The sequence below is a fragment of the Myxocyprinus asiaticus genome, chromosome 34 (assembly GCF_019703515.2).
Source record: "Myxocyprinus asiaticus isolate MX2 ecotype Aquarium Trade chromosome 34, UBuf_Myxa_2, whole genome shotgun sequence".
NCBI classification, from domain to species: domain Eukaryota; kingdom Metazoa; phylum Chordata; class Actinopteri; order Cypriniformes; family Catostomidae; genus Myxocyprinus; species Myxocyprinus asiaticus.
Genome location: NC_059377.1, coordinates 8989036 through 9266850, shown reverse-complemented (window position 1 = coordinate 9266850; position 277815 = coordinate 8989036). Strand labels below are relative to the sequence as shown.

The following is a 277815-nucleotide window of genomic DNA, read 5'->3' as shown; positions in this document are numbered from 1 at the left end:
AGTTACTTTATAGACACCCTGTAGCAGCGGTACAAACAAATGGATTAATTTCAGATTATTTTACTCTGGATAGGGGCACTCGGCAGGATTGCCCTCTTTCCCCATTATTGTTCTGTCTTGCCCTGGAACCATTAGCAGCCGCGATAAGAAAGGGGGATGATTTTCCAGGGGTGGTGGCGGGAGGTGTGGCGCATAAGCTTCTGCTTTACGCAGATGATATTTTATTATTCATCTCCAACCCCACTAGATCTATGCCTTGCCTCCACAGAATTATTCATTCCTTTTCCAAGTTCTCTGGATACAAAGTCAACTGGTCTAAATCTGAAGCTTTAGCTCTGACTGCGTACTGCCCAATAATGGCCTTTCAGCCGGGCGCCTTTCAGTGGCCCAAACAGGGCATTAAGTATTTGGGTATTTTATTCCAGGAAATTTGTCTGATTTAGTTAGCGTTAATTTTGACCCTTTAATTAAAAAGTTTTCGAGCGATGTGGACAGATGGCTTCATTACATTTATCGATGATTGGGAAGATTAATGTTATTAAAATTAACTGTATTCCAAAATTCAACTACCTGCTACAGTCACTCCCTATAGATGTCCCCCTCTCTTATTTCAAGCAATTTGATAGAATTGAGAAGTGCTTCATTTGGAATAGTAAACATCCCAGACTACATTCCAACAAATTACATAGGGAGATTGACAAAGGTGGGTTAGGCTTACCCAAGATTTTGTTTTATTATTATGCATTTGGTCTCAGGCATTTGGCTCATTGGTCACTTCTACCTGAGAGAGCCCCTCCCTGGTTTTCTATTGAACAGGAAGTCCTTGCCCCTATTTCACCATTGCAAAGTCTTTCTATTAAACTAACCGGAGAAGTTAAGTCACACCCCGTTATTTCACATTTGCACGTGATTTGGACAAGAGTGGCCAGAGTATTTAATTCAGACTTTTATTTAAATGTTGCCTCAAGCATATGGCTGAACCCAAAATTATGTATTAATAAGTCCCCTTTCTGTTGGTCAGAGTGGATTGTGAGAGGGGTTGTTACACTCGTCAACCTGTATGAGAGTGGAGTGTTGAGATCTTTTGAGAATTTGGGTCATCATTTTGGGATTCCCAGATCTCAGTTTTATAGGTATTTACAGCTGTGCCACATGCTCTGTACTATTTTTGGGAGTAGCACACACCCCACTAAAGCAGCAGATGCTTTGGGAGAGGTGATTACTGCTAGGTGATTAGTAATAGAGGGAGTTAAGTATTGATTCTGTTTGTATATGTTCTAGCTTTTATGTGTTAATATAGGAATCAATAAAAATTTTTTAATGTAAATAAAGGAAAAGGTCATGAGGCATCAGTGTATTACTCCCTAATTCAGAGTCTGGGGGATGGAGCTCTAACTTCTATCAAGAGATTATGGGAGAAAGATTTAAACTTGTTATTGAAGGAGGGAGTGTGGGCTAGGATTCTAAAAAATGTCAAGTCTGTATCTAGAGATGCAAGGGTTCGCCATATGCAATTCAAGATTTTATATAGAGCCTATTGGAGCCCCTCTAGATTGTATAGGCTTGGTCTTAAAGACACACCCACCTGCTGGCAATGTCAATCAGAAGATGGAGACACAACTCATGTCTTTTGGGGATGTGTTAAGATCCAAGAATTTTGGTTGAAGATTCAGAGATTTATGTGTGAGGTATTGGGCTCTCAAATTTTATTTTGCCCCAGACTCTGTATTTTAGGTGATGGGGCGGTCATTAATATGGAGAATAAGCATAAAAAACTGGGTCCTATCTAGCATTATGATTGCCAGACAGATCATTTTAAGGGGTTGGAAGTCGGTTGGAGCGACCCCATTTCAGAAGTGTTCAGAGATGGGCAGGGTGGCAGCTTTTAAAGAGGGGGCATCCAGAAGACTGGGGAATTTAGACTTGTTAGTGGAGAAATGGGGCAAATATCTGACTTTTTTGAAGGGCTTTCAGGGAGGGACAGTGGAGAGAGAGGTGTAGTGGATGTGTGTGATTATAATATATATATATATATATATATATATATATACAGGTGCATCTCAATAAATTAGAATGTCGTGGAAAAGTTCATTTATTTCAGTAATTCAACTCAAATTGTGAAACTCGTGTATTAAATAAATTCAATGCACACAGACTGAAGTAGTTTAAGTCTTTGGTTCTTTTAATTGTGATGATTTTGGCTCACATTTAACAAAAACCCACCAATTCACTATCTCAAAAAATTAGAATATTTTGACATGCCAATCAGCTAATCAACTCAAAACACCTGCAAAGGTTTCCTGAGCCTTCAAAATGGTCTCTCAGTTTGGTTCACTAGGCTACACAGTCATGGGGAAGACTGCTGATCTGACAGTTGTCCAGAAGACAATCATTGACACCCTTCACAAGGAGTGTAAGCCACAAACATTCATTGCCAAAGAAGCTGGCTGTTCACAGAGTGCTGTATCCAAGCATGTTAAAAGAAAGTTGAGTGGAAGGAAAAAGTGTGGAAGAAAAAGATGCACAACCAACCGAGAGAACAGCAGCCTTATGATTGTCAAGCAAAATCGATTCAAGAATTTGGGTGAACTTCACAAGGAATGGACTGAGGCTGGGGTCAAGGCATCAAGAGCCACCACACACAGACATGTCAAGGAATTTGGCTACAGTTGTCGTATTCCTCTTGTTAAGCCACTCCTGAACCACAGACAACGTCAGAGGCGTCTTACCTGGGCTAAGGAGAAGAAGAACTGGACTGTTGCCCAGTGGTCCAAAGTCCTCTTTTCAGATGAGAGCAAGTTTTGTATTTCATTTGGAAACCAAGGTCCTAGAGTCTGGAGGAAGGGTGGAGAAGCTCATAGCCCAATTTGCTTGAAGTCCAGTGTTAAGTTTCCACAGTCTGTGATGATTTGGGGTGCAATGTCATCTGCTGGTGTTGGTCCATTGTGTTTTTTGAAAACCAAAGTCACTGCACCCGTTTACCAAGAAATTTTGGAGCACTTCAGGCTTCCTTCTGCTGACCAGCTTTTTAAAGATGCTGATTTCATTTTCCAGCAGGATTTGGCACCTGCCCACACTGCCAAAAGCACCAAAAGTTGGTTAAATGACCATGGTGTTGGTGTGATTGACTGGCCAGCAAACTCACCAGACCTGAACCCCATAGAGAATCTATGGGGTATTGTCAAGAGGAAAATGAGAAACAAGAGACCAAAAAATGCAGATGAGCTGAAGGCCACTGTCAAAGAAACCTGGGCTTCCATACCACCTCAGCAGTGCCACAAACTGATCACCTCCATGCCACGCTGAATTGAGGCAGTAATTAAAGCAAAAGGAGCCCCTACCAAGTATTGAGTACATATACAGTAAATGAACATACTTTCCAGAAGGCCAACAATTCACTAAAAATGTTTTTTTATTGGTCTTATGATGTATTCTAATTTGTTGAGATAGTGAATTGGTGGGTTTTTGTTAAATGTGAGCCAAAATCATCACAGTTAAAAGAACCAAAGACTTAAACTACTTCAGTCTGTGTGCACTGAATTTATTTAATACACGAGTTTCACAATTTGAGTTGAATTACTGAAATAAATGAACTTTTCCACGACATTCTAATTTATTGAGATGCACCTGTATATATATTGTTTTGTTTTGTTTTTTGTTTGTTTGAGTGTCTATAATTATGTGATCACTGGGGTGTTGTTGGGGGTCGGGCTGGGGTTGGGGGTTGGGGATTGGGGGGGGCAATTGTGAGGGTTAAATATTGATTCTTTTTGTATGTTTTGCTTTTCATTGTTTAATAGATGAATCAATAAAAAATGTTAATCACAAAAAAATAAAAAATACTGATCATTTCAAAAGTATACCACAAGATGTAAACAATATGGGTGTAAACATGATTTTATTGTGATAAAATAACTTACTAACCTTATCTGTGTGAAGTTATAGCCAATTTTACAACTTCGTTGCCATGACGATGTAATGTCAACAAACCCTAAAAGGACTGTAAAAATGACAATATAAACAACTTTACAGCTCAAATAATACACAAGTTTTAACCGAATAATTAATGTAAGTGTTTTTATAAAATTATAAGCTTCACGTAAGTGTCTCACTGTAACACAGATTTCTTTTTTTTTTTTTAAGAAAAGGAGTCAAAATAATTTTTTGTGGTAATCAACATTGACACAAATGCTGTTGATTGAGCTTAACTTATATTGAACCTGGAATATTCCTTTAATTGACTGATTTATTGTACCATGACAATAATAATAATGTGTATTGTATGCATACCTTGGCTTTTATCTGTCGATGTTTTAAATCTGTTTTATAAGCATCTCTCTGCACAGCCTAGTCACGTGACACAACAAACTCCATGCAGAGTCAGGGATTGTTTTTTATTTAACCTCTAGAAGGTGCCATTATATTGTTGAACCAAGGAGTTCAGTCTGTAGAACCCTCTAGCACCGGCCACGGAGGAATTAATAAAAAAAACTATCAGTGTTGATTTTTTCCGATAGCTAAAAAAACGCTACTATCGGTCCCGATTAATCGGTAAATCCAATATATTGGTCGACTTCTATCCATGAGTTAACGAAACCCTACATGAAACACACTAGACATGCTCGTGTACAGTGCATCGTGGCTCTCATTATATGACATGACTAACAACTAGTTGTCCAGTGCGGTTGCATTCACACAGTACATGTTTGCTGAAAATGCAGTTGTGAGACCTGAAAATTTGCAGGTATCAGTTCGGTTATAGAATGCGGTTGTCACACTCTTAAATAATCATCCTGTGTGTGAACGCAACTGTATTAAGCACTCAAAACAGGTCTGACAACTGTATTCTGCTGCTGTGTGAACGTGGCCTCTGTGTCACTGCGTGTCATTTACACTGCGTTTATGAACCCAAAATGACAAATAACATTTGTAATTATATTTTTAATCGCTAAATTAAGGTGAAATCAGTAACAGTAACTTGATTCGAATTTAAAGTGCGCATATAAAGTTAGATCAAATAACTGTGATCAGATGATTATTTAATAATCGCGATTATTAAACCAGCTCTAGGGTGTCTGGTGTGATATAATGTGGTCTGATGGTGTCCGATGGTGTCTGATGAGATCTAATGGGGTCTAGCAACCACAAAGTATACACTAGCAACCACCTTTTGAACCAATTTTTAGGCAAGGCTTTGTCAAGTCAACATCAAAGTTTGTCTATCTAGTTAATAATTATTCACTGAAGTTGAAATGTAAATTAACGATGCCTCTTAAAGTTGCTGTAAGCTATTTTATTTTTTCATTGAAAGGTATGCAAAAAATAATCCTATTCACTGAAAGATATCACTGAAATAAGTGTTGTGAGATAACACACCGATCACTGACTGACAGAATCTCTGTAAAAAGTAAAATAAAAAGTGTCCATAGGAATGTAGCTAATCAGACAGCATTTGAGGCTCTTTCTGCCTGTCAAACATTTTGCCCGTTCTCATAGTGTTGTCGTTGCAGCGAATTATTGAGGCTTAATGCCATATTCTGACTCATAATTTGTCAGTTGAGGTCGCTATTTCGCTACTGCTGTGTTTGACAACCGTGGGAACATGCTTTGTGTCAGTTTCAACGGGATCGGTGCGGTGTTTTGGAAAGAGGGGCCATGGCTAAATCAATGATTCAGTCTCGTTGAAGTTAAAATGGCAAAAAAAAAAAAAAATCACTTACAGCTCCTTTAATGCATCTTTGACACTGAAGAGATGGTAATAGAGCTGGAAACCTTGAGAGGTCTCTGCTCTAGTCAGTTAATGCCAGGGCGAACAGGCCCGTCTCCAAAGATGTAATTTGCAGGTGCATTTGAAATATCCTTTCATTTATGCACTAGTTCACAACCACATATCTCCAATAATCACAAAACATCCAGCCAAACAGCATACACAAAGGATACATTTACATAATTACAAAGAATTGCTGCTAATGACAACCATTTCTGCAGGTTGTTGTTTTGCTCAAGTTGTCAAATCTTTTGTAAGTGGATGTACAGCCACTGAGATGGGATTGCTCTGACTCATATGCTATTGAAACAGATCACATTCATTGTGGTATATTGCTTCATTTAAAAAGGTAATTTCCTCAACAGTATATGAGATGAAGACAGGTCATCTGTCAACCCACACGCGATTTGAGCCCATTCTCCTCTGGACAGATATTGTGTGGGTCTAACAGCCCTGCAATAAAGTCGTCAGACAGTTGAGCGGTTCAGGCAGAGGTGGTTGGTGGATAATTTGGTTTGGCATGGACCATGATGGAAAGATTAGATATAAATACACAGCTGTCTGCCAGAGCTAAATCAGAGACATTTGTTGGGCGAGTGGGAACAACAAATGTTGTCTCTATTCACTGTGACATCTCATCACAATAAATGAAATAGTCTTTTATTCACTATCTCTGTGTTTAACCACATTCCCTTGTCCTGCAGATACACGACTCAGTCAGGACCTAAATATGTTTAGGGACAAACTGAAAAACAGTCCATGTGCCTCTGCAAACAAACTTACCTTTAGCTTTCGAGTGGGCATCGGAATTATTGAAAACAGAGAAAGAGCACTTTAGCAAGGGATTGTTTACCCCAAAATGACATTTTGTCATCATTTAGTCATGCTTATGTTGTTGCAAACATGTGTGAGGTAATGCTTAGTCACATTTACCTTTGCAAGGTGAAATTCAGGCCACGTCCACACTAATCCATTTGAAGTTGAAGTTTGAAAACACCATTTTCAGCTATCTAGCGTCATTGTTTCCAAAGTATGCGGTTATGGAGACCGTTTTTGGAGGTCTTTGTTTTCAGGAAGGAAAACGGCAATCTAATGTGAATGAGAGGCGTAAACATAGCAAAATAAGTGTGTTTTCAATCTCATCTGCATGATCAGTAATTTTGCCTGATGGACATTTGGTGGTGAAAAAAATTCCCAACATAAATTCCAATGGAGTTCAAGTTTGGTGAACTTTGATAAATAGGAATTGGTGAACGTTGACCAATACGAGTTTGCTTGATGATAGTGATGTGCCTGAAGCCAAATAACTTATTCAGAAAGACATGAATTATGACTAAAATTAATAACGAATTCAATCGAATAATAGAAATATATTGGTTAGACTGATTATCCAACGAGAACAAGGATAGCGCAATATTTGTTAGACTGATTATCCAACGAGAACAAGGATAGCGCAATATTTAAAATAAATAAAAAATAAACGTGTGAGGTGAGGGATGGGTGAAGTTTCTGATCAATTAGAGTGATTTCCTTCTAAAACAAAGCAAACGCAAATCACCTGCAAAGAACGAGCACAGACTGTTGTGTAGGGCTTGAATCACTGCAAAGATTTTGCTGGCAATATAAAGTTAAGCAATATCAAGAATATAACAATGATTTTAATGCACTTTTTATTTGGCCACTTGATTTCCTAAAGAGCGAATTATAAGTCTAATTTCACGATCCTCCAGGGCTGCACGACTGATCCTTCGCTAAGCCCCGCCTTAAAAGCATTCCAGACCAATCCTGCCTTAGCAAATATTGCCGTCTTCCATTTCTCTGTCAAGCGTTTGGCATTTTTTCCAACGAGAGTCTACGGAAGTAATGTGTGTTTGAGTAGTTTGAGAGTAAGCCGAATTTTATAATAATGATCCAAATTTTAAAAACGTTGTTGCTGACATAGGTTCATAGGTACTGAGCACAGTCTTTACATAAATCTCGAGAAGAGTATTATGGATTCCAGTGGTTCGCAGCCTTTTTTTTGATTGTATGCCCCCTACCAGCATGTGACATAATTTGAAAGCTGAGACTTTGTTGTACCAAAACACGTAAAACACAAAACTCAATATTTGTGTTATTTGCTTAATTTGCTTGATGCAACTTCGATGCACTGCATAATTTCAAAGTTTTGTTAATAAATTCAGCAGGCTTACGTGTCATGAATGTGAGACCAAACCTTGTGTTTCTTGAATTCAAACAGAGGGAGGGCTATATCTGGAGCCTATAAAATGAAAATACGTAGACAGAAACTAATAATAAAAGTGATATTGTTCATATATTTCAAAAATAAGTGAAAAGACCAAAAATATTGCATATTTTGTCCCACTGAAATGCTCATTCTACATTACAGCATTGATTTAGAGTTGGATGCAGATGTAAATTTACTCATATCAACAACAGTAAGGTTATGTATAACATCTATAAAAAGTAAACCAGTTATTTCTTCTTAAACTCAAACAAAAATATTTTAGCCTATTTTTTTTTTTTTTAGAATTTACACATTTCTATTTCATCTTAAATAAAAATAGTGTATTTTGCATTTGCCCTTTTTAATTTTAATTTATTTTTATAGTTTTAACAGTGGTATTTGTAACAAGACCATAGTAAACACATGGAAGCATAGATCTTCTTCATGTAACATGATTTCTATAAAACAAACTATGGCATTTTTGAAATTATAAACAGTAGACCTACTCTAAACACATGTAAAAACAATAAATACAAAATATAAATATTTATAAGTTGTAACTCCCCTAATGTAGCCCATGACAAATTTAATAGAGCTGAAGTAGTGATATGATAATATTTATTATCAATCTATATCTGCCAAACGTAAAGTTAGTGTTACTATAGTAAATTCAAGGGTGGTGATGTAGAATTCTGTGCCGAATTCAAATGGTTTCCGCTTCTCGCGTCTTGCTTCTCACTGATTTTCGCAAAGTTGCTCGAGGAGGTCACGTGACGCCATACAAGGAACAGACGTGTGAGCAACAAGCTCTGTGCACTTTGCTAAATTTTTATTATTTTTATGTGATAACCTGGTGAAATTCGATACAGTCAGTTACACATTTTGCTCTTTGAGGTAAAATATGGCAAAGAAGTCAAAATCCTCGGGCTCTGGAGACTTTAAAAGACACTTACGTGCTCAGGATGAAAGCCCCATCAGGCCTACAGACAGGGAACTCGATTTGGTTGGTGCGACGAGAGAGGAGATCCAGCGTCAACTGTCCAATATGTCGGTGATGCTGACGAGGATTCTTGCTGACTTGGAGGATCTCGCTGATATACGTCCATCGATAACGGTGATGGAAACAAAATTCTCTGAGTTAGTCACAAGAGTGACAGATGTTGAGAGACGAATCGATTGTCTTAAGTCATCGGAAAGGGAATTATCCGCTAATTCACCCGTGACCAAAGTTGATTTGGAATGTGTTCTTGGAAAAATTGAAGATCTTGAGAATAGAAATTGCAGGAATAACATCCGAATTGTTGGAATTCATGAGCATGAGGAGGGCAAAGATATGGTGGAATTCTTGGATGAACTCTTCCCGAGTCTGCTCGACATAACGGGCCGTGGGCTAGAAATCGAGCGAGCTCACAGAGTTTCGGCTGGTAGATCTACTGAGGGAAACAGGCCCCAATCAATTTTGGTCAGATTTCTGAGATCATCCGATAAAGATCTTGTGTTGCGCCAGGCGAGGAACAAAGGAAGACTTTCTTGCTAGAATCACCAGTATTCATCAGTATTTTCTTGTTCCTGGACTTTGCGAATTTGACAAGAGAGAAACGCGAGTGATTCAAGGTGTAAGAAACTCTTGCATCAAAGAAATATCGTTTTTGCACTGATGTTTCCGGCCAGACTGAGAATAGAGACGAAGGATGGTCGCAAAGTATTCACGTGTCCGAAACAAGCACTGTCTTTTATACAATCTATGAGTGAGTAAACCATTAGGGTTTTTTCATGTAAGTGGATCGACTCGCTGTTCATTGACTCTACTGTTGGAGGAAGTTGGGCGTTGTTTTTGTTTCTTTTTGCGTTGACTCCGCCTGGCGGCTGGAGTCTGTTTGGTGGAATAACACTTTTCCTTAAAGAATCTTTTGCATCGACGGAAGATTGCTTCTGCACTGAAGTTCCCGGCCAGGTTGAGATTAGACACTATGGATGACCGCAAAATGTTTACATGCCCACACAAACGTCATGGTGTATTCTTTTCATGTGTTCTCTGAGTGAATTTGACTCTTGATCACCTGAGGAACCGGGATTCCTGTTTTGCTGCTGTTTATAATGGTTCCGCCTGATGGCTGGAGTTTGCTTTGTGGAGTAACACTGCTTTGGGACAGTTTTGTTAATGAATCTGCACGTTCTTTGTTCTTATGCCTCCTGTTGGCTGGGGTTTGATTTGCAGAGTTTTTCTGAGGGACATTGGAATGATTACGTCATCTGCTGCATTCATAAGCAACCGGTTCACCGTTCATCTGTTTGACTGTTTGAGGACACTGAACGGTTTATAGCGGCTGGAATTTTGTTCTGTGGAAGAACACATCTTTGAGTCAGTTCTGTGAATGAATCTATACGTTACGTGTGTTTATGATGCCTACTGGCAGAGGTTTGTTTTACAAAGTATTTTCTGTTGCGTAATTTTGCCTTACAAACTTGTGAGGCAAAATTGAGCAATCCGATGGCAAAGTTGTCGCGGGGGCTCTTGCAGGCGTGCATGGACCTTTTGAGTTTGGAGGGATTGACGCCGGTTGGCATTTTTGTGCGCGGGGTTAATGCGCGTGTTTTCTTTACTTTTTTTTTTTTTTTTGGTTTGGGGGGAGTTCTGGGTTTGATTGTTGCACTAATGGAGATTGTGGTCTGTATAATCTTGTTTTTGACACACAATTTATTTTTTTCTATTATATCAAGATGTCAATCGTTAATATGAATGGATTATCCCTCTCCACATGGAATGTGAATGGGTTGGGGCACCCCCATAAAAAGAAGGAAGGTTATTTCTTTTCTTAAACATAAGATATGTGATATAGTGTTTCTTCAAGAAACGCATCTTTCCCCACAGGAAGCTGAAAAATTTGAGAAGATATGGGGTGGACATGTTTTGTTTAGTGCTGGCTCAAGTAAGAGCAGGGGAGTTATTATATTGATAAATAAACATCTACAATTCAAATATCTCAAACAGATTAATGAAATTCAGGGACAAAGGCTGATTTTGGCTAATATTTATGCACCTAATGCTGATGACCAGGGCTTTTTTATAGATCTTGAAGGGATGTTGCAAACCGCTGGCACCCCTTATGATACTGTATAATATTGGGAGGATACTTTAATCTTTTGATGGACTCAGTCCTTGATCATAGTGAAGCAAAAGTGTGTAAGCACCCTAGTGCAACAGTGACACTTCACAGGATGTGTAAAAATCTTGGTCTTGCAGATATCTAGCGACTTTTGAACCCATCTGGTAGAGACTATAAATTTTTTTCATCAGTTCATAAAATCTATTCTAGAATAGATTTTTTTTTATATATCTAAGACCCTCACTTCATCTGTAGTCGATTGCTCAGTTGGAAACATTTTAGTCTCAGATCACGCCCTGGTGAGATTAGAGATGTTGCCACATACGGAGAAAAAGAAATCATATAGTTGGCGCTTTAATGTATCCCTTTTGCAAAATCCTGATTTCCAACAAATGTTAAAGGCTGAAATCAATGTTTATATGGAGACCAACTGGTCCTCAGTATCCTCTGTGGGCGTGGCTTGAGAGGCACTTAAGGCTGTTCTTAGGGGTCGGATCAAACAGTATGCCTCATTCCTCAAAAAATCCAAAGCACAAGAACTTGTGTAATTGGAAGAGGCAGAGCTGAAATGTCATATGTCGTCTGATGGCCTCAGAGAATTGACCCGATTGAAATATAGATATAATGCTATTTTGTCATGGAAAGTGGAGTTTTAGTTATTCAGGGCAAGACAGTCATACTTTGAGTTGGGGGAACAAAGCAGGGAAGCGTTTAGCTAGATATATTAAACAGAGAGAGTCTTTTTTCACCACTCCCTCAGTAAAATCTTCTGCCGGTGAAATGTTCACCTCGGCCAGTGATATTAATAATGCTTTTAAGGAATTCTATTTTGATCTCTAAAGTTCCACGTCTTCATCTACTGATGAACATATTGGAAAATTTGTGGATCCATTAGAACTCCCTAAACTGATGACCGAGCAAAAAAACTCTCTTGATTCTGAGATAACCTTGGAGGAGCTTGACGAGGTAATTAAGTCCCTGCCTACTGGCAAAGCTCTGGGGCCAGATGGATTTGCCGCTGAATTTTTTTAGATCTTGTGCAACAGAATTGGCTCCACTTTTGCTAGAAGTTTATACAGAAGCATTAAAGAATGGAAAGCTTCCCCCAATCATGACACAAGCCCAGATCAGACTGATTCTTAAAAAGGAAAAAGATTCAAGTGAGTGTAAAAGTTACCGTCCAATTTCCCTGATCCAGCTAGATGTAAAAATGTTGTCAAAAATTCTGGCTAACTGATTAAGTAAAGTTATGACATCTCTTATACATATAGATCAGGTGGGGTTTATTCGGGGCCGTATCTGATAATATTAGGCGTTTCCTCAATATCATGTGGTCAGTGGTGAATGATCAGACTCCGGTTGCTGCCATCTCACTCGACGCCGAAAAGGCATTTGATATGGTTGAATGGGATTATCTTTTTAAGATTTTGGAAATGTATGGGTTTGAGAGTACATTTATTGGTTGGATTAAGTTACTTTATAGACACCCTGTAGCAGCGGTACAAACAAATGGATTAATTTCAGATTATTTTACTCCGAATAGGGGCACCCAGCAGGGTTGCCCACTTTCCCCATTATTGTTCTGTCTTGCCCTGGAACCATTAGCAGCTGCGATAAGAAAGGAGGATGATTTTCCATGGGTGATTGCGGGAGGTATGGCGCATAAGCTTTTGCTTTATGCAGATGATATTTTATTATTTGTCTCCGATACTTCTAGATCTATGCCTTGCCTCCACAGAATTATGAATTCCTTTTCCAAGTTCTCAGGATACAAAGTCAGTTGGTCTAAATCCGAAGTTTGGGCTCTGACAGCATACTATCCAGTAGTGGCTTTCCAGCCAGGCACCTTCCAGTGCCCAAACAGGGCATTAAATATTTGGGTATTTTATTTCCACCAAATTTGTCTAACTTATTTAGAGTTAATTTTGACCCTCTAATAAAAAGATTTTCAAGTGATGTTGACAGGTGGGCTTCACTACATTTATCGATGATTGGGACTCAAGATGGTGCCGAGTATGGCTGCTGCGTTGCGAGCTCCGACACAACATGGTAGTGTTTTGTTTGTTTTGTTTACAATTCTTATGTTTTTGTCTTGGATGTTGTCTGCCTTATTGTCTATGACAGACAAACACTTTTGGACATTGGTTCAGCAATTACACACCGTACACCGGACTTCAAATTCCTCAATGCCGACCCACTGTTTACAAACACGCAAGCGGAGCCCTTTGTCTGGGCAGCCCAGACGTGGAAACGTAGGAGGAAAAGGGGAAACAGAGCCGGCATTCTCATCAGAGTAATCGACCCCCGCTACCCAGTATTCTACTGGCAAATGTTCAGTCTCTGGATAACAAGCTCTGCGAGCTGAAAGCGCGGATCTCTTTCCAACGAGAGACGAGGGACTGCTGCATTATCTGCCTTACGGAAACTTGGATGTCTGCGGAGATTCCAGACTCAGCCATTGAACCCGTGGGGTTCTCCGTGCACCGAGCGGACAGAGCGAAAGACCTCTCGGGTAAAAGCAGAGGTGGTGGTGTATGTTTTATGATCAACAAATCCTGGTGTGATCAGAGGAACGTACATTCTATCAAGTCTTTCTGCTCTCCTGATCTGGAATTTCTCATGCTTCTGTGTCGACCATTCTGGCTACCGAGGGAATTCACAGCGGTCATTATCGCTGCTGTGTACATCCCGCCACAAGCCGACACAGACCGGGCACTCAAGGAACTGTATGGGATTATAAGCAAACAGGAAACCGCGCACCCTGAGGCCACATTCATTGTGACCAGGGACTTTAATAAAGCCAGTTTCAAATCAGTCGCATCAAAATACCACCAACACATCAGTTTTAACACACGAGGGGACCGGGTTTTGGACCATTGCTACTCTCCCTTCCAGGATGGCTGCAAATCCCTCCCCCGCCCACCATTTGGCAAATCGGACCACTCTTCCATTCTGCTTCTGCCCGCTTACAGGCAGAAACTGAAACAGGAAGCACCCACCCTCAGAACGATCCAGTGCTGGTCGGACCAATCAGACTCTCTACAAGACTGTTTTGATCACACAGACTGGGAGATGTTCCGGTCCGCCTCTGATGACGACATCGAGCTTTACGCTGATAGAGTAATGTGTTTCATCAGAAAGTGCCTAGAGGATGTTGTTCCGACCAGAACAATACGGATCTATCGAACCAGAAGCCATGGATTAATAGCGATGTTTGCGATGCACTTAATGTGCGGACCTCTGCTTTTAATTCCGGGAATGCGGAGGAGCTTAAACAAGCCAGTTATGCCCTCCGAAAAACAGAACAGCAAAACACCAGTACAGGTACAAGATTGAAGGACAGTTTAACACCACCAACTCTAGAAGCATATGGCAGGGAATTAACATCATCACGGACTTTAAAGGGAATAAAAACTCCGCCATGAACACCGCTGCCTCTCTCCCGGATGAGCTAAATACTTTTTATGCTCGTTTTGAGGGAAATAACACTGCCCTCGTGGAGAGATCTCTCGCGGCCGAAGCTACAGAGGTCAGTTCACTCTCCGTCTCTGTAGCGGATGTAACCCGATCCTTCCGACGGGTGAATATCCGCAAAGCCGCGGGTCCAGACGGCATTCCGGGCCGCGTCATCAGAGCGTGCGCGAACCAGTTGTCTGGTGTTTTTACGGACATTTTCAACCTTTCCCTCTCTTTGTCTGTAGTCCCCACATGCTTTAAAATGTCCACAATTGTGCCTGTTCCAAAGCAATCAAAAATCACTTGCTTAAATGACTGGTGTCCTGTTGCTCTGACCCCCATCATCAGCAAATGCTTTGAGATACTAATCAGAGATTACATCTGCTCTGTGCTGCCTCTCTCTCTAGACCCATTGCAGTTTGCTTACCGCAACAACCGCTCCACTGATGATGCCATTGCATCTAAAATACACACTGCTCTCTCCCACCTGGAAAAAAAGAACACTTATGTGAGAATGTTGTTTGTAGACTACAGCTCAGCATTCAACACCATAGTGCCCTCCAAGCTTGATGAGAAACTCCAGGCTCTAGGCTTAAACAGCTCGCTGTGCAGCTGGATCCTGGACTTCCTGTCAAGCAGATGCCAGGTGGTTAGAATAGGCAGCAATATCTCCTCATCACTGACCCTCAACACTGGAGCCCCGCAGGTCTGTGTTCTCAGCCCACTCTTGTATTCCTTGTACACATATGACTGTGTGGCAACACATAGCTCCAATGCCTTCATTAAGTTTGCTGATGACACGACGGTGGTAGGTCTGATCACTGACAATGATGAAACAGCCTACAGAGAGGATGTGCACACTCTGACACACTGGTGTCAGGAGCACAACCTCTCTCTCAACGTCAGTAAGACAAAGGAGCTTGTGGTGGACTTCAGAAGGAAAGACAAAGAACACAGTCCCAACACCATCAATGGAGCACCAGTGGAGAGAGTCAGCAGCTTCAAGTTCCTGGGTGTCCACATCACTGAGGAACTCACATGGTCCATCCACACTGAAGTCATTGTGAAGAAGGCTCATCAGCGCCTCTTCTTCCTGAGACGGCTGAGGAAGTTTGGAATGAACCGCCACACGGTTCTACACCTGCACTGTAGAGAGCATCCTGACTGGCTGCATCTCTGCCTGGTATGGCAATAGCACAGCCCACAACCGCAAAGCACTGCAAAGGGTGGTGCGAACTGCCAGACACATCATTGGAGGTGAGCTTCCCTCCCTCCAGGACATATATACCAGGCGGTGTGTGAAAAAAGCTCGGAGGATCATCAGAGACTCCAGCCACCCGAGCCATGGGCTATTCTCACTGCTACCATCAGGCAGGCGGTATCGCAGCATCAGGACCCGCACCAGCCGACTTCATGATAGCTTCTTCCCCCAAGCAATCAGACTTTTGAACTCTTGATCTCCCACGATCAAATACATCAGCACTGCACTTTATTACTCCTACTCTTATATCTCACACCGGACTGTCATAAATTATATTATTATCATATTATATTCTCTCTTAACAACTTACTATCAACCGACAGCCTGAATGTCAATACAGTACAATACAACCTACTGTACATTCTATATATACTGTATATACTTTTTTATTGAATAATGTGTATCTATATTGTGTGTATTGTATACTGTACAGTGTATGTTATTATTTGTAAATTGTGTTGTGTAAATTTGATGTTTATTATAAATTGGTATATGTCTCATCACTGTCACGACTATTATGTTGATCGAAACTGCACCCAAGAATTTCACACACCATTGCACTTGTGTATATGGCTGTGTGACAATAAAAGTGATTTGATTTGATTTGAGGTCAATGTAATTAAAATGAATTGTATTCCAAAATTCAACTATCTGCTGCAGTCTCTCCCTATAGACGTCCCCCTCTCTTATTTTAAGCAATTTGAAAGTATAGCAAAGTCCTTCATTTGAAATGGTAAGCGTCCCAGATTGCACTTCAACAAATTACATAGGCAAATTGACAAAGGTGGGCTAGGCCTACCCAAGATTTTGTTTTATTATTATACTTTCGGTCTCAGACATTTGGCTCATTGGTTGCTTCCACCTGAAAGGGCCCCCTCCTTGGTTTTGTATTGAACAAGAAGTTCTTGCCCCTATTTCGCCATTGCAGGGCCTGTCTATCAAACTAACCGGTGAAGTTAAGTTACACCCTGTCATCTCGTATTTGAACTCGGTATGGACAAAAGTGTCCAGAGTGTTTAATTTGGACATTTATTTGAATGCTGCTTCGAGCATATGGTTGAACCCAGAATTATGTATTGATAAATCCCCCTTCTGCTGGTCAGAGTGGATTGTCAGGGGAGTTGCTGCACTCGGTGATCTATATGAGAATGGAGTGTTGAGATCCTTTGATAATTTGACTCAACACTTTGGGATTCCCAGATCTCAGTTTTTTAGGTATTTACAGTTGCGCCGCCTGCTCTGTACTATTTTTGGGAGTAGCGTACACCCCCCTAAAGCGGCAGATACATTGGGAGAGGTGCTTGCTGCTTTTGGTAAAGGACATGAGGCATCAGTGTATTACACTTTGCTAATTCAGAGTTTGGGGGATGGAGCTTTAACTTCTATTAAGAGATTATGGGAGAAAGATTTTAATTTGGTGTTGGAGGATGGGGTGTGGGCTGGGATTTAAAAAAACATCAAGTCTGCATCTAGAGATGCAAGGGTGCACCTTATGCAATTGAAGATTTTGCATCGATTTTATTGGACCCCTTCTAGAATGTATAGGCTTGGTCTTAAAGACACACCCACCTGCTGGAGATGCCAATCGGAAGATGGGGACACATCCCATGTTTTTTGGGTACAAGAGTTTTGGTTGAAAGTACAGAGGTTCGTATGTGAAGAGGTCAACACACGGTTTTCGTTTTGCCCCAGATTGTGAGCGGTCCTGCATGTGGGTGATAAATACGTGGAGAGTTGGGTCCTAACAGGCGTGATGATTGGCAGGCGGTTAATTCTCAGGGGATGGAAGTCGTCTGATGCGCCCTCGTTTCGTGAGTGGTGCGTTGAGCTGGGTAGGGTGGCGGCGTTTGAGGAGATGGTGTACAGAAGGCTGGATAACATGGATATTTTCATTAGGAAGTGGGGCGGTCATCTGGCCTTTTTGGAGGGTTCTCGGGGAGGGATTAGAGTTTTTTTTTTTTATTTCTATGTCTTAATATTTCCTGTTTTATTGTCTATTTGTGTGTCTTTGTCAGTTGACTTCCGATCACTAGAGTGCTTGTTTGTGTCGGGTGGGGTGGAGGGATTATTGTTCGGGGAGGAAATAAAAAAGTTTTGATTTCATGTGGTTTGAGGTTGTATTTTCTATTATGTCTGTGTGATTTGCTGTATGCATCAATAAAAAATGTGTTAATTGAAATGCAAAGCTGCTCGAGCTTTAAGAGCTTTGGACTCACACTGCTCTGTCCCTTGAGCCATATCCATCTACAGAGCCATACAGGTGCATTAGCCGAGGTTGTACCTCCACCTGTGCATTTGACGCTGCTAAACCAGATACTTAAGATGAGTCACTAAACTTCAAAATCAGATGAACCGTGGTACAAATGCGTACCAACCCGTATAATTGAGAACCAACTGATATACTCCAAGTCTAGATAAACATTTTAATGCAAAGGGGAACTTTAGGATAGATTTAATTATTATGACTGATAAACATTTTTTTCATGAAACTAAAGGCCAAAGGGTTTATCACAGTATATTTTTGGAACTACACCACTTCATGTTGCCCGAAAAATTAAACATGTGCTTTGAACCTGAAGGAAACTGCTGCATCACACATTTCTTTATCTAATTGTCCATTGTGGATGTCGAATTCTGTGAATACCTTTTTATGCGCTTTGTGAATGTGCGAGGAGCCAGAGACAGTCCGAAATGCAGGACTTTGAATTGATACGCTGTTCCCTCGAACGTGAATCTCAAAAACATCCTGTGATGTCGTACAATTTGAATATGAATGTCCTTCAGATCTATCAACGCAAACTAGACGTGTGAGCGTAAATGAGATAAGATCCATTTCTGAGTAATCATTTTGAATGGGCGCTTTATGATTGTGTGATTTATATGTCTCAGATCCAGGATTGGCCGAAGCCTGCCATCTTTCTTTGGAACAAGAAAATAAAGGCTGTAAAACCCTTTTTGTGCTTGACAATTTGGCACAATCTCTATCGCGTTTTTCATGATGAGACTGTGTATTTCGGCTCGTAACACTGGCGCGTCTTCAGACGAAACCGCGGGAGACAGAATGCCGTTGAAATGGGGTGGCTGGCGTGCAAATTGGATCATATAACAATGTTCGATCGTTTTTGCACCCATTCTGAAATACCCGTTAGGGCTCGCCACACATCCGCGTAACGGGACAGAGAGCAATTTGTTTTGCTAACTGTATGATATGATGCGACGCTCACTATAGGGAAGCGGTTGCGCATAATGTGTGTGCGTTGAAGAGGAAAAAGGGGCTCTTTATTGAGAATATGTGAGCATCTCGTGCATTTGCAACGAATGCTGTATTTTTTATTGCATTTATTTGAGTGCAAGACACAGAAACAACATTTTGAACAATATTGTGAACAACAATATTCCTTTCCTGACAAACAATAGTGGGGAGATGGGAACAGTGTTTTGTGTCGCCAATCGAGCCTTTTTTGGAGTAACCGCGGACTCTACTTTCCGCTTCAAAGGGTTGTGCCCGTCAGGAGCGCTTTTGCTGCACGTGCTGATATGCAGGTGCCGGTGAGGCAGCAAGTATGGGCTTTTAGTTGGGTGCTGGCTCGAAACAAAGCGAGGGCGAACCGGCTGTGATATACTCACACTTTTGGGCATAAAGTGTCCCATAGCCTGTGACTGCTGCTGAATCGCGACGTAACGCTCAGCAAACTTATTCACAGAGCCGCCAAAGAGGCTGGCTGGAGACACTGGAGCATCCAACAGAGTGGCTTTTTCCTTATCACTCATTTCTGTGAGGGTCAGCCATATACGTCGATCCAGAACTGCCAGGTTGACCATGGACTTGCCGATGTGCACAGTGACTTTCGTGGTATGCAGCGCTAAATCTGTAGCGGTGCGGAGCTCTTTGAATATCTCTGGATTGAAGACGTGCTCGTCCATTTGCCTGAGGAGCTTGGCTTGAAATTCCTGGCACACCACCATTGTGTGGAATGCTGATCCAGCTTGTTCTGCTGCTGAGTAAGCTTTTCCCGCCAGTGCGGACATTTGTCGACACGGTTTGGAAGGATGTATGGGGCATGATTTCCACGCTCTGTTACTCGCTGGGCAGAGGTGTGCCGCTTTAATAACCGTTTTCTTCCCCGTGATCCATATTAAAGAGGATGGCGTCACTGCGCGAGCACGCCATATAAGGTTGCGCGCCAGGACTTGGATAGTTTGTTATGAACTTCGGGGAAGAATTTGCGGGACGCTGCCGTTTGACGGCGTCCGGACTGCTGGAACCATTAATCGAGGCGAGACTGTTCAGGTTCCTCTGGGGGAGACCACTCAGGGTGAAGCTCTTCAACCGCCCTTGTAAGGATGCAGAGCATCTCCCTGTCAGTGGTGTGTGCACGTTCCTCGCCCTCGCTGGGGGGAGGGGCAGCAGCATCATCCACTGACCACTCGCCTGATGCAGCGAGAGATATGACATCGTCATTATTATCCCCAGCATCAGAACCGCTGCACGAGATGAGGCCGCCCACTCTTTCAGAAGGCCGGAGCTCGTCTCGCACATAGCGTATTGGAAAACATGCGCTTCGGAGGGGCTTGCGGGAACTGAGCCGCCACAAGGACCACCTCAAAGTCATCCTGCTCGAACTTGCGGCCCCGCCGTGCCTCCTCGTGTGAATCCTCGGGTATCACAGAAGAGGCGGGTGGGAGGGCTTGTGAGGCTGAATCATCCCTCAGAATGAGGGTGATTCACAAGCAAAGCGTCTTGAGACTCATGCCCTCACAGTGAGGACAGTCTGTCTCCATGAGAGCTGACTCTGCGTGGGCACGCCCCAGACAGTAAACGCAGCTCTCATGCTGATCTGACGGCGGGATGTGCCTCTCACACAAGGAACACTTACGAAACGGCATCTTTAAAAAGACGCAAACACTTAAGTGACCCTTTTAGATATATAAATATATAAATTAATATATATTTATATTTATATCACACAGTATACAATACACAATATACAACTGCTTTGTAAGGATACACAAACCCTGCCGAAGCAGTGCAGAGAATCAGGATGCTGAGGCCCGTTCACCAGCGAAGCGTCAATCGGCGAGGCAGTGTGATGTTCACCGGAACACTGCAGGGGAGCGGAACGTTTTTCTGCGAAGATTCCGCCCGCTGACTCATGTATATTGACGGCGAAGGTAGAGGGCTTCTAGACAAGAGATGATCGCTGTCTTGAAGGAAGAAATTCTGAGGAAATGGTGTTTGTGCACCTGTTTTTATAGCGGACAGTTTCACGCCAAAACAGGAAGGGCTCAAACACCATTGCCAATATTACAATATTGGCGTTATTGTAGAGAGGTTTCAACTAGGTCGTGTATGAAGGCACTCCCCATATGCGTAACTACGCAATGTCAAGTGTACTGAGTCGTAAGGGAACCCACAGGTAACCTCAGGAGAAATACAGGCTGCTCTGGAAAAAGACGGTGTGGTTGTTTCAAGGAGCACAATACGACGATACTTGAACAAAAATTAGCTACATGGTCGAGTTGCCAGAAAGAAGCCTTTACTGTGCCACTGCCACAAAAAAGCCTGGTTACAATATGCCCAACAACACCTTGAAATGCCTCACAGCTTCTGGCACACTGTAATTTGGAGTGACTAGACCAAAATAGAGCTTTATGGTCACAACCATAAGCGCTATGTTTGGAGAGGGGTCAACAAGGCCTATAGTGAAAAGAATACCATCCCCACTGTGAAGCATGGTGGTGGCTCACTGATGTTTTGGGGGTGTGTGAGCTCTAAAGGCACGGGGAGTCTTGTGAAAATTGATGGCAAGATGAATGCAGCATGTTATCAGAAAATACTGGCAGACATTTGCATTCTTCTGCACAAAAGCTGCACATGGGATGCTCTTGGACTTTCCAGCACGACAATGACCCTAAGAACAAGGCCAAGTTGACCCTCCAATGGTTACAGCAGAAAAAGGTGAAGGTTCTGGAGTGGCCATCACAGTCTCCTGACCTTAATATCTTCAAGCCACTCTGGGGAGATTTAAATGTGCGGATCATGCAAGACGACCAAAGACTTTGAATGACCTGGAGGCATTTTGCCAAGACGAATGGGCAGCTATACCACCTGGAAGATTCTGGGGCCTCATAGACAACTATTACAAAAGACTGCATGCTGTCATTGATGCTAAAGGGGGCAATACACAGTATTAAGAACTAAGGGTATGCAAACTTTTCATTTTTTTCATTGTTGCCATGTATTGTTTTATGATTGTGCCATTCTGTTATAACCTACAGTTGAATATGAATCCCATAGGAAATAAAAGAAATGTGTTTTGCCTGCTCACTCATGTTTTCTTTAAAAATGGTACATATTACCAATTCTCCAAGGGTATGCAAACTTTTGATCACAACTGTATCTCCATGCAGTAGATAGATAGATAGATAGACAGATAGATGAACATTTCTTCATCCCGTGTTGATGTAATGAAACAAGCGTGCATCCCGTCAACAACACAAAAACACTGGGTAGTCCCGCAATTGCCATGATTCCCTATGAATGCCCCATTTTTTCTGCAGCGAGCGCACATCCACAGGAAAAAATACACTATGAATTGTCGGACGATGTCTGGAAAGGGCATATAAAGTTTGATAGATTATTCTGCTGACGGACACTCTAAATTGCCCGTAGGTGTGAGTGAGTGTGTGAATGTGTATGTCTGAGTGTGTTAGTCCTGTGATGAACTGGCCACCTGTCCAGGGTGTTTCCCTGCCTTCGGCCCAAGACAGCTTGGATAGGCTCTAGCACTACCCGCGACCCTACATTGGATAAGCGGATATAGAAGATGGATGGTTGGATTCTGCTGACGGATGACAGAAATTCCCAATTCATCTGCACTACACAGTTTTATTTCGAGGCCAGTGAGTGCAGAGTTGTCAAAACCTTATCTCCAGTATAATCTGGTTGTATCAGATTGTGGGAGAGGTAACTGCATCTCTAACTAAGTTTACAATAATGAAAACACCCTCACGATTCAGCCCATACCTTTTTTAAGGTCAATGTCAACATTAGGCTATAATATTTATAATATTATATTATTAAAATACATCGTAATACATTGTAATTCAGTCAATACCTTTTTAAACGGTCAATGTCATTATAAATATTGTAATATATTGTTTTTAATGTGGATTGACATCAGCAGCCACTCTTAGGGAGTTAGAAGTCCTCAGGATGATTTCTAAGCTGTCATGAGTTTAGGAGCTACTTTTAGCATTAAAGTGCTTCATGAACTACTAACCCTTTTACAAGTCCTAAAATTAGGAGTGACACACCCCTAATTTTTTAAGAATTGCTCCTAAATTTACGTGTTAGGAGCTACTTTTAGCCTTAAGATTTTTTGTGTAGATGGGCCCAGATCAGCAATTAAAATTTTACTTAACTCTTAATTATCTGTATGCTTGTTACGATTTTTATTGTAATAAATAGCAAATTATTTGTTTATTTTGAGCCAAGTGGCATATTTTGGGCTTGTTTTTCCAGACCAGATCGCTTGCTTTTCTTGTGAGATCTGGCAATGCTGGTATTTCACCCACCCATTAGCGCAGAATACTGTCATTTTAAAAAGAAAGTTATTAACAGTTCTTTTATTTTGTTATAACCAGTAACCATTTGGAAAGGAGGTTGCGTAACTTTTGAACCAGAAAGAAAAAATACTGTTTTTGCACAGAACGAACCAAAATGAAAAACATTTTGTTTTTAGTCCCTGGTTATGAGGTTTGTAATTGCCATTAAATTATGCTTCTCTCTTTTCAAGTGACTGAATCAGAATCAAGGCAAACAATTATCACATAGTCTCCACAGATTTCATTCAAATTACTGTGTTATTTAACAATTTATTTGACAAAAAACGTCATATAAATATGCTTTACAATGTCACTCTACATTCCAGCCTACGTAAGAATATTATCAATTTAGTTTATGAGAATATTTAGCCAAAAACCGCACTGTTCATGGCAATCTCCCATTCATTCCTATGGGAAGTTCTGCAAAGCTTCTCAGAGCGAGGGGCGGAGCTAAGAAAATGGTAAATTAATCAAAATAACATCAAAACTGTGATATGGTCAAATGAGATTATTAAACCACAAAAGGCTGTGAGTAAATAAAATGAACAGCCTACATTTTGTGTGTTTCAGAGCTAACGGATGATGCGATTCTGTTCACACGTGGGGCTCAAAAGCAGTTAATGTGCATTGTGAAAGCAGACTGCAGGTTCAACATTCGCGCAATTCCAAATATTTGTTACCACTATAAGTTATTATACAAATTTAAGGCTTTACCACCTTTGTATTAAGGAGGAAAAAAAATACTACTGCGTACGCTAAAACACATCCACAATCCATAATACAGTAATCCACAATAATAATTCAGTATTATAATAATATTATATATTACTACTTTTATAATAATATTCTCTTTTATCTTTTTTTGTTTATTTGTTTCACAATATGGATGATGAGGGAAAGCAATCCAGAGTTGACAACACATATTCAGCTTTATCTGGTATGAAAAAGAAATAATATAACTAACCTAAATATAATAACAATATAAAAAGAAGGGGGCCTGGGTAGACTACCACCCCTGGAGTCACGAGTTCAAATCCAGGGCATGCTGAGTGACTCCAGCCAGGTCTCCTAAGCAACCAAATTGTCCCGGTTGCTAGGGAGGGTAGAGTCACATGGGGTAACCTCCTCGTAGTTGCTATAATGTGGTTCTCGCTCTCAGTGGGGTGCATGGTGAGTTGTGAGTGGATGCCGCAGAGAATAGCGTGTGCCTCCACACTATGCTCCACGGTAACACGCTCAACAAGCCATGTGATAAGATGTGCGGATTGACGGTCTCAGACGCTGAGGCAACTGAGATTCGTCCTCCGCCACCCGGATTGAGGCGAGTCACTATGCCACCACGAGGACTTAGAGCACATTGGGCAGTCCAAATTGGGGAGAAAAGGAGAGAGAGAAAAAAAAACAATATAAAAAGAAAAATTCATTTGTACAACGATAATTTGCTGTATGGAAACTATAAATGGAAGAGAGCTACATTTACAACAGCCCTTTCATTTAGTTTTGAAGCACTTCCAATTTAAGCCCCGCCCACACCCTGTTATTTCCAATATACAAATACAGATTATTTTGCCATAGCAGCAGATACAGATACATAAACATATAATGGCTTCGCTGCACACCACCACTTGATTAACTCTATTTTTGCTAGCGTTTAGCAGCAGATGCATTATGTTGGGGTTGAAAGTTTTTTAGACGATTCTGGGAGGTAATAATAGCCAATCATTTTGACGACAGGCTTCGTGTTCAGCTTTTCAGAATAACCAGAGCAATATTTGAGATTCTACTGGTCCGCTGGTTAGTCCCAGTTATGAACAAATTGTTCAGTCACATTAATTTTCTGATGCGCATCTAGGAATTTATTCGTTAAATGCGTTTCCATCGTAGTTTATGCACGTCTTCTTACCGAATAAAAAATTTATCCACCTGAAGAAAGTGTTTTTTATGCACACAACGTTTTTATGCACAAAGTTTATTATGCACATTTTATTAATGTCTTGGAGTTTCCATTCAGCATTTTATTTGTGATATCCAAAAATTTGCACAAAAGTATGCATTAATAGAATAAAGCGTCCATTACTTGTCATGTGTCTTGTGACTGATTGTGTGATTTTCTCAGCCTGGTCTCATAGTAATTACGAAATTAAGTGCCTTATTACACGTTTGGCTGCAGTTTCCCATCGTAATGTCCAGCGGGGGGTGCCAAAAGTGAGTGAAATGGTGTCGTGATCAGACGAGGTTTTTAAGGTGAATATTAGATAGAGGTTTTAAGGCTGAAACATACTCTACTTCAAGTGTGTGAACACAGATGCGAGCGCTTGGCCACCACATTGCAAATGCATGGTCCGGTTGAACACGCTTAACGTGCGTTCTTGAGTTATTGTGGCAGTAACAAACCTCAATACTCAAGGGGGCGATAGAGTTTCCTTCAAATGTCTGTGCCATTAAACTGAATGTATCAACAGAGCGCAACAGTGCCCACCTATTTTTTCAGCCGTGTCTGTTCTGAAAGTATTTTTCCCATTGACTTTTCAAAAAATCCTTCATAAACAAATCTCAGTTGCCTCCGCGACCAAGAACGTCAATCCGCACATCCTATCACGTGGCTTGTTGAGTGTGTGACCACGGAGACATGTGGAGGCTTCACGCTATCCTCCGCTGCATCCACGCACAACTCACCACGCGCCCCACCGAGAGCGAGAACCACATTATAGGGACCACAAGGAGGCTATCCTATGTGACTCTACCCTTCCTAGCAACCGGGCCAGTTTGGTTGCTTAGGAGACCTGGCTGGAGTCACTCAGCACCACTAGATTCGAACTCGCGGTAGTAGTCAGCATCTTTACTTGCTGAGCTACACAGGCCCCTATCATAAAAGAGTTCTTAACCATGAACCAAAACAACCAGCTCCATGGTGAATCACAACAATATGAACTTTGATGCAAAAAATTATTTGAAAATCAGACAAAAAGACAAAGGTACAAGACTGTGTACAAACTACAATCCGATGAAGCATTGTGAATGACATAATCAGATAAAAACCAATGGAAATATATAAAACTATTGATTTTAGGTTGTTGATTATAAGTTTAGAAACAATATATTTTACATTTATTGCAAAATATTACGAAGTAGTTTGAGGTTGTTTGAGATTGAAGGAAGACTGACTCTAATGCGTCACTCAGAGTGCGTCATGAAGGTGGGTGGTTACTTCTGGGCTTTTTTCGCGGGCTTGCTCAGTTCTCTGATTGGTTCGTACACTGCTGAACCATGGGTAGTGTAGTTGTTCAACAGGAATTCTGCTATTAAATGCAATTTTTAAACAATGAAATTAAAATAACACAGATTGATGACTTCAACAGAAGCATATACCATCGATGAACAACCTCTGAGCTCATGGTAGGTCTGTATTTAAAGGTTTATAAGTTATTGTAAAAAATCAGTTCACCTATGGAAACAATGAATGGGATTTTACTTCCGGAAACTGACTGTTACGCTCTGTATTTAGGTAATTTGCTATAAATATATTGCCTTTAACTTACTTGCTCAGCAATATTCTCTTCAAACTGTTTCTCCGCCATGAAAGTAGTAGAAGTGGACAGTTTACACTAATCTCTCTATAGTGCCCCTTGTGGCAACTTTGAGAATGCAGCACGTGGTTGCGTTAAGTTATCAATTATGGTCGGACACATTTCAGAATGCAACGACGCGTGAAATCGTGCTTGCATTGCAAGATGCTTCTGCATTCACGTACTTGCGTAGAGCATGTTTTGGCCCTTAATGAGTAAAATGTACCTCCATAACCTAAAATTTTTACCTTAATGTAATCTAATAAATAAAATGGAGTGGTGGTGGTGTAGTGGACTAAAGCACTGAACAGGTAAGTGGAAGGTTGTTGGTTCAATCCCCATAGCCACCACCATTGTGTCCTTGAGCAAGGCACTTAACTCCAGGTTGCTCCAAGGGGATTGTCCCTGTAATCAGGGCACTGTAAGTCGCTTTGGATAAAAGCGTCAGCCAAATGGAAATGGAAAATGCAACTTATGGCATTTGTAGAAGTGAATTAAGATATTATTTAGTCACTTTATGAACCTACTTTATGAAGTCTCCAAAATACTCTTTTCTTATTTAGCTAACTTCTGAAGACATTGTTCAGCAATTTTATCTCCATAAGTACAGCTAGGTAAATGGTACTTTGACCCCTGAAATGTTTTTTTTTCCAAGTAAATAACATCAGTGCACCAGCAGCAAGAGCTTATTTATGTAAATCACGATATTAAGTATTACGTTATAAAGTGTTTCCATTATAGTATAAGTATGGTCCTCAGAAGGGAGCAAAGACCAGCAATAAATGTTTTTGTGCAATTTAAAGCACTGGATTCAGAGCAGTGCATTTGAATTAATTAGACCATCGCCTTTTTCAGGAAATTTGGCGTCATCTTGATGAGTGATGGTGGGAGTAATTGCGTTTCCCCATTATTTCCATTCTCAGCATTGAGCCTCTGTGGAATCAATTCAATGTTTCAACCACTTTATGATCTCCACAGCATATCTAAAAGCCAAGCTACTGAAAACCTACATTAAACATCACAAGCAAACATTCATGCATTTTATTTTTTAATAATCACATACAGAGGCTATCAATACTGCTGTGCGATGAAAATACCATGACTTCCTGCCTTTGTGGAACAGGACAATGTCAGCTTTGATTGTGATGAATTTGTCCTGCCATTGTATTTGATCAACAGAGACAGAGAGTCTGGTCTGTGGATGCCTATGAAGTTGACTTAATTAGTTTTACGTACATAATTAAACCAGATTCAAACTGCTGAATTTTATCACTAAAACAAACATCTGACAGTTAAAGACTTGATGATTGTCGACATCAACATGTACTGGAATATAAACCTACAAAGCTAAGCACAATAAGTTTGCATTTGTTAATATTTTGTAAAATAAAGTGTAAGAGTTAAAACACTTGGCAAATCTGTATAGTTTTAGTTCACTATTTTAATTAAGTACTTATTTGAATCTAATGTGAAATAAAGAGACGGTCCTCTTGCATTATATTATGGGCAATATAATCGTGAATCACTACAATGCCAATGTTGGTGACAGAAGAGCTGGCTCTCACATGCCAAACAACAACACATGATTTTATTGGCATTTTGAGCTTCATTCATAATATTTCCCAGGTGAAAACTGGCAAACTTACACAGCAGAAAGAGCAGTTCACACAGTCCCATCCATCCAGCTGTCAGTCAAAATATAAAGCAGCTGTTTGTAGTGGACTGTGTTGACCTTTCTGAGTGCAGACTTCTGGGAGTGATGGATGAGAGAACAAGAAGAGTGCAAAAGAAAGTTTTCATGTAGACTCTCAGCCCTTAAATCTACTGTATGATCTGAAATGGGTGTCATATTTATCAGCTACATTCAGTGCTCTAGATTTTTATTTGAATGTCATTGCATCAGATAACAAAATATCAAAGCTAGCGGCATCAGCTAACAGAGCTTTTCTCAGAGTTAACTTTACTTTTCGGATCCATTTTCTCATTTTATCAACCTGCCAAAAAACTCTAGCAACAAACCAGAACACCCTAGCAACATGCTAGAAAACCTTAGCGACAAACCAGAACACCCTTGTAACCTACCAGATAACCTTAGCAACAAACCAGAACACCCTTGTAACCTACCAGATAACCTTAGCAACAAGCCAGAACACCCTTAGAACTAGCAATAACACCCTAGCATCGCCTAGAAACCAGCCAAAACACCAATGTAATGCCTGCACCACAAACACAAAATCATCAGTATTCCAGACATGTCGCTCACAATAAAAGCAGGAACATATGTTTGCAACAGAAACTACTTAGTGCATTTTATTGAATGTTTTTGAGCAGAAGGATGTGAAGAGATCTTAGAGGCAGAGCAAAGGGACAGACTGTGGTTAGTACGGAGAATGGATGTGTCCAAACTGCGGTTCTGTTGGATAAACCCAACAAAATTAGATGTGTCTCAAGCTCCACTCTTCACCATAATGGTAACCCCCAAATCTCCAACAGAGACTCTTCTAAATCTCAACATAACAAAACATTAAACACTAACAAGTATCCCCCTATATATTTTTCTTGCACAAAAACACAGGAAATAACACTTAATTTTAACATTTACTCCATCAAGTCCCATGCAAAGCATGCTTAGAAATGGAAATCCCCTGCACAGTTTCATCAATGCAACATTAACACCACAAAAATTATTCATGTAGTCTCAACATAAATGTATTAAGTCAGAGATGCCCAACTTTGGCCTGCAGGCCCTAGTTTGGGCATCTCTGACTAACCTTTGATTTGATCCACCTTCAAGTATATGACAGGAGTGAAAAAAAATAAAAATGCTGTTGACGCAGCTTTTCATTGCATTCATTTAGCAGATTGCAGTAATGTTTTTTTTTTTTGTTTTTTGTTTTTTTTTGTATAATGAATTTATAAAAGAGGGGAACCAGGGCAACTTTAATATTTTAACATAAAACAGTTTGCAGAGCCCAAAATTCCCGCAATTTCCACGTTCATAATGTGGGAGATTCCCACACACTTTTATCCACTTTACAGTGCAGCTGCAAATTAGTCTCTATATTAGTAAACCAACAGATAAAGATAAACAAATCAAATCAATAAACTTGTTTTTGTGTCAAACTGTAATTCCAGAAGCTGCGCAAATAAATCCGTCTCTCCCTCTCTCGTGCAGCTGTCACCAGTGTCAGAAATGAGCGTGCGAAATGAAAAAGTGCTTTGTCGCATAGATACTGAACTTAAGATGTTACAGATGTATAAACCTTTCTAAATCGGTTAATTTAGCATGCAAATAGTGTTATACAACATCTCCGTAAGCAAGTGATGCAATAAAACTATATCGTTCCCGTTTATAATCAACAAAGCTGTTAACGTTGCAAGCGCGTGATGGCGAACGTCTTTCATATCTTGGCGCTCCCTCATTTTTCATAATGCAGCACATTTGCAAGAAAGGCAGAAATAACAAAAATACTTTGTGTAATGTACCAGCTGCATGATGAAGAGAGACACTTAAACACCTGTTACATCTCTCATCTCCATCTCTAGTTCCATCCAGGGTCGGAAATTAACGGAGGCTCTGGGCTAAAAAATTCCTCTGCAATCTGATTAAGTTCCAAATTAATATATCCATTGCATTCTTCATTTTAATTTTCCCTGAACATTAATTGTTTCGTGCCGTCTGTTGCGCAGATGGTGCCGAGTCAGTGGTGGATGCTTGCACCATAAACGCACACATACGGGCACTCCGCTTTTCACGCTTTACATCAGTTCGGTGTCATGCTCACGTGCTAAAATAATAAAATTCTACAATGTAGTTAATAATAATATTAACAAAAATAATATCTGGATGTGTTAAATAGCCTTGATGTTAAATAAAACATTATTAATGATACAATAATTCTTTTACAGAACATTAACCACTTCATATCATTGACTAATGTTCATTGTTTTATTAAATTGGCTTGAAGGAGTTGCTAAACAATTTTTTATAAGCTCCTCATTCCAAATCTGGAGAAATGCTGTCATCTACATCTACTGTGTCTGTGCATTTGTTTTGTGGGCTATTAATTCAATAGCCAAAATATTTGGAAAGATGTGAATGAAGAATTATTATTTATTTTTTTTAGTAACAATGCATGTTATGAAATGCCCCCCATATGTAAGGGGGTAAATCCACTAACCCCAACCCCCCCAAGATTGATTTTTGGCCCTCCGTAGGAAAACGTTTGGGTACCTCTGTTCATCACTGTGGCACATATGTTGCTATCTTCTTAATACTGTATAATTAACACTTATGTTGTTTAAAATTAAAAGCAGTTCATGAGCATGCCCTTGTTATTTTGCTAGCCATCTTAAACGGATCTTTCACTTTATATGTCGTTCATTTGATAAACAAAGTTAAATGATGAATGTAGTTACACATACTTAGACTATAAATAATGTACAAAAGAGGGATCCCTTCTAGACATGACCCACAAAATCCTGGAGGGACTAAGCGGTATTTTGGGAATCATACAACAATGGAACTTGGCTGTCATCTATTGGAAATTTCTGATACTGCATCTGAACAAGTTAATTGCCACTCAGAACTGGGTTAGACATATGGCTTTGATTTTCTAGTATTTTTACATTTCAATTAATATTTTTATTATATTTTATTTATATAAAAAATAAAAAGTTTGTGCAGTACATTTTCATTCAAATAAACTTAGACTTCTATAGCTTTTTCACTTCACTTTAAAAACTGCTTTCATTTGCACAATAAATTGCCATGGCAATAGTATTTAACCCTCTGGGGTCTGAGGGTGTTTTGGGCCCTGGAGAAGTTTTGACATGCCTTGACATTTGTGCTTTTTTCAATTGCTTAAAGATGTATTAATGGCTAAAGTCTGATACCACTGTATTCAGCACAAACTGGGCTACAATAATATGTGAGCAACATGTATGTACATGTTTGAATTTTTGAGAAAATAACGTTTATGCTTGGTTTAAAAAAATAAAAATAAGTCACTGAAATAAGGCCATATAACACATACTAAACATTTGTTCACAAGACTTTTGAGAACTGGATATTGTAGCCTAGAGTTTTTGCTACAAAATGATGTGAAAACCATCCTGATCACTCATTCATACGAAACAATATAGTCATTTAACTTCTGTAAGACACTTTTAGTGTTAGAAAGTCCACATGCGAGGAGGCGTGGATGATCATGAATATTGACGAGATTCACACCTGAGGAGACAAAGACCCCTCCCCTGAGAGAGAATGTGAGACTTAATGATTGAATGTATTGTTTGTAGCTTATTCACAAAATCAAGTTTAAGTTCAAAGTAATCTGACTATAAATTTTCTTTACATAAAGAATTAAAAACTTTAGACCTACACTACCATTTAAAAGTTTTAGATCGGTAAGATTTTTTTATGTTTTTAAAATACGTCTCTTCTGCTCACCAAGGCTGCATTTATTTGATCCAAAATACAGCAAAACTGATTTCTATTTGAATATATTGTAAAATGCAATTTATTCCAGTGATCAAAGCTGAATTTTCAGCATCATTACTGCAGTCTTCAGTGTCACATCATCCTTCAGAAATCATTCTAATATGCTGATTTTCTAATATGGGCATATTTACAGCACATTTTACACATTTACACCTGAACAGATATTTGCTGATGAGATATTTTAATGAGGCAGCATAAACACTAGTTAAAATATAATTGAAACATTCATATTATTTTTATATCATATTACATACCATATTTATATCATATAGCATACAATTTAAATACCTGCTTTAGCCGTAACAAAACTAAAACTAAAACTTGCCTATTAGGACATATTTCAAATTTCAATACTTTGAATACTGTCTGGCAAGTCTGGAAATAGTCCAACTAGTAAAATATGTATGTTTATATAAAATAGCATGTCAACTAATGTAAGTAAAGACTTACTCATCCGAAATTGTATCCTCGGCTGGATCAAGTCGCTCTTCAAACGTTCATTGTCGGATTCCCGCTCTTCTTCTGAGGAAAATGTGAACTCTTCGTCACTATCCAGGAACTTCCTCACCTGTGTAGCGTGCCATCTTCCAAATGCACAGAAAAGTGAATGAACTTGATGCTTTTTAAGGCATTGTTGGGGGCGTTTACCATTTGCATAGATTGCCTCAGCACATTACCGTATGAATAGCGCACTCTGCTGGTGGGTGTGATCACATTAGCGATAATTAGCTGAGCCAGGAGAAACTGTACATCGCTTGATTACATTGCAGGAGAATATTTGTTTTAAATTTGAAATGTTTTATTTAAAAGTAGACATTTTAAGGTTTCTTTAGACATATGTTTCATGTTTGTCTGATAAGTATTCGCGGAGTTTCAGTTCATTTTTGTGACATATTTCAGAAAGATGCTTGCGGAGACAGAGGCAACTGAAAGCGCACCCTGTTTATTTTCCTTATTTTACAAAAGCACAAGGTTTTGATGTTATTGTGAGTGTACACAAATAATAGTAGACCCTTTATAGTCTCTAATGATGTCTTACACTTATCTGTATGCCCAAAAATGACGGAGTATTTTAAGTTGTTTCCGCTGTTATGAGGAAAAAATAATACACGCTGGCGAGTCCGTCGACCCCTGAGGGTTAAGATCAAATATCCCTCAGCAGTGTCTTGACATTATTCTAAAAAAATTGAAGCAATTCAGGTAAACATAAGAGGGATATTTCAAAGTCTGTTAAACATGCCACACTTCCTTCCGCCAGTTGGTGGCACTATGAACGTGACCCACAATAGCCACATCAATGTGACCAGCCCGCAAGGCCAAACATACAGCTCAATTTTGGTGTAAATCACACGATGCACGCAGAAGATATGAGACACATCCTTTTTCCCATTTTTTGAGGTTATTTTATTGCATCGCCATGGTAACTCCATTTGATATATCAAAAATCTGTTCGCAATTTAGCATCATCATTGTCTTGGCATGATATCGCCCACATTTGGTACCTGTAACATGAAACCCCTAGGAGGAGTATTTAAAATTCCAGAGCATGCATTTTTCAAACAATCCAAAATGGCAGACTTCCTGTTGGGCAGCGCTTATGAAAGTTGTGAAAGTTGTGAAAGTTGTCTGGCTTGATGAGATGACTATATGTGTACAAAATTTGGTGATGGTAGCTCAAAAGGGATGTGCTACAGAGCCCCCTGAACATGCCTATCTTCTAGGTGGTGCTACAGAGCACCCCCTGCAACTTTGCCCAGACCTAACGCCCGACAACTCTGATATGTGTGCAAACTTTCAAGAGTTGTCACGCATTTTAAGTAACCCAAAAGTACAGAAAACCTTGAAAAGAAGAAGAATCCTTAGAAGAACAATAGGGTCTCCGCACTTTCAGTGCTTGGTGCTTAATCCTTAAAAGAACAATAGGGCCACCGCACTTTCAGTGCTTGGGCCCTAATAATCCTTAGAAGAACAATAGGGTCTTTGCACTTTCAGTGCTTGGGCCCTAATAACAGTTGTTTTTCATGCTGCTAAGAGGAACAATGTGATGTTGATTTACTGATGCATAGAAAATAAATTAATTCAGGAACACAGTTCTCAGCTTGTTTGGGATGTGTAGCTACATAAATAATATGGCATGCAATGAATTTATATAAATCAGTATTATTAATACGATTACAATATCAAGGGAAATAATCTTTATGATTTTAGTCATAATCGTGCAGCCCTACTCCCGCCAAAAAGTCCCACGGTTACTGTGAGTAAAGTCATGGCCTCTACATGGCATTTATAACCATATATTACTAATGATTGCTTTGTGTTGTTAGACCATAGTTCTTGCACTTACAGTACGTTCACGTGATGTGTGAGACAGTGCTTGTCGAATTATGCATGATGACAGAGGCAGAAGTACTTGCAAATTCTCAGTAATGGTGAAGATTTCATGCCAAGTAGTGGTTGAAATAATTATCACATTTAGTGCATTGGTAAATGCACTGCAGACCATAAGCCGAGACCCAGATCCAGACCATGACATTAAGTAATGAAACCCAGATCCAGACCAAGACTTTCAGTGTTGAGAGCCAGATCCAGACTAAGACACGGAGTAATGAGACCCAGATACAGACCAAGACTTTTAGTGTTGAGACCCAGATCCAGACCAAGACACAGTTACGAGACCCAGATCCAGACCAAGACACTGATTAAGGAGACCCAGATCCAGACCAAGATTTTTAGTTTCGAGACCCAGATCCAGACAAAGACACTGAGTAACGAGATCCAGACCAAGACCAAGACACTGAGTAACAAGATCAAGATCCAGACCAAGACTTTATGTGTTGAGACCCAGACCAAGACACAGAGTAACGAGACCCAGACCCAGACACTGAGTAACGAGACCCAGATCCAGACCAAGAATTTTAGTGTTGAGACCCAGATCCAGACCAAGATTTTTAGTGTTGAGACCCAGATCCAGACCAAGACTTTTGTTGTTGAGACACAGATCCAGACCAAGACTTTTATTGTTGTGACCCAAATCCAGACCAAGACACTGATTAATGAGATCCAGATCCAGACCAAGACATTGAGTAACGAGATCCAGATCCAAACCAAGACACTGAGTAACAAGACCCAGATCCAGACCAAGACTTTTATTTTTGAAACCCAGACCAAGACACTGAGTAACAAGACCCAGATCCAGACCAAGACACTGAGTAACGAGACCCAGATCCAGACCAAGACTTTTAGTGTTGAGACCCAGATCCAGACTTTTATTGTTGAGACCCAGATCCAAACCAAGACACTGAGTAATGAGATCCAGATCCAGACCAAGACATTGAGTAACAAGACCCAGATCCAGACCAAGACCGCTTTTATATGGTCTCAAGAGGTTTTGAAACCAAGACCGCAAAATCCAACTATATAGGGGTCACATGACGCCATGCAAGGAGCAGACGTGTGAGCGACGAGCTCTGATCACTTTGCTGAATTTTCAATTATTCTCATGTTATAATCTGGTGAAATTTGAAACACCCAGTTACACATTTGTCCTTTATTGCAAAACATGGCAAAGAAGTCAAAATCCTCGGGCTCTGGAGACATTAAAAGACACTTACGTGTTCAGGATGAAAGCCCCGACAGGCCTACAGACCGGGGACTCGATTTGGATGGCGCGGCGGGAGAGGAGATCCAGTGTCAGTTGTCCAACATGTCGGTGATGTTGACGAAGATTCTTGCTGACTTGGAGGATCTTGCTGTAATACGTCGATCGATTATGGCGATGGAAATAAAATTCTCTGAGTTAGGTACAAGAGTGACATGTTGAAAAACGAATCGATTTTCTGGAATCTTCGGAGAGGGAATTAACCGCTAATCCACCCGCGACCAAAGTTGATTTGGAACATCTCCTTGAAAAGCTTGAAGATCTTGAGAATAGAAGCCGCAGGAATAACGTTTGAATTGTTGGAATTCCTGAGCATGAGGAGGGCAGATATATGGTGAAATTCCTAGATGAGTTTTTCCCGAGTCTGCTCGACATAACAGGCCACAAGCTGGAAATCGAGAGAGCTCACAGAGTCCCAGCTCACAGATCTGCTGAGGGAGACAGGCCCCGATCGATTCTGGCCAGATTTCTGAGATCATCCGATAAAGATCTTGTGTTGCGCCAGGCGAGGAGCAAAGGGAAGCTTTCTTGTAAGAACCATAATATTTTCTTGTTCCCGGACTTTGCGAGTTCGACAAGAGAGAAACGCGATCAGTTCAAGGAATGCAAGAAACTCTTACATCAGAAAAAGATCTCGTTTGCTCTAATGTTTCCTGCCAAACTGAGAATAGAAAGAAGGTCGGTCGCAAAGTATTTACATGTTCAAATCAGGCAATATCTTTTATAGAATCAATGTCTGTGTAAACCATTGGATGTTTCTCATGTGAGTGGGCCTGACTCGCTGTACTTACTCTTGAGGAAGCTGGGCGACATTTTGGGTTTTTTGCGTTGGCTCCGCCTAGTGGCTGGAGCTTGTTTTGTGAATAATACTTTCCCTTAAAGAAACTTTTGCATTGATGAAAGATTACTTTTGCATTGAAGTTCCCGGACATATTGAGAGTGGACACTACGGATGACCGCAAAATATCTACATGCTCACACAAAGGATGTCTTTTATAAAGTTGACGGATTGTGTAAATCATGGTATATACGTTTATGCGGCCTCCGAGTGAATTGACTTGACCATCCGGGGAACCGGGATGCCGGTTTTGTTTCTTTTTGTATTGGTTCCGCCTAGCGGCTGGAGCTTGTTCTATTGAATAATACTCCTTTGGAACAGCTGTGGATTAATCTGTTCGTTCTTCATGCTTATTCCTCCAGCTGGCTGTTGTTTGTTTTGTTGAGGTTTTTTTTACGAGACATTGGAATGATTACGTCATCCGCTGAACTCATAACAGCTGGCTCACTGAACATTCGTTTGTCTCTCCGAGGAATCTGAACGGTTTTATATCAGCTGGTATTTGTTTTGTGGAAGATCACACCTTTGAGACAGTTCTGTGAATGAATCTACACATTCTTTGTGTTCATTCTTCCTATTTGCTGGGTTTATTTTACAAAGTATTTTCTGTTATGTAATTTTGCCTCACAAATTTGTGAGGCAAAATTGAGCAATCCGATGGCAAAGTTGTCGTGGGGACTCGTGAGTGTTCATGGACCTTTTGAGTTTAAAGGGATTGTCGCTGGTTGGCGCTGTCGTGCACGGGGTTAATGTGCACGCTTTTCTTTTTTCTGTTTGTTTTTTTCGGGGGGAAGTTCAGGGGTTGATTGTTTCACTAATGGGGAATGTGGTCTGTATAATTTTGTTTTTCACACACAATTAATTTAATAATAAATAATAATTCTCTTAAAGGTGTTTGATATGGTAGAATGGGATTATCTTTTTAAGATTTTGGAAATGTATGGGTTTGGGAGTACATTTATTGATTGGATTAAGTTACTTTATAAACACCCTGTAGCAGCGGTACAAACAAATGGATTAATTTCAGATTATTTTACTCTGGATAGGGGCACTCGGCAGGGTTGCCCTCTTTCCCCTTTATCGTTCTGTCTTGCCCTGGAAACATTAGCAGCTGCGATAAGAAAGGAGGATGATTTTCCAGGGGTGATTGCAGGAGGTGTGGCGCATAAGCTTCTGCTTTACGCAGATGATATTTTATTATTTGTCTCTGAACCTACTAGATCTATGCCTTGCCTCCACAGAATTATTCATTCCTTTTCCAATTTCTCAGGATACAAAGTTAATTGGTCTATATCCGAAGCTTTGGCTCTGACAGCGTACTGTCCAGTAACGGCTTTCCAGCCGGGCGCCTTCCAATGGCCCAAACAGGGCATTAAGTATTTGGGGATTTTATTCCCAGCAAATCTGTCTGATTTAGTTAGTGTCAATTTTGACCCTTTAATAAAAAGATTTTAGAGCGATGTGGGCAGGTGGGCTTCATTACATTTATCGATGATTGGAAAGGTTAATGTTATTAAAATGAATTGTATTCCAAAATTTAACTACCTGCTACAATCTCTCCCTGTAGATGTCCCCCTCTCTTATTTCAAGCAATTTGACAGCATAGCGAAGTCCTTCATTTGGAATGGTAAACGTCCCAGATTGCATTTTAATAAGTTACATAGGCCGATTGACAAAGGTGGGCTAGGCCTACCCAAGATTTTGTTTTATTACTATTCGTTCAATCTCAGACATTTGGCTCATTGGTCACTTCCACCTGAGAGAGCCCCTCCCTGGTTTGTTATTGAACAGGCAGTTCTTGCCCCTATTTCGCCGTTACAAAGCATCTCTATCAAACTAATTTGAAAAGTTAAGTTACACCCCGTTATTTCGCATTTACACTCGGTATGGACTAAAGTGTCCAGATTGTTTAAATTGGACACTTATTTAAATGTTGCCTCGAGCATATGGCAGAACCCAAGACTATGTATTGGCAAGTCCCCTTTCTGCTGGCCAGAGTGGATTGTGAGGGGGGTTGCTACATTCGGTGACCTATATGAAAGTGGTGTTTTGAGATCGTTTGAAAACTTGGTCCAACATTTTGGGATCCCCAGATCTCAGTTTTGTAGGTATTTACAATTGCGCCACCTGCTTTGTACTATTTTTGGGAGTAGCATACACCCCCGTGAGGAAGCAGATGCTTTGGGAGAGGTGATTGCGGCTTTTGGAAAAGGTCATGAGGCATCAGTGTACTACTCCCTGTTAATTCAGAGTATGGGGGATGGAGCTTTAACTTCTATTAAGAAATTATGGGAGAAAGATTTGAATTTGGTATTGGAGGATGGAGTGTGGACTAAGATTCTGAAAAATGTCAAGTCTGCATCTAGAGATGCAAGGGTTCGCCTTATGCAATTTAAGATTTTACAAAGATTTTATTGGACCCCCTCTAGATTATACAGGCTTGGTCTTAAAGTCACACCCACATGCTGGCGATGCCAATCAGAAGTTGGAGACATAGCCCATGTTTTTTGGGGACGCGTTAAGATCCAAGAGTTTTGGTTAAAGATTCAGAATTATTTGCATGACATTCTGGACACTCAAATTTTACTTTGCCCCAGACTTTGCACTTTGGGCGATGGGGAAGTTATAAATTCGGGTGACAAATATATAAAAAATTGGGTTCTGACTAGCGTGATGATCGGTAGACAAATTATTTTAAGGGGATGGAAGTCAGACGGAGCGCCACCATTTCTGGAGTGGTGTGCGGAGATGGGGAGGGTGGCGGCTTATGAGAAGATGATAGATGGAAGGCTGGGGCGGGAGGACTTGTTTTTCAGGAAGTGGGGTAGGTATTTGGCAGTTTTGCAGGACTCTAGGGGAAGGGATGAGGAGGGAGATGTTTAGTTTAATTATGTATATTTATTATATATTTTATTTTTTATTTATTTTTATTTTTTATTTTATTGTTTGTGTGTGTTTATTATTTTATGTGACCACAGGGGTGTTCTTTGGGGTAGGGTGGGGTTGGTGTTTGGGGAGGGATGTTAATGTGTTAAAAGTTCAATGTTGATTCGGTGTGTATATGTTGTGTTTTTCTCTGTTGTGCTTTCTTTTTGAATCAATAAAATTGTTTTTAATTAAATTAAGACTCCAACTATACAAGTAATGACAGAATTTTCATTTTTGGGTGAACCCCTTTTGCTTGATTTCTTCCCTCGGATATTATGTGTAAGCTCACCATTTCTATTTATTTGAATGTTCTTGAGTGTACACACCTAATTAATGTGAACCCTTGAGTTTTTCAGTGTTTGAATGATTTTAATAAGTGTTGTTTGATTTTCTTAGTATACTGTATGAAGTAAGGTTTGTTATACAATTTAAAGTTGAAGTGTGGTTTCCATGAACATGGGAACCCTGCCATTAAAGGGGGTAAGTATTTTACTAGAAAAATTCTCTCTGATTTTCCAAACCCAATAAATTAGTCATTTTATTGATGTGTTGTTTGGATTTTGTTCTCTTCATTCAATTATTAAGCATCTCAGTAAAAGTTTTTAGACTGTCACTGAGTTTTATAAAAATATTATAATACAATGCAATGCATTCAAACAACACAAACATTCTTCAAAACACCAATTTATAAAACAAACCTTTATTAAATGAAAAGTATCTTCTTGGTCAGGTATGAAAAAGAATATACAGTACAAATACTTTACATTGTTGAAAACAACAACACAATGAAAGGAACAGGAAGCCCGTCAGTCAAACACAAAACGCACACAGAGATGAGGTGCCATAAAAGCATAAAAGTGCTTATTTTATCTCACCTCTGAGAATTATTTGAAACTGAATCAGATCTAGACGTCTAGTCAACTTTCAAGAACCATTAAAAACTGACCTTAGATCAGCACTCCTGTTCAAGGTCACTTGAATCCTACTAGTCTGGATCTGACCAGTCTGTACAGTGATGGTTTAGGGTGGCATGAGTGCCAACCAAACACCCGGTTTAATGCTGCCACAGTGATCACTATCAGCACCCACTCCCAACCTCATTGAGCTTTCAGAAGCCAAATGATGACATTATGTTGTGATATCATGTGTTGGATAGCACATTTAATTACAACATTTCATCTTATAAACAACTGGACCAGAAATGATCACATTTATCAATTTAAAGAAAATGATCTTACAAACATTTGTAATAAACAAGTCACAAACTAGAACTGAATCGCAAGTCTTAAAGGAATATTCTGGGTTTAATACAAGCTAAACTCAACCGACAAAATTTGTAGCATAATGATGATTACCACAGAAATTATTTTTGACTCATCCCTCAGTGAGGCACTTACAATGGAAGTGAATGGGGCCAGTCCATAAACATAAAAAATACTTACTGCTTCAAAAGTATAGCCACAAAATGTAAACATTATACGCTAACATGATGTGTGATAAAATCACTTACCAACCTTATCATTGTAAAGTTAAGCAATTTTACAACTTTGTTGCCATGACGACACAACGCTATTCAAACCCTTTAAGCTAAAATCATTTAAACAGATATTGTTTGTCTTGTGGCTATACTTTTGAAACAGTTTGAAATTTAACGTTTACGGACTGGCCCCATTCACTTCCATTGTAAGTGCCTCACTGTAACCCAGTTTTTTGCTTTTTTTTAAAGGAGGGATGAATCGAAATTATTTTTTGTGGTAATCGATATTATGCCACAAATGCTGTCGGTAGAGCATAACTTGTATTGAACACGGAATATTCCTTTAATACTCGCCAAAATGCAAAGGTGTAAGCAGTGAATCATTCTAACTCATTTTACAATTCATATTCACAGCTATTCACATTGTCTAATGGAAAGTTTTTGGTAAAAGAAAGTGAGGACCGAGGCTGTGGGTGCTGGTTTTCTGTAATTGGTGCAGCACAGTGTCAATCACACTTGGGGGCATCAACGTCACTGGACAAAGCACAAAATGAAAGGAAAGAGACACAGGACACATTCAGACGTCTTGAGTTTGACTGCTGGTGAGCACCACAAACCCCTTTAAACATCATCTGAGTTTGTAGCTGCTGGCCCACACAGGCCCGGTTCAGACTCTTTGGCAATCATGGCCAAATATTAATTTCATTTACATAATATAAAAATTTGTTTTGGAACTGGAGCAAAAATAAGTAAAACATCACACACACACACAAAAAATCTACTTCCCACACCGCTACATGAGTTCACAATGAAATTGAACTATGTGTCTAAAACTCTAACTGTACATGAACTATCTTCTTTGTAAACCCTCCCTATTTGTTTCGATACACATTTACTTGCGCTGTATAACAGCGACACAAAAGCACATATTCATTTATGTCCAGTACCATATGAAAACATCAGTTCTGATTGGAGTAGTTCATTTTCATCATTTCATCATCCAATCAGGTCACATGAAGTCATTAAGCTCCGCCTCCAGCGCAGCGGCCATCTCATCGGCCTCCGAGCTGCTGCCCTCCTCATCCTCATTAGAGTCTTTACTGGAGCCTTCATCATCATTGTCTCTGGCCTCTTCCAGTTTTCTTTTGTGGCCCCTAAAGAGAAAACAGAGGCAGTTGTCAATGATGCTCGTTAGTCAGTGCTCACTGGTTCAAAAGAGACTGGTTACCACAGTTATGTATTGCAATGTTGAGTGTTGCTGACAGTGATTGGTTGCAGCACCAGTCTGTCATGGTTTGCAGGCCGGCGATCTGCAATGTCACAAAGTCCACCTGTGTCTGGAGTGGTGATGGCGTAGTGGGCTAAAGCACATAACTGGTAATCTGGTTCGATCCCCACAGCCACCACCATTGTGTCCTTGAGCAAGGCACTTAACTCCAGGTTGCTCCGGGGGGATTGTCCCTGTAATAAGTGCACTGTAAGTCGCTTTGGATAAAGGTGTCTGCCAAATGCATAAATGTAAATGTGTCTGACAGGTGGCAGCAGAGAAAAAAAAAAAAACGCTGGGAGAAAGTTTGGGGAAGGAAATGTCGTGCTTGGTGCACCTCAAAAATCATAATAATAATAAAAACAATCCTAGCTTAAGGCACTTACAGGAATAGTGTCCAAATAGGTGTACCATTCCTTTTTTTTTTTTTTTTTTTTTTTAATTTGGAATGCCCAATTCCCAATGTGCTTTTAAGTCCTCGTGGTTGCGTAGTGATTTGCCTCAGTCCGGGTGGCTGTCCGCGTCTGAGACCGCCAACCCACTCATCTTATCACGTGGCTTATTGAGCGCGTTGCCACGGAGACATAGTGCGCTGAAGGCTTCACGCCATCCACAGCGACAACCACGCTCAACTCACCACGCGACCCACCGAGAACGAACCACATTATAGCGACCACGAGGAGTTTACCCCATGTGACTCTACCCTCCCTAGCAACCGGGCCAAATTGATTGCTTAGGAGACCTGGCTGGAGTCACTCAGCACGCCCTGGGATTCAAACTAGCGAGCTAGTGAACTCCAGGGGTGGTAGCCAGCGTATTTTACCACTGAACTACCCATGCTATCCTTTTTTAAAAACAATAACCGGCACACTATGAAGTGAGAACTATCAAATATATCAGATAAAGTGTTATCTATGTAATTAACAAAGCATGAAAAATAACTAATAGATCCACCCTTAAAATGGCAATTTTGGCCTGTTCCACCCTAAATCATATATCAAAAATTTGATCAAAAACTTATATTTAATGCATTGCAGATAAATATTTTTAGGCATTAACTCATTTTAATTATGAAAAACATAGTATTTAGTTGTGTCCCACATTTTATGCATTATAAAAAATAAAAAAATAAAAAATTTTAAGGGGAAAAAAGACAATAATATAATTTAACGGTTAAAATATAGTAATTATATATATATATATGTATATATATATATATTTTTTTTTTCTTTGGAAGAAAAAAGTATAGTTAATGCTCAAAATTTGTATTTGTTTAAAAAGACAACACATGTTCTTTTATGGTAAACTTCTGTAAAATTTTGTGCACTGTAAAAAATGTTGGTAATTTTAACTGAAAAAGAATGTAAAAATTAGGGCTGTCAATTTAACGTGTCTATTTAGTGCGATTAATTAAATAATCAAGTCTCCGGACCGTACTAAGGAAGATTCCTGAGCAATTCAAGCTTGAAATACCACCTGTTTTCTCCAGGGGGCAGTAAGCGAAACTTCAGCTATATAGGCAACAGCAGCTATACAGAACAAACCACACTTACCAAGAGCAGACAGCACAACACGAGGACATGTTCAAAACACAGCTTGATAGAGTGCAAATCCGAACGTAGTGATCTAAAGATATGTTTTATCTATATTTAACTTGACACAGCGACCTAAAAATGGTTTATGACACGACGCAACCAAAGTGAGATGCTCCAAAAGTGTCCGTCTGGCGCAGGTGTACATTGACACGTCCTTAGACAAGCCCTCATAATAAATCTTGGACTGACTTACAAATTCAATTGCAAAATGGAGTGCAGTGAACTGTAGGCCAATGATTGCTTATGTTTAATAACATGCTAATAAACAATATATTGGATTCTAAAGCCACTTTTTCTCACCTTTTTTCAATAATGTAATGCATTTTAATTATTGGAGTATTATTTTTTTATAATATATATCATAAAAAATATGATTTACCTTATAGTTAATGCTGAAAATGTATATAATATAACCAGACAATAAATGTACTTTTGATAAAATTACGATGTAAAAAACAGTAACTGGCCATTCCCAGAAGTCCAAGTGTGACCCATCACAATTAAACACATTTTATTAAAATATTTGTTTTCTTATTTTTGATTGTTTTTTGCTTTGTTTTTTACAGTAAGTTTAACATTACTATTTTTATTTTTATTTTTTTTTACAGTGTGTGCAACCGTTACATCAAATATTTTTATTTATGGGAAACATACTTTTATCATTAACAATCTTAATAATGGCAAACCTACTGAAATGGATACTACTATATGCTTAATGTTTATTGTTAGAGGATTGCAAGATCACAAAAACCATGGTTTTAGACTGTATTCAAACATGCCCAAATTTTGATATGAGGGTTGCAAAAAAGGAGCAAACCTCAAATAAAATAAAAAAATAAAATATCTAATTCAATATTTAGTTTGTCTTCCTGAGGTAGAAGGTTTAGCTCTAAGTTTTTCTGACACTGAGTAAAAAAATAAAAAAAGTCATCAAGGTCAAAATTTGTGGAAAGTGCCATATGATTTAGGAAAGTGCTACTGAACAAACACTGGGATCTCTGAATTAAACATTATTATAATACAAATAATCCAAAGTGTTCAAATATGGAATTGTGAATGTCATGCTCTTAGCAAAAGTGATTTTCCAATATTTCAGCTGTGAATGTTTTTTTCACAGCATCCTCCCCTCACACACACATACACAAACCATGACAGAGGATGTGGACAGGCAGTGAAATGACTGGATTCAGAGCACATCCTCTCTCATGAATGTGTATCTCCATTGTAAAGCTTCTGACAGTAAGTTGATGCAATCCACCATTCTGCTCTTCCTCTACCACACATATGCTGCTCTCAGAACCAGAGAATAAAGAACAGAAGAAACAGACACATTATTCTTTTACAATGTGGCGTCTCTTAAAGTGATAGAGCATTCTGGTCGATTTTAATTTAATTTGATTGCGTAATACTTTTAACAATGCTGATTGTTACAATGCTGAATATTTTACCGGAAAGCACTCACAGTAGCCCACCATATATATTTGTATACAAGTATTTTTTAAAGGGTCACATCAGAAATTCCATCATCATTTCCTCACCCTCATGTACTTCCAAATCCATATGACTTTCTGTCTTCTGTTGAACACAAGAGATGTTTTGAAAAATTATCATGCTGCTTTTTTTTGTACAATGATATTAAATGGGGATGGACACAAAGTTTCAAAAATGACAAAAAAGAACAAAAACAAGCATTCATGTCAAATTACAACTTTCTTGATGAAACGCGTGGAGAGTTATGAAGTTTTATTTTTTATTTTTTTTTTAAGTTATAGCATCTCCTATGGGCATAATTGGACGAAATTGGGCGTGTATCCTCAAAATGTATTTTTGTCAAAGTGGACAAAGTTTCGATAAGTTTGGATTTTGCGTTTAGATGATAAAGGTTGCTAAGTGAAAATGGGCCACAGCCGTTTTATATGCAGGGTTGGGTGTAAACCAGTTACATATGAACACCTATTTGCATTGCTGTGAAGTGCATGTATAGCCATAACAAATATAGACATTTTCAATTCATTAAGCAAATCCGTTTTAGAAAGTAACTTAAAAGTAATTAGTAATGTGATTACCTTTTCGCTGAAGTAATCAATAAATTAATATGGATACAATTTTAGTGAATTAGTAATGGATACTTTTATTGAGTAATTTACCCAACACCATTTACTGGCTTGTATCTCTGAACTGCATTGTTAACATTTAAAGGTGCTATATGTAATATTTGTACTGTACTAAATCATAAAATGACCATAATATGTCATTAGAGAATTAGGAAACATGCTAAGTTGAAATACTGGATTCTCCAAATATTGGCTACAGCCAGTATATTCTACTTTGAAGTTTCCATTCCGTTCTGGAATTTCTGTTTATGTTTTGGCCTGTGTGATCCCGCCCACTGCCCACTCAACAATAGTATTTAGACACCGCCGGGTTGCCAGATTTGAACAAGTTTGCAGGCAAACAACACTGCGTGCTGCAGCCATGGAAGCCAGCAAACAAACCGACCTAAAAAGCCTCGCCATACATCTAAAAACTGATCAACTTACACTGTATAGCTCGTCGCTTGACATTTTCAGTTTCGCTCGTTCCTGTTGCATGTCCTCATTATGGCAACCCGCATGAGCTTTGAGTCTGGGACGGGGCAGAAACTCTCCAATATTTTGAATTTGGACTGCAGTACCCATTTCGAATGCTTGTTGTCAATCTTACATATAGCACCTTTAAGTTATTTAAGTCGTTTTTACTTATAATCTTCCCCTGGACCTTAGTTCTCACATCCCATTCACAAATATTTAAATATGGTGTCTTCAGACTTGTTGCACCAGTAATGATATCACTTACGCCAAACAACTTTGGTTTTCATATAATGCACCCAAACAACTTTGGTTTTCATATAATGCACCCACTTTGAATATGCGGACATGCAAATGAGATTTGACTGCTAAGGTAGAATGGAAGAGTTTCATTGAATAATGACTTGAAATTTCTGTATGTTCCTCACATAAAGCTATCGTATATCGTATTGGAATATAGCGTACCAGTCAAATTGACAACTTTTATGGCTTTCTGGAGTTAGACATCACCTTTTGTGTTCCATGGAAGAAAGAAAGTCATACAGGTATGGTGCAACATAAGACTAAGTAAAATAAAGACAGAATATTCATTCATGTGTAAACTATCCCTTTAATGCAGGGGTCGGCAACCAGTGGCACGCGGAGGGTAATCACTGGCACGCCAGCAACGGCGAGAAAGGAGTAGAATATTTTATTTATATAAATTCCGCACCTGCATTCCAATCTACATCTTGATGTAATCCTTCCTCATGATCACGCAGCGTGTTTTCATGAGCTGAATGAGAGGCTAAACAAAAAGTTAAAATGTCACAAGACTTCATATACCCAACAGACTCGTGCAGCGCCTGCAATCCATTCGCGCTTCATGAACCGGCAGCGCTTCACATTCAGTTAATCACGCGAGTAAACGCGCCCACTTTGCTTTGGTCAACCATGACAGCCTACATTCAGTGTTTCATTTGTTTCTTTTTGCTTTCAGAACAACACGTGATGTAATAAGGAAAACACCACTATTTTTTATTTATTTTTTATTTTTTTTGGGGATTTTTCCCCCTTTTTCTCCCAATTTGGAATGCCCAATTCCCAATGCGCTCTAAGTCCTCATGGTTGCATAGTGATTCGCCTCAGTCCGGGTTGCGGAGGACGAATCCCAGTTGCCTCCGCGTCTGAGACAGTCAACCCGCGCATCTTATCACGTGGCTTGTTGAGCACGTTGCCACGGAGACATAGCGCGTGTGGAGGCTTCACGCCATCCACCGCGGCAACCACGCTCAATTCACCATGCGCCCCACCGAGAACAAACCACATTATAGCGACCACGAGGAGGTTACCCCATGTGACTCTACCCTCCCTAGCAACCAGGCCAATTTGGTTGCTTAGGAGACCTGGCTGGAGTCACTCAGCACGCCCTGGGATTTGAACTCGCGAACTCCAGGGGTGGTAGCCAGCGTATTTTACCACTGAGCTACCCAGGCCCCCGGAAAACACCACTATTAATCCTTGAGGTTTCCAACCCAGCATACAGTTACACCCTCCTTAAACCATAGTCACACTCAAAATTACATTAAACAATTAAAAGAGAAAATATAAACCCACATCGTGGGGTTCAAAAATCTTTTCAAGTCTATTCAAAATATAAATTAAACCTGGAAATACAGTAAAATGTCAAAGAAGTTAACACATCTAGCAGTAATGTGTTCAGATTTCTTAACTTTGCATGCATGAAAGTCACTGTACTCACACACACACACACACAACCAACTTGTAGGTGTGTTTTGAAGAAGTCAGATATAATAATGCAAAGCCAGTCCTAAATAAGAGCAGCCTGCAATTACATGTGCTGACAGTACAGACAGCAGCTTTGATCAGAGGACAGTATGTGCGCTATCACATTTAGTGTAATGATGAATCCACAACCACCTGCTGATAGAGATGCAGCCCGACAACATGAATAAAAGATAAAAGCACAGGAAAAACAGAATAATGGAAAATATTAGGGGGGAATAAAAATCAACTTGCTGATAGAACAGACAGTGTTTGATATTTATGGACAGTATATATATGGAAATTGAGGCATGACATTTGGCTCACGACATTTGACTCACATCATTTGTGTCTGTGTCCATGAACTCGGCATAATCAATGGGAAAAGAAGTTGACGAATTTGAGCAGTTTCACAAAATTCTAGATACTCTTTCAGTATCAAATTATCATGCAAGTACATTATGGTTTATAACATACCCTAGAAGTCTTGCATCTTTAATCAATTCAGAAACTTAAGTGCAGTGCAATTACTCTTTTTAAAATATAGCCTATAACCTCGTGCAACCCTGCGTACACATGCATGGATGTTGTATTTTCGCTTTGATATACGCAACACAATTTAATTTCATTTAAACCGACTGATCTCAGTTCAGGAGACTGTGCAGTCAGCAAAGGGTTAAACTTTTGATGAACATGTGACAAAACATGGTGCCAATCACAGCGGAGTTTGTGTTTGGTTGAAACGCCAACAAAACTACATCTGCTAAGAAACCTTATTACGTTTTTACATTGAAACCTGTTTGAGTCAAAAGATTAAAGTCTCTAGTTTCATCCGATATGCCACCGTATAGGTAAGCTATGCCCGAAGACAATTTTTGCCCCAGAAAAAACCTTGATATCTATAATTGTTGATATCAGATGTATTTGTATAGTGCTTTTCACAATATAAATCCTTCCAAAACAGCTTTACAAAGAATGCAAGTCAAAACAAGTCAAAGGTCAAAGTGGCGAAGAGAAGGGTGAACGCTGAACATTTCTGACCACATATAAAATCAAACGTTTGCAGCAAAACGACATCTTTAGATTCAAATGAATGCTGCATTCTTGATTTGTCCTAAGAGTTTACTGACAACGCTGAACTCTCATCCACTGACAGCTGTCTGTGACCCTGCTGACTCAACAACGCCCCAAAAACGACACGTCTGAAAATAACATGCATGTCTTAGATGTCTCAAGAAACAGAAGCTTCTCCGTTGGGAATATTGCTGTCAAGCTAGAAAACCTGTGAGAGCTTATGAAAGAGTTTTTTAACTGCAAATAGACACAACGCTAATGGCACAGCAGAGTAACAGAACAAAGAAAGGAATATCATTCTTTCTTACGAGCGGGTCTTATTCGCTACCTCATCTGTCTACAAGAAACACATTACAAAGGCACAAAGGCTGACTATGAGAGAAAGAGAGAGAATAAGCTTGTAGGATGACTATGTGACTACAGAGTTGTTAAAACTCGTGGGTTTGTTCCCTCTGAATGCACCTGAAAGTTTTAAACAGGACTGAGAGAGAGAAAAAGAAAACTAGAGATGAAATGAGCTCAGTGAAAAGTGAAGGGAGGAAAGAAAGTAAGATGGAAGAAAAATCAGGATAGATAGAAAGCATGATTTGAAAAATAAAATGGAAAGTATGGAACGAACAAAAACACAAAACCTCAATAAAAGAAATAGTTCACCCAAAATGAGAATTCTGCCATTTCCTCCTAAAATCTAATGTCTTTCCAAATGCAACCACAATAATGTTTAAAAGCACAAAAAAGGCATTCAATAAGAACCGTGGAGAGCGTAATGTGTGTTTGATTAAATTGACAAAGCTTCGTTCTCATATGGCGGTGTTTAAGTGTCATGATGGGGTGTACTGATTGAAGACTGAGGGGGGCTAATTGATGGTCAGGCGTGAATGTAGTGTAGGTCTATAAGTGTCATGCTTGGTCATAATGAACACAGCTCCCTCCTACTACTACAGCAACAGAACAAAGCTGAAGTCACAATGGATGAAGATCGGATGAGCAACACATGAACGTGAATGGTTTTGTTTACTGTAGCATTCACATGGAAAGAACACACACACAGTGGACTGTATCCCATCAATTAATCCAGAAAAAAGCTCATGTTGAGATTGTATCTCTCTAACTAAAAATAGATAATCTACAGAGATTTTCTGTCAACTCACCACACAGTCGAAACAATCCCACACAGCTGTGTATGTTAGCTCATAAAAAAACTTGGGTGTGTTTAGCAGCATAAGTGTGGTATTGTTTTATATGAGCACTGGACACTTAAAGAGGAAGAAGATTTCAAATATATTAAGAAATTTTAAATCTGTGTGAAATCAACATTGGAGTTTTGAGACTTGTCCATGTTTAGTAGCTTTGAAGCCATCTACTGTATATGCTACTGTACTTCTTAAAGTTTACAAAATGAACTTTTAGCAGATATTCGCATTTAACATTTACAGACTTTCTCCTGCTCAACAGTGTATAGAATGGAATGTCAAATAAAATACCACCTGCAACTTACTAGCAATAGCAAGTTGCCAACTATTGCTTTACCACACTGTGACATACTAAATGCTGTTGCCTATACTGTATATGGGTGTTTCTTCATCTTCTGGCAATTTCAAGTCCAAGGAACCGATTATAATTTTTTTTTTTACTTTTTTTTTTTTTTGCTATATGAAAGTCATGATAATACAACATACTTTTTGGAATACTTTTTACCAGGCCATCATTTATTTTTGGTACTTTTCAAATGCTTTTTATATATAGATTTGTGCTCTTTTAGCCTTGTCCAAAACCCAGACTTTCAATATTAAATTATGAAAGTTCATTATAAAAACATAAATTATTATTAAAATATGATAATCTAAAAAAAAAATTTAAATAAAAAAAAAAAAAAAAAAAAAGTAAAATAAAAATAAACAATTTCAATATTTATGTGAAAATGAATTGTCAATTGTTCAAAAAATACCACTGTTCCACAGTTGCGCCGTCATTTCCACCACAATTGACAACTGTCGGTGAAGAGCATGCTTGAGATATGCAGGACCGGCGCTAGCTATAGGCAGACTAGGCAATTGCCTAGGGTCTCCGCATTGCCGGGTGGGCCTCCAAATGATATTTTAACTTGGTAATTAGCCAGAGCTTTGTGCGATAAGTTTCATTTCTAGTGCTTGGAAAATCCACAAACGACGCCTATTATCAGCGTTGGAACAAATAACATGTAAAATGAGTTTGATGTCTACATTGCAATAACGAAATCACAAGCGCTCAAAGTTTACGCATGGTCATGGACGTATTGTCGGCATAAACTGAGAGGTGATAAAATAAAAAACTAGATATTATTCTGTTTTCCCACAAATCTGTGAGTATCTAGATGCTTGACTTACAAAGAACGAGCTTAAAGATGTTAAGTTTTTGACTCAGAAACACTGAATTCCGCATCTTTCTTAGAGAAACACCATGCAATGTACTCTCTATAGCAGGGATGGGCAACTGGCGGCCCGCATGTCGTTTAATATGGCCCGTCGGACAAGACTGAGGACTGATTTTAGCTAATTGTAAAAGGGATTATGTAAAGATTGCATTCAGGCTATGAAGTTATTATAAATATCGACCCGAAGAGGTCGCTGCAGACCTGCGGATCACTGTCGGATTCTAGCATGCAACATCTTACACTTGTTCATCATTTATAAGGTAAATTGAGCAGAATTTTCCCTAAGTTAGTCAGCGAGCTAGTGCGAAATGCTAATGTACGCAGGGAAAACCCATGCATTTTGTTTGCCTGGATACAAAATCTTTCATTAAAGATTTCAATTTGATTCACCAGTACAGTATGTGAGATACGTACTGCCAGAGCTGCTCTCCACACAGATGTAAAGGGTAAAATACATCGGCATCAAAACTTTTTACAAAATCTGTGACAGCGCAAAAATCACCAAATAAAATCTAATGTTGCTTCACTCATGCTTGCGTAAAATGAAAAAGTCGTTGTCAGAGGGAGAAACTTTTAAGAAATGCGCAACTGAGATGACTGTCTGATTGTTGAAAAGTCTTACGAATAGTGAGAATGTTTCTCTGACGCACGGGACTATTGGTGTGGAGCTGAAATGTTTTATAATAATGCACTGAAATGTTATGTTCTTGTTTCCAGTATTGTTATTGATGATATTTGGATTTTGGCAATAATATTTGGATTTTAACTAATACCTACAGTATAAGCTGCTTTGAAGGTGGGGTTGAAAATGTTGAAAATACGATCCTTGCCTGTTCATTTGTGTGTTTGTGTGTTGCAAATGTACAGACAAAGCAAACGAGAAATTTTCTTGAAATCATTTTTAATTATATTGCTTGTCAATTGAACATGAATGTGTACATTTTAACTGCGTGTTTTAGTAAATATGCAAGTTATCCAATAATAATTATGTTAGTTTTTATAAATATTATGAAATAAAAATATTAATATAGTTAAAAAAATCTTTAAAACCACACTGCATTAGTCGTGCATAGCTTAAGCCACATTGTGTATACCCACAATAAAGAGAAAATGGAGTAATGGGGGTGAACATTGTGAGAGTGCAGTTATGGATATGGGATTGATTATTTTGCACTCCATTATGTTTAATTTACTGAAGCTAATAGTAAAAAACTAAACAGTCTCAGACAGCATGGCCATGGAAAACCCACAGACCACTCATGGCAAGCATGATGCATATTGCAACAAAAATGGCAAGAGCTGGAAGAAAAACTGTTGTGATTGGCTTGCTGCAATGCAACTCTTGTGAAACAGGGGTGCACAGGTTTTCATCAGTTAATCAGGTAACAATGTTTTGTTTAGAGGTTACCAGGCTGCAACAATGAGCACCTTTGAGGAAGAACAGAAGTTGTCGAAAATACTAGTCTTTGAAAGAAATGATACTGTTTGAAGCAGATTATGTGATTAAGTGATCACTTGATTCAGCTAACACTTTGTTGCGTGACATACCCCGGTAATTAGAAAAAAATATAATAAAAACATGACCAGCTGGAATAAATAAATAAATAAATAAATAAATAATTCACCCCCAAAAAATTCTAACCTTATAGTCAGGCACCGATATGTCTGTGCTGGCCTGCATAAAGTTGAACACACCTACTGTAACATTAGTTAACTGTGTTAACTACTCCAAAGTAAAATTGATGTTTACATTACTGCTCTAACATAATACATTCTTTTAGTTTCCAAATCAGAAATTTGTTTTGTGAGGGGAGGGGGGCCTCCAACATTAATTTTGCCTAGGACCTCTTAATGTCTTGAACCGGCCGTGATGTCTGAAGAAAACAATGAAAAATCAAGGTGAATATCACCCGAGCAGAATATTTTTATTGGCCGTCATTTCCAATTAAGCTGTGATTTTGTGCTGCAAAAAAGTGTGAAAATATTATTTAATTGCGTGTATATAGGACACATAAAAATGTTAGCTATGAAATTAGTCACAGCAAGACAAAGAAATCTGTTAGAAATGTCATTTCCAGCAGAGAATCCTATTAAACACAATGCAGAATTTGAGATGTGGTGGAAATGACACTGTGGTAGGAAGTTTCATGACTTGGGGAAGAAAAAAAAAACAAAAACAAAACAATGACATGAATCTTTTGTGATACATGTACATTCATTGTTGGACACTGAAATAAAAATAGTGTGAAAAATGTTTTGACAAGACTTTACTTTCTAGAAGTTAGCAATACTAAAAGTGCCCGAAGTTAAAGAAACACCTATATATCTTAAAAAAAAAAGAAAAAAAAAGGCAAAGCCCTTTGATATGCCCCATTCTAACTTCCTGTTCCTGAAAAAAGAAAATTGTGTTCGCCAAACCATTTCATGGGTTCTTTAACTTAAAATCCTCATTCCAAAGCAGTGTGATGTGGATCACCAGTGAAGCACAATCATCATTAAAGCACTGCAGCAAAGAGCAGGTGTTTTATGGACTGACCTAAAGCTCTGATGGCCGTAGCTATGGCCGGTCTATCTAATGGATTTAGAGTAGAGTTCAGTGATTTTAAGACTATGAAGAGAAAGGAACAATAAAGCCTTTCATTGAGTGTCCAGCCACAAAAACACAAGGTTTTACGACCAATAAGTTTCCATGTCCTTTCCAGTCATTTGTGAATGCTGGATGAGGATTTCTGTAGATTTCTAAGGGGAAAAATTTAATTTGTATCTGCATGTCTGTAAGCTAGCAACTCTTGCAATTAATACATTTAAATGAGTGTACTTATTACTGTAAAAATGTCTCCGATAAGATTAAAATGTCACTAAAATGTCATTCCCTAATATTTTCATGTTTTCCAATACAGTGGACACCCTGTAGGCCTTTAACTTAAAGGACAGCACTTGAATGGATCAGAATATCTTATTTTGTGTAATTTCAGATGGGTGTAAATGAAGAGATGAAGGTGGCACGCACTGCTGGTGCAGAGAGGAAGAGCTTGAGCATTTGCTACAAAGTTTCTAATTTGCCACTTTCATTCATTGCTCTTGTCACACATTGTCCACTGCTACCATCTCTCTCGTTCTGTCTCTCTTTCCAGTCATTCTGCTGATATTAAGTAAAGATAATTCTATAGCTTTTCATAGGTTTACATTTCTATAAACATTTAAAGCATTAACCCATGAAAATCATGCCACACAAAACAGCACTACACTACACAGTTCAGACAGCAGTTACTCTGGGAAAACACACTCTGCCAGAGCTTGTTAATTTAATTGTAAGTAATTTATAAGATAGCACTTTCAAGCCAGACTTACACTGCTCAGAGTGAGTCAATTCACCTCTAGCCTCCAAAAACATAATTAACCCAAGTGCCAATAACAGTCAGGTTTATTGACATTCTTTTCATTAGAGTCTAGTTTAAGACAAGAAACTAAATATGGTTCCCATGAAACCAGAGTGCAACCTGCAACAAGCAAAACCAGATTTTTAGTGGTGCAGAATGAAAAAGACAGCAGGGGTCTCATCTTGAAACGCCATGCTCATCGCTCAAGACTTTCAAAAAACTCAACAAGCGTGAATCGTGACAGCGGAGCAAAACATCCATCTGTATGTTCATGTCTGTAGCTGTGGGATGAATTTACAAAATGCAACTGCTCTGACAGTTTTAGTGAGTAAACCAGATAAAGTACAGAACAATGTCTGCACCGGCGTTAAATAATAATAATATAAAAACTACAACAACCTTAGTTAACCACTGTGAACTGGGTTGGGAACCAAGAACAGATTCTTATTCAGAACCACTTCCATTTTTAAAACATATCGGAACTGAATGATGTTCATGATTTTTGGTTGTTAACAATAGGAATTTCATAACATATCGATTAGAGATCGGCACGTTATTTTATCGATATATTTTTGAGGCATCGATATATATTAAAATTAGCCCACATTTAAATTAGAAGCCTAATTTGCATGCTTTCCAAATCACTCAGTTGGTTTTCTGTTTATGTAATCTTGCATAACAGCATTGGGAGACCACAAGAGGGTGATATAACATTTACTGTCACGGGCAGAAAAGGCACAGGTATCACACACCGTATTTTAGAGCTCTTTGATGCAGAGGATGAGCTTATGTGGTGCAGCCAAATGTAGTCCAAAGTTATGAAGCTTCTTCAAGAATGAACGATGTTGATGAGAACGTGATATTGATGAGTTTGCAGGTTAGTGTATGAAACTGATGCAACTGCGCAAACTGAACAATTAGAAATGGCGACGTTTATTATGCAATTTCTCTGTATGTACCTTTGTAGAAAATAATTATTACAAATTTTAGAATGTGCCATGATGTCTGCCAGACGCGTCCAGTGTGCGATCCCCTTTTAGTTACCCTGCCACTCGCACTTACACACAACTACCAAAGTTGTGCTGAGAAATATGTTTGAAAAGACAAAGACTATTGTGCAACGAGCAGCCCTATTTATATCTAAAAAATAAAATAAAATCCCGATACATATCGATAATCATCTGGAAAATATTCAGATTACTGATGCGTGAAAAAGGCATCGATCTCAAGCCTAGTTAACAGTTCTTGAAAGTTCATTTTTAACCCAAGTGGACAGGACATTGTGCTACAATTCTCTTGACAATGTGTCCTACACTACCAGAACAGCAGTGTGAAACATACTGTACAGCGAACGAATGACTCATGAGTTGGTTCTTTTGAATCTACACAAAAACATACACAAAACATACATAGCTACCTCCCAAACAAATGACTCTTACAATGTTATGAAAAAGTATTTGCCCCATCCTGAATTCTTCTGTGTACATTTCATATTAAACCGTTTCAAAAATCCAAACAAAATCTAACATAAAACAAAGGCAATCTGAGTAAACACAAAATTCAGTTTTTAAATGATAAAGTTATTTATTCAAGCAAAAAAAGTAATCCAATACCAACTGGGCCTGTGTGAAAAAGTATTTGTCCTTAATTACTAAATGCCAAAATCTATGAAACTTCATTCATAATGGGGTTCAGCTGGACTAGACACACCCAGGCCTGATTACTGCCAGCCCTGTTCAATCAAATCAACACCTAAATATAACTTTTTCAGCACCATGAAGTTGGCTAAAAGGTCTCACCCAGTAGAACACTATGCCAAGGTTGAATAAATTCCAGAAATTATGAGGAAAAAGGTGATTGAAATTCATCAGAGTCTGGGAGGATTACAAATCTATTTTAAAGGCTCTGGGACACCAAAGAACCACAGTGAAAGGAGAAATGGAGAAAACTTGGCACAGTAGTGAACCTTCCCAGAAGTGGCCGAGCTTCCAAAATTCCTCCAAGAGCACAGCGACGACTCATTCAGGAAGTCACAATAAAGCCAAGGACAACATCCAAGAACTGCGGGCCTCTCTCACATCAATAAGGGTCACTGTTCATGACTCCACTATCAGAAAGAAACTGGCCAAAAATGCCATCCATGGAAGAGTGGCAAGGCGAAAACCACTGCTAACCCAGAAGAAAATTAAGGCTCTTCTGAATTATGCCAAAACACACCTTGCTGATCCTCAAACCTTTAGGGAGAATGTTTTGTGGACTGATGAGTCGAAAGTGGAACTGTTTGGAAGACAGAGGTCCCGTTACATCTGGTGTAAATCAAACACAGAATTCCACAAAAAGAACATACCTACGGTCAAGCATGGTGGTGGTAGTGTGATGGTGTGGGGATGCTTTGCTGCTTTAGGGCCAGGGCGACTTGCACTAATTGAGGAAAACATGAATTCTGCTCTCTACCAGAAAATCCTAAAGGAGAACATCCGGTCATCAGTCCATGAGTTGAAGCTCAAGCGCAACTGGATTACGCAGCAAGACAATGATCCAAAGCATAGGAGTAAGTCCAACTCTGAATGGCTCAAAAGAAGCAAAATTTAAGTTTAGGAGTGGCCTAGTCAAAGTCCTGACTTGAACCTGATTGAGCTGCTGTGGCAGGAACTTAAACGGGCAGTTCATGCTCGAAAACCCTCCAATGTGGCTGAACTAAAGCATTTCTGCAAAGAAGAGTGGGCCAAAATTTCACCACAGCGTTGTGAATGACTGATCTTCAGTTATCGGAGGCATTTGGTTGCAGTTGTTGCTATAAAAGGTGGTACAACCGGCTATTAAGTTTAAGGGGGCAGTTAGTTTTCACATGGGTGTTATAGGTGTTGGATAACATTTCTGCTTCAATAAAAAATATATATATATTTGAAAACTGTATTTTGTATTTACTCAGGTTGCCTTTGTTTTATATCTCGTATGAAGATCTAAAACAATTTAGTATGAAAAATACATAAAAATAGAAGAAATCTACTTTATCACAGCGCTGTATTAGCCGCACCTTTTTAGCGTATAACTTACTGAACTTACTTCAGCCAATCATTTAGTCAGGTCCGACCTGAAATTAACCAAGAATTGTTACTGTATTATGTGTATTTGAGACTCGTGAGACTTCAACCAGAGTAATCACTGCATGGTTGTTGACATGACAATGTGTTGTTAAAGATACACATTGAGTTTTTTTGTAGTTAGTGGTATTCAATAAAACAATAAAGAATAAATAAAATACTTAAAATATCGAAACTGTGTGATTTTCACGATCTTTGGTTCCATTAACAGTTCCTGAACATGCAATTTTAAACAAGTTCATTTGAATCTACAGCACGTCCAGTGTAGTCCAATTCCCGACCGGAACAAATTACTCTTATGAGCCGATTCTTTTGAATCTACACAGCAAAACATTCAGCACTACCTCCCGAACGAATGACTCTTATCAGCCACATCTTTTTAGTGAATAACTTACTGAACTGCAAGTCGGTCATTTTCTTTCCAAGTCATTCACTAGGGCAGTAAAGCCAATATTAATTGCTTTTATTATTTCCAAATTTTTCTTCCTGAAAAGTACTAAAAGAATCGTTAATGAAACCGTTAAGGAACCAATATTGTTAAATTCCTTACAATTTTCACACCTAATGTATTTGTAGTTGTAGGAGTTTTTAGGGGAAAATTGTAAGAGTTTATTTGTAATAGGAGGTGCATTATGCATAGAGACAGAAATGTAAAGAGTTAGAGAGAAAGAGAGAGCTAGAGTTTAAGAGTAAGTAAGAAAGAGCGAGACAGAAAGAGGAAGTCCATGGACTGTATTATTCATCATCTCAACAGTCGTTCAGCATCTTTAATCCATCACAGGTCTGTTCTGGGAGGACATAAAAAGAAGCAGGTCCTATTCAAAGACCATCCATTTACCCAGAAGCCTCCGGACACAGCGCCAGTGATACATCAATTACAGCATGGATGAGAAATTCAGTCGCAGTCATCTACAGTAAGGGAACAGTCGCCTTTTGACAACAATTACAAAGTAACCAAGGAGTGATGACACTACATTTTCTCATTTCTCTATGATTTAACGACGGCAATAAAATATGAAGAAATTCAGAACGTTTTGTTCAGATTTGGAGAGCATTGTTTAATTGTGCCAACACCTTCATTAGGCAGTCAAATTATATCCGCCTCATTAACTTCATAAACGTGCCATTTAAACATTGTATTATTTAAATAATCATTAGTGTGAAAAAGAGTGAAGTTGAACGCTCTAAATGATTCCCTTGGGATATTGCAAATCCGAGTCCTTGTTAATCTATGTTAACTTTATTTGCTGTTTGTTTCCACAGAGAATGGTCTCTAAGACATGGGCAGTGGTAATTAAATCATACTGGGTATATAACATATTCTCTCTCTCTATCAGCCTTTAAAATCATGCTGGGTTCTTCGAGGCCTTCTAATGCTTCTATTAAGAGCCCAATAATGGGCCCCCTCTATGTGTTATTTCACAGCTCATAATATTCACTAGCTGCGGAGACTGAATGTAAAACAGCACCTACAGGTCTGTTGCCATGGAGTTAAGTGGCGGCCTTGTCCCTGTAAATCCTCAGAAAGCCGGAGGAATCATACACTGTGTGCTTTGGTGAAAGCTTATGAAGCTCCAGGAACCCATTTCAAGCAAAGTTCTGAAAGCATTCTCTTTAATTTAAGTTTGACATGAACAAGAAAAAGAAAGTTACGGCGTAACTTAGTCATTAGGATGACTAAAGAGTGTGCATTTCAAACAAAACTGACATAAACATAAAGAGAGAGCTGATATTACAGCCATATCACATCGATAATTCATTCATCTTAAAGTTTTGGACCTTAGAATAAAGTCCAGCCTGATCTCATGAAAATTACTTGACTCTGGTGACATTTTTGCAAAATGACATTACGTGGTTCCTAACACGTATCGAGGTGAAATGCCCACTGTGTGGCGCTATAAGAGAGTTAAATAGTTTCCCAAACAGATGAGATTAAAAAAGACAACTACCCTAAACCTTAAACCAAAACATAACCGACAGTATCATAAAAGGAAAATGTGGAAATAAAAAGGAAATAATCACGTTATTCTCTACTTTTGACATCAAACCGTGAAGAGGCATGCACTCAACACGTGCGCACATTGGATGAGCCGTTAAGAACACAGGGTAAGGTGTTTACATGGCACATAAATCGGTATAATGGGCAAAAATCTACCCGTGTCGATCAGGTGTTTTGTAAGCCGTTTATGGCCTTTACGGCGATAAAGGAATTCGGTTTATTGCGTTTATATGACTGCAAGCATTGGCGAGTTATTAAGCATAATCGGTGTAAGAACGTGCATATAAACGCACTCTATGACACTTTAGGCTCCCGTGTCGACTTCAGCACTTGTACCCTGTTCCTTTGCATCGGCAATGCAATGCTATATCAGTTAAGCTGCTGTGCAATTTGACTGCACTTGAACAAGCTGTACCTACAAGTTGTAGTTGGTTATGTAATGCAAACATTAAAATGTATTACCTTACAAGTAATGTACAATGTCATGACAAATGTGTTTATGTCATAAGACAGCATTGTATGAGAAACACGAGAAAAGTGTTGTAATCTCCTGTTTTACTTGTGACAAGTGTTTATTTCAACAGGAAACTGCCGCTATACGTATAACAAGCCACGCAAAAATAATTTTGCAAAAACAGGTAGAGTAACATGATTTTTGGGTGAACTATTACTTTAAATTAGTGCTAATTTTTTTAAAACACGTCGCACACTTTATTAGGACCATAGTGTTCCTAATAAAATGCTCATTGATTGTATATGCTAAATATCGATTACATATCTTTTACAATGTATCAGTCTGCTGCCTATCCCATAGTGTGCTTTCAGAACAGGGCTCTTTTCAGACTAATAATTAAATAATTAATGACAGCTGATGAAGTGTCTGAGCACTCTTTAATTCTTGATGCTGTCCTATCTTTGAACAAAAGTACACTGCATGAATAAGCAGGGGAGGAATGTGTACCCTCTCACTGTTAATTAAGATAATATGGCAACTGGGGGCTCTTCACACATTCACGGCCAAAATGAATGCCTGGGAATTTGTACACAAACACAAAGAAAAACACACAAGTACAGAGACAACAGCATTTCATCTATCCTCCCACGGTATGCTCTAATTGGCCCTCAGGGACGTTCAGAGTCCTTTGTATGACACCACACAACTATGTTGCGAGAAACGCGGCCATGAATATGCAATCCACATGCAATCTAAAGAGAGACATCTGTCGTCTGTATGTATGCATGCATGTATACAGCAACACGGCATCTGCAACAGCATGATATTCTATGTATTGTTGATGAATGATGATTAATGGTGTTTGCTAAGGCAAGCATCACTATTAATGTTACTGTTAGGGTTAGGGATATGAATAAACCTCTGTTTGGGGCTCACACTTGGTTTAAACCAGAGTTTGCTTGCTTACCCCTCCCCCTGCTGGTCAACGTTCACATATTACTTGGGTCCAAACCACGGACCCAAATAATAATGGGGCTGGGCTTTTTGGACCGGTTAGCAACTACCCAGAATACCATAGCAATGCCATGGCAACCACCAGCTTTTTGGCACAAGCAAGCACTCACATTCTTTTCAGCAAATATCAAAATCCAGTTGTGTATTTGCCAAAGGTTGATCATTTGTTGGCAAGGTGAGATTGTTTGGAGTAGAATACGTTCTTCAAGCAGCAAACATACTGCGCCAATCCCAAATCTCCATTCAAATTAACAGTTTGGCTGGCTTATTCCCCATAGGGGTCAAGTTCTAGGGAAAAGAAGCCAGATAATCCACACAGATTGATAATTAAATATCAACATGACCCTGGAGAGGCAGGTTGTTCCCATAGAGATAATGTTTCCATCATGACAGACACCTTTCCTGGAATCGATAACCAGATTTTCTGTAAGAACAGCAGGAGAAAGGGTCAAAGACATGAGTGCTCTTTACTCAGAAAACCATGTTTCATTAAGAGCAGCAAACTCAAAACTCTCACCATTAACTTCCTCTTCCTCCCTCAGGTCTTAACCTGAAACACTAATATCCAGAGAGAAAGTTTAGAAAGAAAGTCTTGTATTTTCTTGAATACAAGAAAAGTGAAGAAAACCCAGCAGTTGTTCAAAGACAGGGTTGATGGACTGTACTGTCGATAACTGAGGTCTCTGAGATCATTAAACTCTTAAGCAGGCTGCCTCAGTATAGCTTTGAGTGATAATATAGTATAGTTTTCTTGCTATTTTTAGCTATTTTCACACTCAGTTTGATTGCTTGGTCTGAACCTAGTAGGGCTGAGCGACATGTAAAAAATATTTTAGCGATAATTGCCTTAAAAAAATATTCCGATATCCGATTATATCGTCAACCCACCCTGCCAAGGGTCGGTGACATTTTTTGCTTTTTGATTTTTGCTTTAAAAATTGTATTCATTTATTGAAACACGAAAAACATTTCTAAATTCAAACTGCACTTTAAACTAAACGTTAAAAGCAATAAAATCATGACGTGATCAAAAAATCTTTTTAACCACCTCCCCAAATCCAAACATTTACCGTCTCCAACGGCTCCATTTGCCATCATCACGTCACATCAACGACACCAGGTGGAAAATTACTAATAGCCTACAGATTAAGAACTAAAGACAATTATAAATGTAAAGACAATAATAATCAAAATAAATAAGCCTAATAAATTCCATTGTGTTCCCAAAATAATGCTGCCAAATATGTACTCTTATCGAATTTGTGTTTGTATTGCGTTTTGGTAATACAGATAATTCTGCCTAAAGAAAATAAATTAAAACTAAATTTTAGGTTCAAGGTGAACGTGTCTTGTATTACTTTATGATTTAATCACTTTCGTCTTTGTTTCTTTAATACAAAGATATTACTGAACCTGCAGAGTTGCGTTCACAATGCATGCCAACCGCGTGGAAATAAAGTGAACTAAACTCATAGCACCTCCCGAGATGATCGGAGATAATTTGCAGCATTCTCATAGACAACATAATTCTTGCAAACAGTTTTCAGACGAATGAAACAGAGAAAAAAAAGTGAAAACTATTTACATGCGCTTGTTCCATGACACAGGCTTGTGCTGCATGCTGACATACGTGTTCAACATGACAGGCTCGTGCTGCACGCCTCTGAACAAACAGTGAATCAGACACAAGCACTGTTTTTTTTATTGTATCAAAATATAATAAAGTATATTTCTTCAAGCGCGTGTCTTTGTGACTAACAGCGTTTCTTGTCATGTGTCACTCCAATACATCTTAAATAGGTCACCTGCCTGTTGTGAGTAGATGAGCAAAATTACCCGCGCATGAAATACATTTGGAGGAGCTTGCGGACTGGATTCAGCCTTGTCGCATTTTGCGGTTGGCGGGTGCTAGTTTCACACCCTGGCCACGGTTTAATATATTTGCCGACTTCCCAGATCTATGGTTTTGCCATTTCCCGATATTGTCGATCACTGTCTGTTTGCAATCAGCATGGGGATCTTTGTAAGACATCGTCGATATCCAATTACATCGTCCTATTGCCGAGCCCTAGAACCTAGTACTAGTGTAAACGGTTTACCACTGCGACTAGGAAACGACTCAAGGTGTTCATGCCAGTTTCACTGTTAATGAAGCATTTATCTCTTTGAATTTACCACCAAAACTTTTTCCTTGGGGAAATTCTCGACACCTTCTCCACAAATGGAGTAGGGTGACCGCTTTTAATATTCTTAGGTAAGCAGACTATTTTAATATTCTGCTGGCGGAAACAGTCCTCCAGGTCATCCAATTTAGCACGTAGGACCTTTTTGGCTCCTAGAATATCTTGGCAGAGGGATAGGATAGAGATTTAGTTTAGAGATACGGCTTTCATGTTCAACTTTTACACTCTCAAGGTCAGCAAAACTAGACGTGGTTTCAGAAAATGTTGTTTGCATCTGAGATAAAATGGTACCAAGTGAATTAAATCTATCGTTTATAGATTTGTTCATGGTTTGGATGGTCTTCAGTCTAATTTATGAGTATGAGGCGTTATCACTGGTGCTACCATTAGCCTCGTGTTCGCTTGTTGACTGTTTATCAGCCAGTTAAGTTGTTAAGTTCTGGCTGTTGTTGAGCAAACCACCAAAACTTTTCACAAATAGAAGGGTTATGGTTGTGTTTGTCTGCCATGAATGCCCTGCAAAAGAATGCAATGAATGCAAGCTGCTCCCCAAAAGCAATTTATTCATAAACAACCCGCTATGCAAATTGTTTTGTCTTCAATAGTAGTTCACTTCCGTGATATAGGATCGCTTTCATAACAACTTTGAACTGTACTGTAGTTCACATGAACCGAACCATGACCATTTTTTCAAGCAGACTTTGAAACTGGTCTATACCAGATAAAAAAAAATGAAAAAAAAAAAAAAACACTTTTACACCAATCAAACGAACCGAAATCTGACATCAAAGGGACTCAGTTCCTCACAAAAACCTTGACACGTGCAGAGCAAGGAAGTGTCAAAATTTACAAGTGCAGAGTGAGGAAATTTCAAGATTAACAATGAATAAGGACTTAAAGGGATAGTTCACCCAAAAATGAATTCTCTCATCATTTGCCATGTATATGACTTCATTTCATCAGCAGAACACATTTAAAAAAAAGAAAAGAAAAATATCACAGCTCAGTAGGTCCTTATAATGCAAGTGGATGGTAACTTTTTGATGCTCCAAAAAGAACAGACAATCAGCATTAACGTCACCAATATGACCCCAGTGATTAAATGAATGTCTTATAAAGCGATACGATCGTTTTTGATGCGAATTATTCAAGTATTTTTTAACTATAAATCATTACGTCCGATAAGTAGCAGTATGCACGTTCACGAGAGGGCTGAGGTCACGTAGTCTTTCCAGCGATGGCATGGTAACGTTCCATTCATTGCAGCAGACGCTCTCTACCTCTGTTGGCATTGCCTACATGTGCACCACAGGCAATGTTCCTTTTCCAACCCAAACCCTATCATTTCACTTCAGAAGACATGCATTAAACAATCTGAGTTGCATAGATCAAGTTTATGCTGCCTTTATGTTCTTTTTTGAGCTTGAGTTATGCTGCAACTGAACTCAGGTCTCTAAATTTTTTTTGGGTGAACTATCCCTTTAAAGTGTACAGAAGAACAGCAAAGAAAACCCAGAGATCAACTCTGCTGTGCTTTGTTGTTCAGAGGCAGGGCTGATGGACTGCACTGCGGATAACTATGGTCTCAGAGATCATTACACTCTTAAGCAGGCTGCCTCAATATATTGTGTATTGAGTGATGAGACCTTTGTGGAGAACAAAGCCCTCAATGCCTTATTGAAGCTGCTGAGTTTTAAATCCAGGGTTGCACACGTAATTTTCTCTTGCCCTGAGGGATAGCAGAACAGGAAAAACCTGTAGCTGTCCTCTTACTTGTCGGGACAGGGATGCCCCTGGTAGGAAGTAATGGGAAGTGGTAGTGTTTCACACTTAACACTTCCAGAGAGATATGACATGTCTGTTCATTGAACAGTTCTTCATGAGGTGAGTTCTACCCTCAGGCATCTGCCAGAAGATGTTTCTGAGAGGATCTTCATGAGCTGAACAGAGTGAGATTTAGAGAAGAATTTGGCTGGACAAAAAAAAAAAATTGCAGCCATTTTTCTCAGTGTTATTATGGGCGTAGTTACTGCGTTTTGGCCTTTTAGGGAAGCACAGATAGGATCAACATCATAACTGTACTATCTTAAAAAAATCAGTTAATTCTCTCTCACTGGATGAAAGAAATGAAGATGGTTGATTCAATGAATTTACATGCCACATGCACACACATACACCACTGACCTTCTAAAATATAATTAAATCTGTTCCCTTTTCCTAGCCAGGGCTCAACGCTAAGGCTTTTTCTCTACTGGCCTGTTGGGCCACTGGTTCAGATTTTTACTGGCCCTGCCAAAATATTCACTGGCCCCAAAACAAAAATGGAAAATAGCCGTTTTTACCATCATGCCTTTAAAAAATGTTTACGAAGCTAAATATATATATATATATATATATATATATATATATATATATATATATATATATATATATATATTATATATATATATATTAAGTTTTTTGTTGAAACAGCAGTCACATCAGTTATAAGCTTAGTAACAGAACATTGAACTAATTTAATGCTGCACAGAGACAGATCCTCACAGCACTGTAAATTATGAGGGCCTCCTTTCACTTACTGGAACGAAAACAAATAAATGCATTAAGAATAAAACTAATATCAGCCCACGGCATTGTTTGTGTAGCTCTGAGATGCTAACATTTATTAATGCAAATCTAACCCCTTTAACTGGAAAATCAGAGAATAATCAACTCATTAGCAGATACAATGCCTGGCAAAAAAAAATAAAAAAAATTGCCGTATGGATTTAAAAAAGCAGATACTTAAGAACCTATGACTGAATCATTATTGCAGTGAGTAATATGTTTCAGCTGAAAACAATTCTTTTAACCCTAACTGATGGAGTGTGTAGCTTCTCATTTCTTAAACAACGTCGGATCCCGTGGTTGTGGAAAAGATGTTGCTGTGTTTCAGAAGGGGCAAATTATTGATCTGCATCAAACAAAGAAAACAACTAAGGAGATTGCTGAAATCACTGGAATTGGGTTAAGAACTGTCCAACGCATTATTAAAACCTGGAAGATAGTGGTGAACCATCAGCTTCGTGGAAGAAATGTGGTCGTAAAAAAATCTTGAATGATCATGATCAGATATCACTAAAATGCTTGGTCACATCGTAAAAATCGACAGTGGAACTCATGGCTATGTTTAATAGTGAAAGTAAGAGCATTTCCACATGCACAATATGATGAGAACCTACAGGATTGGGACTAAACAGCTGTGTGGCCATAAGAAAGCCACTTATTAGTGAGGCTAATCGGAAAAAAAAGACTTCAATTTGCTAAGGAACATAAAGATTGGTCTGTGGAGCAATGGGAAAAGGTCATGTGGTCTGAAGAGTCCAGATTTACCCTATTCCAAAGCAATGGGCACATCAGGGTAAGAAGGGAAGTGCATGAAGTGAAGCACCCATCATGCATAGTGCCCACTGTACAAGCCTCTGGAGGCAGTGTTATGATCTGGGGTTGCTTCAATTGATCAGGTCTAGACTCAGCAATGTTATGCTGCAATAAAATGAAGTCAGCTGACTATCTGAATGAACTGAGTGACCAGGTTATCCCATCAATGAATGTTTTCGTCCGTGATGGCACAGAAATATTCCAGGACGACAATGCCAAGATTCATCAGGCTCAAACTGTGAAAGAGTGGTTCAGGGAGCATGAGGAATCATTTTCACAAATGAATTGGCCGCCACAGAGTCCTGACCTTAACCCCATTGAAAGTTTTTGGATGTGCTGGAGAAGACTCTCCCATCATCAATACAAGAACTCGGCCAAAAATTAATACAACTCACGATGGAATACAATACGATGGAAATAAATGTTGAGACGTTGCATAAAGTTGTTGAAACAATGCCACGATGAATACACGCCGTAATCAAGCTAAAGGTGGTCCAAGGAAATATTAGAGTATGCATATTCAAGTTGAAGGATATATTCAAGTTTTTTTTTAATTGGTAGCCTATATTAAATGTTCTTAGTATTTTCTTCCTGTGATGGGGAGGGCCAGACAGAGGCTACAAGAGTCAAAATGTAATTAAATTCCAGCTGCAGTTAATGATGCAACCAAAATACCAATAACTAGGAGCAAAAAAACTGAAAAACATTTGATTCATAGCCCAGAACTTTTAACTTTAAAGGCTGAAATACACTAGGGACTCTTTATTTTGCAATATTTGTGATTCACTGTTTCCAGCTGCTCATTCAAACAGATAAAGGAAATAAAATGAGCACTCCTACAATAATGTACAATGTATTACAATATAAACAATTAAATGTAAACATTGTTATATATCATCATCAACAGTTGATCTTTAGTGATCGCTCGTCATAAATTTCTGATATAGCTTAATGATTTCGAACTGCTCTGCAACAGCTGAAAACACTCACAAGCCCTCGCATGCTTGGAGAAAATACACCAGTGCTGCGTTTTCACTCTGAAGGACGCAGCACATGCACTTATATAATAATTGTGTTCTTTTGAAGTTTGATAATCACATTAGGTCATATCACGATTCATGTCTTTCCACCTCCAAATTTAAGACCTCTTTAAACGATAATTAAGACTTTTGTTGTATCATTTAAGAAATGTAATACTTTTTCTGACCTTAAATTTGGGAAAACTGAATTTAAAACATTTTAAGACTTTTTAAGGATCCGCGGGAACCCTGAGTACTTTCCATAAATTACTCTACTTTTTACGTAAAAGTCAACAATTCTCATGGAGGACCAAAGCTGCCTAAATTAAAAAATAAATAAATATATTAGCAAAGAAATGTAAAAAAATGTAAAAGTGTACCTAGAAAAAAATAAATGTTATAATCTGACAGAAAAGTATTTATACTTTTATTTCCTTATTCATGTGTAATTGTTTTTAGTATTGTATTTGTATTGTACTTCAAGCATTGTAATGAGCTCAAAGTGCTAACATAGGGATGTGGAAATATAATATACAAGTAAATGTGAAAATGGTCTTCTATAGTGTAATGCCTTTGCTGGTTGCTATTCTTTAGAGACTCCCCCAAATGGTGCCATTTATCGGTAGACCTGATATTATACAATTGGACAATTAACCGGAATTAGCAATTTATTCGATTAATACTATTGGTTAAAAATTATTATGGTTGTTTTAGAAGCAACAATCAAAAGAGAGGTAATCTGATGGGTTTATCACGTAAGGTATGTTACGTCCACATGCGTAAACCACTGTCTTCCTCTCAGTCTGAAAGATCAGGAAATATGAAGCGTGCAGCTACGAAGAGCTGCTGTGTGAGACCATTTCATCTGTGAAGACGTGAGTACAATACAGGACCATATAAAAAACAAACATCTGCAAGCCTCATCATCTAAAAGCATATGTTTACAGCCCAAAATTTCATTTATGTTGCAAGGGAAACTGTGGGACAGTGCGCTGTGGGGCGTCAGTGCCTTCGGAGCAGGTTTCAGAAGCCGGGTTTACTGTCAAACGGCTGCGTACCACACTGACTTGATTTTTCTAAACAAAAAACATTAGGATTGCCCAGCGACACAATTTGTGGGCAGGCTTTTTATTCTTTCACTGTTAAACTGGCAAAAGTTATCACCTTTTTGTTAATTGTCCATGCAAGCAATCTATGTAAAAAAAGTTTATGAAATATAAGAAGGAAATATACAGTTGTTCATTCAAATGTTAATGTAATAAACATTTCTAAATATACACATCTGCCAGAATTTTAATCCCTATAAAGATCCAATAACTGAAAAAGTAGAAAAAGGTGAATAGCAGTAAAAAAAAAAATAAAAATAAAAAAAAAAAAAAAAAAATAAAAATTATCAGTCATATATAATCACAATAATGATGCTTTAAAAAATCTTTAATGAATACACTAATTTTATAAATTGTATATCCACATACCAAATAGGTTAGAGCTAGCCATTTCTGAGTACAATATTCATCTGACGGTCTGTGAACGGACTGTGGGTAGTCCATGGGAGTGCCGTCTGAAGTTGAGACTAACACCAAAGCCTTTACTGGCGGTGAACGGGTAGAAATGTGTATGAAGAAAAATGTTGGTCTTTGTTTTTTGTATCAGCTTCACTGGACTCACCCCAAACCTGGAGATTTAATGAGTACATGAGGATTGTTCCCAATAGTGTGGGGAAATGATAAATACTAGATGAATACTGTCATCATATGACTGATGAACAAGAGAGGAGAGAGGATAGTAGAATAAACTCTGCTGGGTTTCATACTAAATCCAGCTGAAGACAGTTTAACAAGATTATACTGAGACTTATAAACTTGCCAAAACCAAGAGGAATAATGATGCATTCCATTGAAACTTCCTACTTAGAAAAGTGCAGTTGAACAACACTAGCTGGAAGTTGGACACTCTCACGGAAATTCAAAACTCCAATTCTGCCGACATGCAGGTGTATAATGTCATGCATTTAATGAAAAAACATTCACTTTTAAGCATATAAAATGCATCAATGAGACAACATCCTACATTATATGATAACGTGATATATGATTATATCAATTAACGTGTATACATGCTGGATGAAGCCGAGGTACAATCGCATTATCAATGCCTGTTAGTCTGACAAAAGTCTAAAGCATTTACCTGACATTTTAAAAAGTCAAATAATTTCTTTAGTCCAACTGAAATCGAACTTTTAAAGTGCATGTAAACATACTGAATTACTCAACCAATGGTATGAATTTGGGGTGGGACCAGTAGTTTGTTCATCCAATGGTAAACTGGGGGAAGAGTTTGGGAAATCGGTTTGAAAACATTTATTTACATTTATTTTTGCAATTCCCATTGGTGACACTTGTGGCACAAAACTTATACAATTCAGCCACATTCCTTATGTTTCAGATGATCACAGTGGAGATGTGGGGTTGGAAAAAGCTGAGCATGTGACCCTTAAGAAAACTGATGTAGAGCATAGATGAGGATGAGAGGTATTGCCTGTGATCCCTTTTTGGTTTGGCAAATCACAGTCAATTTTAGTCTCTATGAAATGAGCTTGAATTTTAATGGGTTGATAAGATCAGGAGCACTCTAATGTCACAGTATACACAAACTATTAGCTTTCAAACAGCTCACTTTAGAGTGCGAGAATAGACTTTAGTTAATCATTAGAGTCAATTAACTTTTTAGAGCTTTTCATTAAAAGCTGCCACTTCTGCAGCTGAGACACTTGCATTTCGGTCAACAGAAACACTACTAATGGAGTGTCTTAGTGTTTTCCAAGAGCTGATAAAAGCCGACTGGTATTTTTCTTTTAGCAAACAACATTTTAGTCAGTATTGCAAAACACTATTCAAGTAAGAAAGCAAACTGAAAGGTCTAATGAACCTCTACTGCACTATAGTAAATGGTTCAAAGTGAAATAAGCTGGTCAATTTATTTTTGCATCCATAAATTCAGTAGAATATAGCAGGCAATGCTAAATGCAGCCAACGCAGGGTCTGTTGCAGTTCTACTTTATAACATCATTATCGTTAACAAAAACTAAAATGAAAAACAAATAAAAACATTTTTGTTAACTGAACTAAAAATTAAAACATTAAAGTTAAATGCACTTTTATGTTCACCCATCTACTGTGTATATCACTGTACAGCACCCATAGAGGCCAACTATTAACCTTAGTTTATATGTCAGGGAATATATCTTCTAGCAGAAGGATGGCACTTCCGTGAAAAAAAAAAGAAGAAAAAAAAATGTCTTAATATTTCTAATATGTAGCAACAGCTTAATAAAAGCAACTAGGCATTGAAGGACTCACACCTATTACTTAAAATGAAACAAAAATGAGAGAATGTGATTAAGCATATACTGTACAAAGCTCCACCGTACATTCATCAATGCAGGTTGATGAAATGCTTTATGCTTTTGAATTCAATTTCAGTTTTAAAAGTAATTCGCAGTGTAATAGTGTGCACCAGTGACTGCCCACTGTTTCAATGGCCTTGGTTCCGGAAGTATCTTTCCCATTCATTTTATCCTTTGCCATTAAAAAAAATTATTTAATTTGATTCAAAGCAATTAAATATTAAAACATTCAGAAAAAAATTACAAAAACTTTAGTTCCTGCTTATGAAATAGGGCTGCAAAGTTGATTGAGAATGTATGGTGAATGACTTCAGTTGTATTTTTTTCCCCAAGTTCCATGTTTTCAGTTTAATTTTTCCCCAGATTCCGTGTTCTAAGCTTTAGTTCAATTTTATCATCAAAAAACTGGTTAAAATGAATTTTTAGAACTTTAATCAAATGAAAAAAGTACAATAATTTTTCAAAATACCATTGCATTATTTTAACAAATGAAGTGCTTCTATACAGATCCTCACAACACAATCCAAAATAAAGCACCACAGTATACATGAAATCATTGATAAAAGCTTTTATTCAGTACAAAAGCACTCTTGCTTGTAAGATATTGCATAAATATAATTATTGTTAATACATTTTTATTATTAATTATTACTACTACTACACTGAATATTACATTATACTATATAGTAGTGATATATTTCTGTTGCAATTTCTTTAATTTCGCGTGTCAAATTGAGATTTTATTTTGGTGGAAGCTTTTATTTTTGAGAAAAGCCCATTCAGTTTCTGTTGGTTTTTTGATGGTAACTTCTCACTTCTGGATAAGCAGTTCGCTATATGGTTTAACGCACTTATTAAACCGCAAAAGGCAGCAATTTAATTATCTAAATAAATAGTCTGCATGTGCTGTGCACTTCAAGGTTAATGAGCGCTCTGCTCTCTGTAATCTGCTACACACAGAGCGTGCATGATGGTACTAATCTATTTAGCTTTGAAAGGGACCAGTGCAGTGTTGTCAGTGTATGAGTGGCCGGCTTCACACATTAATTTTAAAGCACACAGCACATTCAGCCTGTATATTTATTTCATTAAATCACAGCCTTCTATGGTTTAATCATCACACTAGGACATATCGCGATTTTAATTTTAATATGTTTGCATTCATAAATTTTATCCCAAATATGTCAAATTCAGTGACATTCCACATTTTATAGTTAATTTAGTTTTTATGACTGGATTCTGAGATTCCGTCCATGTTTTCTACAATGCAGAAATCATAGGTCCTATACAGTATATTGCCGCAAATCCCATCTCTATGATAATGGCACTATCTTTGATCTGTGGATCTCACTTCAGGATTGTGGGTACTGTCACAATTCCGCTGTTAATTAAACATGATTTTTTTTTTAAATAAGGTTCGCAAATCGCACTGACTTGTAGCTTCAATAAAACCATTTATAAATACTTAGGCCATGCCACAATAAGCCGTTTAAGTCTGAAAACTCAATTTTCAGTTTCCAAATGTCATTATTTTTTGAAGTATGCGGTTACAACGGTCTCCATTTTCAGTGGAAGAAAAACAGTGTTCTAGTGTGGAAGAGAGGTGTAAAGGCAGCAAAATTAATGCATTTTCTTGTTATTAACAATTTGTATTGATTCCATTCATAAAATAAATAAACATCACAAAATACGGAATCAAATTATGTACATTAAGCCCCTCCCACCGAACACAAACACGAACTATAGTAGTCAAAAATAATTAGAACATAAAAATAAAAAATATTTTTAAAAAAAGTATACTTTCAAAAAACAATAAGAATGCACATACATATTTAAACTACAAATCCCTCTCAACTACCCCTCCCCGAGAACCCTCCAAAAAAGCCAAATATCTACCCCACTTCCTGTTAAACAAATCCCATTTTCCCAGCCTTCTGTAAATTACCTCCTCGAATGCCGCCACCCCGCCCATCTCTTTGCACCACTCCTGAAATGAGGGTGCTCCAGCCGACTTCAATCCCCTGAGAATGATCTGTCTGCCGATCATAACTCCGGCAAGGACCCAACTTTTTAAATGTCTATCCCCTATATTAATGACCACCCCATCACCGAAGATACGGAGTCTGGGGCAAAATTAAAATTGAGTGTCCATTACGTCACACATTAGGCTCTGAACCCTCAACCAAAATTCTTGGATCTTAACACACCACCATAAAACATGGGTTGTGTCCTCGTCTTCAGATTGACATCGCCAGCAGGCGGGTGTGTCTTTAAGACCAAGCCTGTACAATCTAGAGGGGGTCCAACAAAATCGATGTAAAATCTTAAATTGCATCAGACGCACCCTTGCATCTCTAGATGTAGACTTTACATTTTTTTAGAATCTAGCACACACTCACTCCTCAATACCAAGTTTAAATCTTTCTCCCATAATCTCTTGAGAGAAGTTGAAGCTCCGACCCCCAGACTTTGAATTAACAGGAAGTAATACACTGATGCCTCATGACCTTTTCCAAAAGCAGTAATCACCACTCCCAGAGTATCTGCTGCTTTAGGGGGGTGTAAGCTACTCCCAAAAATAGTACAGGGCAGGTGGCACAGCTGTAAATACCTAAAGAACTGAGATCTGTGAATCCTAAAATGTTGAAACATATTTTCAAAGGATCTCAACACTCCACTCTCATATAGGTCACCGAGCGTATTAACCTCTCTCACAATTAACTCTGACCAGCAGAAAGGGGACTTATTAATACATAATTTTAGGTTCAGCCATATGCTCGAGGCAACATTTATATAAATGTCTGAATTAAACACTCTGGACACTTTAGTCCATACCAAGTACAATTGCGAGATAACGGGGTGTAACTAAACTTCTCCGGTTAGTGTAATAGAAAGGATTTACAATGGCGAAATAGGGGCAAGAACTTCCTGTTCAATACAAAACCAAGTAGGGGCTCACTCAGGTGGAAGTGACCAATGAGCCAAATGTCTGAGACCGAATGCATAATAATAAAACTAAATCATGGGTAGGCCTAGCCCACCTTTGTCAATCGTCCTATGTAACTCACTGAAATATAATCTGGGATGCTTTCCATTCCAAATGAAGGACTTCGCTATGCTATCAAATTGCTTGAAATAAGAGAGGGGGACATCTACAGGGAGAGACTGTAGCAGGTAGTTTAATTTTGGAATACAATTCATTTTAATAACATTAACCTTCCCAATCATAGATAAATGTAATGAAGCCCACCAGCCCACATCGTTCGAAAACCTTTTTTATTAAGGGGTCAAAATTAACTCTAACTAAATCAGACAAATTTGCTGGGAATAAAATGCCCAAATACTTAATGCCATGTTTGGGCCACTGGAAGGCGCCCGGCTGAAAAGCCGTTACTGGGCAGTATGCTGTCAGAGCCAAAGCTTCGTATTTAGACCAACTGACTCTGTATCCTGAGAACGTGGAGAAGGAATTAATAATCCTGTGGAGGCAAGGCACAGATCTAGAGGGGTCGGAGACGAATAATAAAATATCATCTGCGTAAAGCTAAAGCTTATGTGCCATACCTCCCGCTACCACCCCTGGAAAAACATCTTCCTTTCTTATCGCGGCTGCTAATGGATCCAGAGCAAGACAGAACAATAATGGGGACAGAGGGCAACCCTGAAAAAGAAAATGCTGTGGTTCTTCCAAGAAATCCTTCCTTTACTCCTCACCTCGCATAACACGAGATCTTTACCGGATGATCTCAGACATTTGGCCATAATTGATCGGGGCCTGTCTCCCTCAGTGGATTGCTGAGCCAGAACCCTGTGAGCTCGCTCGATTTCCAGATTATGGCCTGTTATGTCGTGCAGACTCGGAAAGAGCCCATCCAGGAATTTCACCATATCCCGACCTTCTTCGGCTTCAGGAATTCCAACAATATGGACGTTATTCCGCCGACTATGGTTTTCCATATCCTCCAACTTTTCCCAAACGTGCTCCAAATCCACCTTGGTCGCTAGCAGATTAGCAGATAATTCCCTCTCCGATGACTCCAGATAACTGATCCACTTCTCGACATCCCCCACTCTTGTAACCACCTCAGTGAATTTCATCTCCATGGCAGTGATCGATCGACATATTACAGCAAGATCCTCCAAGTCAGCAAAGACCTTTGTCAGCATTGCCGACATGTTCAACAATTCTCGCCAAATTTCCCTCACTTCTCTGGCCAAATCGGCTCCCGGGTTTGCGGCCTGCTCGGGGGCATCAGCTTGAGCACATAAGTGTCTTTTAATGTCTCCAGAGCCCGAGGATTTTTAATTCTTTGACATATTGTCTACCTAGAACAGTTAAGGACCAGGGTGTATCGAATCTCACCGGTTTATGACATAAAAAGTATTAAAACTAACAAAGTGCGCAGAGCTCACCATTCACACGTCTGAACCTCGCATAGCATCACGTGACTCCTCAAATCAATGCATTTTCAAACAAAAATGTTTCAGTGTAGATGTGGCCTTAACCTCAGAGCTCATGGTAGGTCATTCTTGAAAGGTTTATTCATTAATGCTCAAAAAATCTAATTCTCTAGGGAGATTTTGAATAAGATTGCGCCGCTGTTGCGCTCTATTGAAGCAAACTTTATGAAACATTAAATTACCAAAGCAAATAAAAAAGTTCTTGGCTCTGAGTCCAAAACTATTCCTATTTTATGACAAGAATGAAGCAATTCTCTTCTATCTACAAGTTAATGGAATGGAGCAGTTTAAACATTTCTGCACCATATGAGATTTCAAAAACTGCAAGGAACTATAACTTACTGGTGATGTAATGATTCAATCGGCTATTCTGTTTTATATCCTGTTTAATGTAGGAAAAAAAGAGAGTGCATACATTTAATGGATACCAATAATAACGTAAATAGAAACCCAGAGGGACTCTGGGAAGCTCTCTTAAGAATTGCCTTTAACTGGACCCATTTAGCAATGCTAACAGTATTCCACTGTGATAGTGGCTCTGTGCCAGATGATCTGAATGGCTGCAGCCAGAGGGAGAGAAAGCTCTAATCATTAGCACGCAGCCAACTCTCCTCAGCTCAGGAGGTGGTGAACAATTACTTTGAGACTGCTGCAACTACACTCACAAGCAAAAAAAAAAAAAAAAACATATTTCAGTAAACTTAAGACAACTAAAGACAAAAGAAGATTCACATTTGAATAATCTTTCTCTGCCCATGATGAAATGCACAAGGCCTGTTCTTTACAAAGCTACTATTAGAATATGCATTAGGTGGGTGTCAATTTTATGCACCGTCCTCGATTTGGCAAAAAAAAAAAAAAAAAAAAAAAAGGGCCGTTGCTACATGAGCCTGACAGTCGTACACAAATACTTAAAACAGCCTTGAACATTACTCATCATATCCTCTTTAATGCTATCATTTTGTATTTAATCTGTTTTCTGTTCATCCATAATTTTGCCATTTTCCTGCTTACATCTATGTGGATACTGCATAAAGAATCCAAGCATAAACACATGTGCACTTGACTGTTCACTCACACAGATACACACATGCACACAAGCACTGAATGCTGGCCATTAATTCTATTAATACAGTTGCTAGGCATTTTTCAACAGGTCCTTTGATCTGTGCTACAACCTCATATAACAATCAGTATGTTCTCATGCACTTTAAAAGTTCGATTTTAGTCAGACTAAAATAATTAGTCATTTTGTCTGACTGAAATCAAGATTACTGCATCTATAGGCAACATTTGGGAAGCGATTATTTTGACAAATTTTGTGATTTTAATTGTAATATAACAAACATTTCTTATCTGATATAGCTGCTGCTCAGTTTGCGCCGCACACACACACTAGAGGGCGCCGCTCCCTCACTCTGACTCAATTGGTCAATACACACTTAAATGCAGCCTTTTGCGGTTTAGTAATCACGCAAGGTAATCTTGCGATTTTATTCTTAATATAATCAATCGTGCAGCTTTAATGGATGTCTCAGAGGTCGAAGTTTGAGTCCATTTTTGTTAATTAGGTGAAGCAAGTTCATTTCCCGATCTAGAAAAAACTTGTCTACACTGAAAATATTGTGATGTCTGGACTACATCTTCAGGGGTTGATGATCATACAAATGGTTTGATTTGCTGGTAATGAGTACTTTCTATGAGATGTTAAATTTCATGTTTAGCCTGCAAATGTCATTTCCACAATGCTAGAATTGCTCAGAGGTGACACGCAACCTGAAATATTTGATTATGCATTGTGTCATGTATAGTTGGACAGACAGATGAAGACTGTAGCTTGACTACGCAAACACTTGAATATAACTGCTCATGTAAATGTACTCAATGAGTACTGTATTTAGCCCTGTATGGATTTTGGAGCCTTTCTTAAACATAGGGTTCCCACACCTTTTGACCAATGAATTTCCATAATGTTTTCATGACTTTTCAGTGATCATTTCCAGTTGTTCATTATTACTGTATAAGGATTTTTTAAATCATCTAATACAGATTGCGGTCACAAAGAACATATTCTAGTCACTGAAATATTTCATAGCCAAAGATATCTAGAAAATATGAAGTCACTGTAGACATTTCCATTACTTTTTATGATTTTATTAATTTACATGACTTTTTCAGGCCTGAAAATTATAATTTTTAAATTCTCTGCTATTTTCAGGTTTTCTATGACATTTTAGTATGACAGTTGGAACCCTGCAATCTCATGTTCAGTAATTATTATGCCTCAGCAGTAACTTTGACCTCTACAGGAAATTGCAGCCTTCTTGGTGGTCTCCGTCACCAAATGGACTTCTGGCGCCCAACGCAGTCTAAATCACTGAATGTGGTGAAGTTAATTCAATGACTCTACAGGTACAGAACACCATAATACACTGATTCTGGCACTATCTGCTGAGATCTGCCCCAATTTAACTTTTTTGTTCTTTTCAAAACTTTATTACCCTGATTTAGCATAATTTTAGGCAATTAATGAGCAGGACTGATTCAGAATGTGATGTCACAGGGGAATGTGAACTCATGGGACGTCCCATTTCAAATAAATCTAGATCCCTATTTTCTCCACAAAATGAAGACATTGGCCGTGTCCAAATTCACAAACTGTCAAGAGTTTGTGAACTTACAAATACGTCATTTGTTAAGAACTTACTTTTTGGCCGTTAAAAAGGTATGTTCTTTAGGTATGCAGATGAGTAGGTTAACCCCCATATTGTCTTCCGGTCATTTTGACATGAAGAGGATATTCTTTTGCCTGAAAATGTTAGTTAATGTTATCCTATTGGACTAAAACATTCCCCTCCCAATTTCTTTTTTTACTTTGTTACACGTGTGGTCTTCCCTGTCAAAAATGACCAGTCTATTCAAAATTGCTTATAAATCTCTCATTATGCTATATTATTACCAAATATTAGATTAGATCTTTTTGTCAACTTGTTTTCTTTGAATTAACACAGGTTTTGTATTTCTGTTTGGAACTTACTGATCATAGGCCTCCTTGACCTGAGCTTATGTACCTCATTTTTGAGTGAAAAAAAATGTGTGTGTGTATAATTTTGGCAATATTAAATAAAATAGGAAAACATTCTGTACTATTTATCACACTAGAGTGCCTTAATGTTTAACCAGGAAGTTTGTTTTAAAATGCTTTAACTGTGTACAAAATGGGTTAGAGTTAAAAATTACCGGACATTGAAAATGAATGGTGAGATCAAAAATAAGAGACAAATTGAGTGTTCAGGAGCATGCTCATCCATTAGATGAGCACATATGTGCATGTGTGCTTGCAAACATAAAGGCCTTGGACCTGTGTCTGTGCACATAAACACAGATATGCACGCATGCACCCACACACACACACGCACCCACACACACGCACACAAAATGTACTTGCCCCACAGTGACCATTCTCCAACATACTTTTTCTTTCATGATCTTTCTTTCATCATACCTTTCAGACAAAATATTATGACATTGTGTTTTGGAATTTTCATGCTCTCACAAAGAAGCAGATTATTAGCTGCTTTTCCACTATCGGGCCAGTGCAAGCCAGGGCTATCAACTGGTCAGCCAGGGCCAATAGCTGGTGCCAACGTCATATACCTCGCCCATTTCACAAGCAAAAGGGGAGCTCAAGCTGAGGTCTCATGTTATCTAGTTATCTAGAATATCAAGTTTATATTGAAAGTAAACATTATAGCTAGCTAGCAAGATAAATTACCAATAACAACTCATCGACTGTAACTGCCATGGTGTCCCGAGTGGTCTCTCCACTAACAGTGGGACAATGTCCCAGCACACCATCTATGAAAGTTTACCAAACCATGGAAAGTAATTTCTTTGGGCACCACTTTGTTCATTGTGCATTTCAATGGATTTGTACTGTACCCGCATTTTATTATTTATTTTTTCCCCGAACCTGTACCGTTGTGCGCTGGCTACATATCCTGACAATTTCGGCGAAACTCCGCCTTCAACATTGTATCCAACTCAATCCCTGGTTGGCCTTGTTTGGCAGAAGGGTAATCGGCGGGCCAAAGGCCACTGGCCCCAAGAAAGCCCTGAGGAGGCACGATGAAGCCCCGGAAGTGACAGTGGGAATGCAACTGGCCCTGGCATGCCCTCATTTGGCCCGATAATGGAAACATGGCTAATGTCCCACAGCTAAGGTATTTAAATCCTCATAGGGCCTTGCTCATCATTCACTTTGTGGCAGCACAATGGCTAAGCGGTTCTCTTTGAATGAGGCTCTTGATCACATCCTTGATCATGACACCAGTCCACTGGACCTGGTTCATTTCAAAATAAAAGTCTCGTTTTTTGTGATCTTCCCCATTCATTTTCAATGGCCAGTCATTTTTGACAAAAAGATCTAATCCAGTATTTGGTGATAATATAGCATAATGAGAGACTTAAGCAATTTTTTAAAAGGCCGGCCATTTTTGACCAGGAACACCACAAGTGTGACTTTGTGCAATTATTTACTAAATAAAAGTTGTTCAAAACAATCTTCCTGTTTAGACATTAAAGTACACTAGTGTGATATATAGTACAGAATGTTTTCATATTTGATTTAATATTGCCAAAATTATCCACAAATAATGTTTTTTTTTTTTTTCACAAAAAAATTAGTTGCATAAGCTCAGGTCAAGGAGGCCTATGATCAGTAAGTTCCAAACAGAAATACAAAACCTGTGCTAATTGAAAGAAAACAAGTTGACAAAAAGATCTAATCCAATTTTTGGTGATAATATAGCATAATGAGAGATTTATAAGCAATTTCTAATATGCCGGTCATTTCTGACCAGGAAGACCAAATTAAGTCAAAAATTTAAAGAAAGCTCAAATGATAAATACATTCCCGGATATACTTTATATCCAGGAACGTGAGCTTTGTAAATTTACCGAAATATACTGTATGACATGGTAAGAACAATCACGAAAATAATCTATGCTGATTTTGTTAAACAAGTGCAATTTAATCACAAGAAACTTTTTGGTTTATATAGCACTTCTAGTTGAAAGGAGTCATCTGTGTAGTGGATCTTTGCCATTTTTTAAAAATATTGATTTATTTATTTTTATTCAGTGTTTTGAACCAGGGACTAAAAACGAAAGTTTTTTAATGTTGATTTGTTCCGAGTAGGAAAAAACATTTTGTTCTGGGGCCTCCTGTCCAAATAGAACTAAATAAATAAATCCGGGTATTTCTCACTTACTGTTTCATGATCACTGAGGATTCGGACATCCTACTCTTTTTACATACTGCTTCTGGCATACTATATAGTTTTACATAGTGCTTTTGGCATGCTATATAGTAGGGAAGTATGCATATTTGGATGCAGTCATTACGACTTCTTTACATTTTAGAACTGTAACATTGACTAAACAAATGAATAGTTACCGAAATTGAGAATATTTGATGGTGAATAGCTGTGGAAAGCCTACAGGAGAAAATTAATGTATGAAGGTGTAGAAAGCAGGTAGAAAGCATGTCTAACTCTGGCTTCTCCAAGTTGGAGCACTTTTTTACAGCTGTGACAAACAGGTCACTGGATTCTGAAGACAATTACACTAACAAGTATGAATGAAAAACAACAGATAGGAATAATGAAAAGACACTTTAGACTAGAAAAACACTAAATGTGTCCACCATGGCTGGCATATAATGTGAATTTCTTTTGCTATTAAAACTGCTGTAATATTGTTGAGAGCTAATAAAGTGTGTCTGTGACAGGGGACCGTGTATGGCTGTGTAAGTTAAGAAAGGACTGACAAAAGTCACTGCAAGAAGACGCTTCTAAGATCTCAGCATGAAACACAAGAAGTGACATGCGGGTAGACCGGACTGTACCTGAGCAGCTCCATCACCGTAGCAACCCAGCTACACCTATGACAGCTAGGACCCTGAGCTCTGCAGCCACACAAAATCTTTTATCATTCAATCACACACATACAGTAGAGTTAGAGATGGAACACATTAACCCACTCAGACTAACTGAGAATAAGCCTTGGATAAAAAGCAAAAGGGAAAAGTTTTTGTGCATCTACTAGAGAAGTGCTAAACTATATATTTTCAAAATCTACTAGTCGGTGGATTGCTTGAATGATTCGTCAGCTAGTCAGTCTTAAGGAAGTTTTGTATATATATGCTAGGTTTAGACTCTGATCAGACGTGTTTCTTAGGGGTCATTTACATAGGACATGTTCTTGCATTCAGAAACAGCTGGATAGAACGCAACCACAATGGATTTTCTGTAAATTCGTAGATTGCCGTGCCACTATTTGAATTAAATGTTTTCCACGACAGGCTTTTAATATGGCATAATATATCTCGGATAACCCCAACCCTATACGGCATGTAATGACAAAACCAGCTGCGATTGATTGTTTTGCATGTCAGTAAGATAGCTTTTCCTTTCTGTGGGCAGTTCTTGGCCAGTTTGAGCTGCAAAAGAGCCCTAGACCTTTTACTATTTTAGCCAAAGATTTGGCTACGTAAGACTACAAAATGTGTTTTTAAAAGTTAAACTACTTTTAACTTAACAGGGCATCTTAAAAAAGCAAGATGCTCAAAATGGCCAGAGACACCCACTGTATGTGTACATTGACTTTCAATTAAAATGTTTTTAAACTGTCTTCAAATTTAAAGGATTTATGGATTTGTTACAAAAATCAGTTCAGTACAAAGAATGAATTTAGAGATGCAACTATTCTGAGAGGGTTGTAGCAAGCTGGCAGATCTTGATAGAATGCTAAAGCACAGCACACAACCAACAAAATACTGTGTTAAGATTATGGGCTTGTATTAGCCAAAAGACAATATTTTTTAATAAAGTACCCATTATTTTAAAAGTGGTTGGAGCCCAGATATTTTGGTACTAATGCCACCAAGTATCATCAATGTTATAATTTACTTTTTCCAAATGAAGTCAAATTAAAAAAAATAAAAAAAATCACTTTCGGGTTTCAGTTTCAGTCCGGATTTTTCAGTTTGGCCAGTATTTTCTTTTTGGTGAATCACTAATTTTCAAGATCGACTCGTTGGTGTATTGCCTGAATAATTAGTCAACTAATTATTTTTGTGTCTCAAACAAAATTATCTTTCAAAGTAGAAAGTAAACTAGATGTCTACAAGCAGAAATGTATAATCCACTTTGTTTTGAGTTTGTTTCTATAAATTAATCTGAATTTATTACTATTGGATGGACAGCATAGGCTTAACTAGACCCTATTTAGGGGGGCTTCAGCCCCTAAAATTAATTTCAGTCTCCCTAACAATCTGTGACTTTGCAATCAGCACGTAAAAGGTTTAAACAGCTGCAGCCGCAACGCTGCACTTGTTTGAATCGCGAGGCAATTTGGTGACTTCTCTTTTCTGTAAAGATTGACTAAAGCACGAGCCAATAGCACTGGAGTGTGGGTTGTGAAGGAGGATATCATTGTCTTAACCCACTGAATGAATATGCCCCATTTCCTCATTCAATTCTTGAACGAGAGAGGATCAGCAACTTATTATGACCGGTTGGTAGAGAGGAGGAATGTCGCTCGTTTAGTTCGTCAATCTCGTTTAACGAGGAGAGAAAGGGGCTGAACTAATTAAGAGTAAAAGTGACTAATGACATTATAACGACATCAGGACATATAAAACTTTGATAGTCATGCACAGCAGTTCACAAAATGAAATTATTTGTTGTCATTTGCAGGGAAAATGCTTATGATATTTAAACACTACTAAAGTCTTTTAGTTGACACACTGATTTTAATAAATCAGTATAATTAGACTCGGCCATGAATGTCTCTGTGCTTTATCAATAGTTTTGGTGATTTACAAAAATGGTTACTAAACGAATAAGTAAACAAATTTGAAGTAATCGTTATATGTATATATATATATACACACACACACATACACACACACGTTTGAAAGGTGCTGCCAGAGGCGGTCAGCTCAAGACAAGGCTCCGCTTAGTATACTGAACAATAATAATAAAAAGTTTAGTTTCAAATGACTCAACGTGAATTGTTTCCACCTAAAATGTGGCAGAATAAGTTGAAATGATGTTTGCCTCCTTCCACATTAATAAACAATAATTATCTGAGGTCAAGCTTTCAAGCCAAGCTTTCAGTATCACGTCAGTAGGCCTACGTCGTCAAGTCTGGTTGTGGTAAACACGACACATGAAGAAGTGAAATTTATTTCAATTCTCGATTATTGAAGGACCAGAAGTGAAAGACTGAAGGAAATACTGTATATTTGTGCTCAATGAAGAAGTGGAGGGTGCAGTTGCTCTTCACAAATGGTGAGTTGATCTGTTAGCTGGAATAGGGCCTCCATTCTTTTATTAACTGATCTTTGATAATTGATTGTCTGTACATGTAGATGCACTGCGTGAATGATTTGATATATTTTTTTTTATATCAAAAAGTGTTTGCTTGGAGTTTGGACAGATTTTAATGCATCGTTAATTATTAAGACGAAAAGATATCACAAAGAGCTCATCTGTGTATACAGGAGCATAATCATCATTTGTTAAGGAATGTCTGGTGGTAGTTTTTGATGCTATTTAGTGTTTTGGGAGAAAATAAAATAAAATGCACCAGTCATTTTAGTCACGTTACAGTAGCTACAGTTATGGTAAAGTGAATGTGTGCCCCCCCCTAGAAATTTCAAATGCCCCCCTAAGGAATTCATCCTGTCGCCGACACTGACTTTATAAGTGTTTCATATAGAAAATGCAATATTTCGAATGTACAGTATATTCGCTGGCTATCTTGAATGATGTAAACACAGTAAAAACAAAACACAATAAAATGTGCACATCTAATTGAGTCATTGGAGGATAAGCCCCCCAAAGATCGAAATCCTAGAATCACCTCTGATGGACAGAAAATTGTATCTACACTAATCTATACATTTGTCCGCTATTTCTTTGTTGTACAGGCAGTAACAGACCACCTATGCAAACAATCTCTTCCTGTCTTAGGCCACGTCCACACTAACATGTTTTTGTTTGAAAATGCATTCATTTTGCTATGTTTATACATCTCATCTACACTAGAACAGCATTTTCCTCCTGAAAATAAAGCATTTCAAAAATGCTCTCCATTAACGCATACTTTGGAAAACGATGATGTTAGGACAATGAAAACAACATTTTCAAATGACAATGGATTAGTAAGGATGTGGCCAAAGTGGGTGGTATTTAAAATGCAATAAGATGCAAAGTGGTCCAGACTTGGTGTTGATTCAGTGCCAATTCAGGCATTCATGAAAGTTTTCGCATATTCAAAATGTTAGTTGATATAAAAAAATGCGTGGATAGCACAGCTCGTTGTAACAGCTTCTCTCTCTCTCTCCTCTAAACTCTGAACCACTGGTCCAAAATGGGTCAAGATTAATATTTTATAACAAATCTGGAGCCACAGTTCCTTCATTATACGTATCCTTCAAAGACCACCGTCTGTCAGCTCCTGGCTCAGAACGAGTACAGAATTCCCACTGAACCTGCCAGCGGCTGTTTGCGTGTCTGAGAAAGACAAAGTAGATATGGAAAGAACAGAGATATAAAAGACAGAGCTCTTCAGTGGTTTTGATCTGTTCAGAGCCTGTAGGGTTTTGCCATGTAGCATTTGCAGATGTTAGCAAATTGCAGTACAATCCCAAAACAGGATTATTATCATATGCTAATACTAAAATGAAATAGAAAAGCATTCATTTAAAAATGTTGGAACTTTCTTAAATAAAATGTATGCAAAATTAAATGCATATATAAACAAAAAATAAATAAAATAAAAACAGTGGTTAAAAAAAAACTAACTGAAATTAAATAATAATCACCAAAAATAAATAGTTTTCATAGTCAAAGCACATAATATGACAAGTGATGCTGGCAGTATATATTTAAAAATAATATAAAAAGCAGTTGTCTACCTTTTGTTAGTAACTTGCTGAATAGCTAACTACATTTCTAACAGAGTAGCTTGACTGTAATCAGAGACTATTTAGCCCAAGACAGAGTACTGGTATTAAAATAAAAGGGAGAAACTGAAACTTTTTTTCTTACTTGCTTTGGATATAAATCCAAAGTCTGGCAATGTTCTGTTGGTTACTCAACTGATTCCTTAACTGTAATTACTACAACTAAAATATATAAAAATGAAATACAAATCATTGCTGAATCTAGCTAAAACAAAACAAAAAATCTGAACATTGTAAATAGCATAAAAACCAAAAATAATTAGAAAATGCAAAACTAACAACTTTGGCTGAGAATTAAAAGTTTTGTTAACGGAGGCAGACCGCAGAATATACATTCTACACTCGCCTCTGGCCAAACTCCTCATTTTCTCCATTATTAACCGGGTCTTGTTTGGTAAGATTACTGTGGTAGAGTTCAGCTTGTGTCTGTAAACAAGTCTTTTATTAAAATTGGAAACATTAAAAAACCTTTCTATGTCTACATGATATGCTAAACAGGTCCTCTGCCGTAGGACTGAGAACTTCCTTTCATCTAAGTGTGAAACATTGGCCTAATTAATCCAGACTTGAGCAAGAGTGAATTTTGCTCTTGGCAGTTGTGTAAATTAGTTGTTGTAGCCTTTTCTCTCAATTTGAAGGTAGAAAGAGGATCCTTAGAAGTAAAGGACAACAATGCTGATATCTCAGCAGGAATAAGAGCAAGTCATCCTCTTGTTTCATGTCTTGTGGTCTTAAAGTTGAGGAGCTTGACAGGTTTAATCATATTAAACCATTATCAGACTGCAGAGAGGCTATATGTAACATGTCTTGCATAGCTTGTGCAACAGACGTAAATGGTACTTCTAATAATGCAGTTTAGAATAGTGTGCTACTACTTTCTAAACTATCAGAGTTATGATTTGTTTTTGCTAGGCAGATGATAAAATGGGCAAAAAATCTCACAGACTTTCACTGAATGAAGGACCCGAGCCACATAGCAACCAGAAATATCATAGAGACTTGGGGTAGGCTCTAATTTCACTCAACTTTTTTGCGGCCTTCAAGAGGAGTCAGAAATATTGTAATTACGAGTTACAAGCACGTGAACGACCAAGCTGGTCATATTCACCAGTGGGGAAACTCAGAATCCTAGATAATACCAGAGTTGTGATGTTGGAAGGGGCGTGACGACATTAAAGATGATGGAAAGCATTGATTTTGAGTTATTTCAATTTCAGTGATTTATTTCAATAATATGAATTTGTTATATGATAGTCAACTAGCAATTTACCCTTCGCAGTTTGTTTTAAGCAAATCAATTTATAATTTGTTAAAATATCATGCATTTAGTGTAGTGCTGTAGGTGTGCAGGTGTTTTCACTAATGCTTATTCACTCATACAAAGTAAAAAAAAGAGCTTTTGCCATCATTCATTGGGTGTTTAAGTTTGACTTCTTTCGTACTTTGTTTCCAACTTGCATGCATGGCGTAATAACGAATGCCAAACGTGGACCGAGGAGCTTCCCTGGTGCACTTGAAGACAGATAAACTGCAGGGAAACATGCTCTGATTTGAAACCAGTGTATAAAGCATTTTTCTTTATACACTATTTTCAAATCAGAGCATGTTTCCCTGCAGTTTATCTTTTTTTGGTAAATTGAATTTGGACTTCTGACCCTTGCAGCACTATGCAGTGGTATTGATTTCTATATTACAGGTTGCAGGAGGAATTGAACACGAACTCTTGCAGTGAAAAACTGCACGCACTTACAGTATTTTTCTCCAGAAAAAGCCTTTCACAGTAGTAAGGAGGACTTAATATAAGACCATATGAGCATCTCCACTAATCTTCTGCATACTGACACTTGGATTGAAACTTGTTACAGGTGAAGTCAGAAGTTTACATACACCTTAGCCAAATACATTTAAACTCAGTTTTTCACAGTTCCTGACATTTAACCATAGAAAACATTCCCGGTCAGTTAGGATCACTCCTTTAAGAATGTGAAATGTCAGAATAATAGTAGAGAGAATGATTTATTTCAGCTTTTATTTCTTTCATCACATTCCCAGTGGGTCAGAAGTTTACATACACTTTGTTAGTATTTGGTAGCATTGCCTTTAAATTGTTTAACTTGGGTCAAACGTTTTGGGCAGCCTTCCACAAGCTTCTCACAATAAGTTGCTGGAATTTTGGCCCATTCCTCCAGGCAGAGCTGGTGTAACTGAGTCAGGTTTGTAGGCCTCCTTGCTCGCATATGCTTTTTCAGTTTTGCCCACAATTTTCTATCGGTTTGAGGTCAGGGCTTTGTGATGGCCACTCCAATACCTTCGACTTTGTTGTCCTTAAGCCATTTTGCCACAACTTTGGAGGTATGCTTGGGGTCATTGTCCATTTGGAAGACCCATTTGCGAACGAGCTTTAACTTCCTAGCTGATTAACTTCCTGTCTTGAGATGTTGCTTCAATATATCCAAATAATTTTCCTTCCTCATGATGCCATCAATTTTGTGAAGTGCACCATTTTGCACCAAACTACGTTCATCTCTAGGAAACAGAATGCCTCTCCTTCCTGAGCGGTTTGATGGCTGCATGGTCCCATGGTATTTATACTTGCATAGTATTGTTTGTACAGATGAACGTGGTACCTTCAGGCATTTGGAAATTGCTCCCAAGGATGAACCAGACAAAAAGTACTTGTGTCATGCACAAAGTCGATGTCCTAAATGACTTGCCAAAACTATAGTTTGCTAATATGAAATCTGTGGAGTGGTTAAAAAATTAGTTTTATTGGCTTCAACCTAAGTGTATGTAAACTTCTGACTTCAACTGTACATGCTAATTAGGAAGCATGTAAAACAGGGATCTAGGGGCTGGTCGGTATATAATGTGTAATGATAGAAACGTGTCAACAGACAGAAGATGCTGCTTTACCATTTTACTGTGGTACATCTGTAGCGCAGATTACGCAGATTATTAGTTTGGACTAATAAGTGGATGGATACAGTAGTTGATTAAATGCCTTCAATTCTACTTCTACCTTCACACTAGCCACTCTTTATAGCTTCACTACAATTTTTACTCATTGATGGTGTCTTCACGTCCTCCTGGGTATGTTGTGATGTGTTCAAGTTATTTTGGTTAAAAAACAATTGACATATTGGCCAATTTTACATTGTTTTCTCTCTTTTTAACTTCCCGACAATTCCAGGAACTGCTTTCAGCACCAGTGCAACAAAATGAAGAGCAAATGATGCATATTAGGTGTGTAATTTAAGTTGAAGTTAATAAGTAGAATTACTTGCTTCTCTCCCAGTTTAATGTGCAGTGACAAGTGACTAAGTTCAGGTATGAACCTCTGAATGGCACAAGCTTGTTAATCTGTTAGCCAATCAGCTCGCTCACATGTGACATATCAAGCCAATCCTTGTAAGCTTTGACGTGTAATTGGCTAGTCTACATAGACGAGTTGAGAGCTCAAAGACCAGTGGCAAATGCCAAGTAGATTGTAGCGTTACAGCTTGTCGAATTTGCCAAACAAAGGTATCATGTGCTACAGTACATCAAATATGTCGTTTTATTTACGCTGACATTAAAACGCAAATCAGTGGATTTGCGAGGCAGAAACAGCAAAAGCAAGTTGCAATTAACAGCCAGCCGATACGGAGCGTGATCACATGGAAAGCAAGAGGCTTATAACTCACGATTACATGAGACTTACTATTGTCTGCTTTTGACATTGAAATGTAAATGGCTGTGAGCACAACACTTGCGTGCATTGGATAATCCGGTAAGACTGTTAAAGTTTACATGCAAACAAAATTAAGTGTGCCTGTTTTTGCTCAAACTGTTAAATAAAATTGTATTATGTACATATTATGTAAAGCCAGAGGTCAGGTTCCTCTCAAGGTTTTATTTTTTCTCCACTAACTATTTAAAGGATTTTTTTTTTCTTTGCCACGGTCACCTTTAGATTGCTCACTGGGGGCTTTAAGACTTTAAGGCATGGTTTTCTACAAAGCTGTTTGAAACGATGTGCATTGTGAAAAGTGCTATTCAAATTAAAATGACTTGAATATCAAACTACACAATGACTCTAAGACATTATAGATATTAGAGTTTCATTTTCTGTTCATGCATGATTTTCTGTAAAGCCGCTTTGAAACGATGTGTGTTGTGAAAAGCATTATACAAATAAAAATGACTTGACTGCAGACAAACACATTTTTCTCAAGAAAATCATGAACATTTTTAGTTTTTCTCATAACAATATGCTGATAAATGTGTTGTGGTTTAAGTTAATTTATTATAGAGCTCTGCTTTATGTTGCCAGTGTCAGACACTGTTGTGTCGCTTAAGATTTAAAATACATTTATTGTATCGTGAGGCATCTGGTTAAGATGTTAAAATGTTTTTCTTATTTTTTTTATCTGTCAAAATGGCAGCAGCATTTAAAATTAACCATCAATGTTTCCAGAAATCTGTAAATGACGGAGAATTTTCAGTTAATGCAACCCCTGGTCATACCCACATTAACATGCTAAATCTTTCCGAGAGTTGTCATGACTGAACTATAAGTAAGCCATTGGTAGGTTGATTTTCCTGAAGAGTGACTCTGTGGCACTTTCTAAACATCACTTTGTTTGTATGAGCATCCTAGCACACAACACAGCAATACTGACTCAACCAATAGCGTGAGTTTGAAGAGGGACTATCTGTTGGCCTGACCAATATTGGACAGGGTGAGTGTTTGGGAATCCTGTATGAAAGCAATCATTATTTTGCAATTTTGTTAAAAGATACCAGTGGTGCTGAAATTATACAATTCAGCTTTAGTGCTTTAGCTATTTATGACTTTCATTCGATTCTTCACGCAAATTACACATTAACTGTGGATCAAACTTTAAAAAGTGCACCTTAGAACAGAAATGAAACCCTCTGCAAAATATCACAAAATACAAAATAATATTAAAATAAATTAATAAGTACAAAAATTCTCTAAAAACAGAAAATGTAGTCTCTTAAAGCAAGAAGAATCCACAACACAGTAACTAAGTAGCTAAAACTTCACTATAGTCTACTCAAGATATTCTGTTATTTCAAGAATTTATTTCAGGTTTTTGCAACGTCTTATATAATGTATAAAATATTTATGTGTACATCCACCTCAACTGTCACAGTGACCCTTGCAACCAATTAGCTTCTGGCATAATTCTTTAACTGACATGCACTCAACTCAATGTCTTGACTCAACCAATATCCAGATTTTCTCACTAATAAATATATTATTATGGTGGCACTCATGTGTACTCATCAAGTTAATTTTTGAAGGAAGCAAGAAAAAAAGACAAAAGCATGGGACAAATCGTGTTTGAGGAACATGATTTCCATTGAAGAAACAGGAATGAACACAATACTTTAATACATCTTTCTTCAGAGAGATGGAGAGAGAGGGGAAATCAAAATGATATTAGCTGCAGTTAATTACAGGGGAAGGCAGACAGTAGGAAACAGGATAAAATAAGAACAAAGTACATGTTTTAATATCACAAACAACATAAGTCTGACAATATGGGAGTCAGAAACTATTCAGGGGAAAACAGAGCGCTGTTCTAAAAAAACGGAGCGCCTGAGGGTGCGCTTGTATTGACAATGTGAAGAATGAAGAGCGAGGTTAACCACTGTGAAACAGTGACAGCTGAAGGCGATCTGACCTTCAGAACATCAGCTGCTGCTTCAGTCCAGTATGATAATCTTTTGTGTAAAGGCCTTCAGAAAGCAAACTGACATAAGCTCCTGATAAACAGATTCCACAACATTCAATACGATTTTTAAAGCCCTTTCAAATGATCTGTATCAACGTTCACCAATGGACTGAACTCTCTGGAGTGAACCATCAAGCTACAGAACAAGCAATGATAGGTGACAATCAAGTTTAAACTATTTAATTTCTGACCTTGTTTGCTGTTACCTTTTTAAGCACAGCCAACTCGCATAATATATCATTATGTAGGCGGTGCCAGCAAAATCTTAAAAAGACAGAAGAGACAATGATCCTGTGTGTATCTGGATACACTGAGTTGTACGACAACAATGAAATAATTTCTCAACATTCAGACAAAAAAACTAAAAACGATGCATGCCGGAAAGCCAGTGTCGAGATGAAATTGCCCTCGTAAAATCACCCTTCTGTGATGCTATCTGCAACACTCGTGAATGTGATGTGGAGGTCAAAGCGGCACATGATGCTTGTGTTGGAGCCCTGACATGAGTTATGTGAAAGGAACATTACAAGCAGCAGAACATGATTACTTGGAGAAACCCGCAACATGTCTCTGGGCAGATTTTTTCTAGAAGCAGTTACTTAAAATTGCTTTAATGCATTGCTACTTAAAGCTACACTATGTAACTTTTGGCCATCTCACAGTTACAAAATAAAACTGCATGCGTCCTGCGGAAGGACATTGTTTTAGTTGTGGTTCGGCTTTGCTCCTCTGTGTGGATGAATGTGGTTCGAGGCACCGGTGTACACATGAATACAGGATATCTTATCAGTGGGAATGGGCAAATAAATAACGAAAGAAAGGAAAAGACGGATATCTGAAAACATGTCATCTGAGCAGGTAAATGCCATATCTTATGCTGTTGTTTTGACTTATTGGAAACATTGATGTTTTGAAATATATGACGTTACAAAAGTTAGGCAACTTTCGTTAACATTAGACGCAACGATTGCTAGTCTGATAAGGTCAAACGTTGTAAAGTTTTTATAATTGCAGGATATTCTGGCCAAATAGACCACTGTAGTAACTAATTTATAGATTGTCATTGCTACAAACCAGTGGTCAACATCATTTCAAGACTCACATGTCCTTGGGAAGCCAAGGACTAAAGGATTTATTTATATAAATTATTGCCGTTAAAAAGAAAAATACACACGTGTGCTAGCAAGTGAAAAGTTCTGCACCGATTACAGTATAAATATTATATTTCACCACACACAGACAGACGTGTATGTGTGATTACACAACTATACATAAACCATATCAATAAAATATCCTACCCGTTGAGTAAGAAAAAAGCCAATTCGATGTTGATTTGGGTTTTATTACGGACTCTGTTGCTTTCCCTTTTTGCTTGTAGACTCTGATCTGTTCGGGATTTCTTTGTTTTTATAACCGGTGATTCCCCGGAGGTTTGCCATTTTGAATGATCCATGGTCAATTTTCCTCATTCGTTGTGACAACAAACTTTCAGCTTTAGCTACTCCCACACACACGCTATAGTAGCCGGATCTTATTTTCTGTGTATGGATATGATGTCAACATGCACGGGCGAATGACGTATATATGCAATTTCCCGCGAAATCCGTCCCGACAGCTCTAAAATATTTATAATATAATATCATTATTATGGGTTTATCAAAGTGTATTTGGGTAAATACATGGTTTGGAAGATGAATTTTAGTTGCACTCTCTCATTAACAACATTTTGTTATTTCTTAACTAAAAAAAAGTTACATAGTGTAGCTTTAATTACTCACTTAGATTTAACTGCCAATTAATTTTGACCCTCTATTTAAGTTTCTTTGTTAATGCCTATAGATGCCACTTAAGACAGCATCTAATCTGGAATCAACAACAACAGAGATTTTCCGTAAATACCATACTGTAATTAAATTCTCCTCAATATGAGCACTTCCTTCCCAAGCCAGTGTCGTAGACAGCAAAGCTCTTTAAGATTGCTGTCTCAGTAGTGAGTTAGAGTAAGGCTGAGAAAGGCTACAATTAAATCCTGCAATAAATCTAGCTGTATTCTCACTTGATTTCACTGTACTGACTCTTTCCACACCCTCGAAATGCATCTTATGCTTTTCTTTACATCAAACATTCCTTCAGAACACAAAGAACGTTTCTTGTTGTCCGAAAAATATGCATCATCAGACAGCTGATCCCAGCCACTTTTAAAAGACCGGCTAGTAAGTTTTGCTAAAATTGTGTTGTTGCTATTGTAGATTTTTTCAAACAAAATGGATATATGAACAGACGCTGCTGTGCAGGATCTGCGGAGTACCTATGTAGAAGAAAAAATGTTTGTGAGTTTGAAACGTTGACCAGAAACGAGCAGGTGTACAAATATCTGACTGTCTCATCAAATTAGGTTTTAATGACCACAACATTAAACCATGTAGATTGAAAATAAAGAAAATGATACAAATACTACAAGAGTATAAAATATCAAAGGATTCTTTTGCACTGCCTAGTTTGCACTTTTTATAGGCTTAACTGTTTGCATTATGCACTAATAAAGATTTTTTCATTCGTTGGGCCTCATTCATGAAACACGAGCACAACAAATTTTTGTGTAAATTGTTCATACAGCCGTTCTGGTGTAAATTCTCAGATTCATGAAAGTTTTTGTATTTTCAAACCATTCATTGGTACAAACAAAATTTACACCTGCTCCCGCCTCCCGACCATGTGTAAATCTTGCATAAGACATCCGTGTTGTGTTCTTTCAGGCAAACTGCCATGACTAAATTTTGATAGAAGTGAAATTAAATAAGTAATGAAAAAATTAACTAATATTTCAATGACTGGAATTAACCTTAAAAATAACAAATTAGTATGTTTTCTTTTTAATCCATTGCCTTTATTATTTAGAAATGTTTCCTTGCTGCTTGCATTTATTTTTTCAAAGAATAGTTTTTTTCCCCAACTCTTGCTTATCGTTTTTCCAGCAGAAGTGCTTGACATGGGGTGAAAAGTTTATGGAAACACACAGTTTGCATTTAAAAAAAAAAAAGAAAAAAAAATGTATGCCCTCTAACATAACTGGTTGGACAGCTTTTTTATTTGATATGAGCTCTTTAATTTAGGTTTCATAATTTAGTAAAGGCATCGGTAAATCATGTTCAGTTAATAACTTTGCTAATACTGTTAAACCCATAAATAAACACATTGCGGGAAGGTGCATACACAATACAATGGGGGAAAAATAGAAAAATCCCGCACACTCTCGTATTGCTTGCAAATCTGTAATATCTTGGCTTTATAATGGCCACAATGGCTTTATAATGGTTTAATACAATGGCTTTCATGGGTGTGGATTATGATAATTGTGAATGAACAAGCACACTCCCCCTATTTACGAATGTTTGGAATTCACTAACATACACACATTTTACCAACAAATCTGGGGAGTATGAAGCTTTTGTGAATCCGGTGGAAAGTTTTCGGGAAGGTACATTTTACGAGCAAATTACTCCAAATTTACTCATATATTTACGAAGGTTTCATGAATGAGGCCCGTTGTGTTTATCTATTCTACGTATCATAAAATTTATTTAAAATCAGCATTAGACATCGTTTCAATTGCATTGTTTATTGGGAGCTCAAGTATAATCATGCAAAGGTATGAAAAAGTAAACAAAATGCAGTTTTAACTAGGGTAGTGTAAAAGCAGTCTTCTCTTGCTCTCCTGTTGTTTTCCATCTAATCTTTCAAATCCAAGTACATCTTGTCCAAGTGAAGATTTGCACAACAAAACAAGACAATAAAAACAAAAGAAATCTTCCACGGGTGGTGCATTGTTTTTATTTTGAAGCGAGTCAGCTCGGCTGTTCTCGCATTAAGCTCAGGTGTCACCATTATAATAGTGTCAAATACTGTACTAACGTCAAATATTATTTAAATTAAGTTCGTGCTTTCTGTATCTTTGGTGGAAAAACAATGTTAGAATTTGATTTGAACAGGTATAGTTTCACAGCACACTGATTTTAGTTCCTCAATTGTGTGGTAAACGCCTATTGACAACTTTGAATGAACTAATTTTGTAAGAAGAAATGTTATCACTGACTTTTGCTTTCTATAGATCCATATCACTAATATACCATAAACCAGTCGCTGTATATTGTTTCACGCTCAATTATGGCATTCATCTCCTCATATCTTGATATTGTAATGACTATCATAAAAGCAATGACTTATGTGCCCACACACTGATCAGCAGAGAGCCCTCCAAATCAACGGTTAAACACTCTTGACTCTCTTTAGCCGCTAATGACGTAAATCAAATCCTCAGCAGCACAGGGCTTTGAGTGGAGACTGATTGCAATCATGAGAGCTCTGGAGATGTAGACTGTAGAGGATACATGGAGGATGAGGAGGACATGTGAAGAAGAGCGCAGAGGTGGACAGAGCATTTCATGCTTCCATCCGTTCATTCTCTGCTCCACCAATTAACTCAACATCTTTACCTCCGTGCTGTCTCTTTAAAAGTGCTGGAAGTTTTCAATGGGAGATAACTGATTGGTGTCATAAGAGTAGCGACAACAGGACATTGCATTTCAGCTCGGGGAGAACAAGGTTTAGAGAGTTATCTATCTTACTTCCAGTCAAGTGCAAAGAGATAACACTAATATTAAATATGAATGCTGATACTTTAAGCTGACTTAGTGGAACATTGGAAAAACTACTACATAGTACTGCAAACTACAATTAGCATAATTAATTACTAAATAAAAACATATCAGCCTGGGATATGGTAAAAAGCTGCTCTTATTCTACACAACAGCTAAAAGGAATATTTTAAGTTAAATAGAACTTATAAAACAGATAGTTCTGACTCTACATTCTGATAGGTTAAGCCACATTCAAAGATGTTGCAAAATAGCAAATACCGTATTTTCCAGAAATAAAGTCAAACCTAAGTCGCACCTGGTTAGAATCTCATTGTTAAGAGAAAGTCAATTTGCATTGATAACCTGACAGAGGTTGAATTTGGCACTTGGCATGTTCATTTTGGAACCTAACATGTCCAGTGGCCTGAGAAATAAAGAAAAAAAAAACTTGCCTCCAAACAAATGAATAACAGAAAAAACAACTTGCATCTTAGGAACACAAATTATGTGCATATTCTTGGAATAAATAATTCAGAAACAGGATTTGATCATCTTCAAAAGAGCCGCCCGTCTTGGAGGGAGCGGCGTTATTTACGGAAACTAACCTTTAGCCGTCAGGCAGAGGAATGTGTCTCAGGTGGGCTCTGTATTTGAGAAGAGTTGTTTTGCTCGGCTCTATTATTCAATGCCTGCTGCTCCTACTGCCGGCGGTGGCTATTTTTCCATAATTACTGAACATTTTCTCTGCCAAGAACACAGTCATAATAGCTGAGTCCAAGTCTGGAGGGCCATTCACAGAGACAAGATGCGGCGTGATTATGATTCAGCTTTCTACACGGACTGCAGACAATGACCACCGCATGGCCATATCTCCATTTGGAACTAACTTCAGAATTTGCCCTATATGACAAAGCCTACTGAGTAAATGCTTTCGGCCAGACAGACAGATGCCATCACTGCATCACTGTAATAGTAGACAATTACCAGTGCAACTACCCAAGAGATAAATACTAGACAGGATTTTTAATGGTTTAAAATCAACATGAAATAGCATTCACAACCCATTTTACTTCCGTTATCTGCGTATTTCTGGATATTCCATGAAAGAAAATGTACAGAGGGACTTGATTTTATCCAACATTATCCATATGATTGGATTGTTAAAAGTTGATGTCCAAAGCCAGATTAGAGTCAGACCTGAATGCGAGTTTGCAGTGGATTGTGGAGGTTTCTTTTACCCAGGACATGAAGGCAGAAAGTCAGAGTCAAGAACATCTCGAGAACACTGAAGTATCCCAATGGTAACAATTCTTTCATAAATCTATCATCATTTGCTATTTAAGAGAGTCAACTTTATTACATACTGTAAACGTTAACCAGCATTAAATTTCTATTGGCAAGATTTCCGAAAGGCTGCATTACCTACAACAGTGGCCTAAAACAATGCATGTTTGGCTATTAGTTATTTTCAAAGACTGCGTGGCTTAAATCTATGTGCACATGGAACAAGTCAAGACATTTTGATGACAAATACAAAAGCCAAAAAATGTTTTCTTTGGAATAATGTGCACTGATGAATTGTGCCCAAATAATTCATAATTGTGAGTGAATAATCATTTACAAAGACAATGTGCTATACAAACTACAAACACATTGTGCTAGCTACACGGAATAAAAGAAGATAAAAAAAAATTAAATCAATCAAACTTTAAAGACAATGCCATTTCTTCACCATGAAAGCAGGCAAAAGAAAGTTATGCAGGTGAAGTGTTTAGATACAGGGCATTTTCATGGCACAAAACCTACTGTCAATTTTTATTCTGAATGGGAGGGTAGAGCTACTTGGTGCACTTATTAGACCAAAAATAAAAACAGCACACAAGAAGACAATGTGAGCTCAGAACATTGTGGTCTGTCAAACTTTGAATGTTCCAAAGTGCAAATAATGGCCATTGAGTCAAATGTATGTGGTTTCTCTTATCTTAAAGCAGTGGTTCACAAAGCTTGGGGCGCAAAGGTATTGTAAGGGGGGCTCGGAAGACTGACCCATTCTCAAATCACTTTCACACATTCAGCAAAAATACTCTGACACACACACCACAAACACACACAGCAGTGATTCTGTCCTAGATAAAGTGATGGGGACTGGGTTTATCGCTATTTGATTTACAAAAAAAGACCAGATGGGACTTGACAGATATCAAGTATTTTCCAGCCTATGTAAGAGACATTTTAATTACCTCAGGAGTATGTCAAGTCTTAACTATCACCAAAACACAGAATGAGACATTTTTGTCTACAAGAGTTTTTCACTTAGAGTTCAAAACGGCGCTTGATGGCGGTGTGACACGAATCATGAACACGGCTTCATGATTGCTGTAACAAAGCGTATAGCCACAGTCTACCGGCAGATTAATATTGTGGAGGATGAGAGTTTAAGAGATTTAAAGCCCATTGCAATGAAAATGCAACCTATGTGGAGATAGTTCTTTCAATTAGTCAAACTCCCACTTAGACTTTGGGAAATGTATAATGTTACTTGAATTGGTGCTATTTTAGTGCAACTGTGCCTTTATACTGTGGAAGGCTTTGTTTGTAAAATGTTAATAAAGCATTATAGTGTTACATATTGTGTTTTTTTCTTTCATAAGATGGAAACAAATGCATTTTGACAGGAATAAAAGTGTATATAGTATGCAGTTTAAATCACTTCAAAAGCTGTGATTAATCGCGATTAACTACAAAAACATTATGCGATTCAACGTGATTAAAAATGTTAATAGACTGACAGAACTACTCAAAACACACTTATAAACAGCACATTGAGTTGATGTTAACTTGTCCCAATGGTAGTCACATTTGGCTGAACATACTGAAGGATCATCATGGGTTATCTTCAAGAATATGAAGTCGAAAATCTTTTACCAATCTCTGAGTTTGCACTTCCTACAAGCTTTCACTGAGATGTCTCAGCCTTTCATCAGCAAACAAGCAAGGAAATGGTTAAAAAAAAAAAAAAGGAGACATCAAGGTCAGAAAGCAAAGCTTTTCTGTGGAGCTGTAATAACTGGTTGCAGGTCCTTCTTCAGCCATTAATTTTCTCCATAGGCAAACTTTTTTTTTTTAACCTTTAAAGACTACCGTGAGTTCTGAAGTTGTTAATCAATGGTATATGCTTCAGCTGAAGCCATCAGTCCACATTATTTGAACTTGATTCTGATTATTGGTAGAATTTCTTGTGAAGAACTTTAATACCTATGATCCAGGTGAGAAAGATCCACCAATCAGAGAATCGCTGCTAATAAAGCATGTCAAAAGTGCTCAGCAGCGACCGCCCACTTAAATTATGCACTGCGAATGTTGCAATCGAGTTGGTCTACCTACACTCTCAAACTACTTATATATCTGTATATAACTGAATACTTTGCAATAAACTGAAAGTATATTGTTTCTATAGTTATAATCTACAACGTTATATCAATAGTTCTATATTTTTTTTTAACCATTTTAAGTTCGATTGTCATTCGTAATGCTTCATTGTAGTTCAATACATAAGTACAAAATCATGTACCTTCACCTTTTTGTCCAATTTCCAAATAGTTTTTTTGCTTCAAATCAAAGTTTGTAATGTTGTTATTCACCTCAGAGCTAGTTGGGTTGGTTCATGGCTTAGAACTCTTTTATGAGGGATTTTATAAAATCCCTATGGAAAAAATTAATGGGAAAATACTCCTGGAACCAAGACTGCTGGCAAAGTGGGTGTTGCATTGTTGTGCTCTATAGTGTGCAGAAAACACTGTTAAAGTATTTCAGTACGGTGTTCCATTCACATCAGAGTAATACAGACGTCCAAGAATTGCTAATGCACCAGATTAAAAACCAATTCTCAATTTCCAACTCTACAATTCAGAAAGCAGTGCCTCACTCATGCTGATTTGACAGTATCCTGCTGACTACACCAATGTTGGATAGAAGTCTGGGCAGCGGGTGAGGCATTGGTGCTTGGACAGAAAGACATACAAGGACATGATCCCACCTTATTCCAGATCTCTGCTTCCAGACATTGCCATGGCAACTGTTAGTGTTGCTCATCTAAGACTGTGGCGGTTTTGTGAGTACAAGGGGCTGCTGGAAATTGGGCACAGCAGTGTGCTTCTAATCAACACTCACACACCCACACTGAAGCAAGAGGTTAAAGGCTCAATCAGTGAGCCCTATTTTGTCTGTGAAGGTACTTCATCAGTAGTATCATAGGTTACACAGTGTGGCATAATGAAAGAGATAATTCAAGTTATTGAAATTGTAATTTTCCAATGGCACTGAAGGTGTAATACCTGAGCACACTCTCTGTTACACAAACTTCTTCACTGGTCGACATTTGGGCCACTTCTTCAACAACAGTGCTAAGGGGTCGTTGGGGAGCTGATGCTGGGGCCTTCTGTCTGCTCGTCTGAGGCTGCTCCTCCTCGTCTTCCTCCTCTGCCTCCATCTTCTCCTCTTTCCCTTTTCCCTCACTCTCATTATCACTCTCCTCCCCGAGGATGTCATCCACCTGCCCAAAAGAGGAGTTATATGAACAATTAATAGATCTATTTTTACAACTGCGCAGCATAAGGTTTGCCACATACAATCTTTAAAGTGATCATAGCACATGGATTGACAAACTTTCCATCAATTTACTCATAATTAGTAGAGTTATGACAACTTGGCAGACAGTCGGACTAGTTTTGCTTACGCTGCTGCAGAGCAAGAATGAAGACTTGCCACAGATAGAGCATACACAGACATATTATGTTGAGCATGTAGACATGATGCTGCTTCAAATTCGACAAACAATCCCCGCAGATCTAGATAAGTGGTGCAGGGGATGAGGAGGGTTTCAGAGATAAAGCTCTTGTAGTGCGCTGCAGTGAAAGTGGGTTAACTGAAAACAACTGAGGCAATTTAAATATCAGACAAAGAAGAAGTACACAAGTTGATTGGCTAACAGATTACATGTCTAATGACCTATCAGCTTGCACCTGCAAGCCTATTGGTTTAACAGATTACATGTCAAAGGACCTATCAGTTTGAAAAGTAGAGTTATATGACTGAACTTTGGATCATTTCTTATGATATTTAGAAAAAGTATCTATCCAATTTCCTCATTTTGAATGGGTGGGCTAAGTTTCTGCTAACAACTTAACGTGCAACTGTGGGTCATTATGTGTTAATGTCATCTGTCTGATGTTAGAAAGTTACAGAAATGTAGAAATGAGTTATTTTTGGAGCTGTGTTTCATTAAATGCATTTTGGACTTGGGGAGGAAGTTACAGTAGGTCTTCTTAATACATCAAACTCTTATTCCCAAAGATCAAGAACAATTCAATTTCTCATGATATGAGCCCTTTAACATGTATGGACATTAGTGCTCAAGTGTTTAGCCTCAATGCGAGCTTTCACAGAAACATGTTATTGTTTTCATTAAGGCAGACTGGGGCTCAGATATCCATGATTATTCGTGCCAACAACCGTTAGACAAGCACTGGCAAAAATGATAAGCAACGGCTGATCTCTCTGCTAGCCCTGTGTAATTGCCCTCTCCTCCTCAGGGGAATAGCAATCACACACCATTTTTCATTCTGCTTATTATTACAGTGGATGGATCTTCTGGAACAGCCTGCAGAAATATGCCAAGCCATGTTTACACAAGTTATAAATGAGCTCAATGAAGGGTGTTTAAAAAAAACAGACCCATGAAACTTTTTCCAGTTTAATCTGACAGATAAGCTTAATGAGGAGGAAACATTTAATTAAAAAAAGGATTTTGGCAAGGGGTGTTATCTAGAAGCATCATAGTAAATGAGATGAACCCATGAGATGCAAATATGAACACCACCATACTGAATCTAGGAGGCGAATTAAAGTCATACTTCAAGTTCCATTGCAGAAGTCATTAACTTCTCCTTTAATATAAGACAAAAGGTCAACAGTAGATATTGCACCGCTCATTGAGACTTCATATTGTACGTGCTCAATTGATAACATACAATTACAGTAACAATGCATTAACATTCAAGTCAAACTGTCAAATCTCTGTCAAATGTCTGATGGGCATAAATTACTATTATCTCTGATCTGAGTTTTTCTTTTTAAGTAAAAGGAAAACATGAAACAGCATCCTTAACCCATTTTACTTCTGTAATGTGATGCATTTATGAGTGAAACAGAATATTCAATAGAGTAAACATTTAATGTGCAGGACTTCCTTTTATCCATTGAAAATTGATTGAATGTTCAAAAGTGGGCTTTTCATTCTCGCATTCAGACCTGAATGTGAGTTTGCAGTGGATTGTGGAGGACTACTTCACTCCTGAAATACTTTTGAGGAGGATTTTTGTTGGAGACGTGGACACTGAAGGTCAATTTCACCCTTGAGAGAATCTTGACATATCCTTATTACATTATATTCTTATTGGCTATTATTGACATAAGCTGTGATGCTTTGAAAATAAATTAAAATATGTCAAAAAATGTATAAAATAAAAATTGAGGTCAATTACATGTTTAAGCAATGACCCTGCCCTATTTAATTGTCTTCTGGCTAATGACTAATAAACAAATCACCATCCATTAAAAAACAAGAATAGCACCAGAGCAAATCAAAAGCCAACAACCAAAACCCACCATGCAAATCATTGAACCTCCACAGTGACCCAGTGCTGTTGTAATGGACAGGCATAATGAGGTGAGCGCTACCTGATGAAATTGATGAGGCAAAACAGATGGCGCAAAGAGAGAGGCAATTCCCCAAAAGCGCAGTCACACAGATGCACAATCATTAGCTTGTTAACACCACACTTTGCTGGATCCACCATGACATGAAATGTTGAATAAATGTACTGGACTTCCCCCTGAGGGCCATAAAGCCAATTGGTTTCTTATTATTAAGGTCCAGTCCAACTGTGAATACAGCTCTCACATACATGCTGCATTGGTGATAAAAACAGGTTACAAGGAACTGGAGATTTAGATTCATCACATGGGGCAGAGAAAAGCCAAATGAACCCTAGACAAGCATACTGGCTCCAGAGTGGACAGTCTGCCATTGGCTAAATATGTTATTGTGAGGTCCTACAATATTTGGGGATATTTTATTAAAACATTTAATCATGGCATAATTACACATAGAACCATATGGCTCACTGAAGCCCAATGTCATAGACTTTCAGTAACCCTCATTACACAAACAAATAATATATCAATGGATTTGCTTGTCATGTTAACTATGACTTGGCAGACTCCTGGCAAGCCATTTTCCAAAGGCTCTTCTACTCTTTTTTTTATTTTTTTTTTATTTTCCATTTTCCAGAGTGACATTAGATGTTTAACTACAATTGGCACACCAGCAGACAAGTTCATGCTGCCATTTCTGGGTGTTTAATCTGAAAAACACTTGACAAATTTAGTGACCAATGAGCAATACTCCATATTATCTCAATATTTGCATTTGTTTCTATGGTAGTTTCTCATAATCAAAGACATCTCTTGTAAAAACCAGGGTATTAAAGGGTTAATTTTATGGAGTTCCATTTCTGGCATTCCTCACCAAGGTGGCAGCATCTTTTCTAAAACACAGGAATTAGACTAAATACTCAGAGTCAGGTCTACAGGTGCTTCTCCATTGCCAGAACCATCCCACTCGCTTAAAGTTGGTGCAATTAATTTTATTTTGTATGTGAACATTCCAAATGAACACCAGCACAAGTAACGATCACATATAACATGCTTTGTAAATGTGAAGCGCTCTAGTTTTACTAACATACTCGCATGGAAAAATCTTACATAGTTGGCTATATGGTATGAAATTGTATGAGTTGGATCGAACTAATTCGTACAGCTATCAGATGACTCTCCCTCGTCTACATCTAAAACGTGACAATAACTTATACAAAACACATTCTTTACGTTTCAAATCATTCTTACAGACTCTATGGTTAGGTTTAATATGGGGTTTGGGTAAAGGCATAAAATGATTAAGCATGTACACAACATCTGACACACTGAACCTTCGCTTACTTCTGCATTACACATCCAGGTATTTGCACGTTTAGAATTCGTACGAACGAATTCTAGACGTGCAGTCTAGATGGGCATTTGCACATAAACAATTCATACGAACAAACTTGTACAATTTCGCCGACTCTTAACTCAACTCGCCAATTCTCATGAGATCAGGTTGGTCCTTGAGAACACTGTAAATGCAGCTAATTAAATAGGGGTGGTGCATCAGCAAGAGGGAGGGGAAAATGCAAAAGTTTGCGAAAGTGACACTCCATCATGTGACCAAAAGTTGAAAGCATTTCGGTTTTTGCCTGAATGCATTCTGACGTAGGCATCTGTTGATCAATGATAATCTCAGAGAGGCTGTTCCAGTTGTGCTTTTGAAATCCAATTCGCTGCGTTCCTGCATGATTTCAAACTGATATGGCTCTTTCCACAGCCTTTAAAATGGAGTGGACACATTACTATCCGTTCAACGCTCCATAGGAGTTTTCCCTAGTGTTTAGGCACCCTAAGCGCAACTTAAGTCATGCGAACCGTGACTAGTCAACACAGACACATCGACTAGTTGGTGCAACCCTTACTGTAGAATTAGTTTTCATGCATTTCATATTTGCACAGATATGGTACTATTTATGAAGAATTGCGATAAAACATGCCAGAAAATTCTACTCATTTAGTTGGTTTATGAGGCGAAAAGCTTGTGTGACCAAACTACACTTACCATCATTATCTGTGGTAGCAAGAGAAAATAAATCATAAGAAAGCAACAATTACATACATTTCATTTTGTTGCACCACCAGGGAAAAGCTTTCTGGTTTTGAAAAAAGAAATATGAAATTGCCCAACACATCTATTTTTTCTGACCAAATTGACTTGAACACAGATCATTTCGTAATTGCAACTTTTAAGCTCTTAAGTAGGAACTTTGTTGGAAGATTGGAGGCAGCATCTTCACGTAAACTAACTATAGGAATAGGAAGCTCTACAGCACACTGTGTGTTTCTGCGCAGAACTCTCACTCTGAGCTCTTGCTCATTCTAAGCTCAGCAAGGAGTGAAGCACTGATATATTAAAAAAAAGTTATTCAATTACATGTCTCATCACTCTGGCAGGAAAAAACGCATTACATACTGTCTTTGACTGTGCGAAGTTTAAGGCAGCTGCATAAGAGGGCCGCCAGCAGCACTATTGCACTTTGAAGGCTAATAAAAGTAAAGATTCTTGCAGCACTTTTGACCGACGTCATGCTCAAAGTCCCAAATCAAATGTAAAATTATGGTGGAGTCACAGTTGTGGTCTAAAACTTAGTGCACATGCTCTAGACATCTCGAACTGTGGTGATTGTGTGAAAGGTTCCATTCCATCTCATGTCAATTACTACAGTGATTTCCTTTCTCCTCATGATGTCCTGTTCCTTCTCTCTAATGTCCTTTCAATAAAGTGGGAAAAGCCCAAAAACTATAGAAGGGTGCAAATCCATTGATATCAATCCATTGAGGATACAGAGAAAAGGGTTTGCAAAAGTGATGGTCTGTAGTGTGAACAAAAGTTGAGAAAAGTTTTATTTTTGCTGCAATGCACTTTGATGTAGGCATCTGTTTCAGACAGGCAAGTCCAGTTCTGAAATCCACTCCGCTGTATTCCTAATTGATTTCACACTGACCTGTCACTTTCCACACCCTTAAAGGGCATCTTTTCTATTAATAAAATATGCCACCAGACCTTTCTTCAGTGTGAAGTCTGAAATTCTTGGAAAGAGAAATGTTGCCATAAGTAACGTTTTGATCATGAAAACAGTAATTCATCAAATGATGACAAAATGGCAGAGAAGAGTGTTTTATCCATGTACACATCCAGATATCAAACACATTTTCTGCTTTTTAAGAGCCGGTTCAGGTGTCTGGACCACAGTGGAGCGATGCTTTACAATCCCACCCCCCAAATTAAGAAGTCTGCCACTTAGAACCAGCCTGAAAGCTGGAGAATTGCCCCATGCGAATTCCACAAATTTTGCAGGCAAGTTTGTGCCATTACATGATTTGCTAATTTTCATTAGTGAATCAGGTGAACAACACTTGCAGAAAAACATCATATGAAAGTAAATTATATCAGTGGGTTCAATTCTAAATGAAACCCCCCCCCCCCCCACAGTTGTGTGTGTGTGTGTCTGTGAAGGAAACGTTGACCAGGCATATGACCAAAGTTTGCAAGTACACATTTTTATAGCCTCAACATTAAAATTCTTTCAACCCAGTCAAGTTTAACTCCAAGGTCTGGATGAGACACACAAGGCTGTTTGCATACATCTCTAAAAGTAAAAGACTTGCGCATGACTGCCCTCTGCAAACAAATTAGAGATAAAATGTCTTTGCCCTGTGTTTGAGGGCATAAAGGCTAAAAACATGATGCAAAGCGACAAACAAGGGTCCATGCAGATTTGCCTGCCAAAGCCTTGCATCCAAATAACAGTCAACCGCCACTAATTTGGGGCTCGACTGGAACTGAATTTTTTTTAATTTGGTAGCTGTCTGAGTGATGAATGCTGAATTGCAGATCCTCACAAAGAGCTGACAGGCAAGAAAAAGCATTTGGGTACAATTATATTATTAATAACCTATAAGGTAAAAAATATTGCATAAATTCAGGAATGCTACATGAAGTTCCTCAACACCCAAACAGGGTTTCCACACTTTTTGACGATTGAATTTACATGACTTTTCCAGTTGTTTGTGATTACTGGATATTAAGTATTTAAAAATATATTTTTGACTGAGAATGATTTGTTATAATGAATCATTTAGAATATTTGTGAACTGGTTTAATCAATTAACTGAAAACAACAGACTCAAAAAAAATTAAAGAAAAAAAGAAAAATAAATAAATAAATAAAATATTCACTCGCAATTAAATATTCAGTGTTATCACTTTTTTGACCACAGATTTCCATGAATTTTCCATGATTTTTGCATTACTTTTCCAGTTGATTGTTACTATTGAATAAACATCTTTTAAAAATCATCTTATAGAGATCACAAGGACAATTTATAGATAGCACACACAAAGAATCATTTCTAATTCATATTGACTGGAAATTTCAATGATTTTTTCATGCCTGGAAATCACAATTTTACAATTCCCTGATATTTACAGGTTTTCCATCACTGTGGGAACCATGAATATTTTATAGTAGAGCATTACTAAAAAGATTTCCATGACTTTTCCTTGCCCCAGATAAGATCCAGATTTGTGAGGGAATATAGGGAACAGCCTAAATTATAGTCAAATAATTTAGATTACAATAAATCCTAAAGCTGGGCAAAGTTATTTAAGAGTACAACTATGATGTACTGTGGAAGATTTGTGCTGTGGTCGATAACAGTGGAGCCCCAGGAACCAGAGAAAATGGCAATAGTGGCTTCTCTTCTTGTTTATCTTGTTGCGGTACATGCAAATTGGCCAACCACCACTTATTTAAGGCAAGCTTGGCTGGTAAGAAACTTTGAGTAATATGGTGACCGGGTGTCAACACGAAAGTCAATTTGCATAACTTCAAAAAGAGCCAAGGGGTTAGAAAAAGCATTTGGACATGTTTACATTATTCATGATTTATAAGGTAAACGAAATTGCAAAAATTCAGTGATGCTATGGAAAGTTCCTCAACCCCAGATGTTAATAGTCATCTCAAGGCTGCAGTCTAACTGCCTTACAGTACATTCCATCAATGAACAATTGAATTATTCATTACGGGTTCAGTGAAATACACAGCACAAACTTTATAATATCTTAGAAGGTTCCTCTGACTCCAGACAGTGGTTTCTCACTGTAAAAGATGAACGACAACAAGCTCAAAAGAAGTCTCATGATATCTGAATGGCAACATGAGACGAGTATTTATCATGTTACTTTAACACGACCAAACTTTATCAGTCAGTGTTTGTCCCCTTAAGACCAAATAAAAAAAAACAAAAAAAAACAACTCGGCACAAAAAACTGAATTCAAATGTGAAAGTTAATTGAAAATATGGATGGCTTAAATATTTCAGACAATGTGTTAATGTTCAGATTAAGGCAGCTTTAACAACTGTTCTCTGAATTACTATAAAAATGATTGTTAATACTGTATAACATTATATTTATAATTTGGAGTTTTCATTACACATTTCGATAGCACTATACACAGTTGTTAGGTGGACAAAAGTATGATTAAAGAGATTTTGTCATTTAATTCATTCTCCGACACTATAGCTATCAAAACACCATTTTGTAACAAATTCCTCACCTTAATGTTCCTGTTATTATGTTTTGAGGACTAAGTTTTGTGCAATATAGTTTTTTGCACTATTTAGTCAATATTTGTTAAATATCTGAGAATCGCTGAGAAACACAGTAGTAGTTCTGCTCTCCCTTAATTTAAAAAATGCATCAAATTGAGTGCACTGGAAGCCAAACAACTACATATAGGTAGATGATGTATTACTTGTCCACAGACTTGATCAACTTCAAGATTTTAGGTAAAAATTCATGTGAATGTATAAGTGAATGTGTAGATCTAAGGTCCTGTACCTGATTATTTGTTTTACGCTTTTTATGAACATTTTTAATCAACTTTTTGTCTTCACTAGTTCATTATAAATAGTCCTGTGGTGTAACAAATTAATATTTAAAAGTACAAATACTTAATGCAGTCTCCAAGCTGCATGCATGATAATTATAAAGAAATGATCAAAATGCTGTTTAAAGTAGTTTTGGAATGTAGCACATCACACCACAGGACAATACGTTTCCAAGAGAATTTCATGTAAACTCCCTTATTTATTCTAATAGAAAGAGCTGAGAGGGTCAACTATTATTGTTGTAATTTTGCAGTGGTACAGAACTCTCACAAGGATGACAGAAAACACTCACTGAGAGCAGAAACAACCTTGGTACAGATTCAAAGGTCAAATGAAATCTGAAATATTTAAGTCTGGAAGTGTGAAAAAACAGAGAGTGTTACATAAATCTTCTGGGCACAGAGCTTGTTTATCTGCAGCAATTTGCTGCCAAGACAAAACTGAGATAAGAGTGTTTGGATGAAGAGTCAGGGTATCACAATTTCTCTTTTGTTTGAACAAAGTTCATGCCCAAGGTATGAGCATTCCAAAGCTGTAAGAGAATTAAGTTTGCTTTTGCACTCAGATCTGGAGGGAGTTGCAGAATGCCCTAGATGCAATCCAAAAGTTGTGTAAAGCAATTGAAAAAGTACAAACAGGGTGTAATATGGAGGAATTTGAGATGAAATTGGCAACACTGAAGCCTCAGAAATAATTCTTTTTTTTTTTTTTTTTTTACTTTCTTCAAGTGCACTTCAAATCGCTCCATGTGAAATAATTTAGGACTTCTAAATCATACCTAAAAAAAAAAAAAATTTGCTTTTAAGAAAGCTCATGCTGTGTGCTATGAGATTCTGTGGGATATGGAGAGCTTCTGTATGCCCCACAGAGACAGCAGCCTAAAGACCTTTAGATCTTCAGCATAACCCGAAGCACCATTATTAACAGTCATGCCATCCTGAATGTCATACCTGTCATGTTTATATTAAAGCCTTAGCTTTGTCTACAGTATAAGAAAACGAGCATGAGTGTGACTAAGAAAAAAAAATAAGAAAGAAAATGCATTCACATGACTGAGGTAGATGGTCTCGCTATTGTTCAGCTCTGATAATCTATCCCACACAAAGCTATAGTATGTCTTCAGAAGACTTTTATGATATATATATATATATATATATTTTTTATTATTTTTTTTTTGGAGCTTAACAGCTACTGACCAAAATATGCTTTCAGTGTATGGAAAACAGCAGCTCAGATTTTTGGTTCAACTATTCCTTCAAGTTCACCTGATTCATTTTAAACTGTATGCATAACAAGGACCCCATAAAACTGCCCCCCAAATAACTTTTGAACACTAGACTAAAACCAAGGTCCAAGCTTTCATTCCCATGTATTTCAGTAAAAGAGCTGAAGAGAGAGAGGAGTTTCTAATCTTCCCTACATTATCTCACAGTGCTCTGACTGACAACTCTAGAGAATCATTTTATTCAGTTAGAAACTTTCTAACCAAGGAAATAGCAGTAGAGCTCTGGCTTTGAAGAGATGACGTCAATGATCATTATGACGATGATTATGAAGGCACGGTGACCTGGGTGACAGTGGGCTCTAATCCACAGAGCGGCCTGAACGATTCTGTCTACGTCTCAGAATTTGCCAAAGTCACTGATATCACCCACAACCAAAGAACATTTGTGTCATCCAAACAGCAGGCAAAGAAAGGGATTAACTTAAAAAAAAAAAAAAAAAGAGGAGGAGTGACAGTACAGTAGAATCGGATGAACATTTTAAAAATCCACCAGAAATACTATAACATCCAGGCACCATTGGCTTGCTATTTTCAACATACTATGATGTAGGACTTACACACTATTTTGCATTATTAGTAAACTGGGACACAGAGCTCGTGCTTTATCACATGCATTCAGTAGGCAGTAGCACACTGATAGAAGGGCTGTGCACTGATAACATGAGGAAAGTAGATCTTCCATTGCAAAAAGCAAATTAGTCAGCCCTTAGATTAAACTTGAACTATATGAAAGGTAATTAGTATTTGGAACATGCTTTCATTCAGACTATTCTTAGTGTAACAGAGATGAAGCAAGACATTTGAATCAAGAGTGATTTAATGACCCAGGGTGAGCACCACTGAGCTGACTAACGAAAGCAAGCAGTCCCAGCAAGCACATTGGCATTTGCTGAGTCCTTTACACTGTAATGCAATGTGACGTGTGCCCAGTACTGAAGGGCAGTGTGTAAGAGTGATTGGAAGAAAGAGACAAAGTCTGTTGAGACAGTAGTGGGCTTCACTGACCGAGAAGAACATCAATGCATGAGACTTTATCAGAGACACTGCTGTAATACTGATCATTTCCAATTCTACATGATTTTACTTTAAAATGACACTGGAAAGTTTAAACACATTAACAGGTGTCTTAAAACGAATGTAAAAGTAATGATCAGTCCCATACATTCTGCCTAACATCTGTTGCTTCAACAGAAGCAAAAAAATAATCGTACGGGTTTCGAACAATAAAAATGAGTAAATATTTTATCTACTTAGAATTGTTTTATTTTCATTTTTGGGTGAACTATCCTTTTAAGGGTGTTAATATCACAAACTCTACTCTTAAATCTTAGCTCTGTTCGCAAAACAGACTAGAGGCACAAACATCTTTGAAAAAAAGTATGTCGATTTTGGACCCAGGCATTTGTGGGCTTACAAGGCATCCATGAACCACCTGTGATAGAAAAGCTTTTGATCCAATTTTAATCAAATTTCAGAAAGACAGAATATTAAATCACTACTGCCTGAACCTTTCTGATAGAAGCAAATAAAATAAGGTAAGAAGCCTCTTCTTCAAACAACCACAATTCTGCCCAGCCCTCATCTCATCTAAGCCCAGAAACCCCAGAGTTCTCCAGAGAGACAAGACAAAATACAAACAAGAGCAGCAACTCTTATACAAATGAGTTCATATTATCTAAGGACATAGTTGTGGGAACAATTTAGTTTGAGTGAAATTGTGGTTTGAAAGCATTTCACTGCTGATGACATATCAAATGTGTTGGCCTGTTTCAGTGATGTCACTTTTTACCTGCAGCCACCATAATAGTGACCATCAGCAGGAGGATACAATGGAGGTAAATGGAAAAACACCTGTAAAACGATCTCAAGAAAAAACTAAAAAAAACACTTTTGATCCATGCAAAATCCCAAGAAAGCTGTATACAGGTCTGAAGTCAGCACAAATATTGACAAATTTGACTTTTGCGGACATTTATATATATTTTATCAACGATTCGTCTCCATACGCCGACGAGTCTGATGTATGACCGGCGAGTACACATGCCTACCAGTACATCACCATGAACATCTCTGATTCAGAAGTTACAAATGTCTGTGTTGTTTTCTGCTCTGATTTGCTCACAATTTTACAACACATCTGTGATGATCCCGTCTGTATGAATTTAAGAACTGCTTTAACTCATAAAGAACACAGAGCAACTGAGGCATTTTAATGTATATGACTAACATGTTTACACTGTTGTCTGGTGGTGTGAACTTCATGATCTTATGATGTGTTGTTTATAGATTAAAATGAGTATATACACATTAAATATATATTATATATTCACATTATAGTGCTTTTTTAATTATTACAATTATGGCAAATGGTGTGTTATGAATAATGTGCATTTCCAATTAAATTGTATCCAAATCGATGATGTTAGAAATATAACTGACATGTCTGAATAAATGAGCAAAGACCCACAAGTGTTTTCTCCCTGCTCTCCCCCTTCATTGCTGCTTGACTTTGATGAAATTAAGTTGTGTCACTTAAAAGACTTTATTAAAAGAAAAATTACATTTTGGGTATGGCAAGTAAACACCGGTATCACCTTTTCATGACTAATAAATAGAAACAAAAATTTTGTTCAGCTTTTGGTGCATCCCACAATGCAGCACAATAAAGAACTGTGGAATTTTGGTCACAAACATGGTGGTGCATTCATACAGTGACATCACATAAAACGGGTCAATTGCTTTCTAATCTACAACAGCAATATAACGGCTCCAGACTGCAACTGAAATGGTTGTGGTTGTTGATCGTCCATGTGAGGTTTATGCAGTTTATTCGTTACACACTCACTAAGCACTTTATTAGCAACACCTGTACACCTACTTATTCATGCGATTATCTAATCAGCCAATCGTGTGGCAGCAGTGCAATGCAAATAATCGTTCAGTTAATGTTCACATCAAACAGCAGAATTGGGAAAAAAATGTATCTCAGTTTCGAAAGAGGCATGATTGTTGGTGCCAGATGGGCTGGTTTGATTATTTCTGTAACAGCTGATCTCCTGGAATTTTCACAAACTACATTCTCTAGCATTTACTTAGAATGGTGCCAAAAACAAAAAACATTGTTGACGAGAGAGGTCAACAGAGAATGGCTAGACTGGTACGAGTTGACAAAGGCTACGGTAACTCAGATAAACACTCAATTGTGGTGAGCAGAACAGCATCTCGGAAAGCACAACACGTTGAACCTTGAGGCAGATGGGCTACAACAGCAGAAGACCATGTCGGGTTCCACTTCTGTCAGCCAAGAACAGAAAGCTGAGGCTGCAGTGGGCACAAGCTCACCAAAACTGGCCAGTTAAAGACTGGAAAAACATGGCCTGGTCTGATGAATCTCAATTTCTGCTGAGGCACACAGATGGTAGGGTCAGAATTTGGCGCAAACAGCATGAATCCATGGACTCAACCTGCCTTGTGTCAACAGTCCAGGCTGGTGGCGGTTATGTAATAGTGTGGGGAATGTTTTGGGCCTTGGCAACGTTGGGCCTGTTAATACTAATCAATCATCGTTTGAATGGCACAGCCTATTTGGGTATTGTTGCTGACCATGTGCATCCCTTCATGGCCACAATTTACCCATCTTCTAATGGGTACTTCCAGCATGATAATGCACCATGTCACAAAGCAAAATTCGGCTCAGATTGGTTGCATGAACATGACAATGAGTTCACTGTTCTTCAGTGGCCTTCCCAGTCACCGGATCTGAATTCAATAGAACACCTTTGGGATATGGTAGAACGGGAGATTCGCAGCATGAATGTGCAGCTGACAAATCTGAAGAAATTGCATGATGCAATCATGTCAACATGGACCAGAATCTCAAAGGAATGTTTCCAACATCTTGCGGCATCCATGCCACGAAGAACTGAGGCTGTTCTGAGAGCAAAGAGAGGCCCTACCCAGTATTAGAACAGTGTTCCTAATAAAGTGCTCTGTGAGTGTATATTTTAAAATAGAGAGCACGCTAGTGTTTCCTGCAGTACTATTCTAAATTTTTCTTATGCATTGTGCTCTGCATGCAAAAACAAACACAGCCCAGCTGTGATGTCTGATTTACAAACAAATGATTTATGATCTGGTTCTTTTTAATGAGCTAGTTGAAAATGATTCACAAAACCGCCTTGATCTCACTGGCGAATTGTCAGTTTAATTTGCATTCAGTCACTCGAATCTTTCAAAGTTGCTACTAAGTTCACAAATGCATTGGTAGACTTACCTGTCAGAATGAATGAAACTTTCCCAAGACAAAACACATTTCACTAATTAAAATAAGTTTGTCAGATTATATTCACAGAATTGATACCTCCAGGTGTGTTAAAGTGCTTTTTGTCTCCTCTGTGACACTCAATTCCTGTCACCTCATGCTCACTTTTCTGTGACTATTGAAAATTAGTTGAATCAGCACCACATCCAGTGCCTAATCCAGTGGTTCCCAAACTGTGTGAGTGGCTAGAGGTGGTGTGAAATTTCTAGCCACCTGTTAAAAGTACCATCAGTACCGAGTACTAACTGAGATCCATACCCGCAGGCTGTTTAGCAACGGCTGGCAGGTTTCAAAAGCTTACATGCATGTGCACGTGCTCTATAAAGCACTCGTGTGTCGTGGTGAATGTAGCGTGAACTGTCAAATGCGCTACTTGGTCAAAATGCCCCTTTTGACGTAATATGAATGCAAGCACAACAGCTAATGTATTACGAGAGTATAAACAGACAGGACAAAAATCTGTGCCGTCTTGGCGCAATATTAATGTAAACACAGCCATTAATATATTAAGTGATGCAGACAGGACAAAAATAGTATTTTTCTAAATATTTGATCTGTGCGATATGAAAATGCAGCCTAATAGACCTGCTGCAGGTGTTAAAAGCCTTTCTTTAATATGAATCAAGCAACAATATTGACAAGAAAAAGAGAAAAGCACTTACCGTCCTTGGCTATATCATTTTATTCACTTGAAGCCCAATAAATTTCAATAACAGGTTTGCTTTTCAGTCAAACTATGACTGTATTAAATCAGTAATTATGTATATCTAATAATCACACAGTAAAGATTATTTCAATAAATAAAGTAGTTCTATTTTTTAATCGATTACTTAAAAATACATCACAATTTTTTAATGTTTACTTCTGTTACTGAAAATTTAAAGCACTGTTTAATCTGTTTTCTATTTTATTGCTAGAAATTTTAAAGCAATGTTTAGGAAAAACACTTGAAGGCTACATTATTTAAATTTAATTAGTTTATATTTACATAATATTAAACTTTTTAAAGTGTTTTCAATAGCATGTTTGTTTATTAATTTAAAAGTGGTTGGGGTGCCGTGGGAAAACAAAAACCACTATAAAGGGGTGCCATAGTTTTAAAAAGTTTGGGAACCACTGGTCTAGTCATTTCACAGACTGACTAACTCAACTTTCTTCACACCAGACCACCTGCATCTATCAAACATCCCATTAAGATCATCCAAAATGTTGCTGCTCACCTTGTGTTTAACCTTTTAATATAATGCAGTAACACTGACTCCTTGAAACACATGCTGTGCCTATGCAAAGCAAGCAAGCACTGAAGTCCCACCTGAAGTGGCAAATATACCTTGAAAGGGAGCTTTTAGAGACTGATTAATGTGGTACAGAAGCAGAAACAATGTACTAGAAGTTCTTGCACAGAGTCGAAAGAAAACAAGAGGCATATGCATGCTAAATGTAATGACAACGCTAAATTGAAGACAGCTTTACAAAAAATGTAAAACATCTATCACTTAAGCAATGTTAATGTCGACAATGTCATTATTGGTTATTTTAGTCAGTAAACTTTAATAAAAATAACGTATATGACGTGACAAAATATTGACTAAATTCAAACGAAATTTTCATCAAAAGTTAAAAAATATGACTAAAATAAAAAACTCTTAAAAAGTTTAATGCATACATAAAAAAATCAAAAAAATAAAAAAACATTTACCGTTAATATAGCATAAACACATGTTGGGAGGGCAGACCCTTTGTAATGTGTCCGTCCAGAGTCATTACACTTACGCAATACACACAACAGTGCTTCCCTGTCAGTGATAAAATTATGGAGAAAGGACCTCTACACTCTATTTGATGTAAAAAAAAAAAAAAAGCCCAGATGGGACCTGAGATTTTAATTGCCACAGAAGCACGCCAAATCTTAACTATCACCAAAACACAGAATGAGATGTTGTCTGCGGTGCTTTTCGTGTGGAGTTCAAAGCGACGCTTGACACTGCCGTTGATGCTCTGATGTGAATCATAAACATGGCTTCAAGATTGTTGTAATAAAGCAGATAGCCAGAGTCTGCCGGCAGATTAATATTGAGGTAGATGAGAGTTTAAGAGATTTAATGCCCATTGCAATAAATATGCAACCTATGTGGGGATTAGTTCTTTCAATTAGTCAAACTCCCACTTAGACTTTGGGAAACGATTAATAACGTTTTAAAGTGTGAATGTCCATGACTGGTCAGTCCTCACTCCCAGTGAATAGCTGCAACTCACACAGAGGATGAATGAGAACGTCATGTCATGACAGCTGAAATTCAAGGTGTTGGTTCGTACTAATCTCGGCAGAGAAGTTTGATTTTCCTCTTAAGAGTGTTAATCCCCAGTACAAGAAAAAAAGACCTCAGCCATCCATGATGCTGTTGCTTCTTAGACATTTTAAAAAACATTTCTCTGAATCTACTTATTATTCCTTTATCAAATAAATACCATAATTATTTTCCATCTAAATCCGATTTCCCCTCGTTTCCAACAATAATTCATATTTTACTTAGCGAAACAGCTCACCAAAACATTTCAAACAGTAGTATGCGGCGTTGTACATTTCATTCTCTGAGTGGCATTCAATTATCGTCTTGCAAAAGCATCTTGTATATGGCACATTTTGGTTAATGTAGCAGATCATCCAGGTATTCTATGCACATACAAAAAATGTGCATGCTAAGCACAGTATGCACATTATATAGTGCAGAAATAGTGAGAGTACCATGGTGTGCTATTCCAAACATAACACCTGTGACACAAATCCATTACACCAAATAAGAATAGTTTCCAATAAATCATAAAACCAGTGAGCTGTTATAACAGGTTTAAACAATGGTGCTCTAAAACACCTGAGAAGCAAAAAAATCTATAAGTCTATTATTTTTATTATACAATTATCATCAGCTATAATTATGCGCTGCTGTCCTATATGGCTCTGTAATGTCACAGCATAATGTAATACATCGTACAGTTGCAAAAATGGCTGGTGTTCTTGACAACTTAAGTGCAGAGTCTAGAGGGGGCAGGTTTTATAGACTTATTTACATAAAACGATGCTTAATTATACAAAAGTGCATATTTCAGGAGGAAATCATGATTATGGATAGAGACCTTTAACACAAAGCCTCCAGACTTAATTGATGCTGCATTTATTATTGGATCCATTCTAGGTTTGAGGTTCAATCCATGAATATAATCCAACTGAGGTTGTTTTGCATTATGCAAATTTAAAAAGTAATGAAAAATAGTGCACTACTGATCGCATAATGCAGAAAAACCCTCTCCTATAATTCTGTATAGTTTTCCATTGCTAATAGCAATTTCTCATTTGGAGCTAAGTAAATGTACTCCCCCAGGGCTTTAACTTTGAACATTTACTCATGGCAGAGTTTTTTCTTTTTTTTTTTGGGGAAAACAGCAGAGTTGAAAATGAAGTTGAGATAAAGATCAGACAACAAGAATAAGATGGTGTTCTAATTTTCTTCAACTTGTCAGCACTTAACAGTGGTGCTAGCAGTGATTTAGGCGAGTCCTAATAAGAGCTGGGGTGTGAAATGTGCAATGAAGGTGATAACACAGTGTTACAACAGCAGGGCTTGACATTAAGCATTGTCATGTGCTTGTCCTTTGGACAAGAAAATTGGTCATTCCATTTTCTAAGTAAATATGTACTTGTCCGGAGAGAAAAAAAAAGGACTTGAGTAATAGTTACATGCTCGTGTAACATATCAACGTTTCTGTTGTATGTTTTCAAAAATTATGAAAGATGCCCAACCTAATAGTACGCAATCAACATGATTCTCTGCGACAGAAATGTAAACTGCGCTGGGTAGGGTAGGAGGCTATTGTCAAATGGTAGTTATGTTATGTTCAGTAGTCAAATAAAGAAAAGCCTCCATCACCACCATTTACAGCAGGGGTGCTCACAGTTCTATAGAATGAGATCTACTTTTTCATTATGTTATTGCAGCAAGTTCTACCCTATATATATGTGTGTGTGTGTGTGTATATATATATATATATATATATATATAGTGCATTTAGAAAGTACTCTTCATTTTTTCACATTTTGTTATGTTGCAGCCTTATGCTAAAATGCTTTAAATTATTTTTTCCCACATCAATCTACACTCCATACCCCATAATAACAAAGCAAAAATCAGATTTGTGTTACATTTGCACATTTATTAAAAAGACTAAAATTGATGTGAAAAATAAATAAATAATTCAAAGCATTTTAGCATAAGGCTCCAACATAAAATGTGAATAAATTGAAGGGGTCTGAATACTTTCTGAATGCACTGTACATAAAAAATTCAGTAGTCTGTAGGGAAATTTGATGATTCTTGATACCAGCTTCAATACCACAACAAATAATAACACTAACTGCTTTTTATGTAAGAATTGTTTCAAGTTCTCAAGTAATTATTCAAGACTAGTAAAGAGTAGAGATGAGCATGAGTACTCGAGTACTCTGGTACTTGGACGTGGCAGCAATGATCGATCATGAAAACGACGATCGATAAGTGATCACGCATGATGTGAAAATTCGAAATCCAGTGACAATTACCTGAAAACAAACGTGTCAAAGAGGGAGCTTATTTTAAATTTTGAGATTGATTACATTGTGGTTTTGAGGGGTACATTGATTGTCAGAGACGTCTCATAGCAACCAAACTGATACAACACTGCAATGCTATCTTTACGATAATCAAAAGAGAGTGTAATTAAACGTGTTTTGAACCCTGTCTCTGCCAAACCTTTGCTAAACACATTTTATTATCATATAATGCAAGAACTTTGACTCGTTAATGGACATTATTTAATAAAAGTGAATGTTTGTCACTGACTATAAACCTCCCTATCCTGGGTGAAGTAACACGCACCTGCATTTCGACAAAATGGGAGTTGAAGATTTCTGCATGAGTTTCCAAGATAGATGTCCAATATAAAGTGTCATTCCGTTGCCCTTTCCCCAGCTGAAAGGTGGAAATTCAGATTCTGAGTTGAATGGAACGCTTCATGAATCACAGCAGTAACAATACAGAGCATCGCGGCTTTCCTCACAAGAGCAAACATTTGGGGACACACACACACACACCAGGCGCGTGTAGCAGTGGACTCAATGTGCTGAAGCAATGCATATACAGCAGGCGAGTGTTTCAAACACTTTGACAGAGCGCAGCTAAATGAAACACAATGCAGCTTCTTCAAAACTGAACTTCAACTTAACACGCATATTAAAAACACGATGGTTATGGCGTCTCCTGTTATTTGAAAACAGACGGTTCAGACGGTCACTAAAAAAACTTGTGCATGCTTACTAAGATTACTACGGTAACCTGAAGAAAGAACAGACAGACAGACATTCTTTCTGAGCTGGGCAGTGATTCTTCACATAATGATAAAATATGATGCATTATATTTTGAATCTTTTGTACATTTTGTAACATTATTTTATAACAGCCTATAATAATGAATAGACGATACACTGGAACAACAAGGCACAATGCAGCAGCCATAGATGTTTGTCAGACATGTTATGAACATGTAATCGCCCCTCGAGTACTCGACAAGTAATTAGTCTGAGTACTCGAGTAGACAAAATGACCAAAATGCCCATCCCTAGTAAAGAGTCAGTTATAAAAATAACAATGATTGGAAATAAAAATAAAAAATAAATTACAAAAATACAAATTGAGAAAACAGACAAACTGCTTAAAATGTTTTTAACACCAGCATCAAGTATTCACGTAAACATTCAGAGTGAAATGCGACACAAAACTACTACTGGTCTTTACTGTAAGATTATCTTACAGTTTTACATAACTTTATTATGTAAAGTTATCCAGCCAAGAGCAGTGAGTGGTTTTCTTGTTATGGGTGTTTGATTAATATTAACGACACACAGCAGAAGGTCTATTAATTAAATTTACACTTATAAGACATTTTGATACAAATCCGCTTTTACCCCCACTGTTTACATTCACTTTAGACATTACTCACTGTGCTTATATGAATCCCTCACCAAGGTGGGCATTTTGCCAGAATTTTGAAATGTATTTGACTGCTCAGTCATGTATCTGCATTACCACAATATCTCAAAAATTAATTTTTCCGTTACTGAAATTTTAATCTGGCTATTAAACCGGTCAGGCAAGCAAAATTCTCTTTCACTTGCCCCTTCAAATATTAATTTGTCACGGACAAGCTGAACGGCAATCAATGCATTCTCACAAACACACAGTCAATCAGACTATTAATCTGCAATGCATTTAACTTCAATCTGTTTAACACAAAAGAAGACATTTTAAAGAACGTTACATAAAACAAATGTGAATCAGGATGGACACTATCAAGCCCCATAAATTCTCCACTGTAAAACAGAACAAAAATCATATGGGCAACTTTTATGTTTTTTTAGTTATGGTACTATGTTTTGGAGTTTGACTGTCACTGGTCACTGTTAAGACTGCACGGACGAATCAGCTGCGGCTCAACTATAGACTTAAGCAACAGTTAAATGGGAAAATAACCTGTATCTTTATTTTCAACGGAAATCAACTGGTATAAACTTTTACATATTTAGGGGCCAAGCACCAGAGGTGCTGTGGCACCTATTGTATCCATTGGTATTATTATTATTTTTCCTCCCCAGTGGTAGTCTACGGCACCCCACAGAACCGTACATAGAAAAATTATTAAATTTGTCACACTGATAGGGGTAGGCATGAATAGTCCCCATAGCAAATTTGGGACCTCTAGGACAAATTCTATAGCGCCACCACCAGTTCAAAAACGCACTTTCTTTTGCACGTATCTTCTGAACCATTTGTCGTAGAGATACGATTCTTTTTTTTGTCTGATTACTCTCCCACTGATGATTCAAATGGACCCATCATGGCCCATTACATGGCTGCCATCTTTGATTATGATGTTTACAGTTTAAAAGTTTCATGCCCTTCAAACTTAGTCTGATTTGCCCAAACAATGGCTCAAAATAATCTCCAGACCGAGCTGCACAGAAACAATACAGAATTTTTGTATAAAAGTTATGACATTGCAAAGTTAACAAGGTTGACATAAAACAGAAAGTAAGGCTGTATCTCTGCAACCCTTTGTCCTATCGATACGAAACGTTCTATGCTTCATAAGGACCATAATCTGAGGGCACATGCACAGTTTGGTGACAGCGCCACCTATGGATCAAGAAATGTTAAATTGCCATTTTGCCCATAACTTTTGAACCATATGTCCTAAATTCAAGAGCTTGGTGTCTCTGGATTCCTTGTCCTGCCTCTCTGACATACTGAATTTTATAAAAAAGTTATATATATTTTAAAAGCATTGTTGCATTTAAAAGAAAATTGGTATGCATCATCAACATACATTTTTTATGTATCATTGCTTCCTTAGTCTACGTCTTCAGAAAATGGTGGAGAGAAATTGCTAAAATGTTTTTTTTTTTTTTAGTAAATGTAAAACTTGTGGCAGTGTGGTGCAGTGGCCAGTGTGCCATACCTGTGTACCATGGAGATCGAAAGTGTACCGTTTCAAGACCCGCTCAGGGCAACTTGTAAAACTGAGAATTTGCAATGTACATCAAATCCACTCTATGCTTTCTTTCAGTTGTGTTTGATATCAGCCATATCATCTCTCTGTCATTTGGAATTTTAATATAAAGTTATGTTTTGAACGCTTTGTCGAATTTTAAAGAAAATTGTTATGCGACTTTGACATCATGTGTGAGGGTACCTCAGCTGTTTGGAGACAGTGGCACATAGTGGTCAAAATGCTACATCAATTTAAACAAAACTTGTTGTGCATCATTGCTCCCTTTTATATAGCAACATTTTTTTTAAAACAGCGCAAACGTGCATAAAAACAAGTTCAATGTGAACAGCCCCTAACTCATCAGTTTGCATGTGTCTGTGAGTGATGTGCAAAACAAGCTAGGTAGGCATATTTATTTTTTTATTAATTGCAAACCCAAAACCGAAGTCATATTTGGAAAACTGATCCAAACCTGGCCCGAAACGCATCGGTTTGCCTGGCGAATTGCAGACCTCTACCACTCAGGTTCAGTGTAGACAGGGTGTTAGGAAAAGAGACATGCTGCCTAACATTTCCTTTTGTGTTCCCAGAAAGAAAGAAGGGCCACATCCACACCAATACATTTTTGATTAAAAACACATTTATTTTGCTACATTCACATATCTAATCCACACTGAAATTATATCAAATATAGAGATATTTGAAAGCACGCTCAGGAAACAAAACAGAGTTTCCACCGTAACGTGTGTGGCCAAAGAGTGGAAGTGGCCAAAAGTCATACGAGTTTGGAACAAACTGAGGGTGAGTAAATGAAGACTGAAATGAAGACTTGAGGGTGAGTAAATGAAGACTGAATTTCATATTTGGGTGGACCATACCTTTAAAATCAAGCCAAGTGCACATAGGTTCCATTATTTTCTTTCAGAGAGGACTAATCAATTCAATGGGCTTGTTTACATAAGCACCAATAAGCTGATAACAACCGAAAACCAGGTTATTAAAAAAAATCTGACATCGCGAGAAAACTGCTTTAATATGAATTTTGAAATCATCTGGTAATTCTCTGCTTTTGACGTCAAAAAGGAACAGAGTCTTGCGCACATTGGATAAGCCAGCAAGAATGCTAAGATGTGCAACATGAAATCGGAGCAACAGGCAAAAATCTACCTGTGCTGATCAGTTTATGCTAAAGCCGTTTTGTCCCATGACCCTACCCTGATAAAGGAAAACTTTGTTTAAGGTGTTTACATGCCCCTACATGTTGTCACTTATTATGCATAATTGGTGTGAGAATGTGCATTTAAACGAGCTCAATGAATGCTACCACAAAAACAGGAACTGGAACAATCTGTTTTATTGCAACCGTAGCCTAATCTCCAACATATCTGTACACAAGTGGAATACCTGGGGTAAAACCATACATGAATTTGACACAGTAATTAGGGCTGCTCAGTTATGGCAAAATTCATAATCACGATTATTTTGGTCAATACTGAGATCACGATTATTTAACATGATTATTCATTGACTTTGGAAACACCATGCATTTATTGAACTTTAAAAAAATACTTGTCTTTTTAACAGTGGAATTCCTTGAACTTGAAATGTAAACTGCACTGGGAAGGGGAGGAGGCTACTGTCATATGATAATTATATTATGTTACGTATGGTAGTCAGATAAATGAAAGCCTCCATCGCAATCATTATCAGCAGGGATGCTCACACTTCTATGGAATGAGATCTACTTTTACATCATATTATTGCAACAATAAAGGCTATACATCATCACAATACCAAAATTTCAGTAGTCTGTCGTGAAATTTGACGATTCTCAATTCCAGCTTCAAAACCACAACAAATAATAACACTAACTAATATGTTAATTATGGAAGAATGGTTTCAAGTTCTTAAGTAATTATTCAAGACTAGTAAACAGTCAGTAATAAAATAACAATAAAAAAATGAATAGAAATAGAAAAATAATAGAACAAAAAATTAAAAATTAAGAAAATTCAGTGCTTTTTTTAACAGCTTTAAACATTTTTAACAGCAGTTTCAAGTATTCAAGTAAATATTCAGAATGAAATGCATCATAAAACTACTACTGGTCTTCACTGTATGATTATAACACATTAATACTTTTTAAAGCTACTAAAGTTACCCAGTCAAGAGCAGTGAGTGTTTTCTCGTTTTCTTGTTCTGGTTGTTTGATTATTATAATGATACACTAGACAGCAGCAGGTCTATTAGCTTACATTTATAATTACAAGTCTGACGTTTTAATCTGCTTTTTTCTCCACTGTTTACATTCACTTTAGACATCACTCTGTGTTTACATGAATACCTCACCAAGACGGGCATTTTGGCGGAATTTTTAAATGTATTTGACCGTTCAGGAGCGCATTAGCGTGGGCATTTTCTGTACACACGCGCATGTTCAGCACACACACATACAATCAATCAAACAGGGCGCAGCTGTTCCTAGAGCACTAGTGAATTATAAAATTACGTGTTCTTAATTACTTTTAACAGCAGAATAAGAATATTAACTTTCTAATGAGTGGCACAGGCCTAGGCTATCAAGCGCTAATGTCGAGCCCTGACTAAATATTGTATTCAACATTCTCCGATAACAATTTTTCTTCTGCAGTATAGCTCCTAAAGTAAATGTACGTTGTTTTAAAGGAGTTTAAGATATTATTTTGGAAAACAAGCCAAAACACACCAATCAAAAATGTATTTTGTTGCAGTGTATAATGGGCTAAGACTACACTCTCTCACCTTTCTATTTACTTCAATCCATCTTTAACTCACAAAAAACAAATTTTCTCTTCTTAATAGGGCTGCGTATCGCCGATTTTTTTCATGATAAGATACACACAGTGAACGTGACACATATATTATTATTCACTAGGTCGCGGATCATCACGTTATAATCTAGCTGCAGCAAATGCACGTGAGTGATGAGAGTCCCCACGCCAGAGTGTGCATCAGCCGGGAAAAGATTCAACCTCTTCCCCGGTCACTTCACGCAACTTATAGACGCGGCACTGACCGCACAGAGAAATGCCAGTTTATTTTGATAACCCGCTTCCTTATTATTTGAACTTTAATAAAGAATGCTTTAAAGATATAACGGTGGAGTGTTTCCTTATGAAACGGAATGCAGCACAATAATCGTTTTATTGTGATTATCTTGTTTTCATAATCGTTGGAAGACGAAATCGTAATTGAAAATAAAATTTGATTAATCGCCCAGCCCTAACAGTAATGTACATCCAAATCTGTCAGGGCAGAAACTATAATAAACATCGCTAAAGCACCACTGTGACGAGGAGGAGGGCGTGGCCGGGCCGTAAGGATGGACGCCTGCTGCTGAATCATCCCAATCAGCTGGGAGAGGGATAAAGAGGACCCGGAGGCACCAGTTCAAGAGAGAGATGCACACGGAGTTGTGTGTGCGCATCAGTGTTTGTGTTGTGTCTGATTAAAAGTATTTGTGATTGTTCATCCGGTTCCCGCCGCCTCCTTTCCAATAAGCAAGAGACCTTTCTGTTACACTGGTGCCGAAACCCGGGACTTTGGAGGAGGACCACACTGTCCTGGACACCTCGCTGCTGGCTCAAGAACGCGATGCCGTGGATACACGATCTGGTGGTACTGGAGCGGTTTGTCAGCGGGCTGCCTTCCGCAAGAATGCAGGAGTACGCTGCCGACCATCAGGGGGTGGAGGAGCCTGCTGCCGACCACCATGAGGCGGCGACCAAGTGATGGCTGAGCAAGTCCAGCGCCATTGCCCGGCGTTTTGTTTTAGCAATCACAAAGACTTTTAATCAGACACAACACAAACACTGACGCACACACACAAATCTGTGTGCATCTCTCTCTCTCGAACTGGCGTCTCCGGCTTCTCTTTATCTTCTGGCTGATTGGGATAATTCAGCACCTGGCGTCCATCCTTATGGCCCGGCCATGCCGCCATCCTCATCACAACCACAAATAAAAATCTTCTAGTTCGGTCACAGGAAACAACTAAACCAATAAAATCAGCCAAGTGCATACAGCTTTTGTTGTTAACAGAATGATGGTATGATGAGTGGAAGTCTGTATCCAACGGGATCTCCACAACTCTGCCTCCCACTGAGCAAACATCACAACACATCCAATACCATATTGCCCTGGACATATCTCTTCTCCCCACACGGCATGACAACATTAAGCCATAAAGAGCTAGTCATTCAAAACTGCAGGCCAATAAATCTTTGAACACAGTACATTTGGTCTCATCTCATATGGGACTTAACATTTAAGCGATCACCTTTGTGGTATACTGAGAGACGTCAACATTCCCATCAAACAGTGTTGCATTATTTCACGCTGCTATACAAGATAGTTAACCATCTGGACGAGAAATGTCACGTAGGCCATATGCACTTTTACGATCTTGCAGTCCTAAAATGCTCTTTGGCACAACCACATTGTGATTTCAGCTTACAATGCAAGGCATAATGCACAGATCTGATCTTTTGACCATATCCGTTTTTTTTCCCGGCTGTTTACATTCCCTTAAGACATAACTGACTGGGTTTACATTTATTACTCCCCAGGACGATCTAGGCTGTCAGTCAGCATATGTCACAGCACTATTTAGCATTGTTCTAGTAGTAATCCTAATAAATAATAAACATGAACTGCAAATGAACATGCCATTGTTCTTAGAAATACCAATAAACATCGCAAGAACTGCCTACAATTAATTCTTCAAAGCAGGATGAGCAAATGATGACAGAATTTTAGAAGCAACAACTCACCTTGGAGCCCAAATAATTGAGCTGCATACTTACCAAAACAGTAATCAATTAACTAAATTGGAGAAGATGACTCATAAGGACAAGACGATTTACACATAAGAATTCCCATGCTAGCATATATTGCAAACCTGAGTGCTATGAAGTGATGATTTCACAACTAACTGAGCCCGGTGTCTCTTGTCACTTATAAAGGCAATTAATAATACTGGTTAAGAATTTATTTCAAAAAGGCGCTTACATGTTCCATAGAGTGTATATCTATTTAGAATTTTCCTGTAAGTAAAATATGGTTACAGATAAACTAAAATGCTTGTTCTTCTACCGCACATGAAATTTAACACAATAATTATTATTGATGCCCTCCTCATTATGGTAAAGTGTGCACACAATCAGCCTCAAGTGTATCGTAAAACTTTCTGATAGACATACAGGGCTTTCACCCATTTCTAGATTGACTTATGCTAATTTCTTATGAAGTTTAAAATGTCTCCTCGCTGCAAAGACATGCTTGACATTTCACAATTGCTTGACATCTTGTATCTCCAGAATAACGTTGTTATACCTGCACAGATGTACATAAAAATCTTGTTTCAGTGGATTGTCATAAATGCAAGAAAAATCAGATACAAGTGTTTAGATGCAGTTCAGATGTCCAGATAATGGATATGTATCTAATTTTAAACCACATATGGAAGTGGCTCAGATTGGAATGCAAAAAAAAAAAATATCCTCATAAGTGTTTTTGCTGTTTACATGCATGCAACAAGATCCGATTTGTGCTAGATAGCTAGCATTTAAAAAAAAAAATTATCGGAATTGACACTGTAAATGCGGCCTTTGAGGCTGTGGCTCACTGGTGACATTTCCATGCTGAATTTTGTACCTGACTATGATAATCGCCACACTTAGCCAAGGTATTTGCTTTTTTCTCATCCACAGCTTGACGAACATTTGAGAATGACAAAGACATTTAGGCTGCAGACCTAATAGAAGCAGCATGACATTTGAAAACACGTTATCACCCTGCCTCATTTATATGTCCTGAAAAATTAAAGTGCCGGAGCATAGGTACAATTTCTCCTTTAATGGTAATGTTTCAGGAGCAACCCAACTGTGAGTAGCCTGCTATTAATACAGAATAACACAAGTAAAAACCTTTACAATCTTAGATAAACATTTAAGTAAACCAATCAAACCAGGTTACAAGCCTTAATCTGCTAGTAGTGAAAAATAAATGTATGAGCCCTAATGTTTACATTATACCCACTATACAGGACACTCAGTACATTAACATGCACTTTAAAAGGTTGATTTCAGTGGGACAAAAACAATACTTTGTCTTTTTAAAATGTTTCTAGTCAGACTTCAAAAGAAGACAAATTATTGTTTTGACCTGGATAATGAAATTGTAGCTCAGATTTGTCCAGGATGGACAAAACTGGCCTCAGCGTTTTGTACATGCTACAAAAGACAGAGATAACACGCAATTGAAAAAACATTTTTTTAAACTGCCGTATTTTACATTCTTCCTTCAAATATTTGATTATACATTGTCATGTATCGTTGGAGAGACAGATGATGACTTTAGCTCGAGTATGCAAAAACCTGCCATAGATCGATTATAACTGTGTAGAGAGCTGCCTATCAAGAAAGCAATATAAGGCAGTAAGCTGCCTTCTAAGAAAGCTTGGCCAAAAATTTAAGGAAGCAATCACAAAACTTAATAATAAATAAAAAAAATCAACTGTTTTACCCAAATACATGTGTGCTTAGCAACATGCTAACACCAAACTCTATTAGAACGATTTATGAATAGAGTCTCTGTGTGCTTCCCATTAATGTGTCCTGCGCGGTTGTTGTCTATGAAGTCATCTATCACTTGTAAGGTTCCATTTCAGTTAGCATACAAACTCAAGCCATAGTCATAATACACTTCAGGCTCTATTAGCTTCCATTCAAATGCATCCGAATGCGGTAGACCTGAAACACAAGCTCATTATATCAAACATCATATTCTATACATTGCGGTGTTCTGAATAATTTTGCATGCTCAAATCCTAGTGTGGCCATGGCTTTAGAAGACTGCTGCCTATGTTGGCAGTCAACAGCAAGTTTGCACACTACGTATTGAAAGAGAGATTTAAAACAGAATAGTTGTTAAAATGAGCTACTATGAAGCAAACTAAAAATGTTACTAGCGAGCCATAGCCTTTAACTAGAAACCATTTGACCTTCACCCATCCTTTAGTCCAGCAGGCCCCAGGAGACTGCAGTCCATTCAGACCCTCTGCCTCTGCTCACACTCTTCTGAGCTTAACGTTCAGACATAGAAAATGTCACATTAGCACAAAATGCCTTAGGTGCCCATATAAACAAAAAATCTCAACATTTCACTCGCCTTGCTGATAGCTTGATGACATATTGATATATATTATATTTTATATTTACATTTATGCATTTGGCAGACGCTTTTATCCAAAGTGACTTACAGTGCCCTTATTACAGGGACAATCCCCCTGGAGCAACCTGGAGTTAAGTGCCTTGCTCAAGGACACAATGGTGGTGGCTGTGGGAATTGAACCAACAACCTCTGGCTTACCAGTTCAGTGCTTTAGTCCACTATGCCACCACCACCCCTACTGCTCTACTGCTCTACTGCTACAGTGACTTATGGCTTCAGCTATGTGTTATTTCATTTTCACCCACCCTCACACTGTTTCAAACCTGTATGACATCCTTTCTTCTGCAGAACACAAAATATGTTTTGAAGAATGTTCACGCTGCTCTTTTTCAGTCACAGAAAGCATATACCAGTAGTTCCCAGGGGCTGTCGTTCTCCAAAATAGACAAATAATGTACTATAAAAGTGGTCTATAGAACTTGTGCAGTATATTTCAAGTGTTCTGAAGCCATATGAAAACTGAGGAACAGCTGTTATTTGCTTAAAATCTTACTTTTTGCCACATCTCTCAAATCTCTTTTGTTTGCATATTCGAAATTTAGAGCCCCAACACGTGATGCCATTGATTCTCATTGTGTCATAACTGCACACGGCACACTATGTATAAATATGCGTAAGTACAAATTCTAAAAGATATAAGATCTGTTAAATCTAGATTTAAGATTTTTGTTTATATTACATTACAACTTCTGCTGATTAAATTGGATGTTGATGTGTAATAATGCATTATACTCTTTAAGGTGTAACTATGAAAAGGTTAAGTATTATTTATTCAAACTCTAGTTACAGGATGAGCAAATGATGACAGAATTTTAGTAGCGACAACTCACCTTGGAGCCCAAATAATTGAGCTGCATACTTAGCAATACAGTAATCAATTAACTAAATTGGAGAAGATGACTCACAAGGACAAGATGATTTACACATAAGAACCCCCCCCCGAAATAAAACATATATTAAGGGGGAAAAAGAGGATGCATGGAACATTTAGTAAAATTGCAAATTACCTTTTCTCAAATTAGTGTTCCTCATGGAAGATTTCTCGGCACAAAGCATTTACTGTGAGTCAGCACCGCCACACTTTCCAATGAGAGAGATCACTGCTGACCTCTTATATGGGATATGGATGTCAACAATTAACATAATTAATCTCAATGGAGTCTCTGGTTGAGTGGATGCCACCGCTGTTTATTTGCACACTTACATGAGAAGATGAATAATGACTGTGCGGGAGAGCGGAAAGGGATGGAGAGCGATGTCGCAATCCTAAAACCATTAAAATATTCTCAGAGTGATCTTGTGGGCAACAATTAACATTCAATTTCACTGAGGTCAACATGTCAGTCAGCAAAGGTTTCAACATTTAAAATCTTTTTCAGTTCTTTTCAGAACCTGTAATTATGTGGGTGATGGAAAGCTATTTTGCCTTGAATTAAAGGGAAGCATTACTGCTAAACACGTCAGCCAGCACTCCAGCTGAGTTCAACAAGTTCCTATTTACTGCAAGCAGCCTTGCAAAAAAATAAATTAAAAAAAGATCCTCTCAGGTATGAAAGGGTGAGGCAGAGTTCAACAATAATGATGGACCGAGTGTTTCGGGAAGGTTAACGGAACCATCTCTTGCCCTATCTGGCCATCTCTTCTGTGTCACCGCATCTTACGTTCACTGGGCCTGAATCATATAGCACATGCAAAACAAGAGCGATTTTTTTCTGTGTAAATTGTAAATAAATGTTCGGTACACAGTCCTACATACAATGAATTAAGAAAAAGCCCTGCACACATACCATACAAATCTTTATTATATTATGTTTTGGTCAAAGACCTTTTTCAGAAGTTCCCAAGATTCTTCCAGTTGCAAAGTGGGTATCTTACATTCATTTCAGTTGTATCTGTTATGGTTACCAGTTGGGAATTACCTGAGAGGTTTCATCAATGATTCTGGTGATGCGCTCAACTACCACTGTGTTTACTTAAGTAAAATTTTGCGATTTGAACACACATAATTTAAAATAAATCCCTCTACTTCTGGTCCGCATAGATGTTGAAAGCTTCCTATTCGCATTGCCTATCAAGTCTGATGCCTTCCTTATATGCTGTTTTCATGGGCGTGGATTATGATAATTGTGAATCAGCATGCATGCATGCACACCCTATTTATGAATGTTTGGAATTCACTACCATGTTAACTAACAAACCTAAGGTGTATGTGGCGTTTGTGAATCTGGCGGAAAGTTTCAGGGAAGGTCCATATTACGTGCAAATTACTTTCAGTTTACACATATATTTACGAAAGTTTCCTGAATGAGGCCCATTGATTTAAAATGTGTTTTTAAGCCTTGCCAACTTAAACATTTGAATTTCTGTAATGTACTGCACATTGTTATGAATTCTACCAGTTTAAATGTCACCAAGGTACCATTACTCCCAATTTACACATATATTTAAGAAAGTTTCATGAATGAGCTCCATTGATTTTAAATGAGTTTTAAGCCTTGCCAACTTGTACATTCGTATTTATTTTATGTATTGCACGTTGTTATGAATTCTGCCAATTTAAATGTCACCAAGGTAACATTATCCAGCGACTATAAATGAGGTTTTATTGAATTTCTGAGAATTATAAACAACTAAGTTATTTTTTTGTATCAAATGCAATTGTTTTCTAACAAAAGTGTGTTTCTAACAATAGTTTTTTTGGTAAGGAAAACGTAATGTTGAATGAAAAATTTAAAATATATATTAGGGGTGAAAAGATCCATCAATCTGGATCGATGCATCGATCAAATAACCAATGATGCGATGTCATCGATGCAACATGTTAACATCACTGTATATATTTTTAAGATGCATCTTCATTTTGAGACTCTAATGCCAGCCATGTCTGTATGCATTTCCGCCTTATGAATATGATATTCATCTCACTTCTCATGTGGGACACGGATGTGTGCACGCATCAACCAGCCTCCCTCGAAATGTGCAATTAAATCAGGTTTCCCTCTATATTGTGTTCCCTCATATGAATTCTACATGAGAATTTTCTATTTTAATGCACTATGGAGCAATTCGAACATTTCAAATGACTGGACAGCTCAGACATTCTGAACAGCACTGACAAAGGGAAAACACCTGCCCTGCCCCAACATCAATTACAAGTCTTTTCAAATCTTTACATCAACACCCTTACTACCATTTATCACAGTAAAATGTACAACACAACTGTGGAAGTTGTAGCTAAGAAAAAAACACAAATAGCACATACTCGGAGAGTCGCGTGGCGCCATGCGAGGGTCGGACGTGTGAACGGCGAGCTCTGCGCACGTTGCTAGTTTTATTACTATTTGTGTCATAAACCGGTGAGATTCGATACACCCTGATTCTTAAATGTTCTAGGAAGACAATATGTCAAATAATTTTAAATCCTCGGGCTCTGGAGATATTAAGAGACACTTACGTGCTCAAGCTGAAGCCCCTGAACAACAAGCCGAAAGCCCGGGACTCCATTCAGCCAGTGCGGTGGAAGAGATTCAGCATCGACTGTTGAACATGACGGCGATGCTGATGAAGGTCGTTGCAGACTTGGAGGATCTTGCTGTAATACGTTGATCGATCATGGCCATGGAGACTAAATTCGCTGAGATGGTTACAAGAATGTCGGATGTTGAGAAACGGATCGATTATCTGGAGTCATCGGAGAGGGAATTAGCTGCTAATCCACTAGCGACCAAGGTGGATTTGCAACACATCTGGGAAAAACTTGAGGATATGGAGAATCGTAATCGACAAAACAACGTCCGAATTGTTGGAATTCCGAGATATGGTAAAATTTCTAGACGGGCTCCTTCCGAGTCTGCTCAACTTAACAGGCAAATAAACTGGAAATCGAGCGAGCTCACAGGGTTCCGGCTAGGAGATCCGCTGAGGGAGACAGGCCCCAATCAATTCTGGCCAAATTTCTGAGATCATCCGATAAAGATCTTGTGTTATGCGAGGCGAGGAGTAAAGGAAGGCTTTCTTGGAAGAACCACATCATTTTCTTGTTCCCAGACTTTGCGAATTTGACAAGAGAGAAACGTGATCGATTCAAGGAATGCAAGAAACTCTTACATCAACGGAAGGTCGCTTTTGCACTGATGTTTCCGGCCAAACTGAGAATAGATGCTAAGGATGGCTGTAGAGAATTTACATGCCCAGAGCAAGCACTGTCATTCATAAAGACAATGGAGTAATTTTATGTTGCTGCCTAGTGGGCTGAACATAAACTTGACTGTCCGAGGAAGTTGGGCGCCTTTATTGTTTCTTTTTGTGCTGGTTCCGTCTAGCGGCTGGAGATTGTTTTGTGTAGTATAATTTTTTCGGGACAGTTTGTGGTTGAATCTGCAAGTCTTTCGTGCTTATGCCTCCTGTGGCCTGGAGTTTGTTTTGTGGAATATCTCTTGCAAGACATTGGAGTGAAATTTTTGTGCAGGTTCCGCTAGCGGCTGAAGCTTGTTTTGTGGAGGAACACATCTTCGGGACAGTTATGTGGAAGAATCTACAAGTTTTTTGTGTTTATTCCGCTTATTGGCTGGAATAACAAAGATATTGTCAAAAATTCTGGCCAGCCGATTAAGTTATGACATCTGTTATACATATAGATTAGGTGGAGTTTATTCGGGGCCGCAGCTCTTCTGATAACATTAGGCATTTCATCAATATCATGTGGTCAGTGGCAAATGATCAGTCTCCGGTCGCTGCCATCTCACTTGATGCCGAAAATGCTTTTGATATGGTAGAATGGGATTATCTTTTTAAGTCTTTGGAAATATACGGGATCGGGAAAACTTTTATTGGATGGATTAAATTACTTTACAGACACCCAGTAGAGGGAGTACTAACAAATGGATTAATTTCAGATTATTTTATTCTGAATAGGGGCACCCGGCAGGGTTGCCATCTTTCCCCATTATTGTTCTGTCTTGCCCTGGAACCATTAGCAGCCACGATAAGGAGGATGATTTTCCAGGGGTGGTGGCAGGAGGTATGGTGCATAAGCTTTTGCTTTATACAGATGACATTTTATTATTTGTCTCCAGCCCTACTAGATATATGCCTTGCCTCCACAGAATTTTTCATTCCTTTTCTAAGTTCTCTGGATATAGTCAATTGGTCTAAATCCGAAGCTTTGGCTCTGACAGCGTACTGCCCAGTAACGGCTTTTCAGCCGGGCGCCTTCCGGTGGCTCAAACAGGGCATTAAGTATTTGGGCATTTTATTCCCAGCAAATCTGTCTGATTTAGATAGAGTTAATTTTGACCTCTTAATAAAAAGGTTTTCGAGCGATATGGGCAGGTGAGCTTCATTAAATATATCTATGATTGGGAAGGTTAATGTTATTAAAATTATTCCAAAATTTAACTACTTGTTACAATCACTCCCTGTAGATGTCCCCCTCTCTTATTTCAAGCAATTTGATAGTATAGCGAAGTCCTTCATTTGGATTGATAAGCATCCCAGATTACATTTTAATAAATTACATAGGCTGATTGACAAAGGTGGGCTAGGCCTACACAAGTTTTTGTTGTTATTATGCATTCAGTCTCAGATATTTGGCTCATTGGTCGCTTCCACCTGAGAGAGCCCCTCCCTGGTTTTGTATTGAACAGGAAGTTCTTGCCCCTATTTTGCCATTACAAAGCCTTTCTGTCAAACTAACCGGAGAAGTTAAGTCACACCCTGTTATCTCGCATTTGCATGCGGTATGGACAAAAGTGTCCAGGGTGTTTAATTCGGACATTTATTTAAATGTTGCCTCGAGCATAAGGCTGAACTCTAAATTATGTATTGAAAGGTCCCCTTTCTGCTGTTCAGAGTGAACTGTGAGGGGGTTACTACACTCGGTGACCTATATGAGAGTGGAGTGTTGAGATCTTTTGAAAATATGGTTCAACACTTTGAGATTCCCAGATCTCAGTTCTATAGGTATTTACAGCTGCGTCACCTGCTCTGTACTATTTTTGGGATAGTACATTAGAACATTATTTGCTTCACCTGTAAGTGGACATAATGTTTTGGCTCATCAGTGTATATATAACATCAGGGATGGAAACTTAGAGGTGAAAAAGGTTAGAAAGACATAGCAGGTGTTCCAGATGTATATTTTCAGTTGATTTTTTTGTTGTATTTAAAGCTTTTTGTAAGTGTTTAAGCTTATTTCAAGTGATTTTAATAAGGAAAATGTAGAAAATTTTACCAAACAATTTTGGAAAATTAGCTTACAAAAAGGAGACTTTAGCTGAAAGGTGAATAGTTTGTATCCCTATAAAGTATAAATGTTTTTGACATGCATAGAAAAATATGTTGCTAAATGAAATTTGGCAGGGCATAAGTAGAAATCTGAGCCACTAGCCTGACGGGCATGTCAAAAGTCCTCACCTCTGAGCCCTGGTGAACCACACTTTTTTTTGAATACCTATTTACCTTCAACCAACCTCAGATTTCACCTATATTAAAGCCAGTCTCTCTCCACATGCTAAGAATCTATTCTGTTCCATTCAGGAGGTTTTGTGAACAAAAGACTAACCCCCTTGATATTCCAATTCGCAAAGTCCCTGAATAGCAACACTAGTCACGTTGGTTTCCTGCACCTCTAATGAGGTGTCATTTTTAGTGAGTGCGGGGAGCTATTCACCAAAAACACTCTTAGACTGATAGAGCAATGGGGAATAAATTTAGCAGCGGCAAATGGTACTCTAAGAAAAGAAAGTAAGGGAAAGAAAAATCTGCTTGGGTATGGCTACAGAACCAGACAAATTAGTTTCTAGATTGGGCTGATTGTACCCGCACTGTGGGATCTCTCTTTTATGGGATTTCCATGTCTGGATGTTTTACAGGTTTACTGTCCAAATAAAGTCTTTAAATAGATGGTTGGTGTAGACCAGGAGCTTGTTAAAATCTGATGCTCCCAGTCATTTTAATATTAGATGCCCTGTCTGTCACAATGGATGCTTCCAGTAAACAGACAAATCACACTTTATGATGCAACACAACTTTTTAAAAGAATAACGTATCTTTTTATGTACCTACCCAGTGCATGATGGTACTGAAATTATACAACTGGTGTTATAAATAGACGTCCTCTTCCAACACTTCCAAGTCAAGCAATGATGGGGAAGCCGGAATATTTTCAAAATCAAATCAAATCACTTTATTGTCACACAGCCATATACACAAGTGCAATGGTGTGTGAAATTCTTGGGTGCAGTTCCGATCAACATAGCAGTCGTGACAGTGATGAGACATATACCAATTTACAATAAAAATTTACTATTTACAATTTACAATTTACTATTCCTTAACTAGTAATAGACTGATTTATCGGCCAGATCAATTAATGTCCAACATATGTGTGTATTCAACTTAACCTGTAAAGGAATTACTTACCCTGTTATGCAGACGACAACTTTCAACAGTAAAAAAATACCTGCTGTCAAACTGTATATGTACAATCCACTGCTGTTAACGGCAAGATATGTCTTAGCTTCAGACATGCAAGTCAGCATGAAGTTAAAACTAAATATGATTCCATTGGGTATGACCACCGAAGTGCAGCACAGTGGTTATGAACAATGTCAGCAATGACAGGTTTTGACATGGACTGCTGAGATGTTATAACTGGTAAGCGGAGAGCTGAGACAGAGCAGACAAATGAGAAAGAAGTCAAAGGAGCTTTGAAGCAATGTTTCTAGGTCAGTTATTTTATGAGGCACATCTTTCTTTTTCACATTTAAGAGGAAAAACGGGAATAAGACAAGACAAGTGTAAAAGGAAAGGCTGAAGATGAAAAACTAATTTCACGCAAAGCCTGACGCAGCATTTTGAGCTTTAAAAGTCTAGCTGATGGCTACAAAGCTGAGAAAAAATAATCAGAACCCAGAAATAATCCATGCATGCTTTAAAATCCGATGCACATCTTTTCATCACAGGGGCCATGACCAATTCTGATGATATCCGAATCATTAGATTAAATCATTAATAAATAAAGCGGAGCAGGCCTGCAGGATGATGACCTTTAATGAAAAGCAAGGTCAGAAGAGAAGAGGCAGACAGCGAAGCGATACGTTCATAAATAAGCAGGGCAATATAGGTGCCAAGACTCATATTGCACAGCAATAACATAGATCCAGCTCGCTGACAGGAAGGCCCAATTCTCAAAAACTCTGCATCTCTGTTCCCTACTTTTGTCCTTTATATCTGTATGTATGCTCAAAGTCTTGACTCCACTCTTTTAAAGTCAGGAACAAAAGTCTGGTTCAGCTGTTGTGACAGGGAATGATGCATCAATGGAATATCGGATATATCCCAGGCTATGTTGAGAATAGCATACTAACATACTAAACTCATCACAGTATAGTACATAAACCATTTCATTTCCAATGTGACGAATCGTGAGAAATTACAGCAATGATTTTTAACAGCCTTTTTTTGGCTCAAGTTTATGACAATAATGTAGCATAGCCTACTATTGTTTGAGACTTTTTTATTAAATGTTTATTTTGCTATAGTTTTTTTAATACTAGGCAGTATAGAATGTACACTATGCAGTATTTTATTAGTAGTAAGCTAGTATTCCTTTGAACTTTCTTTTTGGCAAATGCACTTTTTTCCAGACAGGAATATCATTTTAATTACCCTTTGTCGAAAATTCATAGCAATTCAATTTGCTGTTTGCTATGATCAGAGTAATTTGCTTCCTCATAACCTCTTCAAACAGCCTTGGCATTAATATTCGTCGGCTCCAGATCTCAGTGGGCGATTAATTCTGGCTTACCGTTTGGGAATTTGAGTAGGGTTTTTGTTCAGGATTTTTAATTGGCTTTTCTGAATCTTAAAACCTTGTGATGTGGGAGGAATAGAACTTTGTCTGTCGAGAATTAAATAAACACGCACACTGCTGTAAACAATACCATAAAGGTCAACAGCACAGCACTGACACAGAGAATAAACAGAACTAGAAGAGAGGTATAACTGTGGGACTTATTTACACCAATGGACTTAAGGTACACAGGGATAATTCATGCATCACTGCCACATATTAAAGCCACTGTGGTGACTAGGGGTGTGATATTTTCGCAGTATATTAACCATCATAAAAAATACTGTGGTAATATGGTATAGTTTAATTTAATTAGATTCTAAACAATACCTTCTGAAAAATAAAAACTTTAAACGGACAAGATGTGTTTTTAAAAACTCTTTTTTCAGACATGATTTTAAAACTGATTTTATACTGATTTAATACATTTTACATTTATGCAATTTGCAGACGCTTTTATCCAGTGACTTTAAGTGCACTTATTACAGGGACAATCCCCCCCGGAGCAACCTGAAGTTAAGTGCCTTGCTCAAGGACACAATGGTGGTGGCTATAGTGATCGAACCAGCATCCTTCTGCTTACCAGTTCTGTGCTTTAGCCCACTACGCTACACCCCCAATACTTACATGCAGAAAATGCCTCTATTACCTGTCAGATATCATTGAAATAGGTGCCATGAAATATCGCGCATGCCTCTGTAATAGGCCTAGGCTCGGTAAACATTGAGGGAAAAAGATGTCTGCAGGCCATGGCCAGATCGTTTGTTTATCCAATCAGAAACATTTCTGCTAGTCAATCATTCTGCGTGTTCATAGGGCAGCCGATATATGCTTGTATAAGTGCCTGTAAGGTCTCCTTCTCCTATGAAATGCTAATCGTCGGATGGCGAAATGCTACCCCCTCCATTAGTTCCAACACAATAGACTCTAGTGTGTTTGTGTGTCTTTGGAGAGCAGGATTTTGGAAAGAGGGGGCATGGCTAAATCAACGGCAAATCTGTTAGAAGTTCCAGAATGGCTAAAATCGCTTACAGCACCCTTTAGCAAATAAATTCATGAACAAACAGTTGGTCTACATGTCTTAACGTTGCATATAAGAGCTTAAAAATTTTTGTTGCAAATGTGACAAAAAGCAGAAACATTAGTCTACTTGTAAACTTAATGAGTCATTACATATCTTGAAAATCTATATTGTGTCTGGTTGTGCTTTTTTCACCAACATTCATCTCTGCAAATTCTGTGGGATGGTGCTCACAAAGAACATTGATGGTGCCTTGTGATTCTTTTAAATAACATATGAACAAACATAAGAATCTGTCCTATTTATATCTTGTTTTGTATTGTAATTGTAATGTGGACATAAATATTTAAAATGTGTGTATTTTTTAACCTCTTTGTCCATGCTGTCAAGATCTTCTTTGCACATTGTGTAGAGTGGCATGGTTTCAGACATGCTGGGCTGTCGTTCCCTGTGTGAAGGTCCAGGCTGCTCGTTGTCACGACTCAATCCTGCATCCCCCTCTGGTTGCTGAGACCCCTGACCTAACCTAAAGAAACACATAAACAAACAATCAATCAACCAACATGCTCACTCAAGATCAGCAGCTGGTGAAGCAAGTTACAGTGTAATCGGTTGTTGCTGCACAAAACATCCTGGGTAAAAGATGTTTATCAAGAGCGCAAAAGCTCTGTTTGCTCAAATAGAACAACAGTGCAAAACAGAAGTTCTCTTGGATTGAGCAGCACCTGAATAAGCAATTGATGGTAATTCAAGCAATCAAGCACTCAAACACACACACACACACACACGGCAAGCCTGTCCATACCAAACAGCACACACTCAATCACATCTTCACTTCAGTCTGAAAAGCCACAAAGTGATAATTCTGATAATTCTGCAGCAGGGAGACAGAGGGTGAGTGCAGACAACATCAAAATCAATTAACCTCTTCAACACTGCACATGTACCTTCAATTAGCATGTTTTAAGGACTCATCTATGAGTTTAATTTACAAAGGCTGTGTTCATGTAAACAGCACGCATCTTTAAGTCCAAAAACTCTATGCAAAAATAAGGGCTATCAATTCAGATTTCCCAATTTGATTACGATTCACAATCGATTCATTTCCGATTTCAATTCGATTTGATTCCTTTGGGCATATTTCCGTTATAATGTTTATTTTGCTTAGATTTAAAAGCAGTTGGACAAAATACAAATTAATTAGTGAATTTGAGTAAATATTGTTTCAGATTATTAAGTAATTATTAAAGACATGTAAACAGTCAATAATAAAACTGTGCGATTATGATACAATAACACTTTTTAAAGCAACTTTGAGCCAAGAGCAGTAAGTGGTTTTTAGGTGCTGAGGCACTTATTGTTTTTAGTTTTCTTATTATTCTGCTTCTGCTCTTAAAGTCTATGGCAGCCCATAGAACTGTATGTGAACCACAAGTCCTACAAACAAAATTCCTGTTTCCTCTGATTCCTTGTGTCATGCAGAGTCCCAGTAGGTTGCATCGTTTTAAAGATCCGCCCACCAGATTTTCCACCATTTTTGATTTTCTTTTTCAAACTCCTAGGCCATATGTCTGATTCATTCGAAATTTTGCATGTATCATCTAGAGACACTCATGACAAAAAATTATGAGATTCATGATTATAGAACAAACCGTTCTAGTATCCCGGACCAACGAATTCAAAGGAAGCACTCCAAAATAGACCTGAAGACTGTATCTTCACAACGCTTCAGCATATTGACACTTGGATTGAAACTTGGTACAGATGAAGTCAGAATGTTATATACACCTTAGCCAAATACATTTAAACTCAGTTTTTCACAATTCCTGACATTTAATCATAGAAAACATTCCCTGTCTTAGGTCAGTTAGGATCACTAATTTATTGTAAGAATGTGAAATGTCAGAATAATAGTAGAGAGAATGATTTATTTCAGCTTTTATTTCTTTCATCACATTCCCAGTGGGTCAGAAGTTTACATACACTTTGTTAGTATTTGGCAGCATTGCCTTTAAATTGTTTAACTTGAGTCAAATGCTTTGGGCACAAGCTTCTCACAATAAATTGCTGGAATTTTGGCCCATTCATCCAGACAGAACTGTCAGGTTTGTAGGCCTCCTTGCTCGCACACTGTTTTTCAGCTCTGCCCACACATTTTCAGATTGAGGTCAGGGCTTTGTGATGGCCACTCCAATACCTTGACTTTGTTGTCACAACAACAACTTTGGAGGTATGTTTGGGGTCATTGTCCATTTGGAAGACCCAATTGCGACCGAGCTTTAACTTCATGGCTGACGTCTTGAGATGTTGCTTCAATATATCCATATAATTTTACTTCCTCATGATGCCATCTATTTTGTGAAGTGCACCAAATTGCATCAAAGCACCCCAACAACATGATGCTGCCACCCCCATGCTTCATGGTTGGGATGGTGTTCTTTGGCTTGCAAGCCTCACCCTTTTTCCTCTAACATAATGATGGTCATTATGGCCAAAAAGTTCAATTTTTGTTTCATCAGACCAGACGAATTTTTCTCCAAAAAGTAAGATCTTTGTCCCCATGTGCACTTGCAAACTGAATTCTGTCTTTTTTATGGCAGTTTTGGAATAGTGGCTCCTTCCTTGCTGAGTAGCCTTTCAGGTTATGTCGATATAGGACTCGTTTTACTGTGGATATAGATACTTGTCTACCCGTTTCCTCCAGCATCTTCACAAGGTCCTTTGCTGTTGTTCTGGGATTGACCTGCACTTTTTGCACCAAACTACGTTCATCTCTAGGAGACAGAATGCGTCTCCTTCCTGAGTGGTATGATGGCTGCATGGTCCCATGGTGTTTACACTTGCGTACTATTGTTTGTACAGATGAACATGGTACCTTCAGGCATTTGGAAGTTGCTCCCAAGGATGAACCAGACTTGTGGAGGTCCACAATTTTTTTCTGAGGTCTTGGCATTTCTTTTGATTTTCCCATGATGTCAAGCAAAGAGGCACTGAGTTTGAAGGTAGGCCTTCAAATACATCCACAGGTACACCTCCAATTCAGGACACCTCCTATCAGAAGCTAATTGGCTAATTTCCTAAACGCTTGACATAATTTTCTGGAATTTTCCAAGTTTCCAAAGGCACAGTTAACTTATGGCACTTTTCCACTGCACGCTACGGTTCGACACGACTCTGCTCGCTTTACTTTTCTGAGCTTGCTTTTCCACTGCAGTTTAGTGCAGCCTCAACGTGGGTGGGATTATAGGCTGATCGTCATAGTTGCGTCACCTCTACTGGCGTAGAGCTACTAACGTACTCCTCGGCTACTAACGAGAGGAACGTCTGCACCTCGTTTATTGACCACGGCATGGTTTTGCGCACAGCCGTTTCTTTTTATAATTCTAAAGTCGCGTGAACAAATGTTACTGCTATCGCTGTTGCTAACTTGAAAACTAGCGGGCTGATGTCCCGTGTTGCAAATCCAGTGACGCTGGTAGTGACAATTCTCTCTGACCAATAAGTGATCTGCAGGGTTTTGACGTCACATTTAGTATCGGCTCGGCTCGCTTGGAACCTCGACCGAGGTGGTACTAAAAAAAGTACCAGGTACTATCCACAGTGGAAATCCCGCAAAAAGTGAGCAGAGTCGAGTCGAGCCGTACCGTGCAGTGGAAAAGCCCCATTAGTGTATGTAAACTTCTGACCCACTGGAATTGTGATATAGTCAATTAAAAGTGAAACAATCTGTCTGTAAACAATTGCTGGAAAAATTACTCGTGTCATGCACTAAGTAGGTGTCCTAAACGACTTGCCAAAATTATAGTTTGCTAATATTAAATCTGTGGAGTGGTTAAAAAATTAGTTTTAATGACTTCAACCTAAGTGTATGTAAACTTCTGACTTCAACTGTAAATGTCATCACAAGCATGCTGTATTTACATTTCAATATACACATTTTGTCCTGTTTTTTACATTCACTTTAGACATGAATGACTGCATTTACATTAATACCTTATCAAGACCTTTTGTAGGGATGCACCGGAATTTCGTCCTAATAAATTGCTATTTTCGTCAAAAGAGTAAAAAGCCAGAAAATCATGACCGAAAATGTAAACAGAAACCGTTGCTTTAATGTCCGGTATGAAACACTGACATAAAGAAAATGCAGCATTTATGTGACACAAACTTGGTTTACTAACATCTAATGTAAACAGTGGCTGATTTATGATATATTGACAATAAAGAGTTCACTTACAAAAAAAAATCACTTACAAAAATTATATATATTATTTATAATGTATATATCATATTACATTATATTATAATAATGTAATGTAATATAATGTAATATACAATTTAATTAAAATTATTATTTTTGGTTTTTGGTTTTGGTTTTCTGCCCATCGTGTCCACAATTTTCGGTTTCGGCCATGAATTTTCATTTCGGTGCAGCATTAAAATTTTGAAGTGTCTTTTACTACACACATTCACATACACATAAGCCTTGTGATTTTGGGAATCGATATCGGGATCGTTTAAATGAAGATTGCGAAGATTTACCCAGCACTAGTAAATACGTGCACACAAATGCATCAGAAAGCAGCTCATAATGCAACGTAACTGCATTCGAGGTGTTGTCATTTACCATATGGAGTTCACATATATGGCAGGGGACACTAATCTCCTATGATGTTAGCAAATCACAGTTTAAAGTCTAAAGGTTAAAGTATATAGTACTTCACGTGATGTAAATTTTTTCATCAGCACAGTCAAGTTTTTGTAGCATTGCATACCTGTACGCATCTGTGTGCATCATCTTCACGTGCCTGGAGTTGACAGTACTTAAAGAGTATCACAAAGCTGCCATAGTGCGTATGCACCGAATACGCCACAGTCTAATATCTAAAACGTAGGATGGCAGGGAGGAGTAATTTATATTCATGAGGAAAGCGATATCTGATTGAATGATTAAGTAATATTTATTGGTAAAGCAGTACTTGATTGGCTGGAAAAATTACAACCCAACCCTACACTTACCCCTAAACCTAACTCTAACAAACCCGGTACAGCTTTACTCATAAATATGAATGAATCTTCCCCTGTCATCCTATGTCCCTTGAGTGTGCACACGGAAAAACAAAGCATCCCTTAGTTTTTAAAGGAAAGGCAGCACCAAAACCGCTTAATTCAGACTGTGAAATGGCCATATGTTACTACTGTTACGAAAAACTTCACTAACATTTTATATGGACATCAGGGAAAATAATAATGTTAAAAAATATTATGTCATGACCCCCTTTAAGGAAAGATGTATTTGGCAAGCCTAATTTCAAAAGAAAGAGCAGTGAATAGAACCGGTTATCAAGAAAAACAATACAGAAAATCCAAACCAGTAGGTATTGTGGTGAATAAATCCCTACAACTTGTGTTTTATTGAAGATGAATTCACACTCAATTACTTGTGCACATGACTATCCCATAGTTCAGGGCTACTCAAATTTGGAAAGCTCAGGGACCGCAAAGCAGGACCCTGAAACCTTGAGGGCCGCACTCTTAATTTTAGTAATTCTTATAATATTTATTATTAATTTTATAGTAAAAATTTAATAGAGTTAATTTTTTTAAAATAAATTTAGCATGTAACATATCAAATTTCTCATGGTTTAGTTTTAATTTTTCAAAGAGCCACTTTCTACATTCACCGCAGTAGAGAAAACAGACATGATCAGTTCTTACAAAAATTAACCATGGTTTTACTATAGTAATATTTTAATTATCATGATTGTAATAACTATGGTCTTTTAGCAGAAACCATGGATTTACTATAGCAATTTTGTAGTAACCATGACTGTAGTAATGTACTAATGTTTCTTGTATTTTTTTGGCAGAAATCGTGGTTTTGATACTATTAACAATGGTTTTACTACAGTAATATTGCATTCATTTAATAAACATGGTTTTACTATAGTAATAATATAGTAACCATGACTGTAGTAACTATGGTTATTTTGTGGTTCCTATGGTTTAACTACAAATACCATGGTAAAATTGTGGTTACTATAATAAAACCATGGTCAATTTTCTTAAGGAATTAAGAGTGTTCAGCATCACACAAACCTGAGATATGTTCAAAAACAAGACATATATTTCCCACACATACTCCAAAACTGCTCCAGTGACAAATCATTTTGTTCACCGTTTTTACCGTTTTTTTGCTGTGAAGTAACACAGTTCATGAATAATAAATTGCATGAAGAAGTCTCATGTTTGAATGACAGAGCATGCGAGTGCGCAGCTGTGAACATATTGACCGCCACTCTCATGTAACATCAGCTATAGGCTACTCAAAAATGATTTTAGTTTAATTCATTCGTTACTTTCTTGTCAGTGTTTTTCACACTCTAACTGTTCAATGATTCAGGCCTACAGAAAATTACCATAAATATTCTACTAAATGGGCACCTCAGATATTATACACATTTGATATTGTTAAAGATATTTTTGATGATGTCAACATAATGCAGGCCACAAAATATTTCTCGAGGGTCGCAGGTTAAGTAGCGCTGCCATTGTTCTTTGAAATATCCACCACATTTCTGTAGTAACAGAACCTGAATCAAGAGGACTGATGGGAAAGTTCTAGACTGGTCTGCAAGCAAACAAACTCTGAAATCACATCAGTGGCACAGAGGGAGGCTGGAGCTAAACAAACCATCTCCTCCTGTAGATATGAGAGAGACTGAGACCAACACTAGACAGCAGAGATTTGTGGGAGCTCTGCTGGACAGAGCAGCATCAGGGAGGCAGGTGTGATGATTCTCTGAAGAGCATTTAAAGATCAGGGTCATGTCACCTACATCTAACATTAAACGCTCTGTCAACTACAATGGAACAGACATCCTACACAGGATAATTCATATTTTTGTTTCAACTGGAAAGCACTAATTTAATGGTCTTGCACCTCAAATGACATGCATTTGAAAAACATTTTTACAATTTCCCCCATATATTGTGAATGGTGGTGTGACATGTGAGGCAAATTTAGAATTTCATAACTAGAACAATTTATTTCCAATATAAAAATGGCAAAAATGTTATGATTTTATTGATTTCTATGAGCTTTCCAGTCATTTGTGAATATGGGATAAGCATTTAGATTTTACAGAGATTTTTTTATATCTCTGTCGAAGACTAGTTTGTAGCTGAATCTCGAGCATAACAAGAACAATTATTTCAACATAAAAATGTCCGAGATATTTAAGACTGCAGTGACAAAAAAATATTTCTAGCTAATGAAATATTTTGGAGCCGAGCAATAACTATATTTTGATCAGAGCAAAAAACAAAAACAATTTTTGAGCTAAAAGATAATTTTGTATGCAATTTTCAGGCCTAGAAAACACAATTTTATAATTTCCTGATATTTCCAGGTTGACCATGGGAACCTTGTACAACTCTCTCAAATAAGCAAAGTTCTCAGACATCCATCATGTGCTTCTTGTTCATGTAGTTTTTTTCTCGTGTGCTACCTAGCAACAGAAGAGGAACATGGGTGATTTTGTATTGATGCTTGTGGCCTCTCATTTTCTGTTCTTGAAATGTTCAACAAGCCCTGTTGCCAGGAGACCAGTACATCCTCTCATCAGCAGCGCAAGAGCAGTTACTGTGATCCAATATGTGATATGTCAAACAGGCCTTCACATTGCCCGGCTATTCATTCAAACACATCAAGCCTTGCGGTTTACAGAGTGCAGGCTAAAAACAGGACTGCACACTCATTAAGCAATAAAAGTGCAGCTTTTAGAGGCCTACAGTGTGTCTGTATGGAGAGTCGGTCAGGTAGCATTGTTTTTTATATTAAAATGAGGCATGAACTTGGTTAAAAGTGGTCATATCATTCATTAATATTTTTATTACATTTTTATTATAATTTTTTATTTTGTGATGTAAGTGAAGTTTTTTTGTGCCACAACTTGTTTTATTGTGTGTCATATTTGTGTTTTTCATGACTATTTTCCACCCTCTCTCCAACCCTTTGAGCCCCCCTTTTATGATTTGTTAAAGTCAATCATGTTCTCTGAGGTTCCCCTTGAAAAGCACAAAATAACGCTCATAAAACATGAATAATGTGAGATTGCCGGCATACAGCAACAATCAAATCGCAGGAAGGGAACCCTGACATACTTTTTGCAGCTTTCATATCACATTTTCTTAACTCACATCTTTTCTAATATAATGCTATACTCAGCAGATGCTGACACAGAAGCTGTAGTTTTCCCCTCATATCTTTCGATCTGCATTAACAGTCTTGTTTATATTATTCCCTTGTCACAGTAATGGCCAAAGGTGCTCATGAAATGTACTAATAATTTCAGTTTCACAATCTCAGGTGTCAAAGTGCAATGTTTTACTTCTCTTTGACTTTATTTAGAGCTTTGAGGTTAATGTGAAATAGATTCCATGAGAAACCCAATATGAGCTGGGCAAGAAAAGGCAAGCGCAGCATATGGTTTATAGACTTATAAAGGCCATTAGCAAAGGTCTCACTGACCAGGCACATTTCCCATGGGCTTTCACACAGAAGCACTGACAGTGGCCAAAATATGGACGCCCAAGAGGTATTTGGGGTGAACAGGTGGTCTCTACACTAATGAAAACTTGATATTGTCATGGCAAAAGGAAGCAAACAGGATCTACTCTGCTCTTTTGAACTGATTTTTTTTAAAGCCGCAAAAACAGTTGTTATGATGTCATACATATTATCATTCATTTCATTCCACATTTGTTCACGTTTTACACTTAATTCCATTTTTATGACTCAATTCTTATTTCTATACAAATCCATTTGCGTTTTCTGCAATGTAGAAATCATAGGGCCTTTTTTGAACTGTGTTGTGCAAGTAATTGATTGCTGTAATCAAAATAATTTTTAGTACAGAATGTAGTGTTGTGCATTACATTTTAACTTCTTGTAAGCTGATTACAGTTACTGACTTTCAATTAAGTGAAATACTTTTAAGTACATTACTTGGGTTACAGATATTTAGTCAATGAACAAGGAGGACATCTAGACATTAATTTAATTTGTTGAGTGGAGAAACAAAAGCTTTTCTGTTAAAAAGTGTAAAAAGTAACTTAAAATGAATTAAATGAATTAGTAATGCACAGTAACACAAGAATACCCACATTGACTTATCACCACTGATTTATAGGCAGATGGGCAAGTAAATCACTACAAATGACAAATTTCTTCTATAAAATTTTAATATTGCTGACTTTACTGATTACTTCACTGGAAAAGTAATCACATTACTAATTCATTTTAAGTTACTTTTTACACTTTTTAACAGAAAAGCTTTTGTTTAATCTGAACTTGCAGAGAGAGTATTGTGAGGATTGCCCTGTGCAAGAGCCCCAGTAAACTGAAGAGTTTTTAATCACCAATTTTCAAATGCGTCTTATAAATATATATATATATATATATATACAGGTGCATCTCAATAAATTAGAATGTCATGGAAAAGTTCATTTATTTCAGTAATTCAACTCAAATTGTGAAACTCGTGTATTAAATAAATTCAATGCTCACAGACTGAAGTAGTTTAAGTCTTTTGTTCTTTTAATTGTGATGATTTTGGCTCACATTTAACAAAAACCCACCAATTCACTATCTCAAAAAATTAGAATATGGTGACATGCCAATCAGCTAATCAACTCAAAACACCTGTAAAGGTTTCCTGAGCCTTCAAAATGGTCTCTCAGTTTGGTTCACTAGGCTACACAATCATGGGGAAGACTGCTGATCTGACAGTTGTCCAGAAGACAATCATTGACACCCTTCACAAGGAGGGTAAGCCACAAACATTCATTGCCAAAGAAGCTGGCTGTTCACAGAGTGCTGTATCCAAGCATGTTAACAGAAAGTTGAGTGGAAGGAAAAAGTGTGGAAGAAAAAGATGCACAACCAACCGAGAGAACCGCAGCCTTATGATTGTCAAGCAAAATCGATTCAAGAATTTGGGTGAACTTCACAAGGAATGGACTGAGGCTGGGATCAAGGCATCAAGAGCCACCACACACAGACATGTCAAGGAATTTGGCTACAGTTGTCGTATTCCTCTTGTTAAGCCACTCCTGAACCACAGACAACGTCAGAGGCGTCTTACCTGGGCTAAGGAGAAGAAGAACTGGACTGTTGCCCAGTGTTCCAAAGTCCTCTTTTCAGATGAGAGCAAGTTTTGTTTTTCATTTGGAAACCAAGGTCCTAGAGTCTGGAGGAAGGGTGGAGAAGCTCATAGCCCAAGTTGCTTGAAGTCCAGTGTTAAGTTTCCACAGTCTGTGATGATTTGGGGTGCAATGTCATCTGCTGGTGTTGGTCCATTGTGTTTTTTGAAAACCAAAGTCACTGCACTCGTTTACCAAGAAATTTTGGAGCACTTCATGCTTCCTTCTGCTGACCAGCTTTTTAAAGATGCTGATTTCATTTTCCAGCAAGATTTGGCACCTGCCCACACTGCCAAAAGCACCAAAAGTTGGTTAAATGACCATGGTGTTGGTGTGCTTGACTGGCCAGCAAACTCACCAGACCTGAACCCCATAGAGAATCTATGGGGTATTGTCAAGAGGAAAATGAGAAACAAGAGACCAAAAAATGCAGATGAGCTGAAGGCCACTGTCAAAGAAACCTGGGCTTCCATACCACCTCAGCAGTGCCACAAACTGATCACCTCCATGCCACGCCGAATTGAGGCAGTAATTAAAGCAAAAGGAGCCCCTACCAAGTATTGAGTACATATACAGTAAATGAACATACTTTCCAGAAGGCCAACAATTCACTAAAAATGTTTTTTTTGTTGGTCTTATGATGTATTCTAATTTTTTGAGATAGTGAATTGGTGGGTTTTTGTTAAATGTGAGCCAAAATCATCACAATTAAAAGAACCAAAGACTTAAACTACTTCAGTCTGTGTGCATTGAATTTATTTAATACACGAGTTTCACAATTTGAGTTGAATTACTGAAATAAATGAACTTTTCCACGACATTCTAATTTATTGAGATGCACCTGTATATATATATAGCCTATATATGAGCCTTATCAGCTATTTCAAAAACATTAATAGAATATTAGAACTTAAATCTGTGAATCAATAAAGTCGAATGCACAACGGAGCAAGAGTTCTAGATGGAGCGCATAAATGGGCGCAAGCCCTTTCTTTCATGTTGTTTGTTAACATGATATCACAAATAAAATCTCCTGTGTGTGAGTTTGTGAAGGCATTTCGAGATTGTAACTTCAGTTGGGGACGAATGGACGTGTAGTTGATACACCTAGTCGTGGTGTGCATTTGGCTTGAGTTGCGTGCTTAATGCATATCTTGTGAATACGCCGTTACCATAACAAAGCACTCTGTAGCATAAAATCAAGAAGTCTCTAAAAAAACTAAAAATGAATATGTCCCTGTAATAAAGAATCCACCATACAGATACTAATGATCTAAAACTTAATTATACTAATTAAATTACATTATTTCAGGAATTGATTTCAAGTTTTCGTAAGTTCTTTTATGTAAGTTGTTGTCAGTGGCACTCTGCCACTGCGGTGGGCCGGTTGTCACGGTGATGCTAGCAGCCCTAGACGATATATTATAGGCGGATAACCGGGAAAATCTCAATATTATTTCAACATCTCTGCACCTTGTTACGTTGTTTTGGGGCTGGTTTTAGTCATCTGTTGTAAGTAACGACATGCCATTTCCCATATTCTGTTTGTTTGATGAGGCAATAAACAAAAACGAGAAAAAAACATGTATGTACCTGTAGGTTACTTGGGGGCAATCATTTTCGCGTATTCATGAAGCATAAACAGAATGTGGAAAATAGCACATCGTTACAAGCAGAACAGCATCGTGATTAAACCACGTCCAAACATAACCTAACACGGTACATTTATACTGAAATAATTCTCACAAAGTGACTCAAGATGTCTTAAAACACTACTTTGAGAGTGAAACCAATGTACTTTTTGTATTTTACGAGTTGAGACTTTTTCTAACATTATGACTCATGACTTTTCGATCTGTATGATGTTTTTACCTATTCCCATTATGATTGTTGTGTTCACATTTCATAAATTATACAGTGTAACTGTCACAGATGAGCGCCATAACAAGCGTCTGTGAATGAGACATGCATAAGCACACATACATAACACACAAACCACCCCTGCACTCGCAGTCTGGCTGCCAGAATAAATATTACACCATATACAGTTCTGCTTAAAAGTTTGCATACCCTGGCAGAAATTGTGAAATTTTGGCATTGATTTTGAAAATATGACTGATCATGCAAAAAACTGTCTTTTATTTAAGGATAGTGATCATATGAAGCCATTTATTATCACATAGTTGTTTGGCTCCTTTTTAAATCATAATGATAACAGAAATCACCCAGATGGCCCTGATCAAAAGTTTACATACCCTTGAATGTTTGGCCTTGTTACAGACACACAAGGTGACACACACAGGTTTAAATGGCAATTAAAGGTTAATTTCCCACACCTGTGGCTTTTTAAATTGCAATTAGTGTCTGTGTAAAAATAATCAATGAGTTTGTTAGCTCTCACGTGGATGCACTGAGCAGGCTAGATACTGAGCCATGGGGAGCAGAAAAGAACTGTCAAAAGACCTGCATAACAAGGTAATGGAACTTTATAAAGATGGAAAAGGATATAACAAGATATCCAAATCCTTGATAATGCCAGTCAGTACTGTTCAATCACTTATTAAGAAGTGGAAAATTCAGGGATCTCTCGATACCAAGCCAAGGTCAGGTAGACCAAGAAAGATTTCAGCCACAACTGCCAGAAGAATTATTCGGGATACAAAGAAAAACCCACAGGTAACCTCAGGAGAAATACAGGCTGCTCTGGAAAAAGACGGTGTGGTTGTTTCAAGGAGCACAATACGACGATACTTGAACACAATGCCACAAAAAAGCCCAGGTTACAATATGCCCGACAACACCTTGACACGCCTCACAGCTTCTGGCACACTGTAATTTGGAGTGACGAGACCAAAATAGAGCTTTATGGTCACAACCATAAGCACTATGTTTGGAGAGGGGTCAACAAGTATTGTGCTCCTTGAAACAACCATATTGTCTTTTTCCAGAGCAGCCTATATTTTATTTTTTTTGCATGATCAGTCATATTTTCAAAATCAATGCCAAAATTTCACAATTTCTGCCAGGATATGCAAACTTTTGAGCACAACTGTATACAGAGATTAGGGATAGTATTGTGTGTTTTGTTGCTTAATGTTCGTTACATGATGTTTATCACCTCATTTTGGTTTAATACATTATTACATCTGTTTGAAGTTCATTATTCTCTCTGTTAGTGAGTCATCAGGATTACCGCAAACACTCATATAAATGGGCACCATACAATTTATGCAAGTTTATTGTCATTTTTTGACATTCAAATTAGCATTCATCTGTAATAAAGGCACATTTTTGGTTCATGTTACATCCGCCAATCCTTAACTAGCAGTCCAAATTCCACGCTTTTAAATGACACATTTATAAATGAGAAGCTTTTAATGAATTAGCAAGCAGTTCCAGGTTATAGGACTAAAAATTAAAAAGATGTTTGTTTGTTTTTTAAATATCGGTTATCAGTTTCGGCCACAATGAGCTGTAAATTATCAGTTATCGGTAGCGGCCCAGATATTCCATATTGGTGCATCCCTACTTTTTTCTGTTATTACAGTTTGTGACTAGCATCTCTCGAGCTCTTCAAACGGGTTTGTCACCCGACACATGTTAAGTCACTCTGTGGCTGACAGAGACTCAGAGCACTCATGTTTGAGTGAGACTGGGAGTGTGCACCAACTGCTTCGATCAACATGCCTGCAGACTGACACTACAATCATGTTATAAAGTAGCCTTTAGACAGTTTTACCTTTGTGTCTTTGTTGTTTAATTTATTCCGTTCGCCGTTTCTTTCTCCTCTATAACAATTCAACAATACTAAGAATTACCGTAAATGCACTAGAAATTGCCACCTAAAAATTCTTGCATATTTATTTAATTTTAAATGATGACATCACACGGGCCAAGGGCCGCCTGTTGAGAACCATGGATCTACACTATTAAGAGGCTGCTGGTAAATTAGTACCTGAGATCTCCGTGTGCAGGCTGAGATGAGGATGATCCATGTGAATGAAGATAAGAGGGTGGACGGGAGGCCTGTGGACCCCTGCGGATGAGTTTACCGGTGACAGGGTCATATGTCCGCATCTCCAGCGCTGGCGGGGGCTTGTGCTGAACGGTAGGGGGTGGAAACAGAGGCCTGGGGACAGACCCCTGGACATTTGGAAACGTGGCGGGACTGCTGCTCCTAGACGACAGTGAGAATATGTTGTGTTTATCCTCGAAACAACCTAAAGGAATAAGTTTGCCCAAAAATGACAATTCTGTCATCATTTACTCACCCTTATGTCGTTCCATGCATGTAGGAGAAATTCTAAAGAGATTTTAGAAAAATTTTCATGGGACTAGAGCTTTCATGCTTGAAAAAAGCCCCATATAAATTTCATAAAAGTGGTCCATACGGCTTTATTTTGGTATAGATGAGTACATTTCTATCTGTTTCTCTTATAGTTTTCCTATGGCTTCAGAAGAACTAGAATACAGTGCACCTGTTAAACGGACTACCTTTATAATACTTTTATGGTTGTTTTGCATCTTTTTTGAAGCTTGAAAGAGCATGGAAAACTCAACTCAAGTCTTCAAAATATCTCCTTTTGTCTTCTGCATAAGAATGTCATTCAGGAGTAAATAATGACAGATTTTTTTTTTTTTTTGTGAACTCTCTCTCTCTAAAAATAAAACCCATTATTTGAGTTTGATGCCACAAGAGTCAGCACAACCTGAAAGTTTTTTTGTAAATAGTGTGTTATAAGAGTTTAATGTTTTATATTCTATTCAGGAGCGCTGAAGTTTTCCAAAGTGCAAAACACACTAAAAATGTCTGACGAGTCAAGAAAAACGCTGACAAAGCAGTATTTTACTGCGTGAACATAAAAAGAGATGAAAGGAGGAGGAGGAGAGAGAGAGAGAGAGAGAGAGAGAGAGAGAGCGAGAGAGAGAAAGAGAGGGGTGAATACCTGTGTGATTTGCTATAGTCTTCTTTCAGAGGAAAGAGCTGTTCCTCGACTCGTTCCCAGCGCTCCAGGCAGCCCCACAGCCAATCAGGATTCACCACATGAAGATGTTTACAGTCCTGAGCTTGACGCACTTTCTCAGTGCCTGAGAGAGACACACACATTAAAAAATGATAAACAACTTTCTTTGTGAAAGTTTCTGGCTATTGTAAATGTTCAAAGGACCCATCACGTCTATAAAACTTTCTTTTACATTAGTTTGACACAATGTCTCAACACTATGATGGTATGGATTTATTCACACAGTCAGTGTTTGGGATTAAAAATGGTTTTTACTATTAGGTGTGGCTCTTAACTTGCCCTGTACATTCAACAGCAGACAGAAGCTGACTGAATACTGCCTGTGTGGACAGGTAACTGAAGTCAATCGTCTTCAGTAAATGCTGGATTACACAATTTTTACAATCTGAGCAGATTATAAAATATTAGGTATCACACACTTAATGAATTTTTAAATGGCTACAGATAAAAACTGGGCATCACACACCAAATGATTGAGGATCAAACACTACCCGACTTTCAAGTCGATTCAATCCAATCACAAACTCACGTGCTTCGCCCTTCCATTCACATGACAGATATAAACAAACATGCAACAACTTGGAGAGCATTTTTGTGTGATGATATCTTGCTGTACTTAACAGTGAATTACAGTCAGCAAAGTAAAACCGAAGAAGTTTCGTCTCTTTAATGCTTTACAGGTTTAGTCTTTCTATGCACTGTTGTTACAGCAAAGCGCCGAACAATAAATTTCAAGATGATCACTGTAACACGATAATCCCTCTGCTGTGAGTAATGTTATCGTATTTGTGAGGTATTGTGGAGAGATTAAAGTATTTTGCTTATTCTGTCTGACATTTCTTAAATAAATAATTGTTGTAAAAAAGGTTTAAACTGCTCGATCATGTGAACTAGATGTGTAACCGCAATATTATCTCGCAGTTCCACACTTCTGAATGTGCAGCGAGGATCGCCCTGAAGCACTCTGGTTACATTGTACCACGTCATTCTGCGTTCAGGATGTGCATAAGCAGTTTCGTGTTGCTCTGTATTGGAGCCTTGCTTATTTCTTACTTTTCTTACTTTGATAGTTTTGTGCAATATGATGTTAGTTATTTAGCCTATTTATTTGTTGAATATCCATTAGTCACCATGTTGAAGTGTTGCACTTGGCATCCATATATCCCTCTGAAACGCATCTGACTTGGTTCACGTGACCATAACAGAGCTAAATTATATATTATTATTCTTAACACAGACTAGTTGACTAGTTAAAAAAACAACAACAACCAACTAGTCAATTATGAAAATTGGTAGTTTTGCACATCCCTAATACACAATACATTTGTCACTGTTGAGAACAATGTAATGCATCAAATATTATAATCTGATCACAATTAAAACACGTGCCAGAGACCTAGCTTGTTGTGGGATTAGTTTCAGTGTCTTTTATGCAGTTCACTTCACTTTTGTCCTCGTTTTATAATTAATACTTAATTAGACAACCTGCTTCTCACTAATTTACCTGTAGATTAAAAGTACATGCTTTGTCAATGGCAAAATTCTGTGGCTCCAAAAAAGACATGAAGTACACCTGCTCACAGTCAACTACTGGCTCTTTCAATTGATCATGTGTGAAGTTGGGTCTACACAAGCGAGGCATCAGGAAGCAGGGAGGCCAGCCATGCAATTACACAAGGCAGACACCAGACAAATAAACTGGCAGCAGAAGCCAAGCTCTGCGAAGAGCTGTCAAAAAATAATGCTAAGGGAGAAAAGCTCTTCTTTGGCTTTGTGGTTTCTCTTTCTCTAATTAGCTGTTGGATATTAAACTGGTCTTGTGGTCGCTGTGTTTGGCAGAGGTGGGTGCTGATGGAGGAACAGACGGGCATTAGCAGTTAAATTGACAGTGTGGTGACACTGGAGGGTGGAAATGTTTGTAGGGCTTAATGGTGGCCAATTAGGCAGCACTCAAGTGTAATTAGGTTTTCACTTGAACGTCCAAGTACGAGTCTCCGTGCAGGTTTCTTAGGGGGCGGATATTGTTGAGATGTACCCAGTGGAACAATGGACTCATTTGAATAAATTTTGTACAAATAAAAACACGTCAAAAGTAAACTGAGCAATGTTGGGCTGTCATAAAGCATGTGATATATTAAATATGTTTACTTTTAACACAATTAACATGTAAAATTGGATAAATGCATTAACCGTTTCATTTTGGTCTGTGTGATTTCTAAATACAAGTCAGAAGCTTCAGAAGTCGCACGTGCACACACAGGCAGAGCTCCTGTTTATCAATGAAGGAGAAAGACCTTCTTAACAAATAATTTAATTTAATAATTTAATCTTTATATAAATCAAATCCATTAGAGATGTTTAACAAATGTAAAGTCATTTGTAGTCTTTGCATGGCGAAATCTGATAATCATTGATGCTCAACAAATATAAACATTCACCCATGAGTGAAACACTACAATTCGTAACTCTACACATGCAAGTTTACATCCTTTAAGTGTGGGGAAAGTTATTTTAAAGAATTGAAGATTTGCAATGGGTTCAGTGTTTGCATTCCCTAAGTGTTTTGATGCAGTTCCACAAATGAAGGATCTGTATTTTTATGAGACTGAGACCACTAACCTCTACCTTGTGTATTTATAAATATGCAAATATTCAGTTCCTAGTGTTATCCACTCAAACAGCAGAATCCAACTCTTATACAAATTTGGTTTTCTTTCCTTAAAAAGGAGTGAATTCTATGGCTGGGTAAAATATTTATTTTCTGATTAATCGCAATTTTAATTTGAACAATCCCAATAACGATTCTTAAAATCTCAAGATCGATCTTTTACTCTATGTCAGGGGTGCTCATTAGTTTGCAAGATCACAAGAAATCTTACTTTATTATTGACTGTTTACTTGTCTTGAATAATTACTTGATATCTTGAAACAATAATCTTGTTTACTCAAATTAGATAGTATTTTGTTGTGATGTGGAAATTGGTACTGAGGATCGTCAAATTGCTTTTATATGCAAGCAAATATATACCTAAATGAATCAGAATCAAATAAAAATACATCAAAATCAAATCGAGAGCTTATGAATCAAAATCTAATTGAATCAGGGAAAACACAAGCATGCTTTCACACATTAATTCACAGAATGGGATAGTGTACACCAGCGGTCACCAAATAGCAGACCGTGATTCAGGTCCGGACATCGGCTTGGTTCCATCAGGACCGCAAGACATCTTGACATTTGCTGCCCCATCTCACTGTTTCTTTACTTTAAGTGATCAGTGCGACAAAACAACAGAGCTGGGTACAGCGCAATTGCTCGGGTGCAGATAGCACTGATCTTTCAGCACTGTATCCTCGAATACTTTTCTTTTTTACAGGACATGCCTTATTTATACCCTTCCGCACGCTGCGCGCAGAGTTGCAGACGTGGTTATTTTAACGACAGTAGACCATACCGGAGAAATACAGCGAGCAGCAATATAGGTGGATTCTGGCATCTTTCGTAAAACACACTGCAGAAAACAAGAATGAAGTGAAGTTAATTCAACTTCATGTGTCTGACCGTTCAGCTAAACCAGGTTTGTGACAGGACAATGTGCTTCCAGAGTGCCTTTAAACTATAACACTTTTTTCAGTCTAAAATTAGCTTTATTAATCAGCATGTTTTGAGCCTTTCACAAACAGATTATTTTTGTGAAAATTAATCAAAGATTATCTCTCGCATAAATGGCAAGGAAAAACAACCCAAACTGTATTTAAAAATATTCAAACACAAATACTGGACTGTTGTCATTCAGCTTCAAAATGAACAGCTGAGTTTATCTTTAATATTTATAGCAAAGTGCTCTCGATTGATGAACTCACTGAAATATTTTAATCTTTTGGTAGAAGATGCCCCAAACCCCTTTACTTTGGCTTTGTCTCTGGAGCCCCAATGTCCTAATCCTTGCCCAGTTTTAAAGAGACTGTTTTGACTTTAGTTTTTTTTGTTTTTTTACTATTACTGCCAACTTGGAAATTTACAATTAGGCCTACTATTTCAAAACAATTTGCATTATTTATGTCATTTCATAGCTATACTGACTACTAACACCATGTAAGTTATTGTCCGGAACTTTTCTGGGAAGGAAATCTAGAGACTGGACCACTTGGAACTTTAATTGAATACCGCTGGTGTACACTGTAGAGGTTTGATGAGTGACATAAAGGACTGGAACAACCACTAAAAGCCTCTAAATGTCATTTTCACCTGCTTACAGACTAGGGCTGCCCCCTGATAGTTGACTAAACGTTAGTCGATGAGAAGAGTCTTGGTCGACCAAGTTTTGATTGGTCAGTTGGTCGCAGAAAAAAACACCAGTATTAGCACTGGTTGGACAATAGGTGGTACTATGGGGTAATTTTCATTAAGCAGGGTTAGGGTTAAGCCTACACAATAAAGCAAGACACCTTGATTTCAAACTTTGAATTTTTTATTTATTTTTACTAAAAGTTCAAATGAAACTGGATAAAAAAAATAAGTGCATTTAAAATGTGTTGTTCAACTATTTGAAAGATGTTTTTACAACAGTTGTGAACATCTCTCTGGCAAAGAACCTACTTCATCTGTGCATTCTCTACCGGTCGGTTATTTCATTGTCCGGGAAAATACATCATGTGTGTGAATAAATTCGTTTTGTTCCCTCCTTCACGATATATATATATATATACACACACACATATATGTATTGCAATATCCAATTACATCGGCAAACCCAGGGCTGAGGGATCGGTGAATATTCTTGCTTTAGTGATTTTGCATTGAAAATTAAATTAATTGATTTAAAAAACGAAAAACTTAAATCAAATACATTTCTAAATTCAAATTGCACTCCAAACGAAACGAAACAGCAACTAAATAAAAAATAAAGTGATAAAAGAATTATATATATATATATATATATATATATATATTTTAGAGGCCAACCAATATGGGATTTTTGAGACCGATACTTAGATGGGGAAAATTCACCGATTACCGATATGGTGGCCGATATAGTTAATTTTTGAGCTGGAATGAAAACAGACCTTTTCTATGTGGACTGTGCACCGATTCTGCACCGATATGACTACGCAAAGGTACTCTGAAGGCTGCTTTCTTAAATATTTTTATCAAAGAACATTTGACATTATTATTATTATTATTATACATTGTCAACAAAAAACACTGAGAAAATAAAGAATAAATAAAAATACAATAAATAACTAAAACATCAGTACTGTATGTTCAGTATCAGTCAATCGCTGATCATTTAAATAAAGACTAAATAAAATAAAATAAAAATCAGTACTGTATGTTTAGTCTCAGTCAAATGTTGACCATTAAAATAAAGAATAAATAAAAATAAAATAAATAGCTAAATAAACATCAGGGGCCGGTTGCACCAGCTATACGTACGTTACAACTTAGCCTAGTTGTGGCATAAATGAGCACTAAGTCACAATTTACGCTCTACTAAATATTTGAGCATTGCACCATTACATTTATGTAGGACGTAAACCTATGTATAAACTAAATATATATTGCAGCCTCCGACCAAGAGCAACTGATGGGATAAAAAAGCAGACTCATTTAATGACATCGAGCTCATGTTTTGCATGACAGGCTTCAATCCTTTCGACATATATGAGGTTGGCATTTACACTCATTTACATTTACGAGAGAGAAAAAAAAAAAAAAGAAAAAAAAACATACTTTTAAGCGGCTCTTCAGCATGAAACCGTTCTAACGGGGCAGTTTTTAGGGTGCGTCACCCGGTGTCAAGTTTCAACACATTCAAAATATATATATAAAGGATATTAAAACGAATAAATGTCTATTTTTCCAGCCTGTTGTATTAGTATGTATCACCCCTCATTTATTTTAGATACAGTTCCTATATATTATTATTTGCACAGGGCAAATATACTATTTATTAAATCTACTTTTATTACATATCCTATTTTAATGTCTGGAAAACCAGACTTTTAAATATTACATTTTATAAATGCAACGACTGGAATTGTTCGGTTGAAGGGGGTACCAAACTGTGAATCCTGAACAAAACAGTTTGATGAATACATGTTTACTCATTAGCTTCCACTCAGCTCACAACAATGAAAGTAGCTACGTGATTAGCTAGTTAGCTATAAGCTCGTCATCATGGAGAGTAAAAGATGGACTTTATTTACTTTCCAGCATTGTGTCTCACCAACTAGGCAACAGCGAAGTGTGAAATCAACACTCAACAGACACAATCCACCACCGCAGCGTTGTCTGCCGAGCTGCAAAAAGATGCTCTGATGTTTACCTTTCAATCTGCTACGTTACTGACTGCACTGACAAACTATAGCTGGCTAACAGCAAACAGATGTGATAAACATGAGTGACATGGTTGTCAGGGACAGGGTTAACGTTATATTAGTTATATAAAATGATGGAGTAATTTTTTATTAACTTTTCAGTATGTATTTCACAAACTAGTTAGCAATTTAACGAGAAGAGATTGCTCAAATCCACACGGTTTAACTCCGCCCTGTCTGCAGAACCACATCAGTTCAGAGTCAGCTCTGTAAACAATGGAGTCGGAGCACGCTCTGCTGGAGAAACTATGCTATGACACCAATTCTAAAGCATTGTTTTCTGCATTATATGTTCCAAAATAAAGTTTTCATATCGCCGCATATCGGTAAAATATACGCCGATACCGATATATCGGTGAAAGGCTAATATCGTCCAATAATATCAGCCGACATATATATATATATATATATATATTAACCACCTTTCCATTTAACGTCAGGCAAGTGTCCGTCTAAACATGCAGGCGGAAAATTACTTACGCAAATGAAGACGTAAAAACAATTATAAATGTAAAAATAATAATTGTAATTATGATAATCATCACGGTTTGAGGTGAATGTGTTTTTGTATTATTTTATGTTTTAATCACAGATGTATAGGTTGCAGAGTTGTGGTCACAATAAACTGCTCTGTGGAAATAAAGTGAACTGAACTCAAAACATCTCCTGAGCTGAGATGTCTGAGGTCATTTGCAGCACTCATAGTTGTTCTTGCCAAAAAAAAATAATAAAAAAAATCAGAAGACTGAAACAAAGAAAGAGTGAGAACCTGTTACACGCGCGTGTTCCACGAGACTACACGCCTCCGTATCAGTGCATCATACATGCGCATAGACGGCTTTTCTGTCATATGTTCTTAATAATAAAGTGTTTCTTCAAGCTTGTGTATGTGTGTAATATTAATTTGCTAATAATAACAGCCTAATAATAATAATAATTTAATACATGGGAAAATGCGCCAAGTATCGTCTTGACATTGTCCAAGGCATTAGCTATTGACGATCACTCTGACCATCGTCGATCCCCGAGATTATCGTCTGTCGGCACAACCCTAATGTGCATTTCTGTCTATAAATTAACAAAATGTTCAGACAGTCTCCTTGCTGGTTTTTCCGACACATTCAGAATCATTACCGCTTTTGCCGGTGTCACTGTGGCTCGCTTCGTGCATGCGCTTGTAAAATATATATATTTTAAAGGCTCATTATTACGGTTTAGTATTTCTCTGTAATGTAGAACAGTGTTAGCAATGTTACTTGTAACATTCTTTCTCAGCCCTGGAACTCAAACCATTTTCTGATGCCCCCCAATATAAATTATTTAAGTAATTAAATTAATATCATAAACGTGCGACTAGTCGACTAATGGCTTAAATTAACGCCTATTAGTCGACTAGGAAAATCTTTGGTCAGGGGCAGCCCTATTACTGACACAACCTTACAGAATGCTGTGCGTGATTAGCCAATGCAAACACCAAACTTCTGCATTTTTGTATAAATTCAAATATTAAAAGGTTTAAACATTTTATAAATAGCCAAAAGTTTTAAATTGCTTCAATAAAACTATTTTAAAAAAGTACCTTGGTTTCTCAAGGAAAAAAAAAACTTCTGATCTCTCAAACACACTCCTGGAGAAGAACAAAGGAACGAACATTCACCCACATCTGTGGAAGGGTCATGACCCATTAAATGGATACAGTTTGTATGGCGACAAATTCACTTCTTGAGCACTTCAACGGTGTTCCCTCTTTTACTATACACAAATGTGCCATTTATTTTATGCCGTTTATTAGATTCAAATGCAAATGATATAAACACACTTTTGCCTATAGGCCACAGACCATGAGGACCCACTGTTTGCCTACCAGCCATTCAGAGGTGTGTGTAATCCTTTGATAAAACTGGCAGCAGTATCTCTCCAGCAGAACACCAGTGGATTTCTCCTGATGGGTTGTGACTCGTGACCCAAAAATTAGATCTGTTCGTATACAGTTGCAGACAGCAGGGAAGAAACAACGCAGAAGGCTTATATTAAACTGTTTAATAAGCCATATTAGGCAGATTCCAACATGGACAGTTTGCATGACATGCAATCACCGTTTTATCTTTATCTATATATTAGCCTTTCACAGATATATCGGTATTGGCGTGTATGTTTTTCGATATGCGCAGATATGAAAACTTTTTTTTTTCAGAACATATAATGCAGAAAACAATGCTTGGGGTGATTTAGAATTGGTGTCAAAACGTAGTTTGTCCAGCAGAGCACGCTCCGACTCCATTATTTGCAGAGCTGAGCTGACGGTGGTTCTGCAGACGGTGCAGTGTTAAGCGGTGTGGAGTTAAGCGGTGTCTTCACAGTAAGTTGCTAACTAGTTTGTAAAATACATATTGGAAAGTTAATAAACAAAGACCCCATAATTTTCCCTTTTCAATATAACTAATATAACGTTAACCCTGTCCCTAACAACCATGTCACTCATGTTTATCACATCTGTTTGCTGTTAGCCAGCTATAGTTTGTCAGTGCAGTCAGTAACGTAACAGATTGAAATGTTAGCATCAGAGCATCTTTTTGCAGTTCAGTAGACAATGGTGCAGTGGTGGATTGTATCTGTTGAGTGTTGATTTCACGCTACGTTGTTACCTAGTTAGTGAGACACAATGCTGGAAAGTAAATAAACAACGTCCGTCATTTACTCTCTTAGCTAACTAGCTAACCACGTAGCTACTTTCATTGTTGTAAGATGAGTGGAAGCTAATGAGTAAACATGTATTCACCAAACTGTTTTGTTCAGGATTCACAGTTTGGTACCCCCTTCAACTGAACAATTCCAGTTGTTGCATTTATAAAATGTAATGTTTAAAAGTCTGGTTTTCCACCACTGAAAGTTTCCCCTGAACTTGTAAAGCAGAATACTGTGTAACACCGCTGCCGCTGTTTATCTCTTGATTGGCAGGTGTAAATGCTTCTTGTTTTACAACCTGTCCCTAATTGACTGGCAGTATTCAAATAGTCAGCATTTGACTGAAACTAAACTGTACTACTGATGTTTATTTAGCTATAATTTTAATTTATTCTTTATTTAAATGGTCAGCAACTGACTGGTACTGAACATACAGTACTGATGTTTATTTAACTATTTATTGTATTTTTATTTATTCTTTATTTTCTCTGTGTTCATTTCTAGAATTTGTTGACAATGTATAATAATAATGTCAAATGTTCTTTGATAAAAATATTTGTTTAAGAAAGCAGCCTTCTGAGTACCTTTGCATAGTCATATCGGTGCAAAATCGGTGAAAAATCCACATAGAAAAGGTCTGTTTTCATTCCAGCTCAAAAATTAACTATATCGGCCACCATATCGGTAATCGGTGAATTTTCCCCCTCTAAAATCGGTATCGGTCGGGCTCTACTTGAAATGTCAGGTTTTGGGCTCATGACTCCAGTTCATTGAACTTATTTATCTTAAAAATCCATAGACTTTAGATTTTAAGTGTTACTAACCCAAACGTTTCAGTACAAAATTAAGGCTATGGGAAATACCCACAATGCTTTGTGCTTGAATTATTTAATTATGTTTTGTTGGTCAAAGGGAATTTATGGGTGCATTTACATAGTTGTAATTAAGAATTTATAGAGGTTTTAGCTCTTTTGTAGTATTATTTATGCTGTTTTGTTGCAAATAGTTGTTTCGTGTGATGTCACCATTAGGGTGATCAGTGTCCCATTTTGTCAAGTTGGAACCCGTTAACTCAATTTCTCTTTGTGTATGTGCCGTTGAAGTGCAGGTATATATGCATTTCTTTGGATAATAAAGCTTATTTAATGACTGACCTAGAATTAGTTATGATCTTTATTTAAGCTAGGCCTGAACGATTAACCGAAATAAAATCGAAATCGCGATATGACCCAGTGCTATTTTGGAACCGCAAGGGCTGTGATTTAATTAAATAAATAAATAGTCACAATGTGCACAGCTGTTTTGTCTGTAGTGTGTAGTGCTTTCTTATATACATGTAAACGGGATCATTGTATTACACATGAGGTTTCAGAGTGGTTCTGTGCTCCATACACACAAACTATATCTATCTGGTGCCCTGAGTGACAGATGCGCTCTGAGTTCAGTTAGGTGTGCTATCGTGATCTGAGCGTATTATTTAAAGCGCCTCAGATTTACTTTAATTGCACATTTTGTGTAATTTCACATACCTCTATGTTTGACCACTACAATTTACTATACACATTTAAAACAATCCCATGAGAGCAGGTTTTTGTTGACAGCAAGGCAGATGAGAGCATTTCACTGCATTAAAAAGCTGTTGTCAACTAAATTTCAAACAACATAAACTTCCGTCCCCTCAGTTTTCAAAATAAAAGCTTCCTCCGAAATAAAGGCTTGAAGGTTTACCGGAACTGCATAGTAAGTTAAGAAATTATTAAAGAAATAAATTACTATTAAATAATAACAATAAATTATGATAGCAATAATGATAATTATTTTACAATAATATATTTAAATAATGTCTTAAGATTATTACTATTACAATAATATAAAATTCAAGTTGACTGGGTTTCAAAAAAATCATTATGAAAGGTGACTGTGATGAATCAAACCAATTGTACATACAGTGCATACTGAATAATACATTTACTTAGAACACACATGAAGTGCTTTTTTCCTTGAAGTTGCACCAGAGACTATTTAGCAGAGATGGGCCACTTCTATTAAAATGAATGGGAGAAATTAGAACGCCCAACTGCAGTCAACGGTCAACGGATGTAGATAGGAAGTCCCGCCTTACAGGTAAAAGAGCCAATCACCTTTTAGATACAGACATCACCTGTCAATCAACTTGAGAACGCGCATACGCATTAGCTATAAAAGTTGGGAAAAATTTTGTTTTTTTTGCGTAATCTGGAGGTAAAGAAGCACCATTTATGATACCAGTGTTGTCAGATTTTAGTGCTGATTTGAAATATGTTCTTTGATCGTAATCTTGACCAACCGTTTGAGAATTTGTTCTTTCTCTATTCAAGTAGATAGAAGCTGCACTGGCATGGCTGGAAATAGCCTCCCGAGAGCGTTCCAAACATGGCGACAGTGGACTGACTTGCTAGAAAGACTTTGGTTGCACTCACGCGCTGGTGCAGATCCAGTGCGAGCCTCAATCTCCTGACAGTTTAAACGGCCTGGATCGCCTGCTTGGATTGTCATCATGATATGTGAATCAGAGGAACTTTTGATCTTGATACTGAAGTTTTGATTCTGACTGATAGAATACACGCTTCAGAGGAAGATATTAGATGAGCGCTTGACAGGAAGAAAACGTTGGATTTTCATGAGGTTCGTGAATTACATCTGTTTAAACAAGATATCTGCATATTTGCAAATGGTACATAACAGAAGTTTTATTTATATTTGCATTTTATCATTCGAAAAGTGACAGGGAACTGTTGAGGAGAAACTGTTAGAATACATGCTTTACAGGAAGATAAATGAGTGTTCCACAGGATGCTGAAGTTGTGTGAAGTTGGGTTATTACATCTGTTTAAACGAGATATGCGCATTATTTGCAGACAGTATATGATATTAGTTTTATTGATATTTGCCTTTTTATCATTAGACAAGACAGTTAAAAGTTACAGGGAACTGTTGAGGAAGGAGAGGGAGAATGAAACAGGCGAGCACCAGGCAAGCTCAAACGCATCTGCTGCAGCTCTGATATGCAGACCGTTTAAATGACACTGTGTTGCACACCGGTCTATTATTGAAGTAATACGATGGCACGTTACAACAAAACGAACTGTGACTGCTCGTTTACATGTCACAGTCGCTTCATATGCAAGCAGCCGATTCTCGGCACCCTCAAGAAACAAATCAAAAAAACAAAAAAATTGGGAAAATTTAGCGGCCAATGCAGATAATGAAAAAAGTCAGAATATTGGCCGATTTATCGGCTTTGGTGATATAACAGTCAACCACTACATAGAACTCTCTACTGAAGCTTTTTTCCCTTCATTTAACGTTTTTCTAAACATTTGAGAATAAGTTCTTTGCAACAATATAACACTGTGTTGTTTGGCTGATCTTTATATGTTAAGGAAATAAAGTTTATTTAAAAATCAGGTGACTATAACATTAAAATAAAATTTAAATTTTGGTAATATTTAAGGTAAAAATTTGAATTTAGTTTCTCAGCCCAGTTGACAGCCAGAGTGCTGACAGCTTCATTTACTTCTAAAAAGCAATTACAGTGCCACAACGAATCTGTGATGTTACCATGCGTGTTGAAGCGATAATCATTTTACTATGGCCGTCTTTTATGTTGTTGAACTTTTATGTTGCAGAGCGTGGAGATTTAGTTCGTCTCTCCTCATCACCCAGTGTGTACTGCACTACTCTGAACAGATTATGCACCAATCAGTGGAGTCAAATACAGCTCTTGAATAATTACCAATCAACCTCTCGAAGAGAACTGCACATCAAATTTACAAAGGGATCCAAATAACGGTCACAACCTCAAACAAAGCAGTTGCTTAAGTGTTTAACAATGACAGCTTAAACCACAGAAATGACTGAGCCTTATTTAACAAATCAGCAGACAAACCTGTCAAGATATCTAGAAGCAAACGCGTCTCTTTTCACATACAGTATTCACATCCAAGGCCTCATCAATTATCCATTTACGGAATATAGATTTTATTCCCAGCTGTGGTTGCATATAACAGGCTGACATCATAAACTGTGTTAAAAAAAAAAAAAAAAAAAAAAAGACTCTTAGGTTTAAATCTGGTTTTATTTAAGAAGGGCTCTAAGACAGAATAAGAGGGAGTCCAATCGATAAAATCCATCTACATGACATGAACTATTGTGCTTTTCTAAACTATTTTGAAAGACAGCCATTAGCTTTTAGCTTTACTCCCGCCGGACTAATTCTCCAAACAAAAAAATAACAACAACAAAAAAATCAGTGCTAGGGAGGGTAGAGTCACATGGGGCAACCTCCTCATGGTCGCTATAATGTGGTTCGTTCTAAGTGGGGCGCGTGGTGAGTTGAGCGTGGTTGCCGCGGTGGATGGCGTGAAGCCTTCACACACGCTATGTCTCCGTGGCAACACGCTCAACAAGCCACGTGATAAGATGTGTGGGTTGACAGTCTCAGACGCGGAGGCAACTGGGATTCGTCATCCGCCACCCGGACTGAGGCGAATCACTACGTGACCACGAGGACTTAAAAGCACATTGGGAATTGGGCATTCCAAATTGGAAGAAAAAGGGGAAAAATCCGCCCCCCCAAAAAAGTAGTCTGGCTTTCTTTTAAAGGTTCAAAAATATTATTTTTTTTCACTTTTTACAAGTAAAGAAAGTAATAGTGCTTTTTGACATGTTTAGCATCTTGCAATCTATTTTACTCAGCATAACACCGTGTATACATTGGAAACAACCGACAATCGCATTAAATACAAAGTTAAAGCTTTTGTGTAAAATGTATTATATAATGTAAATATAATGTTAAATAGTAGTTTAATTTTCAGCCATTAATATCAAACATCAGCCATTTTTAAAAAAACATATCATCGACCACTGCTCAGAACGTTTACTAATACTAGACCAATCAGCTGTTAGCTTGATGCTAGACTTCAGCAATGGTAAAATGAAAATAAATAAAAACCTAGTTAATTAAAAAAGAAAAATCCATAGACTGAAAAAGCAAAATCATTTTAAACAATGTTGCTACAACTGTGTATAAACATAGTTTGAAAGTAAAGACGATTTGAAAAAAGGCCAGAGAACAGAAACATCATGAATGTATAACAAATAAAATAGATTTTAATGAATAATAAATACAATTCAGAGCAAATATTTGTGTAATATTCAAAATTATATTCGTAAATAACATTTTATTTCAGTCTGGAGAAAATAAAGCGGCTAGATTAGAAAAACCACACTTACATTGTAGAGTTCCTTTGATTGTACGATTCCACCATGTTACGATTGCATGACAAATTTCACAAATATAGGGATGCTCCGATCGATCAGCCACTGATTGATATTGCCCGATATTCACATCCTATGTAGGGATGAACCGATCCGATAACTGGATCGGTATCGACTCAGATACTGAAGCTTTTAGATGGATCGGGTATCGGTCCGACGAGCCCGATCCAAATCCGATACTGTGTGTTAGTCGTGTTCGTTACTGTCAAGCTAAAAAAATTACATAAAAGAACCATTAAAACACAATTAAAGTAGTTCATATGACTCGTGCATTTTATTCAAAGCCACTTGAAGACGTGCAATAGCTCTGTGAATCACAAAAGGCTGTGTTTAATAAGTAAATATATAAAATGCATGCGCAGCTCCAGCGCGTAAGTGAATGGCGCTGCTCTGTTTACACACACACTCGTGGCTATTTTAAGTCTTCACGCAGTGCGCAATATTTGAGCACTACTCACGAACAACATCTCAAATGTAGATGCTCAAAAGTTCGGTTCACTTACAATATGCTTTTAGAATGGCACCGGAGGTGCATTTTTACCAGAATTTGAATAAAAAGTGAATTAAACTACTGTGAACTTGCCTACAAACAGAGGCTGTGTCTCGTTTCGAAGGCTGTATGCTAGGTAGGACGTGTTTTTTGAAGGCTGCAGTATACCGAGCGTCCTCCTTTAAACAAGCCTCGTTTAAGCGAGACGGCCTTCATAGGACAAATGGAAACAGAACTTTGACAGCACGCCACTTTTAAACAAGTGGGAGCGCTTAGAGTGAGACGGTAACAAAGTCCCTTTAGAAGGGAATGTATGAGGTAAATTTTAGGTGAGTTATAATGATGTAGAGAGAAAAGAAAATAGATTTTACAGTTGTACTTTTAGTCTAATACTTCATTTTAATTATATATTAATATAATTATTCATATTATAAACTCTACACCCATCTACTAAGGTACCTCAACTTGGGAATTAACATTACTTGCGTTTGAACATCATATTTACAGGCAAATTGGCGTCATTTTTTTTTTAGACATTTCCGTTGAAGCAAAGAATTGTGGGTTGTGAGTGCCCAAAAAGGATACACCTCATACATCCTCCGAATTTCCATGAAAGGTCGCATTAGAAGGCTGCATTCGAAGTGTCCTACTCGCGTTTCTGAAACGAGACAGCCTCGATGACGTATGCAGCCGACAAATGCGACCTCCAGAGGACGCAGCCTTCCAAACGAGACACAGCCAGACACATACAGGACTTATTGGAGAGTTCAGAATGTCAAAATAAAAGCATGAGGGTTTAAAAAGTGCACGATTTAAATATATTACTGTTGTATTTCAAATTAAAATTAAGTCAATAATATTAATAACAAATTATTATTATTATTATTATTGTCATCATTAGTATTTGTTTACAATTTATAACAATATTTAAGTTGAATGGGTTCCAAAAAAATAACTGTGTGAATGAAAAGTGGACTGATGTCTTACAACTAAATTGAACAAAAAAGACCTTTAAAGTCCAGATACAAGTTGAAACATTTTTGGAAAAAAGAAGAAAAAAGGCAAAAACTCTGGTTTCTTTTCTACTGAAGACTTGAAGACTAGGATTACTGTTAATTTTGCTGCTACATTATCCAATATACTAGTTAAAGGAATAGTTCACCCTAAAATGAATATTTGCTGATAATTTACTCACCCTCAGGCCATCTAAGATGTATCCAAGTTTCTTTCTTCATCAAAACAGAATTTAAGATTTTTAGGATTTCATTTCAGGCCTTCTCCTCTAAACAATGCAAGTGAATGTCCTCCATTTTTTGACGGTCCAAAATGCATATTTAGGGTGCATCAAAATAACCCACACGACAAATTGTTTACAAGAGAAACTTGTGCTCTTCACAAACCAAAAGAGTCCAAAACAATTTCAAAACAATATAAAATAAAAAATAATTTCAAAATAATAATAATAAAAAAAAAACTTTGTAAACAATGACGCGCTTCTTGACTCCTCCTCCACGTGACGCGTGACCTTAACAACGAGCTTACGTCATCCCTCTCATGAGCGCGCGTAACAGAGATGTATGGATGCGAACATTTGTAGTTAAAAAGTATACAAGTATTGTTTTGTTTCTAAAAATAATCAATCATTTGCGTTCAGAAGAACTTTATTTGTTGACTGGAGTTGTGTGGATTATTTTGATGCACCCTAAATATGCATTTTGGACCGTAAAAAATGGAGGACATTCACTTACTGAGGTTTCTGGTATCGGAATCGGAAGAGAAAAAGTGGTATCGGTGCATCCCTAGTCCTATGACTCAATCGGTGATTGGTAATTTGGCCGATCGCATACACGATCACTCATGTCGCAAAAGACACACAGCTCCTTTAAGACTTGAACAGCACTGTCATGTGGGGAATACTGGCATAGTGTTGTAAGACAACAAACTTGATTTAGCAGTTAAGAACAATGCAGTGGGAGAGGTATGGTGAATATGAAAAGTTTGTGTACTGTATTGTTAATGTGGCGTTTCACACACGACAAGGCAAAGGGAAAACAGTGCGAGCTTATTATCTTCTCAGTCTCCGGCGGGCATAGGCATCTCAGTAATAACGAGAATTACAAGATGTGGTGTAATTCAAACATATTAAATATCTCTCTATTACACAACATTAACAATACAGCACCTGTAGAGTCCAGAAAAATGCGCTCTTTCTCTGCTTTCCTTTCATCTCTTGCCCTCATGAGAGAGTGTGTGTTCCCCTCATTAAAGTTTAAGCAGCAACAAGTGAAAAATGTACTATTAATACAATCATCCAACTAAATGAAAAGACAGGGAAAGAATTTATAAATATAATAATTCTTTATAATATGGTATCTTAATATTGTATAATGTATGCAAAAATAAAAATAGAAATAAAATGAGAAATAATAACAATTATATGTAGGCCTGTTGCGATTATTAAATAACTGTTTGAGCGCGGTAATTTGATGTAACTGCGGTTATATGAGACAACCGCGATTATTTGGCATACAAATTCCAATCACATTTTAAGTCCCAAATAAGGGAATTTTAAGCAAATATGCTGTATAAATGCCATGAACGGCGTGTTTGTGTGTTTTTCAGTTGAACTCCAAGTGCAAGCGTCACTGTGGAGATCAATCAGTTCCTGTCCTGAAGAGCACGTTAAGAGCTCTGATGCGCGTGCTGTCAACAGAGGCTCGCGCCAAACTCCCGCGAAAATATAAACTTACAAGTATAAACTTTGATAGTGAATGCAAAGCGCTCCGGTTTCACTTTAAACAATTGTGTAATGGCAAATGTTCCTGGTTCATACACGCAGTGAAAGAGGACACGCATGCTGCATTTCTGTGGAGTGGTAAAATGATGAAACGAAATCTCAAAGGTTTTGCTTCATGACAAATAAGGGCTCGTGGGTTTAATCATAGCATTAAAATAACGTGTGAAAGAGAAGAAATTGAAAGTGTTTTACTACTGCATAATATAATAAAATATTATATAACTATAATAAAATATATATAAAAAGTATTTTTATTTAAAACATTATAAATGAAATGAGTTCAAAAAACAATTGCAAATGTAAAATTGACCCAAACTAAAGTTGACCAAAATGAGATACATATTTTAAGTATTTAGAAATATTTTTATATTTAAAACATTATTTTTCATGTCATTCATAAGTTTGTAAAACCTTAAAAGGAAATCATAGCTTTTTTATTTTTATTTATATTTTATTTTGTTATTTATATATTTGAAATTAAATATATAAAATGTACTTCTTAAGGTGTGTGAAGCACACATGCTGAAAAAAAAAGCAAGCATGCCTTAAAAAAATATGACAATTTATATGACAATTACACATGAAAGCCCTTAACAAGACAATTAATCGTCATAATCATAATTATTTGTTTGACAATTAATCGTCAGCCACATTACATAATCGTGGCAGCCCTAATTATATGACATAATGACAACAATATTGAGGATATTTTGTAAGCCTATACTTGATTTCAAGTCTTTTTTTTCTTTTTTTTTTTTTTAAAGCTTTTTTAATAAGCCTTTTAAACTGTTTTTGTCACCAAAATCTAGGCAAAGTGATATTACTGGGAAGAGAAAAATTATATTAATAGTGACAGTGTGATCCTGATAAAAGGTGAAATGATCGGTATCAGGATCGGTATCAGCCGATCAGGTGACAAGAAGATCAGTGATTGGTATCGGCCGTAAAATTCCTGATTGGAGCATCCCTATTAATAAACAAAAATGTCATGTATTAATGCTGCTGGTATAAATTAAGACCACTCTATCGGTTACTTTAATAAATGAACAAGAAAGACCTAAACCAACGGGTGTTTCTTCAACTTCTGGCAATTTCAGGCAATGTCCTATCAGTTGGTTTTCATTACAACTAACAGATTATCAGTAGCTTTTTTCTTTGTTATATGAAGGTAACATTAAAACTGACTTAGAAACTTTTTACCAGGTCTTTATTTACTTTTGGTTCTTTTCAAAAGCCTTGCATGCAGAAGCCTTTTCATGAAGAAAATCAATTATTAGAAATTAGTCACTATGTCTGATTTTGAGGCAATTGACGGCAAAACCCTGGAAGAATAGTATAGAATCTTAAAACGCTGACCTACTGTCTTGACACACTCCCACATCATTTTTCAAAAATGTGTTTAACTGTCTGGAAAAAGATCTGTTAGAAATTGTCAATGCCTCACTCCTTTCAGGCACATATCCAAAGTCTCTGAAAAATTACCCCTTATAAAAAACAGCAATCTGGATAACTCTATATTAAACAAATACAGACCAATCTCAAATCTTCCTTTCAAAAGGCAAGATCACTGAAAAGGTTATTTTCAATCAACTGAACAAATTCTTAAACTCGAATGGCTACTTGGACAATTTCCAGCCTGGTTTCCAACTGCATCTCAGACCAAGACGACGCTCATAAAGATGCTTAATAATATTCTGCTAAATACTGATTCAGGCAAAATACCAGTGCTGGTATTACTAGATCTCAGTGCTGCCTTTGGCACTATTGACCACAACATTCATTGGAAAACTGGGTAGGGCTCTCTGGGACGGTCCTCAGATGGTTCAGGTCATATCTAAAAGGGAGGGGTTACTATGTGAACATAGGCAACTATGAATCTGAGTGGACATCCATGATGTGTGGAGTCCCATAAGGCTCAATTCTTGCACCACTATTGTTCAACCTGTATATGCTCTCACTAGGCCAAATTAAGAAAAAGAACCAAATTACGCACCATAGCTATGCAGACAACACCCAGATTCACCTCGCCCTATCGCCAAATGACTACAGCCCCATAGACTCTCTGTGCCAGTCCACTGATGAAATTAACAGTTGGATGTGCTGAAACTTCCTTTAGTTAAACAACGACAAGACGGAGGTCTTTGTATTTGTCAACAAATTACGAATGTGAACACATACCTTGAAAAAACCACCCTAAACCATTTCGCCCTTAATACGTTTTTTTTTTTTCAAAAGTTAGTGCACTTGTTTAACAAGTCGACAAAGTGTCAGTGCAGAGCATTCTTGAGATGAAAAATGAAATAAGTGATGTTTAAAAAAATTTTTTTTTTTAAATCAAGCAGGATTTTTTTAAAAAAATAATAATTTTAATTAAGCAAAAAGTGTGAAAGTATAACTTATTTGTGTGTATTTAGGACACATAATGTTAGTTATGAAACAGGCCTTAGCAAGACAAAGGAAGTGGTCATTTGATTTTAAAAACAATAAAAATGTCATTTCCAGCACAGAATTGACTAATAAAAACAATACAGTATTTGAGATGTGCTGGAAATTACACTGTGTGAGAACTGTCATGACTTTCAGAAACAAATTACAAAAATGACATACATTTCCTATGGTGCAAATACATCCAAGATATTGTTTGTAGACAAATAAAAAAAAAAACAAGACTTTAATGAGACTTTACTTTCTAGAAGTCCACAGTGCTTTAAGTGCCTGAAGTTGTAAAAACATCCGAGCATGAAATTGCTGTGTGCACCTATAGACTAAAAACATTTTTTAACTATATAACTGCATGAGCTAACAGCACTGGTGAGAAATAATGGAGTAGTATTACACAATCTACTTCTTAAAAAGTATTACTTGCACATTTTTGTAAGCCACCAGGGCCTTAAATTGTAATCATTCCCGCAAGTTCCACATTCTCTTTTAGCTGCAAATTAGTAAACCAATCCATTCAGATGAATAAAATCAAATCAATAATCTAGTTTTCGCTTCAAACTGTAATTCCAGAAGCTGCACAAGTAAATCAGCTCTATTGTTTCCTTCTCTCCCTCTCTCTTTCATGTGTAGCTGTCAGCAGCACATTGAGCACTTGTTTAGTATGAGCATGTGGAAGGAAGCACTCTGACACAGTTACTGAACTTAAGATGCTAAAGATTTATAAACATTTCTAAACCTGTTAATTTGACATGCAAATGGCGTTATACCGCATCTCAATAAGAGAGCGATGCGATCTCTTCTGTTTATAGGCCATCAACAAAGATTGCAAGCGTGTGACATTGAGTGATCTATTTTGCCACCTTTCACATCATGCTGCTCCATTATTGGTCATAATGAAGCACATTTGACAAGAAAGGCAGAAATAGCAAAAATTCTTTGTATAAATCAGCTGCATGGGGAAGAGAGATGCTTAAACACCTGTTACATCATCTCTGATCTCTCTAGAGTTCCACTTCCATCTGACCTATACAGGGGTTTTTTCTGTCTTGTAATTCATTCAGTTTTAATAAGTATGTAATAAAATACATACTGTAATAATAATATACACTGCCTGGAAATTTTTTTTTTTTAAATAATTTGCCAAATGGATTTAAATAAGCAGATACTTTAAGAGCCTATGATTGGATCATTATTGCAGTGAATAATATGTTTCAGCTGGCAACAATTCCTTTAACCCTAAATGATGCAGTGTGTATCTCATTTCTTAAACAACCATGTGTTTCGGAAGGGGCAAATTATTGGCCTGCATCGATCAATGAAAACAACTAAGGAGATTGCTGAAATCACTGGAATTGGGTTAAGAACTGTCCAACGCATTATTAAAACCTGGAAGATAGTGGTGAACCTTCAGCTTTGTGGAAGAAATGTGGTCGTAAAAAAATCTTGAATGATCATGATCAGATATCACTAAAACGCTTGAAGTCACATTGTAAAAAATGGACAGTAGAACTCATGGCTATGTTTAATAGTGAAAGTAAGAGCATTTCCACATGCACAATATGATGAGAACTTACAGGATTGGGACTAAACAGCTGTGTGGCCATAAGAAAGCCACTTGTTAGTGAGGCTAATCAGAAAAAATGACTTCAATTTACTAGGGAGCATAAAGATTGGTCTGTGGAGCAATGGGAAAAGGTCATGTGGTCTGAAGAGTCCAGATCTACCCTATTCCAAAGCAATGGGCACATCAGGGTAAGAAGAGAAGCGCATGAAGCGATGCACCTGTCATGCATAGTGCCCACTGTACAAGCCTCTGGAGGCAGTGTTATGATCTGGGGTTGCTTCAATTGGTCAGGTCTAGACTCAGTAACATTATGCTGCAATAAAATGAAGTCAGCTGACTACCTGAATGTACTGAATGACCAGGTTATCCCTCTTCCATGGAGGAGTGAAATTCATAACCGATAAAATGAATTTTGTACAGACATTTTCTTTTTTTTGGGAGTGAACCATACTTTTAACTACCTGTTTAAGTGTTTATTAAAGGTATATGCCAAGAGCAACAATAAAAATCTCTTGTTAGCTCATGACTGCATCACGTCTTGCTGGGAAACAAGAGACTGAAGAGAAGGGCCATAATGTAGGCTGTAACATATACATTTAATCAGAATAAAAATACAAGCAAGAATTGAGAAAAGTAGCCTCCCGTGAGATTTAGGTGAGACTGTTGTAAAATTTTTGGATGCTTTGTTACGAGTTTTATTCCCCCACATGAGCTGTGTGAGGGGGAATCCCCCCCCTTCTTAAATAGTGACATGGGAGGAGATTTCTATAACACATGGACAACAGCATAACATGGTAAGTAATGCACAACTCACCTGCACGTGCAGCAATAAGGTGGGTGGTGCAGTCGGGGTCTTTGGCATTGAGTACCAGGGTCTTGCCAAGTTTGGCACCCAGCGCCTTGCCGTGGTACCACTCTCGCGTGCGCTCCATTGGGTAGTTGGTGGGATAGAGGCCACTGAAGAGGATCGTGGTGCCCGCCAGTGTACGTCCCTTTAGTTCGGGGACAATTTTCCGGATGTCGGGACTCTCCAAGCGCTCTTTCTTCAGGAAGGCCTCGTAGCGCGAGTAGTACTCACTGTGGACACGAACCAAAACCTCCTCCAGGTAAATAAGGTGGTCGTCCTGATCCATGTCCTCCTCTTCCTCCTCATCCTCCATGCTGTGATCTAAAGACTCCTCCCCCATTGTGACACCTGACTGCTCACTGTTTTGAGATTCCGTTTCTGCTTCTTTCTTATCGGAACAGCCGTTGCCCAAATTAACAAGACCTTCCGGATCCATGTCTGGAATATTGTCCCCCTCTGTCCTCAGTTGTCCAGCTTCCCTATCATCCTCTGTTTTTGTTTGTTTGGATTTCTCAGTGTCTACCAACCGTCCTTCTCCATCGCTGTCCGATAATCCCACTTTACCCTCATCGTTGTCACTGTCGCTCGAAAGGTAAAAGTCCAGGTCATTGGCAGTGCCATCCGTAGTAGCGTTTACATCAGCCTCACCTGAGTTGCCCTCCCCCTCCGCTTTCACATTACACTTGTCATCATTGGGCCGTTCCCCTGTGGGGTGAGTCCTCTCATTGGTTGATGCTCCCTGAGTGGTGGTGGCAGAGGGGGATGACTCCTCATGCCCAGTTTTTCTGTCTTTGCTGGATTTCCTGAGGCCGTTTCTCTGTTCCTCCTGCCCGGATGTCCCAGACGATTCCATGTTCTCTGCAGGTCGGCCTGCTGGATTACCTACAGCATGGTAACAGAAATAATGCTCCAGTACAACTCATATGGCAAGAAAATGTTTCAGCTGACTGAATCATAGGTTTTGACTAGGGCTGTCAATAAATGTTTTTTAACCTAATTAATTATGTGATGTGCCAATTAATTGATTGAATTAATCACAACTAACCGCAGAGCAATATTTGCTAAATAAATAAAGATAATTTAATATATATGAATTAAAATAATTATTAATAATCAATCATTTAAATACATTACATAACTGTGTCAGACGAGTAAAGTATTGATTAGACAATACAAAAAGTGCCTTTAGAAGTCAATATATTGTTTGTTTATTTCCGTATCACTGAACAGAAGTCTATTATTGGCATACTCTAGACAGTTATCTGTTTTCAGTTCAGTTAGTAAATCTCTCTCAGGACACGTTTTGTCCAACGATTTAAAATGTTTGTATATGTAGGATGTACACATGCTCTTGAAGCATTGTGTTTCAGCATCCAGTGCCATAAATGCTGTGTTTTAAGATGCTTGTTTCAAGTGAAATATAGTTTGAAACTTTGAAAAAAACACCTTGAGATCCCTGCATTTTATTATGCTATACCCAGTTGTCTTTGAACACAAAATCGCATCATCTATAACCTGCTTCTTAGTAAATGTTGCACTACTTGCTTGCTCGAATTGGTTTGACCAGGCACTTTGCCAGTACAGCCAACTTTTTCATATGTCTATGCCTCAGTCCCAAGCTGAGGCTGCGCTGACTGCCCCTTGCTGACTGCGGAACGCAAATATAGCAAGGCTTATCACGGAATTTATGTACAGGGGGCATGATTGTGTCATTTTTTTAATGCATTATTTTTCGCCCAAAACGAATGCGTTAAATCGACAGCCCTAGTTTCGACATCAGTAATGTGCCTAACTTGACAATTTCATCTACACTGTGATTGACAAATTGTTTTTACCAAAATAGCATTTACTGACTCCCTATTTATGCAGAGACTATAGACTATTTCTGGCCACTTCTTTGATGATCACACTTATTGATGTACTTATGAGAGGTCAGCCATAAACATCCTTTAAATTTCAAGAAAAAGGGTCCAACTGAAACCATGTTCACCCTCTTAACTGAAATTGATCCATTTATATGGAGACAGAAATCCCTTACTCTTTCTTTTAAAAATGTTTCCTGTATTCAGCCTTAAAGGGTTCACTTCAAACGGCTCTGCCCAACAACTCTTCATTAAACAATTTTTAGCCTCTTTTTATTTTTATTCCAGTGTCTTTGCTGACTTGGTTTAGTAGATCCCGCTGCTGGTTGGCATGTTGACCTCTGCCTGCTAGTGCATTTCCAGGTGCAGTGCTGTCCTTCCCTCTGGTAAGCAGATTATTTCTGAGAGGTCATTCACATGCTCCTTTATTAAAACACCACCATCACTTCTTATTAAACTCTCACTGCTGGAGAACGCACACAACTACTTTCTTCCAGAAAAAGTTGAGCAATTTACAAAGGAAATCTGATCTCCTCTTTCAGTAATGCTAAGGATATAAGTCATAATAAGTGTCTGTGATACCAACGATCCAGGAAATACTCCACAGAACTCTCATTAAGAGACTGAATGATGCACTCAATGGATTTGTTCCAACACTTAATGAGGAAGGAATAGCTCACCCAAAAATCTGTCATTATTTTCCATATACTAATGTCACTACTAACCTGTCTGACTTACTTTCTTCTGTGGAACACAAAAAGTCCTTAAAAGTCTTCACAGGATTTATTTGCCATGATGTAAGTAAATAGTCTGTCAAGCTCGACAAGAATAAATAAAAACACCCAAAAAAAAACACCAAAAAAAAAAAACACCGTAAAAGTAATCAAAACAACTAATTCACTATATTATGTCTTCTGAAGCAATGAAGTTTGATGTAATCAAGTAGCCACCATACTTGGTTTCAGTGCTTTATTCATGATTTGATTTGAGAGTGAAAAATGACTTGAATTTCTTTCTGTTCATTGCGCACTCAAATCGCGCTTTTAAAAGCTGAAGTTCTTTTAAGTTGACACAGCGTCTTAAGGCCGAAACATACTTTACGGAAGTACGTGAATGCAGATGAGAATGCTTGGCCACCACACTGCCAACGCGCAGTCCAGTTAAACATGCTTAACGTGCATTCTTGCGTTACCGTGGGGGGAACAAACCTCAGTACTCAAAGGGACGATAGACTTATGTTCAAATGTCTATGCTATTAAACTGGATGTGTCATCATTCAGGTAAGTTGCTATAAATATACTGACTTTAACTTACTTGCTCAGCAATATTTTCTTCAAACTGTTGCTCTGCCATGACAGTAGTTGAGTTGAAAGAGAAAACTTACCATAGAAGCGGATAGTTCACACTAATCTCACTATAGCGCCCCTTGTGGCAACATTGAGATTGCAATGCATACTTGCGTTGGGTTAAGAATTGCGGTCTGAAACATTCCAGAACGAAACGATGCGTGAAATTGAGCTTGCATTGCAAGATGCATCTGCGCTCATGTGAAATCGAGCTTGCACTGCAAGATGCATCTGCGCTCACGTACTTGCATAGAGTATGTTTCGGCCCTTAGAAACACAGCACTTCTCAGTGAGATGTTGAAAAACAGCGAGACGTGCCGCAACGTTCAAAGACATCCATCTAGCACATGTTTATATATAAAAAAATAATTCCAAAAAAGTGCAGACAGATGCAAGAAATTTTTAAACTAAGCTAAGCGTAAACATAAATTACAGTTATTGGGAGAGCAAACTTTACCTGCACCTTTTCTGGCCATCTGGGACTCTCGTGAGCCCGGCGGAGCATTGATATCCCCCGTGCCCTGGAAGTAGATGTATTTCTTCACTGTGATGAGGTTGGGGGCAAATTTCCACACATCCTCTCTATCGTCTATGATGCACACCATGGAGTCTCCGCACGGGAACAAATTTCTACAAGAGACACAACAATGGACAATTAGGTCTCCAGGTTAAAAAATTACTAGAGTGCCAGTGGCTCCTAAAATGAAACAGTTAGGAGTCAAATTAGTTTTTTTTAAATAGCCAAACAACAAATTAGTAAAGATCACTAAATAAAGATAGTTGTTGAAGGACTGCTGTCCATGCTTTGCCATTGTTTGTATATGAGTTGCTGTGTAGATTTAAACAGAACCACTCATTAAAGTCATTCATTTGTGAATCAGACATCATGGGTTGCACTGTGTTCAATGCTACATGCAGTGGACACAATGCAATAGAAAAATGCTGAATAGCAGTTCAGGAAATGCCCCGTTCACAATAGCTGGTTTTCATCAAACTATTTTTATGTGCATTTTGAAATTGTGCATAAGAAATCCTGAATGGAAATACTTGATATGCGAATAAACTCTTAAAATTCACTGGAAATTTAATACGCTACACAGAGGTGGAGTTTCCATTAAGGTGAGCAAAACGATGACGTATTTTGACCATTTGTGCACGTTTTGTGTGCGATAGTTTGATGTGACTAGCCCAACGAAAGGTCCGACCTTGAAACACAATCCTGTGAACATAGACCTTAACATTGTAGAGTTTAACCCACAGCTGATCGTTAAAGAGGGTCCTCACAATCTGCGACAACAGTTTTGAGCGCTGGCACTCACAGGTATGCAGAGGCTGGCGGAATTACACATATTGGGCCTCATTCAAAATTGTTCACAAAGACGCTCTGACGTAAATCTTGTCCCCTTTAAAAGCTGAAGTACACAAAAACCAAGCGTTCCAGACAGAGGGCCAGAGACAGGGTGGGAAAAGGTAAGGTAATAATGCATTATGACTGTTTTGTGTGCAAAAAACTTTACCAACATTCAAGGAAAATCATTTTTTTTTTTTTCGCATGACAATACCCCTTTAAATAACTCACACTGGGGGATTAGTCAGTACAGTAAGAACTGGCATGCAAAGAGGTTGAATCACTTGACCACAAAAGTGAGCGACACATGCTCTCACCTGAGGTTGCCTGTCTTAGAGAAAGGGTCAATGCATTCATCTCTAGACAATATCCTATGAGAGAAGAGCTTCTTCTCAGGGTCCAAAAAACCTGAAAGAGAAACACTGGAAATAAGAAAGATGAAACCATAATTTCCTTTTAAGATTAAGTGTAAATTACAGATGAAGATGCAGTAGTTTAGCTGTGACTATTCTCAGGCAGCAACAAGACTATATACAGATCTAAATACACTAAAATAGAAAAATAGGTTTTTACATTTTTAGAAGAAAATGTGAGTCTTGTTTGCCAGGGTTTGAGTATGAGTACCAGAAACAGTGATGCCTGCCTTTACAAACAACACTAAATTTGTAAAGAATGTGCAATGCTTTCATGTTTTCAAAGGTCCAGCGATATCAAGCTTTTAATCTTGTACTTGCACGACCCACATAAAAAAAAACTTTGGAAAAGTTCTGCTGCATCCACAACTTACTTTACTTAGTGTTTTATCTATTGTTCATTGTGTTGAAATAAAACACAATGACAAGAATCCAGGCTTGGGTTTGTATAAAGTATTGATACCAAATGCAAACCCAAACACCTGTTAAAATATGAATGGAGACTCACTTAATACAGGATTCAAAGATGGGTACACAGGTTCAGAATACAAAAACTCTGGGACCTACTGTGTGGGAAATATCCTGCAAAATCCTTTCCTTCCTGAACTCAAACCAGACCACAAGCTGAGCATATCAACTACACTCTCAGTCCCCTCATCACAAGTTTTGATCTAAATGAAAGACATTTAGTCTTTTACAGTAAATGGGACTATTAAATGCAGTGTTGTGCTCATAGGTAAGAGGAGTGAACCCCACAGGGGAACTAAACTGCAACATTACTAAAACAATTGTTGTTTAGCACATGATTTTTATCAAAAGCAGCTTACAATATACTGACTTCAAGGACAGTGCCTTCTGGATAGGGGTGGGAATGTTGAGGCACCTATCGATTTCGATTCAGGGATTCACGATTACAAACGATTCTCAAGGTATCTACATTTTTCAGCAGCAGCATAGAGGTGCAGTTAAGGTGGCTTTGCACAGTCTTCAAATTCAAAGTTGAATGGATGCTGAAAAAAATATCAAATACTAAAACCATAATCCATATTTGTCCAAACTGATCAGCAGATATTCAATTATTTAGAACGATTCATAAAAAATTCTTCAAAATCATTGTGTTTATTTAATAAATGTAAATCATTTTCACATTTGCAATTAAAAAAGTAATTTCATTTTGACAGTTAATGACAAAACATTTAAATCTAAACAATCATGTTAATACACCCACTTTGTTGGAAGGCTATCCTTAAGATATCCATAAAAAAAACATGTCAAACTTAAATTTGGGTGGGCATAAATTAGGTCACATCCACAACATATCTTCTCTTACTCAAAATGAACAAAGATGAACCAATGCTGCCACCTGGTGTCATTGTGATAGGGCAATACAATCTTTCTCTCACTCGCACACAGCCATATGCACATTAACAATAGGGATGGGAATCAAAAGCAATTTAATGATTCTATTTCAAAATAAGAAATACAATTCTTATTGCATTTACTGCACAGTCTGTTGCCAAATTATAAGATCATTTCAAGCTTCTACAGAGCAGATCAGAAATCAGAAACAAATCAAAAATTCTTGTAAAGGTCTATATGCAGACTTTTTAGAGGCATAAATGCAATACAGAAATTGATCCTCAAAATAGAAATTCAAGACAAAACAAAAAATGTGATTGCATATTTCATTCATGCAGTTATTCTCTAAGGGTGTGTTCACACTTGGCAGGTTTGGTTCGATTAAAACGAACTCTGGTGCGATTGCTCTGTTAGTGTGGTTCATTTGAACAAGTGTGAACGCTGTCACCCGAACCTTGGTGTGCTTCCAAACAAACTCTGGTGCGGTTCGATTGATATATGAATGCAACATGGACCAAAGACGTCTAAACGGACCAAAAACAGGAAGTAATTTGCCTAATACTGACCTCATGCATACCTGGTTCTTCTCATCATAGGAGCTATGTTGCCCATTACAGTTCGGTACAGGCGTCGAAACTGCCGTCAGCCGTCCTTGCAGCTTATCTTTGTTTGTGTGTGCAACGGAGGAATTTCTGGTGCTGCTTTGACTCCTTTACACATTTTATTAACTCTTCGTTTGTTCTCAGCTGGTAAAAATACCACCATACATACATATATAAATTTAACGAGCGCATTTCACCCAGCAGCCAGCATTGTTTTGGATGATCGGCAAGTTCCGTCAAAAAATATACGTCATAAAAGCTGTCCAATCAGGTTGTGACTTTTTCCTTATGCCTTTTGTTTTGTACCTTTAGGTTCTGTGTTAAAAATGCCAGTGTGAACGCTAAGCGAACCAGGACGAAATGTATCATTTTCTTTTTTGGTCCGGACCAAGAGGACCAAACTACAAGTGTGAACACACACCTTAATATAACTGCACTTTTTACAAAAAAACTTGTGTATCTTTAACTTCACATTGTCATATAAACAAGCGGTCAGTAAAACGTCTGAAGAAAAATATGACATAACAGTAAGAGTTCCAGAGACAGTTGTGTCATGTAGTTTAATGTTGTACTTCAGGCTTGCGAGACTTCAACAGTTGTTATTTCATTCGAGTTGGACATTCATAACTTGTGCATCAGTATAAGAATAATCCAGTAACCGCTCTGACTGATGTATTCTGTAAGTGTTTTAATTCACTAAAAAGATCCAGCTCAAAAAGAGTCATTTGTTTGGAAATCGGACTATACCAGATGCGCCATATGTTTAATGCTGCAGATTCAACAGAGTCGGATAATTATATTAATTCATTCTGGAATCGGTGTATACCGCAAGCGGTGTGTTTTTGTGCTGTATAGATTCAAAAGATCCAGCTCATTAGAGTCATTCGATCGAGAATCAAAATATACTGTTAGCGCTGTGTATTTCATGCTGTAGATTCAGTAGGAGGCAGCGCTGCCGCTGTAATGCACAGCAGGAAATATTGTCAGAGTATGTTAGTACAGTGTTCGGTCCGCATCAGCAGAAAATTGCACGTACAGGAAATGTTAACGGAACCGAAATTCATGAAAATCAAATGGTTCTGGTATTTTTTTTATTTTGTTTTTTATTATGGAATTTATCACACCATGTCATGCCATGGAAACACTATGGTCAGCAGTCTAAAAGAAGCTGCCCTGAGCTAAGAGGGAGTGCTTTAGCATCTTTAAAATGTACCTGCAATGGTATGAGCGTATAAACGACTGCCAAAAGTGAAGACATGCAGCTCATAGAGTTTGGCGATCTTTTCTAGAAAGTCTTTGCAGTGAGGCCTCAGACGTGTATGAAGCATGGGCTCTCCTCGTCCCAGCTGGAAATGGAAGATTCCCTGGAAACACATCACAAAAGAGGGAAGTCAGAGACAGGAAAACACATACTGTAGATATATATACGTACAGATGCCTCATTCGGCTGGTTTGGATACGTCAACCGTGGCGCCATCTTGGAACAGTCAACAAGGAGAGCTGTTTGAATGTAAAAGGATGTAGGAGAAGCCTCAGACCGCTGCATAAACTGCTTTTGTGTGGAAACAGTTCATCAAGTAATGAACTGACTGGGTGCTCATTTTCAGTATGTTTGAATTGATATATTCATTTGTAGAGGACTTAATTTGCAGTTTGCTACAGGGAAAAAAACTGCATCTGAAATATTGCCCAATGTTTGTGGAAAATCAGCTAATCTGAAAGTTGGCTGGAAAAGACAATAGACTTTTGTAGACCGTATCTGTCAGTTTACATTCATGTGTTGACGGACTGCTCTTGACCTATCCAATATGGTGGCCGTGCAGACGTATCGCAGTCCATAGAAACAGCTGCTAATAAGGTATCTATGTATAGATATCTATGGGAAAACAGATCCATGCCAATAGAAAGCTATGCAATATTATTATATACAGTGAAAAGCAAGATAATATGCATATTTGAGGGACCCATTTGACTACTAGCGATGTGCAAATCAATATATTTTTAAAATCGACTAGTCAGTCTTAAGGAAGCCCTGTATAATTAGGCTGGTTTTGGTTTTACCGGATCAATGATCAGGCGTGCTTCTAAGGGGGAATTTAAATGTGTTCTTGTGTTCAAAACCAGCTAGATGAATTACACTGGAATGCAAATAAAAGCAGGAGTCGAGAGGCACGTTTTTTAAAAATGGCCTTAAAAACACAATTCTCATGGTATGATGCTCAAAAAACAGGGCTACACAATACACGAGGCAAAACACAATGCAAGACACTATGCAATGGCCAAAGACATCTAAATGAATGTAAATGAATTTCAGAGATCATTTTACAGAGTAAACCGACAAACAGCTCAAGCACAGCATGTCCTCACATGCTAATTAAAGCACCAATGCTAAAAAAAAAATTTTAATTAAGAATAAATCTACATAAACTAGTCGACAACTCGGTTGTTGGATGAGTAGTCAACCATCGTGACCCATTCCTAACAGGGTTTCTGCAGGTTCGAAGGAATTAAATTTAAGACTTTAAGACTTTTTAAGGCCGAATAAAAGAAACATTTAAGACCACTTTTTGCAATAATAATAATAATAATAATTAAATAATTCTTTAGCAGGTAAATACAAAGCCATTGAGACTACTTGGATGTCTCTGGACATGTTTTTTATATTTTATTGTGCATTTGTGTTTTCTTTTTTTAAATAAGTTAATACAACATTAAAACTCTAAATGAAATCATTAAGAATGCATGTAGCCTAAAGTATGTAGCCTATATTATGACCCTTCTCTTTAGTTACTTGCTTTCCAGCAAGACGTGACGCAATAGACCAATGCTTTGGCAATGTCACCGCTTATGTCAAACACGGAAGTGGTGGCAAAAACCATGTGCAAAAAATAAACTTTTGTTGGATTACATTGTTGAAAACTGATTCTGAGGGCTCTCATTGACTGCTGTGGCTTCAAGATCATCAACAGAGCTGACTGGACTGAGGAGATCATTTCAACTCACAACTTTGCAGCATCAATTTATAGCAAACACGTTTACATGTTTGTTATTAACTCATATCATTATAGTAATTGTATCGCTAAGAATATGTTTGTATTTATGATGGTTTTGTGTCATACTTTCGTTTAATCCTCTAATCTGTCAAACCACTTACTGTAAACAAGAGGATTGGTCTATAGACCTTATTCACAGAAGCGCCATGTTTGATTTTGAACGGGAATGGAATCGAGGCTGTGAGGGATAGACTTACCATCTCTTCAATGGCATGCATGGTATAAATCTGTAAAAAGCTCCAATATCCCATCTGATTTTCCACAACTCATGTTGTTTGGAGTTTTTTGTCTACTGAGTGTCCTTGAAAAGATATTTTTTAAATGTTTTGTACACGGAACGATCCAAAAACACTTTAAACTGCAGCACATCTCATCGAAGAGACTGTACGTCTATCCCGCACAGCCTTGTTGTCATTGTCATTAAAAATCAAAGATATCGCTGCTGTGAATAAGATCCAGCATGTGCTGAATAACATTTATATATTTGTTCTTGGCAGATACCTTTAACAAATACTTTAACAGGTAGTCATTTAAAAATGAATTTTCTGTCATCACTGCTCACCCTTGAGTGTGTATGAATTTTTCTCTGCCATGGAACAAAAAAGGAGATGTTAAGCAAAATGTTTAGTCTCAGTCACCGTTCACTGTCACTGCATCTTATTTTTCATTCAATGTAAGTGAATGGTGACTGAAACTCCCTAATATCTCCTTCTGATATCCACTGAAATAAGAAAGTCATACAAGTTTGCAACAGCATGAAGGTAAGTGATGACAATTTACATTTTTGAGTGAAATATCTCAAATAAAAACTCATCAGTTACCTTAAAAATGGCCGTTTAAAGTTGACAATATGTATTGAAAATGTTAACAGATTAAATTATGAAAGAGAACTGTGCTGCATAATTAGTTATAATATAACAGATTGTATACTAAATATTAAATATAGATAATATATTTTCATATCATGTATATTATTAATATTATAATTTTATATAATTATATTATTATTGTTTTGTATATTATTACAAAAATTTTTAAATTGACTGATCGAGATGGCAGAGAAAATACCTGTATATGTCAGATGGAGCTCAAGAGAGATGGAGATGAGAGATATAACAGGTGTAACTCTGCAGCTGAGTAGTTCTGTTAGCTTTACAATTATTGTTAAAGGTAGTGTCAAATAAGGAAGCGCAAAGATTTGAAAGGCGTCAAAAGACGCTCCAACCTCGCATGCTTGCAAATTGTCACTTGACCGCTTTGTCGATTATAAGCAGGAGCAACAGTTAGAGACACAAAATAACGGCATTTGCATTTCGGATTAATGGGGTTATGAAGGTTTATACATGTGTACCATCGTAAGTTCAGTAAAAATGCGCTTCCCTGCGAGCGCTCACATTAAACTCAAGCGTCAGCTGCTAAACGCACGAGAGAGAAAGAGAGAGAGAGAGAGAGCGAGAGAGAGAGAGAGAGAGAGAGAGAGAGAGAGAGAGAGATGATTATGACTCACACAGATTCTGCTGTTTTAAGCATCTCCTCTATTCACGCCGCAAAATTTAAGACCTCAGCAAACTAAATTTAAGACTTCTTGTAATTTATTTAAGATATTCAAGACTTTTTATGGCCTTAAATTTTAAAAAGTAAATTTAAGACTTTTTAAGGACCCGCGGAAACCCTGCCTAATGACTACAATATTGCCCAGTTTAAAAAAATACAGCTCTATCAAGGGAAAGGCTTTTTTTAGTTTAGCGTTTTTAGGAACGTTACACTGAAGTTAGAAATATGTTGGAAAGAGTGTACGGTGACACCATGCGAAGGGCAGACGTGTGAGAGACAGCTCTGAGCACTTTGCCAATTTTTTTATTTATTTTCATGATAAAATCTGGTGAAATTCGATACACCCAGTTACATATTTGCTGTTTGAGGTAAACATGGCAAAGAAGTCAAAATCCTTGGGCTCTGGAGACATTAAAAGACACTTACGGGTTCAAGATGAAAGCCCAGACAAGTCTGTGGACCGGGGACTCGATTTGGATGGCGCACTGGGAGAAGGAATCCAGCGTCAGTGTCGGTGATGTTGACGAAGGTACTTGCGGACTTGGAGGATCTCGCTGTAATACGTCGATCGATTACGGCGATGGAAAAACAATTCTCTGAGCTAGTCACAAGAGTGACAGATGTTGAGAAACGAATCGATTATTTGGAGGCATCAGAGAAGGAATTAGCCGCTAATCCACCCGCGACCAAAGTTGATTTTGAACATGTTCTTGAAAAGCTTGAAGATCTTGAGAATAGAAGCCGCAGGAATAACATTTAAATTGTTGGAATTCCTGAGCATGAGGAGGGCAGAGATATGGTGAAATTCCTAGACAAGCTTTTCCCGAGTCTGCTCGACATAACAGGCCACAAGCTGGAAATCGAGCGAGCTCATAGAGTCCCGGCTCACAGATCCGCTGAGGGAGGAAGGCCCCGATCGATTCTGGCCAAATTTTTTAAATCATCCGATCAAGATCTCGTGTTGCGCCAGGTGAGGAGCAAAGGAAAGCTTTCTTGGAAGAATTACAATATTTTCTTGTTCCCGGACTTTGCGAACTCGACAAGAGAGAAACGCGATCGGTTTAAGGAATGCAAGAAACTCTTACATCAGCGAAAGATCACTTTTGCTCTGATGTTTCCAGCCAGACTGAGAATAAACACCAGGGACGGCAGCAAAGTATTTACATGTCCCAATCAGGCAATGTCTTTTATTGAAACAATGGGTGAGTAACCATTGGGTGTTCTTCTTGTGAGTGGATTGACTCACTGTACATACTCTGGCTTTCGGAGGAAGCTGGGCGCCATTTTTGTTTCTTTTTGAGTTGGCTCCACCGAGTGGTTGGAGTTTGTTTTGTTTTGCGGATTAACACTTTTCCTTAAAGAAACTTTTGCATTGACGGAAGATCACTTTTACAATGAAGTTACCGGGCAGATTGAGAATAGACACTACGGATGACCGCAAAATATCTACATGCCCACACAAAGGATGTCTTTTATAAAGTTGGCGGACTGTGTAAATCATGGGATGTACTTTTATGCGGCCTCTGAGTGAATTGACTCTTGACCATCCGAGGAACCGGGATGCGCTTTTCGTTTCCTTTTGTGCTGGTTCCGCCTAGCGGTTGGAGTTTGTTTTGTTAAATAACACTACTTCGGGACAGTTATGGATGAATTTGTCAGTTCCTTGTGCTTATGCCTCCTGTTGGCTGGAGTATGATTTGTGGAGTATTTTCGTGGGTCATTGGAATGATTATGTCATCTGCTGCACTCATCAGCTGGAATCTGGCTCAGATTCATTTGTCTGACCGAGGAAACTGAACGGCTTTATATCGGCTGGAATTTGTTTTGTGAAGGAACACTCCTTTGTGACAGTTCTGTGAATGAATCTACATGTTCTTTGTGTTTATTCTGCCTACTGGCTGGGGTTTGTTTTACAAAATATTAGATCTTATGTAATTTTGCCTTACAAATTTGTCGATGGCAAAGTTGTCGCGGGGGCTGTCATAGGCGTACATGGACTCTGAGTTTAAAGGGATTGACGCCGGTTGGCGCTGTCGTGCGTGGGGTTAATGCGCATGTTTTTCTTTTTTCTGTTTGTTTTGTTTGGGGGGGAAGTTCGGGGTTATATTGTTGCATTGATGTTGAAATGTGGTCTTCATAACTTTGTTTTTGGCACACAATTTATTTATTATATTACAATTTCAAATGTTAATATGAGTGTACTATCTCTCTCCACATGGAATGTGAATGGGTTGGGGCACCCCATAAAAAGAAGGAAGGTTATTTCTTTTTTAAACGTAAGAAATATGATATAGTGTTTCTTCAAGAAACAAATCTTTCCCCGCAGGAAGCTGAAAAATTTGGGAAGATATGGGGTGGACATGTTTTCTTTAGTGTTGGCTAAAGTACGAGCAAGGGAGTCATTATATTGGTAAATAAACATTTACAATTCAAATGTCTCAAACAGATTAAAGATAAATTAGGAAAAGTAATTATTGTTTTAGCAAAAATTCAAGGACAAAGTCTGATTTTGGCTAATATTTACGCACCTAACGCTGATGATCAGATCTATGATTTACAGATCTTGAAGGGATGTTGCAAACCGCTGGCACCCCTCATGATTTAATTTTAGGAGGAGACTTTAATCTTTTGATGGACTCAGTCCTTGATCATAGTGAAGCAAAAGTGTGTAAACCCCCTAGAGCAACATTGACGCTTCACAGGATGTGTAAAAATCTTGGTCTTACAGATATTTGGAGACTTTTGAACCCATCTGGTAGGGACTATACATTTTTTTCATCAGCCCATAAGATTTATTCTAGAATAGATTTTTTTTTATATATCCAAATCCCTCATTTCATCTGTTGTTGATTGCTCAATTGGAAACATTTTAGTCTCAGATCACGCCCTGGTGAGTTTAGAGGTGATGCCACATATAGAGAAAATGAAATCATATAGTTGGCGCCTTAATGTGTCCCTTTTGCAAAATCCTGATTTCCAACAAATGTTAAAGACTGAAATCAATATTTACAGGTGCATCTCAATAAATTAGAATGTCGTGGAAAAGTTCATTTATTTCAGTAATTCAACTCAAATTGTGAAACTCGTGTATTAAATAAATTCAATGCACACAGACTGAAGTAGTTTAAGTCTTTGGTTCTTTTAATTGTGATGATTTTGGCTCACATTTAACAAAAACCCACCAATTCACTATCTCAAAAAATTAGAATACATCATAAGACCAATAAAAAAAACATTTTTAGTGAATTGTTGGCCTTCTGGAAAGTATGTTCATTTACTGTATATGTACTCAATACTTGGTAGGGGCTCCTTTTGCTTTAATTACTGCCTCAATTCGGCGTGGCATGGAGGTGATCAGTTTGTGGCACTGCTGAGGTGGTATGGAAGCCCAGGTTTCTTCGACAGTGGCCTTCAGCTCATCTGCATTTTTTGGTCTCTTGTTTCTCATTTTCCTCTTGACAATATCCCATAGATTCTCTATGGGGTTCAGGTCTGGTGAGTTTGCTGGGCCAGTCAAGCACACCAACACCATGGTCATTTAACCAACTTTTGGTGCTTTTGGCAGTGTGGGCAGGTGCCAAATCCTGCTGGAAAATGAAATCAGCATCTTTAAAAAGCTGGTCAGCAGAAGGAAGCATGAAGTGCTCCAAAATGTCTTGGTAAACGGGTGCAGTGACTTTGCTTTTCAAAAAACACAATGGACCAACACCAGCAGATGACATTGCACCCCAAATCATCACAGACTGTGGAAACTTAACACTGGACTTCAAGCAACTTGGGCTATGAGCTTCTCCACCCTTCCTCCAGACTCTAGGACCTTGGTTTCCAAATGAAATACAAAACTTGCTCTCATCTGAAAAGAGGACTTTGGAATACTGGGCAACAGTCCAGTTCTTCTTCTCCTTAGCCCAGGTAAGACGCCTCTGACGTTGTCTGTGGTTCAGGAGTGGCTTAACAAGAGGAATACGACAACTGTAGCCAAATTCCTTGACATGTCTGTGTGTGGTGGCTCTTGATGCCTTGACCCCAGCCTCAGTCCATTCCTTGTGAAGTTCACCCAAATTCTTGAATCGATTTTGCTTGACAATCATAAGGCTGCGGTTCTCTCGGTTGGTTGTGCATCTTTTTCTTCCACACTTTTTCCTTCCACTCAACTTTCTGTTAACATGCTTGGATACAGCACTCGGTGAACAGCCAGCTTCTTTGGCAATGAATGTTTGTGGCTTACCCTCCTTGTGAACGGTGTCAATGATTGTCTTCTGGACAACTGTCAGATCAGCAGTCTTCCCCATGATTGTGTAGCCTAGTGAACCAAACTGAGAGACCATTTTGAAGGCTCAGGAAACCTTTGCAGGTGTTTTGAGTTGATTAGCTGATTGGCATGTCAAAATATTCTAATTTTTTGAGATAGTGAATTGGTGGGTTTTTGTTAAATGTGAGCCAAAATCATCACAATTAAAAGAACCAAAGATTTAAACTACTTCAGTCTGTGTGCATTCAATTTATTTAATACACGAGTTTCACAATTTGAGTTGAATTACTGAAATAAATGAACTTTTCCACGACATTCTAATTTATTGAGATGCACCTGTATATGGAGACCAACTGGTCCTCAGTATCTATTTGTGGAACCATCAGATCTTCCTAAACCGAAGACTGAACAAAAATCGCTCTTGATTCTCATGGCCAAATGGTTTTGCTGCAGAATTTTTTAGATCTTATGCTACAGAACTGGCTCCACTTTTGTTAGAAGTTTATACTGAATCATTAAAGAATGGAAAGCTTCCTCCAACAATGACACAAGCCCGGATCAGTCCGATTCTTAAAAAAGGGCAAAGATCTAAGCGAGTGTAAAAGTTACCGTCCAATCTCCCTGATCCAACTAGATGTAAAAATTGTCAAAAATTTTGGCTAACCGATTAAGTAAGGTTATGACATCTCTTATACATATAGATCAGGTGGGGTTTATTCGGGCCGCAGCTCTTCTGATAACATCAGGCGTCTCATCAATATCATCTCACTTGACGCTGAAAAGGAGTTTGATATGGTAGAATGGGATTATCTTTTTAAGATTTTGGAAATATATGGGTTTGGGAGTACATTTATTGGTTGGATTAAGTTACTTTATAGACACCCTGTAGCAGCGGTACAAACAAATGGATTAATTTCAGATTATTTTACTCTGAATAGGGGCACTCGGCAGGGTTGCCCTCTTTCCCCATTATTGTTCTGTCTTGCCCTGGGACCATTAGCAGCCGCAATAAGAAAGGAGGATGATTTTCCATGGGTGACGGCGGGACGTGTGGCGCATAAGCTTCTGCTTTACGCAGATGATATTTTATTATTTGTCTCTAAACCTACTAGATCTATGCCTTGCCTCCACAGAATTATTCATTCCTTTTCCAAGTTCTCTGAATACAAAGTCAATTGGTCTAAATCCGAAGCTTTGGCTTTGACAGCGTACTGCCCAGTAACGGCCTTCCAGCCGGGCGCCTTCCAGTGGCCCAAACAAGGCATTAAGTATTTGGGAATTTTATTCCCAGCAAATTTGTCTGATTTATTCAGAGTTAATTTTGATCCCTTAATAAAAAGGTTTTCGAATGATGTGGACAGTAGGGCTGCAACTAACGATTATTTTGATAATCGACTAATCTAACAATTATTAATACGATTATCCGACTATTCGGGCGATTATTGCAGCGATTAATCATTAGCTCTTAACTGATTATTCAGCTTGTGCCCCGACTTAAAAGGTTGTATTAAACTTGCTTGCTAACAATAAAGAGGACAAAATCATCTTTTAAAAATACCTCTAAATGACATTCACTGAATTAAAGGGAAAAAATACTTTTTATTATGTTTAATTCAGTAAAAATTTAACTACAAAAAAAACCTATTGTTATCAAGTGTATTTGTCTTTTTTTTTCCATTTAAAATTGTCTAAAAATCCGTAAAACGCGATACTTTACTTGAAGTAACATATAAGATATTTAGACTTGCTTTAAGAGAATGTATCTTAAATATAAGTGTATCTTGTATAAGTGTATTTTTCCACTTGGTTATACTTCTGCCAGTGCAGTAAAGACAAAATATACTCAAGATCTATTCTCTAAAAGCAAGTCTAAATATCTTATATGCTGCTTCTCAGGTTAATGCATCTTTTTTAAAGGATTTTTAGATATTTTAAAATATTTGTATTTTTAATATTATATTCAACATTCTCAGATAAAAAAAAAAATTTTTTTAATTCTTCTGTAGTATAGCTGCTAAAGTAACTGTACATTGTTTTAAAGGAGATTTAGATATTTATATTGGAAAACAAGCCAAAACAAAAATAAATAAAAAATGTATTTTTTGCAGTGTATAATGGGGCGAAGACTACCCTCTCTCACCTTTCTGTTCACTTCAATCCATCTTTAACACACAAAAAAACAAACTCTCTCTTATTAATAAAGCTGCGTTTACAATTTTCTTCACGATAAGAAATGCACAGTGACACATATATTATGATTCAATAAGTTGCCATCACATTATAATTTAGCTGCATTAAATGCGTGCACTCAAGGGATGAGAGTCTCCGCAACAGAGTGTACCTCAGCCGGGTGCAGTTTCAATCTCTCCTCCTTAGATCGGGACACTTCGAGCAACTCATAGAAGAGGCGCTGACAGCACAGAAAAATGCCAGTTTCCTTATTATTTGAACTTTAATAAAGCTATAACGCATTAAATAGAACTGCATTAAAGATGTAACGCTTGGTGTTTCCTTTAAAGACGTTCGACACACAAGTTTTGCTTAAGCTGAGCGTCAGCTCCGGCTCTGCTTTTTCCACAACAAGAATGCTTCCGTATTTACTTATTTTGTATTTCTGCAAATTTTCTGCAAAGTATAATTCCCTCATACTTTGAGATCTACATAACCTGAAACTGTTTGGAAAGTTTAGAGTGCGTCTGGACTGTGATCTGGGTTTTCTTCCTCTCCTCAGTCAGGAGCAAGCTGCAGTGCTGCTCTTGTGTGCAATCATTAGAGTTTAATGTGATCTCATGAAGATCAAACGACTACTCGACAATGAAAAATTTTGTCGACAATTTTTTATTGTCGACACTGTCGATAATGTCGACTAATTGTTTCAGCCCTGGTGGACAGGTGGGCTTCATTACACTTATCGATGATTGGGAAGGTTAATATAATTCAAATTAATTGTATTCCAAAATTCATCTACCTGTTACAATCTCTCCCTGTAGATGTCCCCCTCTGTTATTTCAAGCAATCTGATAGCATAGCGAAGTCCTTTATTTAAGGTGAGTGTGCCAGGTTAAATTTCAATAAGTTACATAGGCCGATTGACAAAGTTGGGTTAGGCCTACCCAAGATTTTGTTTTATTACTATGCATTCGGTCTCAGATATTTGGCTCATTGGTCACTTCCACCTGAGAGAGCCCCTCCCTGGTTCTGTACTGAAAAGGAAGCTCTTGCCCCATCTCACCTCTGCATAGCCTTTCGATCAAATTAATCAGAGAAGTTAAGTCACACCCCATTATTTTGCATTTACACTCGATATGGACAAAAGTGTCCAGAGTGTTTAATTCTGATATTTATTTAAACGCAGCCTCGAGCATATGGCCGAACCCTAAACTATGTATTAATAAGTCCCTTTTCTGTTGTCAGATTGGATTGTGAGGGGGGTTAATACACTTGGTGACCTATATGAGAGTGGAGTATTGAGACCTTTTGAAAATTTGGTTCAAAATTTTGGAATTCCCAGATCTCAATTGTAAAGTATTTACAGCTGCACCACCTACTCTGCTCTGTTTTTGGGAGTGGCACGCACCCCCCTAGTGCGGCAGATACTCTGGGAGTGGTGATTACTGCTTTTGGAAAAGGTCATGAGGCATCAGTGTATTACTCCCTGCTAATTCAGAGTCTGGGGGATGAAGCTTTAAATTCCCTCAAAAGATTATGGGAGGAAGATTTAAATTTGTTTTTGGAGGAGGGAGTGTGGGCTAGGATTCTTAAAAACGTCAAGTCTGCATCAAGAGATGCAAGGGTGCGCCTTATGCAATTTAAGATTCTACATAGATTTTATTGGACCCCTTCTAAATTGTATAGACTTGGTCTTAAGGACACACCCACCTGCTGGCGATGCCATTTAGAAGATGGAGACACCGCCCATGTTTTTTGGGGGTGTCGTAAGATACAGGAGTTCTGGCTGAAGGTCCAGAATTTTATGGCCAACGTATTGGGTACTCGGATTTCCTTTTGCCCCAGGCTCTGTATTTTGGGTGACGGGGCGGTCATTGATGTAGGAGATAAGTACATGAAGAATTGGATCCTGGCCGGTGTTATGGTGGGCAGACAGATTATCCTTAGACGATGGAAGCCCTCGTTTCGTGAGTGGTGCAAGGAGATGGCAGGGTGGCAGCTTGGGAAGAGTTGTCATATAGAAGGCTAGGTAACATGGATATGTTCATCAGGAGGTGGGACAGCTATTTGGCCTTTTTGGAGGGCTCTCGGGGAGGGACAGTGGAGGGAGACATGTTGTTTTAAATGTGTATGTTGTAGCCTTTTTGTTTTTGAACATATACTTTTTTTAAATGTATTTCTAAATATTTTCTTATGTTTTATTGTTTGTTTGTGTGTCTTTGTCAATTGTATTTGACCACTGGGGTATCTGGTTGTGTTGGGTGGTGGGGTGGTTAATGTTCGGGAGGAAGGGTTAAAAAAAAAAAAACAATACCAGTCTTTCTGCAGGATTTGCAAAACTGATTACCAACTCAATTCAGTACCTGCATGCTGTCCAACTTGTATATACATATACATATATATATATATATATATATATATAAAAATTGTATCTTTGTTCATTTTTATTTACTCTATTGCTTGTTATTTGTTTGTTTGTCTGTTTAATTATATAATTACTTGCGATCTTAAAAAAAATAAAAAAAATATGTTGGAAATATTTTTCAAAAACGGTGCATTCACTGTGCATTTCTGAAAGCAGACATCACACAATCTTAGAGGACATCATTTCAGCCTTTGAAAACTCAGTAAATGGTCTTGTAATTGTCTGCCATAAAGATCTGAGATTGCGGTTTTGTTCGAGCTGAACTGCTGAGTGGATTCATGTCTGGCAGAATGAAAGCATTCACGCCTACAAGAAGAACAAATTGAAAAAGAAGGATAGCAGACAAAAAGAGTAAAAAGAATCATTTAAACGGAATCAATCATTTCATGGCTGCATTTAAGTTCTTCAAAGCAACATTTCTAGTAACAACCACAATAATTTCACAGAAACAAACAAATCCAAACACTAAGAGTTCTGTAGAACTCTTAACAACGTCTCTCCTGAAGGTTGTGTTTTGTTTTTTAATGCCGAGCTCCAAACTGAAGGTACTATAGATAAATATTTTGAAGCCATGACACTGGACACCATCATTAACAGACTGAACAAACAATTTTACAGTTATTCACAACTGCTATAGAGAAAGAACAAGTATATTGTGATTTACAGTATACTGTTAAAAAAAAAAAAAAAACACACACATATTTAACTTAAACCACCAACTGAGTAGAGGCAACATGCAAGACAACCTCAATTGTTGAAACAGTGTGTGATCCACAAAAAATAAATAAATATGGAACAATGCTTATTTTATGCATCCAATAAATAATAAAAAATGTCTGTTGTTTAATACTTCACATCTGCAATTATCTTGTATTTAAGAGGTAACATGATAAACAAATGAATATGAAAAATAATAATATAATATATAAAAACATAACAATTACAGTGTGACTAGGAGGAGGGCGTGGCCGGGCCGTGATGGAGCACAGCCGGCACTGAATCAGCTGACCAGCGGGAGAGTGAGATAAGGGGCAGCTGGAGACGCCAGTTTGAGAGAGAGAGAGAGAGAGAGAGACGCACATGGCCGCGTTGCATGTGTGTCATTGTCCTTATGTTTTATGTTGTTTTATGTTCATTTATGCATTAAAAGTTTATGTTGATTGTTCAACCGGTTCCCGCCTCCTCCTTGCCCGACCTTTTACTGTTACATACATATATAATATAGGGCTATAGGGTATATTTCATTTATAATGTCCCTTTAGCTTACATATGAAAGAAATTATCTCCTAGCTAATTCTGTGAATTATACAGGGGACCTTCTAACTAGGCACATTATGGAATTATTAATTTGACTAATTATATTTTATTAGTTTTTCATCATTTGTCACATTTTAGCTTTTTAAAAATGAACAAATCAATGTATTTAATCAATAAATATAATATCATATTGCATATTTTATATTTTGTTAAATTTTTATTGTTTAATTGCTTAATATGTACTATTTACAGGTATTAACACTGATTTGTTGAAAAACTGGCACTGTCTCTAAGGAAATTCTGCATTTCTGTATGATTATGAGAAACTTTAAATACACCCAAGAGAACTGTAGTGATAAAGCCAAACATGGCCCTAAAACAATTCTAGCATCTTCAGAAAGACTAATGTTTTTTTTTTCTACAGCTACCTTGTTGGACATGCGCTGACAGTGCTGTTCAGTGGTGTGGATCAGTGTTTGGTCCAAATCCACCATCAGCACCAACTTTCTGTTCCTGTGAAGTCTTTGCTGGTCCTCTCGGCCAAGCTGCTCTGCTTGCTGCTCACAGACACACAAGAGACAAAAAACACCGAGTTTGTGCAAAGGTCTGTAATAACACAATAATATGACATCTTAGCAACCATCTGTCTAGAACACAACAACAATCAGACAGGAACTTGAGGTAACTCTAAAAATACAATGCGAGTAAAGGGTCTCTGATAGGTTTGTCAAATAAAATTCTAAATTCAAATATTCGTCGAGTTTAAGAAAAAATGCACATTCAAATGCTAAAACTGCATAAAATCCATAAAATTGGATGTGTGCCAAGCACTGACGATGACTTCAGATCGATCGCATTCTTGCGCTAAAAAAGGCTAGACAGCGCAACAAATACAGTTTAACAGAAAGCAGTTGTCTCAAGATGCTTTTTAAAGTTCATTTTAATAAGACACAGCATCTAAAAAACAGCACTCCTAGGCCTGGGTAGCTCAGCGAGTACTGATGCTGACTACCACCCCTGGAGTCGCGAGTTCGAATCCAGGATGTGCTGAGTGATTCCAGCCAGGTCTCCTAAGCAACCAAAATGGCCCAGTTGCTAGGGAGGGTAGAGTCACATGGGGTAACCACCTCATGGTCGTGATTAGTGGTTCTCGCTCTCAATGGGGCACATGGTAAGTTGTGTGTGGATCGCGGAAAGTAGCAGAGCCTCCACATGCAGAGTCTCCGCGGTGTCATGCACAACGAGCCACATGATAAGATGCGCGGATTGACTGTCTCAGAAGTGGAGGCAACTGAGACTTGTCCTCCACCACCCGGATTGAGGCGAGTACCCGCGCCACCACGAGGACCTACTAAGTAGTGGGAATTGGGCATTACAATTTGTTGAGAAAAGGGGATCAAATCATTTATTTTTTTTAATTAAAAAAACAGCGCTCCTGTTAGACGCCCGAATAAACAAAAACAAAGCGAAACAAAGACATTCGTCTAGCGCATTTACATAGAAAAACAAATGGATGGTTGCAAAAGCGTTTGATGTGAACAGCCCCTCACAGTTGGTGGAGGTCTTTGGCCATTGGCATCTTGCTCCTTTATAAGCATTTCTCAGGTGAAGCAATGAGTTTAAACACTTTGAACAGCCCCTGGCCTGTGCTCATAGTCTGAGCCGCTTCACCACCGAGTTCAGTCGAATATCACTGCTGTCTGTGAATATTACTACCCTACATACAACTGTACTGAATAAAAAACAATGTGATATTTCACTGTTATTATGAAGCTTGAGTCTGGAGTAGTATACTGTGGCATCAGTGCAAGTGTAACACCATGTGAACTGTCTATTGAAGCGTTTTACCCCCTCATTTTACTTTTGACTTAACATTTGAGAATATGGACCAACTAAAACTTATTTATTTTATGCTCATTAGTTGAAAATGAAATGCTCTTTTTTTAACAACCAGGAATGTTCTTTGCAATAATAACAGTGCTGTATGGTTTATGTATACAACGCCAATTTAAAAATCAGCTCACTTTAAAATTCAAATTTAATTAGAATTTTGAAAATATTTAAGGTAAAATTTTGAATTTAGTTACTCTGCCCAATTGATAGCCCTAGTCTCTGATCTTAAAGTATGCATGAAATCAAAATGTACCCTATATATTTTATTAATGCATGTTACTGATCTTATTATGAACGATTCATCCATGCATATTTGCCATTTTATTTTAAAAAATTACCTCGTAATCTTTAATCAAAATGTCATAACTTGCTCTTCCGGTGATATGACTCTTCTCTGCTGACGTATGCAAGTGTCAGTAGTCAGTTTTTACCCCACCCATTTAAGAGTCATGTAAACAAACCTGCCGTAAAAGCAGCAAATGCAGAGATGAAGAGGTGTATTTTCGGCTGTTTTCCTCCAAAACTCCAGCTCCTTGGTTACCGGCCCACTGGCTTGAATTTACATTTCAAAGGAGGATGAACAACGGTGAATTCGTGATTGTGTTCAAAACATTTCATGCTTTAATACTTCCAGAGGTGATCACTTCTGAATACAATGCAACTCGGATGCCTCTAGAGTTTATTCATATTTTTTAATTCAGATATCTTGGGTGAGTGTTCTTTTTTCCCTTAATATTTAGTGTATTGTGATTCAAAACACTGAAATGTTGTGATCTTTTACTCGCTCGTTTCTCAACAGCTACAGCCTCGTCATTAGCGAAGACCTTGATGTGCTTGTGCATTTATTCTGTCAGTTACTGATTCATTTCCCCAGTAACTGGCTGTGGCTCAAGCAGAATGGTGGAAGGGGTGTACAGTGTTTGTGTCTGTGTGTCAACTGCAAACTTGTATTCAGATCTGCATCTATTCCGGGATACAACGCCCAGTTTTCACAATCCAATCAACAACCGATGGATAAAATCAAGTCCCCATCCTGCATTTTTTTCTAGTCGAATAAGCTGTTTCACTCGGAAATACATCACAAAAAGGAAGTAAAGTCAGTCATAACTTACGTTTCATGCCAATCTGAAAGACTGTCACACTTAAAAGACTTCATCCACACTTGTGGCAAACTGGCAGTACTCACCTCTGAGCTGACCATGAGCTCTGGAACACTGTGCACCATGGAAACGGTTGCTGTAGAGATGGGCACCTGCTGCTTTCCATTCTTGCTTTCCAGCCTAAAAGGCAGGAATATGCAAGTGCATCATCAGCACCATCTAGTTACCTAACAAACCTCTAAAACTATTGTATTTCAAAGAGCTGAGAAAACTGAAAAATATAGAAATACAATAAGAGGTTGTCCTGAACGATTTTCTAGCCTCAAAGCTGTCGGGTAAGTGGAAATCAATTTTCAACCCTTTAACTTTTTTTCCCAACCAATTAATTAAGGTCAATAATATTTTCATGAAAGGTCAAATTGTAAAAAAAAAATCTGACTCTCTTGAAGGTTGGTAAGAAAACCTTTTTTTCTTCTTGAAGTGGCAGTTAAAGGGTTAATGAAATAATGACAACACAGCAAGAAAAATAAAGTTATGTATATAGGCGGATGAGTGGAGTGTGTTGACTCACTGAGTTAAGTCCTGGCCACATTCTGCACATAGACCCTTCATCACAACGGGATGGCTGCATTCTTCCACTTTTGCTATGACACTCCTGTACAGATATAAGGTTTCCAGGAATAAATATAAATATTATATATTTGTACTTTATTATGCATATTATCATGCAATTAAACCTCAAGTCTAAGGTACATTCACATATGATTAACATAACACGGGCGATATACTGTATGTTTCAGTGATGTTTATAAACAAGCTCATCTTCAGCAGACATGAGATAATTGAAAAACTTGAACGATTTCTGAAGAGTGTGGCTCCCTCTACTTCTAAAGGCTGCAAAAACACAATCTAAATCTAGAATGACATTAAAAGAATATTCCAGTGTCAATAAAACGTACAGGGATAGTTCACCCAAAAATGAAAATTCTTTCATCATTTACTCACCCTCACGCCATCTCAAATGTGTATGACTTTCTTTCTTCTGCTGACACAAACTGAGATTTTTAGAAGAATATTTCAGCACTGTTGGTCCATACAGTGCCAGTTAACAGGGTCTAAAACTTTGAAGCTCCAAAAAAGCACATTAAGGAAGCATAAAAGTAATCCATAAGACTCCAGTGGTTTAATCCATGTCTTCTGAAGCGATATGATAGGTGTGGGTGAGAAACAGATCAATATTTAAGTCCTTTTAAACTAGCAAAGGCCATTTCACATTCTTTTTTTGTTTTTGGCAATTCGCATTCTTTGTGCATATCTCCACCTACTGGGCAAGGAGGATAATTTATGGTAAAAAAGGACTTATATTGATCTGTTTCTCATCCTCACCTATCATATCATTTGTGAAAAAATGGATTTAACCACTGGAGTCATATGGATTACTTTTATACTGCATTTATGTGCTTTTTTGAGCTTCAAAGTTCTGGCCATTATTCACTTGCATTGTATGGACCAACAGAGCTGGGATATATTTCTAAAAATCTTTGTTTGTGTTCAGCAGAAGAAAGTAAGTCATATATTTGGGATAGCATGAGGGTGAGTAAATGATGAGAGAATTTTCACTTTTGGGTGAACTATCCCTTTAAGTTCAATTGACAGCATTTGCAGCATAATGTTGATAACCATAAATTATTTCGTCCCTCCTTTTCTTAAACAAACAAAAAACACAAATCGATGTTACAGTGTGGCACTTACAATGGACGTGAATGGGGCCAATTTTTGGAGGCTTCAAACACAGAAAGCTGATAATTTTATAAAAGCACTTTCATTCTTTTGTTAAAACTAATTTATTATTTGAGCTTTAAAGTTGTTTAAATAGTCATTGTTATGGTAATTTTAGGGTTTATGGCATTGCATCGCCATAGCAAATTTGCTATAACTTTACATAGAAAAGGTTAGCAAGCGATTTTATCACACTAAAATCATGTAAACATGCATATTGTTTATCCCTACTTTTGAATAATTTACTATTTTAACTTCTACGCAGTGGCCCATTCACTTCCATTGTAAGTGCCTCACTATAACCCAGATTTTTGCTTTTTTTTTAAAGAAATATAGGGACGAGCTGAAATACATTTTTGTGGTAATCAACATTATGCCACAAATGCTGTCAATTGAGCTCAACTTGTATTGAATTTGGAATATTCCTTTAAAATCCACAACATGTCTCTCAGTTCAATGCTTCATATATTTCTACAGTTAACATGAATCTGAGTCTTTACTTTTTTTCCCTTAGAACATGAGCATCTACTGTGCATGCATTAAATCTATTCTATTTTCATAACCAGTTTGTGCACCATGGCATTTCAAACGTACTGATCAAACAGTTTATAAGTACTCAGTTTCTTTTAATAGCAGGCTTCAAACATGGGTAACTTTGCAGACTTCTGTATGACATCAACATTAGATAGTCATGTGTACCGTCTTCAAGCAAGTGCAGGCTGCTGCATTACTGTTTACAAAACAATGCTGTGAGAGTAACATGTGCTTTAAAGGTACTGTACACAATTTCAGTGCTTTTTATAACTTCCCCTTGCCACTGAAATAGACCACCCTCTTCCCTTCAACAACACGCCCTCTCTCCAACACCCCACCCACCAAATACTTGTCAGCTAACCCAATGTCAGAAAACCCGAAGACGCAAACTGACAAGAGGAGAGCGTTTCCGATTAGCTAAAAAAAGGGCAGGCCGCTCCCCCGACTCTATTTTATCTGTTTACAGAGCCTAGGGCTGTCACGGAGACTAGCCTACAGCCATGGCCAAAAGTATTGGCAGTGACATAAATTGTGTTTTGCAAAGTTTGCTGCTTCAGTATTTGTACATTTTTTTCACATTTCTGTGGTATACTGGAAAACAATGTTAAGCATTTCATAAGTTTTAAAGGCTTTTATTAGCAAAAACATTCAATATGCAAAGAGTCAATATTCACAGTGTTGACCCTTGTTTTCCACAACCTCTGCAATTCGCTCTGGCATGCTGGATATCAGCTTCCGGGCCAAATCCTGACTGATGGCGATCCAGTCTTGCCTTATTAGTGCTCGGAGTTGATCACAATTTGTGGGCTTCTGCTTGTTCACTCGCCTTTTGAGGACTGACCACAGGTTATCTATGGGATTAAGATCTGGGTAGTTGCCTGGCCACGGATCCAAAATTTTAATGTAATGATCTCCGAGCCACTTCCTTATCACTCTTGCTTTGTGACATGGTGTTCCATCATGCTGGAAAATGCACAGATCATCACTAAATTGCTCCTGGATCGTTGGGAGAAGTTGCTCTTGCAGGACGTTTTGATACCATTCTTGATTCATGGCAGTGTTTTTGGGTAGAACTGTGAGAGAGCCCTCTCCCTTGGATGAAAAGCAACCCCATACACTGATGGTCCCAGGATGCTTCATTGTTGTCACAACACTGGACTCATGGTAGCATTCACCTTTTCTTCTGTGAACATTATAATTATAATAATTTTCTTTATTTATCACACATTATACATTTGCACATATACATGGTGAAATTCTTCTTTTTCACATATCCCAGCTAGGCTGGGGTCAGAGTGCAGGGTCAGCCATGATACGGCGCCCCTGGAGCAGATAGGGTTAAGGGCCTTGCTCAAGGGCCCAACAGTGGCATCTTGGCGGTGCTGGGGCTTGAACCCCCGACCTTCTGATCAGTAACCCAGAGCCTTAACCGCTGAGCTACCACTGCCCATTATGCTTTCCACATATCCCAAACAGTCAGAAGGGGGCTTCATCAGAGAAAATAGCTTTGCACCAGTCTTCTGCTGTCCAATCCTTGTACTTCCTGCAGAATTTCAGTCTGTCCTTGATGTTTTTCTTGGAAAGAAGTGGCTTCTTTGCTGCCCTTCTTAACACCAGGCCATTGTCCAAAAGGCTTCACCTCACTGTGCTTGCAGATGCACTGGCACCCACCTACTGCCAATATTGAGCAAACTCTGCACTGGTGGTGACAAGATTCCGTAGCAGACTCCTCAGGAGGAGACGGTCCTGGCAATTGCTGGCCACTCTGGGACATCCTGAAGCCTTCTTCACTGCAGTTGAACCTCTCTCCTTGAAGTTCTTGATGATCCAGTAAATGGTTCTTTCAGGTGCAATATTCTTTACAGCAATTTCCTTGCATGGGAGGCCATTTTGATGCAAAGCGATGATGGCTGTACGTCTTTCTTTGGAAGTAACCACTGCTAACAAGAACACAATGATTGGAAGCACTTCTTCGCTCCTTTTATGGCAATCAGTCTGCTCTTATAATCCAATCAGAATGACTGAGTGATTTCACCTGACTAGTACTCCACACTTTCCCAGGTGCTGCTGATCTGATTAGTACAATGATGTTAGCTGGTCATTTTGTGCCAGGGGCAAAAAAACTGTGAAATTTGGGTTTTTGTGATCAAGTTAATTTTTTGGGCCAATGAAGCTTTTTGCAATTATTTAAAATGCATTTGATCACTCTGCACAATTATCTAGAAACAATGTGAATCAACACCACAACAACTGAAGCAGCAAACTTTGCGAACCACAAAATGTATGTCAGTGCCAATACTTTTGGCCATGGCTGTATATCTATATAGCACACATATTTTAGTGTCAATATCTGTCAGGGACATTTCATGTGTTAAAAACACCTTTAAATGTGGCTATACTGGGCACACGTAGGTTCTGTTACTGCTGTCACGAGCTCTACATGAGCAACTGCGCGCGTGCCACTTAGCTTAGCGCGCGCTCAGCTAACGAGACTTTAAACTCGGAAGTGCTGCAAATAAAATACGCCGCGGGTTACACAGTACTGTTTGCTGGTCATTACACGCAAGTTTGTTTACATGCACGTCATGACAGCGTGTCTTACCCAGGCGCGATGACCTGCCCGAGTTGACAGCACAGTTCTCGCACAACTCCAGCGCGGTCTGACTTCAGCTTCCTCTCGTGCGCTCTCGACTCGTTTTCGGCGGGAATCGGAGCGCAAACCGCGATGACGGAGTCAACGTTCACCAGAGCTCCGGGTTTCACCTTCCACTCGAGCAGCCGCAGAGGACGCGCTCCTGCAGGGTAGCGGATCTCCGTCACCTGCACCATGAGGCCCTCTGCTGCCGCACCACCGCCGCCGGAGTCTGCTGACTCCTCCATCAGAGCTGTAAACCTCCGTCAGAAACACACAGTGCAATACAGTAAGCGTTTGATGAGAAGTAATAAAAGGAGTAAAATGCGCTAAAATAATTCCGATTTGCCTAGTCCAGATAAAGCGATGAAAAATGAGTTGTAATGCAGGACAGGCTAAGTAAGAGGTTCACTCTTCCCGCCCGTAAACAGGAAACACAAGGCTGCAGCACGAGCGAGACTCCATCCACTTCCGGGAGACTTTAACCACACTTTTTTATTTTTTATTAATTAATTTTAAAAATACAAAACGATTCAACAAGTTTTCAGACATTTGACACAAACAGTACAAATACACATTTAAATGCAACAGAAAATAAATAAAAACAAAACCATGGGGCATCACAAACATATTAAATTCATTGAAATTTTTATAGATTCAAAATAAATTTCAAGGACTGTTTGGAAATGAACAAAGTTGGGTTTTAAAGCACTCCACTTATGAATAAAAAATGTTCCTAATAACAAAAACAAATCAATAACATACACTTTTCTTTTTGAAATGTCATATTCATTCGAGTGAAGTAAAACTGTTGATAGATTTAGGGCTAAGTAAAATTTCATTTTCAAACTCAGAAATTGTGACATCTCATGCCAAAAAGAAGACAACAGGGACAGTCAAAAAATAAATGCACAATAGTTTCTTTTTCACAATTACAAAAAGAGCAATTGTAATCTCTATCCAGATGAAAATTTTGATGGAGGGGCAGAAATATTAACAAAGAGAGATCTAATCATCTTTACTGCTCTTATCATTAATTACATCAATCTTATCCAAAAACAAATGTTTAGAAATCTTCCTGCTTATAATGTTACATCAAGTGCTCTGATCTCTGAACAGAGATAGTATTCGGACAGAAATTGAATTCATGACGATACAATATTCTTTAACTGAAATATGGCACTTAAATTTAGAACATAGTTCGTTAATACTCAAAAACTGACCATCAGAATTCAATAACTGACCAACTAATGATATACCAGACTCAAACCACTGTCTAAAAAACAGAGATCTATTTCGGTGTGTCATATACTTATTGTTCCAGATGTAAAAAGAGTGAGGAGAAAAATGATGTTCAAAAATCAAACACCACGTCAAAAGGACTTGCCTGTGAAAATTAGAAATTTAAGAGGTATTTTGTTCACATCAAAACTGCATCTAAGAAAAAAATGATACCACCAAGTTGTTCAAATAAATGATTAGGGAAAATATTCCACATAGAGCATCAATTTTTAATCAAATTCTTTAGCCAATTTATCTTAAAAGTGTTATCCGAAGTAGTGAAATCCAAAACATTCAAACCACCCTGATCATGTGGATTGCATATTATATTTTTCTTTAAGTAATGAGGTTTGTTTTTCCAAACAAAATCAAATAATAATTTGTCAGACTCTTTAGTAAATGACTTTGGTACAAATAGAGCCTGGGAGATATATGCAGAACTCGACAAACCTTCAGATTTAGACAAAAACACAACCATAAATGGACAAATCTCTCTGCATCCAAGAATTAAACTTTCTTTTAGTACTGGCAAGAATGGGATCAAAGTTAAGAGAGGCATGAGATGTTTCATCTTTACAAAGTTTTACACTGAGGTACAGTATGTGACCACACTCTTTAGTAATAAATATATTAATATACCTGTCATCTATAGCATATATCAATAATTATATGATACAATAATTCAAGCAATGGTTATATACACATAAAAAGGAAGATTTTTCAGTTTCTCAAGTAATGCCTGGAATATTTAACAAAGTTGCAAACACCAAACTGGTGGTTCAGAGCAAATCTGACTGGAGAATTTGCAACAAACTGCATTTATTAACCACTTCCCCCACTGAAACTGGCAAGCCTCTGCATTGTGATGTATGCTGATGAAATATCACGATCATACCATGAGCCTCTAACAGCAGGTTACTGTAATTTGCAAGCAAACAGTAAAGATGTGTTTGGGTTTGTTGATATATTTTTACATATATTCAATTTTACACACAATATTGACAAAGCATCAATACAAATAATTTAAAAAGTGACAAAAAAGGTAATGGCATTAAAACAATATTAACAATTTGTAATAAAAATGAAACTAAAATAGGGTAAAATAAGCATTCAAATCATTATAAATGTTCAATTCATAATGCTCATTCATTAATATGCATTAAGATGAACATTATATGCTTCATCCACATGAGTATTTGATCAGAGAATATGCTGATTGGTTACTGTGGGTGTGTTGTTTAAATATGAATTTTGCTGCAACAGCATTGCTTTTTCTGATAATTTAGGGAAACAAAATATTGTATGAGGTTTGAGAGTTTCTCTTTAAATAAAGGCGTGAAATTTTTAGGCTTTTTCTTTGTTTTGTGTTGTATGCACACTAGTAGGACTATTATTATTTTGTCTGTTGTATTGCACAGCTTGACAGATAAATGCATATCTTAAATCTGAAATGTAATAATACATGGAAACACTAAGGAAAACCAAAGTAAACTCCCTCCAATTTTATTCCTTGCATTTTTAGAGACTTTTGATGTATGCTTTAGTCATGTATGTTTCATTTTATAATTTTCAAAACCTTAATAGCCCCTCTGTGTTTACTTGTTTGTTTGTATGTCATATTTTTTGTATGTCTGATGTTTATTACATTACACCAATAAATAAGTGTCCAAAAGTTGCACAGTAATCTTTTAAATAGAAAATATGATATGCTTGAAAAAAGTATGCTTCCTACCCCAGAAGTACCATATCAGAAACAATGTTAAAGATGTGTCTTTAAAACTTAAACACAGATTCTATCTTGCAAGTCGTTATTTACTGAAATTCAAAAAAGACAAAAATATGAACGTGTTTTCTGCTATGACTACTTTACATTGATTTTGGTATTGCATTCATTGCTGTGTAATTTACAGAAATGTATTATTATTGTACCTTTAGCCTACTTTATTTTGTTTTACACACTGTATACTTCCCATTGGCACTTCTCTTTTTTCTTTTCTGTGTCTTATAAGTAGTTTTATACATATCTTGCTGTGTAATGTTTACATTTTATATAATAAATGTATAATTTGATGTTTATTGAATTAAAAGAAGTTTCACTTTTGTTGTGCAGAGTGGAGGAGTTCATCGACATGATCGATGACATCACCGCAGACTAGAGTCGTTTGAACTCTGCACGTGGAAGTGTCCGCGAGAGTCAACAACGCTGGGCTAGACCAAGTCGAGTCACTAGCCTAGTTTCCATCCACTTTTCTCGCTATTTTGTTATCGACAAAGTGAAAATGCGTAAAAAAAAAAAAAATGTTTGCGAATTTTGCCGTCTTCTGCCTGTTTCCATTCAAATGGCCTTTTATCGACAAAAATGGTGTGCGTGATGACGTCATGCCTAAAAAAAACTCTTTGTCGCATAAGTTTTGGTTTAGCGCAAAAGAAATCTGCCCTTAAGCTGTTTCCATACAGAAATGTGTGTTTATCGCTGATTCGCCTCCCAGATGTCCCTCCGAAATTTTGGTAAAATGGGGAGAATATTGAGACAATTCATTGAAATTAGCCAACTTACTGTCATTTTAATTTAACAAACAAATGCAATCAGAAGAGGAGGAATTGCGATGAAAGGGAGCAGTTGCCCTTCTGATAGGACTGTATTATTGGTCCTGATGTTGCGCCTATCGCAGGTTACCATCGGTTCCGACCCGAAAGCGAATCGTCATGGCCCTGTTCAAGCTGGAAACCTGCACCAAGTAGTGGGAGAAACTTTCGGTCTTAGTTTAAGGACCATCCATACATGTGTATATGCTGTGTGCACAGCTATTAAAGAAAAACCGATGTGGTGTAATATCAGGGTTTACATATATGATACATTCCTGATATTCAATAGGCTGTTTTGAACAATCATCTAATCTAAAGCATCACTAGCTAATTAAAGTTTGTGTAAAGAAAAGGCATATATAGGTCTAAAAATATTATTTATTCGTTTGGTAATTTATTTAATTTAATACAGGGAATTTTGCCAGCATTTTTTCAAAAGTAAACTAAACACTAATTTAATAGAATTGGGCTGAACAGAAATTATATGTTGTTGTTTTTTTTTTTTGTTTTTTTTGTTATATGTTGTTTTGTTTTTTTTTCATGTCTCTCGCTGCATCAGGCAAGTGGTCAGTGGATGATACTGCCGCCCCTCCCTCCAGCGAGGGAGAGGAACGTGCATGCGCCACTGACAGGGAGATGCTCCGTGTCCTTATAAGGGCAGTCGAAGAGCTTTAATTTGAATGGTCTCCCCCAGAGGAACCTGAGCAGTCTCGCCTCGATGAATAGTTGTCAAACAGCAGCGTCCAACAAATCCCCCCCAAGTCCTGGCACGCGCCCTTTTCGGCGCGCTCGCGCAGTGACGCCATCCTCTTTAATGTGGATAACCAAAATTACCCCGTGGAGGAGGTGGTAGCGCCACACCTCTGCCCAGCAAGTAACAGGGCGTGGAAATCACGCCCCATACATCCTTCCAAACCGTGTCGACAAATGTCCGCACTGGCAGGAAAAGCTTACTCAGCAGCAGGACAAGCTGGATCAGCACTCCACGCAGTGCCGGTGCTCCAGGTATTTCAAGCCAGGCTCCTCAGGCAAATGGACGAGCACGGCTTCAATCCAGAGACATTCAAAGAGCTCCGCACCGCTACAGACTTAGCGCTGCATGCCAAAAAAGTCACTGCACAGGCCATCGGCAAGTCCATGGGCAACCTGGCAGTTCTGGATCGACATATATGGCTGACCCTCACAGAAATGCGTGATAAGCAAAAAGCCACTCTGTTGGATGCTCCAGTGTCTCCAGCCAGCCTCTTTAGCGGCTCTATGAATAAAGTTGTTGAGCGTTATATCGCGATTCAACAGCAGTCACAGGCTATGAGACACTTTATGCCCAAACGTACATCGCAGCCGGTTCGCCCTCGCTCTGTTTCAAGCCAGCGCCCGACTAAAAGCCCCATACCAGCTGCCTCACCAGCACCTGCATATCAGCACGTGCAGCAAATGCGTTCCTGACAGGCACAGCCCTTTGAAGCGGAAAGCAGAGCCCGCGGTTCCCTCCAGGTCTGCTCCAAAAAAGGCTCGGTTGGAGACAAAAAACATATTTCCCCATCTCCCCACTACTGTTACTGGCAAATCAGAGGCTCTGTTATGCCAGCACAGAGACTTACTGCTTCAGCTCTAAACAGCTTGGGCCTTAATTAGCACGCTCTTCCCCCAGCCAAAAAAATCTCCTTTTTGGGAGTCCGCCTCGACTCCACGAGCGGGCGCGCACACCTCACGAGCAACCGCGCTCAAGCCATTCTACAGTGTCTGTCTCAGTTCAAACTGGGGAGAACACTTCCACTGAGGCTGTTTCAGAAATCATTGGGTTTTATGGGGGTGGCATCCGTTAGGTCTCTTACACATGAGACCTCTTCTATGCTGACTGAAGCGCCTAGAGCTATCGGCTGTATTTCTAGCCTTAAAGTCTTTTCAGTCAGAAATAGCAAACTGTCATGTCCTGGTTTGCTCCGACAACATGACAGTTGTGGCATATATAAACCACCAAGGTGGAATTCAGGAGACTTCATCCTCAAACTTGGGTTTGGGAAATAACAACGGATTTGGGAAATATTCGGCAAAGCAGAAATCCATCCAGTCCCGATTTGAGACTTAACTTTAGTCCTAAAAGCTCAAGCAGGGCCCCCCTTCAAACCTTTGAACTCTGTTGATTTGCGCATGCTCTCCGTTACTGCTGGCTCTGGCCTTAGAAAAACGGGTCAGTGACTTACATGCACTGTCAATCGACAATTCATGTCTGTAGTTTGGCCCCGGTCTTTCAAGAGCCACTGTCAAACCCAGAAAAGGTTATGTGTCTAAGGTCCTAACCACGCCCTTTTGAGCACAGGTGGTTCACCTTCAGGCCTTCTTCCCTCCTCCATTAATTCGGATAAGGAACAATAATTGCATTTGTTATGCCCTGTGCGGGCACTACACGCATACGTTGAGCATACACGCCAGTTTAGACTGTCTGATCAGCTATTTGTATGCTATGGAGGATGCACAAAAGAAATGTCCGTCTCCAAGCAAAGACTTTCACACTGGATTGTCGATGCAATTGCCTTGGCTTATGACTCGCAGGGTAAGACTTGCCCAATTGGTGTTAAAGCACACTCAACTAGAGGCATGGCCTCCTCATGGGCATGGATGAATGGTGTGTCCTTACAGGACATATGTTTTGCAGCAGGATGTTCCTCTCAAAACACATTTGCAAGGTTTTGCAACCTAGATGTAACATTTCTCTTCACAAGTCCTCTTTGTTTAGAGTCTTTGCTATCCATTGGCCAAATATATATGCTTTTGCTCCTCCCTTTTAGGATGAGCACCCCATCTTTTACACAACCGCCTGCATTAGGCTGTTGTAATTTACCATAAGTCACAAGCACTTACATTATAAATAAACTCCCTTCCCGACTGGGTTCGTGAAGGAGTTAATACATACTATATGACTATAGTTCATATATTCATCCTGAGTGCTCCCCTCCTGGCCCAACTCGAGGGTCACTCACTGCTGCATACTCTTGTTGGTCGCCGTCCCACAAGACTGCGGCGTCATGCTTCCTTTCTGGGAGGTTATGTTGTATAGTGCAGCGTGATGGGATTCTGTTTCCCATATGCGTTAATAAACACAACGTCAATTGTACTGAGTCGTAAGGGAACATCTTGGTTACGTACATAACCTCGGTTCCCTGAGACGAAGAGAACAAGACATTGCGATTGCTAGCCGCACTACAAGACTCGGGTACGAGGTACGAGTGATGCGCTCCTTGTTCTCAGTCAGATATTCTGAGGAAATGTTGTTTGTGCACCTGTTTTTGTAGCGGACAGTTTGTGCCAAAACAGGTGGGGCTCAAACACCATAGCCAGTATTAGAATATTGGCGTTGTTATAGAGAGGTTTCAACTAGGTCGTGTAAGAAGGCACTACCCAAATGCGTTAATAAACACAATGTCTCGTTCCCTTCGTCTCAGGGAACCGAGGCTACGTACGTAACAGATGTTTCGGGTAAGTGTTGGGTAGGGTTAACAGTGTTACTACAGATGTAATTAAATGCAGGTACTTTAAATGTATGTACAGTGCAACAACACATATGTACATAAAAAGTACACTGTATCAAATTCTTAAGTACATAGTAGATATAGACACCTAATATAAAGTGGGTCCAAGTTTTATTGTCTAGAGACTTGAGCATAACTTTCATAAACCTTCCAAAAGATGTTTGAAAATGCAGAAAACAAGACCAGGTTTACTGAGAGTTAAAATAGGACACAGCATTCCAATTATTGAGTGAGTTCTTGGTTGATTTAAATTCTTTACTGCTTTTATTTTTCTTTGGCTTTATCTATGTTTGTGTCATCGTCATCTGGCTCTGTTACGGAGATGTACCAGGGTCACAAGTCCCCAAGTGCTCAACCAAAAGCCCTTCTCATCACAGAGGTGAGTCTGAACTGTGAGTTTACTCTACCTCAGTGGGGTCTGACTTGTGGAAAACACTCTCAGAGTGGATTTTGAAAGGTAGGTTTTTCAACTACTGTGGTTTAAACTGTAGGACTCCTCTTTCATCTCTTCCTTGACCATGTGACCACAAACAAACCAGATACCTTTAAACTGACCAATCAGCAGACCACCTTTAACCCCCACTGTATTCAAGTAGCTGCCATTTGCAGAGTTTCAATACACAAACACCTCAGCGAATAGGCTGACAGATCACTTTCAGCACCCTTTGTATGTCTTGGAATGCAAGAGGTGGTCTGTTTTCACAAAGGAAGGGGGGTTGTAAAATAAATGAATCTGAACTTCTCAGAGAGCATCTTTAAGCCCCTTTCACACAGAGATCCCGGTATTAATCCTGGTAAAAGTTGTTCCGGCAATTGTCCTGGGACTGCAAAATTTGTTCATTCACACTGCATGAGCTTTCCGGTAATCTGTGCTTGCATTCATACACATCCCGGGACAATCGTAAAGACCAAAGTGACATCACGATGTGATATCTAATGTAAAGTGTCTTGAGTTTACTGATGACCACATCTTTTCTCTCGTGAAGCCTGCTCTTTTATCATCTTGTAAACAAATATATTGCATACAGTACAACTAAGTTGACGGTTAATTTAATCGTCTGCGCGGATGGCAAGTATCTCCCTGGTCCCTGTATGAGATTTTAATCCAATGGTTAGGCCTACTTTTATATATAGCTCATAAAATCATTTATGTTTTGTTCGAAGTTAATTGTTTTTGTGTCATTGGCTAGGGGTGTAACGATCCATCGATCAATTAACCAAGATGCGATGTCACTGATACAACGATTAAAGGTCGTAGTATATATTTTTTTAAGAAGCACCTACAATTTTAGGTGCTTTTTTTAACCCTCTAATTTCAGCCATGTCCGTACGCATTTCCGTCATGCGATGCAGCAACCTTATTATATTCATCTCGTTTATAAGCACTAAATATGCTTCTCATGTGGGACACGGATGTGCTCGTAGTGACTGAAGTTGCGCTCTGCTCTATCCGTGCGCGTGCGTGCGTGCGTGTGTCAACAGGGCTGAGAACTCCGGTGACAGGATAGCTCGGAGCTGTTCACGGGCGTGATTAAATCGGGTTTCCCTCAATATGGTGGGGCATGCGACACATTTGAATTCTACATGATAATTTTCACTTTTAAAGCGCTTTTGTGTCAATTCAGCCATGTCAAACGACTAAAGAGCCCCGATATTCTAAACAGTGCTGATGAGGGAAAGAGAAAACACCTGCCCTACTGCACCAACATCAATTACAAGACTATTCACATCTTAACATCAACACCCTTACTAACATTTATCACAGTAAACTGTAGCAAATTTTTCAATACAACCGTGGAAGATGCAGCCAAGAAAAAACACTGATAACACAAACTCTCCTGTCGTGTTTATGTAGTGTTTTGGATGGAAAGACTTGCTTGACTGTTGTAGAGATGACAAACTGTCACTGTATTGTTTACCTCACTCCACAAGGCAATGAGCTGTATATATATATATATATATATATATATATATATATATATATATATATATATACATACATACATACATACATACATACATACATACATATATATATATATATATATATATATATATATATATATATATATATATATATATATACATACATACATACATACATATATATATATATATATATATATATATATATATATATATGAATATCTGTATTAAAGCCAATTTATATTATTTTGTTGTAGATGTCCCAATGTGGATACTGGATTTGCGCTTTTCAGAGAGCTCAATAAAATATTAAAACTATATTTTGGTAGCATTTTTGACATTATAAATGTAACTGATTGTGTAAAATAGACACATAATATCGTAATATGGATCGCAGGCCCATGAATCGAATCGAAAGCGTATCTTGCCAGACTTTGAGGTTTCGGAAATATCAGATCGCTGGCTAAGAGAATCGTTACAAGATCGTATCGTGATGAAACTGGTGATTTACACCCCTATTATTGGCTGTCTACCCACTGAAATGCCTCCCAAGGACAATAAAGATTGAAAGTGCAAGTGATAGGCTAACTGTCAAAAAACAAACAAAACAAACATCAACAAAAATTCACTGTATTAATGTACATTGCAATATTATTAACATTAAATAATAGAAAAATGATATTTAAAAAAAACAAATAATTTTCAGTGGTACTGTGCTGCAACAGTTAAGTTGTGCACTCCATTCGGTAATCACGTTTGTAATTTATTTAGATTCTAAACAGGCCTACACCTCAAGGTAAAACTATACTTTTTTTTCTTCAGAAATTAGCATTTATTACTATCAGTAATAATTATTCATTTACCGTTTATTTGTTGGTGTTTTTCTTCTTTTATTCCCTTTTTTTGGACTAGCACTGCCATTTTTTCTGTATGCCTTAATCACTTTTTTTTGTAATTAACATTTTTTTATTGATTCAAAGAAAAAACACAACAGAGAAAAACACAACATATACACTGAATCAACATTTAACTTTTAACCCTCATTAACATCCCTCCCCAAACACCAACCCCACCCTACCCCAAAGAACACCCCTGTGGTCACATAAAATAATACACACACACACAAACAATAAAATAAAAATAAATAAATAAAAAGAAAATATATAATAAACATGCATAATTAAACTAAACCTCTCCCTCCTCATCCCTTCCCCTAGAGTCCTCCAAAACTGACAAATACCTACCCCACTTCCTGAAAAACAAGTCCTCCCGCCCCAGCCTTCCATCTATCATCTTCTCATAAGCCGCCACCCTCCCCATCTCCGCACACCACTCCAGAAATGGTGGCGCTCCGTCTGACTTCCATACCCTTAAAATAATTTGTCTACCCTTAAATCACGCCAGTCAGAACCCAATTTTTTATATATTTGTCCCCTGAATTTATAACTTCCCTATCGCCCAAAATGCAAAGTCTGGGGCAAAGTAACATTTGAGTGCCAAAATGTCACGCAAATAATTCAGAATCTTTAAACACAAATCTTGGATCTTAACGCGTCCCCAAAAAAGATGCGTTGTGTCTCCAACTTCTGATTGGCATCGCCAGCATGTGGGTGTGTCTTTAAGACCAAGCCTATATAATCTAGAGGGGGTCCAATAAAATCTTTGTAAAATCTTAAATTGCATAAGGCGAACCCTTGCATCTCTAGATGCAGACTTGACATTTTTCAGAATCTTAGTCCACACTCCATCCTCCAATACCAAATTCAAATCTTTCTCCCATAATTTCTTAATAGAAGTTAAAGCTCCATCCTCCATACTCTGAATTAACAGGGAGTAGTACACTGATGCCTCATGACCTTTTCCAAAAGCCTCAATAACCCTCTCCCAAAGCATCTGCCTCCTTGGGGGGGGGGGGGTTGCTACTCCCAAAAATAGTACAAAGCAGGTGGCGCAATTGTAAATACCTATAAAACTGAGGTCTGGGGATCCCAAAATGTTGGACCAAGTTTTCAAACATCTCAACACTCCACTTTCATATAGGTCACCGAGTGTAGCAACCCCCCTCACAATCCACTCTGGCCAGCAGAAAGGGGACTTGCCAATACACAGTCTTGGGTTCTGCCATATGCTCAAGGCAACATTTAAATAAGTGTCCAATTTAAACAATCTGGACACTTTAGTCCATACCGAGTGTAAATGCGAAATAATGGGGTGTAACGTAACTTTTCCGATTAGTTTGATAGAGATGCTTTGTAATGGCAAAATAGGGGCAAGAAATTCCTGTTCAATAACAAACCAGGGAGGGGCTCTCTCAGGTGGAAGTGACCAATGAGCCAAATCTCTGAGACTGTACGCATAGTAATAAAACAAAATCTTGGGTAGGCCTAGCCCACCTTTGTCAATCGGCCTATGTAACTTATTAAAATGCAATCTGGGGCGTTTACCATTCCAAATGAAGGACTTCGCTATGCTATCAAATTGCTTGAAATAAGAGAGGGGGACATCTACAGGGAGAGATTGTAGCAGGTAGTTAAATTTTGGAATACAATTCATTTTAATAACATTAACCTTCCCAATCATCGATAAATGTAATGAAGCCCACCTGCCCACATCGCTCAAAAATCTTTTTATTAAAGGGTCAAAATTAACACTAACTAAATCACACAAATTTGCTGGGAATAAAACCAAAACTCCACTTTCCGCGACAAAATAGTATTATATCTATATTTCATTCGGGTCAATTCTCTGAGGCCATCAGCTGACATACGGCGCTTCAGCTCTGCCTCTGCACTTTTAATATTTCTTTCCAACTCCACAAGTTCTCGTGCTTTGGATTTTTTGATGAATGAGGCATACTGTATGATCCGACCCCTAAGAACCGCCTTAAGTGCCTCCCAAGCCACACCCACAGAGGATACTGAAGACCTGTTGGTCTCCATATAAATATTGATTTCAGTCTTTAACATTTGTTGGAAATCAGGATTTTGCAAAAGGGACACATTAAGTCGCCAACTATATGATTTATTTTTCTCTGTATATGGCAACACCCCTAAACTCACCAGGGCATGATCCGAGACTAAAATGTTTCCAATTGAGCAATCAACAACAGATGAAATGAGGGATTTGGATATAAAAAAAATAAAAAATAAATCTATTCTAGAATAAATCTTATGAACTGATGAAAAAAATGTATAATCCCTACCAGATGGGTTCAAAAGTCTCCAAATATCTGCAAGACCAAGATTTTTACACATCCTGTGAAGCGTCAATGTTGCTCTAGTGGGTTTACACACTTTTGCTTCACTGTGATCAAGGACTGAGTCCATCAAAAGATTAAAGTCTCCTCCCAAAATTATATAATGTGGGGTGCCAGCGGTTTGCAGCATCCCTTCAAGATCTATAAAAAAGCTCTGATCATCAGCATTAGGTGCGTAAATATTAGCCAAAATCTACCTTTGCCCTTGAATTTAAGCTAAAACAATAATGACTCTCCCTAATTTATCTTTAGTCTGTTTGAGACATTTGAACTGTAGATGTTTATTAATCAATATAATGACTCCCTTGCTCTTACTTGATCCAGCACCAAAAAAAAAACATGTCCACCCCATATCTTCCCAAATTTTTCAGCTTCCTGCAGAGAAAGGTGTGTTTCTTGAAGAAACACTATATCATATTTCTTACGTTTAAGAAAAGTAATAACCTTACTTCTATTTATGGGGTGCCCCAACCCATTTACATTCCATGTGGAAAGAGATAGTACACTCATATTAACAACTGACATATTGATATAATAAAAAATTAAAAAAATTGTGTGTTAATAACAAAATTATGAAGACCACATTCCCCATTAGTGAAACAATATAACCCCAAACTTCCCCCCGAACAAAACAAACAGAAAAAAGAAAAGCGTGCGCATTAACCCCGTGCACGACAGCGCCAACCGGCGACAATCCCTCTAAACTCAAAAGGTCCATGAACACCCACGAGCCCCCACGACAACTTTGCCATCGGATTGCTCAATTTTGCCTCACAAACCTGTGAGTCAAAACCACACAACAGAAAACACTTTGTGAAATAAACCCAGTCAATAGGAAGAATGAACACAAAGAATGTGTAGATTCATTCACAGAACTGTCTCGAAGGTGTGATCTTCCACAAAATAAATTTCAGCTGATATAAAACCATTCAGATTCCTCAGACAGACAAACGAATCTTCAGTGAGCCGGCTGTTATGAGTTCAGCAGATAAGGTAATCATTCCAATGTCCCATAAAAATACTCAACAAAACAAACTACAGCCAGCAGGAGGAATAAGCACGAAGAACGAACAGATTAATCCACAGCTGTTCCAAAGTAATGTTATTCAATAGAACAAGCTCCAGCCACTAGGCGGAACCAATACAAAAAGAAACAAAACCAGCATTCCGGTTCCCGGGATGGTCGAGTCAATTCACTCGCCACATAAAAGTATATACCATGACTTACACAATCCGTCAGCTTTATAAAAGACATCCTTTGTGTGAGCATGTAGATATTTTGCGGTTATCCGTAGTGTCCACTCTCAAACTAGCTGGGAACTTCAATGCAAAAGTAATCTTTCGTCAATGCAAAAGTTTCTTTAAGGAAAAGTGTTATTCACAAAACAAGCTCCAGCCGCTCGGCGGAGCCAATGCAAAAAGAGAAAAGAAACCAAAATGACGCCCAGCTTCCTCAAAAGCCAGAGTAAGTACAGCGAGTCGACCCACTCACATTAGAAACACCATTGATTCAATAAAAGACATTGCCTGATTGGGACATGTAAATACTTTGCGACCGTCCTTCGTTTCTATTCTCAGTTTGGCCGGAAACATCAGAGCAAAAGTGATCTTTCACTGATGTAAGAGTTTCTTGCATTCCTTGAACCGATCGCGTTTCTCTCTTGTCGAACTCGCAAAGTCCGGGAACAAGAAAATATTACGGTTCTTCCAAGAAAGCTTTCCTTTGCTCCTCGCCTGGCGCAACACAAGATCTTTATCGGATGATCTCAGAAATCTGGCCAGAATCGATCGGGGCCTGTCTACCTCAGCAGATCTGTGAGCTCGCTCGATTTCCAGCTTGTGGCCTGTTATGTCGAGGAGACTCGGGAAAAGCTTGTCTAGGAATTTCACCATATCTCTGCCCTCCTCATGCTCAGGAATTCCAACAATTTGAACGTTATTCCTGCGGCTTCTATTCTCAAGATCTTCAAGCTTTTCAAGGAGATGATCCAAATCAACTTTGGTCGCGGGCGGATTAGCGGATGATTCCCTCTCCGAAGATTCCAGACAATCGATTTGTCTCTCAACATCAGTCACCCTTGTAACCAACTCAGAGAATTTTATTTCCAACGCCGTCATCGATCGACGTATTACAGCGAGATCCTCCAAGTCAGCAAGAACCTTCGTCAACATCACCGACATGTTGGACAACTGTAGGCCTGTGGGGGCTTTCATCCTGAACACATAAGTGTCTTTTAATGTCTCCAGAGCCTGAGGATTTTGACATCTTTGCCATGTTTTGCTTCAAAGAGCAAATGTGTAACTGGGTGTATCAAATTTCACCAGATTATAACATGAAAATAATTTAAAAAAATTAGCAAAGTGCGCAGAGCTCGTTGCTCACACGTCTGCTTCTTGCATGGCGTCACGTAACCTCTCAGCTCTCTGCCTTAATCACTTTTTAAACTTTACAAATAGAACGTATTAGTAATATACACATTGTATGCTAATTGTTGCGCTGCGGTTAAGCATTGAGAAGCATCAAGGCAAATGTCATCTTTTCGATCATTATTTCTACAAGCTGTAAAATTTAAAATAAAACTATTTTTGGAGAAAAACAGAAATGTATCATTGGGTACCTAATGTCTTTGAAAATAGCAATAAATACATTTTCTGTATCGTTATGTTTTTGCCATTTATAGGGTTAAGAAAAATGTATGAACAAACAGTTGGCCTGTCTTTAGATTGCAAGCGCTGTGGCGAGTTAGTCACCTAAAAAGCTATTGAGTCATTTCAAAACTGGAAAAAGCTACTGTATCTGGTTGTGTTTTCTTATGTAAGGGGGTCTTTAGCTTACCTACCGTTTTTTCACTAAAGATTTTCACCTTCGCAAATTCTGTGAAATGATATTCACGGAGGTTGTAGGGGAGAGCGGGGCACAAACTAACACTTTTTACTTTTCTTAAGTTTGTGTAAATACACTTTGGGTTCAAAGTATTTGTCTTTTTTCACATTATTTTTACACATGTCTGGTACAAATATGTGGTCTTGTTTTATGAATACAGCGTGTAGTTTTTTCCCTGTCTGCCTGGAAAAAAGGAAAGTGACATGTTACAACTTTCCCCACATACGGTGACAGGTGCGGGGCACATTGTAACATGACCATATTAAAGCGCAAAATCCCCCTCTAACAACTGTATTTGATCTAATTAAAATAAATAAGACATAAACTAAAATATTATGTCAATAAAAGTCATTTATTAACTTTGTTATGTATAATATAGCAGTAATTTTGACACTTGAATACACTACTTCAGGTCTGGAGTGTTCCCTGCAGGAGACGGCACTTTTTTTTCATCCCAATGAAAAAAATTTATTATTTTTATATACCCAAAATATTCCTACATCGCGGACTTCAACTGCACCATATATGAGGGGGAAATAATGTTCCGATATTCGGTATTTTTTTTTTTTATTTTTATTATTATTATTTTTTTACTAATATTTACAATGGAAACGTTAATTTATTTACTTATTTAATAACAATAATAATAATAATAATAATAATTAGAAAAAAATCCTGAGTCACACAATGCCGTGAATGAACAATAAATGGCAACGGTTTATGACAGCTGTATGTTTTTTAAACCGCGGTACACCGTGAAACTGTTGAATCTTTATTCTGCACACAAACTTTCTCCATCGCATGATAAATACGTAATCACTACAACATACACCCTTCACAATATCAGCTCTGCTTTTGTTCACACAGACACGTCCAGGGATTTATCCCAGAAATGCTACTAGGGTCTGATACCGGGAACAAATGTTCGGGCATTCCGACACCAGCTTGCGTTCACACAGAAGACTCACCGGCATTAATCACACCGATATCCTGGGATCAAAGCCCAGTGTGAATGAGGTTTTATAGAGACAGGTTTGTGTTTTTATTTCCACTATAGATTTGTAAAGAGTCACAGGTTCTTAAGGAAGCTGTTGATTGGCGTGTCGGTGAGCGTTCCTCTCGTGGTCGGGGTACGATATGTGATCTCTGATCCCAGAGAGAGGAGAAAGATTAAGATACTTGCAGAGGGAGTTGGTCGCTTCTGCAGGTAAACAGCATGGTCTCTTGTTATATTGTTTCCTTCACAAGCACTTCATTAAGCACTTCAATAAGATATAAACACTATTTCCTAAACTGTGACCCTGTTCACCTGGTATTAAGATTGTTTTGGGCCATCTGGTGGAAATGAGGTCCAAAATGTTTTGAGATTTGTCCACTTCAGCTGAGCTCAAACACATTTGAATAGCAGAAAAGCGGAGGGTGACGCCATGCAAGGAGCAGACGTGTGAGCGATGAGCTCTGTGCACTTTGCTGAATTTTCAATTATTTTCATGTTATAATCTGGTGAAATTTGATACACCTAGTTACACATTTGTCCTTTGTTGCAAAACATGGCAAAGAAGTCAAAATCCTCGGGCTCTGAAGACATTAAAAGACACTTACATGTTCAGGATGAAAGCCCCGACAGGCCTACAGACCGGGGACTCGATGTGGATGGTGCAGCAGTAGAGGAGATCCAGCATCAGTTGTCCAACATGTCGGTGATGTTGACGAAGGTTCTTGCTGACTTGGAGGATCTCGCTGTAATACGTCGATCGATTACGGCGATGGAAATAAAATTCTCTGAGTTAGGTACAAGAGTGACTGATGTTGAAAAACGAATCGATTTTCTGGAATCTTCGGAGAGGGAATTAACCGCTAATCCGCCCGCGAACAAAGTTGATTTGGAACATCTCCTTGAAAAGCTTGAAGATTTTGAAAATGGAAGCCGCAGGAATAACGTTTGAATTGTTGGAATTCCTGAGCATGAGGAGGGCAGAGATATGGTGAAACTCCTAGACGAGCTTTTCCCGAGTCTACTCGACATAACAGGCCACAAGCTGGAAATCGAGCGAGCTCACAAAGTGCCGGCTCGGAGATCTGCTGAGGGAGACAGGCCCAGATCGATTCTGGCCAGATTTCTGAGATCATCCAATAAAGATCTTGTGTTGCGCCAGGCGAGGAGCAAAGGGAAGCTTTCTTGGAAGAACTATAATGTTTTCTTGTTCCCGGACTTTGCGAGTTCGACGAGAGAAACGCGATCGGTTCAAGGAATGTAAGAAACTCTTACATCAGAAAAAGATCTCGTTTGCTCTGATGTTTCCTGCCAAACTGAGAATAGAAACGAAAATGGTCGCAAAGTATTTACATGTCCAAATCAGGCAATATCTTTTATAGAATCAATGTCTGTGTAAACCATTGGATGTTTCTCATGTGAGTGGGCCTGACTCGCTGTACTTAACTCTTGAGGAAGTTGGTCAAAATTTTGGGTTTTTTGCATTGGCTCCGCCAAGTGGCTGGAGCTTGTTTTGTGAATAACACTTTTCCTTAAAGAAACTTTTGCATTGATGGAAGATTACATTTGCATTGAAGTTCCCGGCCAGTTTGAGAGTGGACACTATGGATAACCGCAAAATATCTAAAATATCTACATGCTCACACAAAGGATGTCATTGTATATACGTTTATGCAGCCTCCGAGTGAATTGACTCGACCATCCGGGGAACCAGGATGCCTGTTTTGTTTCTTTTTGTATTGGTTCCGCCTAGCGGCTGGAGCTTGTTCTATTGAATAACATTACTTTGGAACAGCTGTGGATTAATCTGTTAGTTCTTCGTGCTTATTCCTCCTGCTGGCTGTAGTTTGTTTTGAGTTTTTTTTTACGGGACATTGGAATGATTACGTCATCTGCTGAACTCATAACAGCCGGCTCACTGAAGATTCGTTTGTCTGTCCGAGGAATCTGAATGGTTTTATATCAGCTGGAATTTGTTTTGTGGAAGATCACACCTTTGAGACAGTTCTGTAAATGAATCTACACATTCTTTGTGTTCATTCTTCCTATTGACTGGGTTTATTTTACAAAGTATTTTCTGTTATGTAATTTTTTTATCTCACAAATTTGTGAGGCAAACTTGAGCAATCTGATGGCAAAGTTGTCGTGGGGACTCATGGGTGTTCATGGACCTTTTGAGTTTAGAGGGATTGTCGCCGGTTGGCGCTGTCGTGCGCGGGGTTAATGCGCACGTTTTTCCTTTTTCTGTTTGTTTTGATCCGGGGGATGTTCGAGGGTTGATTGTTTCACTAATGGGGAATGTGGTCTTCATAATTTTGTTTTTCACACACAATTTTTTTAATTTTTATTATATCAATATGTCAGTTGTTAATATGAGTGTACTATCTCTTTCCACATGGAATGTAAATGGGTCGGGGCACCCCATAAATAGAAGTAAGGTTATTACTTTTCTTAAATGTAAGAAATATGATATAGTGTTTCTTCAAGAAACACACCTTTCTCTGCAGGAAGCTGAAAAATTTGGGAAGATATGGGATGGACATGTTTTCTTTAGTGTTGGATCAAGTAAGGGCAGGGGAGTCATTATATTGATTAATAAACATTTACAATTCAAATGTCTCAAACAGACTAAAGATAAATTAGGAAGAGTAATTATTGTTTTAGCTGAAATTCAAGGGCAAAGTCTGATTTTGGCTAATATTTACGCACCTAACGCTGATGATCAAGGCTTTTTTATAGATCTTGAAGGGATGTTGCAAGCCGCTGGCACCCCTCATGATATAATATTGGGAGGAGACTTTAATCTTTTGATGGACTCAGTCCTTGATCATAGTGAAGCAAAAGTGTGTAAACCCCCTAGAGCAACACTGACACTTCACAGGATGTGTAAAAATCTTGGTCTTACAAATATTTGGAGACTTTTGAACCCATCTGGTAGGGACTATACATTTTTTTTCATCAGTCCATAAGATTTATTCTAGAAAAGATTTTTTTTTTGATATCCAAATCCCTAATTTCATCTGTTGTTGATTGCTCAACTGGAAACATTTTAGTCTCGGATCATGCCCTGGTGAGTTTAGAGGTGATGCCACATATAGACAAAAAGAAATCATATAGTTGGCGCCTTAATGTATCCCTTCTGCAAAATCCTGACTTCCAACAAATGTTAAAGACTGAAATCAATGTTTATATGGAGACCAACTGGTCCTCGGTATCCTCTGTGAGCGTGGTTTGGGAGGCACTTAAAGCAGTTCTTAGGGGTCAGATCATACAGTATGCCTCATTCATCAAAAAATCCAATGCACGAGAACTTGTGGAGTTGGAAGGAAATATTAAAAGTGCAGAGGCAGAGCTGAAGCGCCGTATGTCAGCTGATGGTCTCAGAGAACTGACCCGATTGAAAAATAGATATAATACTATTTTATCGCGGAAAGTGGAGTTTTGGTTATTCAGGGCAAGACAGTCATACTTTGAGTCGGGTGACAAAGCAGGGAAGCTTTTGGCTAGATATATAAAGCAGAGAGAGTTTTTTTCTACTATTCCCTCAGTGAAATCTGCTGGTGGTGAAATTTTTACCTCGGCCATTGATATTAATAATGCCTTTAAAGAATTCTATATTGATCTTTATAGTTCCACGTCTTCATCTACTGATGAAGATATTAGAAACTTGGAACCATTATATCTTCCTAAACTGACGATTGAGCAAAAAAACTCTCTTGATTCTGAGATAACCTTGGAGGAGCTAAACAAGGTAATTAAGTTCCTACCTTCTGGCAAGGCTCCGGGGCCAGATGATTTTGTTGCAGAATTTTTTAGATCCTATGCTACAGAACTGGCCCCACTTTTGTTAGAAGTTTATACTGAATCATTAAAGAAGGGAAAACTTCCTCCAACCATGACACAAGCCCGGATCAGTCTGATTCTTAAAAAGGACAAAGATCCAAGCGAGTGTAAAAGTTACTGTCCAATTTCCCTGATCCAACTAGATGTAAAAATATTGTCAAAAATTTTGGCTAACCGATTAAGTAAGGTTATGACATCTCTTATACATACAGATCAGGTGGGGTTTATTCGGGGCCGTAGCTCTTCTGATAACATCAGGTGTCTCATCAATATCATGTGGTCAGTGGCGAATGAACAATCTCCGGTCGCTGCCATCTCACTTGACGCCGAAAAGGCGTTTGATATGGTAGAATGGGATTATCTTTTTATGATTTTGGAAATATATGGGTTCAGGAGTACATTTATTGGTTGGATTAAGTTACTTTATAAACACCCTGTAGCAGCGGTACAAACAAATGGATTAATTTCAGATTATTTTACTCTGGATAGGGGCACCCGGCGGGGTTGCCCTCTTTCCCCATTATTGTTCTGTCTTGCCCTGGGACCATTAGCAGCCGAATAAGAAAGGAGGATGATTTTCCAGGGGTGGTGGCGGGAGTTGTGGCGCATAAGCTTTTGCTTTACGCAGATGATATTTTATTATTTGTCTCTGAACCTACTAGATCTATGCCTTGCCTCCACAGAACTATTAATTCCTTTTCCAAGTTCTCAGGATACAAAGTCAATTGGTCCAAATCCGAAGCTTTGGCGCTGACAGCGTACTGCCCAGAAACGGCTTTCCAGCCGGGCGCCTTCCAGTGGCCCAAACAGGGCATTAAGTATTTGGGAATTTTATTCCCAGCAAATTTGTCTGATTTAGTTAGAGTTAATTTTGATCCTGTAATTAAAAGGTTTTCGAGCGATGTGGACAGGTGGGCTTCATTACATTTATCGATGATTGGGAAGGTTAATGTTATTAAAATGAATTGTATTCCAAAATTCAACTACCTGCTTCAGTCTCTCCCTGTAGATGTCCCCCTCTCTTATTTCAAGCAATTTGATAGCATAGCGAAGTCCTTTATTTGGAATGGTAAGCGCCCCAGGTTAAATTTCAATAAGTTACATAGGCCAATTGACAAAGGAGGGCTAGGCCTACCCAAGATTTTGTTTTATTACGCGTTCGGTCTTAGACATTTGGCTCATTGGTCGCTTCCACCTGAGAGAGCCCCTCCCTGGTTTTGTATTGAAAAGGAAGTTCTTGCCCCTATCTCGCCACTGCAAAGCCTTTCGACCAAACTAGCCGGAGAGGTTAAGTCGCACCCCGTTATTTTACATTTGCACTCGATATGGACAAAAGTGTCCAGAGTGTTTAATTCGGATATTTATTTAAACGCAGCCTCAAGCATATGGCAGAACCCTAAACTATGTATTAATAAGTCCCCTTTTTGTTGGTCAGATTGGATTGTGAGGGGGGTTAATGCACTTGGTAACCTATATGAGGGTGGAGTATTGAGACCTTTTGAAAATTTGGTTCAACATTATGGCATTCCCAGATCTCAGTTTTATAAGTATTTACAGCTTCGCCACCTACTCTGCACTATTTTTGGGAGTGGCACGCACCCCCCTAAAGCGGCAGGTGCTTTGGGAGAAGTGATTGCTGCTTTTGGAAAAGGCCATGAAGCATCAGTGTATTACTCCCTACTAATTCAGAGTCTGGGGGATGGAGCCTTGACTTCTCTCAAGAGAGTATGGGAAAAAGATTTGAATTTGGTATTGGAGGATGGAGTGTGGACTAAGATTCTTAAAAATGTCAAGTCTGTATCTAGAGATGCAAGGGTTCGCCTTATGCAATTTAAGATTTTACATAGATTTTATTGGACCCCCTCTAGATTATATAGGCTTGGTCTTAAAGACACACCCACTTGCAGGCGATGCCAGTCAGAAGTTGGAGACACTATCCATGTCTTTTGGGGGTGTGTTAAGATCCAGGAGTTTTGGTTGAGGGTTCAGAGGTATTTGTGTGACATTTTGAACACTTAGGTTTTGCTTTGTCCCATTTTGGGTGATGGGGCAGTCATGCATTTAGGGGACAATCATATAAAAAATTGGGTTATGACCAGTCTCATGATTGGCAGGCAAGTAATTTTAAGGGGTTGGAAGTCAAATGGAGCACCCTCTTTTTTGGAGTGGTGTGTTGAAATGGGGAGGGTAGCTGCATTTGAAGAGGCGGTAAGTAGAAGGCTGGGGTTGAGGGACTTATTTGCTAAAAAATGGGGCAAATATTTAGTTTTTTGGGGGGAATCTCGGGGAGGGGATGTGGAGAGTGTAGTTTAATCATGTATGTTTATTATTTTATTTATTTGTGTATATGTATATGTGTGTATGTATATGTATATATATATATATATATATATATATATATATATATATATATTTATATATAGTATATGTGTGTGTGTATGTAAGTGTATGTGTGTGTGTATATATATATATATATTTGTTTGATTTTTTTGGATTATGTGTGTGTTATGTGGGACCACAGGGGTGTTCGTTAGGGGTTAGGGTGGGATTGTATTAGTAAGGTTTAAATCTAAAATGTTGATTCATTATATATGTGTTGAGTTTTTTTTTCATGCACATGAATCAATAAAAATGTTAATTACAAAAGAATAGCAGCAAAGCACCATCTACTAATCTGTCAGTCAACCACTGTGCTAAAGCAAGTGTTTAAACTTGGTTGGCTGGTTACGTGTGGCTTTAAAATGAAACAACCGTCTGGTCGTAAAATTTGTAAAAGCAAAAGAACTTCATGAACTTTCAACATGCAATCACATCAGAAGCACAGATCAAATAAGTATATAAGGCTGTCGATTTATATAATTTTTTTAAATTACGAACAATACATTTATGCAATTAATCGTGCTCGACCCATACTCAAATTCCATATTAAGGAATGTTTCTACCATCAAAGCAATTCAAACTTGATGTACCAAATTAATGTTTTACAAATATGTGCACAACAGAATTCAGGGATGTCGAGATGTAAATTTTAAAGTTTCAAACTACGTTTAACTTGACAATATAAAAAAACACTGCGCTTATGACTAGAGGCACTGAAAAACATTTAGATGCAACGTAACCAAAGTGAAACGCTCAAAAAGCTTCTCTACGCATGGGTACATAGACCAGCAAATAAAAATAGCTCAGACGGAATTAGGCCAATAATAGGGAAATGTTCAATGATATATATATAAAAAAAAAAATTAAAAAAAAACATATTTTGACTTTTAAAGCCACTTTTTATATTGTCTAAATGCCTTACTTGTCTGCTGCCACAATATATGTGTATTTAACTTTAATTATTTGCATTTTAATATTTTTTATATATATTATTATATTTATAATTATTTAAATTGTTATGTACTAAATTATCTTTATTTGGGGGCCTTTCTCAGTTAATATTGATATGTGATTAATTGCGATTAATTTTATTAATTAATCAGCACATCATTTAATTAATTATATTTAAAAAATGTAATCGATTGAGAGCTCTGATAGGAACTCGACTAAAATTGCTGAGAATTCTGCTCTAAAAGTCATGTTTGCGCTTAGATTTGCAAGGATAGTTAAGAGAAGTGGCGCACCATTTTTTTAGCGAATTGTTATTATTATTATTTTTTATTTTATTTTTTTTACTTTAATCTCGCAGTGCCATCTAATTTATGAATTAATGAAGGGCCCCATTCCAGCTGACATCAACTCACCAAGTAAAGAGCAACTACATCCTCCACTCCTTCATTGAACAGCATATATTTCCTTCAGTCTTTCACTTTTGAGAGCCTTCAATAATTTGGATTTCACTGATACTGTATTTGGCTAAATGTCACTTTCTTCACACTTGTTGCAATAACCACAACCAGGCTTGATAACATAATGACGTGATACTGAAAGATGATTGGCTTGAAAGGTTACCTATGATAATTATTGGTTGTTAATGTGGAAGTAGGCAAATTTCATTTTGCCTTTTTCTGACACATTATGGACAGAAGCAAATGATGTTGCGTCGTTTAAAAATCAATTTTGTGAGTTTACTGGTGCTGTCAGCCTCCTCTGGCTTTTCATGCAGTGATTAAAACTTGACTGGGCTGCAGCGTATGAAAGAAAAATAAATAAAATACATACTTTCACTAGTTTCATCAGAATCAGAATGAGCTTTATTGCCAAGTATGCTTACACATACAAGGAATTTTTCTTGGTGGCAGAAGCTTCTAGTGCACAAACAATACAACAACAAGACAGAGATAAAAAAGAAAATAGAGTAAAAATGAAAAGCTAATAGAAATATAAGTATATATAGAAATACACAATAAGACAGAGAAAATATATATACGTATGTACAAATACAAATCTGTTATATACAGTGCAAGGGAATGTAATGCAGAAGAGGTAGGATATGTTAAATAAATATAATTGACTAAGCTGTGTATTGCATGTAATTATTGCTCAATGGGGCAGTTTTAACTGTTCATGAGATGGATAGCCTGAGGGAAAAAAACTGTTCTTGTGCCTGACGGTTCTGGTGCTCAGTGCTCTGTAGCGCCGGCCAGAAGGCAACAGTTCAAAAAGGTAGTGGGCAGGGTGAGTGGGGTCCAGAGTGATTCTTCCAGCCCTTTACCTCACTCTGGAAGTGTACAGTTCTTGAAGGGAGGGCAGAGGGCAACCAGTAATCTTCTCAGCAGTCCAAACTGTCCTTTGTAGTCTTCTGATGTCTGATTTCATAGCTGAACCAAACCAGACAGTTACTGAAGTGCAGAGGATGGACTCAATGACTGCTGATTAGAACTGGATTAGCAGCGCCTGTGGCAGGTTGAACTTCCTCAACTGGCGAAGGAGTCAATGTGGGTCTCCCACTTCAGGTCCTGTGAGATGGTGGTGCCCATGAACCCGAATGACCCCACTGCTGCCACAGTGCTGTTTAGAATGGTGAGCGGGGTCAATGTTGGGGTGTTCCTCCTAAAGTCCACAATTATCTCCACTTTTTTGAGCGTGTTGAGCTCCAGGTTGTTATGATTGCACAAGTGAGACAGCTGTTCATCCACCCTTCTGCATGCAGACTCATCATCATCTTGGATGATGCCGATGATGGTAGTGCCATTTGCAAACTTCAGGAGCTTGACAGAGGGGTCCCTGGCAGTGCAGTCATTGGTATACAGGGAGAAGAGTATTGGGAAGAGCACACATTCCTGGGGGGCACCAGTGCTGATTGTACATGTGCTGGAAGTGAATTTCCCCAGTCTCACTAGCTGCTGCCTGTCCGTCAGGAAGCTGGTGATCCACTGACAGATAGACATGGGAACAGAGAGCTGAGTTAATTTATTCCATAGGAGAGCTGGGATGAAGGTGTTGAAAGCCGAACTGAAGTCCACAAAAAGGATCCTTGCATATGTCCATGGTCTGTCCAGATGTTGCAGGATATGATGCAATTCCATGTTGACTGCATCATCCACAGACCTGTTTGCTCTATAAGCAAATTGAAGGGAATCCAGAAAGTGTCCAGTGATGTCCTTCAGGTGGGCCAACACCATTCTTTCACATGACTTCATGACCATAGATGTCAGAGCGACGGGTATGTAGTCATTAACTCCTTTGATCTTGGATTTCTTTGGGACAGAGGTGATAGTGGAGTGTTTGAGGCAGCAGGAAACCTTGCACTGCTCCAGTGATCTGTTGAAGATGTGTGAGCATGGGGGCCAGCTGGTCAGCAAAGGATTTTAGACAAGCGGGTCAAACACCATCTAGGCCCTGTGCTTTCCTTGTCTTCTGTTTCCGAAAGACCCAGCACACATTCTCTTCACAGATCCTAAGTGCAGTTTGAGTAGCAGGAGGGGGAAGAGGGTGGTTGCAGGAGGTGTGTAACATTGCTCGCAACAGGCAGACGAAGAGACGATGCAGTGCGAACCCAAGTGCAGTTTATTATAAATCGTGATATCCAGAACCCTAACTCTAAATGTGAACAAAACATAAACATGAACTTGACTTAACATAACTTTACATGACTTGGTAGACTATGAAACAAAACATAAACATGACTTGACTAGATCATAGAACCGACAACGATACAATCACATACAATACTTGACAAAGGACAATGGTAAACATGAGGGCTTAAATACACGGACAAGGGGTAAAACAATGATGAGGGAACCAATGAACAGACAGAACTGATGACAAGATAAGACAATCAACCAATGAAAAAAAATGGGGGATGGTGTCTTGAAGTTAGTAATGTCTTTCAGGTCTCTCCACAGGGTTGTCTTCTCAGAGTAGCTTCTTTTAGCCACTTTAATTTCCTTAGTGTGTTTTTGGCCTGATTATACAAGATTTTATCCCCGCTTCTGTAAGGCGAGTAGAAAGGCATACAGTTGATAAAGAGCGCTTCCAAATTAGAACAGCATATCTTCTTTAACGTTGTTACATCTGTACACCAACTTTCATTGATGTAAATGCATGTTCCACCGCCTCTCATTTTCCCCGTTCACTCCGCAATGTGATCCACTCCGCAATGCGATCTGCAATGCGAACAGCTGGAAGCCCGGCAGATGTAACGCGCTGTCCAGAAGGGATTCACTCAGCCAGGTTTCTGTGAAGCACAAGGCAGTAGAGTTTGAAAAGTCCTTGTTTGTATGGGTGAGGAGATGTAGTTTGTCTGTATTGTTAGGGAGAGAGCAGAGATTCACTAGATGAATACTCAGCAGCACTGTTCGAAAGCCGCGCTGTCAGAGCTTGACCAGCGTGCCAGCTCGCTTCCCTCGCTTGCGTCTCATAACAACAAAGGTGCACCTCTGACTAAAATATCCAGCAAAACTAAAACTGAATAGTCTAAAACCGGGAAAAGATTGTCTGGTATGTGCTGCTGAATGTTCAGCAGTTCATCCCTGGTAAAACTGATTGGAGAAAAATTACTAAACACAGGACAAAAAGAACTGGAGAGCTCCACACAGAGGCGGCCATCTGTGGTGCCACCTTGAGAAACAAGGAGTTGAGAATCATTAGTTATTCATATTAGTAGTTAAATTGACCAAACAAACTGTTCATTTTATCACTTTAGTAGTTACATTAATTTTGTATACATTTTGTGGAGGCTCAGCCGTCTTTACCTCCTCTGACGGACCGCCAATGTTTATAATACGAAACATAACTACTGTCATCACATGAATGTCGCCAATGGGTGAGCAAAGTCTCAAGTTCAAATCCCAAAAGAAGCATTCTCCAAAACACTGAGTAAAATGTACAACATTGGATGTATTATTAGGCACTGGGCACATTTTATTTTGTAATTTGATTAATTTAACCTGTACTGTACAGTGCTTTTATCATCATAGTGCAGGTAAAGACACTTTCCGTGGGTAGAACACTTATCTTATTTTTGAGAAAAAGCAAATAGTTTAATTTAGTTAATGTACTGATTTATTTATTGAATACAGCAATAGATTTGCACATTTTGTCTGTTAAGCAAAATAAAACACATGTGAAAGATATAACAGTTTGGCTATGGGGACACAGTGTTCTGGCTGGGTGGAAAAGACTCCACTAGGCCCCCCTGTTGCACCGACCCTGACTAAAACTGTGCAGTAAGATTTATATTCTTCTGAAATGAGCAATGTTAGTAAAATCAATGCAGCTGTCACAGATTTTCATTGTAATGTGTCACATCAGGTCTCTGAATGTTGGGCTCATGATATCAGCAAATTACTGGTGGACATCCAACATTGCTTTGCGTGGCATGGATGATGTAGGTTTTATACCTCTCCCATAATGTTGCCAAATTATTGTAATGTTTGGGGAAGATTTCAGTTGTTACATGTATGTGGTTAGCTAAAACCAAACCAAATAGTTGTCCATGTAGGTTCAGAATTCCACATGTGCCAAGACTGTGATTTTGCAACACCCAAAATGACACATTACATGTCAGCTACAGACAAAATTGTTCAATTTTGGGGCCCAAAAGGGGCTATATGCCAAGCTGATATGTATATACACTCATTGAGCACTTTATTAGGAAGATTTTGGTCCTTATAAAGTGCCCGACTTGGTCTTCTGCTGTTGTAGCCCATCTACCTCAAGGTTCGACGTGTTGTGCATTCTGAGATGCTGTTCTGCTCACTACAATTGTACAGAGTGGTTATCTGAGTTACTGTAGCCTTTCTGTCAGCTCAAACCAGTCTGGCCATTCTCCGTTGACCTCTCTCATCAACAAGGCGTTTCCGTCCACAGAACTGCCACTCATTGGATGTTTTTTGTTTTTGGCACCATTCTGAGTAAACTCTAGAGATTGTTGTGCGTGAAAATCCCAGGAGATCAGCAGTTACAGAAATACTCAAACCAGCCCGTCTGGCACCAACAATCAGGCCACGGTCCAAATCACTGAGATCACATTTTTTCACCATTCTGATGGTTGATGTGAACATGAACTGAATCTCCTGATCCATATCTGCATGATTTTATGCATTGCACTGCTGCCACTCGATTTGCTGATTAGATAATTGCATGAGGTGTACAGGTGTTCCTAATAAAGTGGTCAGTGAGTGTAGTATGGCAGAGAGCCCTTAAACCATATAATTTGCTGCAACCCCCAAAAATTGTCCTATTTTGACTGGTAGGAAATGGTACAGATAGAAACATGATGTTCTACAGATGCCAAACAACAACATTGTCAACCATAAAGCCCACAGATACACAACTATAGATATACACAGTGCAGAAAAATTACACCAAATTTAAATGCAAACACATAAAGGTCAAATAATTTGACCTCTCCTTTTCGCCAGAGCATCAGCAAACTGATGTTGTATGCAAAGATCATATCTGCGTGTCATCAGAGAGCAGCCAGTAATATGGTAGAAGGAGCCATTCAGAATGGAGGCCTGTATATTAAGCTGGGACAGGGCCTGTGTGCGTTCAACCATCTTCTACCTCCAGAGTACATCCAGACACTACACGTGCTGGAGAACAAAGCTCTCAACAGAAGATTCAAAGAGGTGAAAAGCATCAGACTATTCAATCAGAAGACTTTTAGATCCAGATTGGCATATTTTAAATTGCCACGAAGCATTACTTAAAAATGCTAAATGGAACAGTATGTCAATTATATAGTATTTTTCATAATGAAGATCTAAAACTACAAGAAAACCACTTCAAATAATGCTGTTTTGGTCATTCTAGGTAGATGCTTTTATTCCAGGAGGACTTCAACACAACTTCAGATCAGATGTTCCTGAAGTTTGACAATGAGCCTGTGGCTGCTGCGAGCTTGGCCCAAGTTCACAAGGCAGAGCTGCATGATGGGACACCTGTGGCTGTAAAGGTGTTGTCTGACAAACTGTTGAAAATGTGCACTGCTGTACATCTTACTTGATGCATTGTACCCTTGAATTATATTTTGATTGGTTTAACTTAATTCACTTGCAGCATTGGGCTTACTTGGTAATAATTATAGGACATTTTACTAGTTTTATTGCAAATGTACTTTTTTTGGTCCCACTTTATGTTAGGTGTCATTAACTCATTTGTACTTGCATTAAAAAATTAAGCGTGTGATACAATGCACTTACTGAGTACATGCATGTTGTTTTGTGAAACTCCATTTGCATTTGCTGTTGCCAAGGTTAGGGTCAAAAGTGCAATTACAGAGGTCACGTGACACCATGCGAGAAACATACGTGTAAACGGCGAGCTCTGCGCGCTTTGTTAGTTTTTTAATTATTTTCATTTTATAATCCATTGAGATTCAATACACCCAGTTACATATTTGTTCTTTGAGGTAAACATGGCAAAGAAGTCAAAATCCTCAGACTCTGGAGACATTAAAAGACACTTACGTGCTCAAGCTGAAACCTCTGACAGGCCTGCAGACCAGAGACTCGATTTGGATGGCGCAGCGGGAGAAGAAATCCAGCGTTAACTGTCAAACATGTTTGTGATGCTGACGAAGGTTGTTGCTGACTTGGAGGATCTCGCTGTAATTGATTATGGCGATGGAAACCAAATTCTCTGAGTTGGTTACAAGAGTGGCAGATGTTGAGAAACTGATTAATTATCTGGAGTCATCGGAAAGGGAATTATCCGCTAATCCGCTTGCAACCAAAATTGACATGGGAAACATTTTGGAAAAACTGGAAAATCTTGAAAATATGAGCCGAAGAAATAATGTACGGATTGTTGGAATTCCTGAGCACGAAGAAGGCAGCGATATGGTGAAATTCCTAGACGAGCTCTTCCCGAGTCTGCTCAACATAACAGGCCATAAACTGGAAATCGAGCAAGCTCACAGACTCCTAGCTCGCAGATCTGCTGAGGGATTGGGATCTCGTGTTGCGCGAGGTGAGGAGCAAAGGAAAGCTTTCTTGGAAGAATCACAATATTTTCTTGTTCCCGGACTTTGCGAATTCGACGAGAGAAACGCAATCGATTCAAGGAATGTAAGAAACACTTGCATCAACGGAAGATCGCTTTTGCACTGGTGTTACTGGCCAAACTGAGAATAGAAATGAAGGATGGCCGCAGGGTATGTATGTATCCCAAGCAAGCACTGTCCTTCATAAATACATTGGAGTGGGTAAGCCATTGGGTGTTTCTTATGTGAGTGGATTGACTCGCTGAATATACACTCGATTGTCTGAGGAAGCTGGTCGCCATTTTTGTTTCTGTTTGTGTTGGTTCCGCCTAGCGGATGGAGTTTGTTTTGTGGAATAACACTTCTCCTTCAAGAAACTTTTGCATTGACGGAGGATTGCTTTTGCACTGGGGTTCCCAGCCAGATTGAGGGTGGATTCTGGGGATGGCCGCAAAATATCTACATGCCCACACAAAGGTTGTTTTTGATGACACAAAGTTGATGGACTGAGTAAGTCATGGTGTATTTTTGTATTTTTTTTTTTTTTATGCAGCCTCCGAGTGAATTTGACTCTTGACCATCTGAGGAACCGGGACGCCTGTTTTGTTTCTTTTTGTGATGGTTCCGCCTAGCGGCTGGAGTTTGTTTTGTGGAATAACACTGCTTCGGGACAGTTCTGGATGAATCTGTTCGTTCCTTGTGTTTATGCGTCCTGTTGGCTGGAGTCTGTTTTGTGGAGTATTTTTGCAGGACATTGGAATGATTACGTCATCTGCTGCACTCATAAACAGCCGGCTCACTGAACACTTGTTTGTCTGCCCAAGGAAACTGAATGGCTTTATATCAGTTGGAATTTGTTTTGTGGAGGAACACACCTTCGAGACAGTTCTGTGAATGAATCTACGCATTCTTTGTGTTTATTCTGCCTATTGGCTGGGGTTTGTTTTACAAAGTATTTTCTGTTATGTAATTTTGCCTTACAAAATTTGTGCAGAAGCACTGGACTTGAGCAATCTGATGGCAAAGTTGTCACGGGGACACTCATAGGCGTACATGGACATTTTGAGTTTAGAGGGATTGATGCCGGTTGGTGCAGTCGTGCACCAACCGGCGCACATTTTTCTTTTTTCTGTTTGTTTGGTTCAGGGTTTGATTGTTGCACTAATGTTGGAATGTGGTCTGTATAATCTTATTTTTGACACACAATGTATTTTTTCTATTATATCAAAATGTCAAATCTTAATATGTGTGGGTTATCTTTCTCCACATGGAATGTGAATGGGTTGGGGCACCCCATAAAAAAAAGAAAGGTTATTTATTTTCTTAAGCGTAAGAAATGTGATATAGTGTTTCTTCAAGAAACACATTTTTCCCCACAGGAAGCCGAAAATTTTGGGAAGATATGGGGTGGACATGTTTTCTTTAGTGCTGGCTCAAGTAAGAGCAGAGGAGTCATTATATTGATAAATAAACATCTACAATTCAAATGTCTCAAACAGATTAAAGATAAATTAGGAAGAGTCATTATAGTTTTAGCAGAAATTCAGGGGCAAAGGTTGGTTTTGGCTAATATTTACGCACCTAATGCTGATGATCAGAGCTTTTTTATAGATCTTGAAGGGATGTTGCAAGCTGCTGGCACCCCTCATGATATAATATTGGGAGGAAACTTTAATCTGTTGATGGACTCAGTCTTGATCATAGTGAAGCAAAAGTGTGTAAGCCCCCTAGGGCAACACTGACGCTTCACAGGATGTGTAAAAATCTTGGTCTTGCAGATATTTGGCAACTTTTGAACCCATCTGGTAGGGACTATAGATTTTTTCATCAGTCCATAAGATTTATTCTGTCCATGATTTTAAATGCTAGCAGGACCTGAAAGGAACTTTAGATCAAGCTGGATTTTGAGAATGAAGGCAGGAATTCTGAACGCTGTGCAGAAGAGCTGAAACACTTTAAGTTTGTTGTTGTGCCCAAGGTGTTCTGGGACCTGACCAGCAAGGTAGAATACATCTTTAATATAACTGATCTGTTTAACGGTCTTACATTTACATTTACATTTATTTATTTGGCAGGCGCTTTTATCCAAAGCGACTTACAAAAGAGGAATAAAACATCATAAGCAATTAATCTTAAGGAGACAGCAGTACAAAAAGTGCTGCATTACAAAGCTTAACAAGAATCAGTATAGTACTATCCAAGACAGATTAGAGTGCAACAAAAACACATATAATTTATTTTTATTATTATTAGTGCATGGTTAAGTGCTCATGGAAAAGATGTGTTTTTAGCCATTTTTTTGAAGACAGAGAGTGAGTCAGCTTGGAGTTGGGAAGGTCATTCCACAAACAAGGTACAGTGAAACCGAAAGTCCGGGAAAGTGTTTTGGTGCCTCTTTGTGTTGGTACAACAATGTGCCGCTCATTTGCCTACCGCAGGCTTCTGGTGGGAGCGTAGCTCTGCAGAAATGATTTTAGGTATGCTGGAGCAGACCCAGTGACTGTTCTGTATGCCAGCATCAGAGCCTTGAATTTGATACGTGCATCAACCGGCAGCCATTGAAGAGAGACAAGGAGTGGTGTAAAATGCGCTCTCTTTGGTTAGTTGAAGACCAGACATGCTGCTGCATTCTGGATCATTTGCATTTGCTCCTATATTGGGTTGTGGGTAAGGTCTCGGGCCGAATGCAGGGAAACACCCTGGACAGGTGGCCAGTCCATCACAGGGCTAACACACACACACACATTCACACTCTCACCTACAGGCTATTAAAGAATTTCCAATTCACTTAACCTGCATGTTTTTGTACTGTGGGGGAAACCGGAGCACCCGGAGGAAACCCACGCGAACACGGGAAGAACATGCAAACTCCACACAGAAAGGCCTTCTTGCTGCGAGGCCACCGTGCTACCTTACATCCAATTTGTACCTATTAAATCTAAATTGTAACCATCTGATGTAACATTGTAAGGCTTTACTGTTTTTAAACATTTCCTTTTTAATTCATGTCTAGTTTAATTTAATTGTGTAACTAATATTAAGATTAAACATTTAAGTGCTACACATTGCATTACAATAAGGTCATAGTACGGTTCTAAACAATGCTCTCCCACATTTTTAGCTATTCTAACTGCACATATTTCCATTGTTGGTGTAAGTAGCAGAAGGTGGTAACAGACAAGAAATGCAGTTTTATTACATCTTGCTGTTAACATTTCTTCAGTCACCTCTGCATTCCTACAGCTTGAACCACTGTAGTTGAAAAACACACCTTACACTTTGATGTAGCACACAGGGAGAAGAATAGAGCTCTTCCCGCTGACTGAGTGCAGGAAATAACAGCGAAGCATTGGTTATAGTGTTCCTGAGCACGAGAGATGTTTACGCAATCTTTATGTTTGCTGAGAAGAGCCCCAAAATAGTTATTTTAATATAAATAATACATAATAAATTGAATAATTATAAATATACAATAAGTCAGATTGAATTATAGTGCATCCGGAAAGTATTCGCAGCGCTTCACTTTTTCCACATTTTGTTATGTTACAGCCTTATTCTAAAATGGATTAAATTCATTATTTTCCTCAAAATTCTACAAACAATACCCCATAATGACAACGTGAAAGAAGTTTGTTTGAAATCTTTGCAAATTTATTAAAAATAAAAAACGAAAAAAGTCACATGTACATAAGTATTCACAGCCTTTGCCATGACACTCAAAATTGAGCTCAGGTGCATCCTGTTTCCACTGATCATCCTTGAGATGTTTCTACAACTTGATTGGAGTCGACCTGTGGTAAATTCAGTTGATTGGACATGATTTCGAAAGGCACACACCTGTCTATATAAGGTTCCACAGTTAACAGTGCATGTCAGAGCACAAACCAAGCCATGAAGTCCAAGGAATTGTCTGTAGACCTCCGAGACAGGATTGTATCGAGGCACAGATCTGGGGAAGGGTACAGAAAAATGTCTGCAGCATTGAAGGTCCCAATGAGCACAGTGGCCTCCATCATCTGTAAATGAAAGAAGTTTGGAACCACCAGGACTCTTCCTAGAGCTGGCCGCCTGGCCAAACTGAGCGATCGGGGGAGAAGGGCCTTAGTCAGGGAGGTGACCAAGAACCCGATGGTCACTCTGACAGAGCTCCAGCGTTTCTCTGTGGAGAGAGGAGAACCTTCCAGAAGAACAACCATCTCTGCAGCACTCTACCAATCAGGTCTGTATGGTAGAGTGGCTAGACGGAAGCCACTCCTCAGTAAAAGGCACATGACAGTCCGCCTGGAGTTTGCCAAAAGGCACCTGAAGGACTCTCAGACCATGAGAAACAAAGATTGAACTCTTTGGCCTGAATGGCAAGCATCATGTCTGGAGGAAACCAGGCACCACTCATCACCTGGCCAATACCATCCCTACAGTGAAGCATGGTGGTGGCAGCATCATGCTGTGGGGATGTTTTTCAGCGGCAGGAACTGGGAGACTAGTCGGGATCGAGGGAAAGATTAATGCAGCAATGTACAGAGACATCCTTGATGAAAACCTGCCCCAGAGCGCTCTGGACCTCAGACTGGGGCGAAGGTTCATCTTCCAACAGGACAACGACCCTAAGCACACAGCCAAGATAACAAAGGAGTGGCTCCGGGACAACTCTGTGAATGTCCTTGAGTGGCCCAGCCAGAGCCCAGACTTGAACCCGATTGAACATCTCTGGAGAGATCTGAAAATGGCTGTGCACCGACGCTCCCCATCCAACCTGATGGAGCTTGAGAGGTCCTGCAAAGAAGAATGGGAGAAACTGCCCAAAAATAGGTGTGCCAAGCTTGTAGCATCATACTCAAAAAGACTTGAGGCTGTAATTGGTGCCAAATGTTCTTCAACAAAGTATTGAGCAAAGGCTATGAATACTTATGTACATGTGATTTTTTTTTTTTTTTCTCGTTTTTTATTTTTAATAAATTTGCAAAGATTTCAAACAAACTTCTTTCACATTGTCATTGATGGGGTATTGTTTGTAGAATTTTGAGGAAAATAATTAATTTAATCCATTTTGGAATAAGGCTGTAACATAACAAAATGTGGAAAAAGTGAAGCGCTGTGAATACTTTCCGGATGCACTGTATATTGCATTATTGTGGCAGATGAGTAACGCATGGATTAGACAATACAAAAAGTGGCTTTAAAAGTTAATATATTGTTTGTTTTTCCATATCATTGAATATAACACATCTCAAGACCCCTGCATTCTGCTGTGCTTCGTTCAGCTGTCAAGAACATGTCCTGCATGAGTGGCTCTCATAATATGGCTGCGCTGCTTGTGACTTTTGTTGAGGTGCCTTGACTGCTCCTTGCTGACGTGGCTCATAAGAACATGTTAGATGTACTACGATGTTAGGAATAGGAAAATACTTATGTTGTTAACAGATGAGTCAGGAGGCATGATTAACTGTGTAAATGGTTTTTAACGTTTATATATATATAAATTATTCACACTAAATAACGCATTGAATCGACAGCCCTAGTTTTAAAATACTAAAACAATGACCAGGGAGAACCAAAGTTCTCACACTTCACTTGTCATCAACACTATCTATTGCAAAAAGTTTCACACAATTACAGTTATTGTTTTAGAACATGGTGTTGTATAAAAAGGCTGTTTCTTCATATTTCCAGTCGACTAATCTGATTGGGCAGGCAGCGTTCCAAACCTGGAACGTTTCACTTTGTATCACTCTGCTTATCTGTTTCTGCTACATAGAATTTCAATGCTATGGTTTGCAACATTGTAACCAAACTATTTTCTTTGGTGGAGCAAAACTAAACAAGTGGCAATCAATATTAAATGACCACACTCACAGTCATGCTATTGTACTGAAAATCAGCGTGGCTGTGATTACCTATCAGTACAATAAGCTAAACTTAAGTCCGCTCTATAGTAAGCAATGACGACACATATCAAACAGTGGTTTTCAATATCAGCATGTTTGTTTTGAATGTCACAAGTTACATTTTAACATTATTTCATCACAATCTTTTTTTCCATACAAAATTTTCTAAGAAATGTCACAGTATTTCCTGTATTCCTTCTTCCTTTTAAATTATAACAATTTGTTGGCTTTTCTTTGAAACAATGTATATAAAACAGCTTGTGCAGTGGGCCAACAGAGAAATCTCCAGATGTAGAAACATTCCTAGAAGCTCTTCAGAAGTGGGCAGTTACTCTATCAATCTCCAGAAGATCCTCCAAGATCTGAAACAAACAAATGTAGAAATTCTCTTTAACAGTATAGAAATACAGGTGAAGATTACTGTGATCACACAAGGACAATTGCTTCACTTGGCAAAAATGTCTTGACAGCTGTGAAAGGTAATTATTGTGATATCTAGTGAGCACTCACAATGTCTGGTGTTGTACCGATCTTCTTGGACAGTTCGCTCCGCTCCATGATGCTGAGGTACAGATACTTATTCAGCAGCTCTCCATCAAGGATGTTCTTGACAGCATTCTGTAATGTCCGCCGATCACAATGCAGCATTCTGGGGGTAAAAGAGGATGAGAAGAAACAAAAAAAAACAAGAAAACTCTAATATGACCAAAAAACTGACTAAAGCAACCCAGAATTTAATAAAGCTCTGCAAATAAACATTACCATTTTAACAGCAGCATCTTTTTAATATCTATTGGTGTTGCAATAGAGGGGTTCATTCTAGAGTTGCAGAATTTTTGGAAAGGCATCAATGTTAGCTGGGAGAACTTAAAAGAATAGTATAAAAATTATAATACTCTCATCATTTACAACGTATGACTTTCTTCCGCAGAACACACATGGAGATATTTTGATGGACATATGGGGTCTAACACTTCCAAGCTCCAAAAAGACATTAATGCAGCATAAAAGTAATCAAGAAGACTCAAGTGGGTTAATCCATGTCTTTTGAGGTGATATTATCACCTATTATATAATCTTGACATCTGCATTCTCCTTTTCATGATTTGATGCTGGATTTCATTTTCTTGCGCTTGATGCATACACAGAGCACGTGGACAGCGTGTGTAAATGGGCAAAACCAAGGAGACTACAGATGTCAAGATTTAGAGTGAAAAGGGAGTTATATTTTGGTCTGTTCTCACTTAAAACCGATCATATCGCTTCATAAAACATGGATTAACCAATTTGAGTCTTCTGGATTACCTTTATGCTGCATTTATGTCCTTTTTGGAACTTGGAAGTGTTGGACCCCATTGACTGAAATTGTATGGATATATTCACATCATATCTCCATCAAAATACCTCCATTTGTGTTCGGCAAAAAAAAGTCGTATGATGTTTAGAAAGCATAGGGTGAGAAAATGATGAGAGAATTATCATTTTTGGGAGAACTATTCCTTTAAGAAATTCACAACCAGCAAATCCTTGTGTAACAGAGTATTAAGATACGAGTTAATACGAGTTACTGCGCAAGAAGCAGATGATCTCTGTAAACTCTGATGCCATCAGCTATCTGTCGTTACAAAATCCTGAAAAATATAACCTGAAGAAACCCTGAAACATTACTTGAAATGTTTAATGTCTAACATCCCTTCAGCAAAAAGTAGTTAAACCAGAAGAAACAAGTTTAATAGAGGGCAACAGTGCCCGTCCACTTTTTCAGCCTTCTTAGTTCTTTGTTAGTACATGTTAATTAATGTAGTTAACTGTTAACAAATGTAACCTTATTTTAAAGTGTTACCTATTTCTTTCGTGGGATTCATAAAATACTCACAACATTACAAACTTTTATTTAAGGCAAAAAAATATTTAAAAATAGGACAAAAAGACAAAGGTACAAGACTGGTACTGTACTTAACGTCTTTAATGAGGGAATAAATGACAATTCCATGAAGCACTGCGAATGATAATCGAATTAAAAACAAATGGAAAAATATGAAACTACTGATTTTATGTTGTTGATTATATGTATAGAAACAATATATTTTAATTTAATTTCAACATTCATATATTTGCAACTACAGTACTGTGCAAAAGTCTTAGGCACTTAAGATGATTCACAAAAACAAGATAGTTATTTATATCTTCAGCTTTAGTGTGTCACTAGGAAATATAAATGTTAGACTTCCAAACATTACTTTTGCAAATAGAAAAGATTAGAATAGAAGAACAGGGAGCCCTGCAACAGATGTCATGGCCCCACAAAAGCCCCCCACTGAACATCGTGTCAGTCTGAGATTACGTAAAGTGACAGAAGCAATTGAGACAGCCTAAATAGATAGAACAACTGTGGAGAATTCTCCAAGAAGCTTGGAACATCTTATCTGCCAACAACCAAGAAAAACCGTGTCCAGGTGTACCTAGGAGAATTGGTGATGTTTTAAAGGCAAAGGTGGTCACACCGAATATTGATTTAGCTCTTTTTCTGTTTACTGGACTTTGACTGATGTTAAGTGATAAATGAAAACTATTTATGGCATTATTTTTGAAGACATCCTCACTATGCACCATTTTTCACAAGTGCCTAAAACTTTTGCACAGTACTGTATATAAGTATTTTGAGGGTGTAGGGAGACCGAATCGATTGCGTTATTCACAGTAGGTCATAGAAGTGGGTGATCACTGATGTGCTTGTTTGATGTACTTTGTTGGCTCTTCAGCAGGAATTCCACTATTAATTACGTTGTTTGTTTGTTTAATTCAGTTGAAATAATGCGGACTGGTGGCTTCAGCAGAAGTATATAGCATATATTACAATCTCAGACCTCACGGTGGATCTGTCTTTAAAAATATATTCGCCTAGGGAAAAGCTGACTGGGATTTTTACTGTCAGAATACACTTTTGTGCTGACTGTTGCGCTCTTTCTAGAGCAAAAAAGGTGATCTCTTTTCCAACAGAACATTGAACTTCATTTTTTTCCAAGCACTAGTAATGAGTACCTGAAGGCCTTTGGGTTGAGCCCTGCGTGGTGTGGCAGCATGGTGGTGAGGGCATTCTGTAACATCAGCAGTCTGCGGTACGTCTTCTCCTGCATGGGCAGAAGCAGGCCGACACCACCATCCAGTGTAGCTGCACAGACAGTAAGAATCAAAACACTTTATTCAGGAAACGAATAAACTGATGCCTCAACTGTGTATCCTGAAAATCCATATTGTTTCAGGAAACCAATTGTGAAAGAAGTCAATAATCTTTTCCTGGTTTAATAAATAACTCCTTCATATTACTGCAAAAAATCCCTATATTTATACGTTTTCTGAAGGAAATGTGAGTGATCTTTGCCCATTCAAAACTTGCAGCCAGAGTGCTAAGGTGTTATGTGTGTTTACACAGTTAAAATAATTGGGTTTGTTCAAATCCCTATCCCTAAATCGTAAGTAATAGCAATGCTTGCCATGTCGAGTACCACCAATAATAATAAGGCATGATCTCTGTGGGCTTTCGTGCATTTGGACACGGGCGTTATTTCTGCAATTCTGCTTGTTGCCGTTAGCGCAGCAGAACTTTCACCTTTAATCAACAGCTGAGACGTGACTCACCGAACCAGGTGATGTGTTTGTTGTCCCAGGTGAGCGCTTTGTTACTGGCTGTCTCGAGAGTGCTGCGGCAGGGCATCCTCCAGAAGGCGTTCACGTGAGCGCCCACGTTAAAATCAGCTCTTCGCAGCAAGCGCATGCCCCCAAAACTCTCTTTAGCTGAAGACGAATAAATAATATTGGAATGCGTGACATTGGGCTTTGGAAAAGACATTTTGCGAGCAAAGCCTGGAGGTATTACTGAGGGAATCAAAGAAATCACATACCTTCAGGCAGATACATGTAGACCATCAGGTTTTTGTCTCTGTCTGAAACTGAGAGGGTGTTTAAGGCGTTAAGTCATGCCTTGAACAGTCATTGAGTTTTTAGCATAAATCTGGTGATAGCATACATAGCTCTGGAGATCATAGATTAAAGGAATAGTTCGCCCAAAAATTCTTTCATGATTTACTGAAAACATTTACTTTAAATCTTGGAAGCTCCAAAATGCATATAAATGCAGTATAAAAGTAATCCATAAGTCTCCAGTGGTTTAATCCATTTCTTCAGAAGGAATATGATAGGTGTGGGTGAGAAACAGATCAATATTTAAGTCCTTTTCTTCCTATAAATCTATGTTTTTTCATAGGAACCTGCAAGGAAACAAAATCTTTCTTTTCCCATAATCATTTACCAAATGAAGACTAATTTGAACCAGTTAAATAAAGAAATGTTATATTCCTATGGCCAACTTTCTTTTAAATAAAAGAGTCTATTGACTCTGCAATTTATAATTAATTTGATGAGCGAGCTACTTTTATAAATACAGTGCACTGCACTTAATTCAAACCTGTCAAAAGACCACAATAAAGAATGCAAATAAGTCTCAAACTCACTGTAAACATGACAATATGCTTTAATAAACAAAAAGAATAAAGAAACAAAATGAATGTGTGGCATGGATAAGTAAAATGGAGTGGTTACTCAGATCTAGTATGATCTTCTAAAGCAAAGTCTGTTGCGTGCTGACGTGTCACGTCATGCAGAAGACACCAATCAAAACCCTCGTGGTGAGTAGTGAGTGCCTGAAAAAGCCATAATTTATTGGCTTTAATATATCAGATAAGTGATAACTAAAAAATTAACATTTATTGATCCCGATATGTCCGCCGATATATCGTGCATACATAAAAGACATTGATTAAACCACTGGAGTCATATGGATTACTTTTATGCTGCCTTTATATGCTTTTTGGACCTCCAAAGTTCTGGTCACCATTCACTTGCATTGTATGGCTCTACAGAGCTGAAATATCCTTCTAAAAATCTTTGTTTGTGTTCTGCAGAAGAAAGAAAGTCATACACATCTGGGATGGCATGAGGGTGAGTAAATGATGAGAGAATTTATATTTTTGGGTGAACTATCCTTTAAGTCAGTAAGTCACATACCCAGAAAGCCGAGCTGGTTATTGTCCACCATGAACTCTACATTGTAGACTTCCAGTGGCTTTGCAACCTACGAAGAAACAGAAAGAAACAATCTTTGAAAGGCTACAATGAATTAAACAAGTTAAATACAACTAAATACTCGTACAGAAATAGTTGATATCAAGCTATTTGGATGCATCTCATGACACATTTCACTCCAAAATTAAGATTTTTTTACATTGTGACATGGCAACTTTCATCAATTTTCCCCACAATTGTTTTTACTGTAACATGTCCAGAGTTTCATTTGTAATTCTCATTAGAATCTCTTTACTGTATTACAGGAGGAAAAAATAGTGTAAAACAACTATTTAAATCAGCATAAATTAAAGGCAGTAGAACAAATACTGTCATGATGAATAAACATGATTTAAATAAAATCACATTCTTTTGCATTACGGTAATGAGAATCTGAGGGGGGACATGTGCTTAATTGTCATGAAAATAACGTCCAAAACATATAGGGTCAGTTTTCTTAAAATATTTTTTATTTCTTTTCATTTTGGGGTGAAACATGACCTGGACATGTTATTGACAGGTTTGGTGAGATTCATCCATTTACAAACTATGGATTATAGGTGGTTACCCTGCTGACGAGTGACAGCGTCTTGCTCTCTTCCTGGTAGCGGAGCAGAGAGATGCTCTTCATGACATCAGCAGCGAGGATGAAGTTCTTGATGCTGTGCATCTGATGAATGTAGAGCTGAGTGTCGATGAAGGCCATACCTGTCAGATCATTATCCCTCAGACTCCATAAAAAGATCTGCATACACAAGACATACAAATAAATCAACAAACTGTGATGAATAAAATGCCCCGTTTGGAATTTAAATAAGCAGATACTTTAAGAGCCTATGATTGGATCATTATTGCAGTGAGTAATATGTTTCAGCTGGTAACAACTCCTTTAACCCTAAATGATGCAGTGTGTAGCTTCTCATTTCTTAAACAACCATGTCGGAAGATGCTAGGAGAGCATAAAGATTGGACTGTGGAGCAATGGGAAAAGGTCATGTGGTCTGAAGAGTCCAGATTTACCCTATTCCAAAGCGATGGGCACATCAGGGTAAGAAGAGAAGTGCATGAAGTGAAGCACCCATCATGCATAGTGCCCACTGTACAAACCTCTGGAGGCAGTGTTATGATCTGAGGTTGCTTCAATTGATCAGGTCTGGACTCAGTAACATTATGCTGCAATAAAAAGTTAGCTGACTATCTGAATGTACTGAGTGACCAGGTTATCCCATCAATGAATGTTTTCGTCCGTGATGGCACAGAATATTCCAGGACGACAATGCCAAGATTCATCGGGCTCAAATTGTGAAAGAGTGGTTCAGGGAGCATGAGGAATCATTTTCACTAATGAATTGGCCGCCACAGAGTCCTGACCTTAACCCCATTGAAAGTCTTTGAGATGTGCTGGAAAACACTTTACGGAGTGTTTAGACTCTCCCGTCATCAATACAAGATCTCGGCCAAAAATTAATGCAACTCTGGATGGGAATAAATGTTGTGACGTTGTATAAGGGTGTTGAAACAATGCCACGACGAATGCGCACCGTAATCAAAGCTAAAAGAGATCCAAGGAAATATTAGATTGTGACTTTTTTTTTGGCCAGCCAGTGTATACAACATTCACCTTACTATTATATACATGCATACAAAATACAAACTTAGGTTATTTTTATACTTAAATATGATTTTATTAAAGGAATAATTAATCCAAAAATGAAGTGAATAAAATGGGGAATAAGGGCTTCAATTTTGATCTGTTTCTCATGCAAAGCAATCATATCACTTCAGAAGACACTGATTAAACCACTGGAGTCTTATGGATTACTTTTATGCTGCATTTATGTGCTTTTTGGAGCTTCAAAGTTCTGGCCACCATTCACTTGCATTGTATGGACCTACAGAGCTGAAATATTCTTCTAAAAATCTTCATTTGTGTTCAGCAGAAGAAAGTCATACACATCTGGGATGACATGAGGGTGAGTAAATCATGAAAGAATTTCATTTTTGGGTGAACTATCCCTTTATAAGTGTTATGGTTCAATGATAGTTGAATTACTGCAAAGGAGTTTAATATTGTTAAAAGTCCCATCTGGATTTGTTGTATAAATAAATGATCCATTTATGGTGATAAACGAGTGTACAACTATGATCACACAGAACCGACTCAAAAGTCAAATTGTGCAACTGCATTTGCCTAAATAGCGTTAAACATTTAATTAATCGTAGTTTCCGGGAATACATTCACTTATTCACTGCAAGTGTATAAATATCTTTAAGTGAAGCAGGGCTGTGTGTGTTTTACCTTCTGTCCAATGGCAGACAACAGGTATCCACTGCAGTGACAAAGAGCTGTAACAGGCCCCTTCTGTTCCTTCTCATACAACACTTTAAACTTGTTCTTAGTGAGGGGCTGACCGGGCTCTGGCACCACCTCAATAATATCCAGAATTAAGATCTGTCAGCAGAAATCAAACCCACATCAGACATTTGATGAGAAGGATACACAGAGACATCAGGCAAAATTACCCAAAAGAGGCCCATGTTGAAAGGATACAAGCATGGCTAAATTCACTGCTCTGTTTACATCTGGTGGGGGAAGATTTTCAGGTTAGCCTCAGAAGTCAGACTCTAGGGGTAGTTAGGAGAAAGAGAAGACTCACCCTGCCCCTACAGGTGACCTCCTCTCCCTGCATGAGGCAGGTGCCCAAAGCCACATATCCCTTCAGTCCAGATACCGTCTCCTGACTCTTAAGAGCGACAGTCTTCATACACGTCACATGCTCCCACTCCTCCAGGTCAATGCTGACAAACACATTTCAACATTACACAGATGGTTATGCTAATGTTCAGGATCTCTGGTGAGGTGACACATGACTATGGGGTTCTCACCGTGTGTTTGGGATGGCCTCCCAGCTAACTGGAGAAATTAGCTGAATGGAGAACTGGTCCTGCTGAGGGTGGATGTACCGCTCATCTGACAGAACAAGCAAACTATTCAGACCCAAATAATTTTTTTTACTCTATCCAGGGGTGTAAAGAGTACAGATATATGATACTTAAAAGGAATAGTTCACCCAAAAATGAAAAAAGAAAAAAAAAACCTGTCATAATTTACTCACCCTCACGTTGTTCCAAACCCGTAGCACTAAAAACAGTGAGTAGCGCTCATAAACACAACGGGCATGAAGATTTTTAAAGATGACTAGGGTTGTTTCTTACCAAATCATATGTCTTCAGAAGACTTGGAATATGGTGCACAAGCTGCATGGACTACATTCTTTTTTGATACTTTTGAGTCCTTTGAATCACTATCAATTGCAATTGTATTGAAAAAACATACTGGGGTATTCTTTAAAGGTTTTCATTCTGTCTTTGACATAAGGAATTCATATTGGTTTGGAACGACAAGCAAATTATGACAGAATTTACATTGTTGGATGAACTATTCCTTTACAATGTTTTATTTGAAGTTTCATTAAACAATTAAATGTTTCAATCAAAAGTAACTAGACATTTTTTTGTACTTAAAAGAAAATGAAAATCAATGTAAATCAATACACACTGTGGAATATTTTCCAATTAAACACATTGACGCACAAACTTTGTATAACAAGAAGAATGAGCACATTTTACACTGAAATGGACTTCATTGCTGTTTTAAATAAAACTGTGTAATATGTACTGTACAAGTCTAAATAAAACTGTAATTAATTGTAAAAGTAGCATTTTTCCCCCCTTGGAAATGTAATTGTATTTCCTCACACCCCCTTCAGACCGAACGTGTTTTTGTACTTAAAAAAATCTAGATGCAGCACAACAAATATAACAGAAGCAGGTGTCTCAAGTTATTTTTAACATGACATTGTGTCTTAAAAACTCTGTGCGTCTGTGGTGGACACAAAAAACAGCGAGATGTGGCACGTTTACAAGTGTGTGTTTGGCCTGAGCAGCCCCTTACTCCTTCCATTCATACATCCAAACAAAAACAGTGTCACACCTCTTTCAATGGTCTCAAATTCCTTCTCTTCTCCAGTCATCCTGGGGATCCGTGTGCACTGTTCTTTCACACTGCTGCACACTGCATACACCTAAAAAACACATACACACACACACACATTACCAATGACTAACATGATAAGAAACCTTGACTAATTTGAGTGGACCTTAGGGAAACATATAAAATGTTTAAAACATTTATAATATGGCTATTTTAACCCTTTAATCTCTTAAGATGTTTTTAAAGATTTCCTGTTTCAGTGGCATGCCCAAAATTAAAGGCTTATAAATCTACAAAAAAAACAAAAAAAAAAACAAAGAGGGTCAATTGTTTGGTATCATTTGAAAGAAAACTTTTAAAAAATGTTATTGATACGGATAATGATAAATTATGATACTTGCAAATACAACAATGACTAAAGGTTTGCTCTCTCTCAAAAGCATACAGGCATGAGTAACAAGATCTCATTCAGTTCCATTCTGTGTCATTTGAGTCATCATTGAGTCTGTGTCATGTACTTGCCACCATCTCATGGTGGCCATATGTAATTAGAGTGAACGATCCTCTCTGCCCATATCTGGATGACTTCCACCTCTGGTTGCAGCAATCTGAATCCTAATATGATTGGTTTAGCGTTCCATGATGTTGGACAACAAACTTCATAATTTCAGTCATCTGATCCAGGTAAGCTAATGTGTTTTTAGTCAGATAGCACATTATGTGCTGGTGCACATTATGCTTCGTGTGGATTATCTAATGATATATGCATCCAGTTACGCTGTGTATGGGCTTGTTTTAATGGGAATCGCCTCCTCTATGTAATGGAAATTTTAAGTTTTGTTTATTTTTCGTGAAGATACAAGCGAAAACGTGGCTTATAAGCAACACCCGTTTACATGTAACGTATGCCAAAGACATAAGTATACTTAGCTATTACTCGCTATATTTTTGTCTGTGAGTAAAACAAATAGGCTGGTTGCGAGCTTTCCAACAACATATGACACATGGCTATTTGATCAGTTGGATGTTTTTACCGATTAGACTAATATGTACAGTGCAAAATTATTAATAAATTATCAAAACGGAACACTTCTGATTTGTCTGCAAATTTCAAAACACTTGTTCAGTTTTGGTCATAATGCCTACATGCATTGTAAAATAGAGCTTCTAAGCTTTAAAAAAAAAAAAAAAAAATATTTTGGATCAAGACTGTAGTTATTAATATTTTGATATTAATAACAAATCTAGGCCAATCCGAGCTTAAAGAGTTAATACTAGATTACTACATTCATTGAACTCCTCATCCATTTCCCACAGCTATAGTGAGGGTTACCTTAGATTCAACATGGTACGACACATAGTGGACGGTACATCTGAGTGGAATCTTGCGAACAGGCCAGGGTGCATCGTAAGAGAGGTAGGTGGGTAACACACTGATCCTCAATTCACCCTGCAAGAACACACACACAAATTGAACAAGTCAAGACAACCTGAGAACAGTGCGATAATGCAGATATTGTTGACTTTTGAACAACAGATTGCTTGCTATGTTCCTGATTTGTAAGTCGCTTTGGATAAAAGCATCTGCTAAATGACTGAATGTAAATGACAACCTTCCCAAGATATCCTGATTTATTAGAGAGTGCACAACATGTTTATTTTTACATTTTGAGAAGTGATTTTACATTCAATACCACAATGTTGCATAACACATTGTATATATATACCAAAATATGTTTTACCTGTTTGTTGAAGTAGAGGAATCCTTTGGGGCAGTTGACATTGTGAAAGGGCGAGAAGGATTCAATAGCACCATCTATTGTCATGGGATGGAGTCGCATCGCCCCACGAGAGGTCACTAGCATCCAGTGAGGAGACGGTCCACAGATAAACACCTGACAAACAGCAAAAAAACAACATTTATCTAGTGATTTTATTAGAGCTCTCAACATTGGTTTAATAAATGTAATTCAAAAAATTCAAATACATTACTTCATATTGCATCATAAAGCAGTTAGACAATACAAAAACTGGCTTTCAAAGTGAAAATATTGTTTATTTCCATATCATTGAACATAAGCCTATTATTGGCCTAATTCCCTCTGCGCTATTTTTAAAGTTGGTCTATGTACTCATGCATCAGACGGACACTTTTGGAGCTTTTCACTTTGGTTGTGTCATGTCTAAGTTTTTAGCATCTCTAGTCATAAGTGCTGTGTTTTTAGCATGCTGTGTCAAGTTACACGTAGTTTGAAACTTTGAAAAACACGCCTCGAGATCCCTGAATCCTGTTGTGCTCGGTCCAACTGTCATTGAGTGCGTCACCTGTGGAAGGCTGAGCCCCCTTCTTGTTGGTTTGAGAGGCATGTTGCCTGTACAGCTGGAGCGCTGACTCCCCCCTACTGCATCAAGGTGGTATATCAAGCTTGAATTGCTCAGATGGTAGGAACAATTATTATTACGGAATTTACGTACAGGTCCAAGAGTATCTGTCTGTGTCTCACAAGATGTCAAGGAACACCCACTACACGACATGCCCACTCCAAGTAATGCCCCCATTGGATCACAAAACGATTCTATTAGCTACAAGAACTTTTAAACTACAATGCAATCGCTGTATGATTTATGTTGTCTCATGTAAATATGACAAAGAATAACTTTTAAATTATGTCACATACCACATTTTTAAGATTTAAATGGTGAAACTGAACATTTGTCAGTTCTGTTTTCTCCATATTAGCTTAGCAAACCACTAATCAATTAGCCTGCTAGTTACACAGTGATACAGCTTCTTCTCCTCTACATTTTCATTATGTTTCTCCTCATTGTCGCCACCTAGAGATATGGTGGTATGACGGTATATTTAATAATTTTACAAACCTTTCATTTTTTAAAGGTGCACTCAGTCATTTTTCCCTCATTTAAAAAGTTTTACTTCAAAAGAAATGAATTGTAATTTTGAAACACTTGTATAAACTCATAAGCACATTTGCATGAGATGAAGACTCTAGTGATATCAGTAACCTTATAAAAGCTGTTTTAATCTACATGGAGAGAGGCTGCCATTTTAGAATCACATGATCAGCCGAATACTACTCGCTTAATCTCAGTAACCGTCCTGTTATTTGACACTTTCGCTCACTGATTAAATTAATCCTGGCTGACTGTGAACTGCGAATTTCTACAAAGACATCAATAACTGAAAACTATTGCGTTTAAATTATGCTGCATCCACGGCGCTAGGTGTCAGTGTAAGCCTAAGATGACGTTCAAAAAATTACTAAGTGCACCTTTAATCTTTGTGGTTAGGGTTAGGTTTAGGGGTAGATGTAGGGTTTCTGCAGGACTACAAATAAACACAACAAACACAGTATAAATGTGACATCCAACTGTTGCAAGACTTCAGAATTTTGGGGGCGTAACTTGTAGTGGGCGTGCCTTGTAGTAGTCTTGCAGGACACAGACGACCCTATTCTACAGGTCAGAAGCATAATTAATTGCGTTGATTTTTTTAACGTGTTATTTTTCATATAATTAATCACACAATATTAACGCGTTAAATCGAAAGCCGTGGTTATTATTAATAACACAACCAATTTATAATGGAAGTGTATAGGGCAAAAAAGGGTATATTGGCTTCATAGACTTTCACTGTAAGCTGTCAACATGTTAGGAATCAACATATCAATGTCAGCAACTAATTTTAAATGTATTCATTTGGCAGATGCTTTTATCCAAAGCGACTTACAAAAGAGGAATACATTACAAGCGAATCATCTTAAGGAGACAGTGGTACGAAAAGTGCCGTATTACAAAGTTTCACTAGCATCAGAATAGTAGTATTCAAGATACTCATGGAAGTGCTCATGGAAAAGATGTGTTTTTAGCTGTTTTTTTGAAGATAAGAGAGTGAGTCAGCTTCACGAATGGAGTTGGGAAGGTCATTCCACCAATGTGGTATGATGAAGCCGAAAGTCCAGGAAAGTGTTTTGGTGCCTCTTTGTGTTGGTACAACAAGGCGACCTTCCTTCGCTGACCGCAGGCTTCTGGTGGGAGCATAGCTCTGCAGAAATGATTTTAGGTATGCTGGAGCAGACCCAGTAACTATTCTTTATGCCAGCATCAGAGCCTTGAATTTGATATGTGCATCAACAGGCAGCCATTGAAGAGAGACAAGGAGTGGTGTAACGTGCTCTCTTTGGTTCATTAAAGAACAGACATGCTGCTGCATTCTGGATCATTTGCAGGGGTCTAATTGCGCATGCAGGGAGGCCTGCATTGAGAGCGTTACAGTAGTCCAGTCTAGTAAGACTTTCACCCACTGTTGCAATTGTGTATATGGTTGAGTGACAATAAAGGGATTTGATTTGATTTTATGACAAGTGACTGAAGAAGTAGTTGTGTGGCATGTTCAGAGAGGAAGGGTCTTATTTTCCTGATATTGTAGAGTGTAAATCTACATGATCGTGCTGTCTTTGAGATGTGGTCTGTGAAATTTAGTTGGTTATCGATAGTTACCCCAAAAATTTTACTTCTGTGATGTGACATATTTTAGAGTGAAACAGGATATTCAACAAGGAAAACATGTAGGGTAGGACTAGATTTTATCCATTCGGAATTGAGAGAAGTGGGCATTCCATATCAGTACAGAATCAGACTTGAACGCAAGCATGGTAAAACAATGTCTAAATAGCTATTTGGCTGTAGGTTAACATTTTACAATAACCGCACAGACAAGTGACACCAATAGACAAGGAAAGTTGTTTTAGAGGAAAAGCAAGTTATTACATTTTGATAAAAGATTACCAAGACCATTTTTTCTTTGGAATAACATGCACAGATGAATTGTGCACAATAAGACCAGTAATGTGTATTTTCTAAATTTTTATTCCATGTTGACTTTAAAGGGGTCATGTCATGAGGAATACAATTCTCCTTGATATTTTGACATATAAGTGGTCTTTCTACTAGAAAAACATACAGTAAATTTCAGAATTCAAAACTTAATCCCCAATGCAATAAAAACATTCATTGAAACCAAGCTGCAAAAACACCTCGTTCTCTTCTTTTTGTAAATACAGTAAAATGCACTAGACAGATGTTTGTTTTAGACGCTGTGTCAAGTTACAACACTGAAAAGGAGAAGCCATTCCGTTTCATTCAGCTGCTGTTGCTCTTGTTGTTTTGAGCACCAACACATCATGGACACGTTCTTTCGCCAATCTGCTTTATTTTTAATTGTTGGTGTATGTTAACATGCACTAGATGGACGTCTTTGACAGCCTTGATGCGTTTTCGGTGATGTGCATTTCAGTGCAGGATGATACTGGAAATTGAACGTGTGTGGGTCTAGTTCACACCGTGCTTTAGACTGTATGTGCGTCATGTGCATGTGTCTTTAGCATATTGTAGAGTGGATTGCTTGTGAACCAGTCATAAAATGATTCAAGCTTTGCAAAGGAACTGTTATTGAAGGATGGGGCAGTTAAAAACACTGTTTGATAGTTTATGGTGCTGACACCCTGTCTACACTGGGTGCATCGACACAAACTTTCTAAACCGTTTATTTGTTGTTGGCAGTAGTAGTGGACACCCGTTTACTGTCGCCGCAATGCAATGGAGGCTTCCAGTGTAGACAGCATCATTGATTATAATGGGATCTATTGCTTTTGACACGACGTGCCTCTCGCATCTGATGTAGACAGGGTGTGAGTGTTAACAGCTGTGCTTGAAATTAACAGTTTAATATATTCAGATGCAATGTGTTGGATGTGGGTTATGTGTAAACCCTGAAATTGAGTTTTACTATGTGGAGCTAGTAAAGGGGTTTCATGACCCCTTTAAAATCGATGCTAACTTGTACAGCTTGCATGACACTAGTAGATGGTTGAAAATATTGTTTAATAACACAAATATATTTATTTAAATATATTTCAAATTGAATATAATGCATGTCCAGTGTTACAGGATGTCAGATGACTTACCCCTGAATATCCTGAGATATCCTGAAAGTATCTGAATCTGGCCACACGACCCCTGACCACTAAAGACTCCTCCCCCTGACCTTCAGGCTTCTTGTCCTTCCTCAGTTTGGACTTCTTCTCTCTAAAGTTAATGTTATGAGGCATCTGAGGGCAAGACAACAAATCCATCATTATACTCATTGAAATGAATTCATAAAACACAAGTAAATCAAATTTAAATGGAAATCATGAATAAATAAATTCCTATGTAAATCGCCCCACAAAATGTACATAACGATGGTTTTATATGCGATATACATTGAATATTGTTCTGCTTGTGTTTCATAAATAAGGCCCATTATCATTAAAACATAATAAAAGCAAACTTCCCTTTATTCAGTCCAAACACAGCACATGTACCTTCTTAAAGCGCACTTTCAGGTTGCTCTGAGCTTGCTGCTGGTCGTACGGAAAGGCCTCGTAGATGAGCAGCTCTTGATCAACATGCACCTGTTCGAGATTTCATTAACAAAATTATACATTCAGTAAAAAGACCCTACCCCTAATTTTACAGATTCCAACAAAAATCAGGGAGATGGCTGTTATAAACTCACCAGAAGGTAAGGGCGGCTGTGGTTGTAGCCCAATGACACTAAAGCTACCTCTTTGACCAATGGGATTTCTCCTTGCCTTGTCACTTCCTCCTTTTTGAGCTCCCCTTGAGTAGCTGATTGGCTAGCAGAGCTGTCAACCAAAACACGCTGACCGACAGGGAAATTCTTCACGAGGAAAACAAGGCGCCAGTCTGGAAGCTGGTAGATCTGATTAAGAGATTTTAAACCAGCAATAATAAAAAATTATACATTTTAAGGTGCTTTACATATGAGAACTTATACTAATAAAAAATAAAAGCCTTATGCAATTGTACTAAACAACTTATGGTCGGATTTACTGCATAAAGTTAAAAGGAATAGATCACCCTAAAATGAACATTCTCTCATCAGAGAAACAAATACAATTTCAGTCTGTCGAATGTCTTCAAATGACTGCATTTTGTGGTGCTTTTCAGTCCATTGCAGTATAAACCACCATCTACTTTTATTGTATGAAAATAGAAGTTTGGATATTCTTCAAAATAGCTAATTTCAACAGATGGAAGAAAGTTGTATGGGTTTGGAACGACATGAGGGCGAGTACATGATATCAGAATTAATTTTTTGGGTAAACTATCCCAATAATAATGCATAAGTCCATGCATTATTGCAACCAAAAAATATGACCCAAGACCATATCTCTGTTGTGTGTATGGTATGTTCATCACCTCCATAACTCCATTCTCTCTGACCAGCAGGCACCAGTGTGACGGCTCCTGTATGTTCTGAACGCCCTCTCTCGTCTGAGTTGAGCTCGATGCTGCACCACTGCGGCTGGACTCTTCTTTACTGGGGCTAGTCAGAGGGTTTGATTCCCCATACAACATCTCCTCCTCATCATCCACCGTATTACTGGCAGACACAAGAATAGAGAGAAATATAATCATAAGAATCTGCCACTGGATTGAAACAAAGAGAAAAACACTGGCTATGATGAGTTACCTGATGTCCTGGATGATTGTCTCTGTCTCTGACTGGGTGCGGGTTGCTGTTTCCTCTTTGGCCAGGAAGTTGACCTTGTTCTCAGTGGTGAACATGCCACTGGTGTCACGATATGCACATAATGTAATAACACGTGATTGCTGTGGGGGAAAAAAAAAAACGCATACAAAACGGCATAAAGCAATAAGCCACTTGAGGCTACAACCCAGGGTTGCTGCAGAATTTATTTGGTAAATTTAAGACTTTTTCAGGCCTTTTTCAGACCTGAACAAATAAAATTAAAATTGTATGTCCATACCAAAACAAACTCACATCTCTCAAAATAATGTATCACAGCTTCTTTTACTTAAACAGGCTGTGGCACACTTTCAACACAGCCTTAACACAGCTTATAAGTAAAATAGGGTATCTGCAAATTTAAAATATTCAAGACATATATATGTACCAGTGCCTGACCGATTTATTGGTCAGCCGATATTATCGGCCGATATTAGCCTTTCACAGATATATCGTATATATTATATATATAGTATATGTTTACCGATATGCGCAGATATTAAACTTTTTTTTTTCAGAACATATAATGAAGAAAAACAATGCTTTAGAATTGGTGTCACAATGTAGTTTGTCCAGCAGAGCGCGCTCCGACTCCATTGTTTACAGAGCTGAGCTGACGGTGGCTCTGCAGACAGGGCGGAGTTAAGTGGTGTCTTCACAGTAAGTTGCTAACTATTTTGTGAAATACATACTGGAAAGTTATTAAACAGTGACCCCATCATTTTCCCTTTTCAATATAACTAATATAACATTAACCCTGTCCTTGACAACCATGTCATTCATGTTTATCACATCTGTTTGCTGTTAGCCAGCTATAGTTTGTCAGTGCTGTAAGTAATGTAGCAGATTGAAAGGTGAACATCAGAGCATAATTTTGCTGCTCAGTAGACAATGGCGCGGTGGTGGATTGTGTCTGTTGAGTGTTGATTTCACGCTACGGTGTTACCTAATTGGTGAGACACAATGCTGGAAAATAAATAAAGTCCATCTTTTACTCTCCATGACAACGAGTTTATAGCTAACTAGCTAACCACGTAGCTACTTTCATTGCTTTTCAGCTGAGTGGAAGCTAATGTATAAACATGTATTCACCAAACTGTTTTGTTCAGGATTCACAGTTTGGTACCCCCTTCAACCAAACAATTCCAGTCGTTGCATTTACAAAATTTTATATTTAAAAGTCTGGTTTTCCACCGTTGAAAGTTTCCCCTTGGTGCAAAATCGGTGCACAATCCACATAGAAAAGGTCTGTTTTCATTCCAGCTCAGAAATTAACTATATCGGCCACCATATTGATAATCGGTGAATTTCCCCCCTCTAAAATCGGTATAGTCTCAAAAATCCCATATCGGTCAGGCTCTAATATGTACCAATATATAATACGAATTAGAGGTCGATCGATATTGGATTGTGCGGATAGGATAATAATGTTTTTAAAGAAAGGCAATACTGTTTTTATCTGCCAGTAGTTTTTACAACTGATAGCCAATATTTAATGTAAAAAAAAATCTTAGTGTTTCCTTCCTATGAAAGGGTTGGTTGAAAGTGTCCAAACTGAATCAAATCCAAGATGCACTGGGACTTTTAACTATAAACAAGCCAGATGAGTGAAATAAAATATGCACTTTTACAATCATCAACAACATATTACAATATTAACACCTTAAAGCAAACATGTCAACAGTAGATCATTTGCGATCGCTTGAGATAAATGTGGGGTACTCACTAATTATGAACCGCTCTGAAACTGCTGGAAACACAGTATCACAAGCTCTCCACACGCATTTATTTATTAGGCCATCTCGTGATTCCTGTCTTTCCATCCCAAAATTTAAGACCTCTTTAAATGATAATTAAGACTTTTGTTTTACCATTTAAGATATTTAAGACCATTTATGACCTTAAATTTTTAGAAAACTGAATTCATTCCATGTCAACTCAACTAGAGGTCCCCAGCTGAAAATTTTGTTTTTTGTTGTTTTTTTTACTGGTAAAAGAAATACATAAATTATGATTAAAGACAAAATATTAAATGCCATGAATCAATATTTACTGAATAATACATTATTTTGTAGAGGGGGTGAAACATATGAACCACATTTGGGTTTTGACCCGTTAAAAATGGGTAAAATATTACAATTTACACAAGGAGCCACTTTGAGAGCCCCATATCTATAGGATTTAACCATAAACAGCCTTAAAAATGAAAATAAGAAAGGAGAGTTTGTTCTGAATCAGAATCTATAAGGATATTAAAATATCTTTAATACCTCTGGAGTTATATGCACTCCACCATTGAAAAACAACACAAAAATGAATTTCTAACACCTTACAAAATATAATGCAACAATAGGTGCTGAAGTCAACTGATTTTAGTAATAGACCTACCTATGTCAATGTAATTTCTATGGTAATTTTTTTCGACCTGTCGTTTTGCTCCAAAATCAAAGGCAAATGTTTAATCTTGACCCCCTCTACAATATACTGGATTACTCAAAAGATATTGATCCATAGCATCTAATATTTTGGCTTTCACCTTCATTTGTTTATCTTTCTTCAGAAAAAGTATTTACAAAATCAAACATTTCAGCCAGGGAAGCTTCTGAAATTTGGTTGATTTGACATGTAATAACCCAATAAGGAACTAATTTGCGGTGAACGGTGTTTGTGTATGGACTTTACCTTACAATGGCTACATATGTGGTTCATCCAATTAAAATTGAGAGTCGGAACTATCCATTATATAAAATGAGAAAACTGCTTTTTAAATTTGAATTTTTACATGTAACACATGGCACTTCTTTTTGCTGAAACTACCATTCTCCATCCATACTGGTACACTTGAGAGTGATGTAACTGTGGGCTGACCGTGTGCATTTGTGGTTTCTGAAGGGCCAGGCGGTGGTTCTTCCCCATATACGAGTCACTCTTCAGAACAAACATGGTGACCACTCCCTCTGCCGTCATGATGACCACATAAGGGTCAGCCACAGAGCAGTGCACTATGGGAGAGCCCAAATCCACAGGAATAAAGTGGAGCTGTGTCACTGAGGGAGAAGAGACCAATCAAGTGAGACACAGGTCATCCATCATACAATTACTGTCAGGAATGCACTGATGTGGTGTCTTACCACCCTCCAGCAGTCGGATACCCATGGGAGACACCTGGATGATGTATTTATTGTCTCCAATGTTGCCTGCATATACAGTAGGGCCCTGTGTGGCAAAACCACTGGTGTCCAACTCCATGATCTCCTGTCCTGTCTGTAGGATCTGAAAACACAACACAGACCAATTCAAGACTATGGAGCAAAGTATAAGCAAATGCATTCTCCAAAACTCACATGACTATAAACTTCTTAAAAAGCACAATAACTACTGTATGGAAGTGACTAGATGCATAGTGATTTGGTTGAAGAATGGCTAATGAGCATTAATGAGTGTTTTAGACTGTTTGGAATGACATAATTGCATACTATATACTATGTGAAAGTGTATAAATTATGCAACATTATCTAAAACAGCAGTGTGCTACATTATTGTCACATGACCTCATTTTGGTGCATGTTACGTTCAATGAGCAGCATCTGGTCATCATAAATATGGTTATTTTGCATTTTGGATCCAATTTTGTACAAAAAATGTCAACTTCAGGCAGTCCAATCAAATATTAAATCAAGAAATGTTAAAAATTGCTGATAATATTACTTCTCGCTCATTCCTCACACTGGATACAGAAGATCAATTGAGGGATAGAGTGTGCAGTATGGTCTGTTTTCAGTGCATTGAGAACATTTGCATGTTGTGCAAGTATACAACACAGTACAAGTAGTATGGCAGTATGCTATACAGAACACAGCCTTGAAGTACCATTGTGGAGTCCTCTCTGCTGAGGATGAGAAAGCCATGTTTATTCTTGTCATCCTCCACTGCGGCCTCACGTTTCTCCTCTTCGGGACTCTCACTATCACCTTCTGTTTGAGACTATAGAGACAACAGGTGGAGTTTTAAAGAGGTGTAACTTTTAGCTCAACAAAAGTGTTAGTTACTTTAAAAGACTCTGCATTTACAATAAAAGATATAACAAAAATGAGGTGTGTACAAACCTTTTCAGGTTTCTCTTCACAGTATATGACTGTCCACATGTCTTGACATCCAGGAAGTTCAAACGTTGTGACCACCTGCGGTCTGATGCTTTTCTATAGAATAACAAATGTTTGAATATCACAAGTATATTATTTAGAGCAAACACTCTTGTTATTTAGTTAGAATGTTAAAAAGCCATTTGAATACTTATGTACATGTGATTTTTTTCGTTTTTTATTTTTAATAAATTTGCAAAGATTTCAAACAAACTTCTATCACGTTGTCATTATGGGGTATTGTTTGTAGAATTTTGAGGAAAATAATGAATTTAATCCATTTTGGAATAAGGCTGTAACATAACAAAATGTGGAAAAAGTGAAGCGCTGTGAATACTTTCCGGATGCACTGTAACTACAGCAAACAATGACTAGGTGAAGTCATAAATCCAGACTTGAGTTCTCAAACCATGCTGAAAACTGAACTGTGATAAAAATCAACTTGAAATAGATGTATGGGCTTTTCCAAATGTTTCTATCGGACAGTTGTTTTCTTTCAAAGCCATACCTATAAATTTACAAACTTTTTACATGTTATGCAAGTAGGCGGTCCTTAGCTGCCATCTGAGATACTTCAGGACACCACATATGCATCCCTGACCACCTGTGAAAGTAGCTTGAGTGATCAGATCACAATGCAATGGACCCATTTACACCTGTATTCAGCGCTGACCATCTGAGATGAATGTTAATACCAGGTGTAAACGGGGCCTCAGGGTCATTAAGGACTAAATGGCACTTACACAAACAACCCAAATAACTCTTGTTTCATGCATCTCATGTAAAATCATGAGCCGTGCATCAGTAGGGTTCCTCTGCTGTATCTCGGGTGTTTTAAAGGCCTCTCCACCATCTCTGAGGCAGCCCTGGTAAAGCCCAGACGTCACTGTAGCACCTGCATGTGACCTGTGGCAGACGAGCCTCACCACCACAGGACAGCGTGCTGTGCGTCAATGGTTTAAACAAACCCGGATGCAATGCATGCGCAGACATGCAGGAATGCAATGGGGCATCCACAAATAGCTCTAGCACTGTCCCAAGAGTACAAACACATACAGAACACAAGGTAACTGGTGTGAGTGTAGAGACAATCATACCTGCAGTACAGACAGAGCTCCATTCTTGCCGTATCCTGAGCACACAACCACTTCCAGATCCGGTTCAAGGTTACTCTGAAACTGATGGTGACAGATTAAACTGTTAACTAGGTCTTTACATTTTATGAAAAAAATGTGAATGGTGCATGTCTGTGTAAAATGAATGAACGTTACATTTATATAGCGCTTTTCTGACACTACACTCAAAGCGCCTTCACACAGTGAACAGGGGACACTCCTCAAACAACACCAGTTGCTGCCATGATGCTGGGGTGTTGTTGGTGGTTGCCAGGGTGTTGCTCTGCAGTTGCTATGTTGTTCAGAGTGGGTTTTTTTTACTGGTTGCTTACTGGCCCAAGTCAAAAGAGCCCACCCCCAAATCTCTATGATACTCTGGTATCCTAGATACCCTAGATCTGACTCAATTCTCAATTCTTCAATAGAGGTCAACCGATATATCGGTTTTACATATCTCTGTGTCGATAATTGCTTTTTAGAACTATTGGTTATTGGAAAACTAAATGCAGATAGTTGCCGATAGTTTTTTTATCATTGTTCCTCTGGAACATATTGCTCATACAGTACTCATGTAATACATGAAAGAGTGCATGTTTTGTTTCCCTTATGTGTTTGTGTGAGCTGGAAGCACAGACATTTCAAAATAAGATGTTTATAGTTTAAAATCCTGTGTTTTGTCCCAAATCTTCATTTCTGGTTGCACAATAAACTGCATATAGGATTTTATTTATTTTGAACTCTTGTTGCATCTATGTCTGTGCCCGTCACAGAAATAAAAGACTAAAAAAATGTTTTTACATTCAATAAACCGATTTTAAAAACTACTGGCCAATTAATCGGTTATCGGCCATTTCCACCAACTAACACTTTTCAAGGCACAATTTTCCAGGACATTTCCAGGACATTTTATGTGCCCAACGGGTATAATTTTTTAAGCAAAAACAGATGTGAGGTCATGATGTATATTGTGTTTCTAAGGGGTCAAGCCCCGAAGGGTCGGAGTCCCTATTGTTTTCATTAGTGTTCTGTACGACAAAACGTTCAAAGTGGGTGTGGACAATTTTCATAAAACAGTTAAAACTCTTGAACGGAATGAGATATTTTCACAAAATTTGGTATACTTATGTATGGGGATATTCTAAGGACACTCAAACAAATGCAGGCATCTGCCTCTTGGTGGCACTATAATAATAAAAACATTGATAAATGGCTCTAACTATGGAACCGCTGGTCCGATCAACTTGAAATTTTATAAGCAGTGTCTTTGTCCAAGGTGCCATCAAGGTCTGTGAGGACAGTCGCATATCTTGAAAAACATGGCCGTCATCGACCAATGAACTTTCAGCAGCTATTAGATAGGGTTAAAAAAGGTGGATCGGAACTAAACATGGTAGGCTTATTTGTCTCTTGGCCCAAGAGTTCCACCGGAAGGCGCTATCGTGTTTTTCATGCGTGTAATTGGTTGTACAGTTGTAGTCAGAATTTTACATACACTTAGGTTGAAGTCATTGAAACTCATTTTTTTTAACCACTCCACAGATTTCATATTAGCAAACTATAGTTTTGGCAAGTCATTTAGGACATCGACTCTGTGCATGACACAAGTACTTTTTCCAACAAAAGTTTACATACACTAAGTTAACTGTGCCTTTAAGCAGCTTGGAAAATTCCAGAAAATGATGTCAAGCCTTTAGGCAATTAGCCAATTAGCTTCTGATAGGCTAATTGGAGTCAATTGGAGGTGTACCTGTGGTTGTATTTTAAGGCCTACCTTTAAACTCAGTGCCTCTTTGCTTGACATCATGGGAAAATCAAAAGAAATCAGCCAAGACCTCACAAAAAAAATTGTGGACCTCCACAAGTCTGGTTCATCCTTGGGAGAAATTTCCAAATGCCTGAAGGTACCACGTTCATCTGTACAAACAATAGTACACAAGTATAAACACCATGGGACCATGCAGCCATCATACCGCTCAGGAAGGAGAAGCATTCTGTCTCCTAGAGTTGAACGTAGTTTGGTGCGAAAAGAGCAAATCAATCCCAGAATAACAGCAAAGGACCTTGTGAAGATGCTGAAGGAAACAGGTAGACAGGTATCTATATCCACAGTAAAACAAGTCCTATATCGACATAAAGGACAGTTCAGCTGCTTAGCAAGGAAGAATCCACTGCTCCAAAACCGCCATAAAAAAGTCAGACTACAGTTTGCAAGTGCACATGGGGACAAAGGTCTTACTTTTGGAGAAATGCCCCCTGATCTAATGAAACAAAAATTGAACTGTTTGTCTATAAATGACTATTGTTATGTTTGGAGGAAAAAGGGTGAGGCTTGCAAGCTGAAGAACACCATCCCAAACGTGAAGCATGGGGGTGGCAGCATCATGTTGTGGGGGTGCTTTACTGCAGGAGGGACTGGTGCACTTCACAAAATGGATTGCAACATGAGGAAGGAAAATGATGTGGATATATTGAAGCAACATCTCAAGACATCAGCCAGGAAGTTAAAGCTTGGTCGCAAATGGGTCTTCCAAATGGACAATGACCCAAAGCATACCTCTAAAGTTGTGGCAAAATGGCTTAAGGACAACAAAGTCAAGGTATTGGAGTGGCCATCACAAAGCCCTGACTCAATCCGATAGAAAATTTGTGGGCAGAACTGAAAAAGCATGCGCGAGCAAGGACGCCTACAAACCTGACTCAGTTACACCAGTTCTGTCTAGAGGAATGGGCCAAAATTCCAGCAACTACTTTGGGTAGTTTGGCTACCCAAAACATTTGACCCAAGTAAAACAACTATTATTCTGACATTTCACATTTTTAAAATAAAGTAGTGATCCTAACTGACCTAAGACAGGGAATGTTTTCTATGATTAAATGTCAGGAATTGTGAAAAACTGAGTTTAAATGTATTTGGCTAAAGTGTATGTAAACTTCTAACTTCAACTGTATATACCGCTGTGTTTCACACAGACACACGTTATTCATTCCATACGATAGATCTCCTCATTCTGAATAACTCTGCATCACAAACCATTGTTGTCAATCAAATTGTTTGTTAAATATTTGAGATTATTAAAAAAACTATTTTTTCAAACTAGTCCTAGGCCATTTTCCCGAAAGGAAACAAACCAATTCAGAAACATTCTCTGGAGTCCCATATCAATAATGATCAAAAAAAAGTTTGAACTTTCGATTCATCGTTGCAACGGTACGCAAAAATGTACAAAGTGGGCGTGGCCACTTTTACTTAAATGGTTATAACTTTTCAACGGAATGAGATAGTCACCACATTTGGAACACTTATGTACAGGGTCAATCTGAGGACACTTGAAAAAAATGCACAGCTTTGCCTTTTTGTGGCACAATTACTGTCAGGAAAGTGAAAAATGCCATATATCTGTGCTACCTAACCTGATGGTTCTGAAAATTAAGACAATACACTTTATCATTGTTGCAGGTGCTAACGGACTATCCAATTAATACTTAATATCAGTTGCATATGTACTTAAAAGGACCTTAATAGCTTGAACCCCGTTAATTGCTGCTTGCCGCTATATTTATTAGTTTAAATTGGAAGTTTTTGAGTGAGGTAATTAATCTGTTAAGCTATTCATTTTGCAGGTGTTCAGCACGTTCAACTCACGCTGCTCAAGCGGGAAAATTCCCAACATACAGAATTATTGGATTAGATTAATCCATATCCAATATCTTCTTCTATAAACAGATGTTTCTCTAGCTGTATCTTGCATTGTTAATATCTTGACTTGCAGTATTATTGCCACGGGGCCTAAGGACGGCCCTGGTCATGCTCCATCTTTTTTTGCTCGTATTTGTTATCGTTGCCGAAATAAACAAAAAATGTATTTGTCAACGAATGTTTTCCTCAGTGATTTGATTGACGAGATTAACACTGCATGTCACAGCGCCACATACTAAAATAATTTCCAGGACAAATAATTATTTTCCAGGACATTTAAGTATTTTTCTCATTTTCCACGACATTTCCATGACTGGAAATCTGCACTGCAAAATTCCAGGTTTTCCAGGAAGCGTGGGAACCCTTCCTAAGTTATCGGTATCTGCAAAATCAACTATTAGTCAATCTCTATCCTTCAATATGATTTTTTTGCCTATTTTATCGTTGACCAGGCAAACATTATATGTCTGATTGCAAAGTAACAGCACACCTCTCATCAAAAACAATAAAAGATATCACTCACAGTGTTATTAGTAACAAAAACTACATGAAAACATGTAAAAAATAAAATAAAAACAACAACTGAAAAAAAGCTGAAAATAAAAACTAAAATACAGTTTCACTACTCCAAAAAGAACTCAAATAAATTAGAAAATAAATAAATAAATAAAAACACAAACTAAACCAAAAATGACAGTGATAGACTGACAACGAAAGTAAACTAAACTAAACTGAAAGAACAAATTAAAAAATTATAAACATTCTGATGTCTATAGCAGAAATGGTGCAGCACAAGCTATGTGCTGAAGTTTAATACTTAGGGTTAGTGGTTTCAAGTCCCTAACCCTAACTATGAACAATAGTAATAGAAATACTTGACTTAGCAGACACAAATAAGAGATACCTCTTCAGACAGGAAGGCCGGCTCTCCCATGGAGGCACTGGAACAGGGTCCTATGTTTAATATGCTGTCACAAACCTGGGTACAAACATCAGATGTCCAATCAAGTCCAGTTCTAAATGTGTGTCCAATACAGGACTGAGCGGCACAGACTCTCATCACATCATCACATGTAACATACAAAAAATATTCCTGGTCAGTGATTCGGTTAATTAGGTAAGATATAGGATCTCACCTCAAATGAGTATGTAGCCAGCTGAGTGCCTGACTGCGCCTCACTCCCGTACACCTCGATCTCATCCAGTTCATCAGGTAGATTCGCCTTACCTGAAAACAGCAACACACCACATTATAACAACACACAAACACAGAATGTTGTGAATAAACACCCATGTAATGTATAAATCCTAACATTGTACACTACCTGCCCAGTTAGACATGGAATCCACACGCTTCTTTTTATTCGGGGGCTCTTCCTAGAAGACAATACGAGGATTCAGGTTAAGACCCAATTTGCCACACAAAAGCAATCAGATTTTCTGAGCTTAAATGGGTCATATCATGAAAATTGTCATGTTAATGTGGCTGAAGTTTATTGCTAAGGTCCCTGATCATTTCAGTCTGATCGTAACAGTTTATGTGACATATTTCATCCCAGATTGTTTTGTGAGTCTGTCATGATATAATGCAGGCTTTGCAATGAGGCTTTGTTGATGGATGGAATGAAGCCTGCAGTGATGTATTTACTGAATCATATCTGTGCTGAAGGATGTATACAGTCAGTAAAATGCAATGGCGTTTACACACCTGTTTCTCTTTGTCTTCGTTCTCTTTGCCCTCCTCAATTGGGGTCTCCTGAAGTTTCTCAGTGTATTTGAGCAGCAATGAGTTGCCCAGTCGAGAGCCCAAGAAGAGATAACCTGCCTCCATAGTCATCATCTGAAAATAGATAGACAGAGGGAGTGTGTGTGTGAACAAGCACAGAGGATTAAACCTTAAATTATAGCCTGATATTGTCAAGGAACGGTCACGCTAGACTTCACACTCCATTCACACGCATGCGAACGCAATTGACCGGAAATACAAGCTCATGTGAAGAAGTTTCATGTTCTGCTGCGTACTAAAGTTCAAGTTTTGATGAACTTTGAGAATTCACATAGCCAAAACACATTTGACCAATAGAAGATCTAAACATCACAACCTTGTAGTGTGTTTTTGTGTGCATTAAAAGTGTTTTTTAAGGCACAGGTGGTCACTCACACAGGTGGTCAGAACACTGGCGGCAGCCTTATCGAAGTGGAACGCCCGAACACTCCTCATGCCATCTGTGATGAGTGTCAACACATAACTGCACACAAGACATGCACATGGTCAAACCACTACTCTACATCACTACTTTACACCCATTTTGTTTGAATGCAATGGAAAACAAATATAACATGGTATTATGGTCATTTAACCACAAGATCTCACATTTCTCCTCCTTTGAGTGAGATGACCATCTTATCAGAGGTGATAAACGTAGCTTGAGAGCAGTCCAGAGTGATCTTTACTTCCTCCTGTGGCTCTGGAAAACATAAAAAGGAATGTCTGAATGTGAAAAATGAACTACACTTCTCAATTGATAACTAGATAGGTAAAGTTTGTAAACTTAACTTGAATTTAAAGGTGCTTTAAGCAGTTTATTCATGGAAAAGTATGCAAAAAAAAAATTCTACTCCCTGAAAGATATCACTGAAATAAGTTATCGTGAGATATCTCACCGGTCTCTGTGACAGCTCTAGACTCTGTAAAAATGTGTCCACAGACCACGGTTTACCATTATTGAGGCTTAATGCCATTTTTGTGCCATGTTGTTCATAACAGTTGTCAGTTGAGGGCGCTACTTTGCTGCTGTTGTTTTTGACAACCGCATCTGCTTGGTGTTGGCCTCAATAAAGCTCATTTGGTATCTTTGGAGCGCGGGGTTTTGGTAAGAAGGCGCGACGGCTTAGTATGTAGAAATTCTAGAATGGCTAAAATTTGCGCTTATAGCACCTTTAAAGCAACTTAAAAAGAGATTATTTATCAGAGATGGGGCATTTCTTTTAAAATGAATGGGAGAAATTGGAACGCTCAACCACGGAGCTCTGATCGGTCAACAGATGTAGAAAGGAAGTCCCGCCTAACAGTTGAAAGAGCCAATCAGCTTTTAGACACAGACATCACCTGTCAATCAACTCTAGAATGCGCATGCGCATTAGCTATAAAAGCCTTTTGCTTTTTGTTGGTTTGTTTACATTTGAATTTTTTTAAAGTTGGAATTTTGAATTAACGAGCATTCCGTTGGCTGTTTGAACATTCCGTCAATGTAAGTCTCTGTGAATTTTCATATCTGTGATCGTCCGCATTACAAAAACTGTATGTTTTGTACTGATCAGTTAGAAAAGACATAAAACACTATTCCAGAACAGTCTGAAGGTCTTCGCCAAGTTTAGTGGATGTAGCTTGAAAGCTCTAGCAGGAGTTAGTGTTAAATATTTTGGTCTCAGTTTAGGGATTTTGAAAAAACCCTAAACCAAGTTTGTAGAATAACAGTATGTTGGCTTCATCAAGCGAAAATAATCATACTTTTGATTGACCATATGTTTCCGGAAGAACTTACTCATGGGAAAAGCTGTGGTGCCGTTAGTTTGACTGTTGAGTGACACTCCAAAGGGTGGAACACTCTGATTCAAATAAAGTAAAGAATTCACTGCGAAAACTACAACTCCACCTACAAGACAAAACACACAGCAGGTCAGAAACACACACACACACACCTTTAAAGAGTAAAACACACAACATATTATTACAAGAACAAGAGCTGTCAAGAGATGTCTAAACACCAGTGACATGTGCTTTGTAAACTTCTTTTTCTTTGCATAACTGTTTTCGGGTGTATTATGGACTGCATATTCTTTTAACTTGCATCTTATATGTTGATACTCTCATATTAATACTTAATAATACTAAAGAAAGTATTTCAAACAAACGTTTGCAAAGGTTAAGAATTGTGAAGAATCATACAGGTCTCAAACAGGCATAGCTGAAAAAAACTGATGTTGTCGTAATACTGAAATGGACACAAAAACACATCAAACACTTGATTTGAGCCACCAAGAATTGATTGGCTTGTGAGAGTGGCTGCGGGTGCATTAACAGTAGAGGAGTGTATCAATGACAGTCTTACCGATGGGTTTGGGAACAGCCATGACCTGAGTGCAGTCAAAGGGCAGGTTACTCAGAGACCAGATGACGGGATGAACCTTCTGCATGATGTTAAGAGAGATCGCCACAATACTGCACGTGTCCTGCCGCACCGCTACACGCCTAAACACAACACATTTGGCTATCAGCAGGACAACATGTGGACAGGTGCCTGGCTAACTCTTAAGGCTGAATGTGAATATGGCTGGGACAAGAAATGCTAGTAGTAATAAATGTTAGATAGGTTAAAATATACAGTTTATGGAAAAACAGTCATACCCAGGCCACGTCTGGTTGGGCTCAAACAGAATAAGCAGTGTGGGCTCATAGTAACCATGAAGGAACTTCATATCAATGATGTTCAGGAGTTTCTCATCCAGTTCACGAACATCAATGATGTAACTGGGTAGGAAACTAGATTTCTGCCTGAGAGAAGATTTTCAAGATGTTCAAGTTAATGTTCATTTCAAGCAAACAAGCTGAACATAATAATGACATGCATAAACTACAACAGAAACTTTATATTACTTTAGTACTTATATAGTAATACAAATGTGCATCAAAAAAAGATTTGACTTTGCCTCAAGCCACGCATGTTTCTTTTTTGAGAATATCATCACATAGCATCTCAAATTTTGATTGGCTATTTTTACCTAAGCTTTTGCTTTCAGACACTATATGCTATCAAACATGAAGTTCCTCAGAACGATTTGTCTGTGTGCTCTAAACCACAAATAATTCAGTACATTTAATAAAAGAGCCAAAGTGGCTTCTACTTCCATTTTGCTCCAATTTCCCAAGAAGTGACGATTTTGTTCTCTCACATGGGAAACTAGGGGTAGGAGAAAAAATCTGATTCTCTTTTGCATCGCGATTCTTTCTCCAACTATCCTGAATCAATTCTAAAATATTCAGAATCAATTCCAAGTTCAATTTAAATCACGGCAGAGCAGTGGGACTTTTGTGCTAGCCATAGAGTGTGATGCTAGAAACAAATGGTCAGACATGCATTTAATAAATCCAAGCGCACACTACAGAACTGATCGCAGACTATATGTATCAAGCACACAACCACTGTGCATGAATGAAACTACGATCTTGAAACTCATTCACAAACTCAAACACATAGCAACAGTTGAGTTTATTTGCGATAACACGTCAACAAACAAGAAAGACCGTTATTGCACTGATTTGCATAGAAAGGGAAAAACAGCTGAAAATAATGAGACAGCAGTTCAGGAGATGTGGGTGATGTTTTTATTTTTTTGTCTTCTGCTTCCCAATGCCTTTCTCTCCTCTTGTGCTCTCTATTTCTTTGGCTGTTGCTCATTGACAGTCTCTCGCTCGTTGGAAAAGTGCACATCCGAGATGACTGACTGATTTCTTCAGGAGCAACCCTGCTATGTGTCACTTTACTATCACCTGTGGCAAGGAGAAGCTGACATGTGCACTTTCACAGAAGCAGATATCTCATGTAGCCATCCTGTACCAGCAACCGATAGTTGTGGTTAAAGTTACTAAATTGATCATTTAATACCAGAATCGTTTTGTAATCAAATAATTACCCTTTGAATCGTAATCTAATCTAATCGTGAGGCCAGTGAAGATTCACACCTCAGAAACGCTGCTTTTCTTGCAAATTATTTTTGTAATATTCCGATTTTTTTCAGGCATAAATTGAATTCATAACTTGGATGGAAACATAACTTCAGTGAAAGATATTTTTAGTATTTTTGGGGTTTATGCTGCAAAACTAATTGCTAGTTGAATTTAAGTCTTAAAACTTAGTTATGTAAGGAATAATTGACAACGGACTGTTGAATTATTGAAAAATACTGCACACCCCGAGGTGGTAATACAGCCACGACGCGCAGCGGAATTACGTCACTTTAGAACTAGCAACGGAGGATGCGCTGCTTTTCAGCATTGGAGTAACAAGGTAGTGTGTGTAAATTTGTGTGTGTGAGTGTGTGTGTGTGTGTGCGAGAGAGAGGGAAACAGAAAAATCACGTGTGGAATTACCTGTGTTTTGTGTGGATCATGTTAGCAATAACATAACTAAAAATGCCATGTTGTAAGTTAAGTTATACTTCTTAATAGCAGCGAGTGTCGCCATTCTTGTATATAGCTTTTCCGTTGCTAAACAACTGTTTACAACCCTGCACTGACTTCGCTCCTGAGTATGTGTGTGTGTCAGTTTTTATGAGTTTGTGTGAGAGCGAAAGACAGGGGGAGGGGAAGCACGAGGGTGCTTTGGGAGGCTGATTAGGGCGAAATACATTGAAACACTTTCACATATTAAAAGTTATCTCAGATAATACAGAAACTATTGGATTGATCAAGTCGCGAGGATGTGGCACAGTTTGTTGGTCGCGACTCGAGTCTCTATATTTGTGTGTACATGTGTGTCAGCGTGTGTGTTGGTGAGACGACAGCGAAAAAGAGAGAGAGAGAGAGAGAGAGAGAGAGAGAGAGAGAGAGCACAAGAGCACTTTCAACCAAAATTAAAATAAATTTAGGATATTTGTCATTCTTATCTGATGTACTTAACCAGTGTCTTAGTTTGAATTGGTTATTTTGTTGTGGTAGCCTGTAGGGCTCTTTGAAATAACTTTAATAATTTGGCAAAGTGATATGGAACCGTTATGCGGCCAAGACCTGGAACTACTGCATAGTTGTGCTTTTACTGAAAAGGGGCACACATTCAACATGGCCTTAACATTGCTTATCAGTAAAACAGGGTAGGATATATTCAAGTTTAAAATACTTAAGACATGATTTCCATATATATCACATTAAAATTGGTTTACATAATATGCACTATATAAGTAAATACAAATTAGAGGTTGACCAATATTGGATTTTGCTGATAAGATAATGAATTAAAAGAAAATTAACCTGCCAATAGTTTTTAAACTGGTAGCCTATATTAAATGTTATTCATCTTTCCTTCCTTTGATTGTTGGGGGGGGGGTAGACAGAGGCTACAAGAGTCCAAATTTAATTAAATTCCAGATGGACTTTTTTTTTTTTTTTTACTTTAAAAGCACTTTAACTTTAAAATACACCGGGGACTCTTATTTTGAAATGTTAGCGCTTCACTGCTTCCAGTTGCTCATTCAAACAGATAAAGGAAATAAAATGAGCACTCCTACAATAATGTACAATGTATTACAATATAAACAATTAAATGTAAACATTGTTATATATCATCATCAACAGTTGATCTTTAGTGATCGCTCGTCATAAATTTCTGATATAGCTTAATGATTTCGAACTGCTCTGCAACAGCTGAAAACACTCACAAGCCCTCGCATGCTTGGAGAAAATACACCAGTGCTGCGTTTTCACTCTGAAGGACGCAGCACATGCACTTATATAATAAATTCTTTTGAAGTTAGATAAACACATTAGTCTTTAAGACAAATTTTTAAATCTCTTTAAATGATAATTAAGACTTTTGTTGTATCATTTAAGAAATGTAAGACTTTTTATGACCTTAAATTTTGGAAAACTGAATTTAAAACATTAAGACTTTAAGGATCCGCAGGAACCCTGAGATATATTTAATCCTTATTGGGATCATTCTGCTAAATAAAATTTTACATTTCTAATAGTTACTATCCGTTTTTCAATAAATATTAGACTCTATTAATTCTAATAGAGTCTGATCATAATTTTGGAAGACGTGCATATGTTTTCGAAAATATTCATCCATACCCCTCTCCCACAATTCCCTCCTGTTCATCAGTCAGCATGTCCTTCCTGAAGGGCAGAACTACAAGTTGGGTGCCGTACACCAGCATCACAGCACAGCGGTTCTCTGGGTCCACTCTCACCATAGGGATATGCACATTCTGAACAAATCCATCCTGAAATTATACAAATAACACAGCACAGACCAATCAACATACACATCTCCCAAACATAAAGATCCACAGAGAAGCAGATCAACACATTCTAAGACATCTTAATGTAGAACTCACTCTTAGCTCTGGGTCTTCAAAATAATGCAGCGACAGAGTCTTCAGATCATGCGTGCCTGGATCATACTCCACCACTGAGAGCTGAAAGAAAAACACAGATACAGATCTTTACACACACAATCATTAGACTGATTCAAACACAGTTTATAGATTTACTTTTGCTGTTATTACCAGGCTCCTAAATTAAATCTTAAACAAAACT

General features: G+C 38.1%; 2 protein-coding genes across 4 annotated transcripts in view; both read right to left on the bottom strand.

Moving 5' to 3' along the window:
* Positions 1-40585: 40585 nt before the first annotated feature.
* LOC127424835 (RNA polymerase II subunit A C-terminal domain phosphatase-like) lies at positions 40586-207887 on the bottom strand. 3 transcript variants are annotated; one of them, XM_051670294.1, is made up of 13 exons: positions 207228-207882; positions 202884-202967; positions 202399-202492; positions 199748-199876; positions 185823-185973; positions 182553-182643; positions 181351-181517; positions 177647-178561; positions 155077-155218; positions 154086-154307; positions 140294-140450; positions 101268-101485; positions 40586-42550 (listed from the first exon to the last, which is right to left on the bottom strand). In XM_051670294.1, the coding sequence occupies exons 1-13, from the start codon at positions 207503-207505 to the stop codon at positions 42406-42408; spliced, it is 2793 nt and encodes a 930-aa protein (XP_051526254.1). In that variant the 5' UTR covers positions 207506-207882; the 3' UTR covers positions 40586-42405. The 3 variants fall into 3 exon arrangements, with proteins under 3 accessions (XP_051526254.1, XP_051526253.1, XP_051526255.1); XM_051670293.1 differs by having other exon boundaries at positions 40587-42550; positions 181345-181517; positions 207228-207756; XM_051670295.1 differs by lacking the exons at positions 40586-42550; positions 101268-101485 and adding an exon at positions 126764-128150 and having other exon boundaries at positions 181345-181517; positions 207228-207887.
* A 36002-nt stretch (positions 207888-243889) lies between these two features.
* LOC127424832 (cleavage and polyadenylation specificity factor subunit 1-like) overlaps positions 243890-277815 on the bottom strand; it is a 38848-nt gene continuing 4922 nt past the window's right edge. Inside the window, exons 5-38 of the mRNA XM_051670290.1 lie at positions 277614-277694; positions 277348-277499; positions 273907-274053; positions 273611-273750; positions 273044-273154; positions 271873-271966; positions 271660-271747; positions 271207-271338; positions 270824-270875; positions 270635-270726; positions 270403-270477; positions 265784-265864; positions 264651-264743; positions 264415-264528; positions 263676-263817; positions 263413-263591; positions 260488-260627; positions 260214-260397; positions 259507-259713; positions 259313-259402; positions 258914-259057; positions 254672-254824; positions 254263-254379; positions 252930-253020; positions 251822-251906; positions 251593-251734; positions 251235-251387; positions 249504-249680; positions 248879-248945; positions 247717-247764; positions 247454-247609; positions 246857-246986; positions 244325-244463; positions 243890-244176 (exon numbers count right to left, since the gene is read on the bottom strand). Coding sequence (XP_051526250.1) covers positions 244129-244176; positions 244325-244463; positions 246857-246986; positions 247454-247609; positions 247717-247764; positions 248879-248945; positions 249504-249680; positions 251235-251387; positions 251593-251734; positions 251822-251906; positions 252930-253020; positions 254263-254379; positions 254672-254824; positions 258914-259057; positions 259313-259402; positions 259507-259713; positions 260214-260397; positions 260488-260627; positions 263413-263591; positions 263676-263817; positions 264415-264528; positions 264651-264743; positions 265784-265864; positions 270403-270477; positions 270635-270726; positions 270824-270875; positions 271207-271338; positions 271660-271747; positions 271873-271966; positions 273044-273154; positions 273611-273750; positions 273907-274053; positions 277348-277499; positions 277614-277694 — 4044 coding nt within the window. The 3' untranslated portion in view covers positions 243890-244128. The remainder of the gene's footprint in view (positions 244177-244324; positions 244464-246856; positions 246987-247453; positions 247610-247716; positions 247765-248878; positions 248946-249503; positions 249681-251234; positions 251388-251592; positions 251735-251821; positions 251907-252929; positions 253021-254262; positions 254380-254671; positions 254825-258913; positions 259058-259312; positions 259403-259506; positions 259714-260213; positions 260398-260487; positions 260628-263412; positions 263592-263675; positions 263818-264414; positions 264529-264650; positions 264744-265783; positions 265865-270402; positions 270478-270634; positions 270727-270823; positions 270876-271206; positions 271339-271659; positions 271748-271872; positions 271967-273043; positions 273155-273610; positions 273751-273906; positions 274054-277347; positions 277500-277613; positions 277695-277815) is intronic.

Coding starts and splice junctions, on each gene's coding strand:
- LOC127424835 (XM_051670293.1), bottom strand. CDS start 207,505: ATGGAGGAGTCAGCAGACTCCGGCGGCGGTGGTGCGGCAGCAGAGGGC. Junction 202,493..202,883: donor TGTGGCCAGGACTTAACTCA/GTGAGTCAACAC, acceptor CCTGCCTTTTAG/GCTGGAAAGCAAGAATGGAA. Junction 178,562..181,344: donor GATGGCCAGAAAAGGTGCAG/GTAAAGTTTGCT, acceptor ACCATGCTGTAG/GTAATCCAGCAGGCCGACCT.